The sequence below is a fragment of the Haemorhous mexicanus genome, chromosome 5, assembly GCF_027477595.1.
Source record: "Haemorhous mexicanus isolate bHaeMex1 chromosome 5, bHaeMex1.pri, whole genome shotgun sequence".
NCBI classification, from domain to species: Eukaryota; Metazoa; Chordata; class Aves; order Passeriformes; family Fringillidae; genus Haemorhous; species Haemorhous mexicanus.
This window is the reverse complement of record NC_082345.1, coordinates 3,636,993-3,925,350: the sequence shown is the minus strand read 5'-3', so window position 1 is coordinate 3,925,350 and position 288,358 is coordinate 3,636,993. Positions and strand designations below refer to the sequence as shown.

The 288,358-nt window shown below is 40.7% G+C and overlaps 4 protein-coding genes and 1 long non-coding RNA gene across 10 annotated transcripts; 3 read left to right on the top strand and 2 right to left on the bottom strand.

The window, feature by feature from the left end:
• The first annotated feature begins 38,182 nt into the window (after positions 1–38,182).
• Positions 38,183–66,266, top strand: PTPRO (protein tyrosine phosphatase receptor type O). Its single transcript, XM_059848047.1, has 15 exons — positions 38,183–38,468; positions 41,019–41,151; positions 42,885–43,005; positions 44,663–44,731; positions 48,549–48,632; positions 52,442–52,477; positions 53,457–53,538; positions 54,556–54,646; positions 55,177–55,253; positions 57,461–57,595; positions 58,975–59,097; positions 60,279–60,433; positions 62,297–62,432; positions 64,621–64,741; positions 65,742–66,266. The coding sequence occupies exons 1-14, from the start codon at positions 38,301–38,303 to the stop codon at positions 64,723–64,725; spliced, it is 1,515 nt and encodes a 504-aa protein (XP_059704030.1). The 5' UTR covers positions 38,183–38,300; the 3' UTR covers positions 64,726–64,741; positions 65,742–66,266.
• A 5,348-nt stretch (positions 66,267–71,614) lies between these two features.
• Positions 71,615–201,022, bottom strand: EPS8 (epidermal growth factor receptor pathway substrate 8). 6 transcript variants are annotated; one of them, XM_059848040.1, is made up of 22 exons: positions 200,386–201,022; positions 167,175–167,322; positions 124,994–125,084; positions 123,903–123,976; positions 113,924–113,991; positions 111,725–111,886; positions 111,377–111,526; positions 109,063–109,145; positions 106,288–106,424; positions 104,511–104,584; positions 103,319–103,445; positions 102,875–102,963; positions 100,566–100,640; positions 99,820–99,968; positions 97,527–97,710; positions 93,985–94,118; positions 90,527–90,638; positions 89,512–89,655; positions 81,358–81,607; positions 77,581–77,761; positions 75,872–76,001; positions 71,615–73,058 (listed from the first exon to the last, which is right to left on the bottom strand). In XM_059848040.1, exons 3-22 carry the CDS (start codon positions 125,053–125,055, stop codon positions 72,945–72,947), a joined length of 2,499 nt encoding a protein of 832 aa, XP_059704023.1. In that variant the 5' UTR covers positions 125,056–125,084; positions 167,175–167,322; positions 200,386–201,022; the 3' UTR covers positions 71,615–72,944. The 6 variants fall into 6 exon arrangements, with proteins under 6 accessions (XP_059704023.1, XP_059704028.1, XP_059704025.1 ...); XM_059848045.1 differs by having other exon boundaries at positions 94,084–94,118; positions 200,386–201,019; XM_059848042.1 differs by lacking the exon at positions 200,386–201,022 and adding an exon at positions 199,866–200,027.
• Positions 201,023–212,842: 11,820 nt separating this feature from the next.
• On the bottom strand, positions 212,843–221,145 carry LOC132328064 (uncharacterized). Its single transcript, XR_009486671.1, has 3 exons — positions 220,747–221,145; positions 218,615–218,789; positions 212,843–213,006 (listed from the first exon to the last, which is right to left on the bottom strand). It is a non-coding gene; the product is annotated as an uncharacterized LOC132328064 (long non-coding RNA).
• Positions 221,146–230,076: 8,931 nt separating this feature from the next.
• Positions 230,077–237,169, top strand: STRAP (serine/threonine kinase receptor associated protein). The gene is made up of 10 exons (XM_059848039.1): positions 230,077–230,283; positions 231,345–231,480; positions 232,210–232,291; positions 232,554–232,626; positions 233,264–233,360; positions 234,267–234,404; positions 234,765–234,901; positions 235,551–235,700; positions 236,225–236,290; positions 236,616–237,169. The coding sequence occupies exons 1-10, from the start codon at positions 230,172–230,174 to the stop codon at positions 236,681–236,683; spliced, it is 1,059 nt and encodes a 352-aa protein (XP_059704022.1). The 5' UTR covers positions 230,077–230,171; the 3' UTR covers positions 236,684–237,169.
• A 2,366-nt stretch (positions 237,170–239,535) lies between these two features.
• On the top strand, positions 239,536–287,936 carry DERA (deoxyribose-phosphate aldolase). The gene is made up of 9 exons (XM_059848038.1): positions 239,536–239,661; positions 248,094–248,191; positions 249,959–250,106; positions 250,766–250,861; positions 252,502–252,636; positions 259,906–260,034; positions 278,592–278,704; positions 283,430–283,579; positions 285,524–287,936. Exons 1-9 carry the CDS (start codon positions 239,631–239,633, stop codon positions 285,578–285,580), a joined length of 957 nt encoding a protein of 318 aa, XP_059704021.1. The 5' UTR covers positions 239,536–239,630; the 3' UTR covers positions 285,581–287,936.
• The last annotated feature ends 422 nt before the right edge of the window (positions 287,937–288,358 follow it).

The window sequence follows — 288,358 nt, the reverse complement described above, 5'->3', positions numbered from 1 at the left end:
ACTTCACCTTTCCTCATGAAAGGATGACAGAGGCTTTACTCCTCAGGATGTAAGTGGAGTTTGTGGAGTATCAGAAAACACACAGCAGGATCCAGCCTCTGCTGCAGAGAGACTGGCCTCTGACAATCAGGAACCTGTGGGCTTTGGCTGACTGTCAATTGCAGCCTGAAATAATTGCTCCTGTTTGATGTTAACTCTCCAGTTGAATATAAGACGTAACTATTGCAAATATGAGATCTTATGAATAACAAGGGAAATAGGTGAAAAGTAAACCACTAGATTTTCCCTCAACAAACTCTTTATTCTTGTCTTCTAGAGTGCAGAACCTTTCCAAGTTTTGGAAATATGAGTAGCTAATAAATAACAAGGGAAATAGGTAAAAAGTAAAACACTAGATTTTCCCTCAACAATCTCTTTATTCTTGTCTTCTAAAGTGCAGAAACCCTTCCAAGTTTTGGAAATATGAGTATCTTATGAAGAACAAGGGAAATAGGTGAAAGTAAACTACTAGATTTTACCTCAACAAACTCTTTATTCTTGTCTTGTAGGGTGCAGAGCCCTTCCAAGTTGCTGTCCGAGAAGACAATTGTATCGTTGTGTCCCTGGAGGCCTCAGATGTGGTGAGCTCATCCTCTGTCTATGTTGTGAAGATAGCTGGAGAATCCAAGAACTACTTTTTCCAGTTCAACGAATTCAATAGCACTTTACCTGCCCCTGTGGTCTTTAATGCCAAATACCATGGCCTGTATTACATTGTGACTCTCTTGGTAGTCAACTCAAACATGGTTTCCAAGTCAGCAAGATCAATCACTGTGCTAACCAGTAAGTAACTTCTTCTTCTTCTTTTCTTCTCCTTCATGTCCGTGTGTGTGTGGCTTTTTTCCCCCAGAAGTTGTTCTTGTGAAGGAAGCTGGGGTTTTTTTCAATGGGTTCTGGTTTTGTGTAGGATGCATCCCTGTGTGAGAATGGTAGGGAAGAAGTCTTGACGAGGTGTGAGTGAAAATTCACAAGGTGTGGGTACATAGGAAGGAAAGGCTGGAGGTTACCCCTGGCTGGCCCTTCCTGAACACTGAGGTGTAACAAACCAAAACAGTGTGATGAATGAAACCTCCTTGCCAGATTTTCATCCCAAACCCTTCAAACCAGGAGCTCCAAGCATCTAGTAAGGGTCATGGCAAGTGTAGACTGACATTTCAGTGTAAGTGCTCCTCTTATTTAATGAGTTTTATTCTGTTTTAAATGCTCTAACATTCTTCTTTGACTGCTAATATGTGGAAGCAATCCCAAACTTGGAAAGCAGACCCCAGTCACCAAAACCTGTGTTTCTGCCAGTACAGCTGAAGGTGTTTGTGATGGAGAACACATTGGTAGTAGCCTGTCTCTTACTATTTCCAGGTGCATTGATCCTGGGGGAGACATGTGACTTTGTTTGCTCTGTCACTGTACAAAGCACCACAGATTTCCAGCTGTGCTTCTGGCTCTGAGGTTCCATGTGCCAGCCTGGAAACTGAAAACAATTTGTAGAATAGAAGATTATTTCTTCATCTGGAAGATGACAAAAAAATCTGTTTGGATAGAGCCAGACTAATTTTTCAGATTTTTTATTTTTGGGGTTTTTTTGTTGGTGTTGTTGTTGTTTTTTTTTTTTTTTTGTTGTTGTGGTTTTTTTGGGTTTTTTTTTTTTTTTTTTTTTTTTGGTTTTTATTTTTTGTTTCCTTAAATGGCACATTGGATTGTATGGGTAGTTTTAGTTGTATTACATCTGAGGAATTGTTATTATTTTTTGTACCTGTGTTATTTTGTCAATGAGGAAACAAGATTTTGCATCATCTATACATTCTTCAGCCTTCCCTTGTGTGCTCAAGCTGTGCCCTGATGGGGGGTTCCATGGGAAAAGTATCATGTTCTTGGGTAATAAAAGAACTGAACAATTCCAGGGTTAATAGGCAGCCTGAATTTCCTTTCCTTTGACTGCTTTAACCTTGTAAGCAAAGTAATAATTTTAATCCAATTTTCTATTTTATGTTTGTTTTCTTCAAAGAAAATAATTAAAGCATCTGTTGTCACATACAACTGGAGGAAAAATGCCTCACTATGCATTCTTAGCAGGTTTTGGGTGCTGCATTTGCTGCTGTGCAGCAGGGCCCATTGCTCTTTGATTTCCAGAGCCCACGAGGGTCTCTGGTAGCAGGGAAGGTGTGATCCAGGCTGGCAGATGATGCACACACTCCTGCAGGGAATCTCTGAAGGAAGAAGGAAGCCAGCTCCAGGCTTCCCATTTCTGGCTCAGGGGTTTCCACAAGCTGTTCCTGGGAAAGTGTGAGGCTGGGGGCTCCAAGGGCATGTCCTGAGTCACTCTCCCTCCTCCAAGGCTCGATGGTTTCACCACTCTCAGGTTATGTGTTGCTGAAATGGCTCCCAAGGTATAAAAGAGTCTTTTTTCCCAGCCCCATGACTGAGGAAAAAGTCAGGATTCCTCAGCTCTGGTTTTCAAGGTTGTTTATTTTCTCTTATCTATAACATTTTTTCTCTGACCTGTGAGATCTGTCCAGCAGGTCGGGTTGTGGCACACTGACCATCCTTGGGGCAGTGTTAATTTTTTACACTAAAAGCTAGGTGTACTTTATTTACAACAATTTCCCAATACCTATCACCTGTGTTAGACAGTCTGTCTCTACTCTAAACCAATCCAGAACTGCCACCATCACAGCAGAAGATGGAGGACAAGAAGAAGAAGAAGGACAGGGCACACCCAGATTCCTCCATCTTGCCTCTTGAACCCCCATGCTAAAATCCCAAAATTCTACTTTTTCACCCTGTGACAAATTCACTATCATTCTGCTCAAACCTTTGTGGCTTGTAAATCTTCACCCAAGGTTGGTAATTGTTTCCATGGGTTAAAATCAAAGGCACAGGTGGTTTTGACTCCATGCCAAGGTCTCTGAGCTCCCTGCCAGGGTCTTGAGTCCTCCAGGGCAGCCAGAGGAATGTCCTGGGTGCCAACACACCACCTGTCTGATGGGGTGTGCTGGCAGCATCTTGGGGTGTCCTGCTGCTCCCCCAGAGCTTGGAAGGATCAGTGATCCTGGCAGTCAGCCAGTGCTGCCAGTGGGACACGTGTAACAGAGAGAGAACTGGGGATTTCTCTGGTTTTGCCTCAACAGAGAGACAGCCACGTTCATGGCAAAGAAAGGGCAGCCCTGCAGGCAGCACTGGAGGATGCTGCACTCAACCCCTGCAGTAGGCTGCAAATTGTGAGCTTTGGAAGGGAAAGGATCCAATCTCCTCTGTGATACTTTCTGTCAGGGAGACTGAGGAGTGCTGGCTCTCTTGTAGCAGCCTTTGCTCCTAAGTTCATCTTCTGGAGCACAAGGCTACAGAACCGAAAGTAAATTTGGAATGAAAAGGCAGAGTGGCAGGATGGGCTTTTGAAGGTGTTTCAATACCCTTCAGGTTTTGAGAAGAGATCTTAAAACTCCTGTTGTGACCACTGGTTTCTCCTACAAAAATGCATGAGGTGGTATTTTGTTTGTTGCTGGATTTTTTCCCCCTCTCATTGGCATTGTCCACTGCCTGTTTTACATAATTTTATGACTATCAATTAACTCAATTTTTTTTTTTGGCAGATAATAATTAGGATAAATCTATATTTTTCTTTTTGCTCTATGCTCTCTGAGGGTTTAATAGTCTTGGTTTATTTAATCATGCAAAGACATGTAACTATCTAAATTATTCCATCTATATCTTACACATGAAAGAATGGCACATTGCAATTAGCTTCCTGTACCTAATTAATTCCTGCTCTAACTCCATTGGTGTCAGGAGAGCTTTACCACTGGCAGATTGACCCCATTCATTAGACTGCCACAAAATAAATCAATCAGGATAACCAGTGATGCCCATGTGGTTATTCCCAAGGCAGTGCTCATGAGAGTTTTTTTGGGATCTCCTGGAGGCTGCAAAGGAGATCCCAAAAAGACTTCCAGCATTTCAGTGTGGGCTGGAGGTCTGAGTTTCACACAGAGCTGTGTGTACCCAGAAAGTGCTCATCAAAACAAGACCAAGGTGTCTCAAAGACATTGCCTACTTAGAAATTCAGGGAGAGTTGTGAGAGACCTCTGCTTTCTGGTGGTAAATCCTGATGACATTTCCTTTCTCCTGTTCATGTCTCCCATCAATATGCTACCTCTAGGGGAATTGGCAAGAAAAAGCAAGAGAAGAACACATTTAAGAGAAGACTTTTGTTTTACCCCTTAAAGGTTTCTGGACAGAAAAACATTGAAAAGCTAACAAAATATATATTTTATGCATTATATATAGGCACATATATGTGTATATAATATATATAATCCTTCATATAAATATATGGGCATGAATATGTACATATAAAAATACAAAATGATGTCATATAAATATACCTGTAACATAGAGTCATAGTATTATTTAGGTTGGAAAAGACCTCTAAGATAATCAAGTTCAACTGTTAACCCAAAACTGTCAAGTTCACCACCAGACCATGTCCCCAGGTGCCACCTCCACATATTCTTTGTACACTTCCAGGGTTGGCAACTCAACCACTTCCCTGGGCAGCTTATTCCAATGCCTGATCACCTTTTCAGTGAATTTTTTCATCATATTCAATGTAAACCTTCAGGTTTTTCAGGGGCATTTTGCCCTTAATGAAACTATCCTGTCTGTCTTGGATCTCCTCCTTGTACTGCATGTGAGCATGTCAACCATGCACATATTCATGTGCATGCATAAGTTCCTTTTGAGCATTCCATTGTTCATTTGGTCCTGTTCTACAAGACTGCACAGTTCTGCTTGTCTCTGATTTGAAGAATTTCAGGGTTTTCTCATGTTAATCAAAAATACCACAAGCTGTAGAATTTCCTCGTTTAGGCTCTGTGGTGCAGATTGTTGCAATGAAAAGGATGAGCTATTTGAAAACTCTTAGATAAGAAACCTGTAACGTGGAATTTTAGCACACAATGGCCCTTTTTGCTTCTGGTTCTGTAGTAAAGTTGTGCTCAGCAAATTTGGCTCAGTACATCCCTAAAAGAGGAAAATGGAAACCTTGACTGCTTTTTAAAGATCCTTGCAATGGTTTTGACAAGAATAGTTGTGAGAATCTCACCCTCCTGGCTGGATTCCTGTGAGTGCAATTGTCAGAGTGACCTTCCTTCCAGTCTTCAGTCTGGGCAGTGTTGAAGCAGTTCTGGTGTCTCACACAACTGTTTCAGGCTTGCTTTCCTCTGCTCTTGGAGCTTTGGCTTTTCAATGGGGATGAAGTAACTCTGGAATTTGTATCATTTATTTAGCATTTGAAATACTTGACTGAAAATTCCACCTCATTACTTATTGGTTTTAAAGTAGTTAATGAAATAAATGAAGAGCACATCTGTAAAATCAGTGAGTGATACTCTCACTCACTCACCCTACATTTTCCCAGCTTGAAGCCTTATTTTATCTTCTCAGGCTGAGTCATACCCATATAGCATCTTCTTTTTTTTTTCTTTTTCCATATGCACTGTCAGCTTTACATTGTGAAGGAAAAAATGTTTATACATTTGAAGGAATGGGGAAAGCAGTACATTGCAAAACTACTGTGTGCTGCAGGAAGAAATGTGTCTCTGCTGGGAATAGGAGAAATCTGGATCTGAGGATCTCTGGTGGTAATTAGGAGCAGCTCTGCCTGCCTTTTATTTTAGCTGATGATTAGGAGTTCTGAGTGATAAAATGTCTCATTGTTTCAAAAGCTGATGGTTCCTTGCATGCATGGCTGTGAAATACATTCCCTTTAGGGGGAGTTCTGCCTCTGTGTCTCCTACAAAAATATTCTCCTTGAGAGGCCAACAGCTGCTGCCTGGGACTCTGATCTCCAGCCCTCAGAAAGTAATTGGCATTGCACCCAGTTAATGCTCTGTTGTCATTGTGCCAGATGCTGCAGGAAGTGATTCAGCAGGTCCAGTCCTTTCCTCTGGCTTGTTAATGGATCAGGGTTCTTTAACTCAGAGCTTCAGAGGGATTTTTTCCTGAATGAAATGTGAAACTTTGGCCCTTCATGTTTTTCTTTCTTAAAGGATGATGTGAAACACCTTTAAAAGGCTGGTTATCTGTGGCAGCCCTGACTTTGAAATGTGACTCACAACAGCATCCAGGTCCATTAGTGCTCCTCTTCTCCCAGCAAATAAATCATGCTATCCTCTTTTTAGGGTGAAAAAACTTCTCCATCAGAATCAAAGGAGCAGAAAGAACTGCAACCTGCTGTAATTTGCATTGTAGGGAGGATTTAAACAAGTGGCCTAAATCTGTTCAAGAACAATAGCTATGCCTTTGTTCTTGTGACAAGATTATTTTTTAAATTGTGCCATCTTTTTATTTATCACCTTATGTGGCCATGTAGAAATTGCACTCTATGTCATCATTGCTCAGGTACTGTTTTCACTTACATTCCCCCTTCATAAGCAACAGCACAATATCACCATTACCCATCCTAAACTTGAACATTGTGTTCTCAAAGTATTGAGCAAGAGCTTTAATCTCAAAGATGGTTTCTTTTTAACAAGAGATAAAATACCCTAAAGTTTACAGCATAATGGAAGCTTTCCCCTGGCTGTGGCTTACTCCCAGTAATGATACAGCTACATAAATAGTGTCATCCTGGGGAGAAAATTACATAATTCACAACTTCTTCCTGTAAATAAAGGGAATTACCCATGGGGGTTAGGTCACTCCATTTATGGGGCATATTTTTTATAAAAGTCACAATATGGAGGTAAATAATGATTAATCTGGGTTCTAGTGTGAGAAGCAAGAGATCTCAGTCCCACAGTTAATGCTGTATTCTAAGCTACAGCAATAATCAATTCAATTTTTAGGGTGACCCAATCTGCACATATTACAAACAAATTGTTTTGGATTGAAATATGGTACTTATTTTCACAGCACTTTTTTCCCCCCTGAATTGCAAATATTAATGTGTCTGACACAAGCTGAATGCATTAATGGAGGATTTAGCATTCAGAATTTTCCAGGGCATTGGAGGAAGATGTTAGGCATGTTTATTGTGCTGTCTTGATGCTTGTGTAATGTAAGTTATATGCAAAATGATGGAAAATCCAGGATAAACAGAGAAGTTGAGTTTCCTGTAAACAGATAAAATGGGAAAGTGGAGCAGCAGATTCTGAGGCACTAAGAAAAATGGCAAATTCAGGTCTTGATCCTGCAATCTTGTCTCTGTGTGCATAATATAATCTCCAAGTCTAAAAATAAAGAGATTGTAAGTGAAGAGGTACTTTAAACTGTTAGAGGGACAGTGAAATGCTCTAAATCCCTTCTGTAATATGACTTCAACATAGTCATTGTTATGACTTCATCATAGCCCTTGAACAGGGCTTTTATAAAGCTCTAAGCATTAAATTTCTGTGATTTCACTTTGGTGGAAATAAAGTCATTCCACTTTATTTAGGCTATTTCTTGACAGCCACTGAAATCTGACAAGCTGGATCCTAAACACTGAAAACAGCAAAATTAAAAAGACCAGACTGTTTATGCTCTGAATTATAAATACAGATAGTAAAGAGTGGCATTTTACATATTCTTTAATTTTAATAGCCCTAGGAGCAGTTAGTAAGTGAAAGACAGAACAGGATGGTTATCTGCTGAGCCTTCTTTTAATTTCACAGTGTGCAAATAGCTTTTGATGTGAGGATTTGGTGCTGAAGGAAGTAAGATAATGGGAGGGTCTTTAAATTGCATTATGTCACTCATGCAGCTCTGCTAACATCAGCCACGAGCAAGGAGAGGATAGTGAGAGGAAGATAGAGAGTCTGTGGTGATTACCACTTAATTCAATTGTTGCTTAATTAAATCAAAGCATCAGGAGGAGAAATCATCTGGATTAAAAATGAATATAGCTTCCATCCTTTATTTGATTTGTTGTAGGAAGGAATAAATGGGGGTAATTGAATCACTGGCACAAGAAAGTTTCAGTAATTCTTTCAAAATGAGGAGACCTCAGATGTGAATGAGATAGCAGGAGAAAGCCCAGGGCACACCCACGAATGTGGGAGATGCCTGCACATAAGCACTGTGCTATTTAGAGATTGTTATTGACATTTAAACCACTCTGGTGTGCTGTGTGAGCTGTGATATGAACCCTCTGGCCATGTGGGGAGTCATTTCCACTCTCTGTTGTGGAGCAAGCCATGGGAAGAGCGTTGGCAGAAAGAAGAGGGCAGGCTTTGTTTCCTGTGCTCTGCTCTACTCCTGCTTATTTCTGGGCTATCATGAAATGTCAGCAGAATTTTCACACATCCCATCACTGACGTGCCTGTTGGTATCTGTGGGATGGGGAGTTTCTCTTTGTAAGTGGTTGGTGTACAAATATACTGGTATGTATCTGATGGAGATAATGCCATGAGAAATAGTTTAATAATCCCACACTATTGCATTTCCATGCTCTGGCAAAGTTAGAAATGATGACACATTGGTTTTGGTGAGAGATTCTGTTTGCATCTATGGTTTTATTCCCTGTTGGTTTTTCTTCTCTGTTTCTCATCACATCTAGAAACTTAAAGGGGATTTAGTTTTCTCTTTCACTACAGTCTTACTTTTCCATCTTTGATGAACCTACTCCACCTCCTGTGGGATAATTCCACTTTTGATCTCCCATTTCATCTGCTCTTTCTCTTGCCCATTGTGACTGTATGCTCTTTGGGGAAAAATATTTCATTAGCTTTTCTCCAGGGCCTACAGCAGCAGAATTTTGAACTCAAACAAGTCCTGTAAGGCTGTGCTAATCAACAGCCTGAATTTTGCAATCTGATCCCTGTAGTGTGCAAGAACTAAATCACCATGCTTATCTCTATAAGGATGTAGGTGTAATTGCATTAACTATCTCTATTAAAATATGTTACTATGACAAATTTCAGCTAACAGTATAGCTGTTATATATATATATATATATATATATATATATATCTAGCAGTATAGATCTTATATATGCATAACTTACTTGGACCTCTTAACCACAGGATAATTGGGTTGCTGTCAATTTTTTCTTGCTGAGGAGAGCATTGAACAAAAAGTGTTCTTTCTTTTCATATTTCTTGGGGTTTTTCAATGAATAGAGAAGGCTGAATAAAAATGTGGCTCTTCTTGTCAGCAACAATGCAGCAGTGAACTGACGTGGCTTTCCTCAGCTGATGGAGCTGCACTGGTCTGGATTTCAGATCACAGGACACAGGATATTTTTCTTATTTTTTGTGGCCTACCTGACTCTGAGTGCAGAGAGAAGCAGTTCCTGACTTTCCTCCCTCCTGTGCACAGGTTTTCCCTGTGCCCTCCAATAAACCACTTTATTTCTCTGTACCTCAGTTATTCATCTGTAAAATAATGGTAGTGGTCCTCTTTATTCTATAAAGTTTGGTGTGGATGAACAGACAAGGATGGTGGCCCTCTCACATGCTGGGAATGGGGACTGTAATAAATGAAATAAATATTTAGATAACAAAATAGAAAGTCTTTATTCATGTAGCTTCCTCTGGCCATTACACTGATTATTTTCTCAGCTCCTCTTGAAAGCTCTGCATTTATGCTGAAGTCACAAACAGTTTCAAGGGTTGTGTTGGTTTTGTCTGGGCACATCTACATGATTGACAAGTATTAAAGATGAAAATGTTTCTGAGGTCATGACTGTGCGTGCTTAAATAATAACATTTTTTTAATGTCCAATATGGACATTTTGCTGTTAAAGCATAAGTGTTAAGAAGATACATTCTTTGAAGGGAGGGAAATATAGAAATACTGGTTTTGACAATGTCCCACACCTCAGTGAAACCCCAAACATCACCTGGTAGATTTAAGAGTGCTTGTGCCATACTTCCAAAAGCATTTATTTTCATTGATATTGTATATACCATACCTGGAAAACCATTTATTTTCATTGATATTTTTAATGTGCAAAAAACTCAGTTTGCCTATTAATCTGCCCCTTTCTTCCCTTTTTTCCCTTTTTGTTTGTATGTCCTGTAGAACCACTTCCTGTGAGCAATGTTTCTATCTATGATTACAAGCCCTCTCCAGAAACAGGAGTGTTGTTTGAAATTCAGTACCCAGAGAAGTACAATGTTTTTACCAGGGTCAATATAAGCTACTGGGAAGGAAAAGACTACAGAACAATGCTCTACAAAGGTAGGTGGAAACTATTTCACCAAGATTTAATGCTAACTCTGCAGGAAACACCCAAAACAGTGGATGGGGTTTTAGATGGGGTTTTGACATGTATTTATATAAGGATTTGTGCTTCTGGTAATGTGCTTTTATATTGTGAAGTAAGGGGTGGGTGTTGGAATTGAGCTGGTGGTTCACTTGGGATTTTGAAATTGCTAGAATCCTAGTTCTAGTGATGGTCCCTTTCTTTTGGATTTTAGAGGAAGACTCAGTGGTCTGGGTTTTTGTATTCAGTCTGAAATTAGCCTGGGAAGGCATCCTCAGTTGCTGGTGGTTGTGTGTCAGTTCAAAGCAATACAAAAGCTCCCAGGCTCTTCCCTCTGGCCAAGGTTCCCTCTTTGGTCTGTAGCTGATAGAAAAGCTCTGGGATGTCCCAGAGAAGGGAAACCCATGCAATAAACCTGATTTTTGGCACAGGATCAAACCTGGTGGCTCTGTATCTCCCTGCAGTGACACAGTGCTATGCTGTAGAGTACATCAGTGCAGCATTCAGTGTGTCCCTAAGCTAACAAACCCTGCTGCATCACAGAAATTTCAATGCTCCTAAAATAATCTAATCAAGGACAATCAATCTAACAGTCTAGACAGTCAGCAAACAACCAACCTGAACGATCTAAACAAGAGCAAATTCTGCTTCCTTTTTTGTTTGTTCATAACTGAACCCTATAGCTTAAGCACAGTATCTGTCTCAGAGATATAAATGGGTCTATAAATGTCCTGTGGGAAGCACCCTAAGAGGTGAGGAATGCACAAATATGCCTTGTGGACCCTGAAACCCCAATGGCTTAACATCCCATTGTGGCAGTACAATTCAAAATCAAATCCAAAATCAAAATCTTTGGGCAATCCCAATTCAGTAGTGCTGAATTGATTTTTAGTCACTGAATGAAGGATCCCAGCCTTCTGACTGGCCACTGGAAACTCTCTTTAAAGTCAGCAGAGGGAGATACACACCTCCAGAAGGAGGTCAGAGAATTTGGGGGTCTCTTTGCTTCAAGACAAAGTGGGGCTAGAAATCCTCTTCTCAGTGCTGTAAAATGCCAGAAATTAGGAAGGATAAAGTCTGGATCATGGCACAAAATACAGGTGACCTCTTTGCAGAGAACAAAAGGGACATCAGCAGTAATTTGTCTGTTCCACAGCTAATAGATGGTTCTGGGGGCTGTGATGCTAAAACTGCTGATAAACAAAAGAGTCAGCCTAAATGAGGAGATTCACTAATCAGCTTGCACACAGCCAGATAGCCCTGAGCAAGTTCTCTTCAGCCCTCCTGTGTGGTGGATGTGAGCTGAGCCCTCAGCACACTCACTTGTTCCTTTGAACATCTCCCACCAACGCTGGGCCTCAGTCAGCAAAAGACCAAAGAGGTTTTTGCGTGCAGCAGTCAAAGGTCTGCAGGAACTGTCAGATGCTCTTTGAGATATTCCCTGTCACGTGGAGCAGCTTGCCAGATTCACTTCCCTTGCCAGGAAAAAGCAGCTCGTGTTTCTTGTGCTGGGCATTTTTTTTTGGTCTTTCTTTTTTCTGGTAGCAAAGTGGCTTTGACAGCCAGGAAAAGTGTTGGCAAACTGAATTATTACAATTTCATGTCTCGGAGCAGGCTGAAAAAATGTTTAAACATCTAAAGCATTGCCCCTTCACCATGTGCAGTCACATTATCAGAAAGCAAACATTTGATGCATTATCCACCTTTTTTTTTCCTTCCTTCTTTTCTCTTTAAACCTTCTGCAGATTTCTTCAAAGGTAAAACAGTTTTCAATCACTGGCTGCCAGGCATATGCTACAGTAACATCACATTTCAGTTGGTATCAGAAGCAACCTTCAACAAGAGCACGCTGGTGGAATACAGCGGGGTCCAGCACGAGCCCAAACAGCACAGAACAGGTGATGAAAATTCTTACACACCATCTCTTCCAAGTCTGTACTGCTGCTTTTCTTGCTGTTGTGGGGAGGGGACTGACCCCACAGAGAGCAGGAGCAATCCTGGGAGCACAGGAGGGGAGGATGGTGTGGCTGTTCCACAGGCTTGTGTATGCAAACAGCACAGAGGGAAATTTGGGTGAGTGTTTCTGTTATTGTTGCTTGCTTCCCAGAAAATTCCTTCTGCTTCACATGAGGTATCCTAGGCCTTGTGTGACTGTCACAGACATGTTTTCTGAAAAATCCTTTCGCTAGGATTTTTCTCCTGAGAAAACTGAGAAGCCTCAGGAAAGAAATGTAAACAATAATTATCTGATTGCTTGGAATGGGGTTTGGAGGTTGATCACCAACAGGTGCATCTTTGATTGATTGGTTCCCTGTGCATTGTTTCTACTTCATGATCAATCACTGTGTGGGCACTCTGGTCAGTCACAAGATTTTTTTGATTCATTCTTTTCTAGCTTTCTGATGTCTCCCTCCTTTCTCTTTCTTTAGTATAGTTTTAATATATAATTTTCTTTTAATGTAATATAATATGATATATAATATGATATGATATATGATATATAATATGATATGATGATATAAGATAATAAAATAACAAATCAGCCTTCTGAAAAATGGAGTCAAATTCTCATCTCTTCCCTCGTCCTGGGGACCCTCAAACGCCACCACATGCGAGGAATGAATTTTTATGCCACAGGAATAGCTGCACTGAGCAGACTATTGATCTGTCTCTGTTGGTCTGTCTCCTTGTGCAGTGAATCACAGCTGAACTGCTCCAGAAGACCTTCCTCACTGAGCACTTTTCCATCACAGAGAAGGATGTCACAGCTGCCCGACTCGGCGGCCACTCTGTGCCCTGAAGCATGAACTTTTAATTTCCGAGACAGCAATGTTGCAAAGGCTGAAAATTGCATTTGTTCAGGGTCCAGAACTAATTTAATTTGGTCCTGGGATGGTGCCCAAAACTTTTTTGTTAATCTCTTGGACCTCAGACATTTATCAAGGTCCAAAGTGAAATGTACCAGCGATAAAATCAAAAGGCCAAATCTTCAGATGAATGCACTGGTGCTGGTCCATTGCCTTGGACAGAACTAAGCCAACTGATGCCAGCTGAGTTCTGTCCTGAAGATCCTAAATATAGTTGTTGAGATATTAAACCATAACCAACAGGATCCCTTTTTTTTTTTTTTTTTTCCTGCTGCCCTCCCATGCCTCATTTTTCACATGAACTGCAGTGGGAATGTAGAGTCTGGTTTTCCATTCGTGGCTGTGACTGGGATGGGAGTTGAACAAATTAGTGTGCTGTAAAGTGCCAGCTTAAAAGGTGCCAGGCAAAATTATTTGCAGAGGCTACTGACACTGAGAGTGTGTAAGGGGAGGCAGACAAGCAATTGCAGTGAGACAAACAAATGCTGTGTTCACCTCCTGGCATCAGCTGAAGTAACTTCTTTGCGTGCCAGACTCTTGTCTTGTGGAGACCCAAATCTTAAGATCAAGCTTTCACAAATATTAAATTTTAAACTGATGTTTAATGTTTGTGAAAAGGTGGCTGCTAAAAGCATATGAAAAGCCCTACAGCAACGTGAAGGTTATTTTTTTTTTTTAGATAGAGCTATGCCATATATTCATTTTGCATATGTTTCAATTCATTTCTACTGAGGTGGGCTTTTTTTCCATGGTCGAGAACTTCCTGGAAGGCACAATAAAGATTCACTGTTAAAAATTCACACAGGAGTAGCCTTGCTGTTATAATAGCACTGAGGTTTGATTTACTGTGACTTCACACCTGCTTTACTTCCTGGCATTCTTTATTGTGATAATGCTGTGAATTTATCTGTGAATTTACTCATCTTGATCCCACTGCAGTCACTTCTGGTATAAGTATGAGAATAGGCAAGAGAAGGGAGGATTTTAGTAAGAAGCTGTTATTTCAAACAATCCCTAGGAGAATGCTGTTTGTCTGGGGAATGAATACATTTAAAGGTGCACAGAACACACCCATTAAAAGCCAATCCCTTGCTTCTCTTCTAGTTCCTTACCCACCCCGAAACATTTCTGTCCAGATCGTACCAATCAACAGGAACAACTGGGAAGAGCACAGCGGGAATTTCGCCGAAGAATCCTTCATCGGACCGCAGGAAATCGTCAGGAAAGAGAAACCCAGCCATCCTTCTGAGAGCCCAACTGAAACCCCAGCAGCAAACTCCTCTGCAGCCTGGCTGGATGAGCACTCCAACAGCACCGAGTATGGAACCAGCTCCCAGCCATCCTGGTGGTCCAGCGAGGCCGAGTCCTCCGAGGGGGAGGAGGAGTTTGTCCATGCAGCTTCCAGGGATTATGAAGCCACTGATGCCAACACGGGGTCTGGCAGACCCACAGCAGAGCCCCCTCCCTTCCTTCCTGTGCAGATGGTGCTCACCTGGTTGCCCCCAAAGCCCCCTACTGCCTTTGATGGCTTCCACATCAATATTGAAAGGGAAGGTAAAGCAGAGCCTTGTGCCCTTCTCATCCTCCTTTTCCATTGGTGGCTGTCTCCTCTCTGAATTGTTAACTATCTGGCACTGTGCTTCAGAGTTTTGCTGGCTGGGGGCTGTGTACAAATCACAAATGGGACAGGACTGCTGGGAACGTGCCTTGAGCTGTTTGATTTTCCAGCATCACTCTCATTCCATGGTTATGACAATGGGAGATGACATCAGCTCACATCCCAGGCAGCAGACCAAGAACTCAATGTTACAACTCACTTTAAAAGTTTTTTGACCAATCACACAAAGCCAAAGCAACTGACAGTGGTTCTATCCAAGCACTATAAGCACAGGTACCTTTGGTTAAACAGTGCTTGCTGATTTCAAACACAATACCTGCCTGTAAGCCTTTAACACAATGCACAGAGCTCCATTATTAAGCTTAAAACTTCCTAATATCTTACTAGATATACTTTTCTGCAGCTATTATCCTTACTTTTCTACTTTTTACATATTTTTTCTACTGACCTATCTCATGGCTACTGCTTAGCTCTAATCACAGTTCTGCTGTCTTTAAAGCCTGCCTTTTGCAGCTTTCCCAAAACCCTCTGATTTTATAAATTCCCACACAGGGGCTTTGTTAGTTCCCATGTATTTCTTGAGGAATTTTTGCATTGAGCAGCATCGACTTCTGGCTGGGCAGGAGTAAACCACAGTTTGCAGTTCTCTTTTGTTAAACAAGATTTATACTGCTGTACATATTGCCACACTGTTTGAATAAAATCCTTTTGGATACCTTTTATTCCCACAGCTGAAACAGGATTAGCATTTCTGATGTCAATAATTCTCTTGGTGGCTGGAACCTTTCAAATTTCAATTAATCCACACTTTTTTTCCCCCCTCCTGATTTAGAGAACTCCACAGAGTTTTTGACAGTGAGTGAGGACACTCACAAATTTGTTGCTGAACTGAAAGAACCAGGAAAATACAGGTTGTCTGTAACAACATTCAGCTCCTCTGGCTCTTGTGAAGTTCGGGGAAGTCAATCAGCAAAAACACTCAGCTTTTACATCAGTAAGTATCTCATCAAACTCACCTTTTTCTCCCTGAGCAACATAGCTGAAATGTACAGAGTTTGGCCACTGTGGCATTTCTGGCACCTGCTGATGGATCACAAGGGTCTGGTCTTCTGGAATTCCCTGTGCCAGAGAAGGAAATAGAGTGCAAATATGTTAACATATTGCAACCTGCCTGGATGGGCCTTGGTTGTGCCATCCTGGCAGTCAAGGATAGCAAGTGATGTGATGGAGTCAGTGTCAATGTTCAGAAGTGAAATGAGTTTCCCTTTTGCATCTCTCACAGCAAGGATTTAACTCCAAGAATTAATTTAGTGATTGTAGAGAGCTTTGGAAATATTTAACTTTCCTACTCCTGGAGTATGGACTGTGTTAGGGATGAGGGGCAGCACAGGCTGAGAGTGTGGGAATTGCACAATTAAACACTGAACTCTGAAATTGAATGGTCTCTGAGAGAACACAGAGCAAATTACAGCAGATGAAGTGGTTCAGCCTGCTAAATTCAAAGGAGAAAATATTTCCCTGTAGAATCCCAGACTTTCTTAACTGGAGATTTAGTAAAAGACAAAGTAATGATACACTGCTGTGTAAACTAATACCATGACTGACAATTGGATCAGCAAGTGAGACAGGTGTTGGTGAATTCAGATCATTATCTTTCTCATGGCTGTGGTCACCTTTGTACCTTTTTCTGCAAAAGGAAATAGATACACCCTGCAGAATGCCCATGGAATGAGACAGGGGAATACTTGCAGCACTGCACAATTTTGCATCTGAAAAGATGAAGACCATGAATGCTGCAACAAGGCACAGTAGCCAAAGCTGGCAGAAAAAATCCCATTAAAAGGAAATATAGTCAAGCACTTCAGTATATTATGAATAAAAATTGTGCCTTTAGTAGCTCATAACCTTTACAAATAATAGATATTTAGACTTGAATTCATCATAATGCTGGACTGCATGTAGCAATTCCACTATTGCTCCCATTTTTTAACAACTTTATAGCGGAAAGAAACAATACTTGGAAAACATCCAGAAACAGCACATGAGAGAGAGGGTCTCTGCTGTTGTAATGCCATTGTCTTCTGGTTTTCTTTCAGAATACTTGGACAGCTTCATTATATGAAAAGCACTGAAGTAGATAAAGATGCATGTAGCATTGCTATTAGTACCAAATGTTGTTCAATTTTGCAAGGTGTGACATGTTTTATTTCCATTAGCAGTACTTAATGCAGTGTCCACCATGCTAACTGTGCACCTGAGAGAAATGAGGGCATGTTAACCCAAAGTATTGGGGTGTGGATGGCCAGATTAAGGATGAACCTTGATCTCATTGTGGATAAAGTATTAAGGTGTTACAGGAAGGCAATGGTATTTTAATTTTACATGTAACACATAAGAACCTTTGGGTTTTGTCAGTTAGTTTTGCAGGCTTTTACAACAAAATGAAGATTCTTGGCAACTGTCTTAGTTATTCTGTCAAATGCAAGGTCCTTAGTATTTTAGATAGATTTTATATGTATTTCTGGTAGAATGCCAAATTGGAGATATGAACAAATGCTCTTAGGTTGAAATTGCTTTTCCATCCCTCTTTCTCAGTCTGATCAAGCAGGCTTTTTGTGTGGGGACCCCAACTCTGGGTTATGACATGAGGCATCTCTGCTGCCTTAATGCCAGTGCTGAAACAGTTTCTGAATAGTGAGAGCTACAGGTTCATCCTCTGTCTCCAGAGAATTTAATGACCAAATTCCTCTTTTTTACCTCTGTGGGTGTGGGTCTGTGACTGTGAATAAATTTTGCCCACAGTATCAATCCTATATTTTCCTTGTAATGCTTGGCTGGTGAATCATCCTGTCAGATTACTGGCTTGTGTTACATATTTTTGTTACATCCAGACAGCAGTCAAATCTGATAGGCTGATCTTACACCACATTCTTGCTCTGGCATTTGTTTTATTCTGTCAATAAATGTAAATTACCATTAGAGTTGCATGGAGGAAGAATTTCAAGGAGAGAGAGGTCACAAGTATTGCTTAAAAGTGACAAGAAAAATGGGCTGTTTTCATTAAATACAAAATTTTGACCAAATGTAGCTGAAGTTATTTTCCAAACTGTTCTTTTATCTATATTTGAAGCTGTGTTCTCAATCAAGTGCTCCAAAAAGGAGATTCTTCACTGTGGTTGCTTCTGTGAACTTGATTTCATGCTTTGAGGCCGTGGTGCTCTTGGAGGGTGTATTAGTGTGTGGAGAGGTGAAAAAATCTGTGTGCTTATCCTTTAATATTGGTCAATGATCTGTACATTATTGGCTGCAGTGCTTTTTAGCATTCCCTTGGAGCAAATCTGATCCTGCTGGGTGGTTTCTGGTACGCAGCAGAGAATACTGCCCTCTGAATTTTCAGACAGGCACATTCCTCTTGTCATGGGCTCTGCTGCAGGTTATCCCAGGGGCTGCCACTTCTGCTACCTGGGGGCTGTGGGGGTGGACAGCTGCCAGTCCAGCCTCCCTCACCTGGAAGGGAGTAAATAATAAATAAGGGAATAAATAATGATAAAAGGGAATAAATAATTCCCTGAAAGAAGGGTGTTTTAACCTGTGTGCCTCAAATGGATGGAGTGGCTTGCTCACCTGTGCTTTTGGGCCATGTCCCAGGCCCCACAGGTGAGTGGATAGAGGAGCTCACTGAGAAGCCCCAGCACGTGACTGTGACAGTGCTGAGCTCCACGACTGCCCTGACGTCCTGGACAGCATCCCACGAGAGCAGTGGCAACAGCACCATCGTGTCTGTGCTCTCCCTCACCTGCCAGAAGCAAAAGGAAAGCCAAAGGCTGGAAAAACACTACTGCACTGAGGTAAGGAGCAGAGGCTGGAGCATTTTCCAGTCCAGTAAAATAATCCCGCTGCTGTTTAGAATCCCTGTGCCCCAGGGCTCTCTCAGGCTGCAGGGGACAGTGGCAGAGGGAGGGATGTGGCTGGTGCTGAGAGGAGGGGAGAGCCCAGCAGTCAGGAGTGAGAATGTGCAGTAGAGCACAGGCTTGTTCAAGTGGTCTTTCTGCTGCACTGGCTGTGACTTCACTCAGGCATGTGCTGCAGTGCATCTGTAAAAAGCAAAGTGCTCAGAGGCATGGTTAGCATCAAAGCAGCATAAATTATTTCTTAGCTGTCCCACATTTGAGTACGGAGCCTGACTGTAAATCTTCTGGAAGTTTTGAGGTGATCAGAAGCCAGCTTGTCTTTTCATCCAGAGGAAAAGGTGTCAGCACTGGGAAACAAACAGCAATTCAGACCACCAGTGATTTGTATGGACAAGTCCTTTATGGGGTGTGTTTAGAACTATCAAGAGTCCTGAACCCCAAAACCTGACCATTTGCTGCTCCTTGAAACCCTTAGTGAGGCAGCCTCTGTGCCTATGATAGGTCAGTGGCACGTGGCTTCAATTAGAAAGATTTCAGCCCACATCTCAGTGACCTCACCAGGATGCTGACACAGCCTTTTTCTGGGCAGGGCCATGGCTTCTGTCTGGCTCCCTGAAATGTGTGATGGAGGAGGCTGCAAAGGACTGCAGAGCTGCCCTGCTGCACCCTCAGCCCACCCATGGGAATGCAGGGCACTGCTGGCATCCTTGTAAATCATTTCCTTCAGCTTCCTAATCAGCCCTGCCAGTGAATTAGTACAGAGAATTTGTGACCCTTCAAATGCCTTGTAAAATTAATCTCTGTAGGAATTTTGAGTTTCAGTTCAAGAATGGCTTTGAACTTAAATGTTTGGAAGTGTCTATTACTTTAAAAGTTAAACATTTGACAATTGTTTTTCAGATTCAGCTTGTTATCTCGTTGTTACTTGTATTTCTTAGAAGTGCAGTCATTTAAATGGGAAGCAAAGTACAGGAGGTGATTATAAACACAGACTACAAACATTCACATTTATAATTTCCACAGATACTACAGGATTCATCTACAAACTCAAAAACAAGTACCTAAAGTTAATCTGTGAATAAACAAGATATCTGTAAAAGTAAATGTGAATTTACTGCAAGTAGGTTGAAAAGTCTAAATACAGTTGTTTTGTTTCTTTCTCTCATTATATATATTTGTATCAAATTTTATCAACTTGCTATACCTTGAATTGTTAATAAACTGTTGGTTTGACTTCTCCATGATGAGCTGAAAAGAGCAAAATTCAGTGCAGAGTTCTATCCATTTCTAACATGGGGCACGATTTAAAATAGATTTAGCTTTCCAGAGCAGCTGGTAAAGACAAACTCTGTTCCTCACTAAATCTGTGCTTGGCAGTGATACACTCATGTGCATTGCAAAAAGCCACCAGTGCAGAGGTGGCTGTGATACAGACTTTGGGAAGGTTGTGAAGAAAATATTAGTAGGAAATACCAGCCTGCAGCTCTAGAAAGGATGGGTGAAGGCTTTTCCTCAAAGCTGCTCTGTGCATTTGCTGTTTGTGCAGTCTTCAGGAGATGAGCCTCTTCCTGCTGTATCAGACCAGGAATCACTTGGTCAGGAATTCTGCCTCCAGCTCTGACTGAAACCTGGTGGGGCACAGATAAATTTTAACAGTGATGTTTTCAAACTGAAAAGAAAATCACAGTTCCTCTTAGTTACACTTTGTAGTGCTGTGGAGGGGAGGGGACAGAGAATATTTCCTCTCTGATTTCACTGTGGAGTCACTCAGTAGCTGCAGTGAGAGGACAGATTGCCCAAAATGATGCTGCCTTCAGCTCACAGAGCTGCATCAATGAGGGATGGAAAGCCTCAGGCTCTAATTGAAAACACGTGGTCTAAGCACTCCTGAATAACACCACCTGAAAATGAATAATGTAGCCTGAGTATTGTAATGGGCTTTGACAGCAGGAGAGAGTGGGTCTGCACTGAGGTGGCTGACAAGTGCAATTCTCTGAGTCAGGTCTCTTGTGAGGTCAGCCCTGACCACTGCCACAGTTTTGCCACCTGGGGCTAAATGAGTGAAGTTCTTGCTGCCAATGTGTTTGGATTTGTGCCTTTTGTAACTGGAGCCATTCTGGTGCAGTCTCAATATTCTTTTATTAATTAATTCATGTCTGATGAGTTCCTCTCCTCCCAGGTGAATTCAAGCAGCAGCCTCATTGAAAATCTGGTTCCTGGTGCCCAGTACCAAGTTGTGGTTTACCTACGAAAAGGACCTTTGGTTGGACCTCCCTCTGATCCTGTCACATTCTCCATTGGTAACCCCTGAACCTACTGACTGAAATGCATTTATTTCTTTTTAGGGCATGCTTTTCTTTTTTTTAAATATATGCAGTATGTTCATTAAGTCCTGTAGACCATGCCTGGATTTTCCTTATTTTTAGAGAGGGTCTCAGTGTTCTCTGCTTTGGGATTTGAAAATGAGAAGAGCCCTCTGAGACTGACACTAACATTTTCAAGAATGTTTTATGTCCAACAGGCAGAGCTCCAGACCCTGCACCTGTAATTTAGGGTTCCACCAGACTCCTACAAAGGTTCATTTCGGACAGAATTCAGTAATTTTTAGATTCAGTGTAATTTATTTTGTTAAGATTACTACTTAAACAAAATGTATTAAGTAGAGAGAGGAAAAAGAGAGATTCAGTGTACAGAGTTACATTTGCAGAGAAATATTCAACCTGTGTCACCCAGCTACTCCTTTTGACAAAAAGTCTGCTCAGTGGGACAGCAGGTGGCTGTAACTTAGAGATCTTGAGTATTTTTAATGCTGCTTCCTCTCTGTGATGTAGGAAAGAAAGTGAAACAGAAAAAAATGTTATCCTGTTAAGAATTTAATCCTTAAATAAAAGCCAACATGTGGCTTAGTGGTTATGGTGAGAGCCTTTTCATTCTAGTCAATCTTCTTATATATTTTCATACACTTGGTCTGAATAAAAATTTGTAAAGTATGTTATACTTCAGAAAAGGAAAAATTAGTAAGTAAATATTTTTATATACTTTAATGTTAAATTTTCTATCACAGACACTTTTGATTTTCTTTCTCACTGTAATTCAAAAATCTGAAAAATTCTACTTTTATTTGTAAAAGTAAAATCATGTCTACCCAAAGCAAATAAGTTCCTTCATTTTTCCACTTTTTCATGGCCTTACAACCATGAAAGTTTCTTACAAAACTGAAAATGGCAATCAGTTTCTGAATAGAACATCTTGTAACTTTCATATTATAAAAGGGCTGGTTTTGTGCAGTAAAACAGCAGCTGTATGAGTTTTCATTTCACAACAGTTTATTGAATATGATACTAAAATAACAGAACTGAAAAACAAATTGTTCTGTGAACTTACCTCTGGTGGCTAATGACAAATGAAACTCAAATAAAATAAAATGCACTTTAAAAAGTGTTCCATTCTCCCCACATTTATCCTCAGGCTCATTTTCACAGGGTGAGTACCAGCAGTTCAGAGAAAGCAAAGACATGGGAAATGATTTATAAAGGTGAAGGCAGCCATGTGCCAGCATGGGCTGAAGTAACCTGGCTGCTGCTCTGGGTTCTGACCCGGTGTGCCATAGCTGGGGCTCTGCAGCCCTGGCAAATGTCAACTCTAAGTCTGATTTAAGTAGCCTCAGTGAAGTCATGGAGAATAATCATTTTCCAGACCATCCAAGCTGCAGAAGTTGACCCTTAAAGTGACATTCTTCAAATCACTTAGCTCTTTCTCAGTGTCACTGTCTGTGAGGCAAGAATAGCAATACATGACAGAACCTTTGGGTTCCCCAGGGAAGGAGGGCTGGAGATGAAAACCTTCCTTTCTTACAGTGCTCTGGCTTTTGATGCTTTTGGTTTTGAGCATCTTGAAATATCTCCTGAGCATCCTGGTTTTCAAAGTGGAATAGAACCCTCCATTTTTGAGAAAGCAAGACATGTGCTTTATCCCAAGCTAGCCAGCCAACACAAAGTGGTCTGTAGCCACTTCTGAAAAAGTAGTTTTAAACTGGAGAACAAATGCTTAAAAAATGGTTTGCAGCTGCTTGTGACCAGGAAGTTCTTGGGGGAATTAAAGTCATGAGAAAACCAGAAATAGGTAGAACCTGATTAAGGAAAGGTATCATTTTAAATTAAAGTGCAACTGATAACACATGTATGTTGCTAACCACAATTTCTGCTTTATAGTGCCCACTGGAATAAAGGATCTGACACTTTACCCTCTGGGACCTACAGCTGTGGTTCTGAGCTGGAACAGACCTTTCCTGGGGGTGTTCAGGAAATACGTGGTGGAAATGTTTTACTTCAACCCATCAACCATGACCTCGGAGTGGACAACCTACTATGAAATAGCAGCAACTGTCTCCTTGACTGCCTCAGTGGTACAGTGACCATTCCTGCCTTGCTTTCCTGTGCCTGTGTGGCCCTGGCACCTCATGACACTTTTTTTCCCCCAGCCTTTTCCCCATGAATATGTATATATATGAATTTAAGCCTGGCACATTTTTTTTTCCCCAGCAAAGCAGAGAAAATGGCCAAGGGTGCTGGAGGCATTTTCTGTTCTAAAGTAAGGCACTGCCAGCTGAACCATGCTAAATTTCAAGCAGAGCAATGAGACAGGAGTTTAGCCTGGTTTTTTTTTTTTGTTGCTGCTGTTGTTCAGCAAGTCCAGAGGCAGCTTCAGTTTGTGGGTCAGTTTGTCAGTCAAGGCTTTAAAAGTTCCATCATCTCCTCGGGGGGTGCAGTGCAAAGGCTTATCTACATAATTAATATTGATAGTATGGATTTGGGGCTTGCAGGCTGGTGTCTCAGTGTGCCATGTGGAAGGCTTAGCTCTGGTTTTTGTGGAAAAAAAAAAAAAAAAGCCTTCATGTTTCTGAAGCTGCCAAATCTTAGGCCAGGGTTTTAACTATAAAAACGCTGGTCTCTATAAGAGCACACTCACACATATATTCACAGGTGCCCTTGCACATATAAAGTGAAATTTTCCTCCTCTTTTCCATTGCTTTCTGGAGAAAGTGAAAAGATTTTATTCAGACTTTGCTGTAGTGTGAGACAGAAAGCAATTCCAGCTGAAATTAGTTGTTCAAGAAAGTTATGAGTATGCAAAAAAGATAGCAATAACTTCTGCTGCTGGTGAGAGCCACGGTGATTTACTGTAATTGATTTGCATAATAACATTTGTGGAGTCATTCTGGCTCCAGCAGCTTTACTGTAATTGGGTATGTGACTATAAATCTAACACATAAATCTCCAGGGAAATTAAAAACCAAAATAACTTACCAAACTGGTAATTAATATCTTGTAATCATGACTCAGCACAAATAGATTAATAGCTGAGTGATCTAAGTGCTCCAAGAAGTAGAGCTATCATGCAGAGTTAATGTGGTTCATTAGGAAAGGAGATGATGCTGTCCCTCACTGTTGCAAATCCTGCTCAGGGAAGCCAAGTTGGAATTGCTTTGTCTGGATTTCAATCTGAAATGCAACAGTGCTGTATCACAGCAAAAGTGAGCATTTCTTCAAGGATAATTTTAAAGACTAATCCTGAATTAGGAAAAGAATGTTTCCCTGTTATTTTTTTGTGGTATTTAATGTACAGGTAGGGACTGGTGAACTTTTGTTTGTGTTCTCTAATGGTGCTTCAGAATCCCTCTGATCCCTGCTGACACCTCTGAGTGCTGCATTCTGAAGCAACAATGAGTAGAATCAAAAATCAATGCCTCCAGCAGCATGAAATAACCAAGCATTATTTCCTGGAGGGTTAACATTTGATAAGAGCCTTTGGAACTGGATTTGTCTTTTCACTCTGTTTAGCTGCTTCATTCATTTTGTGCTCTGCAACTTGAAAATTATCAGAGCGATGTTGGTACTTCCAACACAGCACCAGGGGCATGTCAGAAGTCAAATCATCTTCAAGGATGGATGCAACTTCTTCCAAAAATCATGAAAAGAACAGATCCCACCACCTATATTTGCATTGTCTTGTAGTATCTGGAGAAAAAAGGCCATTGCAAACAACAGAGATCTGTAAAAATAGCAATTTCTATGTTGTTGAAGTTGTTAGTTATTTTTAATTTGCTTTTATTTTGAATTTTAAAAATATCAAGAGGCTTTTCATCTAGATATCAATATCTTAAATGTCCTGTGCTGTCAGTGGAAGAATTAGAATTTTAACTTAAGTATTACACAGAATACTATAATATAAAACATTGCTTTTTATTCTTCATTTATATCTCATTTATATTTACATATATAATTTATGTCTCATAAGTCATTTATGTTTCATTCCTATTCCATTTATAATACATGATAATAGAAAGTGAAATACACGTGGAAAATTGGAAAAAAAATACACCTCTTAAAGTGACAATATCTGAGACAAAACCATCAATTCTAATTCATCCCCACACCCCATTTAATCAAACTAGAAACACCTACATTTTCCAGTTAAATATTTTGCCTTCATCACACTGGAATTGTGATGGAAGATTGCTCTGTGTGAATGGTCCTTGCCACCCTGGAAATCCTTTGAGATTGCCGTGGTGGACAGAAGCTGTGACCAGGTGGATGTGGATGAGCAGCAGAGCCATCCCAGCTGTGTTTTCTACCCCTGCACAGCATTTTTAGTAAATTGAAAGGCCAAATTTCAGAGATTTCCTGCTGTATTTTTGGGGTCCCCCATGATGGGGAGGAAAGATGAATCTGACTCCATGTTCTCAGAAGGCTAATTTATTATTTTATGCTATATTATATTAAAGAATGCTATACTAAACTAGACTGAAGAATAGAGAAAGGATACTTAGAGAAGGCTAAACAAGATACCCATGAAAAGCTCCTGACTCTCTCCAGAGCCTCAACACAGCTGGCTGAGATTGGCCATTAAGTTAAAGCAATTCACCTGTTGGATAAACAATCTCCAACCACATTCCAAAGCAGCAAAACACAGGAGAAGCAATCAGATCATTATTGTTTTCATTTTTCTCTGAGGCTTCTCAGCTTCCCAAGAGAAGAAATCCCGGTGAAGGGATTTTTCAGAAAATATGACAGTGACAATTTCCACAGAAGGAAGGAATGGGAGCTCAGAAAAATGAGTGTGGGCACTAGGTTTATAAATATTTGTTGTGTTTCAGAAGCTCTGCCTCACACTGGTGAGTTCTCTCCTGAGCTGCTCCTTTGTTTTGTCCCTTTACAGAGAATAGCCAACCTGCTGCCAGCTTGGTACTACAATTTCCGTGTCACCATGGTCACCTGGGGGGACCCAGAGCTGAGCTGCTGTGACAGCTCCACCATCAGCTTCATAACAGGTAACCAGGCAGCTGAGAACTCTGGGAGTGCTCCTGGGGGCAGAGGCACTGAGGAGGTCTGACCTGGCTGCTGTGTTTCACCTACAGATAGTTGCAAGTTAGGATATTCATCAGCTAAGTGCTTTTTGGATTTTTTGGGGTTTTTTTTGTTTGTTTGGTTGGATTTTTTTGTTTTGTTTTTGTTTGTTTACTTTTTTTGGTTTTGTTTTTTTTTTTTTTTGTTTTAGGGGTTTTTTTTGGTTGGTTGGTTTTGGTGTTTGGTTTTCTATTATTTTCTTTTTAAGTCTCTGAGGACTGCTTGAAATGAACGTAGAAATGAATTTTTCCTATGCCAAGCACAGTGCTTGACTGCTCTGATGCAGTGCTCCATCAGCTGAGTGCATGGCTCCAGTGAGGGCCAGGGTCCTGCTCCACTTCTACCACACCATACATTTGACACGTGGAGAAGTTAATGGGTAAATTAGTAAACCTGAATTCTTATGTTTCTTACTATTATGAAACACTTTTTTCATTTATCTGCAATATTTCCAAGTGTTTTTCCCTCCTTTATCACCCTCCCAATAACCCCCAGGTCAGAGCATGGCTTGTGCAGCCCTGAGATGAGTGAGCTGATGTAACCACAGGGATTTCCCTCTTCCACGTGGGACCAGCCATGGATTTAACACACTCTGGCATCTCTTGGCAGATTCTTTGGATCTTCAATATCCAACAGATCAGCCACAGAGGGAGCAGCATGGGAGAGGCCCTGTTAGCACCTTGCCATGTGTTCCCAGCACCCAGGATGGTCAGGCTAAAATCAGAGTTCTCCACTGATCATTTTGCTTTTAAGTTTCTGTTTAATTCACCTTGCTGAAGCTGAGGTGACTGAAAGCAGTAAATAATTCCGTTTTACTCTGAGTTGCAATGAAGTATAGGATGGTTAGACCAAAATCAGAGCTCCCCATTGAATCATTTTGCTTTTAAGTGTCACTGTTTAATTCACCTTGCTGAAATTTAGGTGACTAAAAGCAGTAAATAAGTCAGTTTTACTGCGAGATCCAATGAAGTATACTTGCTCTTTTCCATCTGTAGGAATCCAATTACAGGGAAAATCAGGGTATAATGTCCCAGCCACTCACCCCAAAGCAGACACTAGCCTAGTCCCAGATTTTCTGTTTGCTGAGAGTCAGAGAATGTACCTGGAAAATTTACTGAATAAGAGCAGTTTGCAATGATGATTTACACAGAGCCTGTGCCCCAGAGAGCCACGAGAGAAAAGCCAGCAGAGTTAAAGCTGTAGCTCCCCTGAAGCCAAGAGAAACCCTCCCATGCTGAGATACCTGATCCCAGGCTGCTCTGTGACAAACCCTGGCACTTCTCCAGTGTATCAGAGCTGGAGCCTCCTGGAGGGTCTCCAGGGATATTCCTTGTCCTTTGGCATCAATCAGCTTTTCTGCAGCACTGTAAGGAAGCAATTTTCCAGCTGGTTGGTTGCTGTATGAGGGGAAAAAATGTCTTTTCCAACTATTTGGGTACCAGGTTCAGCATTTTAGAGTGGAAGTGTTCCAGTGGGACACTCACTTCAGTATTGTATCTCCAGAAACCTGCAGCAGAAATGAGGGAGATTAAGGGTCTTCTGAAATGTAATCTGTCATCAGTACCAGCCTGGATCTCTGTGTGATGGCAGGAAAGATTGCCACTGCTCCTAAATGAAAAATTTATCAACTTCTTAACCAGCAGATGCAGACAATCAGAAATGGATGAGCCTCTAACTATCATCCATTTGTGATTGGCAAAATCTCTCTTAGAGAAGGTCACCTGGTCTTCAGTGAAAATATCCAACTGGAATGTTGTATCGATGGTTAATTTCTCTTATTATCAAGGGTTTATACCCTGTGTTTCTGAATTTTTCTGGTCTTAATATCCAGTCCAAAATATTTGTTGCGCTTTTATCTTACTGATTGAAGAGACACAAAGCCTTTTTTCTTTTTTGGTCTCTATACAGAATTTAGTTTGTGTTTTCTGTTAACCAATTGCTTCCATTGAACTCTTCAGGTGCTCTCCCTTTTAGGTGTTTTCCCAGGTTAGTTTTTTTCCTCACTCTGCCTCTGTAATTTTTACTGTCTTTACTAAAGTACATAAAAACTGAAAGTGTAATAGCAGCCTGCTGAATACTCCTGTAGAGGCACAATCATCTCCCTATTCAAAGCTCTCCAGTGTGTGCATCTAAATGATTGCATTTCCTGCATCATCACACTGGAGGTCTGTGTTGATTTACTTCTATTTTATGGCTCCTAACAGAATTGATCATTTGTTGTCTACATGCTATTTTCCAACAGACCTGGCACTTGGAAATTCACTTTTTTTTGAGCAGGCCCAGCACAGGGGCAATATTTCAAAGCTCAGCCCTGTCCAAATCCTGCCCTCCTCTGCCATTGCCATGCTCCTTGCATGGTTCCTCAGCCCTGCTTTTCCTTTCAGGGTATTGATGAAAATGTTGAATAGCAAGACAGTATTAAAATCACACTGTGGTTTTCAGTGAAGAGCCCTGACAAAGAAAGCTGATTTGGTCAAATTGCAGGCACTTACCAATAGATGGTCAGCACTGAATGTGAGCATTAAATGCACTCCTGTCCTCTGATTGCCTCATTACTTGCAATCTCTTCAGCTTTGCCCAGGAGCTGCAGCCAGGCTGGCTTGTGAGGCTTGCCAGTTTGTCATATCTGCAGGTTTGAAAAGTTTGTCCCCAGTAGGTGCTGCCTTTTTTGCTGACTTTAAGCTACCAGGGGACTGAGAGTTCTTTCTCACCATCAGCCTCTTTCCTCCCAGAGAGGGAGCAGATGGTTTTATGGAGCACTTGGTCCCTTTCTGCACCATTTTGAACAATGCCACCTCCCCTGCTCAGGTTGCCAGGAATTAAAATGAACAAACAAACAGAGAAAAAAAAGCCCACCAAAAAATCCTGTATTTTAAAAATACTGGAGTGGAGGTTTGGTAGGCTTGACAGCACACCATCTGTCAGCTCTTCTGTGTATAACTGGAGAGCCAACCTCCACACCTGGAGCATAAGCTTGAGTTTCAAAAACAGAGTAGCAGGCTCAGCTGGGAGTTTGAGGATGCAGCTTGCAGGGAGCTCAGAGCAGACATTCCCTAGTGCAGCATCCCACTGCTCCTGGGGAGGCTGGGGCTGTGCTGAGCTCAGGGATGATGAGATGAAACTCTCTCCCACAGCCTGAGAGGAGATTTGGGGGATCCAAGAGACCAGAAGCAGCATTTGTCCTCTCAGCTCCTGTTTCACTCAGGCAGAGATGGTGGCACTGCCAGGGTTGCTGTGGTGACTAATGAGTTTTTAATGCCACCTGCTGTAAACAGCTGGATTTAAAACAACCACGAGCAAAGGCTCTTTGGACCACCAGCATTTGCTTTTGGCAGTGAGGATGCTTTTGTCTTTGGAGAAGCAGATTCTGGGTGCTGCTGGCTGCCACCACATTTGCTGCCTCTTGGTCCCGTGGGTGCCTCCAGCTGTCACTCTGGTCCAGGTCAGCAGCAGGGTGTGACTTCCCTCAGCCTCCCTGTGCTCCCCAGAACCAAGCCCTGGCCCTTGGCCTTATGTGGCATATCCTGGACATTCACTGGCATGAAAGCATGCCATCAATAAAAAGGTGCAGGGGGAAATCATGATATCTATATGGGATTCATGTCAGTCATGGCTTTGAACTGCAAGGATGCACAGGGATGGGCTGGGAACTTCAAAAATTCAAAGAAATACTGCTTCAAGGATTTTATACTAAATCTCAGCAGCATAAAAGGACATTTTTGGGATTAATTCGGGAGAATAATCTTACTAAACATTTCTAAATGGCCCTAAATTCTCTGTGCCCTGCATTTGCTGCCTTCCTCAGCCATTGCTTCAGTAAAGTCTCAGTGCCAAAGTGGAAGGAGCCTTTGTGAAAGCAGCAGTGACATCTTGTGGCCCTTTCCAAGAGACCTGGGCTGAGGCCACCCTGCATTCCCTGGCACCCAGAGCTCTGCTCCTCTGACCTGCCTTGGCACAAGCACGCTGGGCACAACAGGGCTTGAGCAGAGGAAGAGCAGCCAGTTCACACCATTTTCCCCACTGTGCTCCTCAAAAATCCCCTGTAGAAGCCAAATTATCCTACTCATATCTCCTTGGAATGGGGGTTGAGGACTTCACTGATTTTTTTTCACTTTGGGGTCTCCACTCACTATTAATTGAACTCTTCTCTGGGTTCCTGCACCTTTGAATCAGGCAATCAAGGTGAGCTGTGCCCCCTCTCCAGTAAATGGAGAGGCACCTCCCAGAGGGAATCCTCATCTGAAACACCAATTTTAGAGTTATTTTGGAGGTTTTAGGGATATTCTGGAGGTTGCTATCTTTCTGTAGATCACAGCTGATGAGAGAGATAACCAGGGAAAGTGGCTGAGTCCCAGCTCCTGGGGGTGTTGGAGAGACACAAGGATGTGGAGCTGAGTTTGGTTTGGTGGTGGATGTGGCAGTGCTGGGTTAAGGATTGGCTGAGACCTTCACTGATTGAGATTTTCACTTTGGGGTCTCCACTCACTATTAATTGAACTCTTCCCTGGGCTCCTGCACCTTTGAATCAGGCAATCAAGGTGAGCTGTGCTCCCTCTCCAGTAAATGGAGAGGCACCTCCCAGAGGGAATCCTCATCCGAAACACCAATTTTAGTGTTATTTTGGAGGTTTTAGGGATATTCTGGAGGTTGCTGTCTTTCTGTAGATCACAGCTGATGAGAGAGATCACCAGGGAAGGTGGCTGAGTCTCAGCTCCTGGGGTTGTTGGACAGACACATGGAAGTGGAGCTGAGTTTGGTTTGGTGGTGGACGTGGCAGTGCTGGGTTAAGGATTGGTCTCAGTGTTCAAGATCCTTTCCAGCAGGAATGACTCTATGTTGTGTGGGCTGCACAGAGAGCCAAGGACTTGCTGGCAGCTCCAGCACAAAAAAATCCCTCCTAACAGGGTTGTGAGGGACCCTTTTTTTAATTCCCTTCCACCCAGGGAACAAGGGTGGTCATAACTTCTCATGAAAAAGTTGTTCTTTGGAAATCTGCAGGGTTTGAGCTTTTCCTCCTAGAAAGATGCAAGCTCAGTGAAAAGATTTTTTTTTCTCTACGGAAAACCTATCAATGTAACAATTTATTATTTCTTTTCAGTTCAGTAACATAATGAAGCAACATCTGAGGCTTTTAACTTGAATTTGACTGACAAACGTGACTCGAAAAATTATTTTTATCTGTCTTAATTTTTCTTTTAACTGAAAGATTGCAAAAAGAAATGTATTTTTGTTCTGATTATCTCCCAGGTTAAACAATGGTTTTCACATATTTCAGCTAGTGCTCAAATGGTTTTAATGATGCTTTCCTGCTAGATTTGTGATAGTCTCCTCACAACAGCATCCTTTGGCACAAGTTTATCACTGGATTTGCTGATCAGCTGTGTTAGACCCTGTCTGTAACACACTTGCCTTCTCCCTTCAGCACCAGTGGCACCCAAAATTACCTCTGTAGAGTATTACAACCACCTTCTGTATGTCACCTGGACCTATGGAGGAGATGGCCCTGACCTTTCTCATTCCAGGATGCTGCACTGGATGGTTGTTGCGGAAGGAAAGAAAAAAATCAAGAAGAGTGTGAGTATCAATGTGGAAAGTGGGTGGTGTTCATTTCCTTGAGGGCTTTTCCCCCCTTATTTTTTTCCCCCCTTATTTTTTTCCCCCCTTATTTTTTCCCCCCCTTATTTTTTCCCCCCTTATTTTTTCCCCCCTTATTTTTCCCCCCTTATTTTTCCCCCCTTATTTTTTCCCCCCTTATTTTTTCCCCCTTATTTTTTCCCCCTTATTTTTTTCCCCCCTTATTTTCCCCTCCTTTTTTCCCCTCCTTTTTTTCCCCTCCTTTTTTTCCCCTCCTTTTTTTTCTCTCCTTTTTTATCCCCCCCTTTTTTCCCCCCCCTTTTTTCCCCCCCCTTTTTTCCCCCCCCTTTTTCCCCCCCCCCCTTTTTTTCCCCCTTGTTTTTTTCCCCCTTGTTTCCCCCCCTTGTGTTTTTCCACCCCTTGTGGGTTTTTTTCCCCCCTTTTTTTCCCTTTCTTTTTTTTCCCCTTTTTTCCCCAGGGTGGGCTTTTGTTTGGTTGGTTTGTTTTCCTGAGTTGATAACTCAGAAAAACTTTGACAACTCTGATAACTTTGTACTACTAACTTATATATAACTTAGTGTGTATGTGTGTATGTATATATATATGTATATATATATATATATATATATATATATATATATATATATAACTTAGTTATATAACTTTGTATTACTAAGTTCTAGCAAGTTTGGTGGAAGCCAGTAAAAGTTATTTCCCAAAGTGCTTCTGTAGTGATCTAGTGGAGGTGTTGACAATTTATGTAATTTTAAAAGAGCTTAAAGACTTCTAAGCTTCAGCCAGTAAAACATAAAGATTATTCTCATATCCAGGTATGGTATTTTCCATTTTTATTTATTAATAATCAGAGTAAGCTACTGGCTGAGTTTTTTTTTCTTTTGTTCATGTACTGTCACTTCCCATTTTCTGACTTTATCTTCATAAATTCTGTGTTCTTTATTTTATGTTTGAATATGGGGTCCACTCATTGATGGGATGAGGATTTCACCCAGAATGTGTGCACTTAAAAAATTTGTTAGATACTAAGGTGTGCTCTTGGTACATTCTCTTGAACATTTGGAAAATTTGAAATGTATTTTCAACAAAAGTGCAAATTGGTCACAGATTTTTCATGTGGATTTGTGTGGAACATGCTAGCTCTCATCAGATTCCTTGTGGCTGTAAGAGTGCCCCCATCTGCAGCCTGTTGCAGCATGAATCTAATTATATGATGAGGAGAATTGATAACCTTTCTGAGCAGCAGGAGCTTTTAGGATTTGGATCCTTACTTCAAACAAGGAAGAAAATTAGATTTTAATTTTTGTCTTACAGATAAAATATTCTATCAATTGAATTAAAAAAAAAAATCACAATTATATACATCTCTACTCTTCCTTCAAAAAGTCATGTTTTCTGTAAGCTTATTATTCTTCAAGGAAAAATCTGATTTGTCTATGATCCAACTTCACTGAATGAAATAATTGATGATTAAATAAATATAAAATAAATGTTTAAAATGAAAATTTAAATAAATTAAACCCAAAATTGAATATGTAATTTTAGATTAAACAAGATATTAAAAGTAGAGGGTATCTAGAATACAGAACATCTATAAATAAAACTTTAAAGCTTTAGGGATGTCTTTACAAATGTTTGTCTTTACATTCCTTGTAAGACAAGGGAACCCAGAGGGTATTTTTTAGGAAAATCTTGCAAAAACTTAGCTATTTATGGCTAACTTTTATGGTTCTGTTCATTTGGATAAATATAGGTACATGCTTGCAGGCATCAGGGCACCTGTTCCCCCAAGCTCTGTTAGTCACCATCAGGAACTGCTTCCTTTAAAACTCATTCTATATTGTGATATCATAATATGATTTTATTATGATTGCTCATATGGTTGTTTTTCTTGTGGCATTATTGAAATAAACAGGTGACACTGTCAGGTGATGCTGACTTCTTCTTCCTGCTCCCTGTGTATTTCCTAAGTCTCCACTGAAGTCAGTCAATTTTTAGAGAAGTGATGAAAATTATGTGCAAAGCCCTATTGGTCTTTATTCAGAACTGTCAGTTTCTCTTCCATCTGAAAGCTTCAGCCTGAGAATTAAGGGACTTTAAAAACCAGCATGAGATTCCTGGATGGGCCCTTCATAGATAGTCCAGAAGTGCTCTGAAAACAATGTTCTGAGTTCTGCATCCTCCTCCATGGCCCTGGAGAAATGGGAAGATTACCCTAAAATAAGAGGAAGAAGTTATTCTCAGTCTTTGGAGACTCAGCTCAGTTTAGGATCTGGTTTCAGACTTGCAGATGATTGAAGTCAGACCCTGAGATCTCTTGTCAAGTTAAGAGGTCGCCAAGAGGTGTTAGCCTTGCCCAGATGGATTTAATTTCCAGGTCTGTAGGATGCATAGAGGCTTGCCTACACATGGCCTGTGTGCTCTTCTTTGAGGTGTCTGATTTAAATTCCTCTAAAATTGCAATGGACACAAGTCCATGGCTTGTTTAGCATTTTGCACAACTTGAGAAACCTCAATGCACTCAGTGGTGTGAGGGAGAATTTAATTTTCCTTACATTTCCATTGGTCACATAGAAAGTGCAGCCTAAAGTTGTCTTTTTTTTTCACTGTGCTAATCTGGTTTCATGGTTGGTATCAGTGGGAACTGGTTGATGTCACCTGTTTCCCTGTTCTTTTCAGTTTTTCTAAGCCTTCTGATGTTTACATTCTCGTAATACACTTTCTGTAAATAACTTATTGTTTTGCATTCTTTTATGGAGGAGGAGAAATTTGATGGAATCTTGGTTTGTCCAGTGTCACTGGAGGGGTGGCCCTGTCACCCTCCAATCCACTGTCACTTTTGGAAATCTGTAAATGTTGGAGTCAGAAATTAAAACTGCTCTTTTTACCTTGAGCGAGCTGCGTGTCCACGTCGTGTTATTTCATGTCCTATAGTGACAGTCACCAGTCTGCAGCACACAGAAGACATCTGTGTGCTGAAAGACTTCCTCTGTAGTGTTTAGAGTGACCAGGTCAATTTTAGGAGTCAGTTGTTTGCTTTGTGTTGTGTTTAAGCTGGTCTCTCTTGTTTGTCCAGGTAACTCGCAATGTGATGACTGCAGTGCTGAGCTTGCCTCCAGGGGACATTTACAACCTCTCAGTGACTGCTTGTACTGAAAGAGGCAGCAATACTTCCATGCCCCAACTTGTGAAATTGGGTAAGAAGTGCTTGTTGGTACATTAATAAGTCACCCCACTCGTTTGACTGAAAAGTGACTCTGGCAGCACCTTCCTTATTTCAGTTCTGTACCTCTGAGCCCATTTCTCTTGCAAAGATGTAATTTTCACCTCACCTTGCTGGGAAGATTGTCTCATGCCTGTGTGTGAAGCTAATCTCCTAAAATGGTTTTGATCAAGAGGAGCAAGAGTGGCAAAATTTGAGTGTAAGTGGGAGAGTGGAAATCACTTAGTGCCTTGCTGAGAGAACAAAACTTCATAGTTGCTTGCCTAAGGTCTTGAGCACATGCAGGTTTTGAGGATGGCAACTCAGGCGTCACAGATGAACTTTTCCATAAAAAGCAGAACCTTCCTTTCTACCTTTCTGTTTCTGACAAGCCTATTTCTACACCTCTCTGCCCCTTGGTCTGCTTCCCTGCCTCCCCTCCTCTCTCCCTGGACATCTGCAAAGTCTGTCAACACCAAAAACTTACCCTAAAATACAAATTAATGTTAACACTCTTTACAAAAATAGTCAGATTTGTGAATATGGACCCCAGCTTCATTTTAAGAGAAATATATGAAATATACTCACAGAAACAAAAGAAATCTCAAGAGTTTGATCCTTAATGCAAGAGTTTCAAATGTAACTTTCCACCTAATATCTTTCTTTACTTGGGAGGAAGACTGGACACTGCACCATTGTACCTCAAGACATTTTAATTCTCTTTTGAGTGCATGTGGAGTTGTTGAGCCCTAGCTACCTAAAACACTGAAATTTCCAAGTGTGCCAAACTGCTTTTACAGGAGTTAGCTCCACTGAGAAGGTGGGTAAGGAAGAGTTTGTAATTTCAGAGTGGATTATCCTCTCTACATGACTAATAATCCTTCTGTGAGTCACTGTGAGAGAAGTGAATATAAAGGATTCTATAATTTCTAAAAGGACTCTATAATTTCTAAAAAACAACCATCTTCCATTTATCTTTCTCAGCATTCTTACTCACAGTGCAGACACAACAATCCGAAGTTCTTCCAGGTCTTCTTACCAAAGGCATTATTTGAAAGAAACAGGCAAATTCCAAGAGTTTTCTTTTCCCTGTGCTAACCACATCCACTGTTTTCCCCATGCAGTTACCTGTGTGTGTTTGTTCACCCACTGAGGGGGGTATTTCCCCCTGCTACCACTGCCCAACTGTTTTAGGGTGATATTTCAAGACACCAGCTAGCTTTATCTTTCAGACAGATCCACAAGCCTTATTCACATTGTACACCCTGCAGCACAGTTCTGTCTTCCTGTTCTTTCCCTATGGATGGGCACTCTTACTGAAATTGGGTGGGAATTTTGCCCTTCTGTGTCAACAAAGAGAAGGTAGAATGAATTCCATTTCCATGAATCCCTCCTAGACTTTTGAGTGTAGGGTTTTTTTTGTTGGATTGAGTTTGATTTTTCCCCCCCTTTATGACGTTTGAACTTTGAATAGACAAAAGTGAGGATGTTTTGCCAGAGGTTTTCCCTCTCTCTGTTTCTGAGGGGAGCAATGGGAGTTGTAATTAGCAGTAGTGGAAACTGACTCTAAGTGATAGACGACTCAGCACTTGGCAGTCACTTAAGCATTCCTGCCAAATGTTCTTCCCTCCACGATGTTTGCTTCATCCTGGCAGCTTTCCACCTGCAGAAAAATCAAGCCATTCGCTGGAAGCAGAAGGAGGATTTGCTTGGGATGCTGCCCAAATGCAAAACTCATGTTTTAATTGAGGCCATTTTTTTACCTGGAGTGAGGGATGGAATGTGTTTCTGAGTCCAAGAGCAGATATATGTGTGTAATTATGGGAGAGGGACACTTTCCTGTGTAGCACTGGGACAATATGTGCACTGCAAGCCCCGTGACACACGTGAATGTCCAACTCTTTCCATAATGCCAGTATGGCTTGGGCAGCCTCCAACCCCAGAACACAGATCTGATTGTTTCAGGATCAGATATGTCTCCAAAATGTCTATAACTACTTGAGCAAGTCTCTTGTGCCAAGGTTCCTGTGACAGCATCTCACAGAATGAGGATAACAAATTATTTGTGAAAGGAAAAAGAATCAGCCCAGAATGTTCTTGTGCATCACCCATTGTATGCAGAGTGTCAGAATCCCAAAATTGGGTCATTGTTTGAGAATTACAGCTTTAATTAAACATCCACAGAACAGGAGATCTGAAAGCTGTGCAGAACAACTCAGAAATGTACAGCCCAAATTTTGCAGTCTCTGAAGGCAAAGCAGAAGAGCCCAGGAGGCCTGAGGTGTGGAAAGCTAGGGATTTCCAGTACCCATCATGTGAAGTCATCAGGATGAATATCAGGATCAAACACTAAATAATTAAATAATTACTTAAATAATTCTGAGGAGAAAAACTATCTCTCATATTAGCACTGTGCTTAGGCTGTTTGCTCCTTTCCTGGTCCTCAAGATTTTCCCTGCTGTTCTGTGCTTTCCATTCCCCAGGTTGGTTTGGGTGTGGGAACAGTGAGGGGTGACCTCCACAGGGGCCCACAGGCAGGGAGATGGCCCTGGAGGCAGCAGCCAAGGCCACTGGACATGGGGACAGGGGAGTGCAGACCCCCATCCATGTTTTTTCACAACATTTCTGATGCCATCACTCCCAGGAGACCCTCCCTCTGTCACTCTTGCCATAGGGTTGTCCCCTGCTCAACAGATTCTTGTGTTTGTTTGCCTATCATCACTTCATCCAGCACAAAAGGAATTAAAATCAAAGTAATTAATTGAGGACCTCTGGAGATCTGCACCTCTGCATTCCTGCAGCTCATGGAAGTCAACACACATCCAGTAGCCCTTAAATGCTAGCCAGAGGAGAAAAAAAACAATCCTCCCCAAAAAAAATCCCAAAAAAACCCCCACCAAACAAACGAACAAGCAAACAAACAAACAACAACAACAACAACAAAAAACCCCAAAAAACAAGAACAAAAAAAATTACACCAAAAAAAACCAACCAAAAAACCCCACCCTACTGGTTTGGGTTTTTTTTTAACTGGTAATTGGTTAAATATTTTCTCTTCTTCAATTAAAGGAACCTAGGCAGCTTTTGCTTGTGGGAAGCTGCTTCTTTATAATCTCCTGGGCAGCCTTGTGAAGAAAAGCCTTCTCAGGCCAAATGTGTTGCTAACAGGTGGACAGTGATCTTCTCTGAAGAAGTTCCTGCTAACACTATTCTATTAATAGAATCCACTGATCATCCTCAAACAAGGGCTCTGCTGAAAAGGGAAGTGAAGTAATTATCCATCTGTCCAAACAGAGAACGGTTTAAATAGAGAAGAAAAACCAACACACTTCATCATCTTCCCATTTTACAGGGGTAGTTTGTCATCATGAGAGGATTTACATTGGTAGACTTTATCTGAAGGAAATGAAAGATAGCAGGGCATCAGGCATTGCTTTCAATTTTTTCATTTTTCTCAGTTGTCTGGAAACTTAAAGATAAGCTTAATGAAAGGAGATTTTTCTCTTACACCAGAACCAGCCCCTCCAAAATCACTGTTTGCTGTCAACAAGACTCAGACCTCTGTGACTCTGCTGTGGGTGGAAGAAGGAGTGGCTGATTTCTTTGAAGTCTACTGCCAGCAGGCTGGATCCGGCCAGGAAACAAAAGCCCAGGTATGTGTCTCTTCTTTTTTGTCCACCCTTCATCCCAGAATTAAACTTTTAAAGCTAAACTACTAAAGCTAAGCTTCAAATACTAAAATATTTTCGTTGTTTTGCAATATTAAGGTTGGCCTCTGTCTTATTGATGAGGTTATGTGACTGGTTGGAGAGAAACTGTGCATCCAACAGTGCCAGTGGGACTGGCTACACGTGGGAATGGCTCTGGTGCACTGTGCAAAACCTAACTGCCCACAAAACTGAGGGAATGCCAACCAGCAAGAGGGGAAAACTGGTCAGGTAGCTTCACAGGGAATGGGGAAAATAGACATATTAAATGCCATAAGATTTCTGATACAGGATCTAATTATTTCTGGAATACTTTACTCCTGGTTTTCAGATCTGCTAACTGAAGTTCAGTAGGAGCTTCCTTGCTATTCCAAGAGTACCTTTATGCAAATGTGGCTGCTCCTCATGCATTTTATATTATTTTTACCTCAGGGTATTGTCTTCAAGACCCACCTTCTCAGCCTCACATATGAACCTCCTTTTCTCTCTGTCCAGTCAGGTACCTGTGCTCAGCAGCCAATTTAAATATATAGTGTTTAGATGGGCAACGCTGTTCAGTCAAAAACAGAGAGCAGTAGTAGTTTTAATTCCTTGGCATTCAATGCTGTGCATCATGTGAGGTTTACTTTGTGCTTTAGCTGATGGTAAAATGAATCACTGTGGTTACATGCCACAAAACATTATTCTCTCCTGTGCTCTGTGACACGTAATGGGGAATCATTGAGAAAGAAGTGAAAAATTACCTACTTAAACCACTGATTAACATGGAAAAGTCCTGCACACTCTTAAATCCTATGGAAGATCTGTCTGAATTATTTAATATTCTTTTAAAATTGAGACAGACAATGACTAAAGGAAGAAAAAATGCTTACGTGCACTTTAATCTTTTGGATCATTTAGATTTCATCCGTAGATTCCTGCTTTTCCTTGCTGAATAGCAAAGGTCCTGAAGTCATTGTCATCACTTACCAGAGATTCAAAATAGTGATGGGATCAGGCAAGGAAAGTACCAGAGGATTTGCAACTTCAGTTCAGAGCAGATCTGTTTTAAGAACATCAGGAAAAGACTGCTTCATCTGGCAGATGCTCCAGTGGGTGTCTCATTGTTGACAGGAACATCTGACACTGGGTAATGCAGAGATTGTCAGCTCACTCCTCATTACATCCATCACTCTCTTTTCTGTCTCCATGAAAAAGTGAGAAGGGCCCCTTTCTGAGCTGTAAAAAGGGATGCTTTCCAAGTAGGCTGGTGAAAATTCTTTGTGATTTTCCATGCTAATTACATGAGCATTTTTGTCCCTTTCCTTGCATCTTTAAATCAGTGAAATGAAAAGCAACAGCTTTCCGAGTTTGAACATCTTGGATTTGAGTTGGCTAATTTAAATTTCCCAGAGGGGAAAATGGAATCATGCAACCAAGCCCAACTGCCAAAGCGTGGCTCCTCCTTTCAGCTCAGGCAATAAAAGTCTCCTCCTTTACACTCATGTGATTTCATCTGCACAATGTACCTCAGAATTGCTCTGCAATAGGAGTTTAGGATTAGGCCATGGCTACAACAGGCTCTTGGAGAGATCCAGTGCTTGGGACTTGTTACAGCACCTTGCATTCCCCATCTGGAGTGGGTTCATTCATCAAACTTCTCCTTCTCTCCCTTCTAAGCCACTGGCTCAATGTCCCTGTTTTTACAACTCTAAGCCACTCCTGGTTCTGCTGGACAGTCCACAAAATACAGAGCCTTAAGGAAGTCTTTCTTTAAGTCAATGCATGTGTTGTTCTTGCTGTATTTGTTTTCTCTTGCTCTATCAGCATTTAAAATCTCCACAAAATTTTCACAAGAGTCACAGTAATGAACACATTGTGTAAATCTGTTATGTAGATTTTCTGCCAACTAGAAAAACTGAGGCGTAGGGTGTTTGATCATAATTATTAACAAAAGACTTTGCTCTAGCTTTGTTTTTTACCTTGGCCCCTCAAAAGGGCTCACAGGTCTCCCCACCCAGAGGAGCTGCCTCAGAGGCAGAGATTTCATGCATTCAAACCAGAATTGTGATTTCATTCGTGGCAGAGGTTGTGACTGCCTTGGCTGTTCTTTGAATAAAAATAACTTGGTTTTCCTCCCGCCTGAGTGGCTTAGAAACCAGAGCTCATGAGCTGTGTCCACCTCTGGGGTGGCCTGGAGGTCTCAGTGCTTTCCCCTCCCACTCATGTGCCTGACCAGCCCACCCTGGGGCACAGGTCCTTCTCCCAAAAAGGCTCTGGGGTCCCTGGGGTGCTCTGGGGTGTTCTTGCAGCTGCATTCACACCTGTTCCTCCCCCCTTTTCAGCCAGACTACCTGCCTGCTGTCAAGGGCAGGCCCTGGTTGCCTTTCCTGTGTTTCAGAGGGCTGATTTCTTCCACCAGACCGGGCTTTACCTGTCAGATACACGGAACACTGATTTGTGCTCTTGCATTTATGGGACACACAAACTCCAGAGTGTTTTTCCCCGTGTCTGCAGGAACCTGTCACTGTCTCCTCACACGTTGTGACCATTTCCAGCCTGACCCCTGCCACTTCCTACAACTGCAGCGTGACCACCTTCAGCCACAACAGCCCCAGCATCCCCACCTTCATTGCAGTTTCCACCATGGGTAAGCAGCACTTCCCTGCTTTCTTCTCCTTCCTCATCCAGCTCCATCTGTTCCCCAATTGAATTTGGGTTGCCCCCAGATGAAGGAAGGAATGATGAATCTGACTCCATGTTCTCAGAAGGGTAATTTGGTATTTTATGATACTATATTATATTAAAGAATGCTATACTGAACTATACTAAATACAGAAAGGATACTTACAGAAGGCTAAAGAAGATACCAATGAGAATTTGTGACTCTTTCCAGAATCCCAACACAGCTTGGCCCTGATTGGTCATTGAGTCAAAACAACTCACATCAGACTCCAAAGAAACAATCACCTGTGGGGGAACAATCTCCAAACACATTCCACATGAGCACAACACAGGAGAAGCAAATCAGATAATTATTGCTTTCCTTTTCTCTGAGGCTTCTCAACTTCCCAGGAGAAAATCCCTGGGTGTCACAGACCCATTTTACAAAAAAATCCTTTCCTTAGGATTTTTTCTCCTGAGAAGCTGAGACGCCTCAGGAATTAAATGTAAACAATTCTTATCTGCTGCTGTGGAATGTAGCAGGGGGATCTGGGATTGGTCTCATCTGGTTGTTTCTAATTAATGGCCAATCCCAGTCCAGCTGTCCAGACTGTCTCAGTCAGAGACAAACCTTTGTTATCATTCCTTTTCTATTCTTAGCTAATCCTTCTGATGAAATCCTTTCTTCTATTCCTTTAGTATAGTTTTAATATAAAACATATCATAAAATAATAAATCAGCCTTCTGAACACGGAGTCAGATCCTCATCTCTTCCCTCATCCTGTGCACACCACCACACCTGGGCAAAGGGAATTTTCAGAGAGTGTGAATGCCACATTCCCTCTTGCTTTCTAAAGCTGCTGTTTGTAATGCTGGCCCCAGGGTTTGTTTGTATCATGAAAAGGCTGCCAGGTGAGGATGGGATGGAGGAGAAGCTTTGGGAAGCCCTTAGAAAAGGCCCCACTTGGAAAATATGAACTAGGGGCTCAGTTCTGGACTGGGTTTTAGAAATCAGGGATGGAGTTTGTGTCAATATTAAATATCAGGTTCAGTCAATAATGACATTGACTGCTTGATGATATTTATGGAGAAAAATGTTTTCTCAGCCAAGCCCCAACAAGAGGAAAATCACATTCATAAGCTGTTAAGGCTTCTTGCATTCAGCAAAGAAATAAGCGAGAAGAAAATTCTCTGCAGGGTCCTCAGCAGTCACAGCCAAAAGGCTCCTGAGGGAGGATCCCTGGGATGTCATTTTCCAGAGTAATTAAGCAATTTCCACCCAGTACGTTCCAAATCCCCAGTTTATTATTTTGCATCTGGTCAGAAAAAACATTGATTATTGTTGAAGAACAACTTGAGAGTGGAAATGTGCTTTGGAGACAGAGATGATGATGAATACCTGTATTTTGTGTTACCTTCACCATTTTCTCTTGTGTTATAAATGTCAGCTAAAGAAGAAAAAAATAATAAATCAGAACATGTTAAAGTTTTACAAAAATGCCAGGGTGAAGGCACTTCCCCAAAGAAATTTTCTAAGAGCAATAGCTATTCACTCTCTCCCCTTATCTCCTGTGGTAGATTTTTCTCTCTCCAACACTCCAGGCTCTTTGAGATAAGTTTAAAAAAATAACATTATCGAAACTCAGGGAAAAACAAAACCAAGGAAAAATGTCAATGCTTCTGAACTGAATAACTGAGAGTAATCTTCTGTATGTGCAGTCACTGAGATGAACCCCAATGTCGTGGTAATCTCTGTGCTGGCCATCCTCAGCATCCTCCTGATTGGGCTGCTGCTGGTCACTCTTGTTGTCCTCAGGAGGAAACACCTACAAATGGCCAGGTAAGTCCAGATTTCTGCTAATTAAAAAAAAAAATTTAAAAAAAAAATCCTACCAAAAAATAAACCAACCAACCAACCAAAAAAACCCAACAAAAACAAACCAACAAACAAAAAAACCCAAAAAAACCCCAACCAGACACTGACAAACATCATGGCAAGTTTCAGCTGAGAATGCTTCTGTGTGGGTGCTACTTGAGGTGCTTGTGAACAGGGTGTCTCCAAAAGGAGTTGTTTTGCTGCTGTTGAGCACATCTTCTCCTTGTATCTATTTTCACTCTTGACCTGACTGACAAGCCTCAAGCTCTGTCTTATTTTGAGCTTTGCAGGATCTAATCCATAAGTGCAATCCCATATTACAAAAGGGCTGTGTCAGGGACATTGATGATAATTAGGATCTGAGGCAAATGGGCACGAGCAGGACATCGAGGTTCTTTGCAAGTCTTTGATATGGTTTGGAACAGGAGATTTTCTTTCCATACCAAAAAAAAAATTTTCTAGATGGTCTCCCTCCCACCATTTGCCAGTCTGCACCAATCATTTGTACCTGAATATTGAAATTCAATTTCCTTTTTTAGTCAATCTTACCTGCAACAGTTCACTTTAATGTGGATTGTTGTGGCCTGTATGAGCTGTGGAAGTTTCCCCAAACCCAGTATATTCTGTGTATACATATATATAAATTGGTTTACCTATTAGTTTTGAAGGTGTCACAGAGTCTTTGTCCTTTTATTATCTATATTATATATTTTATATTAATTTACTGTACTGTGTCAAGAAAAGAAATTATTTCATGTAAAAAAAACTTATGTAAAAAAATCTTGTATTTAACAACCTAGCAGATGCTGGATTTTGTGTGTTGTGTCTAGTCTGTGTATTCCATGCAATAGATGACCACATCACACATATGTTTCAAGTTATCTTTTTGAGAAAACATTTTATGGCTTGTTCCTTTTGCATGTAACTGGCTCTGAAAATCCCAGCTAAATTAATTATTTTCTATTTAATTACTGAGCAGCCAGCCCAAAGCTTTTTCTCTTCATTACTGCTTCTAGTCACAGAAGATAAACACCCCAGAAGGAAAATTAAAAAAATAAATCCAGAAAGAAGCTGCAAGCAAGTGTTAGCTTAAATCAAGAAAACAAGTTAGTTTATAATTTATAGATGAAAATAATGGACTTGTAATAAAGACACTGCTAGAATATTATTCAGGATTTTTTTCTTTTCCTTACAGTTATTTTCATAACTCAAAATTACCTATAATTGTCCTGTAAAAAGGATACAATTAAACAACTTCCCTTAGAGTGGGAACAATGAATATTTAGTGTAGAAAGGTAAGTATTTAAGCTGTGCACAGAGGCCAGTGCCATGCCATGGAAAGCACAAATCTGGACAGAAGATAAGGTCTATTTGAGAATTTCATTCTTTTGCAGCATTTTTAGGCAATTTGATCTCAGGTGGTGTTAAACATTTATTGGTTTTGGACAACCACACTGAGGGGTTCTAGTTCTGTGCATTACAGATTATCTCAGACCTAGTCACAGATGGAGGGAACTGCTGAACACTCACAGCTCCAAGAGTTCTCTGTTAAATCAAGCTCTTTGCAAGTGTTGTGAATCCAAAAATAGTAACTTTTTACCTAATGGTCTTCCTGGAACAGGGAGTGTGGGGCTGGGACCTTTGTGAATTTTGCATCTTTGGAGAGAGATGGAAAACTCCCCTATAACTGGTGAGTGTTTGAAGCAAAGCTTATGTTTTTTCCCCACCTCTGCTTTTTGGCAAATGTTATCTATAATCTTAAAGTGCTTATTTTGTATGTCATTGATGTCCCTCTTTAGGATAAAACTACTAGGCTTGTTAATTTTATATTTTATTCCTTGAATGTATTTTATTTCTTGAATGATGACTGAAGACATGCATTTTGTCGCCTGCTATTTTTAGTAGGCAATGATGTATTTGCATGTCAGCCAAGTTGCATAGATGTGTTTGGGGAGGATTTTTTTTTTCCTTTCTCTTACAGACATATTTCCTAAAATAACACAACTGTAGAAACTTGATCATAAACTCATTAGCACTTCCATGTATTTTGCATCCAGGAGTAAACTTATTTGTAGATAACTAATTACCAACTGTCTTCATACAGTGCCTTTAATAAATATTTCCTTATGTTACAAGGACAAGCCAACTCAAATATATACTGTTGCTTGATGTTCAGTGCTGTTGAAAAAAACAACAAAAAAAACCCCAAGATAGATCTTGCTAGTCTAGAAAATCACCTGCAAGAATTGCAGGCACTGATATGGACTGTAAATCATCTCTGTCACCATCAGCTGAAGAGAGGTATTTGAACAAAGAAAATCTGTAGGATTAGCTTTTTTAGAAGTAAAAGGCTCTGAGAGCCACCTGACTGGCAGTGTGGTCATTTCCATCCCTTTCTTTGATAATCAAATGAGTGGTTTTGATGATAAGTGAGCCAAGGTTTACTGTTCTGTTGTTAGCAATCTCTGCAAAAACCTCTTCTCTTCCAAGGCAAGCCCAAGCACAGACACTGAAAAGGATGACATCAGCCCCATTCCAGTAGGTCAGGAGAAAATACATGCCTTTACACCCATGGTCAGCTCTGCTGACAGCTGAGAAGTTGGAAAGAAAAGTTGGTGCACAGGGAACTGCTTTCCATGACCTCACAGGACACAGCCTGCCAGCCAGGCTGGGATTAACTGGATTGACACTGCACCACCACAAGCCTTTTGCTAATAAGCTGCAAACTGAACTAACAAGCCCAGCAAATCTTGTCAATATCTCACTGTGCTGCTAATTAACTGGATATTAAACAAGCTTCACTTGCTTGGTTTTGCTTTAATAGCAGCCAGCTGTATGCAGTACAAATGAAACCATCCCTCAGCTTCTCCTGCTTGGGCTATATTAATGGCAAAAAAGTCAGAAGATCAAACACTCATGTTAATTAAATAGCCAAGCTTGAATGAAATTATTGAACTAGCAACAGATGTTATTAAAACCATAAAAGGCTTTTTTTTTATGGGAAGGGAATTAATAGGTTTGGATGTGAAAGTGAAGGTTCTTGCTTGATTTAGCATATATATGTATGTGTGTGTGTATATATGCATATATGTATACATTCATAAATTAAGTTATGAAATTTAAACTGAGGAAAGCATTCCTGCTTAATATCTCCACAAACCTTTTGTAACTGAAGGCAGTGTGTCCTTATCTTATGGTCCTTATTTCTCTGAGAGTTGTTTTGTGTGCCTCTGTTGTCTAATGTCAAGAGCAGATTCACAATCCATCAAGGCAGGCAGGTGGGAAATTTGGCCCTAAAAACAGAGAGAAGGATTGGCTCATTCCAGGGATCCAGTCAGGGAGCCATGGGCATATCCACTAATTCCTAAGGGAAGCTCAGCTGACTTTTCAGGGTTTGAGCAATCTCTGCATCTCCTTCTTTTAATTAAGTTGTTCTGTATGCCTGAGCAGGATGTGAAGGACTACATGATTGCAGAAAAAAACAGTATTGTATTTATTAGGCAATTACACATTTTTCACGTGTTGAATAAAATAAATTGCTTTAGCTGTCAGAGCTCCTAGTCTGTGAATATAAATCAGTTTGCAAGTATGTTAGCCAGTGATTTGATAAAGTGTGGAAAATTCTTGTGAGGATTGGCAATGAAAGAAGCCCAGGCTTGAATAATTCCTTCTGCCTCTGCAGGCAAGAGGAAGTAAAAGCCTCACGTGGAGTTTCTCAAAGGAAGGAGAAGTATTCCAGCAACATCATCACTTCTCTCTCCTGAGCCTAATGGAAACCTCTGTGGCACCAGAGATCTGTTTATGGAAAACCAGATTTCATCCTCAGTCCAGCCCCATAGAAACTCAAACAACAAATGAGCCTTAAGGGTCTGATATTGAATTCAGAGTGACCCCAACATGGTGAATGATTGGCCTCTGACTCATCTGATTCAGAATTCTGAAAAATTGCTTTATTAAAACTATATTATATTACATAATACTATACTATACTAAATTATATAGTAAAAGAAAACTCTCAACTCTCTCCTGCCAGTCAGGACACAACTTTGAGTGATTGGGTAATTAACATAAACAACCATCACCTGAATCCAGTTACCAAATCCCTTCAGGTGCACAATCTTCCTAACACATTCCACATGTGCAAAAACAACAGGAGCAGCAAGCAGAGATAAGAATTGTTTTCTCTTCTTCTCTCTGTGCTTCTCTAGGAAAAAACCTAGGAGAGAGAATTCTCTCTCTGTTCAGAGGATGTGAATGCCACAGTCTGATTGTGCAGTTATTGTGGTGTATGATTGATCAGAAAGGGCTCTTGCCTCTGGCTGAGCCACACAAATCCTACAAAGCCTGGGGCAGGTGCCCTGCAGAAACTGCACTGCCCATTTCCTCCACAGCAGCAAAACTCATTAAAGCATAACTTGGAGTTTTCACTGCATGGGCAGAAGATTTCCTCACTGGCTGGGCAGATTGAGATTAGAGATGATTCAATTTGACATGACTTATTTATCAGGGAAAACACAGTATCTACCAACTTGATAAGAGCCAAGGGTACTGAACAAGGAAATTTAACTTTGTGTTTCCTCTTTAGAATGGCTGGAGAAGGATGGTATCACTTTTAAGGCAGCAGATTTTCTGATGGGGAAAAAAACCCACCCTGAGGGTGTGTTTGACTAATAAAAAAACCCAAACCTTTTACTGCAGCCAAGTTTTTTTAAGTTCTATGAGTTTTTCATATTTGCAAAATACCTGAAGCCCATTTCACCAATAGGTAGAACAGGCCTGAGTGGGTTTCCTGAATTAATTCACACAGAACTTGGTAAACAGCTTGCAAATACAGAAGTTTAGAATGATTTTGTACTCATATTTCCTTTAGCCACAGTAAAATCTGCTGTAGATTGTTATTCACAGAAAGCACAGTTAGAAGAACTGTTCAAGCAATGTTTAGATGAAAAGCTAGGAAAGAATTTAAAGCACTCTGCAAAGTATTATAGGGATGCCTTGAGAAATCTGACTCAATAGAGGGTATTAAGAGATGTTGGAAGCATCTGAATTTATCTCTGATATAGATCTTCTGATATCCACAGGATCACTTGCAGGAACAAACGTGGGAGATTATGTATGTGATAAAACAAATCATATCAGTAGTGAATATCTCAAAACATTGAAAATAGGCTTAATACAACCAATGCAATGGCTGGAAATCTGTTAATGATGTTTTCCTACCCACTTTACTCTCTGAAAATTAGGAATAACAGGCCTGAATCAATATGATAAGACATATCACTAATTTTGACCATATAGAATTTTGTGTTGGATAGCTGAAAGTCCTTCAGGTTGAGGAGTAAAAATTCTAGGGATGCTAATAATATGATTAGGAAGTGAGTAAGAAGTAGGATTTATGGGTTTAGCTGATATTTAAAATAGAATTTGCTGATCTCCTGATTTCTGTTTGTCTTACTAACTCTCCTCACTTTTTCATCTTTATGTATGTTATTTATTAATGCTCACAGGCGTAGAAGTGTATTTGCTTTCCTAACTCTGCTACCCTCATGCCTTTGGACTGATTATCTTTTGGCATTTTATGTTAATCCTTGGTAAGTGATTTCCTTGTTTTTCCATATGCAATGTGTAAACAATGTGAATTTCTATGACATGAAAAATGTGTGGTACCTTTGTTCTCAAACGGGTCAAAGCTTTTGGAGATAAAATTTTGCACTGGAACATGGACTGGCGAGGATGTGGGTATCAAAGAGTTTGCTACCCTGCTTCATCTGGTTTGTCTGCTTTTTCTCCAACCCATTTTGGTATTTAAAAGCTAATCTTCCAGTGGTCACCATACCCATCTCATTGCTGTCTTTGCAATTTTTGCTGCTTCATGATAAGTCCTGGCTTCTTCTGTCCTGGTTATTTACATGTTCATTGCCCGGCACTGACTTCTGCTGCTGCTGTTCTATTACTAAAACTGCTTGATTGTGCCCCACCTGTTTGGTGTGTGATGTCCAATACATTTGTTTTTCAAAGGTGCCCTTATGCCCTCCTGATGTCAGTTAAAGTTTTGCTTTTGAAAAAAAACCAGTTCACTGAGAATGGATACAACTAGAAGTCCCAAAGAGTAAAAATAGGTTCACTGTGTGCACATCTCACTGTGTATGTGGGTATATTTAATACTTTAGTCTGTAAATAATTTATAAGGATTTAGTAAACACCTGATTGTTTTCTTGAAAATACCTAACAGAGCCACTCCTCTTAGAACCAGAATTGTTTTACAAGCTGTTTAATAAATAATTATATTATTTATTAAATAGCTTGTAAAAAATTATATTTTATGTATTATATTTATATTATAATTATATAATTATTATCAAAGTTGCCTAACTCATATAAAGAAACTGAACTTCCTGATGGTCTTGGGTCCAAGTTTTAAGGTTTTACAAAAAAAGAGGTCCTGAGGTTAAGATTATATTTCCCTAGCATTTTCCCTGGTCTAACCTTAAGGCACCAAAGCCCTGGCAGGCAGACATCAACATCTTCAGCACACAGATTTTTGAGACTGATTTTCCTTGAGTTACAGTGGTTCTGTAGAAAAACCCATCCAAATTTTCTGTGCGCCTAGAAAAGAGAGTGTTTATGTAAGTAAAGAAAGGTCAATTTCTTCTGTCAGGAAAGCAAAAGTGTGTTCTCCACACACACCTCACTGAGGAGCATGTGGGGGTATTCCCCACATCTCCAAGGCTAATATTCTATTCTATTCTATTCTATTCTATTCTATTCTATTCTATTCTATTCTATTCTATTCTATTCTATTCTATTCTATTCTATTCTATTCTATTCTATTCTATTCTATTCTATTCTATTCTATTCTATATTCCTGGAGCTTGTCTGGTGTAAACTCAGCTAACTCTCAAGCTGCACAGAGGTGGAGGGTGTGATGCCTTGGGAAGGCTGCCCTAGAACAGAGACTAGACAGAGTTACAGAATAAGGCAGGGATTTATTGAAAGGATCTCCTCCATGGATGCACCTTGGGCAGCACCAGAGCCCAGCCAGGGCTGCACCCAAGATGACCCAAAATGGCCCCAAAATGCACGGCCGGGCACGGGGTCTCTCCCTGGGATCAGCTCTGCTCCATTTGCACCTTGCAGTTCATTGTCCCAGCCCAGCTTTAGCCCAGGCACTCCCACCCTGCTTGTTTTTCTCTCTCCAGCCCACGGGGTTTGTGCTCCTGGGCTGAGATTTGGCTCATTTGTCCTTGGTGCCCAGCTGGAGCAGGAATTGTTTTGTCTCTCTGCTCTGTGCACAGAGCTCACCATCCCATAATATAAAACAGACCAAAGCAGCACAGAATCTGAAGAATATAAAAGCTGAAACCTGAGGTTTTGCTTTTGCAGTGCTGCAAAAATGCTGTCATCTTTTGTCCCTCTGCCTTTTTTCTTTTATTAGGCATTAATTCACCTTTCCAGATGCATATCCTCCTTCAGAGGTTTCGGCTTCAATCAATCTACAAATTTCAGTTTAGATGATTAAGTTTACAGGAGCTGAAGTGGAATGAGATGAGATTAATCCCTCTCTTTGTATTTTAATGTGTAGACTAAATGGAATAACAGATGAAACACCAGCTAACGTTTCAAGTGTTTTTGTTTTGCACATAAGCTGGTTTAAAACATTTATGAACATTCAGGAAACAATTGCAATGCTAAGAAACAAAGGCCTCTTGAGACTATCAAAGCACACAAAATTCTTGCTGAGAAATGTTTGTCAATCATTTGTTTTATTGACTCTTGAAGTGTTCCTTGGAGAAGAGTTCTTAGAGGCATTCCCATCATAAAGAGCATTTAGCTATTTTTTTTTTTCTTTTCAAATTAATTCTTATGTGCCTGACATTAAAAGGTTTACCATAGTCACAGGGGATAGAGGTGTGTTGAATAATTTAGTGGAATTAACGTTAAGATTTCACTGGAAAAAAAATCTTTGAGGATGGAAAATAAGTACTACTGGTTTAGGTGTACAGTACATATGAATGTACAGATAACATGATAGGCTGAAGAGGTTTATAATATTTAATCTCCACATTAATATAAAGCTGGTATTGCTATAGCTCTTGTTAATTCTGCAGGCAAAGCTCCTCATCTAAATGGAAATGTACTTTGACAAAATAACAAAATTACTACAGCTTGTGGCTGCTCCAGAAACAGAATATTTTGTAAAATTTAATTTTGGAAAGTAGCCCTTTATTTTTTTTTATGTAGTTTCTAAACTTAACAATATAAGAAAATAAAAACACTCTGCTTTTTAATATTTCTTTCTGCATAATTTCATTATTTAGAATTTAAAAGTCTTGTCCTTTAATTTACTAATTGAATCTGTGAACCAAACTATCTAGACATAATTTTCATATCACCATGAAATTTAAAATAGCATCATTGCAATGTGAAAAAATAACAGATACTGTTTAATGCCCAGGAATTAAAAATTAATTCCTACTAAATTTCTTCTGAGTAAGCAAGAATCTATTTGAGCTCTGTGGCTGATTGGACAGAGGAGATCAGTGTTTTTAGACCTCTAGCCAAATTATTCCAGGGTGTTTGCTCTGTCTATTTATTCTTTTTGTTGCTTAACTTCTTTTTGGCAACAACAAAATGAACACACACCCCCTCCCAAAAATCCACCCCGTGGTAGCTGGTGTAGGGCAGTTCTTAAGTCCAATCCTTTGGGTTTTACTGCTTAACACACTCAGAAACCTGCCCCCAACTGTGGTTAGTGAATTACATCAGCCATAAATCATCGTTTAACGTGACTGGCACAATTATCTCCAGCTGTTTAAAGTCAATTAAATTATCTAAGGTTTCAGCTTGAGCCCCGCTGAGGTCAGTAGGATATTTGCCATTGTCTCCATTTATCATCAGAAGCAGGTTATGAGACAGCCTTTCTTTTCTCCTTCACCTTTCCCTGAATTTGCCAGTGCTGTTCTTGTCCTTTTACCCAACAGATGCTTCTCATTCCCAGGTGCTCTCCAGAGCTGACATCCAATTTTCCAAGCTCAGCCAGGCTCAGGCCCTGGGGACTCAGCCCCAGCCCACCCAGAGCCAGTGGGTCAGGATTTATAGAGGACCCATGGCTTTCTCTGGGCACACATTTTCCTTTCCAATGGCAGGTCATTCTCAGAGCCACAGAGTGGGATGTGCATCCCACTGGACTCAACAGAAATCTTACTATCAGCTTAAAATTATTATAAGTTATTGTCACCAATCTCCTCCTGAGTATGATGAAAAAATACACATTTTTAAATCAGTGCTCTCTTTGAATAAAGGTTGTACAACTGCTTAATGAACTGTTTAATTCATAAGTATGAATTAAAACCACTTCTTTTTTTAAAAAAAAACTTCTTTTGTTTTTTTTTTTTTGTAGGAGTAAAAATGGATTAAAGAAGAGAAAGCTGACCAAGTATGTAACAACTTTGATATTTAAAGGAATAAAACTTGGACTAAATAGGCATTATGGGTTATATGGCATAGTGATATTTCAGTTACAAATACAGAAATCTTCTTGATAGGACACATCCCAAGAGAGATACCTGAAAGCAGGAAACAAACATAAATTGGAGAAAAACTATTCTGCTCGACAGATTGTAGCAAAACATACAAAATTAGTCAGCAGGGAAAAGATCAATTATCCAACTTAGTGATTTCAACAGAGCTTATCCTTAGTTAAAAACTGCAAATGGTGAAAAAGCTGGGATGCATTTTTTGCAGTGATATTTCCCTGTTGACAGGGGGCTCTCATTACAGTTGTTGCTGGAACATCAGATCATTAATGCTAGCAGGTAAACAGGAGTAATTAAGTGGTGATAAGACAGGTTCCTTTGGGCATATTGCCTCCAAGTAAATGAGAAGATTACTGTGTACATGCTCCAGTGGCTTGTAAATTAGAGTATGATAATTAGGTGAGGGGAGCTGTTTACCTGTGTTTCGTTACTCACAGCATCAGCCTAATTATTTCTGTGTTATGTTCAGGGGCTGTGCCTGACTAACAGATAGATCTCACCTGGCAAAAAATAAAAAATGTGGAAAGAGGGGAGTCATTAAATCAAGGCAATTCCTACCTACTGGAGCTCTCCATGGTTTTGTGTAGTTCTAGACCACCTTTTTTTAGCCGCCATCTATCTGGGAAGAGGGTTGGACTCATAATTACAAATGTGTGTAGTGGTCAAAGCCAGCAGAGAAAGCAGGGCAGTGGCATCCAAAATCTAATACACCCACCTTTTGGTGGCCCTGAACCACAAGGTTTGTCCTTATTTCTCTCTAGCATTAACAGCTGCAAATAGATATTTATGGCTTGAGAGTATTCTGGGGGAAAGAAATGAAAGGTGCTACAAAAATCAGATTTTTTTAAAACTTAATTTCTCTGTATTTTTCTTTTAAAGCCCAGTCCAGCTGGACGATTTTGATGGCTACATCAAGGATATGGCCAAAGACTCAGATTATAAATTTTCTCTGCAATTTGAGGTAAATCTCTGAGGATTCTGCCCTGTGCTACTCGCTCAGTTCAGCTTTTACAAGATGTTAAAAGGCTGCATGGCATGCTCCTGTATGCTCTGTGTGGGTTGATCTGTGGTGTTGCTGGGTGGGCCAGCTTCACTTCCTTCTCTGCAGAATTTGGAAGTGGAGCTTGGTTTTGTTAAATTCTGCACTTACTGAGCAGATTGGAGTGGCTTCTCACATTCAATTTGAGTTAACTGTCAGAAAAAAAACACACTTGCTTGAAGTTTAGGGCACGCTGGCAACCTGAATTGAATTTGGGATTTTAATGGCTTTATTTTATTTATTTAATGTCCTTAATTTGAGAGGAAGCACTGAAATCAGGAAGTAGCATCAAAAATTTCTATAAGAGCAAGGAGATTTCTCTCAGACAAGTTCAGGTGCAGTCTCCTAATTAGTCAAAATTTAAAGTCAGTTTAGTAGTATAAAACTAAACCCCATCCCTATCCTGGGGCTGTTTCACAAAGATTTATGATGGAAAGCAGTGGGGAGGACTCTCAGGGTGTTTCCATGATCCCTTCCTGACAGCAAATTCCCAAATTCTTACACCATGTATTACATGTGACTACTGAAGATGATGACTAGAAAGATCTTCCAAGCATTTCCCCAAGACTGAAAGCCACTTGAGGATTTCAAGAAGCCTCTTTAAGGGGGGCAGATCAGATGACCACCACAGAAATAACTTAGCCAGGCCCTGGTTTGACAGGATTTTTGGTTTGACAGTGAGTAGAGAGGAACAATTCTGAGTCCCAGCTCTGGGATGGCAGCAGTGTGTTGGCAACATCAGGAGGAGAAACCCCAGCCCTGCTCTCCAGCTGCTTGGAGCCCAACTCAGAGGCATCAAAAAACGACAGTCTGTCCTGCTGTCATTTTATAAAGTGATTTATGAGCATTTTCTGTCTGCTACCTGCCCCAAGTGATCACAAGGAATTATTCTCAGTGTTTTTGAGGCTGACCTTGGCATTTTCCTTTCTGTTGTCTCAGGAGCTAAAACTGATTGGGCTGGACATCCCCCACTTTGCTGCTGATCTCCCCATGAATCGCTGCAAGAATCGCTACACAAACATCCTGCCGTGTAAGTACAGCACACTAAATCCTGCTGAAATCCCTGGGGAGGGAAAGAAGATTTCCAGTAAGAAAATTGGAGAATCAGGTGATTTTTCTAAGACTGGTAGAAGCCTGTTCTACCATCCTGCTCTTACACAGAACCAGGCAAGGGATGTTTTTATGTTAGCTTTGAATAGATGTGGCTTCCTGGGAATGTTTATGGAGGCAAGAGTTTGGAGGTGGGAAACACAAGGCTTTTTATGCTGCTGAGCTGTGTTACTGTACTTCTCTTAGCATTTTAATGAAGCCTAAGGGAGCCCAAAGGGACAGCACTTGGAGGGGGTGTTTGCAGAGCACTAATGATGGTGTGTCCATGTTTGCTGAAGCAAAACTGCTCTCTTAGTTCAGTAGAAAAAAAGAAATTCAACAGAAGAATTTTCTATTTTTTAGTAGATTATTTTTGGCCATTCCTATAGGACTAATTTAAACTTTGCCTAGTTGGAGATGAGTGCCATATTTGAGAGGAGATTTTTTCCTAATTTCTGTTTCTTTTTGCAGATGATTTCAGTCGTGTCCGCTTAGTGTCAATGAATGAAGAGGAGGGCTCTGACTACATTAATGCCAACTACATCCCTGTGAGTACAGAGCTCAGTGTCCTGCACACCAGGCAGAGCTGGGCCCTTGAAAACAGCACAACATTTCCTGGAAGCTCAGTCATGTTCTCAGCATCTCCTTCAGCTTCCAAATATTTTGCCTACAGGGAACAGCCACAAAAAAAAAAAAGAAAAAAAAAAAAAAAGAAAAAAAGGGGTGGAGGGGGAAGGATTTTGCAAATTTTGCTGTAGTAGCTGTGAATCTTTGTAAGACTTTGATTGGACTGGTAGGGAAATGAGTAGAAAATGTTAAAATCATTCTGTGGCCTTTTAAAATAGCAAGGTGAAACATAAATATTCAAATGAGGAATTTTTCTAGATTTCTACTGCACATGGGAGAAAAGAGCTAAGGCAGACACTCCAAATGCACAAAATGCACACAGCCCAGATGGTGTGTGGAGAGAACTTCTGCTTTCTGCCTCCTCCCTGGTGCTTCCCCTGCTCCTCCCTCCACCTGGCAGAGAGCAGCCACTCTCTGGGGGCAGCACCCACGGTTCCAGGATAATTACAGTGTACACAGAGCTGTAGGCAAATATTTTGACACTGGGGGTTGGCTGAAAGCTCATCAGCTCTCTCCACTCTGCCCTGAGCTTGTGCAGTCACTCAGGTTTATCCCTGCCATGCCACAAGGATTTGCCCCTCTGGGACCTGTGTGCTTGTAGCTCAGTGAGGGCTGGAGAGCAAGAATTCCCTGGGCTGCTCTGCATGGAGAGAAGGCAGGGCACCAGTGCAGCCCTTTAGGAAGAGACCTTTCACAGAGAAATGAGCACTTTTGCAGTCTGGCTGCAGCTAGAGCTGACCCTGGCAGTGCTGGAGAGAGCTGAGCCAGCGTTGTGGCAAAGGAGGAGCCCTTGGATGAGTCACTGGAGCCACTTCTCTGTCACTTTGGCATTGCCCGAGGGTGCAGTGTTGAGCCAAGTGTCTGTGCTTGCTTTCTCTGTGCCCAGGGCATGAACCTGAGCACTCACACTGCAAAAATCAGGAAAGAAAAACCTTCCAGGATTCCCAGCCCAGGAAACTTCTGTCACAGGGGATTGTGGATAACAGGATCCTAAGCAGCAGTCTCTCTCAGATGTTCAGTTCTGCTTTGCATCTCTTTAGTTCTGCTTCTAGCACAGTGCTGACCATGGAAACTGGCATAAACACGTGGTGGTAATGCTGTTCTTTTTCTGATAATCAGTGCTCCACTGTCCCCAAACACAGAAGCCAGGGGGGATCTATCCCTGTGCTGACAGGGATTTGTCACTTAGCTCAGACACAGCCCATGCAGAGCAAGCAGCAAATTCTGTGTAGTGCAAAAAAACTGGGACTGAGCTCGTTTGCAGAGATGTCTGGAGGAAGCCATTTGTGGAAAGTGCTCCCAAATCACAAATAATTTTATGATCCACATACAGTGGTGGCACAGAAATTGCCCAATTTGCATGGGGTCATGCTGTGTGTTGGATGTATTTTTTGCTCTTGCTAGGAATATAAAATTACTTTCCAAATGCAGTTTTGATGATACAATCTCAGCAAATATGGTTATAGCAGATGCCAAAAGGGTCATTCTGGGGTCTTTTATTATAGTCTTAAAAACAGTCTTTTGGTTTTGGAGAGGAGAAAGGAGTCTTTGCAACTAAAATCATGTTGATAGGTATAGGAAAGGGAATACATGCAAATGAACCATCTTAGGATCTGTTAAGGGCATTGACTCAGCATCTTTATTATTTTAAGCAGAATTATAATTAGTATTTTGTTAATGTAAGGCCTCATGACATAAACATGTGTGTATATTCCTGTTCCATTGACACTAAGGACTGAAAATCACCACAGGCACTGCTTGGGATGAGCAGACTGGGCATCTGAATTGGTTTTGTGCCTATAACTAAACAAACCCTAAAATTAAATAATCTGGAAGGAGCTGTAACTTTCTTTTAGGGTTCTTATTACTTGCTTTTTTAATGTTGCCTGTTTTGCTCTCTGGGCAAATGATTCATGTGGTAACAGCTTCATCTTCTGCATTTTAGATTGCTTATACTTTGGGTGCATCAAAATCTAGCAAAAGTTGTCATCACAAAATAAATACAAAAAAATTAATTTCTTTATATTAAAAATCACTTTTAGAAGCACAAATTGAACTTGGGCAAGCTAAAGAAAAATACATGTTCTGAAGCATGTTAGTAAGCAGGACCTATCTCTTTGTCTTTTAGGGCTATAATTCACCCCAGGAATACATTGCAACCCAAGGACCACTGCCAGAAACTAGGAATGATTTTTGGAAGATGGTTCTCCAGCAAAAATCACAAATTATTGTTATGCTCACTCAGTGCAATGAGAAAAGACGGGTATGTAACAGCCTCTTGTGTGTGGTGTCTAAGAAACCACTCTGAAAAAGAGCTTTTTTTATGCTGAGTGAATGTCTTTGCACTGTTTCTGATCAAGAGGCAGCATCACAACGAGCCCTGGAATGGCATCTACCTTCCTACTTCAGGACCTTCTTTGACATTTCCTGATGTTCCCTGACCTTTCTTGTTCCTTTGACCTTTCTTGAACTTTGTCCCTTATTGACCTTCTTGGACCTTCCCTGACTTGCTGCACCTTATTTGACCTTCTTCAACTTTCTCTGACCTTCCCTGACCTTCTTTGTCCCCTTCTTACCTTTTCTGACCTTCTTTGATCTTCTTTGACCTGCTTTGACTTTTCCTGAAGTTCTTCAACATCCTTTGACTTTCCCTGACCTTCTTCAACCTTCCCTGATTTTCCTTGACCTTCTCTTGACCCTTGACCTTCCCTGACCTGCTTTGATGTTGACTTTCCCTGACTTTCTTCAACCTTCCTCCACCCTCTTTGAACTTCTTTGACAACCCCTGATCTTCTTTGACCTTCTCTGCCCTTTTACCTCCCCTGACCTTGTTATGAAGCCTCTCCTCTTACATGAGGAGACTGAGAGAGCTGGAACTCCTCATCCTGGAGAAGAGAAGGCTCCAGGGGTCTTGTCAGTGTGTACAAATACCTGATGGGAGGGAAGGGAGATGAGGAACTCCTTTAGTGGTGACTTGCTCAGTGACAGGTCAAGAGGTGATGTGAACAAATTAAAAATACACATTAAATTCCTTCTGAAGTCAGGAAACACTTATTTACTGTGAGGGGGACTGAGCCCTGGGACAGGTTGGCCAGAACTTGTGGAGTCTCCATCCTTGGAGATATTCCAAAGTCTCCTGGACATGGTCTACAGCTGTCTCTAGGTGAAACTGCTTGAGAGGGGAGGGACTTGAACAGGGGTCCCTTCAAACCTCAGACCTGTGATTCTGCACTCTGAAGTTGAAATAATTATAAAATACAAGTTCTGTCTTTACATTTTCCCTTGATACTGTAATAAAAATATTTGGAATATAATTTGGGGGGTTTATATGGACATTCACTTTCCCAGTGTTTTGCTCTGTTTAGACCTGTTTTATGAGGAATAACAAAAGTTGCTCTTTGTTTATTCTTCACTGCACTAAAGCTGCCCTTCTGAAAACTGATAAATAGCTGATGGCCACAATTAAATGGGAATGGTCAGACTGGAAGTCATTGCAGGATAAATTCCCTCTTTTTGCAGCAGCAAGTGAGCAGTGCTGTAGGCATTGCTAAACCTGAGGTTCTGCCTCCTTTTACGTGTGCTTCTTTCCATATGTGTATCTTTATATAAATACAAATATGCTTGGGTTTCCCCACGTTGCAGGTGAAATGTGACCACTACTGGCCTTTCACAGAAGATCCTGTTGCTTATGGGGATATCACAGTGGAGATGCTGAGCGAGGAGGAGCACACGGACTGGGTGTATCGCAGCTTCCGAATCAGCTACGTGAGTGGAACCCTCTGCCAGAGGAGTGGGACAGATTACAGTCCAGCCTTTTCTTTAGCTCTTGTCCATTTCTGGCATTGAGCAGGAAAACACCTAAGAGAGATCCATATCCTTACCCTCACTTCACACAGGCAAATGATGAAATCACAAAACTTTCCCCTCAATTTGTTGTCTCTGAATTTCTCAGCAAAGCGCAAGGCTGAAACAAAAGTTCAGCTCTGGACATTTCTGTGGTACCAATAATTACTGTCAACAAATGTGTGAATTTCTTCTTTTCTATATCTCAGGCACACCTTCTTGCTATAAATTATTCAAAACTTGAAAATACCAATGGAAGAATTGAAAATACTTTTCAAAAGGGCAATTCTGCAATAATCATGTCTACCTATAAAATATTTAAACAAAAAATGAGAGTATGTGATGTCCAAATTAAAGCTCCCCAGACTTTCCTTCCACCTTTGTTTCCTGCATCATCTCATTGCCAGCACTATCTCATGAAGGAAAGTTTAGGGATATGGAGGGGATGTGGAAAAAGCTGTGCACTGGCAATTCACCACTGACCCAGGAACTTATGTGTTGTGTTGAGGATCTTACTTCATCTAAAGCCAATAGAAATTTTAGCATTGTAAACGTGGGGTTTTTTATAATGAGTTTTTTTCCCAAATGTTACCTCTGGTAATGGTTTTTTCTTCCCTTTGTTTTTTTTTGGGTGGGTGGTTTTTTTTCTGGGGGAGGGGGTTTTGGGTTCGGTTTGGTTTGGTTTTTTTTTCTTTAAAATTTGAAAAGAAAATCTCTCGAGAGTCTAGGTTTGACTGTTTACCAACAGTGTTGTTCTTTATCTGTGGCAAAATGAGAAAAGGGAGAGGGAATGGAATAAAAAGGGGAAAAAGCCCAGAGTTGAAAAATGCAGCAAAAAGCAAAATAAGATGGAACTACCGCAAGGACAAAATCAAAAAGCAAATCCCAAACCCAGAAACAGGAAATTCATATTGTTTTGATAATCATGGCCTGAAATCCCCCCACTTTGTAATTAACTAATTTGTTCTTTGCTAATTTTTTTGGCTGGCTTCAGTCTTTCAGGCTGTATGTGGGCAAAAAAAAAAAGAAAACCAAAAAATGACAAAAAAGCCCTGAGTGTGACTGAGTGTGATGACCTGCTGCTGTTCTGCTTGTCCCACCAGGCTGATGAGGTGCAGGATGTGATGCATTTTAACTTCACTGCCTGGCCAGACCACGGCGTGCCCACCACCAACGCTGCTGAGAGCATCCTGCAGTTTGTACAGATGGTCAGGCAGAAATCAGCCAAGACTAAAGGCCCCATGGTCATACACTGCAGGTAAATGCTTCAAGGATTAGCAGAAGAACAAGGTGTGATGTTAAATAGGTTGGGAAACCACGAGAAATAGAGATTTTGGGGTTCTGCTCACCTGTTGGCTGAAGGTGGCTCTCTCTGGTGTCACGCTGTTATGCAGCTCTGCCCTGTGACCTCATGGAGAAATTCATAGAGGATATTGTTCTGTGAGTCTCAGTGCCAAAAAAAGTGCTCAATAAGCCAGGGGAGAGATTTATATATCATATTAAGAAATCAGACCCTGTATTTACTGCTTAATTGTTCTGGGGAGGAACAGAAGCAAGTATCAGAGAGCTGGGCAACAGCTGTAGCATTTTCTTTTTTCAGTGAGGATTCTTCTAGCACCAAAGAGGGATATTTTCAGGTAGTATCTTAGACTATACTGTGCATCTTAGACCACTTAGATTAAAAATAAAAATGCTACAAAATTAATTGGAGGGGCAGAGAATTAGTGTATCGATTGACTCCTGCAGTAATTGTTCTCAGACCTTAAAGAAGGCACAGAATTAATTTATCAGTTAATCTGTCCAATTAACACATCAGAAGTTCCATTGTATTCATCATATTTGAGAAGTTAACACAACAAAAGCCAAACTAGAGGCCTGTTTTGTGACAGTTATGTTGAACTGTGTTGAGGTGAGCTGCTAAACATTACTGCAAACACTTTCAAGGCTTTTCAGAAAAAGTATGACAAAACAAAAGAAAGAGCTTTTGCCAAGATACACACTCTTATTAGTAGGTAAGGTGTTGGGATTCTGTGTGAAACTCTGTAAAACCTCTGTGAAATCTGACTTCAACATCTCGTGAAATTGTAGTGCAAAGAATCATACACACAGGAGAATCTCTAAATGAAGGCAGTGTGTGTTTTTTCTAGTTGCTAAGCTTCCCTTTGGGGAAAATGCAGATTTTCAGCTGAGTGGTAACTATTTCTGTCTCATGCTCCTGAGGCAGAAGTCCTGGAGTGCAGACTCTTCTCATGATGCCTCAGGTTTTAGCTTTTCTATTTTCAGATTCTGTGCTGCTTTAGTGTGTGGGTCTGAGCTTCACATCAGGGGACGGTGAGCTCTGTGCACAGAGCAGGGAGACAAAACAATTCCTGCTCCAGCTGGGCACCAAGGACAAATGAGCCAAATCTCAGCCCAGGAGCACAAATCCCGTGGGCTGGAGAGAGAAAAACAAGCAGGGTGGGAGTGCCTGGGCTAAAGCTGGGCTGGGACAATGAACTGCAAGGTGCCAATGGAGCAGAGCTGATCCCAGGGAGAGACCCCGTGCCCAGCCGTGCATTTTGGGACCATTTTGGTTCATCTTGGGTGCAGCCCTGGCTGGGCTCTGGTGCTGCCCAAGGTGCATCCATGCAGGAGATCCTTTCAATAAATCCTTACTTTACCTTCATCCAGCCTCTGTTCTAGGGCAGCCTTCACAAGGCATCACTGGGGTTTGTCCTTTGAGGATGAACTGCAGTAGTTCAGCGCCTTTGCAAGCCAAAGAGCTTTGCAGTGTGGAGAGCTGTGGAACTGAGTCCTGCAGGTGTGACCCCCGCTCTCTCTGGGCATCCATTGCTCCTGATCTCCAGCCCCTGGGGTTGCAGGGGTCTCATGAAGTCAGTGAGGGGAGCAGTGACAGCAGGAAGAGCAGGGAGCTAAGGGTGGGTGAGGCTGTGTGTGCACGTTCCGTGTGCGAATGCATCCACTCTGCCCAACCAATGGGTTGTGTGCCACTAAACCAGATCAGCCAGCCTGCCTGGCCTCAGATCAGTTCTATCTGATAGCCACAGCTGCAGCACTCCTGCCTTTTGCAGTGCCACTGGTTTTGCTGTGTGTGAATGAGCTGCATGTCTGTGTGTTGCAGCGCTGGCGTGGGGCGGACGGGAACGTTCATCGCCCTGGACCGGCTCCTGCAGCACATCCGTGACCACGAATTCGTGGATATTTTGGGCTTGGTGTCAGATATGAGGTCCTACAGAATGTCCATGGTGCAGACAGAGGTAAGGTCTGTTCACTTCAGCACTGTGACTGTATTGTTGTGCCCATTTCATACCCCTCTGCAGCACGTTCATGGCTGTTGTTCCCCCTGAATGTCACTGTCATATTTTCTGAAAAATCCTCTTTGCCCAGGATTCTTCTCCTGGGAAGCTGAGAAGCCTCAGAGAAAAGTGAAAACAGTAATGATCTGATTGCTTCTCCTGTGTTTTGCTGCTTTGGAATGTATTGTTTACCAACTGGTCATTATTTCATTGGTTTCATGTGAATTGTTTTAACTCAATGACTAGTCACAGTCAGGCTGTGTCAGACTCTGGAAGGAGTCACAAGTTTTCATTATCATTCTTTGTAGCCTTCTGTCTGTATCCTTTCTCTATTCTTTAGTATAGTTTAATATAGATCATAAAATAATAAATTAGCCTTCTAAGAACATGAAGTCAGATTCATTCATTCTCTCCCCTCATCAGGGCTGCCTGCAAATTCAACACCCTGAACACTTGATAAAATCAGTATCAATCAATACAATCAAGTGTTCATCTTCATTGTGATATTGTCACATTATTAATCTGCTGCATAGGTGGGTTTGATGATATATCTGCACCCTCACTGTCTGCCAGAGGAAATGAGTTATTCTCACCTTCTGTGAAATGAATATGCAAACAATACATTAGAAGAGATTAACATATGAAATTGTCAAGCCATACTGTAAAGAGCTGGGCTTGCTGAGGGGATTAATGGCTCATGAAATGATATCAGTATCAGGCAGCCTTGTTCAAGTATCATGTTGGTATCATCCAGCTCATCACACAATGGAATTTCAAACAAGCAAAACAGACAAAAGGATTGTGTGTCTGCCAGGCACCCTCCTTGCCCCTCTCCCTACCCAAATATCTGCTGCGTGGTTCTTTTTCTGTTTTTAAAACAAAAATATATAGACAATATTTACTGGTGAAAAAAACACAAGCTCATTCTTCAAAGCAGAAGACTTCATGCATCTAAACCTTCCCAGTTCCCCTGGAAATGAGGGAAATATTTCATATTTCATGCCTGTTGTACTCTTCCTTTACACACAATGTAAATGAGCAACCTCCATGCAGCTGGAAGTGCCACCATCACTGTTTTCAGGCTAGATTGTTTATTGCCAAAGCTTGTTGAATTGAGAGCAAAGAAAAAACTTGTGGGGGGGGAGGAGAGGAGGAAGAAAACCTGCAGTGACAAAAAACTAGGATCTGGAAATGAAAAAGAAAGTAATTTTCAGTCCATTCTGGATCATTCCTATCAAACTGCCACTTTTCATCACAATTCACTGTACTAATTCAAAGGCAGATCCTTTCCACCAGAGGAAGAAAATCCTGATGGTTGATTGATTTCAGCTGCAACTGTTACCACTCCAGAGGTGATGTGGGTTTTTGTATTTTTTTTTTTTTAAATATTTCATTTTTTCTTCATGTAGAACCTCATTGCATGGCTGGGGCTGATGTTAAGGGCAGGTACTGAGCTCCTGCTGCGACAGGCAGTGGCCAAGCCTGGCCTCGGAGGTCACCAAGTGACACTGACACTCAGTCACAGAGGCCACCAAACAGTTTTTCCTTACAAAATATGAAACCACTGACAGCTCACCTGAGTTCACATTGTCTGGTATGCTGGAAACTTGGCAGTGTCTCAATGAGCAGTTTAAAAAAAACAAATGGCATGGGCCCAAAAAAGGGTTTAGAATGGGAATATCCTGACTTGAAACCAGGCTCTCCAAATTAACTTCTCTGTGAGCAAAATGGGGCTTTTCTTCTTGTTGATCAAGAAGTCAAACACTGAGGAACCTGAACCTCATTAAAATATTTCAGGTGCATATGTGGCATGGGTGCAACCTGTTGCACATAAAGCACTCAGATACCTTTCTTGGAGTTGATTTATTTTTAGGCAACGTTAAATAAACCGACTTTAACTCAGATTCAACTCTTCTGTCATCATTCAGGTTATTAATAAGTGATTATGGTGTCAGGTGGATTTCATTATTCCCCTTCTGCTATCTGTAGCAATTGTGGACTATTATTTTGGCAGCTGATTGTGCATTGTGAGGGGCTGAGCTGGGAGACATGGAGCTGTGCAGGCTGTTACTGTGAGCCATCAAACTGGTTGTGTTTTTCCAGTTTCTGGGGTGCCAAAAATGCCCTTTTCTTTGGTCTTTTCTTCTAGGAGCAGTACATTTTTATTCACCAGTGTGTGCAGCTGATGTGGCAAAAGAAGAAGCAGCAGTTCTGCATCAGTGATGTCATATATGAGAATGTCAGCAAGTCCTAGTTCAGAGTCACAGGTGGTAAGTCAGGCATGCCTGGCCCTGTGCCTTGCCCACAGCCTCACATCCCTGCTGCCAGTTTGGGGCTTTTCTTATTCCTCTTCCCTGTTGACATGTGAGGAGAGGGAGGGGAAAGTCCATCTCACAGTAAATAACCAGTAAATAATCCAGCCTCTCACAGTGAGTAACCCCCTACCCTTTCCATGGCACTGTAAGGATATATGGGCTCACTCATGTGTAAAGAAAAAGAGAATCCAAACTCCTGGTGAGCCATCTGACCCTGCCACTTGTCCTGACATGCCTTGTGAAGCTTAAAGGCAGGGAGAACTTCAATACTTCCAGCTGTTCTCAAACAAGAATTTTGCCTGGTTACCAAGGCCAGCAGGGGCTTGGGGATGCTCTGCTGGAGGGTGAGTTGGTACCCAAAAAGCTCTGGCATGAAACAGTGGTGATGTTTTCCTAAATCTAAAATCACAGAACCAGCAGGCTCTCAAAGTGGTACCACCAGCAGCATAAGTGAGGGGTTGGTGTCACTCTCCCACTGACCCCTGTGCCTGAGCAAAACGAGTGGCTGTGACCACAAGGTTTGCACCTGGGGACAAGCTGTGGGGACGTGTGCCACTGCTCTTTAAGCTACCAAGCTTGGGTTCATTAGGTGGCAGCAATAACCCAGCCAATAACCTTAATTCTCCCTTTTGGGTGGAGCAGGAAGCTGCAGGCTTTGAGACAAACTGCTTTTCTAGCAGCTGTGCTGAGGGCAGCACCTCCAGTGTGCCAGCTGTGTGCCATGTGTGTTTATTAACCCCTGTGTGCATCATCCCCTGGTTAAAGGGTATGATGCACACCTAAAGGAACCCCAGTGTGCATCACTGTCCCTTGGGTTCAGGGTTACTGTCTAATCTGAGTCCCAGCACCCTGTACACTGGTGACCAGCCTGAGTGGAGGGTCAGTAAAACAAATGCTAAAAACTGTGCTGATTTCCTTTTCTTCTCTCTAAAGCATTCTGTTTGTTTGGTTGCAGGTGAGACCACGAAGCACACCCATCTTCCCTTGCTTCTGATTTATTTTCTGTTGATGGTTTGAAGGGGCAGGTGTTGTGCCACAAGAGACCACTGCTCTGCAGTGCATGGACAATGAGGGAAAGAAACTTTTACCTTTCTGAAGCACTGGGGAGACAAAGCCTTAACGAGCCTGCGGTGTCTTTTGAACTGTTTAATTTCTGGACTTTTTTTTAAATACTGGACCAAATTCAGCTAAACAACATGAAGGAAAAGACACTATATGTGCATAAGACAGATTGCTCCAGAGTGTTGGGGTTTTGTTTGGTACTTTTGGTTAATTTCTTTCATATTTTTTTTTTTTCTGTGCAGGTTGGGCTTAAGGTTAAAGTAAGTGCAATATTTTTTTAATGGTTGACTGGAGAGCTTTCTTCATGTGTCACTGGTCTGTCCCTAGGAGAGCAGGCATTGTTAGTATCTAATAATACCTCATTAGAGAATAGCGAGGCATGAACATACATGAAGAAACCTGGAGATTGTGGAAGGGGGCTGGGAGGGTGGGGGGGTTGCTGGCTCCGTGGATTTGATGGATTTGATGGATTTGACTGTTCCCTTACAGCACTGATGGACGTGGGGCCTGGGGGGAGCACGAGGAACAAACAGACTGACAGCAGAAATCTGAGCTGTGATTTCTGAAACAGGCAGCTGAGAGAAGGGGTGGGGTGGGTTCTTAACTGGGCTGGCACTCATTAAGCAGAGGGATTGCTCTTTTTGCCAACCTTTTTGCAGTAATGCCACTGATCAGGCTCTTCTAATCACAGGGCAGCTGAGTTTCCAGCTGGGATATCTTAGCATATATAGCATTTAACTGTCTGAGCAGTCTATGGTGCCTATACCCCTCACTCATATATTATTTTTAGTAATTATTAACCCTGTGTAAAAACGTGAAGCTGGTTCAGGTCGGAGGGGTGGAAAGAAAAAAAAACAAAACAAAACACAAGAAGTGCTTTAACAGACAGAACTATTTTTCCTGAACCAGGAATTTACAATGTTACAAATACAAGGTTTTGGCATGTGAAGGGCTGGTTTCCAATTTGTTGCTACAAGGCTGCCAAAGTGTCAGTATGGATTCCTGCAGGGCCTTTGGGGGCAGGGTGGGGGGCTCTTTTCTTTTTCGCTGTCCATTTCAGTTCTAGTCAAAATAATTAGCTATATATATAATTATTTTTATTTTGGTCTTTGTATAATGCCAGTACATCATTGTGTATTGTGACATGGATGCTGTCAGAATGGATGTTTGATGGCATTTTTGTAACCTGTTGCTTTGTGTCACCTCATTGGAAGTTAGCAGCAATGGTACTCAATGTAAACAAAGCAGACTTGAACTGGAAGTAAACACACTGGATTGCTTACCTGTGGAGAAGTCACTGTCAGCAAAACAGCAAAACACACCTGCACGTGCTTTTTATTTCATTTACCTGGCTCTGCTATCACCTGGCAGGGCACCAGGGTGTAGGGCAGTAGCTCAGCTGCCCTCAGGAGCTTGATAATCTCCTTCAGCTGATTTTCTTTTTTCTTCCTTTCTTCTGGCAGATAAATATTTATCAAATCAAATGCTTATTTGATAACTTATTTGATCACCACGGCATTGGTTACAGTGGAAAACTTCTTTTAAACTGTATATTATGCAAAACTGCATAGACTTAAAATTCCCAGATAAAACAGGTCCTTGTGAGGGGTACTAAACAAACAGCCCCCCCCACTGATTACTAAATGGGTGTGATATGCATTTTCCTTCCCTTCTGTTTCCAGGCACCTGTTTGCTACTTCCACTGCTCCCACTGCTCCCAGTCCTGGAGCAGGGATGCTGTTTCTCCAAGCACAAGGTGGATGCAGAAGGGAAGAGCCCCCTGTTTCAGGGAGCCAGCTGGTAACAAGAAAGGCTCCAATGCTGCACATTTCTCCCTCATTTCACTGTGTGCCTCAGCTGGAGGGCCTGCCATTCCAGTAGGAACAGCAAAGAGCCTAAACTGAACAGAAAACAGAATTATAAATGAGCACTTGACCATTTAGACCTTGCCTTCATGCTTTAAAGAAAAAAAAAAAAGAAATTCGGATTTTCATTACATGCTTACTTAGAAAATGTGGTTTTATCCCTCTAGACAACTAGAAACCAAAAAAACCAACCCACAAATTCTTTCTCATCTACTGTCTCCTCCCTCCTGCTGCCATTGCCCATTGAGCCAATACTTGTTCTGTATCACAGAGCAGGGTATGCAGGTTACTGCTAAATCATTCCCTGTGTCACAAGGTGTCACACTCTGAGCTGGCTGCAACAGAAGCTTGGCTGAACGTGGCAGGGTCCAAAACTGCTGCAAAGATGCCAAAATCACTCTTGCAAAGGACTCTGAGCAGCCTGAATTTACTGGAGAGTTCTGAGTGCGTGTCAGAAATGTCTCCACTTGCACACCAGCAGGTGTGTATTTCTCCTTTAATAGCTACTTAATCACAAAGCCAATTCCAATGAAAACTCCATCAGAATAATACCTTTTCCTATCCCACACAGCATGCAAAGCTGTGTCAGTGGACATGGGGGATGGCAATGGAAACCACCTCTCCCAGCATTCAGGACATGAGTAAAGCAATAAATGAGCCTGGAAGGCACTGTGGTTCAGAAGACTCATGCAGAGCCTTTTAGTCTGAATTGACACATCACCATTTTGACTTTACCTCACCCTACACCTTCAGTGTGAGTCCAAAAGAACAATGCTTTGGACTCATGCTTTGTGTTAATATTGTTTCCAGCAGCTGCTGAAGTAAAACCCTCCTGTCATCACTGCTGTAAAGCTGGCTGAAGCTTCAGGTTTGGTAATAGATATTTGGAATTATGGGCTTCATGTCCAAAGCTCTGCTGACACTATTGATGCTTTTCATTGATCTGCTGCTCTTCCAGCATCTACTGCCCCAGATGTCTGTAAAAGCAGCTCTGTGCTGTGAGTGACCATGAACTGAAACCAGGGCAGGTTTTCTCCTTGTCTCATGCTGTGTGTGCTGCCATGAAAGGAAAAAACAGGTAAAATTAAGCACTAAGAAGTGGTAAGAAGAGTGTGTGGAAGTGTGGCCTCTCCAAGCTCTCACATGTGGAGTGAGCCCTGCGTCTTCAGCAGTTTTCTTCAAACCTCACCAAAAGATGAAGAACAGGCCAGGAAGCCTTACTTGTGCTTTATTTCAGTTTAATGTTTTGTTGTTTGCTTTTTTTTTCCCCTACACCAAACTAGGATGAATTTCCCCTGTCAAATAATCATCATCATCTTATGCTCTAAAATGGTCCTTCCCTCCCTCCTTTAAGCACAGTCACACCACCTGCCTCTCACTTCTAACTTTTAAAGGGATTGTGTCAAAACTGTAATTTCATTGAGGCAGAGAAAAGCTGTTATTTCAGCCAGTTCTTGTGAGAGAATAATGGTGTTAGTGCTCTTGACATGGATGGGAGCAGGGTGGGTTGAGCTTTGCTGCTGCTGCGATAGGCAGCAGTGGGGACTGGGAATCTTCGTGGAAGGCTCCCTATTTTTACTCATCTCCTCTTTTAATCTGCAAATATTACCAAGGAGTAGAAGCACAGACTCATATCTTGAGTCTCATTTTGGTCTGAAAACTTAGGAAGTAGTTAGAGGCCAAAGTGCAACATAAGTAACTCAAAAACTGAAAAGATAAAGTCAAGCCAAAGGCACTTATTAGCAAAAAGTTGACATAGCTGCAGTAGAAATTTAAAGTCTGTGAAATATTTAAACACAGAGCCAACACAGATTCCCTCTCATATATAATGTTGGTGCTTTTATGTAGAGGTGGGAGATTGAGATCAAAAGTATTCTCTCAAATATTTTTAGTGTATCACAACCTTAAACAGGGCTGGGTTAGACACCAGACTCAACACAGCAGAAAAACTGGGCTCCTATGAAGGGGTAATTTGGTCAGAAATTTGAGTTCCCATTCATGATTGTGTTTCTTTTATGCTTGAAATGCAGGAAAATCAGAGGTCATACCTGCTTGAACAGAGTCTGGTATTCAAGCCATAGCTTGCTTCTGTCTGTGCCCTGAAAACTCAAAATGCCTTCACTCCCCCATTAAAATAAAAATTCTATGAGCAACAGGTTTCATAATTAGAAAGAATTTACATCTTACAGATCCTCATGGATTCTTTTGTTTGTTCCCTTCAATTATCAAACTTCTGAAGTTCACAAACACTGATGAACACACTGAGAGCTCTGCCCATTTCACACTATCATTATAAATTTGGATATGATATCTGTACTGCTTCATAAACCATTTATTTCTGCACACATCAGTTGTGGATATATTCACTTATTTCCCAACCCCACTCAAAAAAGAAGCAGACAACAAACCAGCAATTTTTATACAGTTCAATGCTTTGGAGAAATGGAAGTTTGTATCAAATCCCACAGATCACAGTTTTCTCAGAGCAAAGCCCTGCTCAACATTTGAATTTCTGGATGGTAAGTAAAGTGTTCCACCCATCAATAGTGGCTAGAAGTGTTCTGAATTAATTCTCTGTGGTTTCACAGTGGTTTGCTCTCCCCATGGTGTCCCAAGGGAACAAGCAGCCTAAAGAAGTGGGAAGAAATTCCTTGCTGATGTTAAAGGGTTTGTGCTTTGAAAGCACAGAACTGCTGAGTGAACACAGGCTGCTAAATCTCCCTCCCTCCACCCAGTTAAAAAGCAGATTGATGGCAGAAAAATAGTAAATTACTCCCACTTATCAAATGTCTAATAAGGCACTGATTTTGGCATTTAAAAAATGCTTTCTTCCCTTCTCAAAGACGTATCATATCCTTCCAAAATATTAGTATTGAAAAAATAAGCCTCACTGCTCAGATCCTAGAGAAAACATTTGGAATGAAACGCTGCATTTTACTACTGGTTTCGTTTTAACCATTTTGAAGAAAACATTTCATTTTCATTTCAGGAACCCCAAATGAGATCTCCTTCTGATTTCTTCTGACTGCCAACAAAATGAAAATTCAAAAACTGCACAGCAGCAGGAGGGTGAAGCTCCCTGCAGCACTTTAAAGCACCCAAGAAATTCCAGCAAACAGGGAAATATTTCCCTCAACACCATTCAGATTTCCCAGACTGTAGCACAGAAATCATAATGGTTAGTTCAGCAAAGTTTAAAGGGTAAACACAACTCGAGGAGTTGTTTATTCATTAGAAACTGTGAAAAAAAAGACACAAACCAACAAACCCACCAGTCCCAAGATGGTTCTGCTTATTCAGTGTGTGAAGGGGTTTCCTCTTTCCCCCCAGGTACCTCCCAAGGTGCCTCTGAGCACACTGACCACGTCCAGACTTGTCTGGCACTTTCTAAACATCAGCTCCATAGAAACCCAGCTCCAAAAAAACCCCAAACTCTTGTGAAGAGACCTCTTCTCTCTCAGAGGTGGAACGTGAGCTCTCCCCTCTGACACCTCAGAGTGCCAAACTTTACAAAGTCTGGCATGTCCCAGAGCTGGTGCCTCTTTCTGGGCAGAAGCAAACCATGTTCTAAATGCTGAAATAAAAGCCAGCAGAGAGCATCAATACTGGCTTCATATTTTGGTAATTATCAGGGGAGTAGAAGTGCAGGTTACCACCAGAGTGCTTTTTATAGAATCAGACATCCTCCCATGAGAAAAGCAGGACTCTAAGCTTTAAATAAGAGTTACAAAGACCTTTTAAAAAGGTTCCTCCTGCTGCACTTAAAGTAATGGGATTTATCACTTCTTAACTCATTTCTGAGTAAGGCCATGTTTATGCAGACAGGCATAAGGAATATATATCAAATGTAAAAGCATACATGGACACAACCAACCACACAGAAGTAGTATTTGAGAGGACATTTACAATAAATGGCACTAACACCTTTATTAAGATTTTAATTTTTCATTTGTGAAAAATGAATAGATTTTTTTTTTCCCTTGTAGGCAGAGGAAAAGCAAACTAATGGCAAAAATCAAGATTACTTTCTTATTTCAATACTGTCTTTGTAGCCACAAAGATACAATAATTTAACAGACAAGAAATACTGTTTATTGCAGACTTTAAGCTGATTCATGTGAAAAAGGCACTATGAAACTTAATCAAACTAGATGATTAAATTTGTCTAAATTAAGTGACATTATATATTATATATAATACATATATTATATATAAAATCACATGACCATGTGAAACAGAACATTTTGTGACAAAAAATCATTGCATCTCCAAAAATAACATTTTCTGTAAGGGATGTTTCTCTTTTCTTTTTCCCCTGTTTTACCTTCAAGAATCCACTTTTCCAAAAGATTACATTTATAAAGGCAATTACAAAGGCTTTTTGCATGAGGAAAAACTGATATCTGGGATCAACACACAGAAAAGTCTAGATTATACACTGTTCTTTTCGAAGGGTTAAGTTACAGACAAAAAAAAATGCAATTATATTTTAAAGAAAAATATACTGTGAGTTGTTGCATGGCTACAGCAGATCTCATCACCTCTTTGAGCTGGGTTGTGTTACTATTTTCTAGTTACTCTTTCTTGTGCAATATTATAGTTCATCACAGGTGAAATACGGATAAAATCAATGTACAGAATATTATTTTGCTATAAACAGCATCATTAGTAATAAAACATCTTGGGAGTGATGCAGGAAAGATTCAGTCTGTGTTGGGCTGCTGTTCATTCCCTAAACATTTCCTCCACATTTGCTGGAGTCGACAACTTAAGTAAACATCCTGCAGCCAAATGTCTGACAAGAAAGACTGAGCCAAAAGAGACATAATTGCACACTACAGCAAGAGATGGGATTCAGAATCTTATTATTACTGAAGGGTTCAAGTGCTTTTTTATTGCTGGCTCAGCTTCCCTCAGATGAATCACCAACAAAGACATGCTCCAATTTATCTGTCGTGTTAATTCCATGAAGCCAAGACTCATCTCTGGGTGTAAATGAATCGTGTACCAATGTTTTCACCTGTCAGGAATCTCCACTGCATTTCTCACCTGTTCATTTCTCATGATGAGGAGCCAGCAGCAGGTACTTCTGTGGAGACTACTGTAAATTTTCTTTCTGTTGGCTAGTTATGTTTACAATACAATAAGACATTCCCCTTCCCTGCTTCCTAAAGCAAAGCTGGATGGTTTAATGCTATGGACAATGGAATTAAAGAAAAGAGGAAACACATTTAGTGGCTGCTTCCTTCATCAAAGGACTCCACACCTGAATCTGTGGCAGCTGCACTGATTTTTTCTTGCCGTCTTCTCATAATTTCTTGCAGCTCTGAGCTACCACTGCTGGCCTATAAACAAAAGAGAAGAGTTTACTTGTGGCTTGAGAGGTGCTGAAATTCCTCTGTCAGCATTTTGTTGAGACAGTTGTTTGAACAAACTCACCTTGCAGATCCAATAGACATTTACACTGTCCTTAAACATAGACCAGAAAAAAAGTCTGCAGACTGTTAAAAGCATATTTCATCATTGCTGAGCATCTTTAATTCCCACATGAGGCCCTGGAAGTGGCCTCATATTTAGGGGGTTCATAAAATATGGCTTCAGTAAAGACAAAGTTAAAGCTCAATGAGTTTGTTAGGAATCCACACTTAAAATTCGGGGCAATCATATTTAGAAATTAAACATGTGAAAATAAATCCTTGAGGAGTTTAGAAGCTCACACATGCACATGGGATTGCACAGGCAAGAGCTAAGTAAGGATTCAGTCTCAGGCTCTCACACAATTCACCATGAGGCATTGCAGCACAGAAACACAGGTTTCAAATTTAGAGCACACTCATAGAAATTGGACCCTATTACAATATTAGCAACAGTGAAGTATTGTGAGGACAAGGCTTTACTTCACCTTTTAAGAGAGAGAACCAGGTCTGCTGAACCAGCTGCCAACATTGCTTTTTCAACATAAATGAAATTATTAGCAAGGCCAGGATGTCTATTCACTAGAGCAGAACTTCTCAAAGTGTGCATGAATAAAACTGGGGGATTATAAAGCAAGAGTACATCTGCTACTGTACAATCTGGCCAAGACATGACCTCCAAAACTTCAAAATCAGCTTCCAAAATACCCTCTGAGTAAGAAAGCAGAACCTGGTCTTGAAAATTATAGAACAAATTCCAGAACTGTTAAGGGGAAAATCCTGCAGTTGATTCTGAACTCTTGAAATGCATCCTATTAATTTCGTAAAATTTCAAATAGATTTAGCCCATTATATCCATTAAAATGCAGTAGCTGGTGCCACAAAGAGTGAGACAATTTCTAAATTAACTACAGTGCTCCTCCTACTTAAAACACCACTGATCTCCTCTCCCAGAGAGGAAGGGCAAGGCAGGGAGCCTAGAAGTGACTCTGAAATTGAGGGAGCAGCTTTATTTGTCTTAATTCATCTTGTCCTTGCCCTCTTGGTTTCACATACACAACAAGTGCAGCACCCATTACTGAGGTCATGCATAAAAAGCCATCAACAGATACCCAACAATGCACTTCACCAGAGGTCATGTACAAATATTTTTCTGAGAATAACTGAGCAGCCCAAGCTGAAAGAATTTTCCTTCCTGATAGCATCAATGACAGCAGGACTGATGAGCCTGAAATGCATTCTATTATAATATTGTTATAGGGAGAGAAAGGATGGTGAAACTTCCCTTGATGACATAATTCAGCAAAAAACAGGCTAAAGCCTTAAGGAATTGCATAAATTCTGAAATTCAGCCTCAAAAAACCAAGGCAGAAATAAACATTTCTATTACCTTTTCCCCAACCAAAAAACAATGACCTTTTTAGTCTTTAAGTGCTTGCTAATTAACTCTTGTAGGGCATTTATCAGACAAGTTTTGGACTTTTGAGTTTCCTGCAGAGTGAGGCCTGACTGGGGCAAGCAGAGTAACAAAATGGAGGGGAAAAGACCCCTCTAATCCAGGGCATCTCTGCTTTTCAGACCAAATTCCACTGTAAAAATGCTTCCATCTCAGTACACTGAAATAAGACAGCAGACATGCAAAAAAGTTGAAGAATACAAATATATCTTCACTAGGAAATGATGGATTGCCCTGGACTGGACTTCTATTCTTAAGAGTAAAGGTGAAATATTTTTCCTTTCCTTTAACTGGAAAATAGGGTTTGAAGAAGGGAATAAAGCAATTTTGACAGTGTTAGAAAATGATGCTCTCTGATCCACACTGATCATATAAAATGTAAAATATGCATCATCATAAGCCTGTCTTTAAAAATAGGTCTGGTAGTTAATGTTTAAAATCATTTAAGTGATACAGTCTCAGCTTAAGGAGAGGAAAATACTTTAAACCTCTTCAAGATTTTCTTCTAAATAGGATGTGGATAATATAACTTCTCAGTTGGGTTGATCTCACATCTAGATCATTTCTCTACTTGCCACAGCAAGTTAAAAAAAAAAAAAAAGTAGGTGCATCTCCAATTTTAGTGGTTTAAAATTGGCAAGAATTGTCCTTAGCACAGCTCTGGATACAAGCTTAAGGTGTTCAAGAGACAAAACTTCTTTAATTAAAGCAAAGTGCTGCAGAGCAATAAATACTTGATCTTTGGTTCAGAAACTCTGCTAGCACAGTGTCCAGTGTGTTTTCCCTTCAGTGCAGGTGCCCCAGTGTTTGACCTGAAAGGCCAACAGCATTGGGCTCACCCTACCAATTTCTCACTCCCTACCAATCAAATCTCCTCTACAAAGATAAAGCAAAACTTATCACTACCAAAATTGTCAGGAGTATGTGTTTGTCCAAGCACCAGGCAAAGCAAGAAGCAGAAAAAGGGGCATTTTACTCCCCTGCTGTTTCCCCCAAAGCTCTTTTTGGCTGATTTTCTCTTCTTGCATTCTGGTTACACTACAAAACATCTTAAACTTGAGTGCTGTTTCTGATGTTTCTGGACCCCTTTAGAAGTGGGGAAGATCTCACCTGGTGTTTTGATGAATGCTGTCCCAATGAGTTAATACCAAATAACTCAGGTGAAAATAAAGTTTATCAATGTGATGGGAGCTGAGGGAAAACCTCCTGCCTCACAGGAGGAGTTATCTAATTCCACAGGTTCAAAATTGGTGACCCAAATCAGGTGAGTGAGAAGAGTTGTCCATACCTCCAAGGCAGATTTCTGTACCGTGATTTGGTTGTAGACTCTTGACCCTTCTGGGCAAACAGTCCTCAGTTCCTCTTTGTTGAGGGAGAACAGCTGAGCCCCTGTCAGCACACCGAGGCTGTTCACAGTCCTGGGACACAGCAAGGGAGCAAACAGGAAATCAGCAACACCACACTGGCCAAGGCTGGCTTCATCCCACACTGCCTGGGCTAGGGCTGCTAAACTCAGAGCAAACGTGCTGCAGCACGACTACTGAAGGCAATGGGATGATAAGTAGACTTTTTGGTGGAGGCCAAAATATATATACACTATATTTATTTACTATATACAGAGTCTATAGATATAAAATATATAGAGGTTCTGTAGCTCTATAACCACACTGACATATATTTTTATGTATGTATTAGGTGCACTTATACACACATGTATATATGTAGATCTATAGATGAATATACATGTGTTTATAGATGGATATATATGCTTATTTATGCATATATAGATGTATATATGTGTGTATATATAGATGCATATATATGTAGAAATAGAGATATATGTGTATATATAGATGTATATATATGTATATATGTATATATACACATACATGTCTATATATACATATATGTATGCATATGGGTATATATATTTGCATGTAAAATATATATGTTTATAGATGAATATATATTCTTATATATGTATCTATAGATGTATATATGTGTGTATACATGTGTATACACACATATATACATCTATATATACACACACATATACATCTATATGTATGAGTATATGTATATGTAGATGCATATTTTACATGCATCTACATATACATATACTCATACATATATGTGTATATATACATATATATACACATATATATGTATATATACACATATATGTATGAGTATATGTATATGTAGATGCATGCAAAATATGTGTTTCTAGATGAATATATATGTTTATATATGCATAGACAGATGTATATATATGTGTGTATATATAGATGCATATGTGTATAAATATGTGTGTATATATATATACACACTTGTATATATATGTATATATGTGTACAGATATATGTATATAAACATATATATCTCTATACATATATGTATGTGTATATGTATATATATGCATATAAAATATAAGTGTTTATAGATGAATAGATATGTTTATATATGTATATATAGATGTATATATGGGTATACATATAGATGCATACATATGTATATAAACAGATGTATATATATATACATATTTGTATATATATATGTATATATACATATATATGTACACATATATGTATGAGTATATGTATATGTAGATGCATGTAAAATATATGTGTTTATAGATGACTATATATGTTTATATCTGTATATATATATATATGTCTGTATATATAGATGCATATGTATGTGTATAAATAGATGTGTAAATATATGTGTGTGTATACATGTATATATGCGTACATATATATGTGTATATATACATATGTATATACATGCATGTATGTATGTGTATATTTCTATATATATGTATATATATGTAAAAACAAATTAATTTTTCCAAGAGAGCAGCTGACATCTCTTGATCAAGAAATCATCTGGATTTTCAGGCTGCCTGATTTTCAAAAGCGGTCAGACCACATCCTGGCAGGAAAGCAATTCCTTTTCTATTGAAAGGAGTTTGGCTGCACTTGTCCTGGGACTTACACAGGGTTGAATCCTTTGGACTGCAGCCAGGCTTTGACATCGTCAGGGGAGGAGTCGTAGGTGATGTTCACCACGGGGATGTTTGGCCGTGGCACGTGGAATTTCCTCTGGGCAGCGCTCCGGCCGATGGTGAGCCTGTGCACAAGTTCATCCTGCACTTCCTCCATCTGGGATTTCCTGCCTAGAGAGAGAGACATCTCACAGAAATTATTCTCTTCATCAAAGCCAAGTCATTTCTTCTATGTCACTTTAAATCATAACCTTGTTTTTTTTAATTCATTCATTAGATCTGATTATTCAATTACTCTCCTTTCCCCCCATGGAATATTTCAATATTCCCAATCCTCCCTTTGTAAAACAAAGCAAAAATAAACAAACACAAAACCCCAGACAGAATTCAACTAAGACCCCAGAGAGGAGAGATGACTGGATGTCACAGAGAGGTGCAGAGCAGTGTGACAGCACCCCAGCTGTAGAATAAAATGGGAATGGAGGGTTATTCAATTGTCATAGTCTGGCTTTTTTCCAAACAGGATTGAGGGTTTAAAAATGAAAACAAGAAAATGATGAGGAAGGTTGTAAGATTGCTCACACTGTAGGAAGGTAGTACTTTCCACAAACAGTTCTTTAGTTGAAAGTTCAACTTTTTAGTGCAAATCAACATAAACAAAAGAAAAAAATCACAGCTGCTGACATATATCAATTTATATCTAATGAGCTTTTGTAGCAATTGCATTTTTTATAAGGTTTTGAGAAATTTGAATTCACTCCAAGCTTGGAGTGGCTGCTGAGCTGAAGCACTGTCACACTTTGCATTAAAAAAGGAATAATAAAAAAAAAGGGGTAGCTGCTCTCACCAGAGACTCAAGAATTGGGCAAGATTTGTTTATTTATTTTCTCATTTTAAACAAAACTGTAAGAATTCATTATCCCCGGAACACATTTGCTGTTCATTAGCAGGCAACAAACTGAAATGCTTTTCAGTCATTTCAACAAGATCAATTATAATGACAGTGAGAATTGTTTAAAATTACTATAAAAATTTCTGTGGATCACTTCACAAAAACAGGTAGAATTCAATGAGGTATAAATAACCTTTTGGGCTCAGAGAAGGTGCTGATTTCACACAGTTAAATTCTCTGTCCCATAACATTGGAACAACTATAAAAATCCTTTGACAAACAACTCCAATTATCTCAAAAATTCTCAGGGTTTCCTTGCCAAGATATTTTTAGTGATCTTTATTCAACCTTCTCACTTTGATACACAAACAGTAACTACACCACCCTGTCAAAGCACTCAGATGGCAAAACCTATTCCTTTTCTCCCATTGCACTGATAGGAACAGATGAAAACAACTCAATTTCAATATGAAAAAAACCCTGTAGGATAGAATTTTTGCCTTCTCTGCTGTCCTTTTAAATTCTTTCAAAACCTCTCCAGGGTTTCTCTCAAAACCTCTCCAGGGATCAATATCTCTAGCCAGTTAAACAAATAAAAACAAGCTTTACATAGGCCTCTAGGATTATTTCTTTAATCACCACAGCAGAAAGAAGAAAAAATGTTGGTTTAACCATTTCCTTTTTTCTTTTGCAAAACAGCCTCAGGTTGAAAGTGGAAAAAGTATCTCTACTGTAATATTTGAGGCATTCAGGCCCTGTTGGGTAGGGTTTTCTCCTCTCCCCCACCCTGAGTGTGAGTCAGAAGCCCAGTGACACGAGCTCAGTGATTTGTGCAAACCTGACAGGGGTTATACCAGGAAAGCCTTTAGGCAGTGCTATCAAATCTTGCACCCACTGTTTTCCCAAGCAGGAAGGGACACAGAACATTGCTATCTACCTTCTATTTACACAGATTTTAAAAGACTTCTGCTTAATCTAGACCAAGACTGTATCAAGAGACAAATATTTAGCTGTTAGGTAAGAGATCCTTCCTGTTAGATGGGTTATCAGAAATAAGCAGGGTGTGGGGCAGGCTCTGCTGTGTTCTCTGCAGGGTTCAGGTGGGTACTTGGCCTTTGCAAAGGAACCTTTTCTGTGAGGGTTTTGAGGTGCCTGAAGCTCATTAACTGGGCTTGGGCCAGCAGGATCTCCTGTGTGTGACCCACGGCCTCTACAGTAACTCTTCACACCTCACACACACCCTGTACCTGAAGGCAGGATCATGGTCTTCTCATTTTCCATCTGGAATGGATAGAGAAGGCCATCATGGATTCATGGACACAGCCATGCTATGACAAAGTCCTTCCACAGACATAAAATTTTCATTTTTGTGCATGTGTGTGTGGGAAATCACCCTAACTTCTCATATCTTTTATAAGTGTTTATTTGTCTGCTTTTATTTAGGTAACTCTTTCTTTGGGAAGCAGCAGTGAAGCCTGCTCCTCCAGTCATGATTTCCAGCCAGACAATCCCTTAGGTGAACATAAGGAAAAGTTTCTAGAGCCTTCCTGAGCTCAGAGCTTCGGCAGGAGCCTGTCCTCCACCAGGCAGTGTCACCACAGACTCCACCAACAGGATTATCCACACAGGGACACTTCCCATCCACTGGGGACAGGGGGCAAAGAAGCCCTTCCCCAGAAATATTCTGCTCAGTGCCAGTTTCTGACCTTAGGTGGAAGCAGGATTTGCTGGTAAGGCAGTGAGTACGAAAAGCTGTCAACTCCTGAACTACAAAAAGCTCATTATTTTTACAGCTATTACTTTAAAAGCTGCAGCAAATGCTTGCCTACATGTTTCAATTATTTCTAAGCCAAGCAATCACACTGCCTAAAGTGCTTTTAGGACAGAAATTACTGACTAAACAAGCTTTTCTAACCCTACCTGCTTTTCAGTCAATACTGAGTAGCAGCCTCAGCATGCCTCCATTGGCATATTTTCAAGGTGGCCTTAATCAGAACTTCTCAAGACAGCCACACACTGTTGGATGCACATTCCCAAGCTTTTCCAGCTATGGAGGTATGGAATATGTTCCTGTGTCCTCCTGGGACAAGGACACCAAAGTCTGCTCCATGCCAGTTGCTGCTGCTTTGACCAAGCCAACTGTAAAGTAACTCTACAAAACTATTACACATCATGGTTCTTGTGCATCACCCAGACCTGCACATGTTCTTGAAGCTCTGAATGCATGTTTCAGAATGGTGCAAATAACCTAGAAATGTGGATGATCATGAATTGAAGTGTGAAAACAACATTAAGTGATTGTACAAGAAATTTAGGTTGTAATGTGGCAGTGAGTTCAGGTCATTACATATGCTGCATTAGCCAGCATGTCAGCATGGGCATTTCCAGTGCTAAAAACCACTGACTAGAGAGATCCCAGACATGGGAATTTTGGGTTAGATGTTAGAAAAAAGTTTTTCATGGAAAGAGTCAAAGTTCTGGAATGGCCTGCCCAGGGAGGTGGTGGAGTCAACATCCCTGGATGTGCTTAAAAAAAGACTGGATGTGGCACTCAGTGCCATGGTTTAGTTGAGGTGGTGTTAGGGCATGGGTTGGACTCGATGATCTTAAAGGTCTCTTCCAACCTGGTCATTCTGTGAATTCTGTGATTTAGGATGGGACACGTGTAAAGTGTTTTTGCCAAACTACCATTACAGAAATGATAACGAGGGTCAGAACACACATCCATAGCAAACCTGTATTTTAAACATAAGCTTAAAACCAAATTTTTCCACCAAGATTCATCTGAAACACAACTTTAAGGGACTTCAGAATTAAGCCAAGCACACAGGAACAGGAGGAAAGCCTTTTGTCTTGCATCTTAGGGCAAACTTACGATCCACAGGGATTTGCTTCTGCCGCTGTGTGTCGCGGGCCACGCTGCCGCCGCTGTCGCTGGAGGTGCTGCTCTGGCGGCTGACGGCGGCCGGCGCCTTGGGCACGGGCACTGGGATGGGAGCTGGGGCACTGGGGGGCAGGGGGACAGGCACGGGGACAGGCACGGGGACAGGAGCAGGCGTGGGGGGCGGCGAGGGCGTGGCGGGAGCCGGCTCCGGCTGCTTCGCGACGTAGTCCGTCCTTTGCTTCTGCAGGAGGCAGAGGGGCTCAGTCAGGAACAGCATTTGGGCAACATGTCAGACAAACCCAGGCTTTGCAGCAAATTTTGCACCTTTTAGTCCACTAAGGCATCTCACTTGCCACGTATCATTCCAAAATTTGCCAAAAGTTGATCTGGCATCAAAGTTTGGCAGCAGTTTCTTTTGTGTTGTGAGGTCCCCAGGACAAGGTGAAAGATGAGAATTTGACTCTATGTTCTCAGAAGGCTGATTTATTATATTATGATATTATATTAAAAGAAAATTACATACTAAATCTATACTAAAAAGAATAGAGAAAGGATACATCAGAAGACTAGAAAAGAATGATAATGAAAACCTGTGACTGACTCAGAGAGTCTGACACAGCTGGCTGTGGTTAGCTATTAATTAAAAACAATTCACATGTTTAGATAAACAATCTCCAGACCACATTCCAGAGCAGCAAAACATGGAGAAGCTGGGGCTTCTCATCCTCCCAGGAGAAGAAATCCTGGTGAAGGGATTTTTCAGAAAATATCACAGTAATAAGTTTCTCTGCTGGACACAAGACTCACAGCAAGGAAATCCTCTGAAACACATTTCTTTCTTTCAAGCAGAATAATTTTATAAATGAGATTCTTTTTAAATCTCAAATTCCAAGTAACTGGCACTTTTTAACAGCTTTCAAAACTTTTGACTTACTGAACTTTATCAGTATAAAAATGTATATTTTATAGAGATGTTATTAAAAAAAAAACCCTGAAAAATTAACACATTCAGCCACACCTAAACTCAGCTAATGTTTTAACTTATAAATGTCACTGAGGATAGCACAATGCATTGTCTCTTGAACTGCAGACAGCATTTAAGAGGTTCCTGCTCCTCCTGTGCCTTTTCAGCTATTGACATGATCACTACAAGCCATCTCAAGGCAATAATCTGATTTAAAAGAAAGCCCCAGCCTGCACAATTCTTGAAACAGGGCTGTTATTTCTTTCTCCCCCACTTCATGCAACGTTCTAACAACATGTAAGCTATCATGCTGCTAAGAACTAACTAGCAGGTGTCTCAGGAATAACTTTGGGAAGTTATTTCTTCTTTGCTTTTAGAAGGGGACCAGTTACAAAAGAACACCTGTATTTTCCCAGAGCAATCATAAAGACAGACAAATCCATAAGCCACCCATGCTGCCCCTTTCTCTCAGGCAGTTCAAACTCCTTATATCACTGTTAACAGTGTTCCCTCTCCACAATTTTGGCTTGAAGGTTCAATATTAAACTTTGTTTGCTCAGTAGGGGTGCCTCATCTCGTAGTCATGAGAATCTGCTTACTTTGGTATGAAGAGAGATGAATGCATTCTCCAGATTCATTGCTCCTTCCTGAAATGCCTTTCCCTATTCCCTTGGAGGCAGAGGGTTTTACAGCAGATCAAGCAGGGAAATATTTGTAGGAGCCATATGTTAGAATCTGAGCAGCAGATCACTGCCCTGACAACCAAACTTTCCTTAAAAGTCAGCAACTGCCCTTGTGCAGGAACCCCCAGCTCAGAGAAGTGCAGCTGATGGACAAGGATTTATTAGTGAGTGTAAACCATTTCAGCAAGACTGATTTACACCAGCAGAAAATTTATCCCATTGGCTTCTCCAGCCAATCAATTCAGCCTGAGAAAGAAGCCTTACTTCCCTTGGATGATTTTTCACTTAAACCATAACAGTCAGCTAATAAATCAAACATACATCCCTGCAAAACATCTCCCAATTAAGTTTTTTGTTTGTTCATTTGTTTCTCTCTCAGCATTCAGTTGTTCAAAGGCCTCCATCTTAACTGCTTTGTGCAATGTGGGGAGATTGAAAAAAATCATAATTGATTTTCTGTATTTTAAAGCTACAATGTTAAGAAAATGAATGCTTCCTTAATTGTTGAATGACAAGGAAAGTGAAATGCATAATATAAAAGTGAACAAGCAGAATAAATATATTTATAAAACTTGCCCTATGGTGGAAAGAAAGTTCCCCGCTAGGTGTATAGCAAACATAGCATAATTTATTATATGTAGAGGTACTGTAATAGACTCAAAATCTTGTCAAAGAGTTTTAAAATTCCACAGCTACTAAAAGGTTCCAATGACATTCATATCCTTTTATCTTGTTCACAGATTCCAATTACTGGTCTGCTATCTCCAAAATGCACCTTCTTCATGTGTGTTTTGATCTTCTTAGAAAAAAACACGAAGAAAAAGTAAAATTTTCATGATAGAGAGGATTAGTTACAAGCCAAGACATGCAGTGCACACTGCCACAATCATAATCCAGAAAAAGAGAGAGCTAAAAACTCCATGTAACTTTCAATGGATGCTGCTGGAGGAACTGCAAAAACATGTTGTACTGCAATCATCATCCTCATCAAAACAACTTGCTGCAGTGCAAACAAAAATTAATCTGGAAGCGTCACTCAAACTCTAAATTGACAAATGCAACCACATTAAAATACACTTTGCATTTTGCTAAGCAGTGCCCAAAATCCAATTATATATTTGAATCCCATTTAATGCTTCTTTTTTTAACTTCGGATCTTTTGAGGACATCCACACGTTCATCCCTATAAAAAGAATTGTTCATTGCTATAAAAAGAAGCATGCACTATGGAATTTGGTGACTACATAGTCCAAAAGGGGAAATTTTGAGATTCAATATCAGAAGAGTATATCAGTTACCTCTGAAAGCTCTCCCAGTAATTGCTGTGAGGAAAATGGAGCAAATCACATCAAATAGTATTGTTAGAAAGGTGAAAAGTAACTGTCTCACACATGACTCCTGAAATTTCATACACATTAGCAATTTAAACTAAAGAAACATCAGTCTTAGTAATTACCTCTTCTTAATCACTAGGAAGCTAATAGTTCTAACAACATGTAAGAATAAGAATATTCTAATATTCTTTTTTTGAATAGGGAACAGAGTGCTGGCTACAAAACATACACATGTGATGCCATACAAGCAATCAGCTCTTTTCAGAGCACCTACCCAGACTGAAACAGGCTTAATAGAAAACAAAAGGCAAGGAAAAGAGTGCCAAAGGGTTAAAGATTGTCAGGGGAATGTAAAGAACTCTTGTAACTGGAGAAAAATAAGAGTTAAGTCACAGCAGGTATGCAAAAAGTGCTTAATTTTTCTAGCTAAAGAAATGTTGTCTAGCTCAGCAAATGAGATGAAGGTGCTGCTCACAGAAGGGCTTGGGTTGGGAGGGACCTGATGGCTCCATCTAATTTCACCCCCCTGCCATGGGCAGGGACACCTTCCACTATCCCAGATTGCTCCAACACCCATCCAACCTGGCCTTGAACCCTTCCAGGGATGGGACATCCAAAACTTCCCTGTGCTAGGGCCTCACCACCCTCACAGTAAAGAATTTCTTCCCAATATCCAACCTAAACCTCGTTAAAATTACAGCCATTATCCCCTGTTGTGTCACTCCCTGCCCTTGTCAAAGTCCCTCTCCTGCTCTCTTGCTGGCCCCTTTAGGTCCTGACAGGCCTTTGGAGAGTCTCCCCAGAGCTGAATGATCCCAACTCTCTCAGCCTTTCCTCACAGGAGAGGTGTTTCACCCCTCTGATCACCTCAATTCACATAAATTGGAACAAAGTGCTTTAAACTTGGTTTAAATGGTTTTCCAAATGCTTGGAATGGTGATGGTACACACACACTCATTAAAAATCTGGATATATCATAAAAGCTTACTGGGACTAAATTTTGTTTTCTTATTTCTTGCCAGAAAAATCTTTGTTTTTACAGGGAAAAAAATAAGCCCCAAAGCTGTTTTCAACACACTACAGGCTGCATCTGGTGAAAAAACAAGATTTGGTATGATTCAATCTATTTTTAATGGAAGTAAAATAATAAGTTTGAGTAGAAATGCTAATGGTTCCAACCCTAATTCTTGTTCAGTGTAAAAGAGTGGGAACAATATATTTTCAAATATATTTTGGTAATAAATAAAGGGAATATACATATTCAAACTATGGGAAAAACAGACAAAGAGGCATTGGAAACAAGCAAAGCCAGTGGGAAATGTTCTCATTAAGTGAACACAGACACAGAGCTTTCAGTTTGCTCTCTTTCTGGAGGTTTCAGTGCCACATTCCTGTTTGCACAGTGACACCAGCCCACCAAGAGGGCTGCAGAGCATCCAGCCTCAGTTCTATCAACAGAGCTGTGGTTTGGATCCTGTCCTGGGACTCCACTGAAGGGACAAGAGAGAACCAACCACTCATCTTCAGCCAAAAGGGCCAGTGAGGTACCCAAGACTGGAAGAGAAAATTGCAAGCAGGGTCTTTTGCCAGAGTTTACTTTGGTGGGTTCAGCTCTAATGCAAACAGCTGCCTACTAAAATCCCATTAAAGTCCCTAAGCTGCTCTTTGCAGGGCATTCCACATTTGTGATTTTACTGAATTGACAGGAAATTTAGACAGAATTTACTTATTCAAATTGCTATTAGCTAGGATTAGTCTCTAATTCTTAAAAAAAAAAAAACCAAAACCTGTAATTTATTAAACATTTACTCTCTGCCTAAGGATTTTGTACACATCACTGATAATATAACTGTCTCACCTCCAAAAGGGTGTCAGGAGATTAATTAACACACCCACCAAGATACACAATTCTATCCTAATTATGTTCTTCAAACTTCATTTTCAAGAGTGTTAAAACAAAGTTAATAAAATGCACACAAAATAGGAAATACTATGATGAATTATTTCATAGGTTCACCAGCAATACTTTTACAAAATAAGAAATCAGAGTGCTTGGGAAACCCTTTATGTTCATATATAATAGGATAGGGAAATACCAGGGATGGCTCACAATAAAATAAACAGATTAATGGAGCAACATCCCAGAAAACTCTGATGAACAAGAATTAAAAATAGCAGAAAACAGAAGAATTCAGCAAAATTCTTTCCTAAAAGTACAAGAGTACCAAACAAGCAAAAACACTTTTTCCTGGAAATAATTCAACTGACCAGAAGACAGTGTTACAGCCTCTGACTCACAAAGATAATTAAATAACTGGGATATTGCTGGCAGTGTCCTGTAAGTATCATCTCAGTGCTTTCAAGTGACTTTTTGGGACCTGGATCCTGAAAGCAATTGAGTGAAAAATCAGGATTTAAAGTAATGTGTGGCCTTAGAAGTCACTAGGCAGGGGGACAGAGTGAGAGCCAAAAAAAAAACCATTACAGCTCTGAGGGTAATTGTGATAATGAGGCATCCATCTCTCAGAGAAGGGGTGTCTGCAGCACAATCAAGAGAAAAAAAATCGAATTTTTCAATGGCACCCTTAATTCTTCCTAACAATCTATGAACACCCTTTGGTGAGCAGTGCACTGGTGGTTATTAGTCTGTAAAGGAAGACACTGCCCTGGCTCATGACACTTATCTGCAGCTGGCCACAGCAGCCAGGCCACTGTGAAAGCAGCTTTTTGAAAGCTGAAAATTACTTGGGAGAGCAGCAAAAGTTGCACAGCACCAGGCACTGCTCCTGTCCAGGGTCTGGCAAAAGGGTTGATAGGAACCACTCTGATTTCCTGATCTAGCCACAAGTTCTCCTGTCTGACTTTGGGCAAGGCATTGATTTATTTAATTATTAAATCAGCTCTTTCTGAAACAGCAGCAATGTCTCATAGTGCTGTTGTGAAAATAAATGGAGTTATGCAAACACTTCCCAAATGAGCCATGTGTCCATCACAGGAAAAACAGACAAATGAGAGTGCTCAGGAGTGCTAAAATTAAAATAATCACCACCAGGTTTAAACAGCATTACTGAAATGTCTTGGTAAAGGCTTCATTTATCCTGTGCAACTCATTTCATTCATAAATAATTTCACAGTATTTCAAGCTCACATTCAAATATGATCAAGCTGTAGAATAACCTGCCAGAGGGCAAAGTAACAAACTTATCTTAAACCATGTTCCCTGACCCTAATTTTCATAGGTCCATGGAGAATGCTTTGTGGAAATGATTATTTTATTTTATGCCATGTCTTGTCATCATTTCAAACAGAGAACTTCAAACTCTGAAGTGAATAACAGAAGAATAATGTGAGAACCTCGACTCAAAACTGTACTCAGCCTGCTCAGGACTTGGTGGCAAATTCCAAAAACACAAAATAACATGCACAGGAAAAAAGGAAACCAAGCCAGATCTTTAAATCAGGATTTGAAAAGCACTCTAGATGCATGCTTCACTTCACAGACAGGAAAATCCACAACCAATGCAGAATGAGCCAAGATGTCACAGGCAAACAGTTTGGGACAGGAAAATTCAGAAGTGGTCTGAGTCAAACCCACCAAAATCAAGGCAGGTCTACTGCATTATTTTGCAAAACATTGTGCCATTTCTTCGTTTTCAGTCATCAGCTGGGAGGTGCAGACACAATGAATTAATATTAAATTAAATTATTAAACTTCAAGCTTCAAGAAAAGTTTGGTTTAAAAGTCTGATTTAGAGGGAGGCCTGGAATTTCTTCCTAATTCAAACTTGTTTGCCTAAACTTTCAAGAGTATTAGAAAAAAAAGAGAGGAAAGAAAGAGGTCTTAGAAAATAGAAAAACTTCATTTAGCAGCCTCTAACCCCCTTAAATTTTGTCTAAAAATACATATTACAACTTTGTCCTGTATATCCTTACTTGGGTGGATAATTGTGCTGATGTAAGTATTTTTTAAAGTAATTCTCTCTAATTCTGTTCAACATATAAAAGAAATAACAACAACAAAATTATTAGTTCCACAACTCTACATGAAAGAAAGAAAATTAAATGAGATCAGGATAATAGAGTGCTATTGATGCACAGACATAGTAATTTAAAAACACCTGCTTTGTGAATTCAAAAGCAAATATACCTCCTTTTTATGACTCCAAAATTACAATAATTAAATAAATTCAGGAGTGGGATAGAGACACACAAAGACAGAAAATAAAAGGAAAAGCTGGAGCTCACTCTTCTAGGAAAAACAAAGATGACCCTACCTTAAATAATTCAAACTCCTTCTTTGGCATCAACAGCTATCAATTCACAAAGGATATTTGCAATTAAAATAAATGCATAGACATGCACTAGGACTGAAGTTACCACCTCTAAGCAAATAAGCAGGTAAAAAAAAAAAAACCAAAAACCTGAGGTAAAACATTTTTGCAGTATCTCTATCAACTGTGTTCTCTGTGAAATACACACATCATTTTTGGAACCCTGGATGCTGAGAATTTTAGACTTTCTGTGCTGACAGACAGTGACCCACAGGAGAGCACTGCATTTGACCTGGGGCCATGGAGAAGGCTTCCAAAATTAATGGATAGCACTGGGATTAGGGGGGTGGAGTTTGAATGGAAGTGTGTGATACCACAGGGAAGAAAAATTTAAGGGTTTAGAATGCAGCAATATATACAAAGCAAGATGGAGCTTCTAGGGTGGAGGCTGGTCCTTTTTCTTCACCTTCCTGTTTTCCTTCTTCTCCTTCTCCTTCTCCATGAGTTTGGGCAGTTTTGTGTAATTGGATAAAAAAGTCCCCATTGCAGGAACGGGTGGTTGGTTATTGGGTTAAAAGTGGAAATAATTCAGGTGTCATTTCTTAATTGGATAGTTTATCCCTAAAAGGCCTTTAGAGAGAGAGATAGGACTCCATTTCTAGCTTGTAGAAATGGAGCTTGTGCTCCATTTCTGTAGATAGACAGGAACTAGTTATAGATAGGAACTAATAAACACCTGAGTCTAAACAAGTAATACCATCTCACACATTTAATCCCAACCCTGGCAAGAAAGAAGCAAAGACTCCCCACACCAATCTTCTACAAGAAATGTAAATGTTTTGTGCACACACTGACACTTCCAGAGGAGGTTTTGCCCCCAGGATGGACAGTACCTGGATGGTGCGGGTGTAGGCAGGCTCTGGCCATCCCTGACCACCTTCTGTGTTCCTCAGAGGATCCAAAATGTTGTTTGGCACAAAGCCTGTGCTGCCACTTTTGTTCTGAACCTTCCACCACTGCTTTCTGTCGTCCAGAATCTGAAATAATTTGGTAAATTAATTACATGTCTTTTCTGACTTTCCTCCTGGCAGTGCTTAGGCTGTGAATCATTTCAAAACAAAACCTCAGCTTTGCCAGGTTCTGTCTGCCAACAGATCTTGCACAGATGTGTCCCTGAGAAACCCCTGGATCTTCCCTGATTCCCACCATCCTTAATTCTACATGGTTCTACTGCACTTTTCAAAATGGGGCTCTCAAGAAAGAATATATAAGCGTGGAATGGAGCTCTGTAAAACTCAGGAATGTGCTGGATCAGAAGTGGAACAAAACCCAAATTCTGGCACAGAGATGCTGCCATCTCTGCAACTCACATGCTGTTGACAAAAAGAATTAATAATTACTAACAATCCAAGTAAAGGCAGCTCTGGGGGATCACAAATTTGGAGACACAACACTTAGTGAACAGGGAATGGGATCAGGATGGCCTGGAGCAGTCAGAAGTTCTGCCTGCCTGCCCCACATCCTCACACTCAGCATTTTCTCACTTTGTTGCTCCCTCCCTTCCAAATGTATCTCACTTTTCTGGTGCCACATCCTCTTGGAAAGAACAATCCTTCTCTATACTCTATGTGCACACAGATAGTTATTTAAACACTACTTAATATTTAAAAGCAACACTGGAGAAGGTGGAAGGAACACACAAATGTATTTTGAGCACGGATCTCCACAGCACCCTTCCCAAGTCAGCAAAATTGATGCAAAACAAATTAACTGAACTTTCCATACTGAGGCAGACAAGTCAAACACATTGAAGCAAACATTAAGGAAAGCCACACTGTCCACAGGAAAGGTACCCTCAGCTTTGAGTAGCACCAGAAATTTGTGTGGTGTCTTTGCAAACAAAATTACCTCCACAATCTCCTCTTTCATGACAGAAAGCTCACTGTTGTTTCTTGCCACAAATTCGTACTTGCATTTGGCATATTTCTTGCTCTGTGCTTTATTGTGTGCTTCATAGTTTCTGCAAAGCAAAGATCAGGCTGTTGTTCAGTGAGACAGTCAAGCAACTAAATACACAAAATGCCCTCTTTGAATAACTTCCAAAACGTTTTTTAAAGCAAAAACCTCAACCATAATATGGTGCTGCTGAAGGACTACCTATTCATAATATACTGATTTAAGTGCCAAAAAAAACAGTACAAATAAACAAAATAAAGAGGTGGCTGAAATACACAGACCTCAAGAACTGCTAATCTTTATTAGGTCACTGCTTGCAAGGTGTATGATAACAACCTAGATTAGCAGGTGCTATTGTTTCACAATAAACATGTACTCTATATTTAGTTTGTTTACCTACAGAAGGTTAAACAGTCATTTGCCATGTAAACAAATGACTACATTTAGGATATAATTGATAGCTGGGACTTTGTATGAAATTGCATTTCTAGTGTTCATCACAGATTGTTTCAAATACATAACAGATGAATAAATTGTTGCCATCAATACTAATGGAGTTAAAATCTAAAAAATGTTCACCTATTGTAGATCAGTTTTCTTAATTGACCACAAGATGCCATGAACTTCAACAACTTCAAGTGACTTTATCAATTAAGAATGAAAAATAACTTCTTACACACGGGATTCATTGTAGAACAAGGCACATCACAGTAAGCTCTGTATCTCTGTTTCCATGAGGAAAACCTGTCCAGAGTGCCTTTGGTTATGGAGCTACTGCTTTCTTTGACATAGCACTTTTTCAATTGAGAAGTCCCCAGCCCATTCCAAACAGGTCCAGAAATCCCCCCAGTAACTTTAAACCCTTGCATACTTTATACACTTTATACATTTCCACAGTCCAGTAACTTTATACACCAAATTACACCAACAACATAAACCCACACTGGACAGTAAAGTAATCAAACAAACAAAAAACCAAAAAAAAAAAAAAAAAAACCCCAAAAAAACCCACATGAACAGACAAATAAATAAATAAATAAAGCCAAAGAGTTAATTAAAACATGAAGCAATCCATGGCTTGAAATGCTGGGTACAAGGTCACAGCCTGGGGATGTGAGCATGGGTGGTTGCTCCTCCTGCTGCTGCTGTGTAACTCTGGGTTGCAGGTGTGCCTGAGCAATCCAGCAGCTACCTGGCTCCTGCATGGCTGTGGAGAACTGTCTCACTTGACTTGAAGAGCAGAATCAAGGAAAATCATATTTAGATTGAAAGATTATTTTGAAAGAAAGAGAAAACACTCTCAGTATTTAAGGAGAGAGGGAAAAGCAGGGGATGACCCCCAGCCTGCAGAATACCTGTTACAAGGCTGAACAATGTCTGAGTAATACCAATTTTTCCTGCTACCCCCCTAAAATTAATATAATTTTGGTTTTCTTCCTCAGAGATGTGACTAATGTAGCTCTGGCAGTACTTTTACTTACAGGCAGCCTTTACAAAATCATTACAATATTCTATTCCATTACGGTGTCTTCTTATTTTGTTCACACCTAACTATCCTGATTAGTTAAAAAATGTAACTCAGGAAGAATTTTTTAAAATGTCCACATTTTAGTTTTACTGGACTCAGCAACATGCCCAGAACATGAGCCAGACAATGGATGAATGCTTCTGAAGAGACCCTAATTCTTCAAGCCCAGCCTAAGGAGTCAGTTTACTCTGGGCACAAATATTCTGATCACTTCCCTCCATCATCCTCCTCTGTGATTCTCACTGCCTATCAGATATTCCATAATTTCAGGCCTCAGCTCTTCACTGTACACTGTTCAAGAGCCTAGAGGGTTGCACAGACTTTCAGAGTTTTTCTTCAAATGACAGTGAAAGCCAAACTCCACAGCAACAAACTGCTGCTTTGAAACAGCACCAAACTTGCTGAAAATGATTCAGTGCTCTTGTGGCACCAGAGTTCCTGAAATACCTAATATCCCCTGAAAATCTAAGACTCTGACACTTTATTTGCATCACCCAAGGGAGGGATGTCTTACATCAGTGGTGAGAAGCAGGCACCACTACAGCAGCTCTCATTCCACAGCTTTCCAAAAGACTAATTTCACCTTTCATGAATTGCTTCTTAGACACTTCCACTTCTCTTTACTGCCACAAAGGAGGTTTGGATAACTCCTTCTGCTCCAGATACCCTGATATCATCAAGAGCTCAATGCAGTAAGACTCTGTCTCTAAAACTGGAGTGGAGGCAAAACCCTTTGCATGGAATATTCTTACTCTGGAAGGACAAAGCAGGTCTTATCACATAACAGGTAAGAGAAAGGAATTTAGAGCACAGATCATTGAGATTTCAAAATAAATGGTCCCGAGACAAGAATGCAACAGGAAATCAAGCTGGAGAAAACAATTAAGAGATGACAACTCTGCTGCTGTTGCCATGAAGAATAAATCCAAAGTTCAGAGAAATTAATTGTGTCTTCATCCTGCACAGCACACAGGGATTGGCTTGCATGCAAATAAAAACAGGATCTTTTAGCACATGGCTCAAAACTAGGATTCTGAAAGAGTTTTCATCAAAAGGGTTATATTGAGGATGCTTTAACCAGCAAGTTGATCCCCAAAATTTAGCTTTAACATCTTCCATGGCTCATAAGACAAAATGCTTTTCATATAGTATGTATGGAATATGGTTTGGTACAGGAGAGCAATTCCAATGCCTCTTTACTGATGTGCCTCCACAGTTTGTGCTGGTATAAACTCTCCCCAGAGACAAGACCAAGGATCACTGCATATCATCTTGTCAGGTTATTCACTTTTAGGATAAAATGAAGGGGGTGAAAGAGGATGTGCAAAAAGACACTGTTTGCTATGCAAACATTTCAGAGCATTTTCTGTAACATTTGAAAGAGGATGGAAGAGACAAGGTGTCACTGTTTTGAAAGTGGGTATTTATACACCAGCCCAGAAAACAAAAAAGCAGGAGATGATGGAGAACTAAGTGAGCAGCTAAGAAAATCAAACAATCAGTCAAAACAAGGACAGGTGAATCTCAGATCAGACTTGTCATTCTTTGTAATTCTGAAAAGAGCAAAGAGTGTATTTAAACATGAAATAAATCAGAACTAAAATTTGAACCAAAGTGGGTGGATTCTGTGTTTGCAATTGAGTTGGAACTCCACTGCATCATTTTTGACAAAAGCAGCAATTTAACATCACAGATAACCAGGATATCTCATAGAAGTTATACAAAAAGAGTCCAAATGACACACTTTAGGTAAGGAAAAGCACTGCTAAACAGAATCACTTCCCCAGCAGACACAACACCACGACCAGAGGCAGTCACAGACCCCGCCACCCCAGAGCAAGAAGTGGGGACAGTTTTCCACAGCACCAGTGGGCAGGGTTACCTATCTACATGTCGGCTAACAGTTTGCTTAAAGGCAGCCACAGCTGCCCCCTGGTCCAGCAGAGGCCCTCTCTTGTACACCGTGTTACTGAATGCATACCCATCCGCCGGGGGGTAGTCGGGAACGCCGGGAGGCTGCAAGACAAAAAGGGAACAAAAAGAGGGTGGATTAGTGCCATCCTCCCCTGAGCTCCATCCAGCCCCACCAGGGGCCCTGGCAGCATTCCCTCATGTCACCATCCTATCTTCTGAAAAACCTCTTTGCCAGGATTTCTTCTCCTGGGAAGCTGAGAAGCCTCAGAGTAAAATGAAAACAATAATGATCTGGTTGCTTCTCCTGTGTTTTGCTGCTTTGGAATGTGGTTTGGACATTGTTTACCAACTGGTCATTGCTTGATTGGTTTCATGTGAATTGTTTTAACTCAATGACCAATCACAGTCAGGCTGTGTTGGGACTCTGGAAGGAGTCACAGGTTTTCATTATCATTCTTGTTAAGCCTTCTGTCTGTATCCTTTCTCTATTCTTTGGTATAGTTTAGTATAGCATTCTTTAATATAATATAATATCATAAAATAATAAATTAGCCTTCTAAGAACATGGAGTCAGATTCAATCATTTCCTCCTTCATCCTGGGGACCCAGCAAATATCACACCCCCATCCTCAGGTGCCCACAGTTCTGCCATGAAAAGTTAATAACTTCTGCGTTTCAAGTAGGTAAACGTGGAGATCAAAAGGATGAGAATAAAAGAATTTCCATCCCGAGTCGTGCCACTGCATTAATATTGTAGTGGATATTCTGTAGAAAAAACAGATCTCTGGGGCGAGGGCTGTGTCATCTCTCAGCTATCACCACAGCAACACAACTTATAAACAATGGCTGAGCTGCTTTAAAGGACCCAGCACAGAAAATCTGCTCTGGATGTGCAACTCAAGCCACAAAGCTCCAGGCCAGCCAACAGTAAGTGTGTGGTAGGAATGAAGGAAAATCATCACTCTATTGCAAGAGCTCATTCATGTCACACCCTCACTGAATATGGCTATAGTCCATGAAGAAATGCAAGAATGAGTAACAGTTAATATCATTATGGTTTTTAACTTGGGAAAATAATCATACTTTATCACAAGCATATATATAAGAACATATAACAAAATAATCATACTTTATCACAAGCATATATATATAAGAACATATAACAAAATAATCATACTTTATCACAAGCATATATGTAAGAACATTCAAGGGTTTAGGAAATTCTTTTTTTTTTTTTAACAAAAAAAACATCTAAAATTCAGCATCGACACTCCCCTTCTAGGCAAGAATGATCTTAATCACCATTTCCAAAAGCAAGACCAAGCTCAACAGGCCATTTGTGGGAATTATGATATTGAAATAGCTAATTTTATATCCTTTCCTTGTACCATCCAACTGCACAAGTTAGATTGGCTGAGATTCACCAGAATTTGCCAGATCTTTAAGGCTTGGTTGTTGTGGGTTTTTTAGCTTTCTCCTGCATTGTTTGTGCTTTTGGCTTATTTTTTCTTGTCTCTGGTAATGTGGCTACAGAAAAGTTACTCACCTAATCTCTACCTCCAGGTGTTGTGGCACCCAGAGACCCTTGCTTAGGGGACTGAGGGTTTATGAAAAGCAATCAATAAAATAAATTAAACCCCAAAGAACTGCCCATAGAACTAGAATATTCTTTAAAACATGAACTAACACTTTTTTGGGGGGTGATAGCAATGATGAAAGCTACATTTCATTTTACTGTGCCCATTAACTTCACGAAATGCTTTTCTTCTCAAAATGAATCACTGGCAAAACTTACTTTTTGTCACATTTATTCTTGTGTATCTTGTTAGGCATGAAGCCAAAAAGTAATCAAATATCTACCACGTTATCCCTCCTTTGCTTGGCAGGGTTTTTACCAATTTATTTTTTTGTCTCTATAGCTGAGTAGACCTTTTTTTTTTAATTGACTAACAGAGATTTTCATTAAAACAAATTTTTAATGTAACTGGGAAGTTTTTGTTGGGGAGGTTTTGCTATCTCAAATTAGAGAATTGATCTGCAGGTAAACAACATCCCATAACAGCCAATAATAATTCCCCAAGATAGAAAAGACTCCTAAGTGAACCTAGGAAGTTCTTAGGTGTACTTCCATCTCATGAATGCTAAAAGGGTATATTGGATGACCTAACATTAGATTTAAGCTAAACCAGAATAGAAAAATAAAATAAAAATTTAAAATAAATCTTGTGTCCTCCCAGCAAAAGACAGAACTTTCCAAAAGGAACATTTTTGTATGCTTCAAAAGGCAATACCCTCTTTTTTGTTAATTAAAAAGCAGCAAAATCCACATATATTCTTAAAATTTTCACCAAAATCAAAGTTCATTTTCTGATAAATTCTATTGAAGAGGAAGGGATAGAATCTTGGTTGAGAAACAAGGGGCTGGCTGTAAATAATTGGTCAGAAAATGCACCCTAGTTTCTGTAAAGGCTTTAGATGGTGATGCATATTTCCACTCTTTACAGAGAATAACCTAACTTTTGCTAAATTTGTGACATTCCTTTGAAGAAAAGTTTGGGAAAATTCCATATACAATCATTTTCCTAATCAGCAGGGTTTTTTTGAAGTTGGCCTAATCTCCCTGACATGGTATTGCTCTGAGAGCACCTCTGAATATTTATAAGCAATACGTGAAATATTTATAAGCAATAAGTGAAAGTATCAATAGATTATTGAAAGGAATGCTAAATCCACATTTATGAGGAAGCAGTTTAAGTCCAGAATTCCACCAAATAGGGTGGTTCCTTTCTTTTGAATAGTGTGTCTGTGATTGACAGCACTTTGGTTCAACCATTGCCTGTGGAATTTGCAGGCAATCCCGACAAGGGAAGAGGTGACAGCCTTGACTCCATGTTTCAGAAGGCTGATTGATTATTTTATGATATATATTATATTAAAAGAAAATGATACATTAAAACTATACTGAAGAAAGAGCAAGGAGACATCAGAAGGCTAGAAAGGAAAAGAATGGAATGAATAACAAAATCTCTTGACTGCTCACAGCCTCGACACAGGTGGCTGTCATTGGTCATCAAGTAAAAACAATTTCACATGCTGGGTAAACAATTCTCCAAATCACATACCAAAGTAGCAAAATATGGAGGAGCTGAAGCTTCTCAGCTTCTCAGGAGAAAAGATCCTAGTGAAAGGATTTTTCAGAAAATGTGTCTGTGACAATTGCCCAAAGTGTTTATGTCCAAAATCAATGGGATCTGACAGCAGAGCTCAATCAAGCTGAACCTTGGGGGCTTGGATTGTCCCCCCAGCTGAGGTTCAAGGAGAGCAGCAGGCAAAACACCTTCTATTTTCCTAATTGCATTTTTGGTGCCTGAGCAGGTATTTGGTTTCCTTTAACTTCCTATAAGTGTGGGGAGCTTCCACTGTGGTTAGTCCAGGAATGCCCCTTGTCCTTAGGAAGGAAGGGGCTGGTGTTAATTAGCTAATTAACAGCACACTTCTGCAGTAACTTACCTCACTGGACAGTCTTTTCATCTCTTGCTTCCTCTGTTGCTCTGCCACATTTGCCACAGACTCAGCCAAATGGTTGAGCTCTTGCTCCTTTGGAGCTCCCATGAAGTTCAGCAAAGGAGGCTCCCAACCATTCCTGAAACGGGGCACGTACGGGGGGATAAAATGGTCTTTTGGCCATTCAGCTCTGTGGGAAAGGCACATCAGAAATCTGTGTCAAGGGCCACACAAATGCTGGTTTAATAAGGTTCAATTTATAGGAATTGAAATGCTTCAGAATTTTTGTTAGCATAGAGGAGAGGCTGGGATTACAGTAGAGGCAGAATCATGCTACAGCAGAGAGAATCAGCAGAACACATTTATTTACCTCAGCTATGCTCCCTGCTGAAGGAGTTTGCTGCTTCTGTAAGGACACATCAATGCTAAAACACAGCAAACCTCTGCCTTATAGCAAAGATGGGTTATAGAAGAATCAATCAAAACAAATCTAGGGCTTGTTCTAATGGTGAGACGTGGGGGGAAATATTGCAATGCTCTATTTGTGTGAGAGCACCAACAGAAGAATTCAGAGAAACAGCCAGCTTTGTAAGAAAACCTGAAAGCATAGAAACCCAGGGGGCCTAGTTACACCAAAACCAAAAAAACAAACAATAAATTTACAGACATAACCCCACCCCCCCCCAACTCTACATGCTCCAGGACACAAGAACTATCATCCCATTTGCTGTTTTATGGTCCAGATTGATCTTTATAAAACACTGTGCTACTTTTCAGAGTGCCACTAGCATTCTCTGTTGTAATATCAAACACCTAAATTAATGCTGTCCTGCTCTGCCTTTGCACTACACATAACACTCTGTCCCACCATACAAACTTAACACTCTGTCCCACAATATAAACTGCTGTGTCTTCACACTGGGAGCAGGAACAGGAATGTACATCACAGTCTGCTAACAGGCTCCTGCTGACACTGCCCAAAATCAAGGGACAAATGCTGCCAGTCACAGGAGCAGTCAGCAGTTCCCAGCCTGTTAGGGTTTGGTCAGTAATCCCTGATTTTATCATTCCCCTCTGCTGCTACATCCCACCCCAGGGCACTTCTGGATACTGAGATCAGTCTCACCACCAATTCTAATCTGCACAGATCAGCCAACTGCATTAAGTGCTTCATTCTTCACTAGAAGCACCAGCCATTTCTCTTTCCATTTCCCTTCTTTCAGGATGGACTAAACCAATGCAGTAGTTCCCAAGACAAGGAGCCCATTGTTTTCCCAGAGATCTATTTTCCCTGCTCCAATGCTATGAAGCCATTTCCACTCCTGCCCTGCAGCCTTCCTTACACTCTACAGATTTCAATCAACTAAATAATGAATAAAATAATGAATAAAAACAAAATCCATCTGGTAGACATTTGTGTTCCAATTTGAAATTTAAGAGCAAGGATGAAAAGACACGAAAAGCATGCTGCATTTCCAGCCCAAGTGATTGCATACTTCACCATCATCAAATGTACTCATCTACCACAGCTTATAGTCAAAATGAACTTTGTTCATTTAAGATTCTTCTTTTGCATGTTCAATTCACTGAATTTCAAACTACAGGATTACTTTGAACCCAACAAATAAGAAACTAACTTTTATTTCTTCAAATAAAGAAGTTAACTTTCAGCTAAGATAAATCCATTAAATGCACATGTGGCACAGTTCTGTCAATTAACATTTTTTTAATAATTACAAACATTTTCATAGCATTATGATGCTTTTTAAAGAAGTAAAGACATTTCAAATTTTTAACTTTAAATAATTATTGGAAATTGAAAACAGACATTTGTAGCTGTTATTTAATATTTTATCACTCTTTATTGCATCTTCAAATTGTTTTTTAATGAAGTCCAGATAGATGGGTTGGAAAAATAACGATGAAAAACAATTGGAAACATGCAAGAGGCAGTTCAGAAAAAGATACTCCAGAAGATTATGTCAAGAGGTTCTGGATACCACTGACAAAAAACAAACAAACAAAACAAAACAAAAAACCAACAAAAAAAATTCTCTGCATTTTGTCTCTCCTTGAGATCCCAAATCTCAGCAAAGCTAGGGAATTCCTTTCCAAAACCCTCAAAGAACAAAGTAATATTGAATTTATTGGGGGCTGGATAACCTTTTTAAGACCATACCGATAAACTCTTAGAGAAAATTTAGAGAAAATTCTAAAAAATTAGAAAAAAATTCCAAAAAATTTAGAGAAAATTCTAAAAGACCTGAAGATTCTCTAAAACATGAAGGTTTTTTCTCACCTGGCTTTGGTCCATGAGTCACCCAGGGACATCCAGAGCTGCCCCTCCTCGCTGGTGACCGTGTATCTCAGGAAGTCAATGGTGTCTTTTGTCAGCAGGGGGCTGAGCACGGTGCTGGCAAGCTCTGGCCCTCCTGTTGTCTGCACCACCTAAATCCAAGGATTAAAATCACACCAGGAACACACACGTTGTCAGTAAGGAGGTGACTGTGAATTTGTGTTACCTACAGAGCTACTGGGAAACAGTCATTACTCATAAAACACCCCCCAGGAGTAAAAACCCCTCTGAGAATCTAACAGCATGTCTTGATGTCACATAAATTAAATAAACTATTTATTGCTGGAGAACTGTTGCTGTGGTCACCAACCCTTTTTTGTTCAGACCCACTCTGAGCAATGCTATTTTTGCTTTACTGATCAAAGCCACACATACTTCCATTAAATATGGTTCCAACTTTCCTCCTGCATCATGCAGAGAACCTCAATTTTTTAGTGCTAATTAAAGATTATAATGGCAAAGTGTAATGTGAGGCTATAGATTATTTAAATAAATACATTTAATAGAAGGGGAAATATGCAGAAAATTATATGAATGGTTTTCTATAGAAAACCTCATCCTGAGATATAAATATTTCTCCTTATTGTCCAAGGACACAACATTTCAATCTTGTTATCACTGAAGAGGTTGCAGAGCATAGAAATACAAGAGTTCTGAAGGGAAACACTGAGAAAACTGTAAAACCTCACCATATGTAGAGGGGTAAAGAGAAAATGGACCAGATCAGCTGCACTAGGATTTTGGATATGGAACTTCAACTTGGCCTGTAAGAATCCAACAAATAGTACATTTGAAGAAACATTTCACTGTTAAGACAATAAATACTTCACATAAGAATGGCCATGGTCCCCCTAAGCCCAGTGCTTGGCCTGCAACACCCACTGAGTGCAAGGGCTCAACCATCCCATTGCTCCTGACTCCATGCATATTTTAGCACCTATTGTGCAAAACAAGAAGTCCCACCACCAAATGACATGTTTTGTGAAGAGGCATCTCCTTTGGAAATCTGACACCTTTTACTTTCATTAGTATTCTGCAAACTCTCCAAATAAAACTGAATTGTCCTTCTCAGCTCACTTTTTCTAGCAATGCTCATAACCATTTACAGGCTTATTACTTGTTCCTGAATCTGGTCTTTTCCAAGCTGAAGTAATTCCTTCAAGCATTCTTGTCCACCCTGGACCTTCTTCAATTTTGCTAGACTGCCAAAAATATCAGGCCAGGTAACATAATGGCATATTGTTCATGTTCTGTTGTCTATTTTCCCTGATGCCTTTTATCATTTGCTTGGTTGATCACACTGAACACAGAAGTCTGTCTCCCAGGAATCTCTATTACATCAACATTTTGTTCTGATTTGTTTTATATATGAGATTTTTTTCCTTGCCAGTCCATGACTATCACATCTATCAATAATGAATTTCATCTAACACTTTATCTGTTAAAATAAAATACTTCTATTTTAAAACCTTTGAGATCATCAAATCCAACCTACGACCAAACACCACCATAAAAAAAAAGAATATTCTAAAACCCCCAAACTATTAAAAAATTCATTCACTGATAGAACTTGGAGAATTTCATTTGTCTACTGATCACCCATTGGTTTTGTGAGCTCCAGAAATTAGAAGTCCAAATGTGCTTTAAAGAGTTGTAGTAGTTGCTATTGCATCTTGCCATCTGTTCTCAAACTGCTTTTGGCTGCCCTTGTTCTGCTTTTGCATCCAACTGTCCTTCCAAATGAAGAAAGGAGGAGGATGTGATTTTGCTTCTAATAACTTCCTAAATATTGTTCCTCAGTCATAACAACCCAGTCCCAGTCTATCTAAAGCTCTTTGACAGATGGCAGGCATTTCTAGAAGCTTCCAGTGTGAGGTTTTAAAACTATTTCCGTTCTACTTGAAGATTTTATTCTTCTAGATACTCCTTTTCTTTTTAAACCAGATTCTTTATTTTATACAGTTCTCCTTGCCTGACACAAAGCACAAAATTCAGGCTTTTGTTGCTCCTGCAAAGATGCTGAATTAAAGAATTGTTTAAGCACTGTCACAGCACAACTCCTCAAAAGCAACACCAGAACCAAGTCCCAGGTTGCTGAGCATCAAAACAAGAGCTGTGACTTCTTCAGCACAGAAGAGAGAGATTCAAAGATGCACAGATTGTTCTTGAGTAAAAAACTAATTTAATGCAGAATGTAGCAAAAAGAATGGAAGAAAACCTTGGGCATTACATCTTTTCCTGAGAGGGACAAGCATGTCCCAGAATACTCCTCCTCCCTCAAAACAGCAATCCCTTAAGGTCAGAACCACAACACTTGATGCAGCTTTTTTTTTTTTTCTTTTTTTTTAAGATATTTTTAATGTGTCTAAATATTTCCTACAGCCCTGCAATCAGAATTCATCCCCCAGGAGGAAGGAAGGAGCTGGTTTGACTCAGTGAATTCAAGAGCAGCTTTCCCCCCTGGCACAGCAAAGGGAAGGGACTGGCAGTGTCTGACAGCAAATGCTGTCCCACGTGCTGCCTCCCTGGAACAGGAGACTCCCCCTTGCAGAGGAGGAGATGCCAGCAGAAGGCTCTTGAATTATCATCTCTGCTGATTGAGAACCTCTAAAGAGACAGAAATTTGTTGGGTGGAACGTTCTGAGGCCAGGAGGTCCTGGGTAATGATGGCAATGAGCACAGCGAGTCTGGAGGGTATGGCTGAGTAAAATCAAATTAAGGGCACAGCTGGTGATGCTGGCAAACACCCAACAGAGCTGTGAGGCCCTACAGACCTTCCTAGGAATCCTCTCATGACTCAAAATCAAATTTCCCAAGGCAAAGGAAACCAAAGAACCAGGAAAGGAAGAAAAACAATGATGCTGAACACCAAATATGCTCATCTAGTCATTGTGTAGAGAACCTGAGCAGCAGCATCCCAAAGCTCAGAGGCCAAGCTAGCCCAGAGGTGGCCAGCCCTGGTCTGGCCTCACATCTCAGACTGGCTGCTATCACTTACCAGGAGATTGAAGCCATGCTTGAATTTTTGGAAGCAGTCAACAAATTCATCTGGAGGAGGTGGCTTTGCACGGAGAGTAAGAACACCCTCTGGTGAAAAAATGAGATTGTTATACACCCATTTATATGTGTACAGCTTCCATAAGTATTCCAGATGTAGTAAACACCAAAATACATAGTAAATTCACCATCTTACAGAATTTTGTAAATATAGAACCAAGGCAGGAGTATATTCTGTCATCACATCTCTAATTAGTCATTCCCCACTGATTTCAAGCAATTAATTTTCATAGATTTCCCTCTAAGCATATCCTGCACAGGAACCTTTGTGATCAAATTGAGAGAAAACTGCTACACTGACAAAGAAAAACCACACAAAAAGACATTTCCTAGCTCCTTCAATGGTCCTGAGAGAAACAGAACTGTGTGCAGCATGAACTCTTACCTCCAGGTCCTTTCTTTTTACTTTTTTTAGTTTTCTTCCTCTTTGAAAGTTCAGCAAATGCTTCAGCAGCTTTTTGCAGTTTGGTGACAAAATACTCTATGTCATCCAAAATATGGTTCAGAATTTGCTGTGGGAGAAAAGAAAATAATTGTTTCTCTACAGAATCTACAGCAGAAATACCCCAGAAATTGAAATGTCAGACTCCCAGACACCAACAGCTTCCTTAGAACAAAGTCCATGCTGGAACATTCCACATTTAGATTCTTTGTGTTTTTAAACTTTTAAATACAGTTTTTAAATACCTGAAAAGTATTTTAAATTTTATTTTTTTTTAAATGTAGGCCTGCTGGAAGTTTTTTAATTATGTGTAACAAGATAGCTCATCTCAGATTGCAATTACACAATTTACTTCCACATCATATTTTTGCTGAGAGCTCAGAAAAAAATGAAATTATTTGAATGGACATAAAGATTATAATTTCAAAATCTCCTTTAGTCCTGAGTATTAAGCTGTTTGGTGAAACTCTCTACAAATTAAGCTGTTTGTGGACAAGTGTTCTTTGAAGAATTGATTTCAAAGAGTAACTGGAGAAGAATGAATGAAGCCCAGGGGAAAACACAAAGACACCAATCCAGCAGGACCCAACAAGCTTTTCTCAGGACCCTCTGGTGTTGCTGAGGGCAACAGGAGAGTGGAGAAGGAGAAAGTTACAAATGAGAGATGGGGCAATATTTGATCCAGCATGTACCATGGAACATGCCCAATATTGTTCCTTATATGCAGGAATGTTTGAAGTTATAAATAAAAAGGGTCCACCTGTCTTCAGGAATGACCATGTTCATTTTCCAGGTGTTACACATATCCAAGTCCTGCTAAATGGATGGAATTTTTTATCCTTACATAGTTTGGTGAAGTCAGTCTACCTAAAAAAATTACAATTTATATTTCCAGCTCTTCAAAGCAGAAAACTTGTCATCAGCATTCAACAGTGTGTTTTTCTTCCTCTTTGAAAAAGAACATTAAGGAAATAAACTGCCACCTGTTCATTTTAGATCTACCACAACAAGCAGAGGTTGCTTGGAAAGCTTTTCTCCAGAACTGCATTTCCCATGTGGAGAAAAGTTTACCCACAAAGGAGAGCTGCAAAATCTCACAGACAAGAAGCAGCATCATTTGTGGCTCCTCACTTACAACATCTCTGTCAATCCTGGCTGCTATCATCTCTGCTGTTTCTTCCTGCTCGTGGTACTGTCTGTGCTTTTCATCTGCAAAGAGGGGAGAAGAGATTGAGACATGCATAAATGTGGGGTTAGTATATTGGTATGTAACAATTTCTATACAGTTTATGCTTTAAATTGCACTACTGTAAGAAAAAGATGGACAAAACTCTGCCATTCCCTTTGCAAGGACTCCACACAAGCTGAAAATTTTGCATCTTAATGCCTGATCCTGTCCAGCCTCACAAAGCTTCTGTATGTGCTTTCAGTCTACTTAACTGCATAAATGAAGTTAACTGCAGGGGTATTTTAAATTTAAAAAAAAAATTAATTCAAAGTAGCAGATTATAAATACAACACAATTAGGAACCTTCCCATTTTGCAAAATATGCTGAAAGCTACTCCAGCAGAAGCAGGAAAGAGTGCAGTGGCTTTGATACAATTATGTAAAAAGTTATCAGCAAAAAGGGATGCCAGAAAAAAAAGAGAGAATGGTGTGATAGAACTGATATTTCCAGATAACAACACCCAGAGTCAGTGACTTTTTGAAAATAACAAGGGTGAATTTTTTGAGGAACTGTAAGTTTTGCATTTTTAACGCACACCTAGTACTGCACTGCATTTGTGAGCAGGTGGGATTTCAGTAAACACATTTTAGAAAAGATCCACCTGAGTGGAGCAAAAGGAACTGCAGGGACTCAGATCCACAACTGCTCCAACAAGACACCAAACTAATAAAACTTTCCTGATGTGAGAGCTCAAGCAGAAGAACAGGACAGCCTTTACTCAAAACATGTATGTAGGTACATGGATTAAATAATTCTTGACATTTCAGATTTCCCTGCATATTTTAGTTGTTTTCATTGCATAGTTGTGTACTTTGTTAAGTGACACAGCTACAATTTAATAAAGCAAAAATTAAGGAATCCAAGGTTTTTAATGGTCTTAATATCTATTTTTAAAAGAACCCAGGGAAAAAAGCTAAAAGAGGCTTCATCTTAAGCATTTCAGTCTGTTTTATAGAAGGAACTTTATTCTTTCTAAAGAACTTTTATTTTTAAAGAAATTTGATTGAAATGTTTTTACATCCCTTAGGGATGTCAAACAAAATCCTCTATGTCTTTTAGAGTATTTTACATCCCTCAGGGATGTAAAAAAACCACAAACAATCATCAAACAGAAAAATCCTGACCCATTAAGGAATGGTAAAGTTACAGCATTTCCTAGTTAAGGCTTTAAAAAAAACCCAAAAAACCCAACAAACTAATTAGCCAAAGCAGCCATTATAAAAATAAATATAATATAAATAAATAATGATGATATCAAGTCACCTTTTATGCATGATTATACTTTTTAGTTGTCCAAAATATCTGGCCCTGCTGCTGAGGAGAGCATCATTAGATTGCTGTGCTACTGTTACCACCTTCACAAAAAAGCCCAGATCAAAATCTGGAGCCTTCACCCAGCACAAGTAAAAGCAGCTCTGAACAGGGATCCAGAAAATGGGTAAATGCAAGGAAATGACAAATCAGATTATGACAGAACTTTGTCCCCAGATCAGGCAGCCCTGGCTTGGGGCATCTCAAACTCAACTGGGAAAATCTGCTCGCAGCGAGGGCAGAGGGCTGACCTTGCTCAACCACTTCTGCCATCGAGAATGTGGCCTTTCCAAACCACTTCTGTTGCTAGCAAGCACCATGAAAATCCACTCCAGGCCCCCCTGTGCGTGGCACAGCCCCAGGAATACTCACAGTCCCCCTGCTCCGAGGCCCACGCCGACCACGCTGCCACGCGGCTCCGCACGTCCACCTGGGTGATGGTCCCTGGGGGCACGGGGGCAGGGGCCCGAGGGGGTGGAGGGATGGCACTGTCAGCTTTGGAGATCATCCTAGAGGGACAGGAGAAAGCCCACCAGTGACACTGGAAGGAAAAAGCTCTGTTCTCCAGTGCTAGGTCAGAGAAAACGAGGAGGCTTCACAAGGACGGCACATCACGCCGTGGGCTTGCCAAGTCAGCAAGCCAGATGTGTAAATAAATGTGTTCAACTCCAGACCATGATGTGTAAATAAATATGTTCAACTCCAGACCATGATGTGTAAATGTGTTCAACTCCAGACCATGATGTGTAAATAAATATGTTCAACTCCAGACCATGATGTGTAAATGTGTTCAACTCCAGACCATGATGTGTAAATGTGTTCAACTCCAGACCATGATGTGTAAATAAATGTGTTCAACTCCAGACCATGATGTGTAAATGTGTTCAACTCCAAACCATGATGTGTAAATGTGTTCAACTCCAGACCATGATGTGTAAATGTGTTCAACTCCAAACCATGATATGTAAATAAATATGTTCAACTCCAGACCATGATGTGTAAATGTGTTCAACTCCAGACCATGATGTGTAAATAAATATGTTCAACTCCAGACCATGATGTGTAAATGTGTTCAACTCCAGACCATGATGTGTAAATAAATATGTTCAACTCCAGACCATGATGTGTAAATATCTTCAACTCCAGACCATGATGTGTAAATATGTCAAACACAGCACAAACCCACTCCAGGAAACCCACTCCACCAGTGAGGGAGCAAATTTTTGTCACCTGGGAAGTCCCCAAGCAGTGCCATAGAACACGAGGAGACCTGGCAGCTCACACAGATAAATTCAGGGCCTTGGGCTGATTGGTGCTATTTTTTACCAGCAGGTGCAGTTGTAAGGGTGGGACTTGTCTTTTGTATGGGAGAAAATGGGAAGGTTTGAAGCCACCTTTCAGCCATCACAAATCAGGTATCTGGTCCTCTAAGTCTGGCCAGTTGTCAACCACCTTTTGCTTAAAACCCTGCCAACAAAACCAAGTTCACTGGCTGATTTGTTTTCTAACAGGGGCCTGTTGATCCTGTCTCAATACAGACATATCAATATCATGGATTGTACTACCTGCAATTTTCCAGTTCTTAGTGCAGTTTTAACTGCTGTAAGGAAAGAGGTCTTTGAATTCATTCTGCAGTCTGTTGATACCAACAGACAAAAAAAAAAAAAAAATCACAGTAGCTCCAGTCATACATATTCCCCATTCCTTCCCCAGAGCTCTATTTAAAAACTAGATTTTCACCTTAAATTCACCTTTTATAAACTTATCTTGTTCAAAGCATTCAAAAACAAGACCACAAAATATCAAATGCTGTTTGGACTTTGAACTGATGATAAATAAATAAATAAATAAATAAATAAATGTAATAATAATATTAAATTATTATTAATAATAATAGTAATAATAATAATTAATAAATTAATAAATAAATTTCTTTTGTCTTTCCTTCCTCCAATCCCCTTTCACTCATCAACAACCTTGCAGCACCTCGGTGATGCCTCAGAGGCTCAGTGAGGCAGGAGGGTCCCTCCCTGTGACCCAAAGCCAGCAGGCAGATGAGCCCACAGGGAGGAGCCAGCACTCAGCTGCCACCCACGTTTGACCTCTGGGCCTCACAGCCCTCGGAGATTGATATCTCAGATTATTTGTCCCAACAGATGTATTGACCTACACTCTTTTCCCAATTAAATCTCATTAGTTTCCCAGCACATCCAATGTGTTTGAGTCCCTCTGAAATGCCTCTCAGTGCTTCTACCTGGTTTGCAACAGTCCCACAAATGGTAAAGTCTATTTATTTAATTTTAAACCTGAAAACAGAGTTAGACACGGTTCAGGGGCTCTTTTTTTTCTAGGAGTGCCTTTTGTTCTAGGAAATCTTTGTAAGTTGCCCATCAGAATTTAACATATATCCAGAACTATTATACATTCATTCTAATTTTTGTCCAGCAGAGAGTTCTCTGTCTGAGCACAATTATTATTGAGAGATACTCTCAGCACCAGTTACACACTGAATTTCTAACAAGCTACTACCATCACCATTCAGTATCTGATATATTTGTGCCCTTCCTTTTATGCCTCTGTTTGCTACCTCTCATTTCTGTATTAATCTTCTCTGAACCCAACAGATTCTTTCCCTCACATTTTCCAACAGGCAGAGAAGATTTTGCTACCAGGGAAACAAGAAGGCTTCAGCATCATTAAACAGGCAGGCAGGAAGATTATTCAATCTTCAGCTGCAGTTTTATTTAACATCTTCAGATCCCAAAACCTTTTAGCATAATATTATTTACTTGGAGATATGGGGAATATCTGGTTTTTAATTTAAATTCTGAACTACTTGACATATATGCAGAGCTGAGACATGCAATGCCATTCTCTGGCAAGTGGAATTGCTCTCAGCTGTTCCAATCACTAAGGTGGAATTGGGAAAGGTAAGACTGACACTACAAATTGAACAGAACATGAGAAAAGAATTAAAGCAATATATGGCTTTAATACACATGGCTTTGGAAGTATATTATTAGCTTGAAGGAAAAAAGATCAAGCCCCCCACAAAACCCCAAAAAACAGCAGGCAGACCTGGAGAGCTTCTGAGAAATGTCATACTATCTGATAATCCTACACACTGCCAAGAAGTTGGATTCTTACCTCAGTGTCTCAAGCCTCTTCTTTTGCTTCCCACTTTTGCTGTCACTGATTGCACTTTCAATATCTTCATGAATAAGGGTAGCCTAAGGAGACAGGAGCAGGAAACATCAGGAATCAGCTGCTCTTTGAAATAAATATCTCACCTTTAGACAGAGAATACCTGATCAAATCCCATTTATTTAAAAGCACTGGGACAAATTATTTTATGCATAAGCCATAAAAAGAACAGAATAAAATCTGGGAGTTGGCATTTTTGACACTACTCCAGCCTCAAGCATTATCATCACACAAGAACATAATCTAGACACCAAATTTGTCTGAACAGCTGTAATTATCTCAAGTCAACCACTATTGCATAAGCTACTTTTTCCCTCTGCATACCTAATTTTTGGTTGTCTCAAGTATTTTGTTTGTCTCGGACTATAAAAGGAAAATCTACTAAATATAGAAGCAGCAAAACTACTATAGGTGGCAGCAGCATAAGCATCAAGAAAGTAACTTGTCATGGTTCAATTTCCTTTCAGAGATAATGACAGCCTCCAATTTCTCTCTGATGTGACAGAAGATGAATTTTTCAGAAGATTCCCTAATCTGTACCTTCCTGCCACTCCACAAGTGCAGCCTGCCTCCACCAGTGGCCCTTACAAGTGAAATTTTGAGGCATGTCTGAAGCATTGTTTTAATAGATCTTGCATTAAATAGGTCATGGCTTCTCACAGGATTTAGAGTGCTCTGTTACATGTCTTCAGCTGACAAATTAATTTCCTCCAAAGGCTGTCAAAGCCCAAACCTGTCAGTGTCTGGCATGTCTTTCCCAGTACCCTCACCATGCAGAAGTGTGTACCTTTTTGGGGGAAATCTGTGACTTCTGCTAGGACCAGAAGACATTGTTGAATTTAGGATTCCAGGGGATTACAGGACTTTTCAGGCTTTAATGGATTGCATACAGAATAGTTAGGATACTTCAAGCTTACAGAATTAATAGGAAAAAGCTTTAGGGGACGAGGGGAACTTAAACCCAGAAGAAGTCCACTAATCCAACACCCTTGGTATTTGCTATTTAATTTTTTTCTTGTTTATAAAATGTCAGAATGCCCCAAATAGTATTGATTTTAACTTTTTTTTTTATTGCAGAGGCTCCTGGAGTTGCCTGTAACTTCAAACAAAAGCAGGGAAAAGCCAACAGAGAAAGACCTAAACTTTCAAAACCAGAAAAGTTTCATGGGTAAGGAAAAAAACCCAGAGTATGGCCACAGAATCAAACAATACTTCAAGACTAAGGGAGATTCTGAACTTCCAAGTCATGCTTCTGTACTCTATATTTTTATATCTACACAGAGGAACAACTTCAAAAATGAAGAGAGACCAACTCGACACATTGAGAAGCTGGGTCCAAACCCTCCTCAAAAGGGATCCCTGCATTATTTAACACAACACCCCCTGAACTTCTGACAGGATCCCACTTTCCTTTAAAACAGCAAATTCTGTGCAACAAATCACACAATAACTAATCATCCTCACACCACTCCCACCATGCTAATTCCAAAACTGTTCCACAGCTTGATTCACAATCTGTTGTTTCAAGACAATAACACAAACTACTACAAAGGAATGAAGAAATCCCCATGAAATTATCAACTCGAATTACAGAATTAAAATTTATAACCTCAGAAACAAAGAAATATGGCAGAATACATTAAAAAAATAATTTACACTTGAAGGCAATATTTCCATCTGAGACAAGCAATTTCTTTCCTTGTTTTGCCTCTCCTGCAAGGACTATTTTCCCTTTCAAGATTTCTCCAGCAGAGCAGAGATGCAGAGAGGTGAGAATGTAGAGAATGTTTAATTGCTCAGTGACAAAAAGAGCAGAAAGAGCAGGTAACACTCAGGGCTCAGATGAGCTCTTTGCAGATTATAAAATAAATTTGAGAAAACTCAAATTATTTTACACCACTTTTTTCAGAAGTGTGAAGGCAAACCATAGACATTTTCCAGAGCTTTATACATTTGCAAACCCAAATTAGCAGCTAAAGAGTCCAAGAAGCAATATTTACAGTAAAGACATATTTGAACATGCACTGGGGAGTCAGTTTAAATATTAGATTACTCCTTTGCAATAAATCCTACACTACATTTACTAACATACTGTAAGTAGTGCTGATATCATAAGTGGATTAAATTTACAGCATATTTACAAGAATAAAAGTAAAGAATTATTTTCTCTGAATTAGCACATTTATCTTTATCCACTGCACTGGCCAATTCATACAATCTCCCCTGTTCAAAGAGCAGATCTCCACTATTACCTTACCTTAATTTCATCACACTGGAAAAGATGCAAATCAGGCTTGTTTTGAGTTGGTTCTTTACATATTAATGCAAGAATTGAGTTGTAGTTGCACGCATTCATCACAGCTTGGCAATGCTGAATTGTGCTTAAAGGAAAATTCTCCAGCTCATTCTGTCAGAAGAGGAAAAAAAAGAAGAAAACACAAAATGCCACCTTACTATACAGTGTCCTGATCTCAGAAAAACTGCATGAGCAAAAAAGGGAAAGTGATAATGGGCTAATTAAAATCCTCAGTCTCACACACTTCGTTTTTCTGCTGGCTCCCTTTTCCCCCTCTCTGCAAATGAGACTGTCACTCACAGATCCTACCTTTGATTCCAAGTCCACCAAGCTGACAGCTTTGTCATCCACTTGAAGAATCATGTCCTGAGTCCACACTTTGCCTTTGGCATCCAACAATTTCAGCTTCCTTATTCCATCATCCACTGTGATCATCGCCTCTTTTCGGTCCAGAACAAACGTGGTCAAGTGCTGGTGAGCAAAATGCACATTTAAAAGAAATTAGGATTGCAATTTCCCCTATTGTTCAGGAGTGCCAGTATTTAAATTGTCAGGGAGTAGCAATGCAAATTATTCATGAGTAAAAGTGCCTTTGTATGTGGCAGAGCCCTCCTCTAGGACATGAGGAAGGATGTTCAGTCCAAAATGTCATTTTAAGTCAACTGATTTCTGTAGCTTGCTTTTTGTCACCCACTGTCATTTCCTCACTACTGTAAGCAGTCAGACTTGAAGGCACATTCTGACATCCTCCAGGTATCAAAGCTAGCATTAAACCACGAGTTTTAATTAGCTTTTTGAGGAGTAAAAACCTGTCTCTCTCTCTCTTGGCAAGCTGAATTCAGGAGGTGCCAGCAGAGGCTTCCCAGAAGCTCCCCTGCCAATGCAGCTCCACCACCACCCTGACCTGGAGTGTCCTCATCTCTTCCAGAGCTGCCAGAAGCCTGCTGGTGGCAACCAGGATGGGCTTGCATCTGACTGGGACACCTTATGGATGGGCTGGTCACTTTTCTGTGCAGCACAGAAGAAAATTGTAACAATTTTTTGCTCACCATCAGCTTGGAGCATTCTCCAGACTCAATTAATGGCCTGGAAACTAAGTAGTGCCTCACAAACATCACCTCAGCTGGCTTCCATGTCATTATGGCTGTGGCAATTTCTCCTTCAGCATGCCAATTGTGCAAAAAACCCACAAAATTATTTAGTTTTGTTCAGGCATAAATCCACCTTCTCATTCTAATTGAAGATCTGGTAACACTCATTCAAGCTGAACCACATTTAATGTATGCCTGCATATCTGTCTTCTAAATAACTTTAAAAAACAAAAATAATAAAAAAGGATTAACTATGCTTTCTTCTATTACAGGATAACAGCACATGGTAATTACAGAGAAGAAAGTAGGTGTAAGCTGCATATAATCAAAGTATTTTAAAGAAGTAAAGTGAAACAAACTCTGCACTGGCTGCTTACCCAGGAATGCTCAGATTCTAAATGCAAGTACTAATTGTTATGCCAGTACAGGACCAAAACAGTTATGAAGAAAGCACAAAAAATAGACAGGCAATTAGAACCAACACAGGGATTCATTTGCAAGCTGATTGTTGGACTGAAACACTTGAAATTAGGAGTCTTCTGCATATGATCTCACAATTCCCAGATGATTTAAAACCCATCAAAAAGGAGCTGAGGGTCAGTGGTGTTTGCAAGACTTGGCTTAACCCATGACAGTGGTCTGGTGGCAGCAGGAGAAAGTTGAAGCCAAAGTAAGGCTCCAAAAGGAGGCACTGCATTCAAAAATGAATAACAGGCTACACACAGGCACTCAGGCTCAGCCTGCTGAATATTTTAAACATGAGAGCAGTGTGCAGTAATTCTGCAGAGCAGCTTAAGGCAGCAAGGCACACACTCTGCTCTTCCCACTGGGGAAGACTCTGTGTGTATTTAACCACCACGTCCTCAGCCCACTGGGGCTTGGAGGGTTAATGCTCAGCTCTGTATGAATATTCTAAAACCTCTGCAGATCAGATCTGATCAGAGGATTGGTTTTAAATACCACCCAGTGGGCCTTGCCAGCAGCACAGCCTTGTTCAGCTCTGCCTCATCTTTGCCAGGCTCAGAGACAGGGCAGCACAAGGTGTGGAACTGATGCCCTGTTGAGGAGTCCTGTCTGCTTGCCAAAGCACACACAGCTCTGCACACATCCTTCCACATCCAGAGTTCAGCTCATTGTGGCAAAGCTACAGAATTTGAGACATCTCAGTGTAATCTCCTCTGAATTTGAGACATTTCAGTGTAATCTGCTCTGAATTTGAGACATTTCAGTGTAATCTGCTCTGAAGTGACCCCAGGCTGCAAGGATATTTTGGAAGATGCCTTCAAGCTTATATATCCTAAAAAAAAAAAAAAAAAAAAAAAAAAAAAAAAAAAAAAAAAAAAAAAAAAACAAACATGTAGGCAAAAATAGCCACATGTAACTGAGAGCTGTAATTGGTGTATCCCTCTCATCTCACCTCCACGTGGTACTGTGATGTTTCAGATATGCTGCTGACACTGTCTCGTGCATAATTCTTCCTTTGTTCTGCAGATGGGAGGAAAAGAAAGAATAATTATTGAGTCAGTGCCTTATCCTCATGTCTTGACTGCTTCTCAGAGACACTTTGGACAAGTTGCAGCCATGAGAAGAGGAGATAAGCTGTGGTTAATTTCTGTATTTCAGCAGAAAAGACCTCCACCCCCACATGGGCCAGCACAAGGACCATTTTTACGTCAGCAATGTTAACAGGGAGCTGGTGGGTGCTCAAAAAAAAACCACTTATCTCACCCAGTGGGTCAGGACAGAGCTCTGACTGCAAACACTGCCTTGGGAAGGCTGATTATTAAAATCTTTGCCTTGCCACTGTAGCAGCAGCATGATAACTAGCACAGGGCTCGTGTATCTGTATGAGCATCCTTGAAAGGAAAAGTATTTTCTGATATACACAAATAATTCTCATGCTAAATCTGCAAAGGCACACACAAAAAAAGACCTGGCTCAACCTTTATTTCTTCATGAAGTATTCAATTCATTGAATTGTTAATGTAGAAATAGGCATGGAAATATACATAAACACCCCAAAATATCTCCAAAGAGGAATATTTTTCAGTTAACAAAATACAATGCTGCAAAACCAGAAACATTATGTGCCTTTTAATCTGTACAGTAGATTGACATTAAACCAGGAGAGGAAGGAAGGGGAAAAGCAAGATGAAGACACAACACACACCCACACCACAAAATAATGAATTTAGATGAATCCTGAAGAGCACTTTTCAACTCTAGTGAAAAAAAAAATTGAATGCAACCTTTGGAAGTTGTGGGTTTTTTTCACTACAATCATTTAAGTGCCTGATCTGGAAGACCAGGAGCTTTGTTGTGAAAAAGTCAGTATGTGACATGGCCAAGAGAGGTCTAGGGAAACTCTGGAAATTGGTATTTTTTTTCCAAATTTCATTAAAGATCTCAATTTCTAATTATCAAGTAAAATATGTGGTTTGATTTTTTTCATGTGAATGAAAATACAAAACCACATATGAAATCCATCCATTTCAGCACACTTGGAGTAGTTTGAAGCAAAACAAAAGTGATTTTTTTGACAGGAAGGTTAAGTTACTTTTTGCAAAATAAAAAAAAATTCTAAATACTATGAAAGATATGATCTGTGGCATACAGAGATGTGCAGTGAGGAGCCCATAAAAGCCCCCCTACCAAAGTCCCCTCTGTGACCAGGGCTCCTTCATGCAGGAATTCCAGGTGCAAAGACAGCAGTGCCCTCCCTTTCCAACGTCACTTGTGGGAGCATTTGTCACATTTTATAAACACACCATTATCTCTTCCCTTCTCAGTGATTTTCATAAAAAACAAGTTTCTGAGATAGAGCACTGGCTTGAAGCCCCCCTCCCAGGGTGACAAATGCCACTCAGGCAGCAGAGCCACCTTAATCCTGTACAGCAGCTGCTCAGTTTGCTTCAGCGAGCAAAGTCTGCAGAGCAAACAGCCAAATGCAAGGAAATTATCAGAAATTATCAGAATTTTCAGCCAGGTGTGTGAATATTTCAAAACAGAGATCTTGCTTTCATGACACATTCTCAAATCCCAGGGCAGAGGACCAACCTTGATCATTCCATCTGCACCTACTATTTCTGCTTTTGCAGCATGTTGCTGAAATTATTTTTTTTCAGCTGATTTTTGTCTTTTTAAGCACAGCACACACACATGCACACCCCAACAACACGGTCAGTAAAGCAGTGCTGTCTGATTTGCTACCTTTCTTTTTTTGTTTGGATGATGATCTGAAGAAGTAAAGTCCATCTGTTCCTAATGAAACAAGGGGATTAAAAAGCAGTATCTAGTTTAATCCCATAGAATTATTTGCATCTCTAAAGGGATCAGTTAGCAGCCTTCTGCTGTGGACTGTAAATGATACTTAAATACTGTCCAGTAAGTAAGAATATATGCTTTAAACAAAACAAACAAAAAAAGAACTTGTTTCCATAACAATGCACCAAATACTCAGTTTTGAGAGTTGTCTTACAAAAATTTAAGTTTTGTGCTATTGAATTAAACAGGCATCAGAAAGTTTACATCCACTGTAAAATTTGTAAATGCTGCAAACAGTAATAGTTGGAGCTGCTTGAAATAAACAAAGCAAGTCTGATATATGTAGAGGCTCCAAAGGAATTAAAAAGCAGAGAGTAAATTTGCAGGAGGCTCCTTATTCTGCTTCTGTGTTCAGGCAGGAATTTCAAAACCACTTGCAGCATGGATTAACAGATCCTCTTCCACAGAGCAGCTCAACACTCCCAGCCAGCCAGGATGGAAAGTGTCCAACAGACACTGTCATGGTGAGATTAAATGTGAATTTTATTAAAGTTCTTGTTAGTATTATGTTGTAATTTACAGCAACTTTAATAAAATTTACATTTAACTAAAGTCAATCAATTGTTGTGTTAATAAGCAAAAAGCAGGGACACAAGAACTGACAGTCCAAACTGAGAGAAATTCATATTTACAAATTTATTTCTTTAAGGCAGGTAGAATGAGAATTAGAACCTGCTGGAGACCCAAGTTATCATTTAGAGCAGAACAGAACATTTCATTTGGGACTGAAACACTGCTATAGAGGATCTGGAGGTGGATTCTACAGCTGCACCCTGAAATTATTCACCCATCAAAATACATCTTCTAACACAAGTCCTGGCATCAGGCAAAATTCTTCCATTGTTGAAAGGATTTGTCTTCAGCCTTTGTTTTTCAAAGCTTTTACAATCCAATGGTTCCTAAGTGAGTCTCCTTTCTTTTAAAGCTCCCTCAGACATGGTTTTTTTGGCTGCCTGGCATGAATCATGCTGAAGGAAGAACAGTTCCCCCATGATGATATGAACATTACCCAAAGAAAGAGGAAGAAAAAAAGAAAAGAAAAAGAAATAAAAAAGACTGCCAGCTAAAATGCATTCCCTGTCCCATAACTTTTTCCAGCACCTCAAAACGAATCTTCAAACTGCTTTCTCCCAGTGCTTGGCTCCTGTCCCAGATGCCACCTACAACCCTCCAAAAGTTCTCCCCTTTCCATCAGAAAGGACACAAACCCTTTTGCACCCCCTCCTGTTGAAGTGCTCCACTGCCCTGAGCTCCTGGAAAAGCTGATCAAAGCCTGCAAATCTGTTCTCTGTCCTCCTCTCCAGATGACACAGGGGACTGCTGCTCCTTCCTGCAGCACCTCTGTGTTTCCATTTCTGAGTCAGAGAGACCTCAGCTGGTGATTCTCACAGGTTCTTTCATCTGTATAAAACTTTTCCTTTTCCTACAGAGGTGCCCATTGCCATTCTTCAGGAAATGCAGCTTCCATCTCTCAACTCTTTCACATCTCAAAGTGACAGATTATTACCCATCAATATCAATCTGGCTGCTTTTACAGAAACCTCAAAGCATCCCTTAACTTATCACACTAACTTCAAGTGCAAGTGACACAAGCTCTGCTGCTGAAAATGAGCAACAGCATTTGCTGATGTGCTGAATGCAGTGGTCTGGCTAGGATGGAGATGATTTTGGATCTGATAACATGGGGATATTTTATCTGAGGCTGAATGGTGTCAAAGTCTTCTCTGAATTTCTTATTCTGCTGCCCCAGTGAGTGGGCTGGGGGTGCACAAGAGGCTGACACAGCTGGGACAGCTGGCCCTAAGGATACTGCCTACTGTTTAATATCCTTGCTCAGCAATAAAACTGGCAGGAAGTCTTCCCAAAGACTCCTTGCCCAGGTGGTTTGGCCATTGCTCTTCTTGTGGAAGGTTGTGAATAAATCATTTTGTGCTATTCAGTCCTTTTTCCTCCATGTTTTTTCCTTCACCCCTTAAGCCATCTTTATCTTGATCCATCAGGTTTTTTTCCTTGCTTCTTCTCTTCCAATTCTCCCCCCTGTTCTGCTGCAGAGAGGAGACAGGGGGAATGAACAAGCAAATGGGGAGGTCCTCAGTTGCTGGCTGGGGTCAGCCCCTGACACTGAAAACAAAATTAAGTTTTGTATGCTCTGTTTCACTCTCCTCATCCTCCCAATCAATCTCAGCCTCTCACAGGTCCCTTCATGCATGAAGAGCCTATTGAAGCTGCAGTGAAATACTACAATAGAGACTTCCAGATATGATGCATAAAACTATCAAAAGATGAATAAAACTATCAAAATTATTGAGTTTTTTTTCCTGTATACTCTGCTCATTGCAGCTGTTGCACTCACCACTTAAAGTACAGTGCAGCCCCAACAACAGGTTAGCTCAAACTCTGCTGATGTGCTGCACACCATTTAGATAAAGGATTTTTCATTTGGTATAATAAAAAAATAAAAAAAATAAGAGGACCATGGCAGAATACACTTAAGCAAAATTCTTAACCACAATCTATAGCAAATGCAACCCAGAAGAATTTGATTAAAATAAAATCTCTCACAACACAAAGGCAATAAGATGAAAAGCAGCACAACATTTCACTTGTAGGTCCTGAATGTAACATCTACTAGCTGCTGAAGGTTCCAGAGGAACAGGAACATTGATCCACAGAAACTAGTCCTCTTCCTGATGTCTGATGTGGGCAGATATTACAGCAATTCACATTGTGTGAAATTATTGAATTCACCAATCATCAGGAATGGACCATGTTTCTGTTTTCAAACACAGGTTGAACACTACTGATTTTATTTTCATTTTTGAAAGCATCCACAACACCAGAAAACACAAAGCAACCTCTTAAGCAAAGACTTTCAGCCAAGTCAAAAGGTCTACCAGCCAGTACATGACACAGACCACCAGGACTGTGGATTGCTCTGAAATTTGATGGCAATCCACATGGCCATGTATTGAGAGTCTCCTCCAAAATCTGTCCCCAGAATCCTGGACTGACAGCATAAAATATTTCTGCACATCATCAAGCAAAAAAGCCCAATACTTAATTTACTACCATCTATCTGCATTGGACTGATTGCTGATACCCTTTAAGAATAAATTGCAAAAACAAAAATCAGCTTGAGGCAGAGCAATGTGCAGGAGATGTGACCTAAACATCCGGGGACAAAGGTCAGAACTTGAGTTCAAAACAAATTTCCTCTTCAGAGGAGCAAACACTATCACTTATAAATCAGAGATTAATGCCAGGGGCTCACCTCTGATGGCTGTGTGGAAGTGGCTGTCAAAGGAAGTGTGTTGTTTAGAAATCAATTGTCACATTAACCTGAGAACCAAAACACTGCAAGGATGTTACGTGGATGGCTTCTTTCAGAGCACTCATTTACCTGCCTGTGAGCTTGTAAAAAATGTGTATTTTATGATTAAAGTGAATATTATATGCGTTATGTTAGAAAGTTATGTTGTATTAATTTTCCTAAGTGGTGGGTTAAACATAGTTTTAGGTTATAACAAAATGTTAAAATAGAAACTATGCTATGTAAGATACTTTTTTTAAAGAAAGGACTGGCAGTGAGATAGCAACCACAGGACACCAAAATCTTTCAGAATGAAGAATTTATTGCTCTCTTATCAAAAGAAATTAACTTCTTTCTGCTTTGCTCAGCCCTGAAGATGCCACCAGGAATCAGAGGAAGAAGCTGACACTGCCCAGACAGAATCCTGTGTTTGAATGGAATTGATGCATCATGGATGAGGTGTATGAATGTGCAAGGCTGGTGCTTTTAAGGGTTAATCCTCTGTTAACGTGGGTCCTTTTTGGGATTATTTTTCCCAGAAAAGTTACCCAGACCATCCTTTGTTTTTTATTTTCTCATTTTGTCTTAAACCCTAATTGTCCAAATTTTTATTACTCGAATTATGTTACTATTTTTAACACCATTTCATTACTATTAAACTTTTAAAATTTAAAAAACAAGTGATTGTCATTTTTCAAAAGCTGCTTGAGGTTTCCTTGAATTTGTTACACTGCAGTTCTTGCTCTGAACGAGGCATACGAGCAATGCAAAAAAAGGTGAAGCATTCACATTCTCTGAAAAAATTCCTTTGCCCAGGATTTTTCTCCTGGGAAGCTGAGAGACCTCAGAGAATAGGAAAACAATTCTTGTCTCATTTGCTTCTCCTGTGTTGTGCTCATATGTGGAATGTGTTTGGAGATTGTTTACCACAGGTGATTGTATTATTGGATATCTGCTGTGAGTTGTTTTCACTCTTTGGCCAACCAGGGCCAAGCTGTGTTGGGACTCTGGAGGGAGTCACAAGTTTTCATTATTACCTTTTTAGCCTGCTGTAAGTTTCCTTTCTGTATTCTTTAGTATAGTTTAGTATAATATAGTATTATAAAGTAATAAATTAGCCCTCTGAGAATAGGGAATCAGATTCATCATTCCTCCCTGCCATGATGGTCCCTGCAAATACAATGCACAGGCAATTTCACAATTTCACTTCCAGCTCCAAATCACAGCCACCAGAGTATAAACTCAGTGCACAAAACACTAAGTCTATTCTAATGTGCTGTGAGAAGACAATTTTAGCAACATCTTTCAGTTCTGGGCTGTACAACACCCTGACAATTTGGAGTGAGCTCCTGGTCCATCCCTGCTGAGGAATGAGGCTGCTCCTCTCTGTGTCAGGGGCTGGCAAAGCCCCAGCACAGCCCCGAGGTTGCTGCTCCTCTCCCCACAGGCAGAACTGCTCAGGACAGATGGAGGAGCCAATGCTAGAACAACAGATGACAGCAGGAGCCAAAACCCAGCTCAGATGGAGAGAGCAGGAAGCAAACGTTGAAATAAACCCCATAAAAATGTGCAGAGAGCACCTTCCCTCTCCTCAGAGGGAGATTTGTCATGCAAATAGAAAACAGCTCATTTCAGGAAGGAAATGAGTGAAAACAAAGGGATTATTTGACATAGGAAAAAAGGCAATTGCCAGGAAGTTTTTGCTATCAGACAGGCACATTAGAGATAGTGATGGCTCCAGTCTGGCTTTGACCTGAACACCAATAATAACAATAATTAATAGCTGAACACCAACAATTGGTAACACCATTCATATTCCAGCCTCCTTTCCCACAGCACCAACCTTCTGTGTGGTGGCTGAAGGGCTGAATATTCATGAGTCACCTCAGCAATGGCATCAAAGACATAAACATCATGCCAGGACACAAACATGCCTACATATATGCCAGGACAGAAACATACACACATATAACAACAAGCAAAAATAAACACAAAAAATACTAATAATAGTAATAATAATAATAATAATCTTATTATTATTACTATTATTACTGATTTTATTATTATTTAGTCTTTACTAAAAATAATAAAATCAGTAAGAATAGTAATAATAGTAATAATATTTTATTATTATTTAGTCTTTAGTGCGTGGAAGAAATGGAGTTCAATATCAAGTGGGCACTTGATATTGAATTAAATGGCCCAGGCACCATTTTACTTGATAGTCGGGGATAGGTGGCTCAGACCAATTGACTCAAGCTTTCCAAGAAAAGGAACATTTTAATAGGGAAAATTTGCTGCTGAGCTCATGCTGTCACATTTTAGTAAAACAAAAAAAAACCCACAATCCATTTTACTTTTACAGTAAAATTACATATATTTTTCCCAGTATAAGTGAATCTATTAAACACACAAGCTTTCTGCATTAGCCTAAATAGTACACATACATTTAAAATATATGTACACAACAAAATATAAAAAGGAAGCTGAGACAGCTTCCTCCTGCTCTATAGGATTTCAGTCTCAATATTCTCAAAAAAAAATCTTAGTTATTAATTATAAGTAAAATACTTTGTAATGAGCATTTTCAACACTGTTTAACAATTCCAATATCACTCAGCTGCTTTTCAGCCCATTTAGGAGAGTATGCACAAAAAATTTAACATCACAAAGGAAGAAGAGCCACATGGGATGCAGCAGAATAGTAACTTTAAATTGCCCTGAATTTGAGAAAGATTTTAGGTGTTTTCCTTATTTTCTCCAGCTCATATATGTGGTGATAGCAACACCCTTCTTCTTTATGCATAAAAAACAGAGCAGAAGTAGTAAAATGTGTAAACTGTAAAAGTTGTGCCAATACATATCCACTTGGAGTTCCAAAATAACTGATTCCTCTACTTCATTCAGCTCCTGGCAACTGCAACTATCATTCTGTGATATACCTACCAGCCACAAAAGTGAACCAAGGACAATTCACTTTACAGGAGCCACCATGCAGCATTTTCATGGCAAGCATTTTCCTTAGTACCTGAATTCAGTTAAGTATTTTGGGAGTAAAAATACCATTATACACATCAAATTCACTCACTTGTCCCCATCTTCTCCTGACACATGGCTATCCCAAATGTTTGATATAAAAAAGCTCAGAGAGATATTTTAAATGCCACAAAGATTAAAGGACACAGTTAAGACACTGATACTGCCATGCTGTTCAAACCATTTACTCCTGAAAAATGATGATGATGATGACCTAAAATGAAAAAGGAATCACAACACTCTCATAAAGAAATAATCTGCTAAGAGTTTTTTGCAATGTCTCTTCCTGGTTTCTGTTGCCACCCACTATTTCTGTCAACACTTGCAATCAGTTTGCTGAGTGAAGCCATACAGGATGCAGAAATCTCTCTTTAAAATGATCAGCTCAGAATTTTCCTCAGTTTCGGTTCCTGCCTTCAGCACTATGTCAAGAAACTGACTTTTGTAGCATAGCACTAAAACAAAGTAAATTTGAACTTTGATTCAATGTTTAGGTTGACTATTAGGAAAAACGTTTCCACCAAAAGGGTTGTGAAGCACTGGAACAGCTGCCCAGGGCAATGGCTGGGTCAGGATCCCTGGAGGTTTGAGAAGATGTGTTTGTGAGGCATTCAGGGACAAGGTTCAGTGGTGGGCTTGGCAGCACTGGGTTAACAGTCAGACTCGATGATCTTGAAGGTCTTTTGCAACCTGAAATGATTCTAAGGTCCTAAAGCAGCCTGCCATCACTCCCCGAAGCTCTGAGCTCCCTCCCAGCCACCACTCCACCCCACACAGGAGGGAGAGAAGATTACTGCTTGGGATGTTGCAGCTATAGGCACTGCTCTTTGAGCTTGCCAGCTGGTTACCTGCAGCTGGTTAACCAACCCAGCTGGTTAACCTGCCTGGAGGGAGAGCTGGCTGAAGTCTGAGGGCTCCAGCACAGCACCAGGCTCTCAGGGGAAGCCTTGACTCATCAGTCACAGTGACGTCCAAAAGAGCATTTAGCAACAGGCACAGACCTACAAAGCAGAGCTTCTCACAGCTCACTGCTGCTATTTCCATCACCAGCACAGCCATCAGTGGGATGTATTCACAGTGCAGGAGGATGATCTGAAAATGGTGCAGTTTGGCTGGCAAGGAGCATGACAACATTTCTCCTGCACAGAGATTTGGTGTTGGGCTGCAGAGCAGTGTGTACAGCCAAGACAAACAGCACTTGTAGTTGGTGAGTGTGTTTGTAACACCACATCTGACAGTCACACAGCCTCCTGAAAACAGCACTCTCCAAGCTGGACTCCAAATCTGTCACACCAACTCTAATTTCCATTAAATCCTCGTGTCAAAGAAGAATATTGTAGGTGACTTTTCTGCTGGCAGGGGATGAAGTTAGGGAGGCAGAGGGAGGTACAGGAGAAATAAAACCCAAAAGGGTTTAAGCACAGCTAAACCCTTGAATGCCTTCTCTCTGGTGCATAACTTAGCTATAGGATCACTCTGAGTTTTGTGATGAATGCTGCCTGGAAAATGAGCAGGTGGCAGCTCTCTGCTTAGTAAACTGAGCATTTTCTAGCTAGCATTAGTAGGAATAAAACCACTTTGTTTTTTAGTTCAGGTGACAGACACACCCATGCATATGTACATACACTTCCAGATTAATATGTGTTAAATATTTCCACCACCACATCACAATCACTATTTAAACAGCAATTTAGCACAGAAGTTTAGAGAGTTTTTGCCACCTTACCATAGAGAGCTTTTGCACTTGTTCTGGAATTCTGCTCCCTCTCTGCCTGAGCAAACGTTGGGGAGCCATAGCCACTGGAAGAAAACATTTCTGATTATCTTCTGTACAGATATATTTGGCAGGCACTGAAAAAACCCCCTCCCCTTACTGCACATCCCTGCAGCATTAGTAACAGAGGGAATGATACCAGATATTTGTTCCACACCATGAATATGAGGGACAACATTTCAATTGGGCTGCAGGCCCTTCTGAGCTCTCTTTTGTTGCATTAATACAACATTGTGCACAACTGGAGTGTGGGATACAAATAAACACCACCTTAACTCCAGCAACAGACTTCACAGCACAATAATAATAATAATGATGATAATGATAATGATAATAATGACTATGCCAAAGAATTGGGTAGGATTTGGGGTTTTTTCTCTGCATACACAAGTATTGAACAACTTTTAATAAAAACCTTAAAATGACTCTCATTGTCTTGCACAAATATAAAGGCAATATGACTGCAAGTGTTTCAAGAATGAGTGAGATATGAGTTCACCTTAATGAGAAGCAAAAGACACCCCAGATATCCTGCTCCATACAGGAATGCTTGTTCCTTGGCATCAGATGGGCAAATTCTCATTAGTGCTGTGAGTGAGCCTGTGCCATGGCCCTGATGCAGGGATCACCCTCTCATCTCAGGCAAGGTAACACTTTCAGGTAGCAGTTGCTCAGCTCTCTTTCCTGGGAAACAGTCTGTTCTCACAGATGGGAGAGGCAGCCTCATCTTTTATGCATAAAAATGCATTCACTCAAGCTAACCTTAAACATCTCAGGCACACAAAGGCCTCTCTGAGTAACATAATAAGGATGTTATGGCTACAGCAATTTATTTTGCTCTTCCAGATGAGTCCATGCAACAGTTTTCCCTTATGTGCACACAAAAATATCTGTCACTTTGGTTCCACAGTTATTTTTTCTACAAAAAAAAGCCTTTTTATAATTCCAATGGGACCCACCAATTACAGCTCTGAAATGAAAGCCTAAAGAAGTAGGAACAACACTATTTTGTCCATAAAAGGCAAGTCAAAGGCAAACCTTACTTCATTTGAGGGAAATAACTTCCATATCCACCGGGAGGGGTGTTTGATATGTGTCCATTCATTCTCACTGCCACTCACTGGGAGAAACCACCTGGGAAAAGGAAAAACAGCACATGAACTGAAGCTCCTAAAAGATGAAGGCTGAACAGAGGTGTAAAACAAACCTAATGAGGAAATTATGGCTGAAATGGGAACGAAATTGCATCAACAAGTTCAATTGTTGGTAACTGCACCCCAGTGATGCCCCAAAGACCCACTATGGGACTTCTCCCAGTAGCAATTTGATAGTTATAGCTTCAACTAATTTATAATTTCGTGAACAAAGCTATTATTTTTGATACAATGGTCTTTAGGAATAGCTGTAGAAATAAAAGACTCACTAAACAAAGAACAAGATCTACTGCAAGAGTGAACAAGATGTTCCAAATGGTAACTTTATTGCTCAAGCATGCTTGATTTCAGCCCTCAATTCATTTCTTTCAAATGCAACTCTTGAAATGACCTTTTGATACATATTCTATGAAACATATCAGCTGAATTGTAAGAAAGATGCATTATCAAATTAAAACACAATTGTTAGCACAAAAGGAAACTTGGTTAGCTATTTTGGTCCTTAAGAAAACTCTTTTTTTTTTTTTTTCTTTTTTTGTTAAGCAGAGCTCAACATCCTGAAAGTTTGGCATGCCAAATGAAACCTTTCCTATAAAAGCAGTGCTGAACAGGCCATGATAAAACAGTTTTAAAAATTCTCCCTTGTATAACATGTCCATTGAAGTTAAAACTAGCTCTGGAAAGTGACTTTCACAACCCTTTCATGTTGAAATTTACCATGGGCAAATACTCTTTCATTTACATATATATGTGAATCATATAAATTTGAATATTTCTCTACATTTCAGTCACACTGCAGAGCAGTCAGAAGTGTATCAGGTGAAATTTGTGCCTACAAAATCTCTGTTTCCAAAGTAAGCACAGCCTGCTCTGTTTGCACTAGAGCTGCCTTGCAGCAGCTTCTCTTCTGAGGCCCTAATTCATCTCACTGCCCCACAACAACTTTTCTCTTCTTGTTCTACAAAGAAGCAGCAGCTCCTTGAACTGCCAGGACCCACTGAGTGCCCACATGTATTCTGCTACTGCCTTCTTTCATGCAAAAAGACAACCAAAATCTGTGCTGAGCTCTACATCCACCAGTCAGCTCAAGACAAAAACAAGCTTTGGTGGTCTTTGGTGCTGAGGGCAGAGTTTTTATACATTTCTGAGGAACAAACCCTGGATGCAGTTAGCAAAACAAACTGAAACAGTGAATTTGTTGGTGTATTAGACATGCCAAGTGAAATGATGTACTTGTATTTGAGGTGTATTTGTATTTGAGGTGTGTTTGACACGCCAAGTGAAATCATGTGCAAGGGCAGTGTTGCTTTTTGTAGGTATATACTTGCTAATTTGGCTTAGTATATCTATATATATATATATGTGTGTGTGTGTGTGTGTGTGTGTGTATATATATCTATTTTTAATATTATTATTTAATTTTCTTTTGAATCTTAGCTCCTTACAGAACCTCTTAGTTCTGTAAGGAGCTAAGATTTGAAAGAAAATTAAATAATAATAACATTAAAATTAAATAATAATAATATTAGTGCCACAAGCACATTTTGCCCCTCAAATACACCACATGTCCAAGCTGGTGGCCTGTTTGGCTGCTCTAAGACTCTTTTTATGGAGTGCAGTCCTTAACAGCTGTCTCCAATAAATTACTACCCATGTTGAGTGCTGCTCAATTCATTAGCAATCACAACCTTTGGGAAGCATCCCGAAATCATCCCCTGACTTGAAAGGATACAACTGTTCATTTTCTCAGCAGAATTTGCCAGCTCACTGTGCACTCCCTGCTCCACTTCAGCCACTGCCTGGCTCAGAGTGCTCCTCTCCAGCCCAGGCTGCCTCTGAGCTCTCCACCACTTCTATCAGTTATTAATTCTTATCATCATCTGCAACCATGCTCAGTTTGCTGCCCTGCTTAACAGTTTCCCCTGTGGTTAGCTTCCACAGAGTCACCACATCCAAAACACACAAATTATTCCCACTGCTGCTTGGTATCCCCACTTTCCATCCACACATTGTTTAAGACAGTACTTAGTGAATAATTCTGTTTGTCATAATCTTTTTTGATTTGCAGTCTTTTTCATAGGTCTATTTGTAAGAAATTCTTCAACTATCAGTCTTAAAGTGAGATCTGGGTTGGGGGGGAAAACCCCTTGGTTTAAAACTCTCTCAGAATAATTCCACTGCTCTGACATCTTAATCTGACAAATACTTGGTTTGTATTTGTATTCTCTCAGTTTTATGAAGGTGGTGAAGCAGATATTTTAGGCAGAAGGAATGTAATATATCAGGATGTAATAGATTAGAATTTCAAGCTCCAGCCTTTGAAGTCAGCATGGCACACTGAGTCTGAAAGCAGCAAGAAAGCTGAGCAGCAGATTTGCACATTGGGGAAAGAAACCATCCCTCATGACTGAACTCTTGCCCACTGTAAGGCACAACACCACTTAAATACAAAAAGCTTCAGAATTATGTTTTGCATGAAGAGATACTGAAAATCTGAAGTCAAAAATTTTGACTATTAAAACAAAAAAAGAAAAAAAACCAAGCAGCTTCTTCTGCCAAGCAAACACAAAAATTTCAGTCACCTTTAGCTGATATGCAAACAAAACACCACTTGCTATCAGATAGTTGAATAAAACCAACAATATTTCCTGTCCCTCATGCAATTTTCCAGGGCTTTTGAAATGCCAGCACATCTACCTTGACATGACACTTTCCATGCTCCTGGAATTTCCTGCAATGCTTCTGTCACTTGGTTCAAGAAACCTCCAGAATGTGAATACAAACAAACCCTTTACTATAATCGTTTATAATTAGTGCAAATATTTATAACAGCATCAAAAAGCTACTCGTGACTCCCCAAAATTATCACACAATTGGATCTCGTTCAATCTAAATGTTTCATTTTAAAAAATTGATTTTTTTTAATTAAGTGCATGGTGAAGAAAGTAAAAAACCACAAAAGGGTAACAGTGTGTGCAGGGCTTTATTATTGCCTTGTACAGCTTTCTCTGCTGTGTTTCTCATCTCCAATGCTCTTTCATCTCTTATGACCAGTCAGTCCTGTAGCAAAAGTCACCCCCTGCACACTGCAAAGCCATTGTCAGCCAGGAGTTTATTAATAAACTCCACTTCCTCTTTAATCTTCCCTTTCACCCCAGCCCAGCAGTTCACAGCAACCTCCACTGCTGTCCCAGACTTTAAAATAAACATCCTTCACAATTAACTGTAAATCCCTCTTTCAATTAGGCCTGAAGTATCAACAGTTTAATTGTGAATATGACCAAAAATGGCTCAGGATCCTGCCAAAAACCACCCAACTCATGCCTGCTCTGAAAAAGAAATATTTTAAACCAGGAAAGCTAAGTAAGATTTCAAGAAGAAAAGAATAATAGGAAAATAGATAATAACAAGAAGGGAAATATCATGATATTCATCCTTCAGTATATTAAAATAATATATAATTAAAGTAAGTTAAAAATATTTATAAATATTTCATTTTGAAAAACCAAAAAAAATTACACAAAATTGTCTCAACAACAAGAAAAAAATCCACCTAGGACTTCCCTGCTGCCATCAGCTTTATTTTTGAAGGGATATTGATGGTCAGGAGCTCTGTAAATGACAAAGGTCCAGCCTTCATGACAGAGAAACCATTTCTGAGACAGATGCACTTTTGTTCTTCAGCAGGTACAGGTGGTAATCCCAAGCATGGGGAGAATCATGGCAGTGTACAGCATGATTAGAACAGTCATGAACACTGGTTTTTAAAAAAATTACTCTTTGTCTTCCCCATCTTGTAGCACAACACCCTCGAGAAAACAATGCAATTTTTGTGGCACATCAGCAGCTCACATGTCCTGCCATGTCATTTCCTAACAGGAGTTTGAAAGTAACAAAATCCCCCAGGTTATTTTGAAAAAAAAACAACCCAGAACACCTTTCCCAGAAAGGCAGAGCTGCATCCTTAGAGCAAATTAGATATTCTAGAGCCTGGGGCTCCTCTCCACTCATCCTGAAGCCATCAGTCCCACCCAGAGGCAGATCACAACATCATATGGAAACCAAAAGAGAAACAGCTTAATGATGTGGATATTTTAGAAATTATGGAGGGGGAAGGGCTAAGGAGAAAAGGATGCACAGGAAAGCCAATAATGGCTGGAATGATTATTGTCTACTGATTAAGAAAATGTTATTATTATCATGTGTGGCCCAAAACCCCCAAAATTCTCCCCAGGCAGAGCACAAGCTGTATTTCCAGCCTAAAGAGAAAGCAGTGGACATTACAAGGTAGCACTATTCCCTGGTGAGTGCAGCAATGTCAGATAAGGACACTCTCTCTCCACCCTTCCCCTTTCAAAAGAATTCCGGAAGAAAAAAACAGGAAAAAAAATCAAAAAAAAAAAAAATCCATATACTCAGGGCTTACTGTGCATTCAGGAAAAATGCCTCTCATTTCTATCCCCCAGCATTCAGCACTGCTGACCTGCAGAATGTACAAAAACTGTTTAGCTCGCTGTGTGACTTGCCATTTTTCATCTGTTTCTTCTCAAACCTCATCCTGTTCACCCACACACATCTTTCCCTACTGGTGCTAAATTTTCAAAGAGCATCTCCTGGTGTCTGCCCTGCTGTTCTGACCCATTACTCTCCTGTTTGTATCTTCACTCCAGCCACAGATTTTACAAATGGGAAACTCCTGGCAGGAATACATCCTGTGGAGCCAGCTGAAATGTGGCTGCTGCCCTCTGCTTTGGGACTTGCTTCAGAGCACAGCCAAGAGCAAACACGAGTTCTGCTGCTGCTTGGACATCTTGCCTGGAGATAAACCCCAAAATGCACATGAATGCATGAGTAAGTGATCCTTCTGAAATGATCCCTGGGGATTTTCCAGCCTCAGTGCACTGATACCAGAATTTCTCTGGGAAAAACTGCCTTTGGTTGAGCTGGCAGCAGCTCTGCTCTGTAATGTTTTCACTTTCCTGTTAAGCAGGTTGGAGCATCCAAAAGCTGGTAGAAAAGATGACAGCAAAAAAAACAATGCAGAAAATTGAAAGCCAGGCCCTACCAGTGCTAGAGTTTGAACCCAAATTAACTTGAATCCCCACCACTGTGACTGTGTCCCCTTTGCCTCTCTCAATCCACTGTATTTATATTTATTTTTGAAGCTCTCTGAGTTGTATATACTCCAGTATTCACTCCAGTGTCCAAGCACCAGGAAATATGTTAATAAAATAATTTTGAAAAAGCTGTTTCCTTCAGGACCTGCCTGCATTCAGCATGACCCTTAGCACTAATTACACTGCACTTCAGTTTATGCAAATCTGCTCTTCTCTGCATCCTGGTTCTAGGTTTTAGTGCTGGATGCAGTGTTAACTAACTGGGGTTCCTGCTAAAGAAAACTGGGGGTGGGGAGGAAAGGACTGGATGAGTCTCCCTCTCCTGCCTGAATTTTACTCCTTATAGAAAGCTGAACTCCACCCCAGAATATTACTGACCTGTTTGATAAGGGGTCACAGGGTAGAAGCATTTCAAGCACCTAAAGACAGTGACAGACAAAAAACCACCACTGTGTCCAGGCAGGGGACAGGGACAGGGCACACAGAGTGCCCAGGGGGGATTTGTCAAGGCATTCACATCCTTTCCACAGGGCAGTGCAGCAGACAGGCTCCATCAGGGCTGCCTTTGCCAGCTTCAGAAAGTGCTTTGATTTCCACTGACACTTTCTGAAATCTAACACTGAGTCCCTCACCAAGGAGGAGTATCCTAAATTCATTAGCAGCATTCCTTTCAGCAGGAGGGAGAGGATAAATTTATTAGGGAAAATTTGTGATCATAATTATAAACCAAAGTAGACAAAGGCCTGTCTTCAGAACAGAAATTGCTACCTAAAAGAGAAGGTTTCCATTGGAAAAACTAAGATAAACATGATTAAAAAAAATTAAGAAAGGAAAAAAAATAGTAAATAGATAAAACAAGATTTAAAAAATGCCCTGGAGCTCTTCTTTTTCCTACTATGATATTTCCCAGTTAAAGAAATATTCTAACAATACAATTAGGATGGCTATCTTTTATTTTGTGGAAGGGGAGAAATATGAAGAGCAACAGGAAGAACTGACTGAATAAACCTCAGACCATGTTCCTAGACTTTGCCCTCATTATTGCCTCACTCATAAAGACCCTGCTTGAAAACAGGTTCTTATTCTGGCATGGCAACCTATTTCCATCCCTTTCACTCAGGCCTGGGTCATGATTTATAATTAACCATACTGAAAGAAAATAAAACAGCTTTACAGATACAAAAGCTTCAAAGACTTAAAATCCCCATTGCAACAAAAGAACATTAATAAATATGCCAAGCACTGAAGCCACCACTCACTGCTATTTTTAATTAGAGAATTAACCACCTCATCTAAAGCAATGTGAGTATTAATTACCAAGATCAAGATCATTATGCAGTCCTTGCAGAATGTATCACCACAGCTGGAATATCTTGTAAAAAAGAAAAAAGAAAGGATAAAAAAAAAAATCCAAACCAAAAATCTTCCACACATACAGAGCAGTCCAGAGAGGAAGGGGTTTATGGCATATGAAGGAATTTGTAGAGGAAAGTAGAAAAAAGGGAATATAATGTACCATAACAGTCAGTATATTTGGTGAGTTTTTGTCAAGTAGAGTAGTGAGCTGACAAAAGACACCATTTTTACTCATAAATCCCAGTTCCAATGTGCCTACAACAACACACTCAGTATCTTCACTTGAAGAGAGATGTACAAAAACTTGTCCTGGTTTGAGGTTTTGGTGGGTTTATTGCTTGCAATTTTTTGTGGGTTTTTTTGTTGTTGTTGTTTTTTGCATTTTTGGTTGGATGGTTGGTTTTTTTGGTGTTTTGGGGGTTTCTTTTTGTTAAATTTTAATTCTTTTAATAAAACAAAAAAACTGCTGACTGGTGATTTCTGCTGACCCAGAAGCCACAGCTGTATCTCCCATCTTTATACTCCCTGATTTTTTTTTTCCTTATTTCCTTTTATTCTTTGATACATCACACTTCAAATGAGATCATTAGATTTCAAAAGATGGCACTCCAGACACTACTTTGAAAGTCAGTTTGCAGTATACAGCCAACTTTAAAGCCACCACTTTAGAAATGGAAACTTCTAAAACCTTCAAAAGTCTATAAAGGTTAAGATAATGTCTTTAGGTGATGTTTTAGATAGTTCTCCTCTCTTTCTGGCCAAAAAATGAAAGAACTTCCAAGAGTTAAAAAGTTTAAAAAGTTAAAAAGCTGCTGCAAGTTGCCCAAATGAAACTGGTTTAACCACCTAGCCACATTTATTAGCCAGTTAATAACTGTGCCATGGCAATATTAAAACTGGCGTGGGGCAGTTCATAACAAAGGCTGAACTGAAACCTTATAATGACATACTCCAACCAGACTGTAAAAATTGACATGAAGGAGGAGGAGGGGAAAAAAGGCAGGAACACTTTTCAATACCTCTCTAATTTGGTTTAATAGAAACGTGGCAAGATTTAATTTTTGTTCTCACAATTTTTTTTTTCTTCAGTTTTGGTGAAGTTATTGAAGTCCATTGGTTACTCACAAAGAAAACCAATTTCTGTGTCTGGAGCAATTTAAAATTCTGAATTAAACAAGACAGAGTTGAGTAGGAGGAACATCCACTGGCTTCCTGATGACCTTGAACACTCAGGCTCCAAACCATTGGGGACCACCCACTGATGGCCTTCCTTGATGATTTAGCTTTGTTTATTGAATCTTCAGCTCTTTCACCAGTAAAGTGCTCTGAATGCAAACTAACATAAATCTGGAAGAACTCAAACTTTACTGTGGCAAGGGTTCATGCTCCATTTCTTACTGGAAGATTTGGATTTTCTATATGGTACCCCCAAAAAAATTAAAAAGGCAGTTTGCATGCAGTGAAAAGAGAAAAGGCTCTGTTTAATAAAGGTGAACAAATAGGTACAACTGAAAAGTTAAAAAGTTATTGATCAGACCACAACAAATCAGCAATGCATAAAGGTAAGCTCACAATGGAACTCAGCAGCAAATCTGAATTTTAATTTTAAAACTTAATAAATAAGCACATACTATGCTAATGATGCTGACTAACTCTTCAAACTTCCCTGACTCAAATAATGGGCAAACAAGGTTTCACAAGACTGATATGCAAATCCTCATGACTTTAGGTAACACAATCTAAATCAAACAACACCAATAAAAGTTTTGGGGATTAAATATTTTTTAATGCCAGAAAAGTCAGCCGAGTACTCATATCCTCAGAATTAAAAATATTCCCCTAAGAGTGTCCACATGGTAACAAGTCCATAGAGACTCTGAAAATGAGGCAGAAGAGAGAAAAGACAGGGAAAGCATTTTAATTTTTCTTTAATTAGCCTATTTAATTTTTAAATAAAATTGGAGGATAAGTTGCACTATAAGCTATCTTTAACCCTAGCAGCAGCAGCCACTGAGTTTTACAAACAACAAATTTGTTCAATTTTCCCAACTATGAAAAAAAAGAACCCATAACACCATCACCAGACCAACTGATATATTTAATTTAATGCAGTGAAAAAACACAATTATTTTGTTTTCACTCAAAAATTTGCACTGGGAGAATATTTTTCAAGGGAATATTACTTTTTTTTTTTTTCTTCCCTCTCTTCTGCTTGAAATACCTCCTTGCCACCAACCAGGAAACCCAAAATCATTTCCTACTCCACAGCAGAATAAAGTAAAGACTGAGAAGAGCTGTGTGACTTGTTTGCTTGCACAGAAGAGTGAAGTCAAACAGCCTCTATCATGCAGCATTTCCTTGATGGTTTTTCCTTCTGAAGCATGAATCTGAAACAATAAACTTCAAGGACAACTCCCCCTCACCTGAGGTTAAAAACAGGCATATGACTGCAGTGGGGGCATGACCTTGACTGTGGTCTGAGCAGCTCTCAGCACTTTCAGACTTGCAATAACTCACCTGCACCCCAGTGCTACCTCAGGTTTAGGTTTTATATTTTTCAGGGTCTGTGCTGCTTTAATGGGTGGGTCTGGGTTCATATCAGGGGATGGTGAGCCCTCTGCACAGAGCAGGGAGACAAAACAATTCCTGCTCCAGCTGGGCACCAAGGACAAATGAGCCAAATCTCAGCCCAGGAGCACAAACCCCGTGGGCTGGAGAGAGAAAAACAAGCAGGGTGGGAGTGCCTGGGCTAAAGCTGGGCTGGGACAATGAACTGCAAGGTGCAAATGGAGCAGAGCTGATCCCAGGGAGAGACCCCGTGCCCGGCCGTGCATTTTGGGGCCATTTTGGGTCATCTTGGGGGCAGCCCTGGCTGGGCTCTGGTGCTGCCCAAGGTGCATCCATGGAGGAGATCCTTGGAATAAATCCCTGCTTTATTCTTTAGCTCTGTCTGGTCTCTCTTCTAGCTCAGCCTTCACAAGGCATCACCAGCATCAGCTGGAGAGGTTTGTTGGGGTCACCTGAAAACTTGAACATTGACTTTTCTGTTTGTGTTAATGCACACATAACCCAAAAAACCCCAGAAAAACCCCCCAAAAAATCCAATATATTGCAATTCAGCCAGTAAACTAAAGGCACTATCTTGTGCCTTTGTCCACATCAGGGACTGCAATTATTCAGCAGAAAGTGAGTCAAGTGTAAAAGAACTGACTGCACTGAGGTCACAGCTGACTGAAGTCACACCCTGCACAGTATTTGCAGTGCACTTACGTAACTCAGCAATTGTTTCCTGGATGAAAATAGGCTGAACAATAGCAGATCCCACAATTTGTGGGAAGGAAATAGGATTTAAACTTTTGGTGTTCCATGCCTCTGGTTTTCTAGTTGCAATCACTTATGTTTCACTGTACATTTTTCTCAGCCATTGGTCTGGGCCAAGCCCTTCCTCTAGGTGTATTTCCATTCCAGGTACATATATTCAGCAAATGTCATATTTTTCAGGTCTTGTTTTAAATTACCTGAATCGAGTGCATAAATATGATTATTTTCCAACTCAATTCACAGATTCACATTTTCAAAAGCAGGCTCTGCTATGAATGCCCAGGCTTGGCAAATTTGACTTCCAGAAGTTAAAGTACATATATTTTTTAAATTTTAATGCCTTTACAATCACATATTTGGTTTCCAGCAAACATCCCCTGATTAAGGATGACAAAATTAGAAACCTTTATAAAAAATAAATTACAATCACCACAAAATGATTTTTGCTGCAATTACCTCAAATGAGTTTGAATTTCACCAGGAAATTTTCCCCGGGGAATTTGTCATTGATGGTTACCAAGCCAAATTTAACAAATTCTCACTAGAAATGGATTCTGAAGTGCTACAACAGGTATTTTATTGCAATTTGTTCATTCATTCAACTGAGGCATTTTTTAATGTCAAATTTTCTTCAAAGTAATGTCAGATAGTGTGGGACAGGAGCCCAAGATACCTTGCTCCCAGGAAACCTCAGGAGCTGTACTTTTTGGAAAGCTCCCACAGGTTTTGAAAGAGGAAAATTTTCAAAAATCTTTCTGAACATGAATTTATTGTTCTGCAGTTGCTTTTATTAGAAATAAATGTATGTGGAGTAAGTGTGGGTGGGAAGGAGAAAGGGAAGGAGCTAAAATCCATATGAGGTAATGCCTTTTGATCCTTTCCTTGCTGGAGGAATAGCAGGAGAGGCTGGGGAAGTTTGACTGCTCCATTCACTTCCAACCTCTAAAACAAATTGTTCTAGATGTCATTCTTGTGATTTTACACATTATTTAAGAAGCAGTCATCTAAAATCTTCCTTCAGGTTACCCTCCTATGGACCTCAGAAAGGTTAAATAATTAACTTTTATTAATAATATAATTATTAACATTATTGATAATATAAATACTAAATTAATAATAATCAACCTTATAACTTGAGACCCTGCTGCTCCAGGATGCTGCCAGGTTTTGAAGAGCAATGACACAGCAGCACAGGGAGCTACAGCTCCAACTGGAATTAGAAGAATTACCCCTGGGGACAGTCCTTAAAGCAATGAATTTTATCTTAAAAACTATTTTCCATAACACCCTTATCCTCCTGGCTACAGCCATGTGGCCAGAAAACATCAGAGCCCTGAGAGATGCTAGAGGGAAGGGATCCATGGAAAATTTCTGAGGGACACAGCTACAAATAATATAAACAGAGCTTCATCCCACATTCTAAGCAACTAAGAAATGATGCTGCTTTTTATAAAACTATACCAGCTCCTCACCAATGAGTAAATTTTGCTTATAGAGCTCAGGGCTTTGCTTATAGAACTCTGGGCTGCCTAAACTAGAATATATTTTCTTTTCTGTGAGATTAAGAAGTGTATTTTTCCCTTTTCCAGAAGGCACACTAGATAAACTTTAAACTCATAGCCAGTTTCAAAGGAAAAATATTTGTCCTACACAAAGCCTCTATTCAGTGTCCCTGTTTTTACTACAGTAAGAAAAATAGCTGTGCCCTGGGTAATTTGTTCATGTATGCCAATAAAAGCACATTGGGCCAGAGCCAGCACTTCTAGCAAGCTCCCAAAGACTTCTGAAAAGCAGAACTTTCTTTTTCTCTACTTTTCCTTTTTCTAGTTGCCATTCCCAGAACTTAGAACTTGTTTCCATTACATTTGCCTTTATGTTACTATGAGAAGCAACTGAAAGAAAAAAAAAAAAATAAGGATAAAGAATAAACCCAAGGCTTTTAAAGAAGCCCTTGTACAAAAAAAAGCTTTCAGATATCTTCATACAATGTTTCAAATGTTAAGCATGCACTGTTCTGAATTCCATGGTGTTCAAAATTGCTAAAGAGGCTAAAGTATATTCTCATTTTAGACATGAAAAATATAAAGAATTAAAGAGCATATTGACATAAATACTTAGATTTCTATGCTTTCATGAAGGAATCTGATCAAGAAACTTGCTGTTGAAGTAAGTCATGCCTGTGACAGACTCAGGGTAAAAAAAGAGCTTGGGCCAAATTATTGGGAAGTTATTCAGGACAAAGCAATTTCCTGTTCATAGGTGCTTCCCCAAAACTCAGTGTTTTTTGAACCAGTTTCCAAAACAATCACAGAAATGGGGCTGAAAAGGAAGGAAGTCATCTCACAGCCTTAAGGCAGGAGCAACTGTGCCGAGGTAATTCCCCAAAAGTAGTGCTTCCCAAGCTCTTCCTTGGGCCTCTAATAAGGGAGGCTATCAACCCAGCCTGGGGAAACCCAGGGTCTCATTAGCCTCATTCTGAAAAAAGCTAATGAGGCCCTGGGTTTCTTCTCAATAAATAATCTATATCTAAGGTTCTTCTCAATAAATAATCTAAATCTAAGGTAGTTCTCAATAAATTATCTAAATCCATGCTGCAGTTTCAACTCACCTGACACTGCTTCTATCCACAACACACCCAAAAACTGCACTAGATTCTTCATTATAGGGGGGAAAAAAATGTAACAATGTGCATGAAATCAATGTTAAACCAGGCTTATAAAAATATCCTATTCCTCTGTCTTCTTTGATCAAGAATATTTGGCTTGTGCTACCTCCCCTCTCTCCTAGACCTTCTCACTCACATCAGCACTGCAATGGGCCCACAAGGACGTGGTCTCCTGTGTATCCTCTCATATGTTTTTCCAGCTAGGCAATCCAAAGTAAGCAGATGTCAACTTCTATTTTCCCTCAGGAGCCCACGAGGCGAGTTTCAGGGGGAACAATATTGCAGTTACTTCATCTATATATTATCTTTCATTATCTCAGTGTTTTTCTAAGCCATATCCCTTTGCTTCTTGAACTTTGCATAACCTCTACTCTTTCCTCATATTGTTTAATGCAGCCTTATGCTTTTCTCCTCCTTTTCCTTTTTTTTCCATGCACATTTACAGCAGACTGTCAGGAAAAAAAATAAAGTTATTCAAGAAAAAATAATTCAAGTGTAGACTCAAAAATAGTTCCTGACATTGTACCAAGTCTTTAGGATGGGGGCTCAGCTTGCCATCCACCCTAGGACTGTCCTTCATCTCTGGTCAGATTGGGTTGGATGATCACTTAGAAAATTAACACTGACAATTATAAATATTGCCTTTCCCAACAGAAACACCAAAAGAATCAGAGGTAGGGTTTTTTGGTTTTTTTGGGGTTTTTTTTGGTGGTGGCAATTTTCATTTCCCAGCTATTGCATTAAGCTTTCTAAAAACTCATTCACAGACAGTTCAGGTGAAATGGCAGAGGGAATTACTGCTCCAATTGGCTGCGACCTCCTTCTGCCTTTCCATGGTTGCAAAACCATTGACACAGAAATCCCAACATCTTTGTAGATGCCAGTGTGAAATCCAGGGAAGAGGAGCAAGCTGCATCTTGCAGCAGCTGGGGTTATGGCCCAAATAAGATCCAGGACACAGATAAGGTATTTTAGCAGGGTAGCTGGAAGGTTGTCAGATGTCCCACCTTTCTCCATCCACAGGGAGCTTAAACAGTGCCCAGATCTTGGGTTTCTGTGGTTGGAATGGCTCCTGAGATCTTAAAGAGATTTTTTCCCAGCCCCATGATCGAGGAAGAAGTCAGGATTCCTCAGCTGTGGTTTTCAAGGTTGTTTATTTTCTCTTATCCATTACATTCTTTCTCTGACCTGCTGGGATCTGTCTGGCAGGGTTGGTTTGTGGCACACTGACCACCCTCAGGGTGGTGTTAGCTTTTTATACTAAAAACTGTGTGTACTTTATTTATAATGATTTTCAAATACCTATCACCTATGTTAGTCAGTCTGTCTCCACCCTAAACCAATCCAGAAGTGCCACCATCACAGCAGAAGATGGAGGACAAGATGAAGAAGAAGGAGGACAGGGCACACCCAGATTACCCATCTTGCCTCTTGAACCCCCATTCTAAAATCCCAAAATTCCACTTTTTCATCCTGTGATAAATTCACTGTCATTCTACTCAAACTCTTGTGTCTTGTAACTCTTCACACAAAGTTGGTAATAGTTTCCATGGGCTAAAATGAAGGCACAGGTGGTTTTGACTCTGTGCCAAGGTCTCTGAGCCCCCTGCCAGCATCTTGAGTCCTCCAGGGCAGCCAGAGCCATGTCCTGGGTTCTGTCACCCAGACTGCCCACGTGTGTGGGCCTGGCTCTGGGTCACACTGAGCCCCCTCCCCCTGGAACAACCCCATGGGCTGTGTCACCTGCTCCAGGGATGCTCTGGCTGTTTCCTCCTCAGCCACACAGGAGGGCTGGAGGGAGCCAAGCCACAAACAGGGATGTGGCATTGCATGGTGAGAGTCACCAAATCACTCCCTGCCTGTGCACGAGGTCAGTACTTCTCCCCAAAGGCATCTGCACAATTAATATCTAGTCAGGCTGGCCAAGGCACCTTCATGCCCTTTGCTGAAGGGAGAACAGCACAGCTGCAGCACAGAGCACTGAAGGTGACATTTGGGCAAACTACACATCCAAAAAAATTTGCTTCCTGTGGCATTATTCAGCTTTGTGAGTCAGTTCTTCAAAGCACAGGAACACCTCAGCCAGTGCCAGGCTCTCAGGTGATGCTAACAGGAGATATTCCCATCTGCTTTCTCTGAACTAAATATGAAATAAGATCACAGCTCTAATCACATTGGTGGGTCAAGACTTACAGAAATTAGAAAGTAAGGAAGCCATTGGATTCAGCCCTTCTCCTGCTACAAAACCATCCTCCTAAACACAAGCTTTCCAGTTTTACTGCTGGAGCAGCACCTCTTGAAAATCTTAACAAACAAACAAAAAAAAAACAAAACAAACCAAAACAACGAAAAGGTGAGACACAGGATTTCTTCTGCCAGTAGAAATGCAGTGCTGAGGGCACAACAGCACTGCACTTCCCCTCCTGTAACACTTGCACAGCAGTCCTGGCACCCAGGAGTTCCTCTGGAGCTTTGTGAGGAGCCCTCACACCCAGATTCTCCCACCCAGCTTTGGTTTCAAGGACAGCTTTCAGCTGACAGCTTTGAGTCTTGCCAAAACCCATGGAGTACACTGAGAGCTCATTATCTCAGGATGGGGAGAAAACTCACACAGCTTCAGCTTCCAAAAAGGACATTTGTGGTCAATAGTCCCAAACACCCTGATTGTTTCTGAAAGGTCCAGCCCTGTTGCCCAAGTCTTCCTCATTGACTCTCTCCCCAGTGAAGGGCATGTGGAGCTCTTTTCCTAAAAGTTCCCAGATGATTTGAGTGCTTCTGCTTGAAACACATTAGAAAACCAGAGATTTTTGTGAGGGAGGGGATCCATTACTCTACAAGCAGGGAAATCCCAGCAGATGTCCTAACAATTTTCCTGCTGCCCAAATCAATCGGTGAGCACCAGGGGCTCCTGTGTAGTTCACTCCTGCCAAATTTCAGCATTATTTATAGCAGATGGCTTCTTCTCAGTGTGCTCAGGGCTTTCCCCTCCCTGGCACTGCATGGTTTCACATCAGAAGCAGAGGTGATGCTTTCCAAGGCTTCACCACCACCAACAGCATGGTCTCCCTCTCCTGCTCAGGCCTGGGGCAGTCTGGAAGCTCCAGAGATGCCAAACATCCCCTTTCCTTTCAGTTGTGAGCAGAAGGGGCATTGCAGCCCTAGCACAGTGATCAGCCAGCTCTGGCAGGTGACAAGAAGGACAAAGTGCTCAGGTAGCATGAAAGAGTGGCAGCAATGGTTCTCCTGCAAAATTTGGGGCATATATTGCACAGCACCCTGGTTCCCAGTAATGAAATATTAACACAAAGAGCTGCAGAAGGTGGTACTTCCTTCCAAAGGTTACCAAACAAGACTTTAACCACTGCAAATTGTCCTAAGTACATAAATTAGTGAAACTTCTCTAATGATGAAGGTAATACCCTCTTGGATTGCTCCTGAAATGGAAATGTGCAAACTGTGATGTCATGTAATTTGCATTTCCCTAATAGTAGGTTGCTCTTATCTAGTGTTCCTCTCCTCGTGTTTTAGTGCACTCCAGGGGGATATTATCCACTAGGATAATACACAAGATGCAGAAGACTAGCCACAGGCAGTATAAAAACTAATGCCAAACTGACCACAAATGCTTTTCCAGAGATTTCCAAACCTGTCTGAGCAGAGGCGAGGAGTGGAAGAACTCTCTCACTCCTGACTCACGCTGTTGGCCTGAACACAAGAGGGTTTGTTACTCAGAAATGGCATTTGGACATCCCCTCCTCCCCAGGAGTAAAGTACAGCAGAGGAGGGAGGAAGCATCCACAGCTCCAGATTTATGGAAGAAGAAAAAAACATTGCACAAAACCTGAGGAATGTGGGATATGTTTCAAGCCACAAGAGTAACAAAGGAAATTGTGTGCAGCATAATGATTATGTTGTGTCTTTTTGAATTATCCAGAGGGAACTGTATCTCCACCATATATTTTGCCTACTGTCCACATCCCACAGATTCGAGTCAGCTGTGCTGTTCTCTCACAAACACAGGAATAAGGATAGGAAGAAAACCTTGCTTCCATTTTATTTTTCATTTCCACTTTTTTTTAGATCCCTGATGAATTTTAATCCCCATCTTGCTGCACATAGAAAACAGATTCTTGAATAGTGATTGCTAATGCAAGGAGTATTTGGATCAACAGGTCTACACTTAAAATCAAATTACAAAAGCAGAAAAAGAAATCCATGGGGTTTGCAGGAGACAGAGCCCTGTCAGACAATGGAAATTGCTTTTAAGAATTATTTGGAAGAGAGGTGGAAGGGATAAAGTCACAACAGTGTATTCAGTGTGGGATTTCCTGGACACTGAAAAAGTTACTGAGCACAGATAATTAGTACAAGTCAACCATGAGATAAACTCACAGCATGGATTGGAAGGGAAAGAAACCTCTAAAAGAGCATCATGACAGGCAGACCAGTCTCCCTCCAAACAAAAGCTACAGTTTTCCTTTTTCTTTTCCTTTCTTGCAGAGATTTTAAGGGGAAGCAACCAATTGCCCAGCTTCCCTTAGTCTCCTTTTAATACTGATTTTGGAAAATCCTATGCCCTGAAAATCAAGGTTGATTCTCAGAAGAAAAAGTAATATTTGGATGTGCAGTAGCTGGATATTTTTGTAATCTTTAACACTCACTTCCAAATGCCTCATTCAACAATTTACTTCACCAAATATGCTCGCAGGACTAAATATCACATTTTTATTTGAGCATTGCTGTTCACAGAACAGTCTACTCAGAATATAAATTAGCCTTTCCTGGCTAAAAAGCTTAAACCATGACAGACAACTGGCACTTTTTGAATTGCCCAAATTAAAAAAAAAAAAATCATTAAAAAAATTAAAAGTTAGAAAGGATATTTATTCTTTTCAGAAATTTACAATCATCCACTTCATCAGCTAATATTGATAAAATATATCTTCCCCTGTTTCCTTCATACTCCCTTTTATTTGGATATGAAGTAAAAAAAAAAATCTCAAATCAGCAATATCAGATTGGTCAAGAACAAAAGTCAGATGCCAAAGCTCATAGCTTGATAAACTTGAAAAAAAGAAAAAAATCCAGAGAATCAATGAGCTTGAGAGCCTGTTCCTGTTTGGAATTGCTAGGCCAAGTTGGAATTAACACATGGCTGCTCTGCAGTTACATCAGCTTTTGGGTTTTTGACTGCACAGCATTTATTATCTCATGCACATAAAAACAAGGTGTGCATAATTTTTGGCTTTTTTTTGACCATGCTACATGACCACAGTGCCTGGGCAAGAAATTAAAAGGTAACTGTCATAAAAGTACAGCTAAAACCAGCCTGGGTTGGGTGAGGGTTCCACAGAGGTAAAGCTTAATTATTTACAGTTTAGGTCCTGAGAGACCCGGTCCCAAGGTCATTTATTACCAGGAATGGACATAAATCACTGGTTTCTATTTTTGTAGTGCAATCACCAGCACTCAATAAGAGCTATAAGGTAAGAGAAGACATCCACCCTTAAATAACCCCACAGGACAGACTTTATGAGTGAAAAACATGACAGAGGGTAAATATATCTGCTCAAGAAGCAGGGAGGAAGAGGAAGAGCACACACCCCGTGAGCCAAGCAAATACAAGGGGTTCAGAAGCAATGCACCTGGGAGCAGGCACAGCAATGTGGGCTGGGAGCACCTTCTGGACCAACAAAACAACCCCCAGGGAAAAAAAAAAAAACACAAAACAAAATCCCCAGTTTTGGACCAAAACAATCCCCAGAACTGGGAGGGGTCTTGCCCACAGGTGGTCAGTGCACCCAGCAGTGCAGAAGGACCTCTGTGCCACAGAAACCAAAATATGAAGGTTATACTGCACAGCTTGGACCAGATTGTCAACGTGATATTTTCTGAAAAATCCCTTCCCCAGGATTTTTCTCCTGAGAAACTGAGAAGCCTCAGGAAAGAAATGTAAACAATAATTATCTGATTTCTTGGAATGTGGTCTGGAGGTTCTTCACCAACAGGTGCATCTTGGGTTGGTTCCATGTGAATTGTTTTTACTTAATGACCAAACACCATCAGCTGTGTCAGACTCTCTGGTCAGTTTTATTATTCATTCCTTTCTAGCTCTGGTGTATTCTTTTCTCTACAGTTTAGTATAGTTTTAATATATCATTTCTTTTTAATATAACAAAATATAATGAAATAATAAATTAGCCTTGTGAGAACATGGAGTCCATTCTCATCTCTCACCTCTTCCTGGGGACCCTCACAACACCACAACACTAGATGTGATCCCAGGAACCTCCACACTTGCATCTTTATTGCAGCAACCATCATGGCCCTAAAAGTGACTCCCAGTGCATGGAGCAGGCATGGCTTGGGGCCAGCACTCTCACAAACTCCCAAGGCTGATGGTGGCTGGAACAACTTGCAAGGAGGATCCTGGATTAAAAAAACCCCCAGGTGATCTGGGAGGCTGTAACTTAGAAGTACAGTTATTAACATACAAGGCAAAAGAGCAAAATTTTCAGTCCCTGCCTTCTGAAAATATTGACAGCTTCAGGTAACTAAGACTGAGATGACAAGATACAGAACAAGCACTAATTCCTGTGCTGATCTGACTTTAAGCAGGTGTTGGTAGCACTAAAGAGCATTTATTCTTCCAAAAGCAGATGATTCTTCTACTTCAAGGAAAAAAACCCCAACACTAAGCACTAGGAGTTAAAGCACAGTGGAGCACAAATCAGCAGCTGCAGAATAAACACTTTGGGAGGGCACAAATCATTACAGCTGAGCAATGGTGTTTATACTTGTGTGGATGCTTGCAGTGGCAACACAAATGCTTAGTTATATGAGGAATGAAAGTTCAATGATTCAGTAATGTAACAAGTCATCTGCAAAATTAATATATACAAATGCATCTCCAATAAAACCTATTGTTGCAGGAAGTTTTTATTTTGGTGAACAGCTGGGATCACCCTGCTGTTACTGAGCTGTTCTCAAAAGGGTATAAATGAATACAAGTGTGTTAATAACCTATCAGAGGTGGAAAAATCTACAAGTTAATACTTCTTTTATAATCTGATCTCCCTGCCACTTGTGTAGCCTTAGCAGTAAACATTTCATGTCTAGCTCTCTTTTAAGGAGAGTTAAAACTAAGAATTTTGAACAACATACATAAAAAAAATACATGCCAGACCTTTATTTCTGTGATCTATCAATTAGTGGATTGTCAAGACCAGCCAATATTTGAATACCAGCCTATGCAAATATGTGGAGTTGCAAAAGAGGGATACCCACTGGACTCCTCTCTATTTTTTTAGCCCATGAATCACCTTTTGTTTCTGAATTCTGAGCTATGCTCACCAGCCCTTTTACTGCACCATCTGCTCCTTATCTGTACTGTGTTTAAATAGCTGTATAAATTGCAGAACAATTTTGGTTGGGAGTGAACTCTGGAGGTCATCTGATCAAAACAACTTGGAAGCCAGACCGAGATAGAATCTCTAATGATGTACAATAATCACAATTACTTCCCAAGCCACCAGAAATGAAGCACAAACAGCTCCTGACCACAAGTACAATAAATTCTCCCATTTTGGTCCCATGCTCGTGTCCTGTTACATCTGAAAGGGATCAAGAACACAGGTAAAGCTCTTGGCAGAAGCACAGCTGCAGACCTGGGACTCAAATGCAGCTCAGCAGCATTTTAAGAAACGTGGTGTTGAGACAAGCAGGCTAAGGAGGGGCAGCATGTCAAGGACAGAAAGTGCCAGAACCCAGAGGAGCAAGGAGGACAGCTGGGTGGGTGTAAGGCAGCAGAGCATTTCTCTGGAGGAAAAAAGAGCAGCTCAACTGGCTAACCCATGGAAAGGTTCCTGAAACCCATTTAGTGTGGCTTGCATGGTCCCTGGAGTTGTGGTTTATTTCCAGATCACAACCAGGTACCACAGAGCTGCTCCCTCCCTCCCTTCCCTTGTTGGGATGGGGAGGACAACCAGAAAAAAAGGTAAAACACATAGATGGAGATAAGAACAGCTTAATAACTGAAACAAAGTATAACAGTAGTAATAAATAAATAAATAAACAAATAAATTTTATACTACTGCTGCTCTACTACTAATAATAATTATAATAATGATAAAATGATGATATTTTTGTATTGGAAAGTTAAGAGACAAAGAAATAAAGCTCAAGAAAGACAAGTGCTGCACAAAGCAATTGCTCACCCACTGCTGGCAGATGCTCAGCCTGTCCCCGAGCAGCCCTGGGCACCTCCCAGCCAGCTCCCCCCAGTTTATATACTGGCCATGACGCCCTGTGGTATGGAATATCCCTTTGGCCAGCTCGGGTCAGCTGCCCTGGCCACGCTCCCTCCCAGCTTCTGGTGCCTCTCCTGGCTGGCAGAGCATGAGAGACACTGCAAAGTCCTTGACTCGGGGCTAGCACTACTTAGCAACAGCCAAAACATCAGCATTATCAACGTTGTTCTCTACCCAGCTCCAAAACACAGCTCCGTGCTGGCTGCTAGGAGGAAAATGAGCTCTATCCCAGCCAAAACCAGGACACCTGGTGACCCAGAGATCTCACTGCAGGAGGACACATCTGTACTGGGAGCAGCCTTGCTGCAGCTGTTTATACATTCCCCTTCACCGAGGCCTCACTGTGGGGCCACGGGGAGAAGATGAGATTGAGTTACAACAAGCTCCATCCTCTAGAGCAGGGAATCCACATTTCCTACCCAGCATGGACAATCTGCCAAGCTGAGAATTGACATAATTAGCATTAGCATAATTCATATATATATATATATACATCCAGATCTAAATGGGAGCTGTGGCACCTCAGCGTGCCCCAACGAGTCTGATTTTGTCTCTTTGGATTTGACACACACATCCAGGCTACAACGAGGAGCTGTGCCAAGTGCAACAAGCTGTAGATTATTTAATGGTTTGACCATCCTACAGCACAGTTTGTCATGGTTCCCATGTGCAGAAATGAGCCCTTTTAAGTTAACAAGCTTGAAAATGGTCACTCTGGGTAGTGCTGAAAGCAGTCTGTGTTACAAGGTGCGTCCAAAAGAGAGGAACAAATTTTGCTGTTCACACTTTGACCATGCTGGAAAATTGAATAACTGCTTCTCTACCAGCAACAGCACCAACAAGAATGTTCTGAACAAATTCCAGGTACTTTAACAAATCACAGTTCTTAAAATGACCCACTGCTCAAAGTCCCTTGAGGTTGTAGTGGTTCCTGGCAAACTGAAAGCATTTTTCCTTCCACGTTTCCTCTCTGCAGTACAGCTGAGTGACCTTGGTGGTGGGAGGAGGTCAGAGTAGATGAGAAAAGAGTCTTTAAAAACACTGCTTGATTTTAAGTACCAAATTCACATTTTGAAGACAAAGCCAACTTAATAAAAAACATTTAAGTCTTGCAACTTAAAAGAATTCCAAGAACAACTATTTGAGACTCCCTGGCCCCCCCAACAATCCCTTCCTGCAAGTCAAGGAAGCAACAGCATGAAGGACCTCAAAACCATCAAATTAGTGAAACAAAAAACAAACAAACCAACCAGCCCATAAACCAAAAGAGGGAAGGAATGGGATGAGGAGATTGCTTCTAAATTCACAAACTTCTAACTTTGTCCTGTATATCAAACACTGACATAAACCACTTCAAGCTTTTGCAGATCACTCTTAGGATTTGCTTTATTTGTATTTGTGTTCTTTCCCAGCCTCTTTTTGTCTCCTGTCCTCCAAAGAAGGAAAAATTGACCACAGTATGGAAGTGAGTTCAGTTTCTCCATACCTTGGAGAGGTGACTTACAAACTTCTACAGAGTCAGGTCTCAGCATTCTTTTCTCTTTTGACAGACAAGCATCCTTACCTTTACATTGACTGCTTTATCACTAAGAGAAACAATCTCAAATTAATTTAAAGCTAAAGTTATTTTATGCCACTTGTGCCATCTAGACTTGGGGTGTCTCCAAATGAGAAGCTGGGCCAGAAGCCACAGAATAGACATTAAATAAAGGAATATTTGCCCCAGACACTGCAATCCCAGTACTCAGAGGGGCTGCAGCAGCCTCCCAGGAAAACCTCTGCATCAACCCACACCCACCTCAGTTCCCCTCATTGCTCTTGAACCTGTTTCTGCCTCTCTCTGCCCCCAGAGCTACCCTCATGTTAAAATATATATTTAGAAACCGGTAGAAATTATTCTTTCCGACAATCAGCCTCAAATCCCAGACCTCTTAGAGCATCCAGAGAAAATATTACTCCAGTGTAATTAATTCCCTCTATTTCCTCTTCCCATCATAGCTCACTGCCTGTTTACAGCTGAGTTGCATCTTCTCATGTGCTTGCCAACAGCACCATAGCAGCCTTCTTGTACCTCTGGCCACTGGCTAAATGATAAAAACAAAGCCAAGAAAATTAACATGCACAAAAAATAGCAAAGCTAGGAATAAATTACGTGTCTGGAAACCCTCTGCTGGTCTTGTGCTATGCTCCAGCTTGCTCTACTTCTAAGCAGGCTGATGGGTATTTTAGCACAGGTACTTTATCAGCAGCTCTAGGGTGGCATAAAGGTGACTTAAACAGAAAGTTTCTTTGAAGCTGTCTGATAAATATTGAAATAATGGAGGAAATAAAGGAAGTAACTTCTAAAAGCAGGCTTGAAGCACTTTTCCCGGATGCTGATTCTCCTCAAATAGGTTTCTACTTTTCTCCTGGAAGAGCACCAATCTCCAAAATAAATAAAGTAAATGCTTTGAGAGTAAAGTCAGTAGTTCTGGTCTGATAAATAGCAACATAAAAGTGGTACCTTTGCACTCAGCAGATCTGCTGCTGGTGTGCAGTCAGGAGTGATTGCTGCTGACTAGCGAGATAAACAAGGCTCCACTGCTTTCATGCTTGTTTGAGGCAGGATATCAGTGCTATTGTTGTGCAGCAAACTGAATGCTAGTGTCTTCCATAAGAAGCTAAGTTCTTCATTAATTTCCAATTACATATCTGGACACTTCTTGCTGCCTCACTCAGGAGCAGGTAATGGGATACAGAGACAACATCAGAGCACGCTTCGCTCCGCGCGAACTTTATGATGCGAAAACGCTCAGGAAGGGAGATGGGTCTGAGAGATTGGGAAATGCTTCATGAAGAGCCAAGCAGAAATTCCTGCCTCATAAAGCTGCTTTTAAACAAGCACTTTCCAGATTCAAGAGCTGCAGTTTCTCTTTGTAGAACGAAATCAAACAAAAGAAAAACCGGCGGGTTGGTGTAAGAGATAAATCGAGCAATTTTCACTGCCAACGTTCAAGGTCACACGTGTAGGCTGTGGGTATAGTACATAAAATAAACAAAATTTGTACATGAACACCAGCTCATCATTTCAAGGAAGAACATAGGCCAGAAAAACCTATTTGAATTAATCATGCTACCATAATATGACTAAATTTTAATTTACAGGAGGAGTGGTTGGCAAGTGATAGTAAAAAAGCAAATTCTCAGCATTCAAACTTGCAAATCTTATAGAAACTATTTAGGAAAGATATGCTTGAAAGTGAGGGTCTGAAATATTTTGGAGTGTATTTTCACAATACTTAAACAGTAATAGAGTCTGCTCTTTAGAACTTCAAAGTCATAGAGATAAGGATGCTTCTGAAAGAAGAAACAGATAGGAAAAGACCTGCTCGCAGAGCTGCCTCTGAGAGGACTCATACAAAAATTTATCACCACAATTTTTTTACCATTATCTGACTTGCAGCTCCTGAAAACTAACCAATTCTCTTAAATCAAGTACAGCACACAACACATTTCCATCTGGAAGTGCTTGCATCTTTCTTAGCATCTCAGTAAGCATCGTGTAAGATGCTATTTCACATCACACTGGCTTTTTTTTTTTTTCCCCCACAAAGCCCACACAAAAATCATTATAGCAAGCCTGAAAATTCTCATTAAAAGCCAAGCATATTTTTCTCTTCTAGCTAAGAAGTTCTGCCTCAATGAAGTAGTAAAGGTTTTAATAAGCTGCTTGTCTTAATGAACAGAGACTGAATTAGAAGGCAATGCCTATTCTAAAAAAGCTTTGCTAAAACCACTCCATTTGTGCCAGTAACTCTGTACGTGCTGTTGACTTGTCAGAGACATTTCATTTCATGACACGAAAGAACAAGTCAAGAACTTAGGTCAGGGAACAGAAACAAATCCACTGAAAGTTTCATGCTGTTACTGATAATCAGAGCTTTTCGTTCCTTGCATATTTCAGATTTAAGAGGATGGTAGACATCAACAAAATATTTTCTTTACATTGAAAGACTCTGAAAATGGTGCCAAAGAAGATCAGAGGAACTTTCCTTTTTGTTGCATCTTGAGGTCAGACACTTTAAATAGAGTTTTTGGCACGCCATAAAATAAACTAAATCAACTTCTCTCAAATTCCTGGCGGTTTATAACCCAAGCTGCCAAGCCTTTTAGTTATGCCAAGAATTAAATACTGCTCAAGTTAACCCAGCATAAAAGGCTGAGTCGTTATCAGGTGAAGATCAGCAGAGCTGCCAGGGCCTGAGGCTCACAGGAGCTGTCTCTGGGCCAGGACTGAGCCCTGCCAGTGCTCACCTGCAAGCCAAGGCAGCTCTGGGGAGCAGAGTGGGCTCACCTTCCTGCACTTATTTATCACTAGTGCTATGTTCTTCTTTACCCCAATAACACCCTGAGCTGTTTGGGCTGCTCACAGATGTGCAGAGTGAAGCTGTGCCCCAGGGAAGGCACTGAGAGGCTTGCAAAGCATCTTGATCCCATCACAGGCCTGGGATGCACAGGAGAAATTCTGGCTTTTTGTGGAATATTTGCTTACATACCTTCCAAACATTTGCACACCAGAAACAGTTATAGCAACTTATTTCCATGCATTTCATATGGTGATGCTTGGTTTAAAAATAAATGTGCTTTTTGGTGAGAAACTGCCATGCAAGCAAAATGTATCTTTATTCTATGATTTCAAAGGTGAGAAAACCATTTCTAGGCATCCCTCCCAAGGCAGGCTTGGGGTTATCCCAGCTCCTCTGAGACCTCACACCAGCTGCAGCTTTGTTAGTCTGGGTGCCACATCCTTCCCCTCTGAAACACTTCACATCTGGCTTCTTTTACATCTCCTCAATCTGGAAGGGCAGCACATCTTTCACCACAGGAGACAGACTATTTCTCTCCATGCTTTGCTTCCTCTCACACAAAGATTTGCAAGCACATGCCCTCAGTCAGCAGGTGTCCTGGTTTAGGGCAAATTTTGGAGAAAACCTCCAAAAAGGGTTCTCTTCCAGAAAGCAAACCCACACAGCCCCTCCCCGTAACTGGTTCAGGAAGGATTCCTTGGACAAAAGTGGAAAGAACCTGTTCATTTAACAGGGACAGCACCCTCAGCACACAGAATGAACAATAATGGGTGACACCAACCTTTCACTGCTCTGAAAAAGATGACAAATTCAGAAAGTCTCTCTTGGGGGTGGTCACTCTGTTATCAGTCCCTCCAGCACTGGGGCAGCTGCTGCAGCCACAAGGTGCAAACTCTCATTGTTTGCTCGAGTGGTTCCAAAAAAGGGAAAGGAAAAACAGTCCAGGGAAAATTCAGACTGCTTAGCTAAGCTGACTAATGAGCAGAAGCAAAAAGCAGGAGCAAAGCAGAAGGAAGAGCAAAGCCAAAAGCCAAAGCAGCACTATGTACTGCCCCATCTCTGTGTCCCACCAGCCGTGGGGGAGTAGCTGATAAGAAACCAAAACAAAACTTTCACTCTTCAGAGCCAGTCCTGAAGGCACAGAACAGAATATCCAGCATAAGCAGAACACACAAATGGAGACACAAGCATCATAACATCACCCTGGGACAGCAGGTAAGCATCAGGCTGGTCTCAGGAAAATGTCCCTTTGTGTCCCTGATAGCCCAAGAGCAACACACTGTGCTCTTGTTTCACAAGAAATCACCAAGATTTTACTTTTGTGCCAGTTCTTATGACCCAGAGGGAAGATGGGCAAACTTTCAGAGTTTATCAGCAAATGTTCCCTCAAATTTATGAACTGTTTCCTTGTTTGGGCTTGAGGAGAGGAATCTGATAAGTGCTGGCATTTCTTTCACCTGCTCAACCAACCTGCTGCACAGTTAGCTCTTGTGTTTGTGCATGGCCTGCATTTGGATCACACACACATGATCTGATGGAGAAATACATCAGAAACCTCTCACACCAGCCTGTCCATGCACAGTGAGATCTTTTGGTCCAGTCCTTAAATCAGCAGTGTCTGGGCACTGCTGCATTGCTGCTTGTGCTGGTGAAGCTCCTAGCCTGTGGCTGCACACAAATGTAACAGAGCATCCCCCTGGAAAGGGACCTGCCTCCAACTCTGCAAACCAACACCCAGGGCAGGAGCAGATGGATTCTCACTGCACAGGTGCTTACCACAGGGCATTGGTCTCAAAGCCTTTGTTACAAAGAGCTGACACAGAAAACAGAGAGCAGGAAATCAAACTGTTGGATAAACCTAGCACACAGCTGATCCAGCTGGTCAAAAACATTAAGGACAGCACTTCTGTTTCCACACTCCCTTCTAGCTCCTGGCCAGCATCTTCTGTACCACTCCCCTCAGCAGCTCCCTCTGTCATCACCTTTTCCCCTCTTGCCATGGGCAGTCAGGTGATGAAGCAAGGCTTTACACAGGCAGTAATTATCCCTTCAGTGCCACCCCTCTGGACTTCAAAAGTCATCCTGTCACCTTCATTTCCAATCCTCAGCTGATTTTTGCTTTTAAAACACAGAACCACAAAGTTCTGTGTTTTAACAAACTCTTCAGAAGCTTTGTCCTTTGCTACTCTCCACAATCCTTTAGTAAATCTGGGTGCTGTTTTGGAGAAGTGGTTGCCCCCTCACCCCACACCACTGCAAGCAGATTCTCAAGGAGCTTTGGCTCTGGATAAGCAGCTTCTCCATTTATAACACCCACTGATATGCTGCAATGTTCTCATTTTGTATTTCTGTTTGAAAAGTTTTAAAAACTATGGGTTCAAATTCATAAGCAGCATGATAGTTTGGATTTGTCAAGCATTTTTTACTACAAACAGAATTAAACCACATTTAAGCTCAGCTGTAAACAGAGATTTTAGTAGACTCTAACAACTCAGGTAGCAAAATAAATAGCAATATTTTTTCTAGGCTAACCCTGATGTTTGGGCAGTTGTCTAGGATTTATGTGACAGGATGGTTACTAAAGTATTCACATCTGTGCATGCAAACTGTCACAAAATTACAATTCTTTTCCGTCCCTCCTGAGTCAGATAAAAGCAGGAACAAAACAGTGCCTTGCAGTTCTCAGAGTTATCTCCTTGGCTGATCACAGAAGTGAATAACCAGGCTGATTCTCTATTTCCAGATGAAAATGTGTAAGTGATTAACAGCCCCCTGCACTTTGATACAGTGCTGAAAGATCTCTCCTTCTGAAGCAAACACAGACCTCCTGTTTCTTTTTACAAGCAGTGGAAAAAAAAAAGAAAAACCAAGGAAATAGGGATGAGAGGAGAAAGGGTGCTTTCAGTTTTGTTTCTGCATGCCTCTTTCTTCACAACTTAAATTTGCATACCTGACTTTTCTTGAGAAGAGGTGACTGGAAAACCTACACTGTTATAAAAAAAGAAAAAAGAAAAAAAATGTTAAAAATTAACTCTTACACTGTCTACCCAATTCTGCTCCTACAGAGGCTGCTGCAAGTCAGTGCTCCTCAGTGCTTTTCTCATTCATGTGGTTTCCACTCCCATCACTCCCTTAAATTATAAGGAAAACTCCAAAAGTGAAGGACAACAGAGGAGGGGTTGTGCACACTGAAGGAAAGAGCCCAGCCTGGTCCCAGCTGGGAGTGCTGGTTCCTGGGGAAGAGGCAGAGACTCATTTCATGGCTTTGCTTCCCTTGGGACTGAAAAAGAAAAATAAAACTGAAAGAGATGAAATTTTTAAACCTAACCTTTCCTGTTTTGCTCTCTTTAATTATGTATTGAAGGGAATTCATGAGTTTGATGTGCCAAATATCAGTGTAAAGCCCAGCATTCAAAGTGTGGTAACAAGAAGGATAAAAAACTAACCTTCAGAAAGAAGGGGAAAAAAAAAAATAAAGACAAAAGAGTCAGTTTTCCCACATGTTGAGGTCCTCAATTATTATTCAGCTACTTGAAAGCATCCACTTAGCCCATGGTCAGAACTTGTCTTTGGAAACTCAGCAAGGGCTTTAGCAGCACACAACAAACAAACACACAAACCAAAATGAATGAAAGTTCACTTTCTAAAGCAAAATAATTACAAACACTGCTGTAAAAAGTCTGATGAACTCTAAGTAGTATTATTCCTTCACACTAAAGAAATATATGCAATTTTAATAATTTTATTTTTTTAAATATAGAGGAGTTGACAGTGTCTTTTTCAGGACAGGAGGAGAGGGAGGCTGGGTGCTCTGGAGAAGGCAATTGAGGGATAGAATAAATCCAAAAGTAGGACAACCATCAGTGCTGCATCTGAAGCAGTCATCACTGCTCACCAGGCTGCTGGAGCCTGTGCACCACTGAAACTGAAATCATATTAAAAGGCACTCAGACCCTGGGAAGCTGCACCAGGGAATCCTTTAATGTGGCTCAGTATGCACAGCACAAATTCAGGGTGTTTTAAAAATACATTGAAAAGTTCTCTCACACACATCAAGTAGGGTTGTTTGCAGTTTCACAGTTTTGCTGATGAGAAAATATTAACACTCTATTCTAGCACAAATGATGTAAAATAAAATATTAAGGTATTGATATTAAACATATTGAACTGTGCAAAATAAATCAAAAGTAACTATATCAGGGTAAGGGGGCTAAGAACAGTTTTCTCTCCAAAAACTTACAAATTCTAAGAAAAACTTCAGGTTAAATCCTATTACAGCTTATTGCAACCTTAAATGGAAAGCAAAATTTAAAAATATTTCCTACTGCTATCAGCTTCACCTCTTCTACCAAACCCCTAAACTTTAGCATCATTTTTAATTCAGAATTCAAACTTTAATAATATTGTCCAAATGCCATTGCAGGGTCTCCTGAAGAAATCATTCTACAGCAATATTTTTTGAAATATCACATCAATATTAAAAAACAACACAGATCATGAAAAGCAGACTGTGAAATAAATGGGGGAAGGCATTTCAGTAGTTGGAACCAGGGTTTGGGTATAAGGGGTTTGAGTAAAAAGCCACTTGTGCAGAATCACACTGCTCATTCCTGGGGCTGCCTGAACATGGGAGGGGCAGCACTGGGGTGTCAAGTGCTCCATATTTAGCATCATTAGCATTCCCAGTTATTTCTTAGCAATTTGGTCAAACACAGGCTCCATGGGTCAGCCCACTCCACAATTAGGTGACTAATTCTGAAGGTCAAACTCGAAGAACAGGACACTGACACCCAAAGGATGCTTCTTGCAAAAGGACTTACAAGCCAACCTGGTCAAAGGGCAGGACACCTTGTGTCTGAGAAGAAAAGTATTTAAAAAAAACCCCAAAAAACAAATAAAACAAAGTAGTGGAGTAATGCTGCAGTTCAGTTCAACGTGTCTCTGGGAATTTCCAGTGGGCTGGTTGCAGATAGTGGGAACCAGATAACTCTAAGACATGTCTCATTCTCCTCCTTAACTCAATAACTCTTCTTCCCAAGCCTTAGAGCTAGGAACAACTTGTCTGCCCTCATCATAGCTTCTCTCAATGGTTAGGGCAATTCAGAGTGAAATTAGCATGGAAACATCATTTTATTTTAGAACAGCCCTCCAAACAAGTGATTCTTCACCATTTGAAAACAATTTCAGTTTGATTACAAATTATATATCCACCAGCCAAAAAAAAAAAAAAACACCCACCAAAAAAAAAATCTAGGTTGCATTTAAGCCAAGTTTTTTACTTAAATACAAAGTTTAGTCGTTCTAATGCAGCATCTGCTTGCCAATCTATATTGCCCCTAATCCTTAACCAAATGCTGAAGGTAGAGAATCAGAGCCCTTCATAACTTCTGGCACAAAATCCTAACACTTAGGAAGGAAATCCTTGGGATTAAGCTCATGTTCTCACATAAAAAATCAACCTGGACTCTACTTTATTAACAAATTGAAACAGAAGTGTGTAAACTTTGTAGTTCAGTACCAGTAAAGGAGCTTCAAATGAAGCCCAGGACAGTTGTGATAATGACAGTTTTATCATCCCAGAGCCATCAGAATCAGAAGGTCCACCCTCCACTAACTTCACTATCTACTCTGGCAAACGACAATTAAAAGAATTAAAATCCTTAAACAGCAAACAACACATTCTTTCATAGTTTGCAACACATTCTTCCAAACCTCCACCTCAAAAAAAAAAAAAAAAAACCTTTAAGACACAGCCAGGCACTCCTGACACTGGAGGTGCTGCTTTACCTCTTCCCTAAATGACAAATGACTTTCCATATCAGCAGAGAGATGTCATCTCCTTTGTGAGTCAAGCATTGTCTGAGTTCCTTGTGGAGTTTTCCAAGGGCGTTAAAGGAGATTTCTTCCCTTGATGAAGTCAATGGTGACCTTGTTCCTGTGGAGCACCTCTCCATTTCGTTAGCATTTTACAGGGGTGGATACCATCATAAAGGGAAGAGGAGAATCAGACCCGGGCTGCTCAGAGGGGCTGAACTGAAGGCATCACCAAGTGGCTATCAACAAAGCACTAAAGCACCGAGTATTTCAAAGCAGAGAAGGTGGTTTTGCAAGGTAAACATCTGCACTTTTACTGCAGTCTTCTCAAAACCCCCGGGACCAAGGTCAATTTTATTGTGCCACAGGAGATAAGGACTTTTCAAAGGTATACTTGTCTACTTATTGTAATTTTTTAAAGCATACAACTTGAAAGAAATGAAAAAAAAAAAAATCCAAATTTACAAAGTAGTGCAAAAACTGTGAGAATTTCCAGCAACACAAATGCTGCTTGCAGTGTTATTGCTTACCAATCCAAACCTCACTGAATATATTCTGAAACACTGTTTACAATGAAAAGCAAGCACATAAAGTGACTGTCATGTCCTGTTTGCAAGGACCCCATAACATTTCAACCACACCTCTTTAATCCCTACCAAACTTGTCCAAAGGTATGGAATCTGCAGAGGTCTACAGGAGATATAATGTCATCAATTAATATGTCATATAATAATGTCATATAAAAAATTAAAAAAAAAATACAGGAGACAATCCACAGGACACATAATGTCATGCTTTATTATTTCAACAGCAAATGCAGCACCTGACAGCTGAGCATGGGGCAATTCAGAACAGCAGGTGACAGGCTGGGTGTATTCTGCATGTCAGACAGGGCACAACCTCCCCAAAGCTTTGCTTTGCCAGGTCTTGGGTACCAAGGCAGGAGACTAAAGGTTAAAAACACCTGGGAGCTGAGCTCACCTGTGTAGTTTTGAGGAAAAGCCCAGAGCAGACCACAGCTGCTCAAACCAAAGCTGGAAAGTCAGAATCTCAACAGGTTTCAGGAACTCCTCCCACTTACCATCACCTAATCTTTAAAGTAAATTATAAATAACACCTGGGAGGTTTTGCTGTTTCAACAGCAAGGGTTTGGTTAAAGAATGCTAAGTAAGAAACAGTAGTGAGCCCAGTGAAAAGAGGGCAGAGAAAGCAATTCCCACTCACAAGTGCACCAGGAATTACAGGAAGCAGGAAATGATTGGGGAAAGAGAGGAGGGGAAAGCAGGCTTACAGCTCCTTGGCTAACTGCATTTTTTATGTTGATAATTAACTTTAAAAGCATGCTTAACTCTAAATATTTAAGTGAGACACTGCTTTTCTAAATCTTTCTACCACATGGTAGAAAGATTTTGAGGTTTGTTCTTTTGTTTTGTGTTTGGGTGGTTTTTGTTTTTTTAAGATAAGTAATGATTATAAAGACATAGAAAGAGTTCTGGTCTGAATTCACTCCTCCAAATAGGAGTAAGAAGCATGAGAAACATGAACCTCTAGAAGAAATATTCTACTTTTTTTTCCCCTTAAGTATCCAGAAAAGATTTGCAAGACCTATAAGAATAATTCATTTACACAAGAAGGAGAAGCCTCAGTTTTATTTGAATGAGAAACTATGGGAAACAAGGAAAAAATGAGTCCACCTTTGCAACACATACCCAGAATGACTCATGTTTGATCCATTTGCTTTCTTATTTTGGGTTTGCCAGCAGCCAGTGCTCCATGGTCAACAACAACATAAAGCAGATGTGATCTTTGCTGAGAATTTTAGGTAGATAAAGTCTGTTCCTAATGCTGAAGGGGGATCAGCATGGAAACCAAAGAAATCCCTTCCTTTTTAAAACAATTTGCTCTTGTAAAGTAGGGCATAATATTATTATTATTATTATTATTATTATTATTATTATTATTATTATTATTATTATTATTATTATTATTATTAATAATAATAATGATGATAATAATAATGATAATAATAATAATAATGATAATAATAATAATAATAATAATAAAATACCATTCCTCTTTGAAGCCTTGAACTGGGGCTTCCAGTTCATGTTATAAAACTGTAGATGTGTATGAATGCCTTGCCAGTATCATGAACTTTTCCTTTGCACAGAAGGAATATGCATTTCCTTCTTTGCTATACAGTGTATTTTCCTGCACTTCACCTCTTTTATAGGAATTATTAGCTGCAGCCAGCTGCACCTTCCTCCAAACAGGCCAAAGCTCCTGGTTTCCTGAAACTCTTTGGGGAGCACGCCCCATTCACAGGAATATTTCAGTACTGTCTAAGCTGAATCAATCCCTGTTTATCAGCAATTAAAGTCTACCAAGAAATTAGCATAGCAGCCTCCTCTTTTGTCCAAAATAATCAGCTTTTCTGCTTGCAGCACACAATGGTGCCAAAACTCCTCATATTTCAAAACAGCTTGTAAAAGCCAAAGGAGAAGAACTTGGATTTAAAACCACATAATTTCATCCTTAATGATCAGCACAGTCTAGAGAAGAGTTTAATTCCCAATTCCCTGACCTATCAGAGCTGCAGCAGTGGGCTTGGCATGCCCTGCCTGTCCATGCTGGACTGGAACAAGGCACATTCCACCTGAATATGAGGAGGGTGGGCCGAGAACTGGACCAATCTGCCCAGAGAGGGAGGAGAACCCAGCAGCTCTCAGAGGTCTGAGCATTGCCAGGTTTGCCCATGGCTTTGCAGAGCTCTGTGGCTCCACACCCTTCACTGGGGCACAGCTGAGGTGGGATGCTGAAGGACTGGATGCTCCCTCTGCATCTGCAGCTCCTTTACACATGCTGCATGGTTGTAATCCAGGGTCCCAAGTGGGTGCTCCAATGAGTGCCAGGTCTTAATAACTGTATTTTAACACTCTCAAGTATTTTAAAGGAAGATAACAAGATACTGCTAAGCAATAGCATTCCCCTGCTAAGTTCCCTCATTAAAGACATGCAAGAAAAACAATGTACTCCATAGGAAAAAAGTTTAAAAAGAGCATGTATTGACTCCTTCTGTTAGCCATATTTTCTTAATGCAAGCCAACATCAATCAATCAATCTCTTCACTCTAAGTGCAATTCTCACCTCTCCATGTGGAACACATTAATGAGTTTCCACTTTTAAAAAATCATCTCTATTTATCAGGTACCCAGAAACAACAGGCTTCAGTCTTGCTTTCTCTGTGTTAAAGAAAAGCTAAGAGTTCTTCTCTTACCATAGGATAACAGACACAAAACACAGCTCACAAAGCCAGCGTGGGTGTTCTGTTTTGGTGTATTACTTTTTTTTTTTTTTTTTATCCTCTCTGTGTTTCTGCCAGCCCTGAATTTAGTGTTAATTGAAAAGTGCTGGCTCAGCTCTGCACCAGGAATGCAGCAGCAGTGCAGCTGCAGGGCTTGCAAAAAAGTGAGATGGAGAAACTTGTTGCAGAAAAACAGGGGTAGGAGGAAGGCCACCAGGTCTGCTGCAGGTGACAGGAGATGTGACCTTCAGCAAAGGGTGGGTTCTGCAGCTCTGGAGACCACAAGAAAGCCTAGAAATAAAACATGGCCCTCCTGCAACTTCCATAAAAGTTTTATAGTGGCAAAGGACGCTCTGCTCCTCCAAAAGAAGCTGCCTGTCTTGAAGTGAAGTGATGTAATGAAGATTCTATTAGTGGGTGAATAAGCTTCTGGGAACAAGGAATGCTTTTCCCTGGAGCTGTACACCGACCAGCACGAACACAGCCCTCACCACAAAAGTCTTGGTGAGGAGCAAACTGAGAGAAGCAAGCCAAGAGAAGTTACCCCTGGATAAGATCAACATATTTCAGGCCATGAATCAGCTGGCTCCCATATCCAGTGTGTCATTTTCAGAGAATATTACAGACTGAAGATTTCACTTAAAATTATGAGAACAATTACTGCAATCAGGAAACATCAGTTTGTTGGGCTGAAATGTTGCCTTAAATACAGTTTGCTAAACAGCTTCAGGAGATACATTTTGCTCATCTCTACTGGTAAATGAATATAAAATATGGTGCATACATACTGGGGGGAAAAAAACACAAATAAACCAAAAAGCAGTGTGGTCTCCTTTTGCTGATTTGAATAAAACACCTCTTCTCCTCTTCAGCTCATCCTCTGAAGAAAAACTCCACAACCAAAAAATTTAAAGAACTGGTGAGGAGGTCAAAGGGTCAGGATTAAAAACCAAGCAGCAGCCACCACACCTGAGTTCTAGAAAGCTCACTGCAAGTCAGCTCCTAATTTCAGTCTACATCTGAACAACTCTCTGCCTGTCAGTGCAGAAGTGCTGCTTGCAGCCACTTTGCTCTTGTCTCAGCAGGCTAAATCACAGCTCTGCAGATGAGGCCACAGGGGGATCCCAGAGCCCATCCAAGCACTCTTCATTTAGGTTTGTCCTTTCCTTTTTGGCAAACTGCACCCAGATACTGCTCTGGTGCAATCAGGTCTCCTGACAATGTGAAACTCACACTTTAAAGAGCCCACTGACAGATGGATTCAATTGAATGTATGAGTCTGAACAGCTGCTCCTGATCACCAGCTTGTACAGCACACTCATTCATCACAAAATATTTCAAAAGGCTGAGCTGAAATGGAACAAATGAATTTGAAGGAGTATGGGAGGTACTGTGCTAGCCTTGGAGAATGTGTCAGATGTAAAAATCACAGCTATGGCACTGCCATGAATTCATTGCTGTGAATGCTGGCTCCACTCTGCTAGCAGCACTCTCCAGATCCTCCAAAATCCAGGAGGGCAGCCAGAAGAAGGTATTAGAAGATGTAATTAAATACTCCTCACTGAAGGTGATTTTAACTAAGTCAGTCACTAAAAGGAGCTGACAGCGTGTTTAAATTGTGCTGGGGACCACTTGAAGATGACAAGCCTCAAACCACTGCTGCAAGGAGAGGAGGTTATTTCCCCAATGTTCTAGCTCAGAAAGAAGATCCATCAGTGGTGCAATGGAGAGCCATGGACCTGCCTTTGCCACCTTCATCTTAAACACTGCAAGAAGCCTCACTGCTTTTAAAAAGTTTTCATCTTCCTCTTTGGTCCTTCAGGGCCAAGATCAAGGCACTGCCTGACAAATGAAAGCTCCCATTTTGAAGGTCTGTGAGGAGATGGAGAGCTGACACAGAGCTGAGTAATTCACATTCTTTTTTTTTTTTTAAATTTCAGGACTTATGAATCAAAAATAGAGATTTTGAACATCACAATGTTTGTCATGGCCACTGGATCATCTCTGAGTGACTCGGTTTTTCATAGAGCATTTCCTATGAGTTGTGCACAGGGCAGCTTCACAGATGTTGGGTACCAGGGTGATAGGCAGGGAGGAAAATTCTCCATGAGCTGCCTCAGGTGGCAATTCATCCTTGCCAGTTCCTGCTAGGGTTTTCTAGGAGGGGGAAAACAAGTTTCCAAGACCTTCTTTTTGAAGGCAATTCTTACCTAGAAGTGATACTTGCAGCATCTTCAGACACCTGTATCATCCAAGTGTACTTGTACTTGTGTGAATTCATGAGGAAAGCATGTAATGCTTATGTAGAATTCCAAATTTCACCCACTTTTGCATTACTATGCAGTTGTTAGGTCAGATTTTTGTGTCTTAGTATGAAAAGCACACTTCTATTTTGAGCTGCAGAGAATTAAACAATAATTTGTTGTAACACTTATTGATAAATGGGAAGTAAAACGAAACAAATGTTTCCTCAGTAAGTAAAATGCAATGGTAGGGGAAAAAATAATAAAGGAGAGGACTTTTGAATAATAATATTTCCCTCTTTCCTTCTACAGAGTACCTCTGCCAGTCTCTTGCTCCACCTGCTCTCCTCCTTCCTCAAGGGCAGGTAAGGAGACAAAGCTCTGGTGTCATATGATTGCACAAAAAAAGGCACAAAATAAGGCTCAAAATAAGGCTCAAAATAAGGCACAAAATAAGGCTCAAAATAAGGCTCAAAATAAGGCTCAAAATAAACCACAAAATAAACCACAAAATAAACCACAAAATAAACCACAAAATAAACCACAAAATAAGGCACATCAGCTCCCCTGCCACACAAGGGAACAAGGGCACTGCTTGCCATCACCCAGGCTCCTGCTGCCTGCTGGGAGAGCAACCAGGGGAAGTGCTGAGGAGATCCCTGCCATGTCAATAACCAGCTCAGAGCAGGTTTAACTGATTTTGGGAGCCCAATCCACCACCAGGGCACACGCTCCGATGTGGGGGTGAGAAACCCTGGGCTTTGTTTGATCTGCCAGAGCCACACAGGCTCTCACACCCTCTGCAAAGGTTATTCATCACCACAGCAACCTCCAAACAAAGGTGGGAGCCAAGTCAGACTGACTGGCTTCACCCAGCCCTGTCCCTCTGATGGCAGGGGGCAAAGGTGCTCTCCACTTCATTGCTGGGGTTTGTTTTTATGTCACTGGATCTCACAATTCCACTTTGAGCACCCCAGCCTGCATGGCCAGAGCAGAGAATGGCCACACTGATGCATTAAGCAATCAAATTCTTCTAGAGCCCCAGATAAAAGGAGAGAGAAGATCCCAATTCCTTCCTGCCCCGTGGTGAGGCAGTGCCAAGGTCCATGACACACCACTGTCACCCCACCCTCTCCACGTGCTCCCCCAGGGACCAGGAATAGCTGCTGTAAGATAAACACCCCACCTAAAGCCAAGAAAACCCCAGTGTCTTTAGCTACCATTCTGTCCTTCCTCTCTCTTCTCCACTTCTTTTCTTCACCTCCCCTCCCTCTCCACGGGGCATTAACGATTTTGGATATGCCATGAAAATCCAACTGAGACAATAAAATAATTGCAAACTCAGCACAAATGAAAAGCAAAGTGGGTTTTTTTCCCCCCTAAATCTGTAAAGAACAAACCCTGATACTTCCCCAGTCACTGGAGGAGAGATTATGATCATTTCCAAACCTTTCCAACCACCAGCCAGGAGGAAAAAGCACAGTCTGGAATGACAAGCTGTCAACACTCGGAGAGCAGCGTGGCTCTGGTTTGTGACACTGAGATTTCCCCTGCAGAGCCAGGCTCGTGGGCACCAGCAGCCCTCACCACAGGCAATGACAACCCTGAAAATGCCCAGATTTCTCTGCCTGGCCTAAAGCACATCCCCCACCTGAGCAGCCAGGTCTCAGGATTTAAAAGATTTGGTAACCATTTGTTTTGAATTACAGGATTAAAAAAAAAACAAAAATCCAATGGCTCTGAGGAATTTAGTTTTTTAAATCAAAGCCACAGGTGACTGGAGCAGATAATAAAATCTCATTATCTCTCATTTACTCCTGTCAAGAAATAGAAGTTAATTTTTGCTGTAGTAAAATCATCAGGAAAATCCATCCAGCTTCAGTGTTTTTTGATCTAAGCAAAATTCATGCTAACAACATGGTGGTTTGATTTATACCAATGGCTTAAGCTATCATTCTTCTTGAGTTTCAAAACAGCCACTGGTAGCTAGCCATTAATCTTTTGCAGGCTCATGATGGTTTACAGTTGCTGTCAGTGTGTTTCTGCACCCAACCACCTGAGGCAGGAGGTTCATTTACCTGATCCTACAATATTTCTGTTAGCCCATCACTTCAGTGATTTGGTACCTCAAGGGAGCCTGCAGGAAAGATGAGGACAGACTTTTATCAGGGCCCACTGCAATAGGACAAGAAGAGATAATGGTTTTAAAGTAAAAGAAGGTTTAATAGAATGGATATAAGGATGTTTTTTACAATGAAGGTGGTAAAAGAGGTTACCCAGAGGGGTGGTGGATGTCCCATCCCTGGAAATATTCATGGCCAGGTTGGATGGGGCTCTGAGAAACCTGAGCTACCTGAACATGTCCCTCTCCATTGCAGGGGGCTGTACTAGATGATCTTTAAAGATCCCCACAATGTAAAATATTTTATGATTCTGTGATAATACTGTTCTGACATTTTAATTAAGAACTAGAAATTAATTTTTAAAAAATAACAAAAAAAGTATAAGAAAATTCAGCTTCCAGATGAAAGTTCAAACTGTAGCTTCAAAAGTCTACACTGCACTTGCAGGTAGCAAGAAACAACAGGCTTCAGTCTTGCTTTCTCTGTGTTAAAGCAAACAGTAATGGGGCAGAACTGCAAGCAAAGTGCAAAGCACCACTCAACCCCAAGGGCAGGACACTCCCCAGACACCCTGCACTTGAAGTTCTGTGCTCTATAGTGCTCTCAGAAATAGGAAAAAAACCCAAAAAAACAACTGAAACAACAAACTAAAAACCTGCCTTGGAGTTCACACGCATTTCTTAGGTGCAGCCACGGGCAAAGCCATGGAACTGGGTGTGCTCAGAGCTGTGATTGATGTCACAGCACAATCACCACCTGGCCTGATAAGCAGGCACTGGCTCGACTCAGTCTTTGTGAATAAAGGGAATTGTCAAAGCACCTTCCTGGTGATGTGCAGTTCCAAAGGGAACCTCTCCACATGGAGATGGTTTCCCACCCATGTCACCAGGGAGCAAAGGTTTCTGCCTTCTCCCCCACGCAGGCATTCCATGCTGTGAGTCAGACTGACACCTCAGACACAGCACACAGACATTTGTCCTAAACTGGTGTCCCCCTGACCAAGACACAGATGTGCTTCTGCTGGAATTTTCTAGCTTCTAGAAAAATCTGTGGTCTCTAAGTTTAAATAGTTGAAAATATTTACGACCAAAAATGAGGTGCACCTACCCAAGTGACAACAATTCTAAATAAATAACTGCTTCAATAACTACCTTGCTTTCTCTATTTCTACACACCCTGAAAATCAACTGCAACTATTTGAAAACCTCTCTCCTCCAAAGCTGCTGCTGTGAGCACTGAAGTTGCTGTATTATTTAAGTGCTGAGGTTCAGAGTTCTCCAGCAGCAGAAAGGAACTGCATCTCCCTTCAGTGGTTCCCAAGACAGCAGCTGCTATGCATGAGCTGAAGCAGGAAAAGCAGCAGCAATAAAAAGGAAAGGAACTTAAGGACAGGTATGTTCCAACTTGTTTTGTGACAATAGCACCAAATTTTTTTTCCTAAACTTTCCACTAATTAAAGCCTACTTATATTAGTCTGGCTTAATAGGCTACTGGACCTTGAAATAATGTACCTGTATTCCTTGCTCTGCCTTTGCCCCCTCCAGCAGAAAGCAGAATTACCCTCATCATTTTTCAGGCCAGGGTGATTTTCCAACTCTGTTTCTAATCAAGGCAGCAAGTACAGCTCAGGACAGCACTGACCTTCAGGTCTTTGTCCAAATATTCCAACCAGCCTTTTTCATATGGCAAGAACCTGAAAGAGCCAGAGACAAGTGCCCTGGATGCATTTTACCCTTCCTGCACCCATCCTTAGAGGGGGCTCCTCCTGCTGTCCCAAAAGAGACCTTCAGGTAGTTCTGCCTAAAGCACAAAGCCCCCACTCTGATGTTCATAGGACAATTCAGCACCTGATGCTGAGCTGGGTCATGCTGATGCTTTAATGGGATTCTTTCCATGTCCAGAGGGGCTATCTCCCCAAATTCCACAGAGATTTTTAAATCATTAGCTACAGCTAAGGGCACATATGTTGTTTTTAATAGCAAACGTGTGTTCTACAGACCAGGCTGCATCTCATCAATAATTCCTTGGTGCCACACTCCCAGGAAAACAGCAGTCAGCCCAGCATGGCAGTCTTGAATAAAGCAGGGGGTTACAAGGTGTAAGGCAGCTCTCCACACATTTGCTGTCAACGAATCACAGCAGTTCAGCTGCTGCAAGAAGCAGATTGGCATTGTCTTATCAAGGAAAATCACAGATTGGAAAAACTGACTAGAAACCACCTTCCCCTAAAATAAAAATAAATGGTTAGCTATTGCCTTTTGTAGAGAGGTTTTGTCTGATACTGAGCTGGAAACAGGATCACGCCTCAGAGGTCAGAACAAGCTCCCTCTTTTCTTTACACAGCATCTTCAAAAGGAAGCTGGGGATGAAGTTTGTCTGCACACAGCCACACAGAGATTTAAACAGGAAAAAAAAAACCCAAATCCATGCACTTACATAAAAGGCTTTGGGCAGTTTCATTTTCTATTCAGCTGGAAAGGGAGTGAACCAGCACGCACACACATTTTTAATCACCCTGGTGCTGACAGCAGCCAGTCACTACTTCTGTTATCAGAACCCCACAGCTTGGATTTCCAGGCTATGAAGCACTAAGGAAGAGGGTAAAAAATCTCCTTTGCTTAAAAAAAGCACAGTGATATCATCTAGTATAAGACACAGATGCTACAGAATTGAAGTTTGGCCTCACCAGGACATTACTCATTCAGTGGAGAGAGAGGGGAAAATATTCCATAAACATGCAAATATTAAAATGAATATTATATATGTTATGTTAGAAAGTTATGCTGTATTAATTTTCTTAAGTGGTGTGTTAAATATAGTTTTAGGTCATAACATAATGTTAAAATAACAACTATGTATGTGAGATAATTTTTTAAAGAAAGGAATGAGGTACTCACACCAGAGAGCAGCCACAGGACACCAAAATCTTTCAGAGAAAGAGAATTTATTGGTCTCTTATCAAAAGACACTAACTTTTTCCTGCCCCCTCAGCCCTGAAGGTGCCACCAGGATTCAGAGGAAGAAGCTGACACTGCCCAGACAGAATCCTGTGTTTGAATGGAATTTATGCATCAAGTAATAGGTGTATGAATGTGCAACAGGCTGTTGCTTTTAAGGGTTAATCCTCTGTTAACGTGGGTCCTTTTTCAGGCTTATTTAGCCTAGAAAGAGGTACCCAGACTGTCCCTAACTCTGTTTTTTATTGTCTCATATTGTCCTAAACCCTAATTGTCCAAATTTTTATTACTCTAATTATATTACTATTTTAATAACCATTTCATTACTATTAAACTTTTAACATTTTAAAAACAAGTGATTGGTGTTTTTCGCATTCTCTAAGCCCATCAGTCACACTCTGGGAAAGACAAGTGAGGCAGGCCAGCCTGTGCATCCAGAAACAGAGTTTGTAACAAATGCCAGTGGTTCAAGAGACAGAGAGGAAGGAGAGAAGCTGTGCTCGTGTGCAACTCACCAGTGATCACTTGTGCAAATGCCACTTGTGCAAATGCCTGGGCTTAGAACTTCAGCCTGGCTAGATACTGTCCCTGCTAGTGCTTAATTCAGCTGGCTGGCATCTCTGCAGAGGCACTCAGAAGGCAGCTGCCCAACAGGACAAATCACTGAAAACCAGAAAAGAAACAGGTTCAGCTTTGCAATCCCACTGCACATTACACAATGAGTTCAGCTTGCTAATCCCTGACTTCTTAAAATGTGATTTCCCTCAGTGGATGACAGGGAGAAATACAGTTCTGGTTAGAGTTCACCCACTACTGTCAGTGAGAGTTTCCTAAATGCCAGCAGTACCAAAAAGAGCTGCTCTGTGCAGCTAACAGGAACCCCATGGTCAGGATAACTGAACAGCCTCCACCACAAACCCTTCACATTTTGTAACCCCTCAGTTTTGAATCTGACATTCAAGACATTCATCCTTTTTTATTTCATGTCTTTATTCATATCCAACACTTCATTCTAACTTAGCTGTAACAGGAGTCACTTCCAGCTTCATAACTGCACTATTCCAGGCACTGACCAGTTCTTCAAATTTTAGCAAATCTGACCAATTTACAGCAGAATTTTCTCATTAATTACTCTCTTTAGGCTTTCATTGTGGCATTATCCCAATCCTGTGGCTTCTACGAGATGTTCCATTTCCTCTCCCTTACAAGGCCATTTACAATAAATCCAATTAAAATTAATTAAAACATACAGATCAATTTGATATAGCAAGAGAACTAGGAAGAAGCAGTACCAAGTCAACTCCAGTGAGTTGGGACAAGTGACAACAGGTCAATGCAATCAATCTGAATTGATCCAGTGGCTGCAAATTAATGTAAAAATGAAGTGGTACATTGTGCTAGTTTTTGTACTAAACCTTACCAATCTGCTTACTCGTATGACCAGATTCTACTGGTGGTTTATCTGCTAATCACCTATTTCTGTTGAAAACATAACATTTTAATATTTAATGGGGAGATAAACAATTAATGTTTTTTTTTTTTTCTGACCAGGAAAGCCTCACAGAAGAAAGGACAATACAACACATGGGCAAAACACCTTAAGGCAGCACAGTTGGATTCGCATTCATGAGCCTCAGCTTTTCCCAGCTCAGTGACCTCAGGCAAGACTCTCCAGCCTTCCATGCCCATTTTATTTACTTCAAAACATGGAAAAAGTCAGAAAAGAAGGAAGGAAACAAAGGGGGAAATGAAGGAAAAGAAGAGGGAAAAGAGGGAAAAGAGGGAGAGGAGAGGAGAGGAGAGGAGAGGAGAGGAGAGGAGAGGAGAGGAGAGGAGAGGAGAGGAGAGGAGAGGAGAGGAGAGGAGAGGAGAGGAGAGGAGAGGAGAGGAGAGGAGAGGAGAGGAGAGGAGAGGAGAGGAGAGGAGAGGAGAGGAGAGGAGAGGAGAGGAGAGGAGAGGAGAGGAGAGGAGAGGAGAGGAGAGGAGAGGAGAGGAGAGGAGAGGAGAGGAGAGGAGAGGAGAGGAGAGGAGAGGAGAGGAGAGGAGAGGAGAGGAGAGGAGAGGAGAGGAGAGGAGAGGAGAGGAGAGGAGAGGAGAGGAGGAGGAAAAGAAGAGAAGGAGGAAAAGAAGAGAAGGAGGAAAAGAAGAGAAGGAGGAAAAGAAGAGAAGGAGGAAAAGAAGAGAAGGAGGAAAAGAAGAGAAGGAGGAAAAGAAGAGAAGGAGGAAAAGAAGAGAAGGAGGAAAAGAAGAGAAGGAGGAAAAGAAGAGAAGGAGGAAAAGAAGAGAAGGAGGAAAAGAAGAGAAGGAAGCTACTGGAGCAGCAGAGGGACATAATGATGATGAGGGGTCTGGAGTGCCTCTCTCAGGAGGAGACTGTGGGAGCTGAGCTTGGTCAGTCCAGGGAAGAGAAGACAGAGGGGATCTCATCAATACATCTAAACATGTCAAAGGGGTGCCAAGAGGATGCTGCCAGGCTCTTTTCTGTGGTGCCCAGTGACAGGACAAGGAGCAGGGGCCATAAACTAAACCACAGTGAGTTGCACCTCAACATGAGGAAGAACTTCACCATGAGGAAGAACTTCACCCTGGAACAGCTGCCCAGGGAGGCTGTGGAATCTCCCTTTCCTGGAGATTCACAACCCACCTGTTCTTGTGTAACCTGCTCTAGGTGACCCCTGCCTTGGATGAGATGATCTCCAGAGGTCCCTCCCAACTCTAACTAATGACTGTGTGTGATTCTGAAAGAATTTATAAATAAAATAAATGGACAGACTACACCTCTTAAATAAAATAAATGGACAGACTACACCTCTTTCCTTTCCAATAGTGACTTAGACTCTCAGCAGCTTCTTACATAGAAATGAATTTTTCTCAGCAGAATGGAAGACTAAAGAATTCTGCTAAGGAAAGGAAGCAGCAAACAGTAGCACACTCATCATTTCCAGGCTCCTTATCTCTGAAATTTGCTACAGGTTTTGGGATTCTCTTCTGAAAGCCAATGTAAAACAGAAAAGGAAAAAACAGATTTCACTGGTGAGTTTCTGAGCTCCTCCTTGCTGATGTGATTCCTCTGTTTGCTGCCCTGGACATGAGCACAGTTAATGAATAATGACTGTGCAAACAAAATATCAGACAATGATGGGAGGGGGAGGCAAGGGTGAAATGATTGTGTGGGAGGCTGAGATTGGATTTGGCAACAATTAGAAAAATTGATGCCTTTTTAATTAGAGGAAAAGCCTTTGCTAGAAAGATAAGACAGACATGACATTCAAAATACTTTAGTCTTTGGATTTAAATGTATGGAAATAGAAAGTTCAAAAGGTTGGGGCTCTTCACTGTGTTTTCCTTTGATGTTAAAAAACATAGCTCTCCAAACTTACATCCAAATGTGTGTGCAAACCCTCAGCTCAATTCCAAGCTGTTACAGGACAGATTTGATTTGCTTTTATCACTCTCTAGGAATATTATTTACTACGTGTAGGACTGCCTCCTACAAGGTACAGGACATCTTTGTTTTCCCTTCCAGTAAGAGCCCAAGCCAGCAGAAGTTACAGACACTTGAAGAATCAGTCCAGTAATTTATTAATATCACTAAAGATCATCCCCTAACTGGTTCCACCAAATATATTATCAAAAGAGGGCACCAGAGATTGCTCCCTGTTTGACTCAGGTTGCACAGTGCACATTTCCTTCTCTGCTGTTACTCCCAATTCTGGCAGCTCCTGCCAGATTCTCAAGTGTGAGAAATGCCTGCTACAAGCACATGAAATGCATTATCCCAGCCCCCCTTTAGTAGCACAGAGTACCTTTAAATGATAGAAGGATAAAAAACCTTATAAAGATATCCTTTAAAAAGTTAAAAGAGAAAAGGACATTTCTCCACAAAACTCACACACAATTCCTCAATTACAAAATAAATAAAAACCTCTTGTAGCTTTACTCTGTGTCTCTACAGCACTTTTTCCTTAACATCATATTTATATGATCATTTCTACAATGAGATATAACCACTTCTAAATAAGTGCTATTACATAAACCACATTTACTGAAATTTATCATCACCATTTCCATTATTTAGCATTTTTCATCAGCAGATCTCAAATAGTGTTTAGAAGATTTAATTGTGTTAAACCAACTATCACTGCAGGTGTAACTTCCAAAGTGAAAGCACAATTACACAAGGCAGGATTTATCCAGGAAATATGGGCTGTGATACTCAATCTTGCAAAATAACAGAGAGAAAATTTAAAGCAAGTTACCTACAAAGAATAGTGTGTGTGCCAAAAGACTGTTTGTATTGGTTTTACAAAGAGTGGACAGAATGTTCTTTTCCAAAGAGCCACAAAACAAACTTCCTGAACCAATGTGAGTTTTCTTTTTTGCTTGTATTTAATCCAAGTTAACGTGGCTCAGCCAAACTTATTTAATAAGAAGGGGAAAGAAAAGAATCAATTAGTTTGGCACAACCTTGTCTTGAAAAAGTACAGTCACACACTTCAAAGGGAGGGGAAGTGGCCACCTGAACAGATCTAGAGCCACTGCTTCTCTGGGAAATTAGTAATATCAGTAGGAAAGGGATTTTGTGACTATTTTTTAAAACATTTCTTCCACAGCATTATAAGTAGCTGTAATTAACTCACTACATTTTTGTTTAATTTTTTTCTGTTTTTAATGTGAGTCTCTTGGTGCACACCAGCAAGGCTGAGGATGTGGAGAAGAGAGAGGCAGTGTGTGGAGATGGCAGTGCAGCACACAGGAAAAAGAAATCATCACAGGCCAGTTTGTTTAACATCATATTTTGTTCCTAAATCAGCCATTTATGTAACCTAGGAAAAAAAATTAAAAATAAAATTAAAAAAACCCTAAAGAAATCTAAAACCAACAAAAAACCTCCTCCAAATTACATCTTTTGGCCTTTCAGGAGCTGATGGGTGAGTGCCCAGGGAAAAGCCTCTTTGCAAGGCAAAGATAAAAGCATTACTGGTAAGGTCAAAGGAGACAAGACATCCTTTAGTGTGATGCATCTATAATCCCGGTTTTAGAAGTACTCAATTAAATAAATAACACACCCTCTACCCCACGGGGAGACACTGAGACCCCCAAAAACATCTCCATGTCTAACCCTGCAGCAGGTCTGCTTACCTCTACATTTGTGAAAGTTCCTTGACTAACAAAAATCCTCATTTCACCAGATACACAATGCAAGACTACTCCCAGCATCTCTAGAAGTACAATTTTTCCCAATGTACCACAGGCAGATTTGTCACATTTGCCACACAAGTGCCCATCCCTTCTCTCTGATGGGTGAGGTGCTGCATCATTTTGTCAGAATGCCAAAAGGAAGGGGAGCCTCCACACCACTCATGTGCCAGTCAGACACTTAAAAGATTATATTCAACAGTATAATTTCAAAATGCTGCACTATAATTCCACTGTAGAATAGTTATCCTAAAGAGATGGATAAAACACCACCCAAGAGTGGGATGGATACAAAGCAAGACAGAAATGTGAGGGGAAGACAACAGCACTGCAAAAAGTATTTCATGTTACTTATACTGCTGCAAAGCTTTGTAACTCCAGCCTGATATCTAAAAGTTGTCCATCTTCATTGCCATTGGAGATCAAAATTACTACTACTAATAATAATTATTATTGTTGTTGTTTTTGCTGTTGTTATTGCCACCTTTTGAGTGTTTATACTCCCTTGGTTCCCTCTATCAAAGTCAGACTTGGTTTATTCACAGCCAGATATTAGATTTCAGTGGCTGTTGTCACAAGCTGTTTCCTTGTTTATTTCTGCATCATTTTCAGCTTCAGCTCCTTACAGGGTAGACAAGGAGATCTGGTTTTACTTTAGATTCCTCCTGCCACAGTGTTTGGTTTTTAAACTCTGCAAGGATCAGGTTTAATAAATTGAAAATCAATCAGTACTATTTTTATTTTGAAAGAAGAGACAAATTATATTAGTCTCAGGTATTATAAAAATTATTTTCATATATCCAGCTTGGATCCACTTCTGAACCTCAGTGCACTAAAGTTACAATGTCAAATAGATTCATATGTAAAATCCTTTTCTACCTGCTAGAGGCATATCTTAATAAGAACCTACAATTATTATTTTTCCAATTGAACCAAAGAGAGATCATTAATAAAAAGAACTGCAGAGGCTAAGTGTCTGCTTTCCTGAAGTCAGTACACAGCTGGTCTTATATCCCAACAGACCTGGGATTTCTTGCTAGCACTACAAAAGACAAACCTGTCTCTTTAGATACTCACATGGGTAAGCAAACAAAACTCACAACAGGACATTGTTTAGGAATATCAGATTAATGTCTACAAATGCCACTACAGACTGAAACGGTGAGCACAGAGAGCACAGCAGTTGGAAACAGACACAGGGTGTTACTGGTGTGATTAAATTCACCACCCACACCCACCAAGGGACATCATAAGATTGGGAATTCTCTCAAAACCTGCATCAATTCCCAGACCTTTGACAAGGGCTGGTCCAGCTGGAGATGTGTGGGAAGCATCACCTGTGGTTTCAGAGAGAGCAGTAAGAAAAATCATTTGGGTTTTGGGAAGGAGGAGGAGAGGGCAGGAAGGGCTTGGTTCCTCACTGGTCACTCTGAAATGTGAGCAGAAATGCTCAGACCTTAATTCTCAGGCTTAGCACATTTGGTGGGACTTGAGGAACATTCTAGACATCAATTTCTAGATACTGCCACGTGGCAGAACCACCCATCAGATCCCTGTCCACCACCCTGCATTTATTTCAGGGTGTTTTTCCATCCTACCACTGGCTGAGAAGGGGAGGCTGTTTGCCACAGGTGCTCAGAGCAGCAGAAACCAGGCTGTGGAAAGTAACTGTGCTTGTGCTTCTAGCTGACCTTTTTTGTTTCAATTTTCCTCTTCAGCAAAGGGAAAAAAAAAACAACAAAAAAAAGACAAAACAAAAAACACATGACATTCCACAGAAACAGCAAAACAGAGAGCATGGACAGAGTAAATAAAACATCCATCCTTGGTGTACCTCTGCACTAGAGATTACCAAAATGTCCACTGTGCTCAGTAGCAAAGTAACTGAATTTCCCAGCTGCCTGCTATCAAGTCCTTCCTTTGCTGGCCCTCTTGTAAAATGAGAGCTGAAATAATCCAGGCAACTCTCCTGCTGCAGCCTGAAAAGTCAGGCTCTCTTACTTCTTCAGCAGGGCAAAGCACACCATAAAAAAACCCCCAATATTCACGAGAAAATTTAACAAATCAAGGAGCTTGTTTAAAAAAAGATGCTACTCTTGCCTTGTATAAAGTTACCACAGCTCTTTGTTGTGTGAGACTTCTCGAGATGTGGAAGAAGGAAGGCAGAAAACAGGAATCCCTTTAAAAGAAGGATGGGAAGCAGCATGAAGGAACAGTGAGTAACTCCAGAGTTACACTCAGGGCCAAAAGGTGAATGACAGAACATTTGGTTCAGACTGGTATAAATTTAACACTGTGCACAGATTGGGAACCTGGCCCTTCCTAGCACTGGAGAACTCTATCACCAGGAAGATCTTGAATCTCTTCTGTCTATTTAGGAAAGCACAAATTCAGGCAGCTCTTTGAAATCCCTTCCTCAAAGGAAAGCAGGGGTTTTCACATCAATACACCTACAGACATCCACCACATTACAGCCACTGTGGCCATAAAAGTTATTTTAAGCATGGTCTGTAGTAATAAATTAGTTTTAGCGCCAATAATTTTCTCTTTGTAGCTGAGGAGGAGGAGGAGTTTCCCCATCATGATGTAATCAGAAATTACTTTGAAGCTGTATCAAAATTTGGATTCATTAAATTTTTATCCCAAGAGAAGACAGAGCACTCCATGGCCACAGCCTCTGAAACACCTAAAAACTTCTACCAACCTCTTAATTTCTTTTCCTATACTCCTGCACATCAAATCAATTTGATTTTTTGTAGACAATTTTATAGACAATTGTAAAACCAGACAGTCTTCAGCAGTTCATGCTGTCCTTTACCTGGGAATCACAAAAGAGTCACAGGATTGAGACATCTGGATGCCAGAATTTTCAGTCCATCTCTTCATTTCCTCAAATGCCATTTCTTCCCTTTGCCTTTGCACTTACCCCAGTTAAAATCACTGACTGAATCATCCAGCCCCCTGGGATCAAAGCACTGCACTCTTGGTGATGTTTTCCAGTCTCTTCTGATATTGCCATCAAAATCAGAAACCTTCTGCTCTGACTCAAAACAGCCTGTGACAAAATTCAGCACCTCTGACCTTTTTTTCTTTTGCTCCATCATTGCTACTGACCACAGCCCCTGAACCCCTCATTATTGAGCTCTACTTCACAAATTATTGGTTTATTATAATGCAATTAAATCACATGCCAAGTTAAATCTACCTTAAAAAAAAAAAAATCAATACAACTATGAAAAGCAAGGTTTGTAATAGACTTTATCAGTCTAGCAATGCATGTAGGGGAAAAAGGGGGAAAGAAAAAGAGAAAAAAACCTGGTTTCAGGCCAATTATCAGGTCTAACAAAAAACAAAAGTGGCACATGATTTTGAAGAATCAATAATTTAATAGTGTCTAACAAGGACAAGGTGGCAGTTTTCTTAGAGTGCTCTGTTCCCTCTGAAGAATCTGCCATGCTCCCAATAGAGCAGAACTGCTAATTCCTGTTGCAATGGGAATAAGTCACATATAAAGTGGTAGTGATAAGAGCTGTAAAAATGTGGTTTATTGTTTAAATGTGGTGTTTTGGGGGGGAGGGTTGGGGTTTTTTTGGTTGGTTTTTTTTTTTTTTTTCATTTGGTTGGTTGGGTGTTAAAAACTGGGCAATCCAGCTAGGAGCAGGACTCTGGCCAGGACAGAGCTCAGGGCAGTCTGAAAGGCAGGGATTTCTGGAGACACCTTGGGCTAGATATTCTCCTCAGATCTGCATGAGGAAAACAAACATGACAGCCCCTAGATATTGGCCTAGATATTCTCCTCAGATCTGCATGAGAAAAACAAACAGGACAGCCCCTTTGCTGTGGGACAAGGTCCCTCCCTCAGTTTCCTGTAGGTGATGAAAGGTACCAACAACAGCCAAGTACTCACCAGGAGCCCTGCAAAGGTCAACTGCAAAATAATATTCCTTTAATCAAGTCTGAGCCAGGAGTCAGCTCCTAAAAGGTTCCACTTTGTACAAAAAAGAACCCAGAATGACAAAAACCACCACTTACCTCTATAAAGGCTTTCTTGCTAATGTTTCTTTTATTGAGGTCTATTAAAAAGTCATGCTTGCAGTAATGCCTCACAGCAATGCCCCTCTAAAAGTTAAGGGTGCATAAAAAGGAAATCCTCATGCTTAAATACCTTCCAACTTTTCTAATTATCTCTCTTCCTCTGTTTTATAATTTTGGAACAAGGGTGTTTGCCCTTGATCTGATCCCAGATTCTCTTTGACTTCCTTGTGTCATCTCATTCCTGCTTCTATTGCCTTACTAAAAAGGAGCTGGTTCTGCAACAGGGCAGGGATAAGTACAGAAATTAATTAATATTCATGGTAGGCCAAGAACAGGATTTACACCACAACTAAAGAGCCTAATCCTGAGCTAACAGATCATACAGAAAAACAAACACAAAAATGCTCAGCCTCCCTGCAAACTGGAAAAAAAAAAAACAAAAAAACCCCACCATGGCTACAGGGATACTTTGCTCTGTATTGACCATTCTGCTCATCTCTCATATTTCCACACTATTTTTGCCTGGCAATTATGAACAAAACAGAATAACCCTAAATCAATATTGCTAGACAACAAAGTGAGGACATTAAAAATCTTCATGACCAAAATGGATTTTTGTGCAACCCATCCAGAAGGAAAAAAGTTAAAGTCTTGAAGTTTCCCAAGAATGCCTATAATTTTGTCTTGCTACTATTAACAAAATATTTCAACTGTGTTTGGTTTTTTTCATTGTATAGAGTCATTACCAATGCTGAACACACTCAAACATAAAATCCCTCTGAACAAACAATTCCTAATCCAATGTTTCATCATTTCAATCACACCACCAGAATTTTTCTGGGGAAAATAAATAAAATCAGAAATCTGCTCTCGTTTAAAACAACATTCATTACATTGTTATTTTATGCACCCAAAGCTACTTTCAGACCTGCAATTCTGGCCATAAAAAATCAATTCATGGTGATGAATGAAAAGAAAAGCTTCAAATTGGTAAACAAATTCGAGAAAAATGTGAATAAGATGCTGTTCCTTGCAGGCTGAAAGAGGCTAGTCCACATCTTTGCATGGAGAAATAAATTTGGGGCCAAATCACAAAACTTAAGAGGTTATAATGGAAAAGCAAAATACATCTTACACATGTGTATTATGAGGCTTTGAAAAAAAAATGGAGAAAAATTGAAAATGGGCACAATCTTTTTAAGCCTAATGAAGAAAGAAACAGTTCCCAGCCTAACTGGAAGCTGACCTTTTCCAGTCGTTTGCAGGAGATGGGATGAGGTGAGAAACTCTAGAAGTGCCTCCAGTCTGTCAGGTAGCCCATGCATTATTTACATTGCCCAAGCAGGGTCATTTGTCTTGCACTTCAAAACAATTTGTGCACCCTTATTGGAGTTTAATAATAAATCCACAGTTTCCCCTCTGTTTGCTGGGGTGAAATAAAGAATTCTTTATTAAATTTATTAAATTATTAAATCATTTATAATGTTAGTATTTATTAAAATTATTAATTATCTAAAATTATTTATTATATTATTAAAGAGTAATTATTTTTTGCTAAAATAAAGGAAGGATGTACATGACGGACACATAGGAAAGACAGAGAAAACTTTTTATACATCAAAATCATACTCCAGGGGAAATATTTTCACTTCCCAGGAGGCTCACAGCACTGCTGTCAGTGTCTTGCCATGCCAAAACCACCCCCAAACATAAACCAGATACTTCATGTTGCCCACCTAGGGCATAAATGTATAAAATATATCAATTTTGCCAGTGGATTACACCAAGAACAGCCTGTGCTCAGCTTCCTGCAAGCTTCTAGGAATTGTTTTAAAACAAGGTGGATGAAAAACAGCCCAAAGGAAGGAGTAAATGACAGCTCTTAACAAGAATGTTGCTAGAAGACCAAAGCCAATACTGTCTGTCAGAACCCTAAACCACTGAAAATTAATATAACGGGGAAAAAATTAATATAATGGGGAAAACATTAATATAATGGGGAAAAATTTAATATTATGGGGAAAAATTTAATATTATGGGGAAAAATTTAATATTATGGGGAAAAATTTAATATTATGGGGAAAAATTTAATATTATGGGGAAAAATTTAATATTATGGGGGAAAAAATCAGGTGATGCCTATGTATACATGAATTTTGTTAAGAGACAAGAAGAGATAAGAGCTCTCTACAGAATAAGAAATGGAGAGATGTTTTGTTGCCTTACAAGAGGGCGATCTTAGCCAGATAAAGAGAAATATTTTCTAAAAAACCCCTTTCTGTTGGATTAAAATCAAAAGAAAAAATCTCCTCAGAAACAAGAAATAGACCTCAAGATGCAAAGCTGACATCTGTTTTATTAAAATGCAGGCATCCTCAGGAGATGAAGTAATTCTGCACGGTCTCACACATCTAAGGATTCCTAGAGCAGGATTTGAATGGAAGATTTAAGTCAGCTTGAGCACACAAATATGAGCGGCTTCCATCTTTATCACTTTCAGCTTTTTCTCTTTTGAGTATATGGAAACATCCAGCACAGAAAGTTTGTTTCTAGTCTTAATATTATTATTAGAGTTGCAAATTTCATCAAAATAATTTACAGGCTTAGCATGACAAGCCAGGTTTTATCAAAAGAGCTTTCAACCTACTGGTCTGAAAAACAATCTTCACATGAAGACAAAAGCACAGCAGTCACCATATTACTGAAGGTCTAACTCCAGTCTAAAAATGAGTAAGCTAAAATGAATTTACTGGAATTTAATTTAAAATGTATTTACATTTTAATCAGAAAAAGTAACAGACTGCTTGTCTAGTGACTGTTTCAAGCTTTAAACTCCACAATATTTTTTTTCCCTTCCTATCACAGTCTGAAATTTAATTAAGATTATTTTGATCTACTGGTCCTCTAGGAATTGGACAAACATAATTAATACATTAGGCTGAAAATTCAAACTTTTATTAATGGGCTCAGGCAACTCCACAGGGACCCTCAAGTCTTTTAAAAAGTTAATCCTCATGTAAGTGTTGTGTCTTCAAACACTGGGCTTTTCAGTGAGAACGTGCAAAACCCTTTCCCTGCCCAAAGGAAAACAAAGATGTGGTAATTCCCCACAAAGAACTAACAGAATAATAGCTGGACATATAGTGAAAAGGTTCTTTGTCTTGAAAGGCATAAATGCATCTCCCTGCATAAGAGATGGCTGTGCTAACTGGGGCACTGCTTGTTCTGTTACACCAAATATTGCCTCAGGACCTCAACCAAGCATGACATGGCAAGGCTCTGTGCCCATTCATGAAGTTCTTCAGGAGAATGACACCCAGGCCAGGATCCCCAAGTCCTAAATCTCTCCTTGTAGGAAATTAATGTGGGGGAAGGATGGCTCTGAGTACAGCTGCAGAACAAAGGTAAAGAATTCAGTTTGTGCCTGTCACCTTCTGCTGGAGACTGAGGCAGAAAAATCCACTCACAATGCCAAAACTCGTCTGTAGTAGCTCTAGGTTTTGTTATCTATAGCATCCATCAATTAACTCAGTAAATATTTGCTTAGCAGTGATGCTGTGACTTCACAAGACCCCCCTGAAAGCAGGGAGATGAACACCCCCCCCCCCCCCCAGCCTGCAGAACAAACAACATTGGAGCAAATTCCCTGGGGAAAATTAGGCAGGAAGATGAGGAGGTATTTATAGAAAGGGGAGTTCAAGTCACTTGGTTCCCTTTTTTTTCAGCCACTCATTATTTATACTGATCCTGGCAATCATGGTTTGGCTGCAGAAGGGACCAAGAAAGAAAGGTTTCACCACAGTGCTGTCAACATGAAACTGGGGATTTAAATGCCTCCTCCTCCTCCTGCAGTGAGTTGCAATGCCATGGCAAAGCTTTGTCCCCAGAATGTTACAGATTTCCATGGAACTGCCAGAAATGAAGGTTGCATGCAGTGGGCAAAGCCAAACACAGTGGGCACAGATAGATAAGAAAAAGAAATATCTATTACCACACTGCAAAAATGCTGCAGTGACAGGAAAATGAGAATATTATGCTGAATGCTCCTGAGAGAAGTAAAAATATTTTGCATACGAGGCTTACTTGGAGACATAACAATTCACAGAATTAAAAACATGACATATTTCTCAGCCTAATTCTTATCTAGGTACTTGAAGTGCATTTCTTTTTGGGGCTGCAACCACTCAATGCTGATACAACAAAGAGCCTGTCAGTCCTGTAAATCACATCTTTAAGTTCCAGTGAGACATGATTATGTGTTATTCAGGTTACATGTGCATTCCTCTTGACAGCATGAAAGCTGGCACTCCTCTAGCCAGGCAAGAAAACAATTATTTCCCCATATAACAATGCTGAAACTGTTCCTAAACCCAACTTCAGCTTGGCATATTGGACTTTTTTTGCAGAAATCTGCAATTCCTTTCAGTTTCACAGCTTCCAGTACTATTTTCACAGTGAAATTCCTAGCAAAACCAGTGCTGAAAATTATATTTCTCTGCCACAACCTAAAAGAGAGCTTTTTGCCTCAGTTGGGCACCTCCCAGGACAAGCACTGGGGCACAGCAGCAGATACAGGAGCTCTCTGGTGAGCTCGTGCCCAACAAGAAAGAAAAGACTGATATCAAAAGATTGATATTTTTGTTTATTTTTCCACACATCTCACTGCATTCTGTTCCAGCTTAAGAAAAACAACAGGACAGAGAAGGAGTTTGGGCAAATGTTTCCCTCTGAATTTGCAGGAGGGAAGGCAAATATCTGTGGCCTTGCACAGTTATCCTCAGCCAGTGTGCTGGGGGTGTAAACTGTACCTGTCCCACCAAAGTGGGTGGTTATTTGTATTCCAGCCAGGACTGAGATGCAAAGCATCAACAACAGATTTCTAATTATAACTATGTAAAATATCACCCTGCTCCCAGGTATCAAACATCAGGAATGAGAAGAAAAATTTAAAAAAAAGAACTGTGGTCATGCATAATAGCTCTGTCCTCCACCTCCAGGAAAGGCAGAAAATTGACCACAAGCTATTTTTTTTTTTTTTTTTTTAATACTTTACACTTGCCTCCTCTTCAGGGAGATTTACAGAGGAAACAAATTTCCTAGGGCTTGCAAGCTGGTAAGGGAGCTGCTCTGCAAAAATGTCTCAGCATAAAGGTTCAGGTCACCACCCTAAATTTCTGTGTATCTCTAGCCTTAGGTAAGTTCAACTTGTTTACCAAAACTAGCTCAAAAAAACCCCACCAAACCCACAACAAAACAAACCAAAAATAACCCACAAAATCTATAAGGAATATTCTCCAAGGGCAAAGAAGAATTGGCAGGGTTAGTTGAGGACCAGATCCTCTCTTGTGCTTCTTGGGGAGGGAGGAAGAATCCTCACCTCACAATATCCTGGCAAATGGAAGATTTGGAGTTTCCTACCTCCTGAACCAGAAAAATGGACTTCTGCTTATCAGAAAGTCAAGGGAACACCACCATGAGCAGGGCCCAAAGAGAGATCCACCTTTATTTTTTACCCCAGAGGTGCCAGAGCCATCACTCAGTGATGAGATGCAGGCAAGGGAAAGCCAATGGCTGGAACTGAATAAGTAGCAAAAAAAAAGGTACCAAAAATACCAAAAACGCTACAAAAGCTGAGTGTAGCAAGCTAGCAGGATTTACCCTGGTGAGAAAGACCCTTTGAAGATTTTTTGGCAGCCAGTCCAGGCACATCTCAATCACACATGCACACAAAGTACACCAAAACCAGAGATTTCCACCCCTCCCAGCCCCTCTTCTCTCTCACCCAAATGTACTCCAGATCATGAGACCTGCTGCTGTCTGCAAGCAGCTCAGAGATGGTGCTAAACCTTCAGACTGAGCAGAAACCCAAACATAATTCAACCCAGCTGCAAACTGAGGGAGGCACTCAGCCTGTGCTCTGCTCCACTGAGTGCCTGGGGGCATCAACAGGGTTGGCTCAGTGTCCTACCACAGAATGAGTGGTGAAACAGCACCCAAAATAAGAGAGAATATCTTACACAGAAGGAGAATTCCCTATTTCCAAACTGCTGGAGAAAGGAGAAAGAGAGGAGCCAGCACATTCTTGGGTGTGGGAGATACTGGCTTCCTAAAAAATCCCTTTGGATTAGAGTTTGGCAAAAAAAAAGGCATAAAAATCAAAAAGGAGGGTATAATTCTCACTATATAATGTAAAAATATTTGCACAATGGCTCCTTACATCCCCATGAAGATTCCCTTCTTTGAGCCCATATGCTGCTCCTGTTATTTTCTTAGGAAGGGGGAGATGAAAAGAGATGTTTGAGCTGCCCTGGACAAGGTCCAGCCCCCAGAGCACCAACTCTGAAGGTCAGCTCTCACCTGTGGGGTGCTTCAGAAGGAAACAATGCCCAGGCAGGGCACAGGATGCCAGCTGATTTTGGGTAAGAAAGTGACTTCCAGGAGCCCAAAGCCAGCAGGCAGAGAGCAGCAGCCCCTGCAGTGACACAGCTGGTGCCTGTAGGAACCCAGGACATTCCTCTGGCTGCCCTGGAGGACTCAAGACCCTGGCAGGGGGCTCAGAGACCTTGGCATGGGGTCAAAAACACCTGTGCCTTTGATTTTAACCCATGGGAACAATTCCATACTTTGTGTGAAGGTTTACAAGCCACAAGGGCTTGAGTAGAATGATAGTGAATTTGTCACAGGGTGAAAAAGTAGAATTTTGGGATTTTAGAATGGGGGTTCAAGAGCAAGATGGAGGAATCTGGATGTGTCCTGTCCTTCTTCTTATTATTATCCTCCATCTTCTGCTGGGATGGTGGCACTTCTGGATTGGTTTAGGGTAGGGACAGACTGTCTAACACAGGTGATAGGTAGTGGAAAATTATTGTAAATAAAGTACACGTAACTTTTAGTATAAAATCTAACACTACCCCAAGGGGTGGTGCCACAACCTGACCTGTTGGACAGATCTCAGCTGGTCAAAGAAAGAATGTAATGGGTAAGAGAAAAGAAACAATCTTGAAAAGCAGAACCAACAAATCTCGACTTCTTCTTTGGTCGCCGGGCTGGGAAAAAAGAGACTTTCTGATACCTTGGGGTCATCTCAACCACAGAAACCCAAGAGGTGCCCATGTGTCGTGCTCAGCTCCTCAAGTGTCCCTTTCCCACAGCCAGGGCACTGATGGAGACCAGCAGCTTGGACCAGACCTTCCACCAGAGCCCATCAGGGAGCTCCAGGTGAGAGTCTGCAGCTCCTGACCCAACACAGGGTGAGGAGGAAATCACAGACTGCAGCAAAGGGAGGCAGAGACAGGAGCAGGAGCTCCTTTTCTTTAGCACACCAGAGATGATGTTTTAATGGAGTTCCCAGACCTGACACATTTGCAGAGAAATGCTGGGAGGTTAAACAAGGTGTGCACACCTAACTCAGGTCCCCAGTGGGATGTACAGTTACCATAGCAACTCTCAAGGTCCAGGACAAACCAAATTTCTGATGCTCCACACTACAGCAGCTGTGGGAACAACATGGACAACAACCACTGTTGATACATTGCTATTTTAAATACCAGGGGGAAAAACCAAAAAAAGTAAGTAAAAATATTTCACTTAGGATCATAAACACAATATTTTTCTCTGGGAGGTCAAGAGAAAACCTTGCACAACAGACATTCAGAAGCACAATGAGATGTGAGGGGAAGAAGCCATCAAGGAGAACAAGCCCCCATGAGGTTAAACCAGACATCCACACCCTCATTATACAAAAGCACATCCTACAGAAATGTTATTTAGCATTAGAGTTGTAAAACTGTAATGCCCAGTGCAATAACCTCAAAGGTTGATCAGGTAAGAGCCTTCCTTAAAACTGAGTCATTAGCTCATACAGGATTTTTCTTGGAAGAGATTTTTCATTCACTAATTAGCATTAGTACCTTAGTAAGAGAACATTTCAGTTCTGTCTGAGCCAGCCTCAGCACTGAAATAGAAATCAGTTTTGTTAATTGAAGCAGCATTCTCTTGCACAAACACTAAGCTGCAGACTAATTGTTGCAATGGCAATGGCTTTCCTTTATGAGCATTTCTGCAAATCTCTCATTATTTTATCCCTGTATTTTAGAAATTTCTTATCCTTTTATTCAACTGGTTCCTCATTTCCTTTCATTCAATGTTCCAACCTGACGTGGAGAGTTTCTGTCAGTAATTCAGAAGCATCCTGGTTTTACTGAGGGATGAAATTGGGTACTATTCCTTTAAATATGATTGCAATACTGAAGTGTAACACCAGCAAAAAAGCTGGCAAATTTTGCCTTCCTTTGGGATAAATGGAGAAAAATTATATCTTGTTACCATCTCAGAAAACTGATGTTCCTGTAAATGATGACTCACTGAATACTTTGTTGTGTTATTAATTTTTTTTTTTCCAAGGAATCTTAGCAGCATTTTTTTTTTCTTCAGGAAGTTTAAGGGTTGCAAAACTTCCTTTTCCCACAATATTATTATCTGTCAAGGAAAAGCCTCCAAGCTGTTGCATGGGAGGTTGAGAGAACTCTAAGCTTGCTTTGAAAATGCTGGTCTTTAGGCAAAGAGCAACAACTCTTAGTTTGTTTCAGAGAAATAAATGGGTTATTCAGAGGCACTATGGAAGTCACAAGTCCATGAGCAAAATCTGGTCTGCCCTAACCATTCCCACCACCTTGAAGGTCACCTTTGCACTCTGTCAGCTGCAGACTGCTGAATTGCTGCTGCAAACTGAAATCTAGTTAAGAAAAAAAGTTTAATCAAGATTAGTTTATGACTGTGCTGTTTCAATTCTGTTTAAGAATTTCAGAATGTACCAATTCCAGTATTCTATAGTTCTCTACAGGTTGCAGTGACATAACAATGTGACAGATCAGAATGAAGACACATCTACAACTTGCTGAGAGAAGGGGAGAGGAAAAAAAAAAATAAAAGAAAGAAAGAAAATCACACTTTGTCAGGTCAGTTTTACAGTTTCTGAAATGCCAGTTGTACATTTTAGCACACCACCAGTCTCAAATGGTGAAGGCACTGTCAGTCAAAGACTCCAATCTCAAGCAATGCCTGGGCTTGTGCTGAGGCAGGGGAGGGGGAGAAGAGGCAGGGGAAATAATCTCTGTACTGGAAATATCCTTAGATATAATGAAGTGAAAAAACAATGAAGAAATTACAATACACAGGACCACTCAGTGCAGCCTTGTAAAACAAGGATCAGGGATGTGGTGAGGGCCAGCTACAGCTGGAGTCAGCCAGGGACTCCTCCTGCCTCTCTGCTCTTTTGGCTCACAGCCCTTTCAGGTGAGAAAAGTGACACTAAGGGTAGATGGAGGCTCATGGCCTCCACTCCCCATTTGTAAGAACCATTGTGCATACCTTGGGTGCATGTGTGGACTCCCAGGAGCCATCACAGAAGCTTGGCTGTGAGTCAAACTTTGCACCTGCCCTCTTTAAAGTCTAATTCCTCAGGTGCTCATTCCCCCCTCCCCAAAAGGAGGATTCCCAACTTTGGTTCCTCTTTAAGAAAAATTTAGTGTCTTCTGCAGTATAATCTTCAGCTAAAGCCTTATAACCTCCCATTAAACTTGGATTTTAAAGCACAGTAATTCCTTGAATCATCAAAAAATGCCACAACCTGCTTTTAGCAACCTGTAGGCAAAGCTCCCAAAGCCTCTTTGAGCTGCAAGGCAGCTCCCACCCCTCACTATCCAAGCTCTCCCCCTTTCCCCATGGGAACAACATTTAAATTCGAATGCTGGTGCCTCAGGTTTCATCCCCAGCAGATGAAGCAGCATATCCATTTCCAGCACTAATAAGTTTCAATGAGTAGTGACAGCTTCCAGTCATGCAGAAACATAGGCAGACTCAGATGTCATTCTCAAAATGGTAACTGATTTGAGAGGGAGTATCACAGTCAAATGGCCAAAACAGAACTCTGTTTTTAAATGACTCATTAAAATCCAGAGCAAATCAAAGGTCCTGATAGCACAAGGATTATTAGAAAAAAAAAAAAAAACCCACCATATTTAATATGTCAGCTAGCATGGTAGAATCCTCAAGAAGATAAAGCAATTTTTGTTTCAAAGAAAAGCACTTTGTGAGAAAAGACAACTTGTTATTAATTCAAGCTAAAAATCACAGTACTGGAGGTGAGCCAGTTTATTGTTTTCACAAGACTTTGCAGACTGAACCAAGATAAAAGATGAATCCCAGGGCTTTGCAAAAGAGGGAGGTGGCAGCACTGATACTCCCCACTCCAGACTCAGTTCTGTAGCACTGCCACAGGCTCACCAGGTATCATCACTGGGGATCTGAATTTCAATTATCAGGGGGTTTTGGGGTAGCAGTTTTGGCTTTCACTGTCTAGTACCTGGCAATATGGAAATATATGGAAAGGAGCCCCCCATCCATGCTGTGGGTGCTATGAAAAACACAAGGGTCTCAAGGAAGAAAATTAGAGATGTTAATTTCATTTCCCATGAAATGAAATTGAAAACAAACCAAAGAATCTCCTGGCCAGGAACCCTGGAAGCTATCCTAGCTCCCAACAGTCAGACCCTGAAGATTTTATTGGAGGTGAAGTGAGCCCCCCACAACACCCTCCTGCTCATTTCCCAGTCCACAGCCCCCACTTTTTCATCTCCACTCCACTTGGCACTGCTGCTACACCCACCTCCACAATTCCAGTACTCACTGGTGTGACAGCTCTTCCACAGCCCTGCAAGTGACAGGAAATTGTGACAGATTTCACTAGGGAGGAGCTCGAGAAAGCTTACAGTAAGCTTGCTCAGCTTTGTTTGAGGCAACACCAAGTACTAAAACTGAGGATGAGCTGTCAAATGTAATTAATTAGAAATCCCAAATAGCCAACCTTGCACACCAGAGATCTCAGCTGTGTGTAAAATGAACAGCCCCAAAAGAAAGATGTAAGCCCTCAGGTTTACCTCACTGAGGTGCAGGGAGCATCCAAAAGATGTTCTCCATCATTAAACACTCACACCAGTTCTGAATTCAGAGTAAAATCAGAATCAGCCTAGATCAAACAGTGCAGTGCAGCCCTTTCTGCCTCTCTTCACTGTACACTCTAAAGACAGTAGCATTTTGAGATGTCTTTGTAGTACTACCCCAGTGACATACCAATGAGATAATCTAATTCCTGAGCACTGCAGAAGAACATTAAGGAACATAAAGAGAGACAAAAGAGAACATTAAGTTGGTTTAGATCCTCTCTCCCTCTCATTTTCTTAAAAAAGTCCTCTCATCTCAGATAAACAGAGGATTTTTCTTAGTTTATTTGCTTTTATGTCTGGGTTTAGGCATTGCCCAGCTGAGTTTTCAGGAAAACATAATGCCTGTTTAAAATAGTACAGACTTCAAATAAAAGATGTGTCTCACAGTAAGATAAGGACAGAAAAAAAAAAAAATAACAAGAATGGTGACAAATTATTTTAAATTGTTTCCAAATGATCTAAGTTTCCTTTAAGAAAACAAGCACACGAATTATCTTGGGGTTTGCTTTGGTTTTTTTTTTTTTTTTGTCATGGGTTGTTGTTTCTTTGAGATTTTTGAGCCTCAGCCTCAAAATCATTAAACAGGCAGACAATTTGTTCTATTAATATCAGTGGAACAAACAAGTACTGCAAGATCAAGGTTCTGATGCTGCAGAAAACCTCTCACCCACAGCTGAACAGCTCATGAACATCACTACCAATCTTTATCCCTGGGCTAAAAAACACCTTCAAACTCATAAAGGTAAATTTTAGGCAATTTTTGGGGTTTTTTTCCTGCTTTTTTTTTCTGTCAGAGCAACGACTGAGTGCATTTCTAGGAGGTTTGTGTCTCCAGAGTGGAGAGTGCACACTTGGATCAAGAATACTAATCACATATGGTTTCTAATCAGTGAGTGCAGTATCACCATCCCAACGCCTATTAAAAAAAAAAAATATATTCCATAGGACAGAAATGACCCCAAGCTCCAGATATGCATCATTTCTAAGGTCAGCTGGTCCCTGAAGGCATGTGTCTATTACAGGGCAAGAACAGGGGAATAACTGGAAGTCTGTGTTATTTTATGTCACTGTGGCAAGAACACTGCCTCAGAACATTTCCTCATTACTGGAAGCAAGAGTCCCATGCAGGGAGAACATAAAGAGCAAGGTCATCTGTAAAATTGCCACATTTTTTCTTTACATCCTAAAGAAGTCACTGCACTAAAGCTCTACAAGGAAGGTTTTAAAATCAAGGAGGACTCACATTGCTTGTGACACATTCCCACAGAAACCAAATTTTTGGACTCCATTCACTAAATTGCCTGTAGTGACATCTGTAAATCTTGTTTGATAGAAGCCATGAGGAAGACGTGACAATATTGAAAAAAATGTTACTGCTGGTGATGCCTTGAGAGGCTGCCCTAGAACAGAGGGTGGATGGAGTGAAAGAATAAAGCAGGGATTTATTCCAAGGATCTCCTCCATGGATCCACCTTGGGCAGCACCAGAGCCCAGCCAGGGCTGCACCCAAGATGACCCAAAATGGCCCCAAAATGCACGGCCGGGCACGGGGTCTCTCCCTGGGATCAGCTCTGCTCCATTTGCACCTTGCAGTTCATTGTCCCAGCCCAGCTTTAGCCCAGGCACTCCCACCCTGCTTGTTTTTCTCTCTCCAGCCCACGGGGTTTGTGCTCCTGGGCTGAGATTTGGCTCATTTGTCCTTGGTGCCCAGCTGGAGCAGGAATTGTTTTGTCTCCCTGCTCTGTGCACAGAGCTCACCATCCCCTGATGTGAAGCTCAGACCCACACACTAAAGCAGCACAGAATCTGAAAATACAAAAGCTAAAACCTGAGGCACCACTGGCATTACTGGAAATACTAGCACAGCACACATCTGGACATCCCAGAGTCTGTACAGCACCAGTTCCATGCTCTAGGCAGCAGGAAAGCCACAAATCTCTCAAAAATTGAAGTGAACCTATACAAGAACATCTCCAGCACCCCCATGGATTCCCCACCCAGGCTACCATGGCCTTAAACTCCTAAAAACTGCTGTGCAAACAAGTGCCTCAGTCTGCCACGTGAGCAAAAAGTGATTACACAGACAAGCACACAATGGCTGAGAAAGTGATGTGAGTTTACACAATTTATCCAGTGAAGCATGAAGGATAGAAGTAGAGACTCCAGGATCACCTGCTCTTAGCCTGTGAAGGTTTTGGGGAAAAGGTGTGTGTATCTAGAGGAAGAAACCTGGATTGCATCTGCTATGTGCCAAAGTAGACATATATATAGATATAAATAGATATATATGTGCTATATATAGATATGTATAGATAAAAAGTGTGTATATATATATATATATACACAAAGTATCTATATATACAAAGTGTATATATACACACACAAAATAGATATATATAATTTTTATATATATGTATATATATATATATATATGAATATAAATAAAATTTTTATATATATACATACATAAACAAAAGCATCCAGAGGGTTGCACCACGTTCTGGCATTCACATGATTCACACCCAAAGAACCACTAAAAATTCACCAATGTACTTAGTTTAAAATGCCAGTGTTTGCCAGGGGCAGGTAGTTTAAATTACTGTGTTTATCTTCCTCTGAGAGGAAAGCTAAGGAAACTTGATTAATATTTTTCTAGCAGAAAAAGAAGGGCAGAAACTCTCCTCCTTCATACACTCTGGAGGTCAAACTAGATGATGTAATGATCTCTTGTGGTTTTCAACAGGTTTTATAGATTATCTGACTTAAAAATAGACACAATGTTTAAACAATAACATTCTCCTGAAATTGAGTGCCTGATACAGCAAGCCCCCGGCCACTGGCTAACATCTGGAGGGAGTACAACCATACAAAGATTTGTAATAAACCAAAGGGAAAATGCTAGGTAGATACTCCAAAATTGAATACTGCTGACTGTCTCCACCTGAAAAGCAGGTGATAAATGCTACCTTCTGCACAGCCTGCTTTAGCTGGGTGCAGATTTCCATAAAACCATGCAGATGCAGGATGTGTCTGTAGTACAGACCCATACCCAGGTCTGGGCAACACCACAGCAGCAAGGACCTCCCTCCTCAGCCAGGAGACACAAAAGTGTCCCGTGCAATTGGAGCCTATTTCTGGCTCAGTGGAATTGTTCCTTGTCACCTACACCCCTGCTTGACTTGCCACCAGCTCAGCAAACCTCTCCCTGACCTGCATGAACTGCCTGGAAGTCCACTGGGTATCACTTAATTCCACGAGCCACTGAGTACACCAACAATGGGAATCAGATTACTTTGCTCATGTGTTTTGACAACAGCAATTTCATTCTATTTATTATGATAATTCATAAAGCACCACCAAATGCAGTGCAGAATCTCTTATGAAAATAATTACAGCCCAGTAATGCAGGATCTCGTTGAAGCACACCATTAATTCCTTGACAGTTAGGGAACAAGCCAAAGACTTTGTGCAAATGAAGGATTAGCAAGGTCTCAACACACACATTTCCTTGCACTTAAAATGTGCAAGGAGCAGACCTTATTAAATCAGCATTTCATATGATGCTTTAAAATTACAGCCCCTGAGGCAGATTTTTTTTTTTTTTGTACTTCAAAAATCAGTTATCATACTACTCTGTGTTATGTTACAGTCTGGGGTAACATAAAAACAAATTCCTATCTAATTGTTCTACCTCTGTATACAGGGAGCATAAAATAGTTGCTCTTTCCCACAGCTGTCAAAACCCCCCAGATTTTCATTCACAACGAGGTGTCACCAGTCTCTCACAATGAGAGAGCAGCTCTAATACAATGCTATGAATTGTCTTCCACTTGGCTACTGAAAATATTTTGAGCAGTAACCTTTTCTGAACCTACCATTCAGCACTTGGGCTGCCTCCATATGTGCCTCAGGGCTATATTGCCTGCCTCTGTGTGTTTAAAGTGCTTCTGTTTCTATGCAGAACAACTTTGTGGTTATACATTTTGTGGTAGTTTTGAAAGTAAGATTTGCCTAAAACTGGGGAAAAAAAAAAAAAGGGGCTCGGGACTTTTTTTCTCAGTGTTTAATAATGTTCAAAGTTGTCTGAAAATTTGCTTGCCTATAATCATAAAGTATGTTCCCTGCTTTGCATGCTCTCTGTTTTCAAAGTCCTTGCAGGACAGCCACTATGAAATCATGACAGCCATCATCCACACTTGTGTGATCCCTCTAGCACCTTAACTAACTCAGGTCTTCATAAGTAGAACTGACCCAGAAGCTGTTAGGGAACATCCCTTACAAGTAAAACCAGCATTTTACTGAATATTAAAATATTACAAGAGACAGATTACTTGTTATTAGTTGTTTGACAGCCCAATTTAACAAATGAGAACCCCCTAAACCCACCAGAAATACCTGCCAGTGTTCAAACCAAGACCTCCTAACAATTAAGAATGCTGAAAGAGCTTGCAGAAGATGTTGCATTCTTCCAAACTTTTCCATCTTATCTCAAATGTTTACAGTAAAAAGAACAGAGATGCTTTCTTTAAGCCACAGTTTTTATCAAGCCTCTGCAACATTCAAGCAGCACAATATTCTTCTTCTAATGTGACCAAGTAACCCCCTCTGAACCTCAGGAGATGTTTGCAAAATAATTGTTCCTCCTCACTGCTCCTTTATTTTTTCCACACTCTTATTACTTCGGGCAGAAATAACTTAGAGATATTATCACCAATTTACCAAAACAGAATTGCCCTGAATTCATTTTCTTTTAAGTTAGACTTTTACAATTAAATTGTACATTAGAGCTAAATCCAATGATTTTCAACCTGGCTGCAACTGATTGGGTCACTAAGTCTACAGTTTAATTCTTCCCTCTCTCTCATTTTGCTAACTAGAAGAGAAATGAATCTACCTTCAAGCCTGTTGGAATCAATCTTCCTTTCTCTTTCTCACAATTTATAAGCCAGGGGCTTAAAAAGTGTTCATATCCACTTTTAACAAGCTGGTTATGTGAGATAAGCACAAGAGCATTAATAAAAATAACTCAGCTTTAAGTCATGAATGTTTTACAAAAGTAGACCTCAAAAAAAAAAAAAAAATTGCAAAGGCTAATGGTGATTTATACCATGTTACTTTTCCTCTACTACCCATTATCAATCATCTCTAAAAGATCCCTTCTTTTATATGCCAGAGTCATAAATGCAAATGCTGCCAGCTCATTCCTAATCAGGGACACACTGCACAGCACAGACAACCCCCAGTGAGTCCTGGGACCTCTAAACATACCGCAGAACAGGGTTTATTCTTTTCCAGTTCTGGACTTCTACTTCTTTATTAAAATTATTTAATTTTGTTTAAGTCCTTCACAAAGATTTCAGAGCTGTCCCACACACTGTATTTCAGTATGGTCACACCATCACTTTCTCCCCATTCTCAATGTCTCCTGAGTTCACAAAAAATCTATTTAGGCAACAGCAACACAACCACTGGCACTGAAACTTTTATTACTTCAATTAAAACAAAGCAGCTGGTGGTAATAATAACACTACTTAGCATTTATATGCTGTTTTATATCTTCAAAAGCCTGTATAAATATTTGTTAATTAAGCCTCACAAAACTCCCCGAGAGTCAGATATGTTTTTTGTTTATAAATAGGAAAACTGAGACAGAGACAAAACAGATGTTTCCAAAATTGAGATTTTTAGATTATTTTTTAAAAAGGGAATGGAGATGTCTGGACAATAACTTGCAGAGTTATAAAAGGACAGCTTAAAATACTCAAAGAACCCACTGGGACATAAACTCTCATGCTCTAAGCATCCACCTCCTCCTCCAAAAAAAATCAGTGTTGTCCCTGGGAAGACACAGCTCCCTGCTGCCAGCTGCCCTGGGCCACTTGCATGTCAACATTCAGCTTTCATATAAAAAGTGAGGAAAACTGTAAACTCTAAGTAGAAAAGAACTTGTTCTATCCCTGTATCCAAGGCACCTCCAAGAACATCTTACAGTCATGTTCAGTAAGAGTCTTTATTGAAGAGACTTTCTGGATGTGTATCAGACACCTCACTCACAGAGGGAAAACAAATGCCTACACACACTCTAACACCTCCCTGCAAGGTCTGGAGTTGCAGAACTGGGTGATGAGAGCTTAAAATTACTACCTTGACAAAGTACACACATTGCAGGGAAGACATGACTTAACCCACAAAGACTTGACTCTCCATGTAATTTCACACACCACATTTCCCACTGAGAACAGTGGATCTGAAATGCTTTAGAGAAGACATTGGAATAAAGGACACAAAAGGAGAGAAAGAATTGGGGCTTGAGTATGCACAAGCTTTACTGCAAGAAGTGTCATGAAGCTGAGCAGGGAGCACTATGTGCAATTAAAGGGTGGTGTAAAACAAAAAGGGTAGGGGAAATAGGGGTTAAATAAAGAAACAGAAGAGGAAAAAAAATAATAAAGAGCGGGAGAGTTAAAGTTATAGCAAGACTCAACAGTAAGATAAGGAAGATGGTGGAGAAACATGGCTGAGGCAAGCAGAGGGGGAAGGAAAACCTGAAGAGTTCAGCCAGGGCCAGGCTGAGCAGGGAGAGGCAAACCCAAGCTGAGGACAAGGCTCTGAAGGCAGCAGCCATGGGGAGGGACACTGTGACTGCAGTGCAGAAGCTGTTTCTTGGCAGAGGCAGGACATTTGTCACCCAGGGGTGACCCACCCAAGAGACACCAAGGTACAAAGTCCAGATTCCTCACGCTGTCCTGCCCTCTCTGTGTGAGATAGCACCAAGAGGCTAATTACCAGTTAGCCCAGATTTATTAGCCTTAACGAAGTTTGCTGCTAAAACAGAAACAGATCCCATCCTCTAGCTCCCAGCCCTCTGCCCTGGACAAGACTTCATCCCTGAACAAAGGAAGAAAAGGAAACAGAAAGTTGAAAGAGTACACTAAGGGCTGCAAGAGCACAGGAAGAATTGCAAAGCAATAAATTATGCTGGAAGTGGAGCAGAGAATAAATAATTCCACTTTGGGAAAAGCGAGTCTGAGATGAGATTGAGGGGAAAGAAGAAAACACATGGATTTCATATGCAGCCTGTTAGAATGTGAAACACAGATGTATATTTTTATCTCCAGCTGAAGGCAGTACAATGCACTCGTTGCCTTCTCAAGACATGTTGTGCAAAGCTGAAAACGACTTTAGAGGCACAAGAATAAATGTGCCTCTAAAGTCTGACTTTAGAGGTTGGTTGACTTTTCCACACCATTTTTTAAATGGCACAGAAGATCATCAAGCTAAATTTTATTGCCCCATGATAACACAAAGTCCTCATGATGTAACTCAATTTCCCTGCATTATCCTTGCCAGATCATTGAGTCCTCCATGTATCTGAGTGCACAAGACAATGTACAAGATGAATGCCTCACTCCTTCTACAAAGGTCTCACATTCACACGCTGTGAGTAATAGAACAGCTCATTCAGAAATATTTTTATGATGTACACTGGGATTCTCACAGGCACTGAGCTCTGAAGCAAATCCATGCATTAACTAGATACCTAACACCCAGAAACACCAAGTTTCTTCCTAATCTCTTATGGAGTAGGGAACAAAAAGCTTTCTTCAGGCTAATTACTTCAAATTATATTTTAGACTGGAAACAAAGAGATCTTTGTCTCAGGAAATAGAGAAGACTACACCTCAGACACGTTGTGGAAACAAATAAAAAGATCAGTAGCCTAGGAAGAAGGAAGAGTACATTAGAAGGAAGAGCAAAGTCCTCAGTTTTCATGAAAGGAGCATTCAGAGGGATGAATCAAGCCCTCTCAACCACCCCAGACTGAAAGAACCTGCTCATTAACCAAAGTTCACATTTCAGGTGAAAGACAATTCACTAGAACCTTTACCGGAACAAAACAGAGCAAGATCAAAGTCTACCTAAAGGCAAAACATTGACAAAACTGGGATAATCTTGTATCTCACCAGGTATCCGCAAGTATTGAGGAGCAAACAAGCTGTGAGCTCAGGTATTTCTCATGTTTTTTAGAATAAGAAATGATGCAGCTGTTTTGGGGAGGGGGTGTTAAAAACCATTTCCTAATGGGTGGGGGTTTATCTAATGGACAACAAGCAGGTGCTGCTGACACCTCACTTTCAGCTCCTCTTTGCGCTTGAGACGATTTCTGGAGGGTGAGGGGGAGGAGAAGGAAGAACTGATGGGAGAAGCAGCAATCCTAGTGCCTGATTTTCTACTTGGTCAAGTCTTAAAGAATGCTTTTACATGCAGGAGCAGAAATCCAAGTAATAAATACAAATCCGCCAGGAGTCACTTCTTTATTTTCCAGTTATAAACATTGCTGAGCTACAGACAACAATAAAAACTCTGGTAGTACATTTAGCGTGAAGCATCCAGCAGCTACAGCAAACTCCAGCCCCAAGAACCAGCTCTGGCAGTTTCACAATTAACCCAGCTGAATGCAGCTCCCCTGCACTCATGGAAAGCTTGAAAGGAATCAGGTGTTCCCTGTCTTCAAGGGTAATCTATAAAATCCAGAAAATCCATGAACTGTAACATTTTGGAGTTTTAAAAGACAAATCCTCTCTTTCATGTAAAACCAATGCATTCTTGAAAAGAAAACAAACAAAAAACCCAAAACAAAATCAATAATGAAACAAAACAACAAAAAGACCAAAAAACCCCTAACAACCACATTATCTGTGTGAAACCTTTTTTAAGTTACTGGACATCCATAACACCTACCTTCACTCAACAGATGGCATTCTTACAATCATTAATTTCTACTAATTATTCTGTTGAAACACTCTGTTTTCACAGTAGTCCAGGAGAATGTTTTAATCATTTTTGTGTTTATACTGGGTTTTTTTGCTATTCTTTTTTCCTCTGTAGCTTTATAGAGAAGCTAACAATTTCCAGGGTTGCTCAAAGTGACAACAGGAGTGAGGCTTTGAGAACAAAGGCAAGTAGAATCCCCTGTCACACCGCCACAGTAATGAAGACGCCTGTCATGCATCAGAAAACTACACAACAGAAATGGACAACTTCATGGAAAACGCTAGCTCTGCACCTTAGAGGCTAGGGACATCTGCTAACTTTGTCTGTTCAAGGTTGCTGAAGTCTATTCATCAAAAGACAAAGGTAATAAATGCAAAGAAAGTAATTTGTAATTTGCTATTTCCATGTCAGATCTTAACCCTGTGGAGCTTCACAGCATGCCTAACTTTAATTACCGAGACAGTGGCATGGAGAGGGAAGGGAAGAAAGGACTGGATGCTTTCAACTAGTAGCAATTCAAGGCCCTGAGTTGGTTAATATTTTAAAATGTTACTAAAACTGATGTTACAATCAAAGCCATGTGTTAGTGATTGCAGCCTCACGGCCACAGCTCAAAATGAAACAGATCTTAAAAAGTTAATGCTAACAACATTTCCATTTGTGATTCATTTCGTATCCCCCAGTGTCAATGACACAAAATTAGGAGGAAAAAAATAAAAAGAAAGAAAGAAAGAAGAAAAGAGTCCCTCCTCACAAAACAGATGTGGAGGTTGCTTCTTCCCACACCATCATGGTCCTTCCAAGAAGGCTGTGACTCTCCCAGAGGCAACAGCTGTAAAAGACACCTTGCCTTAACAATCCCCTTCAGTGACTGCAGAGCATTGTTTTATAAACAGCTTTGCAAATGTTTTCGGCACACACCCAAAGCAGCGTCACTGACTTAGGTGAAACTTTCGATGACTTTACACCTAAATTCCTCTACGGGCACAGGAGGGGGAAATGGTCACTGCGGACTGCGCTAGCAGCTGAAGTTTATGGCAAAACAAAGTTCACCATCTAACTTGGAATTCAGGGTAAAAAACTGAAAATCTTAGGTTAAATCAGAAAATAAAGCTGTACAAGACAGAATGTCATTGTTTTGGATTAATAAATTGGCAGATGAATCAGAGTCCAACTCTGGAGTTAAGATAAAATGGCACCAGTTACAGCCCCTCCCCAAAAGCAGGAATTCTAGTTTCTTCTGGTTTGAAGCATTTAGTAATGGAAAAACCAGAGAACTAGCACTGAATACGAGAAATGGGCCTCTTATATACCGAATTTTCACGTTGAAAAATATACTTGGGATGGAGGTACAAGGATCAGGCTGCACTGTAAGCAACAACTCCAAGGTGCTAAACATCTTTTCTTTCTGGCCATAGCAGAGAGAAGAGACTGGAGGGGTCACAAAGGGTTTCCTTTTTCTCCCTGGCACAGCCAAAAGCTGTCTTTGAAAAAATCTTGTACATTGAGCAGTCATTCACTGTATGAGGAGAGATGCAGGAGCTGTAACCAGGAATGCAAGAGCAACAAGTGGTAGACACTGAAACCAAAGTTAGCAAGTGCTTTACTGGTGCAATCTCTGTCGTGTGGACTTCAAGTCTTCTCTTATCTCCCCACAGTAACTGAAGAATTCTTATATATTTAATCTATTTTGACCCTTGGGGCTTTAGTTATTTGACTTGAGATGTTAGATTTAATAAGCTGTCACCCACAGGGGAAAAAATGCAGTAGTTAATATGCCTGATTCACCATTTACAGCTGGACTAAGGACAGAAAAAAAAAAAAAATCAACCTTATTTCAAGAATTTAGTTGTCACCAAGTGGAAAACTTCAGTACTTTTTCCATCTGTGTATTTCACAGCAGAAGTAACTTCAGATTAATCTTGCCCTCTCCATTACTGCTGTATATAACTAGCACCTAATCATTACTGGGTGTTGCTGCTCCTGGGGTGTTACCTCCCTCCAAATAAATCTCATAGGACACTTTGTCTGCTTTCAAAATCACAGAATCACTCAGAAACCAGCACTCAGGGCTAGGAGAAGGCATAACTCAACACCACAGCCTCCATGAGTGTGTGACAGCACAAGCCAGCTGGACAACTCAAATCCAAAGCCATTTCCATTTCCTTTGGCTCCCCAGAAAAAGCAGGGAGCAGGCACAGCCTGCTCCCGTGGAGCCTTGAGCACAGGATCCCCTTACCTGAGAGCTAACAATGCCACACTCCCTGCGAACTGTGAGTCAGGGGGAGACATGGAGCGTCTCCCTTCCACCTTGGAAAATCTGCGAGCTCTTTGCAGTCCCCACCGCCCTCTCTGTCGCTGAGAGGGAATCACCAGCTCACTGCAAGCCTGGCCCTGGAGAGGTTTCTCCTCCTCGCAGGGCAGGGGTTGCAGCGTTTCCATGGGTATTCCAGGGAAAGGAGACCGGCCACACCATGCTGATTAAGTATTTCCAGTTGCTAACAACAAAAAATGGTCATTTTTATGTTCTCCCGTGCAAGCAACTTTTGTAGCTGACATCCAGACATTGCACAATCACAAACGAGAAGGAAGACAGTCAATAGGAAGGGAGGAGGACACATTTTTGATGATGGAGAGGAGCAATTAAAATATGATCTATGCTGTGAAGGCAAGCGAGATCCATCACTTGGTTAATATTTCAGCAGACACAATGCAGAGGAGCAATACTTTTACCTTCAGCACTTCACCTCAAGTAAACAAAGCAGACTCCACCAAAGGTCACACCACTCTGGAGGGTACAAGATTCACCAGTCAAGGCAAAGCACAATTTCTGAGTGAGAGGATTGGTTCTCAAAGAACATCCTTAAGAAAAACCTGTTCCACCCTTTCTTCTATTGCCTGCTACAAGCTGGCTTGAAACTACGCTTTAGTGGAAGCTGCAACACCTCACTTTTCGTACATACTGAGGTCACGGTGGGGGGCAGGAGCACCTTAAATTATTCCTCAAAATGCCCCTAACCTGTTTCCAAGGTGTGCCCAGGTCACTCGCACGCTGGCAGTGCCTTAGGAGTGCATGTCATGGCGATGAGAGAGCCAGAAGGAGCAAAGACGCCAGGGAAAGTTACCGGAGAGAATGAAAGGGCTGAACAGCGGGGGACAGCAGGGGAGAGCACCAAAGAAACGCGGGCATTCAACAGGATTATCCCACCCAAGCTGCTCTTTGCCCGCTACGAGCTAGAGACAGAAAAGCCAGCTGAACCGCCGGGGAAAAATACCCCAGTAAGGCCTGAAAGGGGGAAAAAATACCCCAGTAAGGACTGAGAGACGAGTCACCTGGCAGAAGGTGAGGCAGGAGGAGGGTACGGATGGTGCCTCCGCGGGCTCCGGCGGGGATGCCCAGCCCGCCGCCCCCGGTGCGAGCCCGGCGGGCGAGGTGCGGGCAGGTGTGGCGGCAGCGCAGCGGCGGGAGGAGAGCACACGCACACCTACACGGACACACACATCCACACACACACACCGAGGGCTTCGTGGGTGTACAGCCAGGCGGGGGAAAACCTGCAGCAGCGATCACGGTCCCCGGGGTGCCCGGCAGGGACTTCTCAGCGCCCCTGTCCGAGCGCAGGGCGGCGACGGCAGTGGGGGCAGCGCCCCGCAATCCGCCCTGCACCGGCTGCCCCGCCGGCTTTGGGGTCGCGGAACAACCCGGGGGCTCCACGCCAGGGGGGAATCCCAGCCCGCCCCGCCAGCCCCTTACCTTACCCCGAGTCCTCCTCCCGGCCCGGGGGCGGCGGTGGCCGCGGGGCTCCGGGCGGGCGCGGGGGCTCCGCTCCGCGCCGCCAACAAAGTGCGGGAGCGGGGCGGGCAGCGGAGCAGCCGCGGCGAGCGGAGCGGAGCGGAGCCGAGCTCCCTCTGCCGGGCACCCGGCCCGGCCCGGCCCCAGCCCCAGCCCCAGCCCCAGCCCGCGGCCGGGGCGGGCCCGCGGAGGGCAGCGCGGAGCTCCCGCGCCGGCGGAGCGGCCGCACGGAGCCCTGCGGGCTCTGCTCGCCGCCTCCCTCCTCCCGCTCCCTGCACGGCTCACGCCATGCAAAGGTGCTGAGAGCAGCGCCCCGGAGCCGGGCTGAAACGTGGGAGTTTAAATTCATGGTAAAAAATAAAATAAAATAAAATAAACACAAGGCCACACACAAAACGTACCATGACTCCAAAGCAACATTCTTCCCCAAAGAAATAGGTGTAGCTAAAGCACCTTCGGAACGACTGGTCTACGAGAACAAAAGTCTCCCGTCTTCGCTTGAAATCCCGGATGAAATCTCCCAGCTGTTTATGTTGTTTCCATCTGGCACCACATTCCTCCCCACTCTGACAACTCACACGTGGCTTTCGCTCAGCGCAGGGGAATGGTCCCTATGGGCACGCAGGTAGCCAAAGCCCTCACGCTACCCTGTTAGCGCAGTCGGGATTGCTATAATGAGCCACTTCCCCTGCTAAAACCCGGCTGTTCCGCGAGAATCTGCTTTCACTGATATCTCTTTCAAATAACTTTTTGCCTTATGTGACTCCAGAGAAAAGCTAGAAAGCATAAATCTTTTGACAGCATCAGACATATGAAAAGAACCTCTATTCAAGTGGTGTATAGGAGAGCTAATCTGATTGTTGAGGTTCTGTTCCTGATTTTTGATAGGATTCAATTGCCAATCCAGAAAGAATTACACACCTGCTTAATTGCGTTCCAGAGGCTCCTTCCAGGCTTCACCAAGATCCCTTAGGAAGATTAGAATCATATCTGGACCAAACAGCTAATTCCACCGAGCCACGGCTATCAAAATGGAGCAACAGGTCCTTTATGCTACAAAGTTTCTGTGATTCCAGGCCCTCTCCAAGAAACCCGCAGAGGAAAAGTATAAAGTAAGGAAAGAGCAGCTGCTTGCTGAAATTTCCACTCAGTTCCAAGAAACGAGACTTGGCAGGTCCTTGCTTTTTATAGCACTCCGTGACTCACTTGCAGAAGCAGGTGAAGTCAGAGCCATCACTGCCAGAGTCCTGCCCCTGACGGCTTCTCCAGGGAAGACACGGATTTTCCCGATTTTGGAAAAAAAAAAGTGGAAGGGTGATGTTGCTCAGCTACTGCTCGCAGCAGTCTGGTTGCTGAATCTTTTCTCAAGTGGTGCTACTCCATCCTTGACCTGGTGCTTGCCAGCAAATCTTCCTGAAATAAGGTCGGAACTCTACAAGAGGGAGTTATTTTGCCAGGTTCGGGCTGAAGGCAGGGGCAGCAGCAGGCGTGCAGCTCTCTGTAGGCTCCTGAGAACCAGGCAGGAGAGAGTAACCCGAGCCTGCAGATCAGGCTGGGAGAGGTGGGGCCTCACTCCACAATTGCTTAGGAGTTCACCTTAACCCTGTTTAAAAGGGGAAAAAAAAAAAAAAAAAAAAAAAAAAGAGAGAGAGAGAGAAAGTAATTCAGCCAACTTCCCCTTCCTGGCTCGGAGCTGGCAGAGCCCCTTGTCGTGCTGCATCTTCTACCAGTTCTGCCTTTGCTATTTTTCTGGTCCAGAAAGTCCTCCACAAAAGAGGAAAGCACAAAAAAAAAAAAAAAAAAAAAAGTGAAATAAATCCACTTCTGTGTACCCAAACAAGCACTGAAATGTGTAGATACCATATGGTTCCCTAGCTGGTTTCCAACAAACCTTCAAATCTTAAAGAATCTGAATATGGAGAGGCTACCTAGGTAATTCCTGTGAATGAAACTTACAGGAACACTGACAATTCCAAACTATGCCAGATGCCATACACACACTCCCTAGGTACATAATAACAGTAATTGATACTTAAAAGTGCTTACCCCATGAGAGGTAGAAAGAAAATTGAGAGATTCTCTTAAAGAAAAGGTTGGGGGTGGCTTCAGTCCTTGGCAACGATACACAGTGCCTCTCTTCCCCCTTTTTCCTGGATAGAAGCCCAAGCCCACCCCCTGCTCCAATTCCCCTTAACAAAGGACAGAACACAAATGCAGAAGACCATTGTGGGCTGAAATTTTTGTTTGGTTTCACTTGGAAAGAAAACATTTTAAAGGAACAGAGAAAATAAAGAGGAAAGAAAGTGAGATGTGAGAATGAGGGAAGGGAAACCAGAAGGATAAATGGGAGAAGGATTTGAGGAAGAATAAATTCTATTACTTTTCTTCAAGATTTGTACAGTAAGTATGGGCATTTATAGAACTATTTCACATGAGTATGAAGTACTGCAGAAAGGAAGCCAGGGATTGTAACACAGGGGATGAAGAAGGCATTTCACCAACGTTTGTCTTCTTGGGGAAAAGACAAAATACACCAAAGCATTTCCTCCTGTTGGAGAACAGCCTGAAGAGATTTTCTGGGCTGGGAACCTGCAGGATGGTTTACACACCACGGACGTTCTGGCAGCTCCATCAGAGGCTGTTTGCCGCCAGCCCCTTCCTTTCCTGCCTGGAATGGAGCCAGGCTCGGCAGCCCCAGCCAGGCGCGGTCCCTCCGCAGGTGCACACGCAGGGAAGGCAGGCACGGCGGGGGAGCACACCTGCAGCTTCCCGGGGAGCACCTCTGCTCAGCCCCTCTTGGAAACAAGGGCTCAGTTTGGGCAGCATTAGCTGCAGCCAGCCCAGGGATTGAGGAGTAGCTGCTGATACTGGAGTTTCCACTCTCGTGGAAAACAGACACCGCTGCATCCATTGGGTTTGCAGGAGAAAAATGTACAAAGCAAGCCTGAGTCTTCTATTGATTTTAAGGCACGTGCAGCTCAGTGAGAAACGGCAGAATTGTTCCTGATTTAGGTCATAAAAATGCAAGATAAACACAGAAGAATCCACAGCAAATGAGAGAAACAAAACACTGGCTTTTCATCTGTGCTACTCCATTCTTTATGCTATGAAAAACAAAACCAAAATCAATTATAAGTACAGAAAGTATCTGTTTGCTGCTTAAAAGAAATAGTTATTTGCTGCTCCAAAATTATAGAATATATTTTACATCATGGCTAAACATGGTACAATCTATAAAACTAAGCAGGTAAGAGGAATTGAAGAACAACCATAGAGTTTCTTTTAGTCCCAAAGTAATTTGTAGTTTGATTGGGACTTTCTTTTGGGTAGGTCTAGTTTTAAAGTATTCTGCTTAAATGTGTCATCCTTTGTGCCATAAATATATGTGTACATGTATATATATGTACACATATATATGTGTACATACATAATTATATGTGTACATAAATATATATGTACATATATTTAGACCATTTTTAGAAGACACAAAGTGAATGTGATTAATTGTTCTAAATTCAAATTTAATTTGAGTAGCAAATCTATGAATAACATAATTACCTCAAAATTTGAGAGGTCTAAATATGTTCAGGACATTCAATACTCTTCTACATTAATTAAGATGCTGGGGTCTGCTACCCAAAAAAAATTACCTTTGGATAAACCTCTAATGTGTTTGGGATTGATCCCCCTGCCCAGAAGAAGAAGAAAAAAAAAGGAATATAAAAGAATTGTTAAAAGACCTCTTCTCTCCTCCTTAGTTGATTCCTTTACTGAAAAGCTTGTGATTAATATGACATTACAGAAACTACTTGCAGTTTTTACAGAATCACCTTTCTAAGGGAGGTTGGTTCAGGCAAACAAAGTAAAGCAGACCAGAGAGCTACCCACAATCCAAATGTGAAAAAGAAGGAGGAACTCAGTGTGTCTGAAATCCTCACAGAAACTGAACTCCAGACTCAGCTCTGAACCAGAGGGAAAATGTCTGGACTGCTCCTGGCTGACTCACACACTCTATCCCAGCTACAGAGCCAAAGCAGCACAAAGAATTCCCAGAATTCTCATTTCCTCCAAGAAATGACTCTTGAGAAGAGCTCAGGGATATGGCAGGGAATGTATCAGGTGAGAGGGAGGTGTCTGTCATGGCATGGAACTCCACAGAGGCTCCCAGTGACTGTGACAGATAAAACTGCCTCCAAGAGCTGTCATGAGTCACTTTGCCCAAGTTATGATGAGAGACCACTCTGTAGAGCAGAAAAGTTTGGTGCTGTTACAGAAAGAAAACACCCAACTCTTTGCTGATGGTCCTTATGGTGCCTGCATTCCCAAGTCAGGGAACATGGAGTTACATCTCCTGGGGGTTCTGCTCTTTGTTTAATGTTATTTGGAGTTTGCATCAGTAAATGCACACCTTCCATATTTGTCCCCTAGTCTAGCTGCTAGGGCTTTACAGATTTTTATTCCTTGTTCCTAATTATTGTTACAGCCATGAGGGAGATTATTTGACTGAGCTGACTGTGATAAATGAACCAACTCTTCATCCTGAGCACAAAACTCTCCAGCCTGAAGCTGCCTCCACTGATGAGTTAAAAACTTCCCATCCAGCTGTTCCCACTACTAATGCATCAATTACAAACCATGTAATTTATGACTAGGGCTGAAGCTGAATGTGAGATGATAAAAAGCCTTGCAGTAAGACAAGGGCTCCGTGACGTTATGAATTCTCTGGCAGTTCTCCCTGCACCATCCTGGGAGGATTGCAATCAGCCAGTGAAGTAAAGCAGAGGACCTTTCTCCCTCTGGAGCCATGGGGAGTGCTGCCATTTATTTCAGAAGGTATAGAATCAGCCCCAAACCCTTCATTTGTTCATTACCTAATCTCTGTACTGAGAGCTGGTTGGCTGACACAAAGACTCTCCTGAAAGAAACTGGAGGTGCAAGAAACCTCTGCCATAATTTGGGCAAAGCTCAGCACGTTTGTGATTGCTAGAGTTTGATCTGTCACCTCTTGAGAGCTACACTGTGTTTGATGAATGAGACTCTAATTGAATTCATGCAAATAAATTGCAGGTTACAAAGCAAACTGAAATATTCTTACACATTTTGATGCTTCTATGTTCCTATCCTACAGAGAAAAAAAATCTAGACACAGACAATCAGTCATTTTATATCCACATTCTACTTTTTATAGGGAAGCATGACAGGTGTGTTTTATTACAATGGGATGTTTATTGACAGAGAGAGCACTAAACCTCAGATATTTCTTTTTCCTTGTATCTCATATTCATAAGAAAAATAAAAAGGGCAGGCACAAAAAAAAAAATGTAACTACTAGAAACAAAATCATTTGTTTTGCTAGAATTTATAGAAGTTTCTGGTTTTTAGTTTCTCTTCTAGGGTTTTGAACTCTACTTCTGTGTTGGAGGGGGAATAGTCTTAACCGTGTGGCTCATCCCAAAGCCTTCAGAGTTCTTGAGTCAAGCATTTAAGATCAATACATTCCATTAATAATCACAAGCTGTTGATAAAAAAGATGCTGACATTTTTATCTGAATTTGGGATTCACAGATTTCATGTTTCCTAGCAGAAATGTCAGAAGGAGAGGTTTTCTTCTCGTAACAAATGACAAGGATTTGAGGCATTCACAAGATGACGTTAAGCTTCTGAGAAACATCAGATTTTATAATAAAATCATTAAATTGAACAGAGTTACTTTGTAAATTTTTTTTAAATTGTAAATTGTGCTGAACTTTTTTTTTTTTTTTTTTTTTTTTTTTTTTTGCAAATAATCATCCTAGTTCCTGTTTTTAAAGACAGAAGAGCCTTGTTCAACTGTCCAAACTGATTAGAGAATGTGCTGGTCGCTTGAAATTCTGCATTTGCATACATCTCTTAGTTCTGATTGAATAATTTTTTAATTAGCTGAGGGTGGTAATTGATAATGTTGATGTCTATTTTTTGGTTACATAGTTCTTGCCAAAGACCTCAGAGTATCAATTTTTTGGTTACATAGTTCTTGCCACAGACCTCACAAACTCCATCAGACTCAACAAGCTTTTCCTTTCCTACAGAAGGCATGCATGAGATAGATTAATTTCCATCCAGTTTTCAGATAAAAATCTGTAATGCCCAAGTTCCTAATTGCTTCAGCCTGTGACAGATGTGGCAGGTCTACAGCTGCATGACTTCATTTTGCCTTAAGGCACCCCAGTCCCTGTGGTAATTTCAGCTTTTGAAACACACTTACTACCAAATCCAAGAGGGCCTTCCCTGAGCTTGTTACAAGTAAGGAACATCTAACAATAATTAAAAGGGAGATTAAGCTCTATGATTTTTGTGATCATTAGTCAGCCAGTGATGGGTTTCATACTGAGGTGGTCACAACTATTTGCTCAGCTGAGAGATTCTGAGGCAAGAAGTTGCCTAGCACAGCACACCTTCTGCTTTCTTCAACAGAAAAGGCTGGGACATGGAAAAACTACTTGGGAAAACTCCTGTCTGGAGGTCACTGCCTTTTAGCAGAGCTGGATGATTGAGAGGTCTTTGAGAGCACTATGCTTTAAGGGCTATCCTACCATCAGCTTGGTTAGCTGAACTGAATTTCCCCTTAATTCCAGAGCCGAGCAAAATCACATGGCAGAATCATATGTTACAGCCATATGGCATAGTGATTTTTACACAGATAGCAGCAACAAGCTGATACTCTGTGTATTCTGACATATTTATAGCCCTGGTGTAATGATGCAGGAGGACAGCAGTAGCCTCCAGAGCAGGCACATGAGATGCAGTCCAGTGAAGTACAGGCACAGAATGGTACTAAAGATTTCAGGGTGATAAACCATTCACCCAGTGAATGAGCCAGGCAGAGCTTATTTTATATTAATTAGATAATTTGGAGTGTGAATATTTGTGTATTGTCACTATACTGCAACTAACTGCCTGTTGTGTATTAAGTTAACATGTTAAAATTTTAATTAGACCAAAAAAAAAAAAAATCTTGGCTTGTGTGTTCCTTCTTCACCAACAACAGGATTTTGCACATAAATCTCTCTCCATCAGTCCTTCATGTTCTGTCTTTCCTTTAGATTGTGATGCCACAAACTTTTCCTACTCCTTTGTAAGTGCACTCACTGACACGGTGATGGACCCAAAGAATTTTTGTCCTGTCTAGGGGCAGTAAGACCAGTAAGACCCCCAAAGATCAAGTGTGACCAAGATCAAGACCCCCACAAGATCAAAGATCTTTTCTTCAAGACAGACAGCCCCTGCCCTCGCTGTGCCCATCACCAGCACACAGTGCACGTGAGAGCTCAGCTCCCCTCCCCTCCCCTGTGAATCCAGGGAGCACCAGCCCTTCTCCTTCTCTCCATGACCCTACACACAAGGGAGTGATGAGGGGAAGGGGCACCAGGTGGGGCAAAGCCCCCATGCTGCAATGCAGGTGACAGGCACATCTGCAGAAAGGGTCCCATGGAGCGTCTCCTGCTCCATCAGCACCTCTGCACCCAAACACCACGGAAAACTGGAGAAACCTGAGCTGCCCTCCCATCCTGACCCCTGCCAGGGGTGCTTTTCAATGAGCTGGAGGAAGAAATTGAGCTTACACACAGTGATAGTCACCCTGTTTGTTTACAGAAACATTTTCCCACACCTTCTATGGATTCAGTTTTAAGAAGGGTGAGGTTTTCAAGGCTGGGACTTGTCCTCAGGCATGAAAAGGTATCCAGTGCCTAGCACAGCCAGGGCTCTGTGCTGAGAAAAGCCTCTGTATCCTACCAAACCAGGCAAAACTGTGACAAAAATGTCAGTCCTTCCTCTTCACATGAACCTATGTTAAAAGAATAAGCAAGTGTAGCCAATTTCTCTTCACAGAGAAATGCAAGGCACATCTTCCCAAGAATATTTCTGGGTTTCACATTCTCTGAACCTCAGAGAAAGGAAAAACAATTCTTATTTCATTTGCTCTGCCTGTGTTGTGCAAAAGTAGAATGCAATATGGAGATTGTTTACCTACAGTGATGGTGTTTTGTTTCCTTGGCCTGTCAGGGCCAGGTGTGTGTGTGTGTCAGGACTGTGGGCTGACTGTCACGAGATTCAGGCAGTTGTGTGCAGTTGAGTGCTTGGCAGATTCAGTTTAGATGCAATGTAACATACTGTAACATAATATAGAATAATATAGTATAATAAAGTAATTAATTATCCCTCTGATAAGATGCAGTCAGATGCATCGATCTCTCCCCTCATCAGGGCTGCCTGCAAATACTATAACCAAGTGCTTGGCCAAGAGAAGAATTTCTTCTTCCTTTGGAGTGGTGTCAGCCAGCAGAATTCACCACTCCAAAGAGCACCAGGACTGCTGTTGAATTTCAAAAAGGAGGCTTGAATGGTCTCGATCAGGCGGTGCTTGTGGCTGGTGCAGCTGGATGGAGACAAAAGGAAAAACTGAGAAGGACTGAAACTCGTATAGAATGACATGGATGATTTAACCCTCAGAATGAACAAGCTAAGCACTGGGAACCCACTCATGATGCAGATATTTCTGGACTGTAAGAAAAGCAGGAAGAGAAGGAATCGCCAAGTAAAATAAACAAACTAACAGTTACTGGAAATAACAGAATAGATAATCTGTAAAATTCCCTGGGAGGACTGAAGAGCTTTCAGATTCCAACTGTAAGACAGGGATACATGCCAGCAATGTACACAGCAGGCATTGATAGCCCACCTGATCTATCAGGAGTGTATTTCAAAGATTTGTAAACCCACAGAAATTGTAGATTTCTGGGATCTGAACAAAATGTTGCAGGTTTGTGACTGATTTTTCCTTGCACTTAAGACTTGGAGGGTGTATTTCTATTGTTTTGATGGAGGTGAGAAAAGTGAATTTCAGATGTCTGAAACATCCCTCCTCCTCCTCCTCAGTCTGAGAGCAAAAGCAAAGCAAACTCAAATGAGATTTAGCACATACACCCACCAGAGAGTACTACAGCCAGCTTTGCATTCCTCTCTTATTGTCTGCCTCCAAATCCTACCCTCCCTTCAGAAGAAGTGAATTGTTACTTACAGGAGAGTGAGACATGGTGAAGATTTATTTAGGTATAATTACAAAACACTCTGAGATCCCGAGATGACAAGTGTGCTAAAACTGAATCCAAAGTCCTCTGAAGCCCAGAAGGATATCTCTAATTTATGGGACAATGGAGCAAGCCCATATATACTGCAAAATTACTACTGAACTTTACAGAGTAAATGGCTGTGGCAAAGGATAACTCAGGGTGTGCACAGCACTGTGAAACCAGAATTAATTATCCTTTCATGTGCCTTTGCATTGTATTATTTCAAAGATATATTCCTGTTATCCCTGTCTAAGTTATAGGCTGTTAAATTATCAGCACAGAGACTGCAACAACTGAAAACAAACCAGGAACAATGGTTTGAGCTTCCCTGTCTGTGGGAGCAGGGCAAATGGCACGGGCTGTTTTTCAGTGCTGAGTTGAACATAACATATATAACATGTGACAGCAGCCCCAATCAAATCACTATAGCACAGAGACAATGCTCCCCCAGTGTCAGGCTCTCTGTGCTGAAAACAGCTTTCCATTAATTCCCCTCATTTGTGAGGTAGATGCTAGAGCAGTTTTGAAGGAGTCCAAAAGCTTTGTGAAAATGAAAAATTCTCTGGTGTGCATCATTTAATGTGCTTCTCCCAGGAAGCACAGGCAGAGACAGTTTGAGAGCTTATTTCTTTAGGGGACAGACAGACAGGTTCTGTTCCTCAGTGTTGTCAGCACTCTCCATTTACTCTCAACTGAACACACACAATAGATCAGGTTGTCCTAACAGGGACACGAGAATTTTCATTATGAGAATTTTCATTTCAAGAATTTTAATTTCAACTCCATGTGCAGCTCCCCCGAGGAGCTACTGACCAAGAAAGTGGGAAGTTTTAAATAAAATGTTGTTATGAGTGAATTTTCTCTGTGATGGGATTAACTCCCATTGGCCACTGACATGACAGGCAATGGGCATGAGTGGAATGAGCTTTCCTCTTTCAGGCAGACATGAACTTCTGCAGCTCAGACTGTGGGCTCTTTCCTCCAGACAGCAGCTTGGCCAGGGCAGTGACTCCAGCTGATGGCCACTCATGGCCAAAGCTGAGATTTGATGGACCTGATTCTAGTTTATTCTGCTACAGAGAGCAGTATATATCTTTGCATTTACTTCTTATTTTACAGTGATTATTGATTATGGATTATGCAGTGTATTATTATTATTATTATTCTAGTAGCTATAATATAGCAGATCTATTTTATAGATCCTATAACCCTAACAAAGAGCTCAGCAGTGTAAGAAATCAGGTCACAGAAATCTGGGGGAAATGAAAGGATTCATATCAATGTAAACTGTTTTGGACTTGGGTTTCACTGACTATTGCATCCATTTAACTGCAACCATTCCAGCTTTTCTATCTATGGCAGTGTCACTGTCTTAAGGAATATAAAGGATTAATTGCATAGTACAGAATGATTCTCTGGGTATGAATAAAATTCTTTTGTTGCCCAACACAGAAATATTGTTCAAAGTGTGTTTATTCTAGTGAAAAAAAATACCCATATTTCTGAATAACAGCTATAACAGAATGATAGTCTCTTTTAACAGGAGACCTGTTCTTCAACAGGAAGGCTTTCCTCTTATCATCATCTTTTCATAAAGTTTTATTTTCATATTGTCACAAGATGTCACTGCTGCTATTAAACAAGGCTTTATGGGCTAAGGGTTGGAGTAAAGTAAGACAAAACTTGATTAACTGATGGCAAAATTGAAGTTTTTGACGTGGATTTCACAATACATTGGAAATAAAAAGCTCACAGTCCCCTATCATCATTTGTCAGCAAGTGATTTCTTATATTTTTCATTCTTATTGATGTATTTCATTGAGTTTACAATGTTATATTGACCTTATCCTGGTTCTAGTCATCAATTTCTATCTTTAGGAGATTTAAGGATAGTAAATCTTTAAAGTTATTGCAGTAGACCTTTCTCTTCAGAGGATTTATTATTTTGTACTAGAGGAATGAGATTTTTAATGACCCACATTTTAAATTATTTCTCACTTATAGGCAGTTTTGACCATATAGGAATAAAAATGAAGTACAGGTCTCCTCCTGGGTCCCACGAGGAGAGCAATAACACCTGACTATTTATAGCATTACTGCTTGCATTAACTTAAACTGTGGGAATATGCCAAAGAAATTGCATTTGATTTCTCATTAAGTTCCATAAATTTTAGTATGCTTTATTTCACTTTGTTGGGACTCATTCTCAGGTTTGGTTTTGGTTTGTTTTATTTGCAGCTCTGTATTGATATTTGGGAATAGAAAAAGTTGGCTGTCAGATATGTTTTATGGGTCATAACAGGGGCTAAATTAGAATTAGCTTTTTTACCAATGAGACAACTTTTGGGCTCATATGAAAAGCTGCAGATACTTTCATTTTTTACCAGCAGCCAACACTTCATTAGGTCACCTCTTGAATTCTGTGGGTTCCAGGGCTGTGTTGTCCCAGATGCACTTATTACAGAAGGAAGTTTGTCATTAAGTTAGAGATATAAAGCAGAAAAGGATTTATTTAGCTTACAGAGTTATAAAGGCAGAAAGTATCAGGCTTCCAAACTGAAATATTATCTGTACTTTTAGGGCACTATAAGCACAGGGCAGTGAAGCTGAGGAATTTGGACACTGAACAGTCCAGAGGATGCTCTCACAGGAGCTCAGCTGTTTTGGATTTTTCAAAGCTACCCTCTTCACTTCCAATACTCTACAGATAATGTATAGCTGCTTTTATGGCCACTATAGTGAGGCTTCTGAGGCTGCCTGTCATATCCATCCACATCAGCATTACAGCTCCTGGACAGGACATTTCTTTTCCAAACTCTTTAAGTGCTTTTTGGGCATCTTGCAAAGGGAGTTTAGAAAGAGAGCAGCACCTCTGCAGCAGAGTCCTGTCAGTGTCACAAAGTTTTCCTGACTGCTCACACACTTCCCTGTGCAGCAGGGAATCCTGAAAATATGATGCAGAAGCAAGAAACATGGGCACTTACAAGCCAAGATTTATTTTTTCATTTTAAAAATGATGGCAAATGTTACTCAGAGTGCTTTTTTCAGTTGGTTCAGTTGGTTCAATTTTATGAGCATAAGAGGATCATGTGTACTAGCTATCAGTGGGTGTAAGTGTATAGATACTGCTCACTAGATCAGTCTCTCAAGGCTGTGAACACTTAAACCCAAGCTCACCCAAGACCAAACCCCAAATTTTAACCCCCTCAGCACTCAGGGTGCAATAGCCATAACATGAAAGCTTAACTAGTGAGTTCAGAACATTTGTGTTTTGCAATTGAATGGTCCAATGCAATTTCCAGGTAATTCTGAACCCCACCAATACATACTTAACATTTGGATCCTACACCTGAGACAGGGGTGAAAAACAAACTACTGTAGCTACCAAAGGATGCTCTAAGACAAGCCACTCAAAATCCTACCACTCTCCTACAACTGTTACCACCACCTTCTAAGCAATTCTGGAACCCCAGGTGTTCAGAGGAACAAATCCTTATGCATCCCTGACCTTACTCATGGCCACTTTGGGATCTGTAAAGAGTTCCTCTGTGGGAAATGGAAAGATAGAAACTTCCACAGACACAGGAAGGTTTGATTTGCAGCCTTAGAAGAAGCTTGGATTGATGTAAAAATAAAGTACACAGACATTAGGCAGAAAATCTATAAACTTATGTTTCTATAGTTGTAAGAATATGCCTTAAATAAGTGAGAAACTGCATTGGTAAGATGGTGAAGGGTTTATAATGTAGGGGTGTGGTTGTATAGAGTAAGCTTAGAGTTTAGAAGTTGTAACAGAAGCATCTGTGTGTATGTGTGATAGCAGCCCATTGGATAAAAGTACACACATTGCAGCAGAAGAAAAGGTGATAGGTTAGAAAAGCAAAATAAACTTTGTGGCAACTGTTCATTGGATTAGAAAATTCTATATTGTCTTGTAATGAAGAACTTGTGACCATTTAGAGGTATGGCTGACTTCTTCCTCTCTTAAATCTCACAGCCTCTGAGACTGATGTTTATCTGAGCAGTAAATCGTTTTTAGCCAGACTGTGGTCCCATCCCTTCATTAAAAGCAGCAATAAGAATTCCTGCTCATCAGCTTCCTAGCCTAATGTGTCCCAGGCAGAGCTTCAGCTCCTGCTGAGGGCAGCAGAGGTGGAGAAGGGGCAGCTGGGGATGGGCTGGGGTAAGAGGGTGGGGGCCCCTTTGCAGGGCTTTAACACACGTGAGGGTTAAAAAGGAGACAGAGAAATAAACCAAAGACACAAACATTTGCTGTTGGAGAGGAGCCTATTTGTTTTAATACACCAGAGAAATAGCTGAAGCATGGAACAGCCACGTGTCAAATATGAAGTTTGCTTGCAGAGCTGACCTTGGCAGCAAAGCAACAGAGGCCTGAGAGACGATACCAGTTCTGCATCCAATGGCTGAGAGACTGAAAACAAAAGCAAAGCGATGTTACAAGAAAGCTGTCCCCTTCCTCCTCATTTGCAAAGGATCTGAAACAGCCCTCCTCTGAAACCAATCTGCAAACATATATTCTTACCCACATTAGAAATATGACACATTTCCGCAACAGGATTTATCATCTTGGACCGTGCTGAGTGTGAACCAGAACGGTCTCCAAAATAAAATTACTAATTCAATCTATAGATGCTTTAGACCATACTATTTAACTCATTCAGTCTAAAAATTTCCTGGATCTCTTAAAGAATATTAAATTTCATTTGGTTAAATATTGAAACAATAAAAAATATTTCAAAACTACCAAAATAGTGCAGATAGGTAAGGTATGGCTCTGTTTCCTTGTCTAGACAAAAATCAAATGTATTTGCAACAAATGTAGATTAAAAAAAATAAAAATATTCTATGTTGTCTTCATGCAATATACCTTGCAGAATCTTACAAGTGTTATTTAATTCTATTCAAAACTATATTCCTTGTAGAAAATAGAGAGACAGATAACACACTTCCCTAAGATACTTATTCCTGCTATAAAAATAAATGAAAATATCACATGCAAAATTCCTGTCTGGTGTGGTGTCTGTATTTCAGTTACTTGCTACGACAGATTTTGGGGTTAAATTCCCCTATTAATTTTATAACCTCCTTTGCCAAAACACAGCATGAATATCAATATATACTGCCACATTTTCCTCATTAATCTTTCAACACAAGCAAGCCATTGATGAGGCACAGCGAGAACTTAACCCGACCTAGCACAAGCTGGTGGCTCCCAAGCACAGGATGTGACCTAGCTGGAACAGGCAGGGCCATTTGATACCAAATTCCAGGGAGATAACACTGACCCAGAAGCCTGAACACAAGAATGGTATTTTTAGTGGCAGCCCAAGAAGCTGGAGGTTCAGAGTGACCTTGCAGCTCTCTCTGATGCTGTGGCACAGGCAGCAGCTTCACCAGAACATCTTCTTCCAGCAGCTGTCCCAAGCATGCTGAGCCAAGGGGGAAGAAAACACAGGAGGATGGACAATTGCCCAATGTTCAGGCACATTGGTACTGCCTTTGCTGTTCTTTTGAAATGTTATTTATTTTTCTGTATCACTTTAGTATGAAACGTTCCAAGAAATGGATGTCCTTAACTTAACACTAAACAGAAAGACAGAGGCTGCCTGAAGTGAGGGAAATGTGTTGGAGGGATAGGGATTTCTCTTTCTATATGCACTGAGTAGTTGAGAAATCACCAGCTAGATGTGGTAACCCATCCTGCAGTATCAGGAATTTGCACACTGGGTAAGTCTCCTCATCATTTAAAAGTTTTATCACTTTATTAATAACTTTATTCATTATATGCAGATACATGAATACATTTACAGGCTTCAAAATCAGGCTGCCCCTGTGATAAACACTCAATATTCATTCTCACTTCTATTATTTTCCTTTGTCAAGTACTGTGCTCCAAGGGCAGAGATGACACAAACTATAACAACCTGTTTATAGCCAAACAGAAAGAAATCTAAAGGATCCCATTTTACAGATACTATCTGAAGTAGAGAGTGTGTAATTTGACAACTTACACAGAAAGCACAAGGAAAAGGTGTAAATAAATGACAGTTCTGCTGAATTCTGGCTGTGTCTATACAGCCTTCCCCAGCTGATAACAGCTGGGTTTGTACTGGCAGCTGGAAGCAAAACCTCCTGCCCCCTAAGAAATTATCAGGAGTCATGAGTTGATTTCTTATCACAAATTCAATATGGATAAACCATTTGTTATTGCTAATGTTATTTGTGTCATCATGGCTCCCAGAGAACAAAACTCCCATGACACTGAGATCATGGGAAAGATTGAAAATAACTCCCTTCATCAGTGAATCACAAAACTGGAATCTGCAATGTGTCTTTGAGGGGAGACCATTTCATATTTAAATTTTAAAAAGTTCTCTCAGAAAAAAAATTGATATCTAGAACAGAATATTTGGCAAAATTGTTATATAATATGTACTATATGATATCTCTACTATTTAATTAATAATTAAATATATAATTAATTGTATATATAATATATGTAATTGTTATACTGTGTAAATATCACAAATTATGCAATCTAGCTAGAAAACAATAAATGAAGACATTTTTAGTTTTGCTGTAACTCTGAGCCCTTAAGGTGCACTTGGATTCATCTTTTATTTTTTTTTTTCAGTGAGACCTAATGACTTTACAAAAGCGAGATTGAGATTCTTCAGGGCCTGAAGTGTCATATAAAACCATGAAATGGTGAAAGTTTGAAAATGAAGCTGCAGCAATTAGTGGTGCTGATTTCATTATTTCAATGTTTCTGCCCAAACAGGAGGGTGGCTATGAAGGCAAGAACCACTGGGGCAAAGACAGACTCTGCTTTCTCTCCTAAACAATCATAGAAATATCAACAGGCAAAGTTCTCCTGTTGGCCTACTCCAAGGCAGAAAAATAACTGCAAAATAAATGCAGCAATAGTTGTGGGGTCAGTATTTGGTTGTTTTTGCTTAACATTTCCCTTTTATTTCTTCCTCCTCATTAAAGAAAATGGAACAAACTGGAGGCTGCTGTATGGATCAGATGATTTTCATGCTGGTACCTGACTCCCAGCATTGCCTCACCACTTGGAACACTGCTGATTACTTATAAAGGGAAAATAAATCTATTTTTCTGCAAGAGTCCCTTCACACAATGTAGGCACTCTACTGCAAATGTAAATCTTGCATCAAACATTTGCTTGAGCAATCTCAGCATGAATCACCAGCTGCAGGGGATTATCTCCATCAGAATATGTGCAAAGGAAGAAGAGGCCATTTCTTAAGGGAGCTGAATATGTAACATAAATCTTTGTCTGTAATGAAAAATTTACTTTATAATTCAAATCAACTCAGTTCTGCTGGAAAAGAAGCTTTTCACGAGAAAGGTCTGCAGGTGTATCAAAAATCACTTAAATCTGGGAACTAACTGCATTTATTTCCATCATGTCAGTTAAAAGTACCTCAAAATAAGCAACATAATTTATTTTTTAATTATTGTGCAAGTACTTTTCAATGACAGCAGGTTTGCTCATTCTAGATTGTAAATAAATCTGAGTAAGCTCACAGTTCTAAGTTTCTGACATTGAAAAAAAAAATAATTGTAGCAGAAAGATGAGTGGAACATTCCACATGGAAAACAGGTAACTTTGGAAAGGAGACAAGGATTTATGGTTCAGGACTGCTGAGTGTGTGACCTCCTTGAGGAGATTACCCAGCAGTGAAGCCCCTCTGCCAAAACCATCTGTCTTCAGCCTCAGTGTACTTTGTCCTGGACACTCTGAGCTGCTTTTCTGAGAGGATGCAGCTCTTTAGCTATAGCGCAGATAGTGATGCTCTGCCAATATTAAAGAGATTAAAACTTGCTGATGGCTTTGAAGATTAGGATCTGACCCTCAAATTGGCAGACAGAGTAGACCTGAAGCTAAAAAAGATCAGACATAAAATATCTGCAGCTCTTAATCCCCCTGAAAATAAGACATTGCATTCTTCAGCAGTAAGCCCTGGTATTGTCTTCACCTTTGGACAACCAGGGTAACTGATGGGCTGCTGCAGTCAGGATCTCTTCTGGCAGGAGACCAGGAAATGGGATAGAGATTAAGGATGAGCTTTGGCCATGCTGCTTCTGAACTTAATAAGTTGGCTGATATTTCTGATCACATCAACATCTGGATGGAAGGAAGAAAATATATTCTAACTGCACAGATAGCTCTGGGAGGCAGCTACTGTTATTTTGGCAGGGCACACCATTAATCTGAATAACTGGTTCTTCATTCAAGCATTAAATACTGTGGAATTTTTGATGCTGAATCCTTCTGTGGAAAATTACATATCCAAACAATTATACTTGATGTATAGTTGGTATCACTCCATTTTCCCCAAGTGATATCATGTAACCACTGAAGCAGGATTTCTGTCCAGGGCAACTTGGCAGGAAAGGAATTCTTGCTCCTTACTGATCTCACAATGCTTTAGATATGGCATGCTGGTTTTGGCTGGGGTAGAGTTAATTTTCTTCTCAGTGGCTGGTGTGGGGCTGTGCTTTGGATTTGTGCTGGAAACAGAGTTGATAACAGAGAGATGTTTTTGTTATTGCTGAGCAGGGCTAACACAGAGCCAAGGACGAGTGAGCGACTGCGTGGTGCCTGGGTTTAAACCATGACAGAGGAAGTGCCTGACTCCCATGTAGCACTGAGTGGCCAAATTGTTCATTAGCCTGTTCCACTTTGTGCTGTACATGGGTTTTCTGCACCAATGGTTAGAAATTCCATCAAAAGTTTGAGTATTCACATACAGTTTCTATCCTGTGCCACAGGAAAGTCTTGCCCTTTCTTTGCATCATTGCTCTCTGTGTCTTAATAATATCCAGTTAATCCAGCAGCAGAAATATTTGCAAGCCTTACTACTTCCTGAGAATGATTTTTGTCTAAAAACAGGAGGATGAAATAGTGTGATAAATGGGGAGGCTTCCAGTATACACTGTCATCTTTAGGCTCCTATTGCTTCCATGAAATTCATGGTGGATTTATTCCCCTGAAGGAAGATTGTGATTTCCATTAATAAATACATGCTTCTTTGGCAGCCAGAAGCCACTCCAGCTATTTTTGCAGATTGTCATGTTCTGCAGCCCAAATGTGACAGGTTTGTTTGTATGTGTAAAAGTAATTCAGGGAGGTGGGGATCCCCTGTCCCTGGGAGTGGCAATATTGTCTGTCAAACAGGATACAGCAGTCAACCCACAAATGACTGCTGGGCTTGGATTGCAGGAGGTTTGGTTTCTGCTTTTATTGCACCATCTTTTCTTCAATTAACTGAGTTTTGTGTGAGTAAACCTATGTGATTGATGTGTATGAGTAAATAATGTATGTGTTTATGAGTAAATTTATGTGAGTAAATCTGAGTGTTTAAATCTAGCTAATAAAGATTGTGAAAATAGAAGTGCCCAATCTACTTTCTCTAAGATATGACTTTACAAATGCCCAGTGGATTAACTGGAAATAAGAGATAATTTCAGTTGCCACTAGAAATAGACTTGATTTTTTTAGTCACTGCTCAATAATCGTATCCAAGACTCATATTTCTTTCATAAGTTGTTTAAAAATCTGGAATACCATACATTTTCCAAAGTATTTGGAATTCTTTTAATTAATTCAATTCTAATTTTAATTAGAAATCATGTAACTGCCAGGAGCAGCTACATGTCTGTTGGGAAGCACATAATGCGCGTGGAATTTCTGTAGAGGGGATAAAAGCATAGAAACTTTCTTCAGTCCTGGATGGAGTATCATACAATAAAATCTTTTGGTAGAGTAGTGGGTTTGTGATGAAATTACAAACATTACTGTCAAATCTCCACTCAGAGGAGGTATCAGAGCAGCATGAGCAGCGCTGCAAGACCCCACATTTCCCCGCAGTGCCCCAGCAATGACTTTAGTCCTGTTTCTTTGCCTTTCTGTCTAAACTCTCAGCTGAGATTGCCCGCCAAACACCCAGATAAAATGAGGGAGGCGAACAAAAAAAAGCTCGCTGACTCACTGAATAAATGCCGCCCAATCAAAGAGGTCAGGTTGTGCAATCACTGCTAATGGCCCGTTCTTCTCAGTCCATTTGCTTCCCCCTTGGAGCTGATGGAAGATGCTGCTGGCAGGTTGTTGGAGGGTGCTTCAGAACCCTGAGCTTACAGATGCCTTCGGTCCTTTCCAATTGGCACCTGTGAAATGCAAAACCAACAAGAAGAGAAGAGAAAAAAGGACCTGAGGGAAGATAAAATTTGCATCCTGACGTTTCTGGTCCCTGCTCTCAGGAGTGCGTCTATGTTGGTGGTTCAGGAAAAGCTGTTTAATGAGTAAGGTAAGCAGGTCACAAACACAGTTCTGGGAGAGCCCTGAATGACCGGAATGGATTTTTTTGGTATCATAATGCAGAAAGGATGGAGAAAAGTAGGCAAAAGACATTTGGGATGACCCTCTATATGAAAATATCAATGGAACATCAGAAATGCCCATGAAGACACACCATTATATTGTATCGTTTGTGCCACAGAAACTGACCTCATCTATAAAGAAAGTGACTTTTATTGCCTCCTTCTACTGACTGTAGTAACACTTGGATACCTGACAGTGATACAAACCAGTCCAAATCTGAGCTAGGTCAGAGGGTATTGCAAAACCCAGGAAAAATCTTTCTATCTCATCCTCACTCCAGAGTTGTTCTTTTTGCAAAGTACTAAAAAAGGGATCCACAAACTTTTCTTCATTAATCATAATAGTGGCTGCCAATGGCAGTGCCAGATCTCATTTCATTTTGCATTTCTGTGCCACAAATGTAGGTCCTACACTTCGGGAACTCTCACACTACACATGCAAAACATGGGCTGAAAAATCACTTTCCCCATCCTGCCCCATAATAGTCCGAAAAATCTGCTGTTTAACCAGAGAAAAATTTCCACTGCTGATTGATTCCTAGGTCTGTTTAGCTGATTATAATTCCCCAACCTACCCTTATGTGATTCACACCCATATATCTGCTCTAGCTTCAGCATATAATTGTTATTCCATACAGACAGCCCAGTATTTATTCCAACAAGGGTGCTCTTGTGCATTTCTCCTTTTTTAGCTTCTCTAAAGAGAGTAAATCGGTCATGATACATTACATTGTATGTGTGTGTTTGTGTGTGGGAATAAAAAGTAATTTTATCATCCTCTCAAAGGCAGCAGTTGATTACCAAGACAGAATAAATAAAAGAAGTATGTTAAATGGAGTACTGTACATTTGCATGAGAGACAGGGCATTCCAGCTTTCTCTAAAATACTGTGGATCATGGCTTCTGTTATTTTGCTTTCTATATTATAAAACAAGTATCTGCTCTCTTGCAGATCTGTTGTTACAGCACAAAAAATCTAGGCCATGACTCTGTGACACTGCAAATCTTTGACTCCAATGTTATCATTTTGTTCTGGGAGAAGCAAAGAAGATGCTGGTGGAAAAAGCAACTTGGTACTGCTTGGATTATCTTCATAAAAGAAGCTGAAATGAGTTTAAAAACATTTGTGCTCTGCCAGAGTCAGCTGATTTGGCTCTCAGGAGTTTGTATGAACTGTCGGTTCATGGGGTTTTTGGCTCGTGCCTGTGTTAGGACTTGGGAGAGTTCAATGAACCCAGATCCCAAAGCAAAAATATTTAACCTTCATTTTCTAGTGGAAATGGGGTTTAAAAGCTAACTTTAGTTTTCTGGAAAATATTTTAGAAGTAATCTTAGACTCATTTAACTTGTTTTGTGAAAACAACCCAAATATAGACTTGAAGAGTTGGAGGTTTGGCTTTTGGCTTAATGCATTATAAAAGTAGGGATCAACTTGTGAAACATTTTGCAACTACCAGCTTAATGCCAATCATGTGGTATCTGGATGTGGAATCTGAGCTACTTTCAGTAACATCCGTTAAGATAAAAGCACAGTACTGGGGGTTTCTTTGTAGATGTATGAAGATTCTCAGCAAAGGAATTGATAGAGGTTTCATCCTGAAACCTTTGAGCTTCCTATCACTGTTTTCCACGGTACTTATAGTAAGATCAAGAGCCCATGAAAGGGTTATGTTTGTTTTTATCTACTCAATCTCATTATAGCTCTGAACAAACATCCAGTAACTGTGTTTCGCTTCAGACTCACCTTCCTTTGAGTACTCCGCGTTTCACAAATGGAATCAAAACAGCAGCTGCCACTCCTGAGACCGAGAGACTCGCAGGCAGTGAACTGAAAGCTTGTAGAGAAAGCCAAAACACAGCTTTCATCCGACTCTTCTGTATTATCATCAACTTCTGCAGGAGAAAAGGGGAGAAGGCAACACGTGAATTTAGTTAGCAAAGCATTTGCAAAGCAGTAAGGATAACGTCCAGCAAACCAGCTGCGGCTGTCACGGAGGAGCTGATAAGAGGCAGGAAAGATAGAAAAACAGAAAGAGAACAGAAAAAGCCAAGGGAGGTATCAAAGCCTGGTTAGGGGCCCCGGGGCATAAGCCTGAAGTCCTTCTGGAAGGTAGGGTTACTGCAATTACTACAGCGACCAAAATATTTCACTTCCAGCCATCCACTCAGCTGCAGTCAGCGGTGCAAGTGCTGGGGATCTGACAGATAAGCCGTTGATCTGACTGCTGTTTATTGGAACGTGTAAAATAAATCTATTTTTTTTTTTTCAGTAGAACGAAATGAATGTACTAACACATACCTTCAAAACTTTCTGCCAATGTATTTTAACTCTCACAAGAAGAAGGAAGGTTGTGCAGAGGATGAGATTCAATCGTGTCTGTGATGCTGTCACAGGAGGGCTTTGACAAAATAACTGATGACAAGTTTTGGTCCTTCGAGTTGGCACATATTTGTCTAATGATCTACAGATGGAAAACTCTGTAGCTCTTGCCAGCTGTAGTAATAGCCCATTTCCAGGTGCTGGGCAGATTTTTAATGGATATTTTCTCTTTTTGACTGTTACACTACAATGTAAGATGCAGTTAAATTACTCATATCGTTTCGGTAGGTTACCAGCCATTACTTACCAAACTCTGCTCCCATTTCACACTTCACATATGATTGCTTGTTCAGTGCCTCGAATAAATGAGATGCTAGAAGCATTTTTTTGATTATAGCGTTATATTCACATTAATTCTTTTTAGGCATATTATTTATATAAAAATAAAGCTGAAAAATCCCAGATATGCTACTGTGATACAGAGCTTTGCCTGCAACCTGTTTGCAGCTGTCAACTCTTAAGTGGTCACAATGTTCAAGGGATTTGCAGGAGCTGTAGAATGTTACTGGCTCTGCAAAATGACTTTTTTTCTTTGCCAGAAAAATTCCTTCCCAAAAGCCTGAGCTTGATAAAATTCCCACACAGATCCTCTTTACTTTAGAAAATCAAGAGTGCCCAAACTACCTCAGGGAAGGTCTCTGAGACGCGGGAATACACTGCTTCCTTTGGATTTACTGTCCCCACAAAGATGTAAATCACGAGGACCAAAAGCGAGGTAAAGGATTAGTTGTAAAACCGGGGTGGGGAGAGAGACGATAAGATGGCAAGCAGAACTAGAGAATGTTATCCCGGCTGACACAGAACTGGATATCTCTGCTCCAATACTCTCACAATGAATTCCTAGGATATGCTCCGGTGTTCAGAGCCAAGTACTCAGTTTCCATAGAAATGCAGCACTTTGAGATAAGGCCTAAGATTAACTACTTAATGACTTTTCCTTACGCAGCCCGATACTTATGCCCTTAGAGTCGGGCTTTGTTGTTAAACTTCAAAGGCTCTTGATGGGTCTGAAGCTGCCTTGGGAACTTGTTGATTTCTCCCTGCTTCATGCTCATTCAGCTGATGAACCTCTAACTATAAGCTAAAATGGTATTTTCACCTAGAATCAAGCAGTAGGGGTGTCCACAGATTATTTCTTTTTCTATTTTTACCGGGTCTGAGAGCCAGCCCCTTCTATCCCAAACCTAAACTGCTCTGTCATATGAAGCTATTTATGCACCTATATTAAATGTTCTATAAAACCCGAGTGACAGCGACATTCACATGCAAATAAGTTTCTTGTTTTTAGCATCCGAAATGGCAGGTGACCCATTACTATTTTAGACCGGACTGGGCATGGCTGTGAGATGAATTAAAGCCTCCTTCCACCTTGCCAAGCTGTTCCTGTGTTACCATCGAGAAACAAAAGGAAAGAAACATGAAATCGACTTTTGGGAATCCTAGTCTGTATGTTACATATCACAGCCACACGGATGTGCAGCACCGAATGGGAAAGTTTCACAGAAACCCAACTGGCAAAAAATATCGTTTCACTAATGAATTTCCCACACATTTGTATAAGCATCGTGAGTAAAGTTCTATTCAAGACTAATGAGGGCACTGCTTATCTTTTTGACTCACTCCACCATTCAATATTTTCATTTCCTTGCAGGTATATAATTGTTATGCATCTTGGGACAATAATCTTTGTTCCCCAAATCTCTCTTTTTAATAATAAAAAACCCCTTTGCAAATCTTTGTCTTCTGTCTCCTATGTGTAAAAGCATGGCCATCATCTTCTACCATCAGTGCCATGAGTTTCTTTCAAAGTTTGATCATGGCAAAAGACCAAAACCCTACAACTGTAGTTACTCCAAGCATAATACCATGAGCCAAATTAATCCATGATCTAATAGTGATGACATTGGTGGATTCAGTCCAGAGACAAATGTAGCTTAAAGTTGTTTTGAAATGGAACATATTTTCAAATCTCAGAAGAGCAACGATATTTCTTTAAAAGTTGAGATTTTTATGGCCTGAAGATGGAGAGAATAATATGAATTGCTGTTTATGCAAAGACATTTTATAGAATCTAGTATTTTTTCCAAATAACACAAATATATGTCACATATAAGTAGTCTTTCTTACCTTTTTCTTGCTATCCTCTATTTTCAAGCTTACCTATTTTTCTGGTGTGCCCTAAAAGGGACACACAGTCTAGCACATAGTAATTTCCATCGTGAAAAAAAAAAAAAGTTTTTATTTTTTCAAAACTAAATTATTGTGCAAGTAGTAGCAGAAAAACATTATTGTGTTCCTGGTCTCTGCAGTGCCAGACTTGCTTTTATAAACCAGCAAATATCACATTGCCTGGTGAAGAGAGGTTCACAGTTACAAACTAAGTGTTATTTATTAGAAATTAGAGTATTTTACACCACTAATATTATTGGTATAAAATCTGCACTTGCAAGTGACTGCTAAAAAAAACCAGAATCTGAAGAAAATCTGCAGGCTTGGTCAAAAAGTGATTAGAAAAGGTTTATCAACAAGCCTGACTGATGTTACCTGGATCAGCTTCTGTCTTTTCAGCAAAGCTCTTACTCCTGAAAACAAGGAAAAATCCCAATGTCCTTTCTATGTCAGATCAGTTCAAGTGCTCCTGGGGTAGCAGGACTGTCTGCTATAGCTGATTTTCAGAGGCTGATGTTTGAATTAGTCTTTTAGAACAGCAAGCATAAACATCTTGCACTGTGAAAAAAATCTTCCAAGTGACAACATCAAAGCAGCCTACAATTATGAACCAGCTCAGCTAAAGCTTGTTCCTGTAAATTTGTCTTTGCTGATTCTTAAAGTACAGTAAGCTCACAGAGAGGTATTACAGTTGTGATGATCCTTAGAGAATAAGAATTTTGCTAAGCTGTTTCCTGGAAAGCAAGTAAACTGACAGGCAATTTTAATTCTCCTTGAGCAGAGCTTTACAATTGGATTTGGTTTTATTATGAACTGAAATTCTTTTTGCAGAGGTAAATGTTTCTTTAGCTAGCCTGAGATATCAAGTGGGTCCAATATGAGGCTGGAAAAGAAGCAGCAAAATAATATTATGTATGTTTTTACTTTCCATTCCTTTATTTCCTTTAGCAACACTATGTTCTGAAGACATTTGGATAGAAACTGGGGAATCATTTCCTTTTCATCTTTCCCTTCTATCTGGCCAAAACTACCAACTGTTACTTCTCAAAAGACAGAAAGGGACCTGAAGGTTGAGGAATAGAGAAGCTATTATGGTAGAGATAAAACAATTTAAAATCTCCCTTATTTGTTTTATCATTCTATGGTTGGCGCATGCTCTGAATGTGCTGGACCCCTGCCCTCCAGACAGATGGAAAGGCTACTGACAATGTTAGGAACTATGTTCTCCTCATAAGAGCAAATTGTTTTGAGATCCTGGCACTAACATGGTGGTTAAAGAAGTGATCTTATATGTTACCTCACCAGAAGAGAGAGGAAAAAAGGCACAAATGTAACTGTGAGGTACACAATTGATAAATCTCCCATTTCCCCTTCCATTTCTCCTGCTAAACCACTTCTCCTCCTTACTGCTGCCTCAAACTCCTCTTCACACTCTTCCCTATTCCTCTACATCCCATTTCCCTGTCTAACTCCCCTGGCCTCTATGACACAGATACTTGTACCAGCCAAGAAAAGGAAATGGATGCCCAGTTTCTACCCAGATGTTCTCAGGATGCACTGCAGTAGACTGTCCTACCATGGACACCCACCAGAAGAGTGGTCCAGCACCCACATTCCCTAGATGAATGTTAAAAGAAGCTGCAGGACACTAGAAAAAAATATCACTTGCTGTGAAAAGCTGATGTAGAAAGGACTCCTTGATTAGAGGCACACTGATGTATTATTTGTGAAATATGATTACATCTGCCTTTTATCTTTCATCTTGTTACTCAGTGATAATTGACTGCTCAAGGCTGGCACTGATTTTTAATTATCCCCTCGGTGGAAACCCAGCAACAAGCTCTGCAATTGCTCTCACATATCTGCATGCAGCATCTGTAACACATCATCCTTCAGCTAACAGCAAGTCCTCTTCTTTTTCTTTACTTCTTTTTTTTTCCCCTCTAAATTAGCTGTACAGATTAGTGCAGGGCATTAAAAAAAAAAAAAAAAAGGTAGAGAACATCAGTGTGCCCACAGACTACACTGAATGTTTCACTGTTCATTAAAATAATTCATATTTGAGGTCTACTAACAAAGGGTCTGCCCTGCTGCTGTGCCTTGGAGATTCCCAGTTACCTTTATAGCTAATTAATTTTAGAGAATCAAGCATTTAGTAACTTCAGGAGTGCTGTGTCACACAGCTGCCAGGCACAAGCTGAAATAACCATCCCTAGGTCATCTCACAGTAGGAACTCTGTCAGAGCTTCACTGTACCAATAAATACGTAAGGAGCTCCACTCAGTGGTGAGACAATGTATTTCCAACTTTGATATATGCAAGAGAAGAAAGGAGTCTTTGGAAATGTAAATATGTATAATTAACACATCTATGTAATTGACTCTCTGCATTATTCATTGTAATCATAGCACTAGAACCATAACATTTCACTAGGACAGCTTTATTTATTGTAGCAACATTTCTGAGAGAATTCAACCCCTGGAACATGATACATAGTTGCCCTTTTTAAAACAATAAAACTCAGTAATATCTCATTTTTTTTATATTTTAAGCTTGCTAAACTTCCATTTGTAAGTAAAAACTTTTGTTCATCCTCCCTTCTTTTTTTTGTACCATGTCTAGACTTTCTTGAAAAGCTTATTTCACAGTTCCTAAAAAACTGAAAGCCTATTTCACAGTTCTTCCTCTAAAAAATTCTGTATTAAGCAATGCAGCTACAGAGAGTTGTGCTCTCTGAGGGCACAGAATCAGTTTTATTTTTAAAGCAAACATTTTCAGACTGTGGAGAATAAACTATTTAAGTGGAGGTGCTACCAGGGGGAAAGTCAGATTGCTGCTAAAGAAACAGTCTGATTGAATCCTGAGTTAAGCTTAGCACCAGCTTTGGAGACTTTAAGAAAAAATGTAGACAGGTTTATTTTCAGAATTAATTCCATATGTTCTTAGTCATATTTTCCATACCCCGTAGTTCTGCTTGGCCTAGTGGGATGTCTAGATTTTATAGGTTTCCCATGTCCATCATTTTTCTCTTTTTCTGATTTTCAGCTACTTACTGGCAAATTTGAAATACTTTTGCTTTTCTCTGTCTGTTATGGATTTTGTGTCTTCCTAAGTGGATGTCATAAGCTTTGTGCAGGTGGGAAATCATGCTCCATTTAAGAGAAGACAAAATCAATCAAAGCTATGAAATCATTAAAAGTAAACTTCCCCAGACACAATCTTCCCATTCTTTCTGTTTCTCAACCTTGAATTCTAAGCAGGTAATTTAAACTTCATACAAAGTTTTTCTTTATACTGTCCCTTAGGATAACTTTTTTTTCCACTGAAAAAGTTGACAACATCAGTTACCAGGAGAGTTTTTAAAAATGTAAACCCAAACAGCATTTCTAGCAAGGAGACATAGCCCTATGCTTAGATAAGATTTTGTAAAATGTAAATGTAGAAGCAATAAAATTTTGTTTGGAAAAATCCAGAAAAATCGTAAAGACTCTGGAAAGGTCCACGTGGCAATCTGTGGCTCTGAATGGAAAAACTGTTGAGCTATGATACAGTGTCAGTATGTCTGAAAATGAGTCATGAAGTTACAAAATCTTTAGGAGTTACTTCTGAGAACCCTGAAGTGAGAAATAAAATACCAGAAGGACGTGAAACATGGTGCCTATCTTTTAAATAAAAAAGCCATGGAAGTTTGCAGTTGGCTCCAGCTTCAATTTTCGTTAATGATTTAAATACTTTTCCTAGTTGTAAGGCTCAAGAGAAAAAGATAATTAACTGCCAATCATTCTGATTCCAGGTTAAGAGAAACACCACTCCCCTCATTTCTGAGTAAGGGCAGTGACACATTTCCAAGTGCCATCCTTAGACGCTTCTGAGGGCAAGTCCAGACAGCACCATCAGCCTGTCTTTGGTATAAAAATGCCCAAACAGGCAGGTGCTGCTATCCCTGAAATCCCCACATCCTTCAGGGCTTTCCCATCACCTTCCCAGCTGGAAAGGCTGATCAGTGAACCAGGAGAGGAGCTGGCCCTGCAGGAAGGGCTGGGCTGCCTTTTGGCAGGAGTCTCTTGTAGCTGGTTTAGGAGCGAGCAGGGCACTGAGGGACCTTGGTCACAGCCCCAGGGCTGCCTGTGGATGGAGGGAATGGTGAGGAGGTCACTGTTCCCTCAGAGAATGGGAGGAGGGGCCAGTTCTGTTCAATATTTTTATTGATGACATGGATGAGGGGATTAAGTCTTTCATCAGTAAATTTGCAGATGACACTAAGCTGGGATCGTGTGTCCATCTGTTGGAGGGCAGGAGGGCTCTGCAGAGAGACTTGGAACAGTTCAATGGATGGGCAGAGTGCAATGGGATGAAGTTTAATAAATCCAAGTGCCCAGTCCTGCATGTTGGCCACAATAACCCCTGCAATGCTCTGGGCTGGGGACAGTGTGGCTGGACAGTGCCCAGGCAGAAAGGAACCTGGGGCTGCTGGTCAACAGCCGGCTGAACATGAGCCAGCAGAGTGCCCTGGTGGCCAAGAAGGCCAATGGCTCCTGGCCTGGATCAGGAATGGTGTGGCCAGCAGGAGCAGGGAGGTCATTCTGCCCCTGTACTCAGCACTGGTGAGGGCACACCTGGAGCGCTGTGTCCAGTTCTGGCCCCTCAGGTTGGGAAGGTTGTTGAGATGCTTGAGCACAGAGGAGGCAATGAGGCTGGAGAGGGGCTGGGAGCACAAACCCTGTGAGGAACCCCTGAGGGAGCTGGGGGTGCTCAGCCTGGAGAAAAGGAGACTCAGGGGTGACCTTATCACTCTCTGCTGCTCCTGAAAGGTGGTTGGGATCAGGTAGGGTTTTTCTCTTTCTCCAGGCAGCACTGACAGAACCAGAGGACACAGTGTCAAGCTGCACCAAGGGAAATATAGGTTGGATATCAGGAAAAAGTTTTTTATGGAAAGAGTGATAAAGTTCTGGAATGGCCTGCCTGGGGAAGTGGTGGAGTCCCCATCCCTGGGTGTGTTTAACAAAGCCTGGATGTGGCACTGGGTGCCAGGGTTTGGTTGAGGTGTTGGGGCTGGGTTGGACTCAATGATCTTGAAGGTCTCTTCCAACCTGGTCATTCAGTGAATTCTGTGAAAGGAATGAGGAGGTGTCTTTACAAACAAACTGTGGGCCTGATGGTAGACAAGGCCAGATTCTGAGAGGTGAGAGAAGCAATGGGGGGGAACCATAAATTTCACCAATAGCCAGAGACTGTTACTCACTCAAGCCTGTGCTAAACCTCTGGATTTAGAGAAAAAGAATACCAGGAAAAAAGAAAAGGGGGGGCTGCACATTAGAAAGGGGTGTATATTAAGTGATTCGGGAAGTCTGTACTTCTCAAGTACCTCAGCCAATGGGGAAAGAGCAGCTTGGAAATTAGGATAAAAAGGACCCTGCATCCTCTAACAATTTGGGAGACCCCCATTGGACTTTATTAGAATAAAGTTACAGAATAAAGTTACAGTCCTCTGTCTTCTCTTTGGACATAAGCCTCTGGTGTATGTGGATTAATTTTCCTGACAGGACGAAAGGAACGGCGGGGAGGTCGCTGTTCCCTCGGGAAGCGGGATGGTGGATGAATGGGACGGGGATGAGCCCGCTATCCCCTGAAGGGGCTGAGGGATGAGGGGATTAACGGGACAGCTCGCAGCTCGCTATTCCCTCATGGAGAGAGATGGTGGCTGAATGGCACGGGGAAGTCGCTGCTGCTCTTTCAAGGAGCGGGATGAGGGAAGAACGGGACGGGGAAGAACTGGCTGTTCCATCATGGAGCGCGATGAGAGACGAACGGGACGGGGATGTGGTTGCTACTCCCTCATGGAGTGGGATGAGGGATGTAGAGGACGGCAAACAGCCCGCTGCCCCCTCACGGAGCGAGATGAGGGATGAATGGGACAGCGAGGAGCTCGCTAATTCCCTCATGGAGCGGGATGGTGGCTGACAGGGACAGGGAAGAGCTCGCTGCTTCCTCACGGAGCGGGATGAAGGACACGGCGAGCAGTTCCCTCACGGAGCGGGATGAAGGACACGGCGAGCAGTTCCCTCACGGAGCGGGATGAGGGATGCAGAGGAGGGCGAAAACCTCGCTATTCCCTCAGGGAGAAGGGTGATGGATGAACGGGACGGGGAAGAGCTCGCTGCTCCCTCACGGAGCGGGATGAGGGATGCAGAGGAGGGCGAAAACCTCGCTATTCCCTCAGGGAGAAGGGTGATGGATGAACGGGACGGGGAAGAGCTCGCTGCTCCCTCACGGAGCGGGATGAGGGATGCAGAGGACGGCGAAGACCTCGCTATTCCCTCAGGGAGAAGGGTGATGGATGAACGGGACGGGGAAGAGCTCGCTGCTCCCTCACGGAGCGGGATGAGGGATGCAGAGGACGGCGGGCAGTTCCCTCACGGATCAGACGAGACATGCAGCGCGGGCCCGTCCCCCTGGCGGGGCGGTGCCGCGGCGGCCGCGCCCCCGCGCGTGACGCGCGTCCGCCGGGAAGCGCTTCCTGCCCGTCACTTCCCCCGCTGCCGCCGCCACCGCCGCCGCTCCCGCCGGGCCGCCGGACTCGTGCCCCTGCCCAGGCCCCTGCCGCAGCCGCCGCCGCCGCCATGGCCATGAGGCAGACCCCGCTCACCTGCTCCGGCCACACGCGGCCCGTGGTGGACCTGGCTTTTAGCGGTGTCACCCCCTACGGATATTTCCTCATCAGCGCCTGCAAGGGTGAGCGGGACGGGCCGCTTTGTTCGGGATCCCCCGCCCCGGGGGTGGGCGCGGGGCAGCGCCGCCGCTCGTAGGCCGCGCATCGCCGTGCCGAGGGGTGGCGGTGGGGCGGGAGGGGGCTCGGGGGTGTGCTGGCCACTCGGGGTGGTGACACCGCCTCGGTGTGCTCTGGAATGACGAAGGGAGCGGACAGCCGGCTTTCTCTCCTGGTGCTTCATTGCCGGGTTAGCCGGGGGGTGTCGGAGCCCGCATGCGCCCGGTCGGGATCCCGGCTGCTGAGGGGGTGGGAGGTCTCCAGAGTGGTTTGTTTGTAAAAGTTCCTGTTTCCATCGCCTGTGCACAAGGGCTGTGGATTTAAAGCGAGCTCCGGTTTGACCAGGGCAGCTGCCTTGCCCTGCTGGACACGGCATGATGAGAGCTCTTTGCTCACAGTGGGAATAGCGTTTTATCTTCGTGCATATTTTAATCTTCGTGTATATTTTAATCTTTTGCATGCATAAGTTTTTAAAGGGCATTCCTTTTCTGCCTTGAAGTGCTTCCAGTTCAGCTCTACATCTTGTGTGAACAACTCTTTGATAGCCTTCCAGAAAAAGCTGATGATAGGAAAGGCTTTCTATTACTGCTTCATTTTTGTATCGCTCTATGTTTTAATAATATCTCACTGCAATCATGAGACTTGTTTCTACATACTGATGACTTCATAATATTGTTCAAAAGTAAGAAATAAAGAGCAAACAAAATCTGTCTTAGCTGAAGAAAACTTTAGTAAAAATAAAGTCTAAATGAAATGTTCCTTTATACCTTCCTTCTATCTTAAGACAATGTTACAGACTTTTACCAGGAAATTTTTGTCTCATTTGCAGTAGCATTTTTGTGTTGGTACAGCTTAGATGCATGCAGTAGTACAGCTGCACATCTAAACTGCTGAACCCCTCTGCAGCGAGTGCCTTTGTAAAGTATGGGGTATTTCCACATGCTGGTGCAAGGGAATATTTTTTCTTTTAAAGAACTGCTGCCTTCTTTTACCGTGTTACCTGACTACTGGTTTTGTTTCTGTGAAGATGGCAAGCCCATGCTGCGCCAGGGGGACACGGGAGACTGGATTGGCACATTTCTGGGTCACAAAGGGGCTGTTTGGGGTGCCACCCTGAACACGGATGCCACTAAAGCAGCTACAGCAGCAGCAGATTTCACAGCGTAAGTGATGGACTGGCATCATGGTCTGTGTTTTGATTTTATTCTGTAGCTCTTTGGCGACAGCTGCACTAAATTACTGATTGATTTGTTTCTCTTTAGCAACTGTTAGCTTAATTTTGGCAGCCAAATTAAAACCTAGATTTTTTACCTTCTTGAAAGTAGCTGCAGTTAATTGTGTCATGATGAACAACTATGATTGCTTCTTGATGTGCCTAATTATACTGCTTTACTTAACTTTTCTGTGCAGCTCTAATCTCTGGCACTGTAGTTATAGCAGAGTTGAGAGGGGGATTTTTATTTTTCATCTAGTAGTTAGCCTCATTTCATTACATGAATCTTCTAGTGAATTAGTTCTTCCATGGGTTTTGTTGATTGTGCTGTTTACAGTATTAGTGAATATTTTGCAAGTTGAGTCTTGTTAGTAGAGGGCAAATTTTATTAATGAAGTTGCAGAGAGGAGCCACTTTTGTCTTCAAACTGAAATGTTAATTGGTTTGCATGGTCCTGAAGAAGATCATAAAGGAAAGTGGTGGGATAGTCCAAAAAAAGTTTTAGTATAAATACATGAAATATTCCTAATGAATAACTAGGTTATACCTTATAAGAGTGTAGCACTTAGGATAAAATGATGTGATGGCATCAGGAAAGATTGCTTACAAATTCATCTGACTGTCCAGGCTGATTTGTGCTGGTGCTTCTAATATATGAATATTTCCTCTTGCTGTTTAGCAAAGTGTGGGATGCTGTGTCAGGCGATGAACTGATCACACTGGCTCACAAACACATTGTCAAAAGTGTGGATTTTACACAGGTATGAGAAACCTTTATACCTACCTTATTCACCAGGGAAATAAGCTCTTGAGTATGTTTTGCTATTATTTACTTTTTTGCTTTTTTGTTGTAAATCTTCACAAGTAAATAATCTAAAATACTGCTGCTGTTTTTAGGATTGTAGGGTTAATGTAACAAGTATGTTAGAGGCTGTCTGAGAGAAAAAGCTGTGATTTTAACTCACAGACAAAGGCTGTATTTTGATTCAAAGTAGAGTTGACTCTCTATAACTTCTGTTTCAGGATAGCAATTATCTGTTAACAGGTGGACAGGATAAGCTCTTGCGTATCTATGACTTGAGCAAGCCAGAAGCAGGTGAGTCTGCTTTTAATGCTGATAAAGTTCTGGGGGCTTTTTTGAGTTAAATAAAACTTCTGAAATGAAGGGGCTGCTTTCTGCTATGAATCACTAAGAACAGTGTTGAGAGTTGTTGTACAAATGTAATGTCTATGAGCTTTTGGTATGTAAGGGTTCCAGAATTGCTTGGGTTGGAGATCACCTGGTTCCAAACCCTCTTCTATGGACTGATTAAGGCCCCATCCAACCTGCTCTTGCATGCTTCCAGGAATGAGACATCAAGCAGAGCATGTTTCAGTTCAGTGTAGACAGCTAGAAATTAGACTAATTAATTACAATTTAGTCATCTGAGAGAAAAAGCAGCTCCACATATTTAAGTGTGTTTAAATTCATGTTGATACTGACCTGTTGGTGGTTGATAGGAAGCCAGAGAACATCAATGTTCACCTAGTGAAGTTTTTGAGAGCTAGGCAATCAGATACCCAGTTTGCATTTATCCTGTTCCTGGAATAAGACCTACAAAGTCCTAAGTGCTTGAAGTAATTCTGCAGTCTCTAGTAGAGGGAAATCTGTGTAGCTTAAGGAAGTCCTCAAACTGCTGCATGACATTATTTCATTTTATGACATGTATTAAAATATTTGGCTTTCTTTTAAGAACCTGATGTTGTCAGTGGACATACTTCTGGCATTAAAAAAGCCTTGTGGAGCAGTGATGACAAACAGATTCTTTCAGCTGATGATAAAACTGTCCGGTAAGAGAAGTAACTTTGAGTTTTCTGTATTGTCATGCTCTGTGTGAGGATAAATTTATGTTATTTTGGTAAAGGATATGAATAACACAAGTTACCTGCATGCCTGATACAGCTCTTTTCTGCTGTCAGAGATCATTTTGGTAATAGTTCTAATTTCCCCTTAAATGTGTGCTCCTCATAGATGTGCTCTCCCTGATAAGAAGAGGTGGTCTTTGAGAACTGCATAAAATACATTTATGCCTTTGTAATCATGAAGATGAATTTATAGATGAGGTCTCTTGCATACACACTGTCCTGAGCTATTGCTGCTTTGTCTTCTTCAGTTTCCAAGTGTTGAAGATAGGCAAGAGCCTAGTCTTGTTTGTTTTCCTCCAAATTGTAGGAATAGAAATGCAGCAGTCAGCTAATGAATAAAGATTTTTATTTGTCATAGCAGCACAATTTAATTTCTGCTTAGATACTTCTTGCACTGCTAAATATAAAACTTTATATCCTCAATGAACATCTGTACATTGAGATTAGTACCTCTTTGTCTTTTGAAGTAAAAAGACAGAATAGAATCTTCAAGCCTTGCTTCAAGGTCTCTTGCTTAGAAGACTTAAATCAAGACTTTTAATCTCCAGGAGATTAAAAAATACACACCACTGAGTAGTTAAATGGTGTGTATATACCATTGAATGTTGTGGCATTAAGCTGCAAAGGTAGAAGTATTTTAAAAAAGGGAATGTGTCTTAAGCCTGGCCTAGGTGAGATGAAGTCACTGAGAATCTGAGGTACCTGTGGAATCAAACCACATTCCTCGATGGGTGCCTGTTTTGCTGCAGGTCTTGCCATGGATGTGAGGTGGAAATTGTTTGATTTGCAGAAGACTGAGAGTCTTTTTTCCCCTTTTTGTTTCCTTTTAAGCCTCTGGGACCGGAGTACCATGACTGAGGTGAAGTCACTAAATGTGGCAATGTCAGTGAGCAGCATGGAGTATGTTCCAGAAGGACAGATACTGGTGATAACCTATGGGAAGACTATTGCTTTTCATAGTGCAGAAACGTGAGTCCACAACTCCCAGTTTTCATAGGTGGAGTCATGGGCTTCTTGTGGGTAAAAACTGGCTGTACAAGGCCAGAGTCACCAAGTTGTCAAAACTGGCATCTCTGTGATGTTCCAAGAAAGGAGGTTACATGCTTAAATGTATTCCAGAAGGTAGTTCTGTATGTGTGAGCTTATGTTTTGCTTACTCTAAACTCATTTCTAACTTGACAAGCATGATTTGCAAGTATCAAAACTTGTTTCAGAATCTCTGTGGGGTTGTATTTTATTTCTGGGAAAAGCAATTGAGATTAGTAGAATTTGCTGTCAGGATTTTTTTTTTTTTTAATAGAACTTTGTTAACAAACTTTTCTCCCTCAGTCTAGAGCAGATTAAATCATTTGAGGCACCTGCTACAATCAATTCTGCATCTCTTCACCCTGCGAAAGAATGTTTGGTTGCAGGTGGTGAAGATTTTAAACTCTATAAATATGACTATAATACAGGAGAAGAATTAGGTATGTTTGTCTCCTATAATCATAAAGGAGTTCTGAAATAGCTATTAATAAAATAACGACCAGTAAATGAAACTGTTGTACTCAAATGAGATCTTAGTATAGCATGCTGTGCAAGAGGATGATAAAAAGGTATAATCAGTTAAACATTTTTTCTATCTCAGTATACCTAATATTCTAGAGCTAATTAAAACGCCCATTCAACAATTCTGCACCTATTAAAAAAAAATCTTATTCTGTACTGCTATAATAGCTGTATGCTAAATTGTCATACTGTTTATTAGATAGGTCAGTTACAAGATTTTATGAAAAATATGATGTGTTGGCCAAATTTGTTACATTAAAAGTATATTTGCTTACTGATCCTGTCCTCATTTAAAATTGTTTGTGGAAGGAGTGGTTGAAGGAACACAGAGCATGTGTACCCCGTGCTGCTGGCTTGCTTTGCAGTTTTGTCTAGAATAACTAAGCACCTTTTTCCTTGCAGTTAATGAAACATTAATATCTTAATTAATTATTAAATGCCTAAAGTAGCCATTGCTGATGCACCCATTCATGGAAACTGTTTTGTATCAGAAACTGATCAGTTTGTACTTAAATTTCAGTTGTTGGCCGAAATTTGAAATTGACAGTGTTGACATGTTCCCTTCAGAATCTTACAAAGGGCACTTTGGTCCCATTCACTGCGTGAGATTTAGCCCCGATGGAGAGTTATATGCAAGTGGCTCTGAAGATGGAACACTAAGGCTGTGGCAGACAACAGTAGGGAAAACCTATGGCCTTTGGAAGTGTGTAGTTCCTGGTAAGTGTGAGCTGGGTCCTGGGGAAACTTGGCAACTCTGTGTGCACCTTTGAAGTCACGTCTACCATTAGTGGTAAACACTGAATTTCAAACAGTAACTCCTGTCTTCTGAGGGTTTCTGATCTACTCATATCTGTTAGATTGAAAGATGTACTTTTGTAGCTGTTGTGTAAGCAGTTAACATCACACCCATAAGCTTTTTGAATATAGACACTTTGTGGGTATTTAAACCAAGAGCCTGATGTGTTTTTATGTTAAAGAGTGAGAAATATGTGATACCACTTCTATAATTCTGCAAGAGAGACTCTCTAGCAGTGTGGATGGTAGTTTTTATATTGTACTCTGGTTCTTTCAGTGAGGAGAGGGAGGCAATAACTACATGTGGATATTCATTAATAGAATTGCTTGCTCAAGTGTTTCTCCTCAACACTGAATTACATGGAAATTATCTTTTTCTTTTTTTTTAATTAAGGTGAGTGGGTGGAACTGAAGGTATTGACTGTTTTTCTACTCTTTCTCTACAGAAGAGGAGAATGCAGAAGCAGCAAAAGCAAGGACTACCCTTCCAGGAACTGCAGAGGAGGAAATAGGTAATGAACTAAACTGTTAGCTTCAACTGCCTCAGTGTTAAAAGATAGTCAAGATAGCATCTTCCTTAGTATGGAAGAAGTACTTTCCCTCAAGTGCTTTCTGGTATTTTTCACTCTTTTTCAAAAGATCTTTGAATGCATTTGCCTGACATTGATTATGTGGTAAGTGTCAGACTGGAGCTGTGCAGGCAGAACAGATGGGGTAGAACAGCTGGATCAGATTGAATGGGGCAAACAAACTGAACTGGTCTCTTTAAGCAATCCCTGCAACATTTCTTTGGTTTTTATATCTAAAGTGAAATTAAATAACACCCTTTTTATTTAGTTGCAGAAGAGATTGCCTCTGAAAACTCAGATACAGTGTACAGCTCAACTCCTGAAGTGAAAGCCTGATTACTGCAGCTGTTACGTGACACGTGGACATGCGAGACTAAATCAAGTGAGCAGTGACAGACAGCAGCCTTCCAGAGTGCGCTCCCTCCGTGGGGCAAAGATGGGCAGTAATTGATGAGAATGCAGTGGAACTGGCTAGGTGTTGTCTGTAAGAGAACTGAGCATCCAAATAAAAACCCAAAAGACAAGTAGTAGAGTTCTGCTGGCTTTTTGGCATAACTGCCTACTGTCTTTTCAAAGAAGCGTGCAAGCCAAGATCCAGTCTCTCCAATCTCAATTAGACTCATTGTAGTGTGTTTTCATTATTACAAAGAAGAGATACAATGGCTTTTACCTTTTTTTTTTTCTTGAAAGTTGGAAAAATTGGCTCTAGTTGAAAAGAAGGGATTATGTACTTTAAAGTATTTGGTTCGGGTTTTGTTTCATTGTATGCTGCTTCTGAATGTTTAACTGTTTTCAGTTGTCTAAATAAAAAGCCTCTCCAGACTTTTGAGCGTTGGGTTCATGAAATGGAAAAGCAACTGCATTAATCACGTAATCCTTGGCATCTTGGGTTTGTACTATACAGAGAGAAAGCAAAAGAATGTTTTAGTGTTGGTACAGAGGGTGGCAAGTTCTTTGATCTGTAAGCTTTGTATCTTTTTTATTCTTTAAAGTTTGAATGTAAACATGAGTCTCTAAAAAGAAAAACAGTGAAAATTCCTAAATTAAGCGTGCTGCCTGAATATTTGGTTGTACATGAAAATATCAGAGGCTGGCTGCAAATCTGTGTAAAGCTTGGGTTTAGTCCTCCAGACTGGATAAAAAAGTTACTCTTTCAAGGTTACAAATCATATTTTCTTCATTAAAGAAAATAATTGCCATTCTTCCACTTGTCATTTCCTTTAATATTATGCTGAAAGCTTTACATAATGCATTCTGTGTGGTAAGAAGAAAGAGGTATATTTATTCACACACCTTGTTATTTTTTCATATTCATACTTATCCTTACTGTTCTGTTTTGGAGACTATACCTATTTGCATTTACCTATTTGAATTTTATTCTAAAAACAAGCAATTCGGATTTACAGCTAAATGGTTCAGTCTTGCTAATTCTGGTAAGGCTTTGAGGACTCCATAATCTAGTACTGGAGCATAATTTTATTTTAGAAATTGGATGTGTTTAAAATTAAGAACTTTGAACACCTTTCCCCATGGTGAAATTTCTTCTGTGCTGTGGGTTTTATTCCATATTTGCAGTAGGTTCTATAGAATTTCATAGTGAGGTCTGGAATAGAATCTCAGAATAGTTCAGCTGGGGAAAAAGAACCTTTAACATCAAGTTTAACTGTTAACCTAGTTGTTCCCAAGTTCACCAGAAAACCATGTCCCTCATTCTGTATTTACAGCTTGCTCTGGAATGCACAAAAATGAAACAGAAAATAGTCTTAGAAACCTGATACTTAGTAATGGCTACTAAAATACTGGGAAAAAAGAAAAAAAACCACAGCAAAACTAAAGTACTGTTATGAACAAGTCTTTGAAAAATCACCAGTAAGGGTATCAGCAAAATCCAGATTTAATATTAAGCAACATGACAACAAAGTTCATTGGCAAGATTCACTCTACTACTTACAGGACAGTTAAGGCATGCCAAGGAAAAACAAGCAACAACAAAACCAAACAAAATCCTGGCAATCAAAACAGAAAATAACTGAGTATTGTTTAGAGAGATGTTTATGTGTGCTTAGATGGCAGAAGGATAGTGAGGGTGAGGATAAAAAGAAATGAGTTTTTAGGCTTTACCAGCACTCAACCTTAACAGTAATGTTAACTTCTACCTTAAACCTAACAATTTAACAGGAACAGCACTTACACCTACCTTAAAAATTTACTGTAACAATTTAACAGAGGAATAACACATAACAGCATTTAACCTAATTAAGAATTTAACCTTACTTACAAGTCTAACTTAGACATCTAAGGTAATAGTGTTTCATCCCAGACACAGCTAGGGTCTGCACTTAGTTTGAAAGTGTGGGAACAGGGATGTTGTGCCATTCAGGCAAGAAAAATAATTTCCAAGGCCGTTCCTAAAGAAAACAAGAGCTCTCTAGACAGCAGCAGTTCCTGGAAGCAAACAGTGTTTCTGATGAGCTCGAGAAGAGCTGAGCCCAGTGCTGTTTGTCAAGGCCAAGGCATCACAAGTATTTCTTAGATGACAGTGTGGCCTGGAAAAGGGAGAGGAGGAGGAGGATGCACCGCCACAAGTAAAAGCTTGTAATTTTTGGACTGCTTAAGTACACAGTGCAAATGGTATATATACTTCTAGAGTGCCTGCTGTCTTTCAGACCATAGCTTCTCAAAGTACACATGCAGTTTTGGTATGGAAAAAGCAAAAAGAAAAGTGTCCTCAGGTTTCAGAGCTATGACTCTTTCCTGCTTTACCCGATGCCGTTGTGAGTTTGAGGTTTCTTTAAGTTGGAAACTGTTTCATCTAAACGTCAATATTAACAATGTACATCATATTTTTCATGAGACTTTGTGGTTTTTTTTCCAGATCTGGAAAAAATGTAAAGGCCACGAAGTTTTCAGTGGCTTTGTTACCAGAATTTCATTCCACAGGTACCACTAGAAGTTTTACAGGTCGGCAGGTTTATTAACCCCGTGTGTACATGTGGCACCAGCTCCTCCTTGAATCAACACGAAGACACTGGACAGTGCCTTGACTCATCCCCGACAGCAGGCTCAGCCTTTCCAAAGGAACGGAATATCCCTGTACCTGCTGGGCAAAGGAACATCCCCGCAGTAGGGCGAGGTGCGGCTGCGAGCCCTGCCCGGCGCGGTCCCCACGTGGCGCCGGAGCTCCGCGCCCGGCCCGGCCCCGCCGCTTCCTGCCCGAGCGGGGCGGGCCCGGAGCCTGCCCGGAGCTCCGCCCGGCCGGTTCGCGGGGGCGGAGAGCGGGGCCATGGCCGGGCGGAACCCGGGCACCGAGCTGGGTAAGGGTTCGGCGGGGCCGGGCATCCCCGGTGGGAGCTGCGAGGTCCCGGGACGGGCGGGGCGGAGCGGGGCTGTGGCGGCCCCCGGCTCCCCGCGCCCGGCCGAGCCTCCCCCGGGCGGCCGCGGGACCGCGTTCCTCTGCAGAGCCGAAAGAGGAACGGCACTGGGTTCTGTGCGTGTTCTGACATGCTTACATCCCGTGATGGGGAGCCGGGAGGAGGCTTTGGGACTGCGGGTTAACCACGAGTTTCCGTGTCACCCGTGGCTTTGGCTTCAGGGTTCCAAGCAGGGTCAGAGGCTGTAGGACAGCCCCACAGCCCTGATCCTGTTACAAGGCTGGACCTGCAGGATCAGAGGTTGTAGGACAGCTCTGTATCCCTGGTCCTGTCACAAAGCTGGACCTGCAGGGTCAGAGGTTGTAGGACAGCTCTGTATCCCTGGTCCTGTCACAAAGCTGGACCTGCAGGGTCAGAGGTTGTAGGACAGCTCTGTATCCCTGGTCCTGTCACAAAGCTAAACCTTCAGGGTCAGAGGTTGTAGGACAGCTCTGTATCCCTGGTCCTGTCACAAAGCTGGATCTGAAGGGTCAGGGGTTGTAGGACAGCTCTGTATCCTTGGTCCTGTCACAAAGCTGGATCTGCAGGGTCAGAGGTTGTAGGACAGCTCTGAGCCTTGGTCCTGTCACAAAGCTGGACCTGGTTCTCTCCTGCACACCATTCTGGTTCTCACAGGATTCTTCCTCCCCTCTTTCTCACCAAGAGATTAAAGCCACTTAATTTGGGCTCTGATTTGCAAACTCGAGACTCCGTCTCTTCTGATCGTTCTTGTTGCTCGCTCTCTGGGGAGTGGTAAGGATTTTCCAGGTGTTTGCAGCTGGTCTCTGGGTCTGAAAGGTGGCTGTGCCTGAGATAAGGTACAAAAAGACTTCCTCTGCCTTTTTCTGGCTGGAGCTGCCTTTCGCCTCGTTGCTGGGGAAGGGAAAGTACTACAGCTTCCTCAGCAAACCCCAGCTGCAGCAGTGGGATAATTGAAGCAGTGAGACTTCCTGCAGTCTGCCTCCAAGGGGGGATAATTTGGTCATTATGAGAAGGTGGACAGTGAGGTGGAGGAGACACAGGGGTGGCCTCATGGAAGAGGAGGAGCAAAGGCCAGCTGGTGTGGAACAGGTGGGTCTCAAAGCTGGCACGAGCAGAGTTCAGGAGATTGTGGCGTCACTGCCTGTCATGACAACAAGCACAGGCACTTTTACATGATTAGCCTGTGGATGGACAAGTGAGAGCTGTGTTTCCATTCACTGAAATTGTGGAAGTGTTGCAGCTTTCAAAAGTGAGCTGTCTAATGGCTCTCTGATGTCCTCGTACAGGGGCTGCTTGTAGGGACAGGTGAGTTTCAACTGCAGCCATCCAAAGAGATGAAACAAACATCAATAATGCAGTTGATAAAACATCACTGTTAGGAAAAACAGCTAGCACAAAAGCCTGCAAATGCACTTCAGTTTCTTTAAACTAGAGGTGTGCCATGCTTTTTCTTAGTAAATTCAAGCTTAAAATTAGTTGATGTGTGGGACATCCAGAAACTTGAAGTCAGCTCAGTTCTGATACTTGTTGCCATCCCTTCCCAGGGATCTTTGTTTAAATCAGTTGTGGTGAAAACGAGCTGGCTTAGATGTTCAGGGCAGGGGTAGGAAAGGCAATGGTGTGGCTGTCACCATGTTTAAGTGGCAGCTTCTAGCATCTGCCTTATGCTGGCTGCTTTAAAGAGAGAACTGCACCTGCCTGCCATTTGCTCTCCCACTAAATACATGTCTGAAATACAGCAGCATACTAAATGCAGCAGTTAACATATCTTACTGCTGTGCCTTAGCTGGTAGCAGTACTCAGAAAGAACAGGGTAAATCCTTACCTTTATCTTTCATGGCTGCTAGCAATACTCACTGCTTCTGTCACTTAGGCACTTCAGCCTTTGGAGGTTTTACAAGCCCGTGGCAGCAGCTTTAACTCTAATTCAGGCGATTTGCCCTGTTTCCCACACAGCTTTGTGCAGAATTAGAGTTTTCTAACAGGGACATCTAGTGGTAAAACGTATTTTACTTAAAAATATATTGTTTTTGTCCTTTTCTGTGTCTGCTGTTTCTGTGCTTGCTACATAATGTCATTATCAAAGCAGGAGGTCTCTGATGTTGCCCTTAGAGAGTATCCATTTGTTTTCCACTGACAAGCCAAACTCTTCACAAATTATGGCACGTAGTGCTTTCCTGTGTGATTTAAAAAAAAACCAAAAACAAACATTTTTGTAAAACTCCTTGATTCTTCCCTCCTTATCTCCTTCCCTCATACCCATCACTGTGCCTTAGTAGAAGAAGGTTTTTCCTTGGAATAAAGAACAGGTGCATGTTCCACGGATGAAAAGACCCTGATGTGCACAGTCAGAGGCTCACCAGCCTCATGCACTGACACATTTGCCAGCCAAGAGTGGTGCAAAGAAGCTGGACAAAGAGTTTTGCAAGTTTTCCATTCCTCAAGGGGTGTTTGCAGAGCTTGTGTGCTGGGGTTCACCACGATGCCTGCAGGGGTGGGAATGAATCTGTCTCTCCTGCTCTGCTCTGCAGGGCCCTGGGTTATAACAGCCCAGATGTTTAATGTTTTGTCATGCTTCAGAAAAGTATCAGATGCAATTTTTAATGTCACTTCACAATGAAATAATGGAACATGTCAGTGAGTATCTGTTTTGGAAGTGCAAGCTGCTTTGGTTTAACTGTGGGGTGCAGACACCTGGGGACACAGGGACCATCCCCTCTGCCCAGCACTTGGAATGTCCATGGAATATTTGGTCCAGTTTCTCTTTCCTGTGGCATTCACATTCTCTGAAAAAATCCCTTTGCCCAGGATTTTTCTCCTGAGAAGCTGAGAAGCCTCAGAGAAAAGGAAAACAATTCTTATCTCATTTGCTTCTCCTGTGTTGTGCTCATGTGGAATGTGTTTGGAGATTGTTTATCCACAGGTGATTGTTCCATTGCATTCTGCTGGGAGTTGTTTTCACTCTTTGGCCAATCAGGGCCAAGTTGTGTCAGGGCTCTGGAAAGGGTCCCAAGTTTTCATTATTATCTTTTTAGCATTCAGTAAGTATCCTTTCTATATTCTTTAGTATAGTATAGTATTCTTTAGTATAATATACTATTTAATTTATTAGTATTATAAAGTAATAAATCAGCCTTCTGAGAACATGGGGTCAGATTCATCATTCCTGCCTTCGTTGAGGCATTCCCAGCAAATACAATTCTTTCCAATAGGAAAGAGAGATGGATAAAACTGTCACAGCTTCAACAGAGGCACAGCACAATGGGGCTGGGGCTGGAGTGCTTGCACTGTGAGGAAAGGCTGAAAGAGTTGGGCTGGTTTAGCCCAGGGAAATGAGGCAGAGGAGTTCAATCTGGATATGAGGGAAGACTTGGGGCAAAACAGTCTGGTGCTGGGACAGGTTGGGCTCAGAGAGGCTGTGCAATCTCCATCCTTGGGGACTCTCAAAATCCACCTGGAAAGCTCTCAGCAGCCTGGTCTGACCTCAGAGCTGATGCTGCATTGCACAGGAGGTTGGACACATGATATTCAAAGGTCTTTCAACCCAAATTATTCTATGATTATATGTTTTATTACCTCTGTGTGTCTATATATGTATAGACTGAATATATATATATACACACACACACATATATGTATGTATTCTGAGCAATGAGTAAGTAATTGCAGTTGTTTTGCAATGTTCTAGGATTCTTAAAAAACCCCATTATCTATCTGTGTTGCTCAGACCTTCTAGCTGAAGGGCCAAAAATACATTCATTATATTTCAATTTATATATTTTTAATTATAGTTGGTATTTCTGAGCCATCTACGTGTGAGAGCTAGCCTGTTGGTAAGTGGCATTTAGATAATGAAGTGTTACATCCCTTTTCAAAACAGCATAATTCTGTTCTAATATATTAATAGTTGGTTTTAGCCTGTACTGTGGCTCTGGTTCTTTACTGTTCTAACACCTTTTGAATCTGGTGGGTAATTTTAGTCACATTTGAAGGACAAGTAGATGTCTTGGAAATAAGTTAGGCGCTGGGTGGAGTGACCAAATCAGTTCTTTGCTTGAGGGAAAGGCAGGTACAGATCAGCAATGATAAGAATTTACATTGCAACTGCTTTATTTTGGCCTTTATGCCAGTAAAGGAGTCCTGTTTTACTCATGGTGGCAAGGACCACAGCTGGGTTTTTGGGGTGAGGAGATGTCTCAAGACGAGAGAGGGAGCAACAGGAGACTTGTGCCTGCAGGAAACCAGGTCCTGATGTTCTGCCTGTCACTTCCTGAGGAAAGGCTTGTTGGTGGTTCCCAAAGTGCTTTGGAGGAGGACACCATGACCCATTCTGTGTGATCCATGGACAGCACTGTGTGATTTCACTGATGGCACAAGGCAGCAGAGCTGATTCCTAGTTCAGGGCTCATGCTTTCATGTACCTGGATGCTGATGACTTGGAGACTGAACTTCTGTCATATAAAGGGAGACCCACATGAAATTAGGGATCTCTTGGTCCATATCAGGTGTCTCTATGGAAAAATAACTATGGCTTCTGTCTTGACAAAGCTGAAAAACCCCAAATCTCCAAACAGCTTTTGTGGTAAGACAGCTGTAGCAAGACCTGATCCCAAAGCCTTTTCTCCCCTTTCAGAGGCTTTGCTCAGCTCTGTGTGGCCAGCTGGGGTCAGCCTGTGTCCAGCTGAGCTCCTCCTTTCTCCAGGGAAGGTTCAGGACACAGTTTGAGTCTCTTCTCCTGAAATAACAGCTTTCATCACTTCCCTTCCCCGTTTTATCGTGTGCTCATGGTAAGAGCAGGAGCACACATGCTGTCTCTGGCACACAAAATGAAATAACCACTTGAGGGGGGCAGCTCCTTTTGGGAACAGTGCTGCCTTAAAATGCTTGTGAAACTATTGCCTCAGGCGTCCTTGAGCTTTCTGTTTCGCCATCTGAAGGGATGCCATCAACACATTTTTTTTAAAGCTTCTGTAAGGCTTAGTCTGTTTTATGAGGAATGTGTTAGGAAGCTTAGATATTTATGTAATTATCCTAATGAAGTGGTTTTATTTATTGTTTTCTGAGGAAATGCTCGGTATTTTTGGATTCATGTTCTTCAAAGAGAGGAGATGAATTTCCTGTTAAGGAATTGAATATGATTTTTTCAGATGTCTTCAGAGAAAAAAGTAAACTAGAAGAGTGATTACAGAATATTGGCTAATTAGCTCTAGTGTAACTGCTTTAATTACTTTTATCCCTGAAGCCACATGACTGTGCAGATGACTAGCAGATGACTTATTTAAAAAAAAAAAAAAAGACATGTTCACACTGCAAGGTTAATGAGCCTAATTAAATATAGTTTTCCTTAGCCAGATACTAAATCATAAAGCTTGGGGGAGTGAGGGAGGGGGAGAATCCAAAGGCAGTCAGTTCTATTTCAAAAAATGGTTTTACTCTGATATTTAATGAAAAAAAAGAAAGAGTAAAGCTGGAATTGTGAGGGTTTTTCTGAATAAAGGCACTTAGATCTAAAGATTTGATGAGACCTCACATGGCAAACTTTGAAAGTCTATTTAGAGGCAATTATGCTGGGACATATTTGTTTTCACTTACCCATTGCTTTAATTAATGTAGGAATGGGCTTGAATAAAAGGTCTGTGTTATATGGAAGTCTCCATCTGCTGCTGCACATTACCAGAACCTTTGTCCTTCCTTGCCGTGCCATTTTTATTGCACCATTTTATTTCCTGTAGTAAGAGCTGCATGATATCTCACATTAAGTTGTACAGAAAGGATGGTGTTCTGATTTTTTGTTAAATTATTCCTTTTTTTTTTTTTTTTTTTAATTTTCTGCCTGTGCTGTGCACTGTGGTTTGAGTTCCCACACTCAAAAAAAAAAATACTTGGAGATCCACATTCTGTGGTCTTTCAGGGACTCTTGCATCCCCTGCACAAAAATTAGGTATTAGACATTGCCATGTGTATTTTTGAGAGCAGAGGGGAAGATGTGTCAGACAGTAAAAAGGGCTTAAACCAATGGATTTTGTCCTATTTGCAAAATAACATGCAGTCAGCTATTGCTGGTCAGCTGCTATTTGGTGGCTTTCACAGGTGACTTTGGGCACAGCAAGAGCAGTAGCTTATTTCCACTTCCACTCTCCTTCCACACCTTTTCTCCCTTTTTTTTTTTTTTTTTCCTTTCTCCAAATGACTTTACAGTTGATTATTTCCTTTAAGCTGATCTAGTGTGCAGGGCTCTAACATCTTAAAAGGATTGCTTAGACCTGAGTCAGGATGCTCAAGAGTCAGGTTGGGTAGATACAACAGCTTTATCAGCCTGAATCCTCTACAAACAATGGCTGATGAAGAATTAACCTACTCATGAGTGAAATTTGTGTCCTTTCATATAAATTTTCATCTCAAACTTGAATTTTCCTTGACTAACTGGACACTGTCTTCATATTCTCCCAAATAATTGTTTTTATAAATCATTTACTAGTTGGTTTTCTTGGTTGTTTCAAAAGTGTAGAAAGAATAGGTTAGAGCAGACCAGCTGAAAGGATCCTTATTAGAGAGAGAGAAGCTGAGTTCCTCATCTAAACTGCTTCCTTTGGTTTTATCACATTTTCCAAAGGGGCTGAAAGGTCACCGTGCACCCAGGAGGGTTCAAAAGTTGTTATAACAAATGGGATTATGATTAAATGATGCTACCTCAGCACTTGGCACAGGTAGCAGAAGAATCATAACACAGAGTTTGTGTGTCCCTCCTCTATATATTGATTTATGTGTGTTTTCCTCCCCCATGGATTTTGTCAAAAATATCCTGATAGGCAAAAAAAGGAGAAAGTTGTAGCCATGGTTTTTGAAGCAATTTTTTCTCACCTGCTTTCTACAAGTCAGCTGAGCTGAGCTCCTTGTTTGGGACAGAATGGATAAACCTGTGGCTCTGAAATTGGAAAGAATAACAAGGGTTTGTTGTTTGACTTGCTTGCAACTTTCCAAGCTCCCACTTTTCCTTGTTGCCATGCAGTGAGTCTGATGCTAAAAAAAAAAAAAAATCCATAAATCCAATCTTAAAAAAACAAAAAATCCATAAATTCCTTAGGATCCCTTTGATTTATTTGTTCTGCTTTTAGCTAACACTTTGTGGGTACCACTCACTAATAGCCTGAATGTGGTAATGGGACAGTGGTAGCACAGTAACTTATGCTAAAAACAAGATTTTCTTCATCTGTTTCATGTTGTCCTGCATTTCCTCTGAGTCATCTTTACCCTAAATTGGTTTTTGTAAGTCTAGGAAAACAAGCTTTTATTTACACATACTTTGGCTAGAATATTAGTTTTCTACATTCTTTTTTGGCTATTAAAGCTATTCAGTAGGAAGAAAAATAAAAGAAGTATAAGATTTCAGTACAAAATTAGTGATTTTGTCTACCAGCTTTTTTTTTTTTAAGTTTTAAACCTTTTTTTTAATCAATATGCTCAAGGGAAATGCAATTTACCACTGTAGTAAAGAAGATTCATAGAGTGACATGCTCTTAATAAATTCAGTCACCCAGAATTATTATTTCCTAGTACCTGTCTATGCCCATGTCCATATTCTGCCCTTAACTGGGGGTGATATTTGATGATTGATGGTGGTGATTTGCTGATGATTGGTGGTTAATGATTGTTGATGTTATTTTCAGAGTGTTTTCGTGGAATGCTTGTGGATTGGTATTTTGAAGAATTATTTACATTTTGGGATGTAAGAGATTCTAAAGATATTCCAGTTTCTTTTTCCTGTGTACTCTCATGAGCAGCCTATGTTTGATAATATTAAAAATTACACTCTGGATTTACCATACTAAGCAGAAATTCAAAGATTCAAGAGCCTGAACCCTCAGCTCTCCTTTTCAGCCAGTTACACTTTGTTAAGCAGTGGCCAATATTTGGTTCCTCTGGCTCTAGACAGTTTTAGTACATGCTGTGCATCTGCTGCTCTTTGGGAATTCTGGAATCTAGAAATAAGCCATCAAGCAATGGCAGAAGGTTGTTTTGTAGGGGTTTGGTTTTTTTTTTTCATGCTACATGTATAATAAACTTATATTTAAATTTACAAGACAGTGTCTCTGTCTCTTCAGCACTCAGTTAATTCACTTGTAATGGCACACAAAAAATGCTGTGTGAAATACCCAGTCCACAGATCATCCCCTGACAGAAGCTGAGGTTATTTTGGACTGGTGATAAGTACACAAGCCATTAGCAGGACATGAAAGCACAACACTCTCTTCAGAGGCTCCAAACTTTCTACAGTTTTCTTCTGAAGTACCACACCATATATTAAAAGAACACAGAAATAGATGAGCCTTTTTTTTTTTTGTTTCTCTCCCCAGAACTTGGCTGGATCTCAAAAGTGTATGTGAATCGACCTGCAGTGGTGAGGCATGCAGAACAAATTAAAAAATGGAAAACCCTGAAAGGTAATTGGCAAGTAAGTGCTCTTCTTATGCATTCTGTTCCTGTATTTTTAAAGCAGTCACTCTCCCTCTCCAGGCTGTAATATTGAATTTTTTTCAAGATACATGTAAACTTAAAGGATGTGCTTGTCCATGTCTTATTTTAGTAATTTGTATTTGATGATGATGGGATGGAATAAGGTGATGCATTTATCCAAACAAGTTAAAAACCATATAACTCATGACTGGCAAAACTGCAAATGGATTTAAGTCATCTTTATTCATGAGTGGATTAAATTGTGTATTACTATCCCTCCACATTTATTCTGTTTTCCAGACAGACTTCTCTGCATGCTGCCTTCTTATTTTTTAATTTTAAAGCTGTAAGATATGATCATGGTCCCTGTCAAATTTGACCTACCTGGATGATTTTTCTTTGCTTAAACATTCTCAACGTGTGTGATTTCATTGCTTAGCTAGTTTTTTTTAGCTAAAATTCAAAAATCCTGACTGGCTGTGGCATTTGGTGGGGGAAGGAGCCCACTAATGTCAGGAAAACTGACTTTTCAGCTGCTGAGGTAAGGTAAATGGGTGGTTATTGTCCATCTTAGTATAAAAAAACAAACTTTTTCTCCATTCACCAAGCAGCTGTTCTGCAAACAATGCTTGGGATGCCTCCCCTCTGCACACTGAACAAATTGTTTATGTGCAACAGTAGCTGAAAACCTGGAAGATTGATGGAGATGATGAAGGATCAATCTGAAGAGTGGAATGTAACAGAACAAAAGCAAGAATCATTTAATTATACTCAGTTCTTTCAGAAGTTGTTCAGAATAGTTGAAGGGTGTCAGAACCATCTCTCCTCTGTTTGGACATTGGCACAGCAGGGCAGTCATGTGCTGTTTTCTTAACAGAAGTGATTTTGATCCTGTACATGTTTGAATATGAGCAGCATTGCAGATTCAAATTCTGTAGCCTGTTCCCCAAAATACCCAACTGGAAAACCCTTTTAAAAAGCCTGAAATTTATACCAGTTCTGGAAACCCCCTGACTACATCTGTCTTGATGACTGGGATTCATGTCATAGGAGAGGAAACAAAAATTCCCTCAAACAGAGGATAAAAAAATCCAAGTAAAAGTAACATAAAATTATTTCTAGGGTAAACCCATTTCAAATAATTATAGGATGAAAGGAGGAAGCAGTAACAACAGTCAGGCTTAGACTAACAGAGGCCAGTGATGGTTCATTACCCCATTGCCATAGCAAACTCTCCCCCTGTACAAGAAGTCAGCTTTGAGTGAAGCCATCACTGTAAATGAGCATTTTCTGGAAGACTTTCATCAGATAATTCAAAATAAAATCTTAAGCTCAGTTTTTGCTCAGCAAAAGAAAAAAAGCTCATAAAATTTTTAGTTATGCTTCTGTTCCATTCTTTGATTAATAAGTCTTTTAAAATTCCTTTCTTTGATTAATAAGTCTTTTAAAACTCTGAAGCATTTCCATCTAAAGACTGCTTTAATTGACTGCACCAAAATTACAGATGTTTTTTATTCCTGATTCACACACAAAGAAGTGGATCCTTTTGAGGAAGTGTCCTCTGTACCATTAGATCCTGCTGAAGACATGAACAAATATCTGCCAGCCTGTCTATCCTAAGCCATTATTTGCTTATATGTTACATCCCCTGCATTTCCCCACTGTCAGAGTGAGAGCCAGGCTTCTGATTCCTGCACTTCTAAGGCAGTTTGGCCTTGGAAGTGCAAACAGAAATGTTCCATTCCTTGCTTTGTTCCCTTTGCAGGCAGCCTGGCTGCTGAAAGCTGTCACCTGCATAGACCTCACCACTCTCTCAGGTGATGACACTCCTTCAAATGTTCAAAGGCTGTGTTTTAAAGCAAAGCACCCTATCAGAGAGGATCTGCTCAAAGCCTTGGACATGCATGATAAAGGTATGGTGGCTTTTGGAGTGTGTGTTTTCTAGAGGAAATGTCTGTGTTTCCTTGTTATTTTCTCACTTTTCGGGAAGGACCTGGGTCCACTGCTTGGACCAAAGGGGAATCAGGCCTCTGATTGAAGCTATACACATAAAATATCAAAGATTAGTCTTTTTTTAAAACTTGGATTTATGGACTCTTCAGACAGTTGAAGTATAAAATATGAGGTCAATTATCTGAGAGCTGGAGAGAAAAGCACTTCAGCTAGAAATGCAGGAGATCTGCATTAACATAAAGACTGCTCAGCTGCTGCTGGGCTCAGTCTGGCTCCACAAGTAAGAACAGAGCTTGGCAGTGCAGTTTCTCTTGCAGCAATTTGCTGATCAGGCATAACTGTGATCAAGTCTTAACTGTGTTGGCATTAAACTGTGAGTCTGTCAATAAAAACCTTGGAGTTTTAACTCCTGCTAATGCAGACTTGCTCCCAGGGTCAGGTGAAGGAACGTGAGGGAGGAAGCAGCACGAGAATTACCTGGATCATTTGAGCAGCATAGCTGACATCCCTGGTGTGCTGCTTAAGATCCTTGTGAGAATACAAGAGTGGGAGGTGAGGACAATGCACACATGCTCATGGAGAAGGTGGAATTCTCTGGATGTGGCTTTTGCTTTTGCAGGTATCACTGTTGCAGCAGTTTGTGTGTATCCTGCGAGAGTCTCTGATGCTGTGAACACCCTCAAGGCTGCTGGTTGTAACATACCAGTGGCTTCAGGTAAGCTTTATTTGAAAATATCCCATTAAATAATTTGATGTTATAAAATACATAGAGAAACCCAGAGGTTTGGACTTGCTTTTGTGTCAGGGAGTAAGGTGAAAAAGTAACAGGTGGAAGGAGGGGAATGGAAGGAGGATTTTCTTCTGGTGTATAAATAATAAACACTAAAACACAACTTCTTCTGGTGTAATCTTTTGTTGTCTTCCAATTTCAAGCTGATCAGGAATGCCAAGTCTTTTTGCTAGAAGCTCTTCAAAGAGGCCTTTAAAATAGATCAGTGTTTTTCTCACCTGGACAGAAGAAAATGAAATATAGTGCTGGACAAGTATCAGTATTCACTGAGTAGATGATGATGATGATGTGAGTTCTAATAAAGGGGTTTTTTCCCTATCATGTTTGGCTTCTAAGTGCAGTCCTGTGTCAAGGTTTAGCCCAAGGCAGCAACTGTGTGCCACACTCCTGCTCATACAGCCACTTCCAGGATGGAGAGGAAAAGAGAATTGGAAGAGTAAAAGTGAGAAAAATTGTGGTTTCAGATAAGAGCTGCTTTTTTGTGCACTCCCAGCCCACTCACCAAGAAGAGGCCTTGACTCTGTGCTGGCACTACTCTGCACTTACCAAACCATCCCTGGGGAGCCAAGGCTGTTTCCTGCACAAACCCAAACCAGCCCAGCTACAGTGAGGATAACTATGCCAGCCAAAAGCAGCACACAGCACATCCTACAGGCTGTCTTCAAGGATGCTGTGAGCAGAGCCAGGGGTTGTTGCCTGATGAGCAGCCACAGGTTCAGGACTTTCACATCCAAAATCTAACAGGGTCAGCACTCTCCAGTCACCACTCATGAGGGGCAAGTCCTGAATGTGCAGGAAGCAAGAAGTACAATCAAAGAATTACTCAGGTTGGAAGGCAGCCCTGGATGTGATCTGGTCCAACCCCCTGCTCAAAGCAGGGGCTGACTTTAAAGTTAGATCAGGTGTTTAATGCTAAGATACATGTGAGGTTTTTGTTCTTGTTTCATTGTTGAGTAGGGGAAAAATATGTACTAAATGCATTTATATGTCAGAGAGAGACAATCTCTGAGAAAGCCATTATTTTTTCCATTTCCAAAGTTACCTTTGAGTTTTGCACTTAACCATCATAAACATAATCTTAAATAGAACTCATTGAAAGCAATTTGTGCTATATTGTGATGTAACCATTAAACAATTATGATTTAAGTCAAGATACTGCTTACAAGAATTGGGGCAAATTAAAAATGTATACATTGCTTCATATCTGAGCTCCTTGTTTGCTCAGTCTGCTGGAAGCAATAGGTATTGTGCTTTTATCTAGGAGGTATTGTGCTTTTAGCTAGGCTGTTCTGGAAAACATCAAGGCACGTGAAAGATCTTTTCACAAGATGCATTTACCTTGCTGGAGATTGGTTTTTGAGGCTAGAGCCAATGCTTCTTATTGGTTAAGAGAGAGTAGGATGAAGTGCCTGTAGATTTTAAAATCATGGCAAGCATTAAACAACAAGAATAACGTTCAGACTTTTTGGTGTATTACTGGTATTTTCAATTTTATGGTCAATTTATAAAACTTTAACACATTCATGAGACATTTCTTCCCTCTACCTGCACCTCTTTCATCCTAGTGGCTGCTGGGTTTCCATCTGGACAAACTCCTCTGGAGACCAAACTGGCTGAAATAAAGCTGGCAGTGGAATATGGGGCCCGAGAGATTGACATTGTCATTAGCAGGAGTCTGGTGCTCACTGGCCAGTGGGAAGGTAAGAAAAATAAAGTTCCTATGGCAAAGAACCTAAACCTTTCTCCATGCACCCACAGGGTCTGTCTTTGTCTCTTCCCCAAATCCCTCCATCAATCCTTGGAGAATCTGGTCTCTCTCTTCAGAGTAATAATCTGGGGCTCTGAGCTAAATAAAAACTATTTAATCCATTTATGACAAAGGGTTGCATTTTTTGAGAGGAATGCTGTTGGAAGCTGTGGCAGGCAGGGCAGGCAGAATGACTTTGTGGTTTGACAATTCAGGTCTATTCCCTCCGTGCCTTTCGAGGATTTTGTGTACAGCATTAAAAAAAAAAAAAGCAAGTAAAAGCTTTAATTATTGGAAGGGTTTTGTTAGAAAGCCCAAGGGGCTGCTAGTGTAGATGATACCTTTTAAAATATACATGTTTCATTTCTTGACGAAAACACGTATCTTAGTTGTTTTCTTTTTGCTGAAAGTTGAGGGTACAAATTGACTCTTCATATTATTATTGATGTTCTGGCATCTGTAGACTACTACTAATTAGTAGGAACAATAATGCTGAAGATGGTTTTTGCTCTAATTGCATCCTTAATGTACTGTGAATGGCTTGCCTTAAGTGCTGACAGTGCTCCTATAACTAATCTCCATGTGAAGGTAGACACATCATTGTCTTGGAATGAATTTTCCATTTAGCTGTATAATGCAGTGCCAGAATATCCTGTTTGCCTGGGAGGCTTTATAATAAAGCCCTGGTACCTGACTTTATTTAAGAAAATAACAGAAATCAGGGTAATAGATCATGTTTTCTGGTCTTCTTGCAATTAGCAGTTAAAATTGAACCAAAACCCCCACATATTTCTGCATCTGTGTCTCCAGGACTGGTTTCCTTGCTGTAATATCTTGGCCTCATTTGTAGTATTTGCAATTTCCATACTTTGTCTTAATTATTCAAGGATTGATAATTTGGGGTTTTTTTTAATATGAAGGAGAACTCAGAGGAGAAATACAGGGCTTGGATTCAGAGGGAGAGTTTGGATCATGACTGAAATGAATGGGAGAAGAATTACTCTTTGTGGTCACAAATTACTGGGGAGGAGTACACAGACACAGCAGTGATGGATGTGATGTAAAGCTGTCACTTTACTAAATAAGTAAATTAGGGATGGCTTTTAATTTGGTGTGCATATTCTTTTATCCAGAGCTGAAGTCTTGACAAGGTTGAAAGCCATCCTTATTTTAGATTTATATTACATATATATAATATATAAACCCCATATATTACTGTATATTTTATGTATAATATACAATTATTATATAAATATACAATGCAAAACATTTATTTTTTATAATATATTAATATATTATATATACTTTCATATTATTTATATTATAGAATAAATAACTATAACTATCTATATCTATCTATATCTATATATATATCTATATATCTATATCTATCGATATATATATATAAATAATATTTTTTTTTTTTACTGATGGCAGAATTAAAATTATTTCCAAATGATTTCCTAAGTTTGTTCATGAATCTGAATCTGTTTGTGGCACATGTTTACGTGATCTTGAAAAAAAGCTACTCCAGGAGCAGAATTTACCTGCCATAGAGATACCACAAGCTGAAAAATTTCAATATTTAACTTTCCTATATAAAAAAAAAGGTATTTCATTAGGTGATATGGATATTTTGGTGAAAATCTAGTGTTATTTCTTCCTGTTTAGCTTTCAATAGATATGTTACCTGTGTGGTTAAAGATAATACAGAATAATCTATATAATATTTATAAGTAATCTAGAAGAAGGGACAAAGAAGGATTTTTTAGGCTAAATCCCTATATTACATAAAATTAAGTAGTGCAGTACCTGTCCCTGTGTTTAAGGTGCTTCATCAACTAAAGCTGCCTTGCAGTTCTATTATAACTTATGCTAATAATAACAATAATAATTTACTTCTATAGGTATTTTCTTATGCTGACAGTCTTCACAACTTCAGAAGATATTGAAAAAAAAATCTGTGGTGGAGTGCTTTTTTGTTAATTTCTAGCTTTTCTTCTAGGCTGTGCAATAATTGGGGTCACCACAATAGAATGGTGTTGCTTTGTGATTTGCTTCAAAGGCTTGTTTGGGTATTAAATATTTTAGTGCATGTCCAATTATGTCAAGTTATTTTAAAGAAGTTCTTGAATGTTGCTGGAGCTCTTTATGACACTCAGAAGGCATTTTCCAGATCTTTGTGAAGTAATTGTTAAGATTTTTAAAATAATGCTGAGTATGAAAGCAGCTTTATTGGACAGCTAAATTACATCAGAAAATAACATGGAATGAGATATAAGTTTATGAATTTACATACCTTTTATAAGCTTTTAGCTTTTAAAGCAATACTACTTTAAAGTAGTTTACTCAGCTTTTGTCTTGCATTACTTGACAAAGTATGGATTAAACATAAATTATCAGTTTGGACACTTCCTTTAGACACAGAATGTGAAGCCTTTTTGTGAGGAGTGAACAAGTTGACCAATAAATTGTTGAAATAGACTGGATCTATTTATTATTCATTTTTTCCCCCATGTCATGAGCATTTGCTGTGCTCCTGAAGTTGTGTGGGGTGCAGTAATGTCAGTGCTCATTCCACAGCTGCTGGCAAACACACACCTGGACATGCTGCACTGTCAGGGGCTGCAGGAGCATTGTTAACCCATCCTTTCCTCTGTGGCAGCTGAATTTTCCTGTAAGTAAAGGGAAAAAACCCAGTTATACTCTGAGAAATTTGGTCCATGGTATCACCCCATTATGAAAAGTGCTTTTCACTGCTGCTCATTTTTTAGGTGTGGGTTTAGAGGCTTTGATCAGGGATTGGGACCTTATTTTGTGCTACATACTTGATAAACAGCACAGGCTGAACACACTCCCTGGCCCAGAGCCTTGGAGAAGCTTCCCCACGTTGTTCAGGGGGGTTGTAGCTGGATTTACCATTTCTAGATGTGCAGACTGCCTGCCCTGCTGCACTGTGGTGTTTGCTGGGTTCCCAGGATGAAGGGGGAATTGAGAATCTGACTCCATGTTCTTAGAAGACTTACATTATACTATACTATACTATACTATACTAAACATCATATTTACTATTATTTATATTACATTATATTACATTGCATTATATTACATTGCATTATATTTACTATTATCTATATTACATATTACATTATTATATTATATTATACTATATTATATTATATTATACTATATATCATATTTACTATTATTTATATTACATTATATTACATTGCATTATATTACATTGCATTATATTTACTATTATCTATATTACATATTACATTATTATATTATATTATATTAATTGTATTATATTTATTGTATTATATATTATATTAATATTATATTATATTATATTATATCATATTTACTATATTATATATCATATTTACTATTATTTATATTACATTATATTACATTGCATTATATTTACTATTATCTATATTACATATTACATTTTATTACATTTTATTATTATATTATATTATATTGTATTGTATTGTATTATATTGTATTGTATTGTATTATATTATATTGTATTATATTATATTATATCGTATTATATTATATTGTATTATATTATATTATATTGTATTATATTATATTGCATTATATTATATTATATTACATTATATTAATTACATTATATTATATCATATTATAATTATATTATACTATATTATACTATATTATATAATGCTATACTAAATCTATAGTAAAGAATAGAGAAAGGATACTTACAGAAAGCTTAACAAGATACTAATTAAAAACTCGTGACTCTCTCCTCAGAGTCCCAACACAGCCTGACTGTGATTGGCCATTAGGTAAAAACAATTCACCTGTTGGATAAACAGTCTCCAACCATGTTCCAAAGCAGCAAAACACAGGAGAAGCAATGAGATAATATTATTTTCCTTTTTCTCTGAGGCTTCTCAGCTTCCCAGGAGAAGAAATCCTGGCGAAGGGATTTTTCCAGAGAATGTGACAGTGACACTGCACAAACTCTGTCTGGTGCTGGCAGCAGCAGCTCAGGCTCCTGAAGCCCAGCTCTGTCTCCAGAATGTGAATCCCTGGAGTTGCACATGTGTGAGGGAGTTGTGTTGTGCTGATAGCCTCGTGCTTGTCATTTTGTTAACAAACCTGCCATTAAGATGCCAGACACAAGGGGCTCCAGCTCATTTTCCAGTTTCCAGCCCATCACGATCACCTTGATCTTTTGGGCTAACAGAAATCAAAACATCTTCTCATCTCAATTTCTATTCATTGTCACTGACTAGATAAAAACACCAAAAATTTAATTTTTTAAAGAAAAGAGATTTTATCACCACATTTTTGAAAAAGAGCTATTCCATAAAAAAATTAAGCAGTGTGTTTTTTCCCCTCCTTTAATATTTTCATTTCCTTTGTAAGAGATCTGGATTATCCCCTTTATTTTGTGATTTTTAGGACTAATGTATTACACCAAAGTAACAGACCATCTAGACAACCTAGCACAGATTACAGCCAGCAGAAATTATCAGGGATGTTTGCTTGGGAAATGTACATGGAAGGAACATGTTCTCTGCTGTATTTAATAGCTGCTAAAATTCAATATAATGTACTAAATATTCACAGTGTTAGGAAAATGACAAGGACAATTACAACTCTTATGTTTCATAAAAGTGGAATTAAAACCACAGCTACAAAAGCTTTTTTTTTTTTTTTCCCTACAAAATGTTTTTTTTTCTGACTTCTTTAAATACATCTAGTAAAAGCAGATGTAAAGTTCATGAAAACTGTCAGGTAGCTCAAGTGGTGCAAAGTAGAAGAGTTTTTTTGTCATATCCATTTTAACAGCTGGGTCAGTAGAGCTACTGCAGACTGTATTTGTGAGCACCTATATTCTATATAGGCTGGCTTGCTTTGGGGTTTTTTGTGGGTTTATTGGTTTGGGTTTTAGTGGCTTTTTTGCTTCTTTGTTTTTTTTTTCCTCTGGCTTAAGATTTATCTGCTTTTAGAATGGATAATATTGGTTAATATGCTGGAGAGTACTGGCCATTTGCTTTGAGAGCTTTTTCTTTTTCCTTATTTTTAGGAGTCAAAAATAAATTCTCTTGCAGCCTCTTCATGGTTGAAAATAAGCCTTCAGGGTATCCTGTGGCAGAGTTTTTTGACCAAAATCTTTGTGCCACTGCTGCTAAGCAGAGATGCTGTGTGTGCTGTGGCAGTTGCTGGTGTTCTGCACAGCTCACAGATATTCCTGCATTTGTAGCACACAGCTTTGATCCTGCTGAACTGAGTCCTTTAGTGCTGGACTTTCTGGCAGCACAGACTGTCCCTCAGGAAGCCCAGCACTCCTTGAAACACTGAGTACTGAAGTGTGTCTAACTGCACCCATACTTGAGACATTTGCCCAAGATTTTCAGGATAATCCTGTTATTTGAGCCTTGATTTAAATCTGACTGAGCACTGAAACTTCTCCTTTTATTTTTGAAAGGAGTGGGAGTTTTTACACTTGTTCTGTATCAAAGCAGTTCCATCTTGCACTGGGACTGGGGTGCTCTGGCCCAAACGAAGTTGCATTTTTATCTTTTACTGTGGGGTCAAAAATGCCCTACAAATGTCAGCTGTTGTCTGCAATAATTGGCCTCTGAATAAAGAACAGCCTTTCTTACCTACACACCTGCCCCACTGCAGTGTGCCCACTTTTCCTGCACCCCAGCCAAGCTGCCAGACACGGGTGATGGAGGATCCTGCGTGGCTCCTGGATGATGTGTGCTGGCAGACAGCGAGCCTGCTCGCACCAGCCTGACACTAATTGCATGGAAAAGCACCTTCCAACTGCAAGGGAGGCTGCTGGAGCTGCAGTGCCAGGGAGCAGCAGCTGTGAGCATGGAATTTCTTTTCATGGAATCCAACCTAAATGTACATTTTGTTGATTTTGTTTTGACATTTTTGGTGGCGTATCTCGAAGGCAGGGAAAACTTTTTCCTCTTGTTACCAGAACTAGAAGAAGAAGAAAGCTGCTTTCTCTGGGTTTTCAAAAGCTTCAGGAAAGAGTTGCTCCTCAAAAAGAGATTTCATTTGGATCTAACATGAGCAGGGTTATTAAATGCACAAAAAAAAAAAAAATAGCACAGGTCCTTTGTGTTTCCTTTTTGAGCCTTGATTTGATGTAGGTTTCTGGCGCATCACCAATTGATCAATAAAACATGTTAGACTGCATGCTAGTTCTGATTAATTCACACCTTTGGTACACAGTGAGAAACAAGGTGAAGCCTGGTGTCTATAAAGGGACTTGCTAAGTGCATCAGCCAGTTGTCTGCTAATGTGTGCAGCGTGTCTTAGAAGGCCAGCCCAGCAATTCCAGCCCTGGACACCCTGGTGTGCCCATGGCATCAGTGGGATGAGGGCCCTGCCACAGCTGCCAAACCCTGCCCCACGCTTCCAGGTCTCACTTAAGGGCTGAGGGGAAAAGAAGTCTGGTATTGCTGAGAAAAACAAAAGCCTTTATAGCCTCAACTGTTTTAGCAAGACCTATTTAAAGGTGTATTTTAGCCTTCTGTCAAAGAACTTTTTGATTATGTGATTGAAGATTGAGTCCAGTTTGTCAAAAGGACCCTCTTGCAAAGCATCCTCTTTGTTTATTTTGCATCTTAGTTTTTTTTTTTAATTCAAAATCCAGAAATGGTGACTTTGCACTGTAAGAGCTGCTTTTCTCCCCACACTGGAGCAATCTTAAACATCCCCAAGCAGCCAACTTCTGACAGCAATGCTTCATTAGTTTCTGGCTCTTTTAGTCTCCCTCTGTGTAAACTTTTGTGGGAGCACTGCTGAATTTTACCAGGAAGGGTAAAAGGGAGGGTTTCACTGGCCAGGTGCAGAGGAAACCACAGCTATCTCTGAGTACTGATTCAATGTATTACCATATTTATTGCTGGGAAAGCTGGTTTAAGATCAGTCTTTCCTATCATAGCATTTTTTACTGCTGATGTATTCATGGGTATTTAGTACATTTGGATTTTGAGAGAACAGACATTAATAGCTATTAAGTAAAGTCTGAAACTGCACGGCGTTGTTAATTACCTCCAGTCATGTAATTTATTGAACTTACAAAACTTAAGTTCCTGAGTGCTACGACTAATTATAAGATTGGAAATTAATCCAGAAGTGGAAATTACAGCCATACTTGAAAATATCTCTCAGGCAACCTTTGATCATTTCCACCTGCCTTTGTCCCCAGGTCTGTACGAGGAGATCCGTCTGTGCCGAGCAGCCTGTGGAGAAGCTCACATGAAAACAATCTTGGCCACAGGTGAACTGGGCTCCCTTGCCAATGTCTACAAAGCCAGTATGATAGCTATGATGGCAGGTAAATACCCTTGGTTCTCCTTTTAATCTTTGCTGTATTATTTATGAGGTTTATAACATTCCAGTCGTGGAAGTTTGGTTTTGTCGACGGTAGAAAAAATTTGTGTGGCAATTGCTGTGGCTGCAGGAGGAGTAATGAAGTGTCACTTGTTTTGTGTAACGTACAAAAAACTGCATGAAATGTTAAGTAAGGAGCTGCTGAATGGCAAGGGTTGTAGGAACAAGTAAAAATCGTTGTCAAACATCAGATCAGAGTATTTAATAAAGGCACGTGGGGCAGACCCACGTCTGGAGGCAGCTATGGTGACCTGCAGAGAGGATGTGGGTAGGTGGCACACAGGCTTGTTTTAAATGCAGGGGGAAATTCCCACTGCAGATTCATGCCAAAAGCTCTCAGTTTTGGGTTGTGATCACTTCTAACCACCTCTGAGAGGGCAGCTCAGCAAACCAACCTTCCAGAACAGGATAGAGCTCCCAGGGGCTCTGCATTCTTGGTAGGTGTTACATTTTTCTTAGCTTAGCACCCATTTGATCCCAGATTTTCAGCAGTACATTCTCTCTCTGCAGCTTTGGTACAACTTTTCCTACCTGAACCAGGATTATAGTTCTGTGTTTTTATGTTGGGGATGCAAAATTGGGAATTGGCTCCCAGGCACTTGCTTTTCCCACCATGTTTCAAGTTTATTTCTATCAGTGTAAAGACACACTGAGAACCACTTGGGTTAGTCTGTCTTCTAAACTTCCCCTCATTTGTTAATTTTTTTCCTCCTTTTTTTTTTCTTCAGACTTGAAATTCTTACATTAAAGCAAGAAAAACATAATCAAGTGTCTTGTCAGTATTTAAACAAATATTCAGCTTGCTGCTGGCCTCCCTGTTACCACACACAATTCTGTGAGTGGAATGGAGAGCATTTCAGGCTTGTAAAAGCCCAGCCACAATGTCAATTAGCATCTTTTGACACAGAGGATCTGTATTATGCCACTAAATATTGCTTTTAATTAGAAGAGGTGTAAGAAATACACATTTCCTCTTATTTAAACGGATGCACTAATCATTGTGATCACTTTTTGTACCACTGAGTAGTGAGAAAATTCAGCCTGTAAAGCATTTTACCATTTTCAGAATTTTGCTGGTGCAGTTTTTTTGAAATACAGCAGATGGCTCTATTGTTAATGATTTTTCCTTGCCTAGTTATTCATTTTACAAGATACTTATCCATCTGAATATATCCAGTAATTTCCTTATTTCAGTCTTTTGCTTGTTCTTTGTGGGTAGGCATAAAAATAAGAATTTATTTGCACTCTACATACATCCATTGAGGGCCAGGTTTCAGACTCCAACTTGACAGAACTGCTGAGAGCATCGAATTCCAGTTGAATTTTGTTTTATTTGTATCATTTTGGGGAGAAAGTGAATCCATAGTATGGTGGATTCAACTGAAAAAGTGGCTTTAGAAGTTCTTGCTGCCTCTGACCACTTCCTCCTGTCCTTTACAGCAAAATACAATTCCTTCAGCTGTGCAGTTAGAAGTGCTTCTCATGTGTCACTGTCAGCTGAGTTTTCAAAGAGTTCCAGTTGAAAATTATTCCAGAAAAGGGTTAACTAGTTAGCTGTGGGGTTTTTGCTTGGCTGGCAATGTTTTAGGGGTTTTTTTGAAATGGTCACAGCCTCAGCAATCTGGTTCAGAGCCTTGCTTTGCCTGCAGCTGTATGGGTGCAGTCCTCACACTGTTCTTGCTGCACTGTCCATGGTGCCAGCCTGTCCCTGGGGAGCACCAAATCCTGGGGTCACAGGGGTTTGCTGAGCATGTGTGACCCTGGCACACATCCACCAGGGTCCTGAAGCACAAAGCCACCAGGGCTATAACATATAAAATATAATATAATTTATAGAATAAAATAGAAAATAGAAAATGTAAAATATAAAATATAAAAATAAATGATGTTATATGATATTATGTGATATATGATATTACATTACATTATATTATACTAGATTATACTATATTATATTATATAATAAAATATTAAGTATATTATATTATTATATTAATTATATTATATTAACTATATTACATTATATTAACTATATTATATTATTTACTGTATATAATTATATATATTACATATTATATAATATATAAGAATATGTAATATCACAATATATAATTTACCTATATAGAATATATTTATTAATAGAATATAATTAAAATTATATATGAATATAAATATATTTTATATTATATAAAATACAATATATAAATTATATTATACTACATTATACTATACTATATTATATTAATAATAAAATATTATATCAATTATATTATATTATATTATATTATATTATATTATATTATATTATATTATATTGATGATATTAATGATATTATATTATATGAACTATATTATATTATTTACTGTATATAATTATATATATAATATATAAGAATATGCAATATTACAATATATAATTTAACTATATAGTATATATTTATTAATATAATATAATTAAAATTATATATGAATATAAAATATAGGATAAATATATTAAAATATGAAAAGATTTAATTTTATCTAATATAAGCTAGTATATTATATATAATTTTCCTCTATGTAAGCTGGTGGTTCCTGACTCCTGTTGTCTCTGAAATAATTCTCCAGGACTACTTTTTCTTCTCTGGTAAAGTCCACAAGGGGAAAGACATCAGAAAGGGAGGAGGCCCACAGGTATCCTAAATTCTTTAAACCATGCCTTTTCCAACTTGACTGACACCCACAAATTCTTCTGGAATATTGAAGGAGCTATTTCTGGGTGAAGGAGGCTGACATGCCTCTGAGGGCAGTGACTCAGCTGCCAAGAATAACCTGTGCAGTGCTGAGGGTGGCAGGGGACTGCACAGCAGTGCCTCTGTGCCACTGCCAAGGGAGCACCTCGGCTTTGGAAAGCTGCCTGGGACAAACCCCTAGCACTGCATCAGGGAATGCTGGGTTTCAACCCTCCACTGCCATTTCTTGTGCTTCTTCAAGTCCTGGTGGTGATTTGAGTGCTTCTCAAGAAAACTGACTGCATCTCTGACTCTGCTTTGGGGACAGAGAGTGAAGTAATTAAAAAAAAAAAAAAAAAAGTGAAATACGAGACAAAGATAATAACAAAGCAAAAGACAAAAAAAAAGTTAAATAAAAAAAAAAAAAAGCCCTGAGATCAGTTGTCAGTTTCTGGCTTTAAGTCTCATGCTCAATACAAAAATCAAGGGTCCCCCCTCAGTAGCATGAGAGTTGTCTGATGTGTTGATTTAATTATGTGTCTACAACTTCAGCTGTAATTTGATACCAAGTCAGTTTTTAGAGCCCAGAGCATTTGCAAATGAAAGGCAAAGCAAGGGAGGAGGCTGGGTAACACATAAACAACATTTCACTGTGTGTGTTGTTTTACTTTTCTGAAATACAACCGTGCTGGGTTTATGGTGTGTCTGTAAAGGGCACACTACCTGTAAAACATCAGAAATCAGAAACAGCTCCTTTCTATGGCTGTGACCTGTCTCTGAGTGCTCTCCAGGGTGACAGATGAGTTCAGCTCTGGGCTGGAGGTCCAGGATGTGCTGGGGGCAGGTCAGGGACTCCTTACTCTTAGGAGTGTGTGGGAAGAGTGCTTGGCCCTGGCTGGTGACTGAGGATTTCTGGGCCACTGTCAGTGCAGAGGTGGGAGCAGCTGGTTGCTTAAGGGGCTTACCAGCACAGTGATTATTGCTGTGGAATTTTCCTGGGAGCTGATCCCTCCCCTGTCTGCTGCAGCATTCTGCATAGTCTGTGGTTGTTGTGCATCTTCAACATCACAACAGCATTGTTGTGCTCTGGTTAACATCACTGAAAGTTTAGTGCAAAGAACAAGCTCAAAACACACTGGAAAAACCAAGATGCAGCAGGCTGTCTCAAAGTTTTTGATATCATGGACTAACAAAGTTTCTGAATTAAGTGTAAGATCAAAAGATGGAGTATCTTTAAATACAATCAGCCTAAAAGAGGTTGGAACAGGAACAAGTGACTTCATTTGTTCTGGTACAGAATGGGGAGAAATAAAAAAGCCAGCAGTATGAAAATGCTGATAACAGCATGTTCAGTGAGGCACTACAAGGATGCTCCCTTAAATGAGGTAATTGCCTACAAGCTTAACAGTGATACTGCAGCTAATCACTAGAAATAATGTAGGCGTGATAGATAAGCTTGGAGTTGAAAAGTTCCAACAATGCAATCACAATATCCTCAGGTTTGAATTGCTGATGAGGGGCCATACAAAGACTAGTAACAAAAAAAAAAAAAAAAATAGAAAAATAGTGGGGCTTGAGTGGAGCAGACCTTGAAGGAATGTGAAATGAGACTTAAAAATCTGTCTGGAGCTCAGTAATATGTGTGCAGGGAATCAGAAGTGAAGGAATGGAAAGTGGTTGAGACAGGCCAGGGCAGGCTCTCATGAAAAGTCTTTCCAATTGAGTCAACAGAACCCTGCATGGGTAAGTAGAGGGCAGAAGTAACACTTGAGAGAAACAAAGATGTTGAGAGAAAATAAAGATGCAGAGTCTGTGAAGTGAGAATGGAGTTAGAGTGCATACAGTGAAGCCTCATTTGTTTGCAGTTTGTTAAAAACCCAGACGTGCATGCCATGGCACATTTTGTTATGCATTTATTTATGTGCTTACTGAGCTGTGTGCCTGCCTACACAGCCATCCATGTCTGAGGGGAGATCTTTATTTGGGGCCATTCATATTTGTCAGAGCAGGATGCCTGGCAACTCTGCTAATTTTATGCAAAGTCTGTTCTATTGATGGTATTCTCCTGTAATCAGAAAATAAGAATGTATACCCTCCAATGAAGTCCAAGAAGAAATACCAGTGTAAAACAGTGTAAAACTTGTCAGCTCTGTACCTGTTTGTTTGATTCTGTGTTACCCACACCACCACCTGAGCTTCTCCCTCCACCATCTCCCCTTACAAATAGAATCAGTGCTATTTCCAAGGACCAACTCAGGAAGCAGAAGATGGGTTTGAGGTTGCAGAATAACTTCCAGCATCACTTTTGACAGCCCTACTTGCCTCTCTGGTTTTCTGTGTGTAAAATTAATGTTTGCACATTTTATAGAACCTCTGTGAGGCTTAGTAAATTAAGATATAAAGAGAAATGTGTTCCTCTCGTTAGAAGGTAGAAATTTTTGTGCCTGTGCATGGAGATGGAAAACTCTTGGTCACGACTGAAATTGGGAAATGGAGCAAGAGAAGGCCTGGACAGTTTCTGGTGGGAGCTGCTGGCTGTGATTTCCTGGTCCAGCCAGCCCTGGGAGTGACAGTGGTGCTGGGAGCCAGCCGAGCTCCCAAGTGATGCTTGGTGCCCTGCAGCCCACAGGAGCAGCAGGGAGGTCCCTTTCCTCCTGCTGCTCTCACAGCACTCTGCCCAAAACCTCCTTCCAAAGGGAGAGTTCTGTGTGCTCCCTGGGCCCCTGCTCTGGCTGTTTCTCCTCAGAAATCCCAGGCTTGTCCTTCTCTCTCAGGACAAGGGTTTGGATGCTGATTTCTGCTTCCTGACCCTTAGGGAAGGGGCTGTTTATGCTCCACCCTTTGGAACTGGTTGTGAAATAGCATCTACAGGCAGAGTAACACACTGTTGAGAGGGGTCAGCTTTCTATTAGCAAATTATCCTCAGTGCCCGAGTAGCACTTTACTTTTGCTGATATTCAAGATCCTTCCAAAACATGTTAATTAAGGAATATCTAAATGGTATACTTTCAATTTATAACAACTGATGCAGAGAGGTGAGAAAGCACCCCTCTTGGGTTAATTTTCCCCATGAATGAAACCTTGTTTCTATGTTAAATAACTTGTTAAGATTTGAGCTAAAACTTCTGAAGTTTCATATCACCTCAGACTCAGAAATTGTTGCACAGTGAATAGTTCCAGTCAAACATGCCAGCAAAATAACTGGGCTTCCTGGCAAAAAACTTTGCATCTGTGAAGCTCCACTATTGAAGGTAATGGTTTGAGAGAATGCAATTTTAAAACATGGAAATATTATGTAAAATCAATAGATGTACTGGGTCCTATTTATTTCTTTGATATTTCAGGTTAGGTTTTTTTATGCTGTCAGTAGCAGGTGTTAAATTCTACTAAACCAGTGAAAAATAGAAATAAATATTTAATTTACTGTACCTATCAATTATATAAAATTGGCTTATGAAATATTAAAAGAGATTGCATGTAGGAACACTAGTTAGAAAATCCAGCTCCTTAACAGAAACCTAATATAAATGTGGTAATATCATACACTAAGTATGATTTTAGGGTTGTAGGTGCTGGATTTTTTTGTTGTTATTGCTCTTTAAGGTATCAAGGCCTAGTGGTTGTGCCTGTCTAATTTGAAGACATATGCTCATGGCAGCAGCAGTGTGGATTTAGACTTGTGAAGAGAAATGTGTTGAGTGGAAAAATACATCAGGAATATGTGCTCTTGAACATCATTAGGTTATTTTAAAAAACTATGGATACTCACTTGGATATACCATTTAATCATAAGGACACAGGGAAAAGCAAAGAGGCATAACAAGAAAGGAGCACAAACAGAAGTGAAAAACCAGCTGAGCCACAAAAGTGGGACAAAACCAAGAAGTTTCCCATAAGGAGGGCATGGATTTTTTACTTACCTGAATGTTAAAGCTGCATGTTAAAACACACTGATATCAATATAAAGACATCATGAGCCTTTAACAAATCATTCCCTAATGCTGCTGATGCTGCATTTTTTAAAAAAGTGTTACATCAAGAAGTGCAGGGAAATCCTGAACACCCCAGCTGACTGCTGGGGTGCATGAACACATTCCTCCCTGAGCTGCACAGGACTGGTCAAATGCAAATGCATTTATTACAGAAAATGCTCATTTCAAAGGTGCTTGGGAACAGACTCTTCCAGCTTGCCTCTGTGGCTGCTTGCAGTGTCTTTGATGAGTTACACAAGGAACTTGAATTTCCTTGGCAGGTACCTGGGCTACTTGGAGTCTGTCTCTCTGTCTCCCAACTTTTCTGTGTTCTTCTGGTTCTTGTTGTTACAGCTCAAATTGTGAACAAAAAATGGAATATATTCCCTTCTTTGACATCATACTTGGGAATTTCATCCCCTGGGAAATGTTCCTGATTTGGTTTTGTTGTTGGTGGTTTTGTTTTTTTTTTTTTCAATTCCTTTTCAGAAATTGTAGTTTTAAAATTCAGTATCTCTCAGATGAGACAATTGAAGATTTCTGCCTGTACTTTATAGTTACCAAAGACAATAGCTTTCCCAGAGGTGTCTGTAGTAGTCCTCCTTCTGAGGGAATTTTTCAAAGACTGAATTGACAGCAGAGGCCATAGTCTTCATGGCAAGTCAACAGGGATCTGACATCTGATTGTCTTTTGTACCTTTGATGTTTCTTTCCTGCTAGCTCTTTGGGCTATGAAGTGATTTCTCTGCAGTGTACAACTGCAGCTGATTCCTAAAGCTGAGTTATCCCTAAATCTAAGATGTAGAAAAGATTCCTCCTTGGTGATACCAGGAGCTCTTCTTGGATATAACATCTTCTTTCCATCACCTCTGCAGTCATGCTGCCAGTGCAATGTCCAATTTACCAGCCTATCCCAAACATCTCAGGGGTGAAATCTTGTAGTTTGTCACTGTTAATTCACTTTTGCTCTGTGATGGACCAAAAAGGAAACAAGGCATGATGCTCCATATTCCATGCATCACACTGAACTTAAATGATGGAATACAAAATTGTGAGTCATATATCTTCAAAAGCCTCCTTCCCACTGGTCCTGGAAAGTGAATTTGTGGAGAACTCACAAAGCCATCTTCATAAATGGAGCTTTGGAACAGAGCTGACCCCAGGCTGTGGAAGCAGCTTGGTGGGGTATGATGGAGAGGGATGCCGTGTTTCTTGGGAATCCTACTCCCCAGGAAGAGGAGGGGTGGCATTTTTCAGGGGGTTTTCTGCTACCCTGACACCATGTAGCTGCTCTGGATCTCAGCACATCCAGGTTCTCTGCAGCTCACCAATTGCAGGAGAGTTACAGAATCCTTCAAGGCAGAATCCTCCAGGAATTTCAGCTGGGTGGACCCAGTGCTGTTGTAACAATGCTATTTCCAGTGCCTGGGTTAGAATTACAGCTCAGCTTTAAACTCAGTGTCTCCTGAGAAAATGGGGAAAAAACTGCAGAAATGCTTGTTTTTTTTTCCCTAGAAGTAAAAGAAAAATATCCCAGTAAAATAAGCAGAGCTACTCCATGCCTTTCAACAACATCTTGGTGAGTTCATTTGCAGGCACTTGCTTCTGTAATGAGTAAGAACTGAAGCAAGGAGAGAAAATCAAGAAGAAATTAATATATTTTTCTTCTAAAATGTTGAAGAGATTGAGTAAAAAAAAAAGTTAGTGAGAGGTAAAGAGAAGCTTTTAGGTTTGAAGTGTTCCTGTGCCTTTTTTACTGTCTTAAGAACTCCGTTTTGGAGTGAAACATGGGAACATGCAGAGCACTTTGTCATCTAAGTATAGAAGTGCTGCAGATAAGAACAAATAATTATTAATCAGTAACACCACTGTATTTTGCTGCTTCCTGTTTAATGAATGCCTTGTTCATGAAAGAAGCAGGAGAGATCTGAGATTATTTGAGGGGAATTTTTGTTCAGCAGAAGGCAAAGGAAAGATAAGAACAGAATCAGTTAAAGTCAGAGGGAGGCAACTAATATGGCTTTTGAGGTATCAGTGATGCATTTTGTATTATTCATGGCAGTGCCTCCTGTATGGCTTGTAAGTTTTCTATATTTTCATTTGCTAAATTAGGTGGGACCTCGCATAAAGAGTAAAGTAGTCAGTGAAATGTAGAAAGATTGAGATCACCACGATCATGCAAAGCTTGTGGATGCCTTTCCACAAAATGTGGTTAGCTAGAGCACTGATTTTTATGTTAATTTACTAGTGAATAATTTAAAAAGACCTGTTTACTTTTTAATAAAAAGGAAAGATATAAATTGGCTGAGTGTTCCTAATGTTACTTACAGCTGCCATTGAGCAGATGTTAGGGATTCTTAGTGGTAGGCTAGACCTAAATAAGTTTTATGAATAAACAAACAATTTCCTTTTACTACCAACTCTTTCAGGCTGATTCTCTCCCAAATTCACTGTGAATGGCTTTTTAAAGTCTCCTCATAAATAATTACCTTTCTTGTGGCACTTTTTTCTAGGCACTTGGATTTTAATTACAGTGATGAACTATTTTAATAAGTTGTTAAATAATTTTATATTTTTAGGAGTGAATCCATTTTCTATTTCTCTTTGACTTCATCGGTTCCTGGGACTTTAATCCTTTTAATTCTTGCTAATTCACTTTATAAATTCATGCTGGAGAAGTAAACAGCAAGCAGCAGCATCATTTTCTTTTGAACTCTGTGCACGTACACCCACCTCAGCTTGCTGGTTATCAAAGGTCTCCTGTTACTAGCAACCATTTTGTTTAACTCAGTCATTTGGATCACAGTAAGTATGAAAAGATAGGTAATTAAATGGAGACAATGTGGTTTTGCTTTGGGCTAATGTCAGGGGGCCTTAAAGCCCTCCATGGAAGTGAATACAGTGCTTAGTTCATAGATAAGGGATATGTAACACTGCTGCACTTCACCCCAGAACAGCATCTTCCCATGTAAATACTTATCAGAGACCTCTGTGTGTGATTTGGTGTTGGGAAATGCTGAGCACAGAATTCCTCCTGGCTTCTTTTGCTGTTTGTGCCAGAAGGAAAGGTGCAGACGAGGTGGTCACGATGCTGATGCCGTCCCTGCCCCTGCAGTTTGGCACGTGACAACTCAGCACAGCACAGGGGCTGCTCTGCTTGACCACCTCTGTTTCTGAACATCTGAGTGAAGAAGTCATTGTGTCTTGGTTTGAAAAGACAGGTGTTTGAAGGCAGGAGCCTCCCCTGAAATGGATAATGTAAACCCCCTCCCTCCGAATTATTATAATTTTGAAATTAAAAGGCTCTCAGGCAAAGATTTGGGAATAGGAATAACAGTTCTCTACTAGGAAAATTAAAATACAAATGCAATAGTACAAACAAAAAAACCTCACTAGCAGATTCAGAATCCAGCCTGCCCCCCTGTGTGTCAGGGTGGTGGCACAGTCCCATCCCAGGAGGGGCTCAGGGTGGTGGCACAGTCCCATCCCAGGGTGGCTCAGGGTGGTGGCACAGTCCCATCCCAGGGGGCCTCAGGGTGGTGGCACAGTCCCATCCCAGGGGGGCTCAGCCCTCCTGCAGTGCCAGCTGTGGTTCTGCTGGAGCAGGGATCCTGCACAAGGGGGGAGTTTTCCTCTGGAGCTCCAGGGCTGCTCTCCCTCTGGGAATGCAGGGCAGCAGAAAGCTGCTCCTCTGGGAAAGCAGTGGGCAAAGGCTGCTGGGCTGTTCCCAGCACCTCAGATTGGATCCAGGTAGGAATGCTTGGCTCCTCCCCTGGGCGGAGCATTTCCCCATGGGATGGTGGAATTTGATCAGCCCTGCAGGGACACTCAGTGGCCATGGACAGAAGATAATCAATGATTAATGGTCCATGAACAGAAGAGATCTCCTGGAGGGAGGGTTGGGTGTGGGGGAGGTAAAGAAAACTGCCCAAAGAACAGAAGAGAACTGCCCCACCTCTGACAGATGACAAATAGAATACACACTTATCTTACAAACCAGGACACATTGATACCAGAGTGAGGCTCTGAAACACCCTCTGCAAATTTTACATGGATGGGTTTTGGTTGTTTTTTTTTTTTTTCTTTTTTTAATTTTTCCTCTAAGAAAGATATAAAATGTGCTGTCTCAATGAATAGTGACACTTAATAACTTGCCACTAAATACCTATGAGGATATATATATATATATATATATATATATATATATATATATCTAGCATGAAGAGAGTTTGATATTCAGTTTCTTTGATTCACACTATTTCAGTAAAAAGAATGGAATGCCAAAGTTCAAAATGACCATATATATTTAGTGTAAGTTTTTTAAAATGCAAAACCTATATATGAAATGTAGATCTGAAGACTGGAACGTCATCTTTGTTTTGCCAGTGGACAGGTGAAATCAGCATTTCTCTATCAGTTTCAATATTAAAAAAAAAAAAAAAAACCAACATCCATGCAGTTGTTTAATCAGGTTGTTGATGCTTTTGGTTTGAGATGCTCACCATAATTGCAGTCTGTGGTAAGATCAGCACACAGGCTGTTGACAAAGGGAGGTGAAAAAACCATCCCCTGGCATATTAAATACCTTTCTGTGAGTTGCTCCCTTTCTGTGATGGTGCTTACTGGTCTTTTTTATTTCCTTCATTCGAGTAGTGCTCAGTATGAGCTTATGCCAGAAAAGTCTGACTGAATTTATCAGCAACACACCTTCATAAAGCAGCCCTTTGAAATAAAATTGTTAGTTTTGCCATGTAAGCATTGTTAATAATGCAATGGGAGGAAAAAAGGATTTCTTAAAAAACCAGAAGTGTCTTTCCTTGGCCTCCAGCAGAGAGGTGCCTCCTGCTTGGAGTGTGGCTGCACAGTCAGGGGTTTTGGTTGTTTTTTTCATTGAAGGGAGCTGGCAGGTTTTTTGGTATTCAGGCAGCCTGAAGAGTTGGAAACATTGCAGAACAACCCTACTGACAGTAGTGAAAACATCTGGAAGTTCTCAGCTACTCTGCAGCCTGCACATGTGGGCTTTTGGAGTTTTGCTGCATGCCAAATTATCAAGGTGGAGAAGGAAAAAGGAAAAAGGAAACACTCTGAGGGGCAAAATTTCTTGGAAAGTGGCAGCTTTAAGTAAGATTGATGCTTTAAGTAAGATTGATGCCCTTTAAAAACAAGCATTGTGATGCTTTTTATGTATAAGTAAGGCCATCCAGGATGTTTCCCTTTGGGTATTTGTTGCATCAGGAGAATCCAGGAAGTCCATGATAAAATCTATGTGTTTGCAGCTTGTTGGTGTTTAGGGTGTGTGAGTGTCATAAAAAATAAGTTAAAAGTGCCTCACATTTTCCTGATAATCATGTGATCACCAAAGTGGAATATTCATCCCTCTGTGCAAGCCCTCAAGAAATCTGTTCTGCCTGATTTGTAAAAGCCAGATGGAAACAAAGAGGTTGCAGATGAGTCTGGTGAGATCTGGCACCTTTTATTTTTTGGTTTTCAGGCAAAACTAGAAGGCAAAACATTGACCCTTCCAATTGCTGAAGGAAAATACCTTTGATCCTGGAAATCCCCCTGGTACTGGAGCCTTCAGCTGTGCCAGCTGCCTTTGGTTGTGGGGGACAGTGTGGAAGAGGGGCTGATGCTGCTGTTTGTCCTCTGCATGGCAAAGAGGCTGCATGCTGGATGGATTCTGACTGCAGCATTAAGACATGGACTTTTAAATCTCAAAAATCAATCCTGCCTTTCTCTGGGTTAGCGTAGGAACAGAATCTTAAACTGCTTTTAACATCAAGTGTTGAAAAACACTCAAAATGACATTGAAGTGTCATGATTTTGGCTGCATTATGGATGGTGGATTTTTTAAAATCTTTAACATTCATAGCACCTTCTTGATAAAGTAGACTGATTTTCTACTTGCTTTATTCAGTGTGGAGTATTTCCAAATTGATTTTAAACAGCTATTTCTTCAATTTGAGTAATTTTGTTACAAGCTAATAGACAATACCTGAGTGTACCTGAGCTTTAATGTTAACATATTTGTTTCAAAGTTGTTATCAACGTTAAAAAGCACAAAGCTAAATGTGGTTGCTAAAACATGGAATGCAACATGCCACACAGTGCTGTGATTCTAAGCCATCATGCATATTTATTATTTTCTTCCAAATTGCAGTGCTATTACTGGTAGATATATCAGGGGTTTAGCCTCAGTCTGTAATATGTCATGTAGAGGACAACATTTGGAGAGGCTGAGATGTATTGATCCAAAACCAAGAATGCCAAGAGGGAAAAAGCCTGACCTAGACCAGTGCTGTTTTAATTATATCACAGTTTCAGCTAGTTTGTCATTGTTTAGGTCAATTTAAGTGTGAACAAGGAAGTGATGCAATGAATTTCAGTGTTGGTAAAGGAAGCTTAAAGGGGGAGATTTTCAAATCAAGTTTCTCCCACAGCATTTTGGTTTTTCACCCATCCTAGCCAGAGCATGTGGCTCAGTGCTGAGAGTGCTTGCACTCAGTCTGAAAGGAGAGACCAAGCTTTGTGTTTCTTCATCAGTAACTGCTGGAGGGGGCCATGGATTTGGGAATTTGGGGTCAGAGCTGTGCCACTAACACTGCCTCCTGCCCTGGGTGCATTGTGCTAGAGAGGGAGGTTTCTACTGATGTCCCTTGCTCAAAATCAGGAGTGTGGCAAAAAATAGCCCCCAGAATGGCTTGTAGGGGAAATCAGCACTTCAGGTGGGTAAGCTGAGAGAAAGGTCTGGTTTTCCCCAGTGATAGTAAGGTTAGGAGTAGTTGTTGGGATTCCTTGATTTATTTCTTCTTTCTGCCTTTGGCTTGTCATGTGTCATTAGGCAAACTGCTTCAGCAGTTCCAGCAGTGCCATCTGCAAAAAGAAATAAGGTTAATGGAGGGCATATACTGAGTGCAGTATGTGGCACACCCTTTTAAAGAAGAAAAAATGGGATCCTGGTAAATAAACATGAGATTTAACAAGCAGATAACAATACAGGAATTCCTTAAGCTTCCTTGTTGTCCCATAACAAGTCACTCCTGCTGCTTCCCTGCTTCCTCTTTGGAGGGGAAGAGGAATGGCTGTTCCAGCAGCACACAGTTGCCTGAACTCCTGCACCTGGCATCTCCCAGCACTGCTGCTGCATGGCAATGCAGGGAGGTGACTGGGAGCATGTTTCCTTCTGGGCTTCAGTGTGGCTCCAAGCCAGGAGCCACCAGTGACAGGAATTCCAGCTGTCCTCTTTGGACCTGTAGAACATGTCAATTATTGATCTCCTTTTCCTCCATGCCACATAGGGATTGGATTGGAAGGAATGCTCTAAAAATGGCAAGTGCCTGTGCTGTGCAGCTGAGCAACAGAAGGTGGTATGGCTCTTCCTGCTGAACCTTCTAAAGAAACATTTTAAATGAGCACACAAGAAACTAATACTAATTAATAATAGTATTCTGTGGAGACCTGTGGTACAGGCTGCAACAGGGCATTAGCAGGCCATGCATAATTCAGCAACGCTGAATTCTTTCAGACATCATCTGCAGGGAATTTTGCACAAGGATGGACTTGATAATTTGTCCCTTTGTGTGCATGTGTAAGTGTTCCTGAGGGCATGTTTGGCCAGCAGAGCCCCTGTTACTGAAGGTGCTGTTCAAGAAAGGGAGCATCCATTCTGAGTCTTACAAACCAAGCTGGGATGACTGGATGGGTTTTCAGAAGGTTGTCCTACTTGTAAACAGACACTAAGCGTGGAGCCCTATGATGGGATTTTAACTTTTTTTTCCCCCTCTGTGCAGGCATTTTTTCCAAAAGAGTTGCAAAAACCGGGCAGTTCTCAACAGACCAAGTTCTAAACCAGCATTTTTCAATGGCAGCTGAGGCACAGGCATGTGAAAACCTGCATTGGCACCTAACCATTGGTCTGGCAGTGTAGCCTCGTGTCATGGAGCTAAAGCTACCTGCTGAGCTACTGCTGGAGGGAGTTGTCACAGCTTTGTGTTCTCTTCTCCTGCATGGCAAAGTTAAGCTAAGGAGGAATGTATTTTGTCTCTCTGCTGGAGCAGGATGAGGAGATGTAAGTGGGACAATTAAGGATGAGGACATGTAAGTGGGACAATTAAGGATGACTCAACTGACAAGAATTAGCTGCTACATTAGCCTTTTCTATCTTGCCCTGCCTCTTATTTTCAGAGGGTTGTTAACCTGGTCACCCCTAGTAAGGCTAATTTGTGTGTGAATCTGAAGACCCTTAGTTTGGGTGCTCATAAAATAGAAAGATGGCTTGCTAATGGGACTTCATGCACATTTGATAGGGTACTATTTTGTCATTGCTGCCTTGTCAGCAGAAACAGCAGGTGGGTTTGCAGGTCCTCTGAGCAGAATGCCACTTTTTGCCACCAGTCCTGGAAGTCTTGGAAGGAAATGTGCTCTCCCTGTGCCACTGCATATTGTTATGACTCAGTTGCAGCAATGAAGATGTATTTGTGCTCATTGCAAATACTTACAGAGTAGCAGAGCATAATTGTCCCTCTGCAAGCATCTCTCTCTAAGCTGTTGTTTCAAACTGCCAGCCACATCTTTGTTCTTTATTAAGACTAAGGCAGCAACACAGAGTCTGTAGGTATCAGGAGATAATCATTCCCCAAGGGCATTTGAAACACTTCACAACCAAAAGGTTGTGATTACTCCACAATTGCTATACTGCTTATTATTCCTTATTGCTTAATTATGGAATCAGAGTGTGTTTCCTGGATGCTGTCATCTGAATAAGATTCTCCACTTCTCATGCTCTGCTTCAGTGTTGTGTGGGCTGGAAATCTCTGTAGATGTACAGGACAGCCATAGGGCAAGCCAGTTCTGGAAGCTCTGCTGATCTTTTGGGAGACCAGAGCATTCATAAATGTATTTAGAACAGAAAACATAGAATGGATTTTCTCTGAAGTGAATGGCCTGCTTGTGTTGAGCCCACAACCTTGGTGTTACTGCACCATGTTCTACCCAGCTGATCTCCATGGTTCAGTGAGTCTCACATGGCTTGCTGCCTTGAAAGGAAGTGTACTCTTGTGGCTTCACACTGGAAAATGAAAGTAGAAAGTGTGCTCTTGTCCAGGCTCACCGGGCCTAGAAATCCAGCCTGAATAACTGATTTTGTGAAATCTTGGATTTACTGCTTCACTGAATCATGTAATCTACTCTAAGGAAGGGGAAAGCCATTCAGTGTGTATTTTAGCCTTAGCCTTGATTTTTTTGAGTGTATCTATTCACAGGAAGATAAGAAGATGGGTGATAAAACTCAGGTTTCTAAATCATCACCTACATTTCCAGGTGAAACTCCTTCTGAACTTAATTCCTTAAACTTGTTTAAATTCCTCAAACTATTTCTTATTCAAGGTTTTGGAAAGTTGAATAAGAAATAGACTGGGTGAATGTCCCTTATTATCACAAGGTAGGCAGAAAGTTTGCTTAATGAGGTGCCTTTTATGTCAGCACTTGATTTTTTAAATTCCCCTTTTCATTGCTAAAATCCAAACATTAACAGCACCTTCCATTGTGGTTCTCTGTTCTAGTGTGGGTCCTCTGTCTTCTGCAAGAGGCTGCCAGCAGTCCTTGTAGCAAGCTCTTGTGCCATAAAAAGAATTTGTTCAGCAAATAAAAATGTATTGTTTTCATTGTTAGAGGATGCTACTTAATTGGCTGTATGTTTGTCTAATAATCACATCTAAAGCTGATTATTCTCATAATAGCCTTAAGATATTATTTAAAAATAAATATATAAATGCACAACTTTTGTACTAATACTAGTTTTTAATCTCTTCTTGTTTCTATGAAGTCTGAATGAGATTTTCAAAATTGAATAATAATTTGATCCGTTAATCTTTTGAAGCTAGTAATTTTATTTTCCCCTCTTTGCAGTCTCTGAGGCTCGCAAATGAATAGAGCTTCATTACTGGAGTCTGCATTTAATAACCATTATCCATTATCTTGTAATTAAGACTCCCTGTAACGAATCATGAGGACAATGCAAAAATACATAGTACATTTCTTTAATGAACTGGAAAATGTTCATCTTGTTCTATTTAGTAATGAGTTGCTGAATAGTCGTTAAATCCACTGGAGAATAGAACTAGATGGATTTTGAAGACTATCTTGAGTTTGTGGTTAATCTATTAGAATTAAAATTTCATCTTCTATTTTTATCAACAGCTGATTAGAAGTCATTCTGTTTGACCAAATTGATTAGAAGACCATATACAAGGGCAGCTGTTGTTTAATGAAAGTTTTTAATGAAACTGTACCATAGAGACTTGTAATTATAAGACTTATAAAAGCTTTGACTTACCTTATAGCAGAAAAAATGAGAAGTATTGCACTGAAGGACTTTAAGTGCTACGTTTCGAAAGGGAAATTAAAAATATAATTTGGTGATGTTGAAGTTACACTTCCACTGCTCCTTGTTTTAATGTGACTATCAGATGTCCGTGGTGTCTCTCTGGAAGGGAGCAGCTCTGAAATGTGCAAGTCAATTGTCTCTCCTGTGTGCTCCATTCTCTGCAGAGCCCTATCAACTATTAATTGCCTCTTTTGCACATTGCACTTTCTGTGGAGTTAGGGCCTTTCTTGCAAATTGGAATGGAGCTGTCACAGGAGGGAGCAGTTGAACCACCACTGGGCTGACACTGTGCCTGGTCAGGAAGCCTACAGAGAAAACTGTGTGGTCCCAGAAACCCCAGATCTGGTGGTACCATTTGGTTGTGTTTAAAGCCAGAGGAACACGCCTGGCTTTGTGCTGAGCCCCAGCTGCCTGCCCATCAGCTGTGCCATCAGGGAGGCTCTCTCTGGGGTGTGCTGCAGCTCTCAGGACGTAGTCAAGGCAACTTCTTGCTTGGAGCCAGTGCTGAAACTTCCCTTCCCTCCTCCAGGGGATGTTGTAGAGGCATCATCATTCACATAAGAGACAAAATGGACCCCAAGCCAAATTTGAAGTGGAAGCAGATGCAGTTCCAATTGACTTAAGTGGATGATGCACTACTACATGATGTTTGAATTATCCCTCTTCTTCTCCCAATTACTTTTGATAATTAATGATCCCACAGTACACCTTTTCTAAGAAGTAGGTTCCTAGGGGTGAAGTGCGTCCTAATGAAATTAAAGAAGTTTTGTCATTGTGCTCTGTCAGTGCTGGATCGTGCACTGCAAGGCACATTATTTTTTGTTAGTTTCTTAGCTTTTTGTTGCACTGTGCTTCAGGATTTCTTTCAAGCCAAGGCAGAACAGCAAGAATACACAAGAATGTTACGCAGGAATTAAGGCAGGCACTGGAGAATATTTTTCACTAGTGAGAAAACAGGAAAAAATAAGCCAAGGCTAACTCTTGTTCTTTAAAGAACACAGATGTTTTGACCTTTTTGCTGCATTAAATCAGACTGTGGATTTAAGTGTAGCAACTTGCAATGTTACAATTGCTAAATGCATAAAAGGGCAGTTTTCCCTTGGTTTACAGTGTTACACAGCTGGTTTAGTAAACACATATGAGATATCTTTCCCTTCTCTTAAAAACAGCTGCAGGAGATACAATAGCAGACTGTCAGACCTGAGACCAAGTAGATGCGAAGTTAAATGAAAAAAACCTGATGCAAATAATTTCTATTCTCAAAGATCCTTGTGGAAATACTAAAATGTTGATTTACGTACACCACGGGGACCTGTGTGTAAAGGAATGCTTCAGAATTGCTGTGAAGCAGGAGGGCATCTTTGAGGCTGTGAACCTGTATGTGCAGAGGGACTCTGGTTCTAAAACTGTTATAAAACTTTTTATTTCCTTTCAGGTTCTGATTTTATAAAGACATCTACAGGAAAGGAGGTGGAGAACGCGACCTTTCCCGTTGGCATAGTCATGATGAGAGCCATTAAGGAGTACTACTGGCAAACTGGCTACAAGGTAGTCCTCATTTCCTCTGTAAAAATTAACCAAAGAAATAAGAATGTAATAGGATTGATTTGCTAATATTTGGGTTTTTTTTTTTTACTTTTTTATTTCCTCCCTTGAAGAGCTGTGACTTCATTCTGTAAAAGCTCATGCAATCAAAGCCTTCCCTGCTGCATCTGGATTTGAATTTTTTTTCACTATTTAGGTGGTCATGTCCATTAATAACAGGGCTAATAGTGGCTGACATGCTCCCAAAAACGTCAGCAGAGCCATACAAATGCAGAGCCATTGAGTCTGTCCAATGTACACCACTGTGTTTTCTGATTTTGTCCTGGCAACCCAAGGGATACATTCTGCTCTTTCCTCCCTTGCCACAGAGGCTTTCCAAGGGGACAAGGAAGCAGATCCAGCTGTATCCTGTTACTTGGGATGGAAGGAAGGAGAAGGAAAACAGGGGTTGGAAGAACATTATATCCTGGTACTTAATGTTTATTGACCAGGTCGCTGTCAGGTGAGGTCAGTGGAGGAAAGGGGAAAGCAAAGCCAGTGCAGAGCTGTCAGTGCATTCATCCTTTTGCTGCAACACTGAGAAAGGAGGAGATTCCCAGGAGGGTTTAACACACCTTTCACTTCCTTTTTCCATGGGCAGGTGGGGGCTGCCATTTGGATCTGGTGCTGGTGTTCAGCAGTGAGCTTTGTCCTCACCTTCAGCACCAGGGCAGGAAGATATATCTCCAGCTAGGAGCCTCCCCCCATTTCTGGCTGCCCTTCCCTCCTCTCCAGCTCCTCCTTCTGTCCCTTCTGCAGGTGGTGTCAGTGTCAGGAGATGGGATGAGCAGTGGGATGGGGGCTGAGAAGACTTCAGGGGCTGTCAGAGCTTGAGGAACGTGTGACACCAGGTTGGAGGTGTGTCCATCCACTCTCTGTAGCCATCTAGATGAGGCCAGCAGGGATCCCTGGGCTGTCCCTGTAAGAGCCTGAATGAGGGATGTGGGACTCCAGGCAGCTCCCCAAAATGCAGTTTATTCCATCCAAGATGTTACAGCAGTCCAGGGTCGTGGGTGACAGAGCCTGTGCCCACAGCTGTCAGCTCCAGCTGCAGGCAGGCCTGGAGACCCTTAGTTTAGGTTACATTGCATTATTTACTTTTCCTTGCTGAGCATCTTAATACAGCAGACCCAAACTATACCTTAACTTGTATCTATAGCCTACCATAACTACTCTAATTACCATATGCATGTTACTATTCTCCAATCACTAAAAGTCAGTACATTACAGTTTAAGCTAGAAGTTGTTTTTCATTTTTCTTGCAGTGGAAAATTCTGAGACCTTTTTTTCTACTTGCAACCTCTGCTGCCTTGTTTGCCTGTGCTCTCTTTCTGCTTGGTAAAAACATCTTCTTGTTTGGGGTGGGTTTATCCTTTGCTCTAAGCCATAAAAACCCCTTCTAACTAACATACCCTTTGCCTCCTTGGTTAGCCAGTGAGACTGGCTCAGCAATTCTTTTCTTCTCTATCAAAACTTGCTTCCATCTCTATTCCTGCATCAGACTCTACTTTCAAAAGTCTTTCTGCCAAGCACACATACCCGTGAGACTTTCTTGTCAAACTTTCATCCTTCCCAACAGTCCCCACTCCTCCTTTCCCCTCCTGCCCCTCTCTCTGGCACACGATGATTGGAGCAGCTCCCATAGCCTTGTTTCTGTGGGAGCACCATCAGTGCCCCAGTGTGAGGCAGATCCCTGGGGCCAGCCACCCCCCTGGGCACCAGTGCTGGGTGCCACAAGCTGCATTAGCTCAGCTTTGTCCCCATAATTGGATATAAATGTTGAATTCACCTTTTGCTTTCAAAGGAGGCATTCATGGCATGAAATGTGTTATTAAGAGTAAGTGCTTGTGTCCGTGTGCATGTGTGTGCCAGTGAATTAGATGTAAACTGACTTCATGTACTTTTATTAACTGAAGACAATATTATCAGTGACAAGGAATTTCTAAATGGTTTCTTTAACAAACTAATTTTGCTGCTGTAGGGATGCTTTCTAGCAAGGTGTTGCCTGGGAAAAGCAGGTTAATACAGAAATTAAACTTCTTCAAGGAAAGGAACAAGTTGCAGAGTAACATTTATTGACTGATAAGCTGTGGTGGTGATATGAAAAGTGTGCAATATAATGGGAAATAATCTTTTCCTGTCATTATTGAAGGACATACATAAATTGGTTTTTCTGTTGGGAAAACCCCCAATCCAGAAAAACTTATTACTTTTAATAATGTAAGGTGAAGAGAAAATTCTTGAGGAGATGAACTTATTAAGCAAAATAATGAAATACTGTGAAACAGCAGGAAAGTGGTAGCTGGACTTTGTACTGCTCTTGAATTAAATTCCAACCCCCCCCCTTCCTTTTTACGTTTTTCTTGCAGTCAGATGTGCTGTTTGGAAAGCTGGTAAATGGAGGAGAGGACAGGCTTGTCTTTGTCAGCTTTTTTTGCAAAGAAAAGAGCTTTCAGAATCTGCTGAAAGGGGAAGGAGTTCTGAATGATGGTTTTAATTCTCTTATTAACTCTGTTTCACTTGTTTTTGCCACAGATTATCTCAGAGAGATGTCGTATTTCTAGGAACAAATCTAAATTCAAATTTCATTAGAATTTCTCTTCCTGAGGGAAAGCACATTCCAACTGGTTTTGTTTATTATCTAGAAGATGCTTTTCCAGTTGCTGGGCTTTAAATTCTTTTTGGGAGTCTAACATTAACAGATGTATGCAAACACTCACACATCTATTTGTCCATCCACAAAACCACAGTTTTCGTGGCTTGGATTTATCAAGCTTTTCCTGCTTTTGTTCCTTTTAATCTTATTGGAAATATGCCATTATCACAATGCTCCAGCATGAGAGAAGGATTTATTCTGTGTTTGTTGGTCCTGAAATCACTGTATAAAAAAGATTACCAAACACATTTAAAAAAAGATACTTTCTGATTCCACTATTATGTCCATAAGGCACAAAGAAATCCTCAGTGCAGTGAGGTTTTGGGAGCTTGAATACAAAAACAAAATTATAATACTTGCAGGATGTAAAAGCAGAAGGAAACAGAGGAAGAATCACTGTGTTGTTCAGATTTACCTCTTTTTTATACAGGAGGAATTTTTCCTGATTCCCCTTGCTTTTCAAGAGTTTAGGTACCTGCTACAGACCAACATTTTGGCATTTTTGATGAGGGATTTGATAGCTGAGTGTCAGAAGCTCTGTCTTGTGTTTAAATGGCACATAACCAGAGGACTGGCATTTGGGGTGCATGCCAAGTCCATAGCAGGCCCATCCTGGGATTCCAGACTTGTCTTACCTCAAAGATAAGTTTTACTTGGTGTTTGTGCCTTTGCAGACGTGGCAGTTCACCTTCAGATATGACCCACATCCAACACAGAGGGACTGGAAGCACACCCAGCCTGTGGTGGGGGACAGACCTTTCAATTTTTGATAAAGACAGACATAATTTAACTCCCATTTGGAAAATTTTAGTGACAATCAAACCTCTGATAGGTTTGAAAGCACAGCCAAATCATGTGTAACTGTGCTGCAGAGGCTTTTCATAAAACACAGCCAGTTCTCACTGCCAGCCACCTCACATGCAGCATCTTTAGAGTTGTGTTCTTGCTGTGTATTTATTGTTCTATATTTGGAATTGCATTGGCAGTAGGTGATGATGAGATGGGCACTTTGTGGTTATGCAGATAACCCTGTCCTGCCTAAATCCCTCGCTCTAGAGGCAAACTCCTCCCATTAGACCTCAAGCCCAGCTCCTGAGGAAGAGCACAGGGGTCAGAAGTATTGCTCCCTCAGGATGAAAATGTCATCTTTGGCAGTGATGGCCGAGGCTTGGTAGCTCCCAGTTCTAGCCCAGACCTTGTGCTGTTTGCAGCCAGGTCTCCTGGGAGGGATGAAAGTTTGACAAGAAGGTTTCACAGATATGTTTGCATGGCAGAAAGCTCTCTGAATGTAGAACCTGAGAATGGAATAGAGATGGGAGCAAGTTTTGATATAGAAGAGTAACAGATGTGTAAATTGACAATTGCTGAGCCAGTCTTGCTGGACAACTCAGGAAACAAACGTTAAGTCAATTTGGAAAGAGATTTGATGACTTAGAGCAAAGAATAAGCTGACCACAAACAAAAAAATGTCTTTACCAAGCAGAAAGATACCACAGGCAAACAAGACATGTCAATGTGGCAAGTAGAAAAAGGTGTAAGAATTTTCCACTGTAAGAAAACTGAAAAACAACTTTAAGGTTAAACTGTAGCATACTAACTCATGTGATTGGATAGTATTGACAATAATATGGTAATGATAGTAGTTATATAGGCTATAGGTAAAAGTAAATGTATAGATTGGTTCTACTGCATTAAAATGCTCAGCAAAGAAAGGTATATAATGCATTGTAACCAAAGCTAAGGGTGTCCAGGCCTGCCTGCAGCTGGAGCTGACAGCTGGAGGCACAGGCTCTGCCACCCACAACCCTGGACTGCTGTAACATCTTGGATACAATAAACTGCATTTTGGAGAGCTGCCTGAAGTCCTTCATCTCTCTCCAGGCTCTTACTCAGGTCCTTCCCAGGTAGAGCTGTTACATCACAGGCACTTTGAGACTGCAGCTCAAGCATTGATTGCTCTTCTAGGGTTGCTGATGGATGAAAAGGTGCATTGAACTTTTATTTATTTTTTTTTTCTCTCTCTCTCTCTAAAGGTTGGATTTAAACCTGCAGGGGGCATTAGGACAGCCAAGGAAGCAATTACCTGGCTCATGCTGGTGAAGGAGGAGCTGGGAGTGGAGTGGCTGACCCCAGAGCTCTTCCGCCTGGGAGCCAGTAGTTTGCTGGGAGACATTGAGCAGCAGGTTGGTTGGTGGCAGCTTCACAACTCATAAAACAAAAGTAATCTTTCTAAAAGTGCTGGCTTACTGCTTCTGCAGAAATGGAACATCCCTCTGATCCATTATTAATGACAGGTTCACTTCCAGCTCAGTGTTTAGGTTTGAGCTGTCGTTACAGACATCTGGGGCTCTGGTGTTGGGGCAGCTGACCATGGTTTAGGCCATGTTGGCAGTGTAAAATTTTGGCAGAAATTTGGAAAAAAAGGGCTCAGTTTGTGCTTGTACAGAGTCTTTTTGAATGCATGACTATCAATGCCAGGAGCCCCTGACACTGGGAATATTGTGCTCTGATTCCGTGATTGAGAGGGCTGAACAATTGCTTTATTAAAACTATACTGTATTTCACTAATACTGTATTAAATTACATACTAAAGACATACTTTACTATACTAAAGAAAAACCTGTGGTTGTCTGAGACAGTCAGGACACAGCTTTGAGGGATTGGCTACTCACTCAAAACAACCTTCACCAGTGTCCAATTAACCAAATCACTTTGGTGATTGGTTAAATCACCATAACACATTCAGAACACACCATAACATAACACAAAACCAAATCATCCTAACACATAAGAGAAAGCAATCTCCATAACACATTCCACATGTGCAAAACAACAGGAGCAGTGAATAGAGATAAGAATTGTTTTCTCTTTTTCTCTCTGCGCTTCTCACTGCCTTCCCGGGAAAAATCCTGGGAGAGAGAGAATTATGTCTCTCTCAGTTCAGAGAATGTGAATGCCACACATGGCAGTGTTCTGCTCTTCACTCCCAGCTGTGACTGAGCCTCACAGACCCCTTGTGTCACTGTGCCACAGCTCCTCATGGTGTGGAGAAAGTCACATCTCATCCTTCATCTGGGTGCTGCTGACAGAGAATTTTTTACATGTTGGCTGCTTCCTGGGGAAGAAGTTCCCAGTGGGAAGAAAGATTCTGGCCCATGTATCCATGATCTACATCAGTGGCACAGGGTATCAGTCCCAAAGGATGCAGTTGGGAACAGTGTAGTGTTATAGGAACTACCAAAACATGAAGGCTTTTGGTCCTGACTTGCATGTTCATTAAGCCCAGGAGAGGAGGTGAAATTACCTTTAACCAAGAAAAATATCTGAGACTCATTATCCTGCTGCTGGGAAAACATGAGGTATAGGGGCTTTGGGGGAGGACAAAACCAGCAGCCTTTTCCCTTTCCTCACATTTCCTGGCAATTGAAATACTGACATGTTTTAAGAAATGTTCTAAGAACAGCTTAGAGGTGTCAGGTTAATATTCATGACTCCTGAAAACCCCTGGCTCACTCCTGCAATGAGAATAATATTGTCTTGCTCCCTCTGCCTCACTCTTGACCTAAAATTATGTCCCTGGTTATGACAGAGCAGCATGAGCTTTCTCTTTGCCACTGCCATCACTGCTGGGTGTTAGAACACAGCCAGTGATTGTGTTGCACCATTTGTTCTGATTTCCCAAGGGTTTTATCTTTTATCTGCCAGGGATTGCACAAATGCCCCAGTCATGACCAAAGCTCTTGCTGTTCTATGCTGTCTAAAAACATGGAAGATAAAATGTCCCTGTCATTATATTCAACAAAACAAACATACTGAAAGAGTCAAAACCAGATGCCAGAGGAAAGCATTGGCTTCTACCTGGCTGTTTTTTTCAAATCTTAGTTAAGAGCAGCAAGAGTCTTTGCTTTTTGCTTTTTCTTTCCAAACACAGCAGCAGCAAGAAACCTTAGTTCATATTCTACCAAAAAAAAAAAATTATTAAGGGTTATTACATCATATTTTATGCCCACACACAAACAAATATCTATCATCCTCATCTGGCATGCTTTTAATTTGTTACTTCCTTGACACTTGCAGCTTTATAGTCATATATAATTCCATCATAAATTTTCTTTTTTTTCTTGCAGATTTTCTATCATGTGACTGGCTCTTATGCACTTCAGCATGAACTGGCAATGGCTTAGACACAAAACCAACTCAGGATTACTTTTACAAAAGAGGTCTTTAAGCAAACAGCACTCAGAAGTCTTCTGACAACCAAGTGCATATGATGGAATTAAAGGCCTAATTCTCCCTTCTTCATAGTTCATGGTATTTAAAAATATGCTCAAGTCTGCTGGTTGTACTTGATCCAAAAGCAGGAAAAAAGTGGCATTTCTGAAATAGTTAAATAGTTAATACATACAGATTTGCAAAGTTAATCTTGCAAAGTTCCTCAGACCAGCCTGAAAAGCTTATTAATGGCAGCACTGAAATACTATGAAAAAGATTTAGGTGGCCTGGTAACACTTTGCATTCTCAGAATATGAAATATGTATGGAATGTTTCAGATTGCTAATTAAGAGCTACTGATCTTGGAATAGATTTCCATTCACCTCAGACAAAATCTTCTGGCACAGATGTGTTGCACTATTAATTCTTCTGTTGATTCAGTCTCAGGCTTTGTGAGGGGAAAGAAGAATGAAACTTGGCTATTATTTCTCTTTTATCAAATGCCTTCTGTAGCAAAAAAAAAAAAAAAAAAAAAGGCAACCAGACCTCTTTTTTATTTTTTCTATTTTCCCCCCCAAACTTGGGCACAGACATCCATATTTAGACCCTTGAATAAAAGTGGCTTGATTTCTAGAACAGCTGAGTATCCACAGTTGCTCCTGAAGTTAATGGGAGCTCTGGGTGATCAGAACAACTGAAAATCAAGCAGTCTCTATATAGGTGCCTAACTATGCATTCAAGGGCCTATTTTTAGGCATTTCACTCTTAAAATTTTAGTCTAACTTGCTTAGAAGCTCCAATTCCTGTCTCCTGTCATTTTAAAACACATTCATGCAAATCTTTCCATTTTAATGTAGGGGGGTTGACTGTCAGTTTGCAGGTGTCACTGCTAGGCTGGCTGAACTTCAACTTTGCCATTCCAAAAGAAATACATGAATTTAAAAGATGATCTGAATTGTGTCCTGTATGGGGTTTAATGCTTTAATTTAAAAAATAAAAAGTGCTTTTTTCAGAGCACATTAAGAACAATACCCAAGTCACCAGAACCTTTTAATATCAGACTGGAGCTAGTAGATTCATTTTATCAGAACTGCATTCTGCTCACTAACCAGAGTTGTACTAAAAACTTAATTATCTTATCATCATGACTAGTCTCACTGACTTAAGTAGGTCTCATCATGGAAGTGAGAGGAGGAGGAGGATTTTGCTGTAAATCAAGCTACAAGGTGCATTTATTACAAAGAGATTTATTACAAAGATAATAACTCTGTTATTTATCTGGCTATACCACCTGAATCACTAGAGTGCTACAAAAAAACTTGGACAGATAGGAAAGCTGATTAGGGGGAAAAAAATCAAGAAAAACAACATATACAGAAAGCAAAATGCTACATGAAGTGCTCAGGATTAAAATCGGGCCTTAATTTCTCAGGAAATAGTTCATCCAAGGCTTTCAGTCTTTTTCTGCTTTAGGTCTCCACACAGAAGGTGAGGCTGAGCTGTGACTCTGTTTTCACGTTTGTTTTCCTGAAAATGGCCCGATTTTACCAGGAGTTTTCCTTCTGATTTCATTGCCAATCTCATCAAGGAAAAATCCAAGTGCCTGTCTGCATATGGAGGGGAAAATTCTGCTGTCAGCTTTCAGGAATACAGAACCTCTTACAAGAAGCCAGCCCCCACCAGGTTTTTGCCAGTCTCACCCTCTGCTCTGCCCTCCCAGCCACCACACACTGGATTTTGCTGCTCAAGCTCTATAAATGTTATTAAATGTTATAAATGTCCATACATTCCTAGTGGGAAGCAATGCCACTTGCAAACCACACCTTTTTTGTTGTCACTTGTCTTCAGGACAATTAGGGTGTTGGTAAAAAACTATTTTGTTTTGGAGATGCTTTAGTTTGTAGGTGGGGGACTCTGTGTAGTGCCTTAAAATGAATGGAGGTCCAACTTTGCCACCTCACTGTGTCAGGGGAGTCTCTGAGAACAGCCTCACTGTCTCCATGGGAGCTGTGTTGATGACAGAAGTTGCCAGGAGAAATTCTGTCACAGTTCTGGTGTGCCCATGGGCTGCTGGTGGTGACTCCAGGGGTGATGGCTCTGTTTGCAAAGGGAGAGGTTCCTGAAGGGTTGAGGACAGCCTCCTCCCTTCTCCATGAATGTTAAAACACACCTGTGTGAAATGCTGTGCAACTCCAAGCTTCTCTGTTTTCACAGAAGCTGGGTTGGAATGTAGTGTGTACATTTTTTCTGTTGAAACCTTTTGTCAAAAAAGAAAAACAAAAGCAACAGTCTGTAAACACATCCAAATAAAGATGATTCTGGTTTGGAGGTTGTTCTTTTTTGAGGAGTGAGCAGAAGGCTCAGTGTTTCAGAGCAATTGGCTGTCTTTGTTTAACTCCGTGGTGATTGAAGTTATATTCCCATTGTCTGTGGGCCACCAACACGACCCAGAGCCTTGTCTCCCACCCCTCCCTGGTCTCTCAGCCCTCCTGCAGAAGCTGCTGGTACCAGACAGCAATTACCCTGCTGGCAGCCCTGGGGGTGCCAGGGGTGGAACCTGGGCCAGGGGTGCCACCAGGAGCAGCAAGGGACCAGGCTTATCCAAGGGCCACTCCAGGAGAATGCTGCCCCTGAGCAGGTGTGGGATCCATCCTGGGCTGAGGCAGGGCTGAGCTGAGCTGGGTGGGGCTGCTGGGCAGGGCCAGGAGCATTCCTGGGCTTGTGCCAGCACTGAGAGAGCCAAGGACAGG

Excerpts from the sequence above, each read along its gene's own strand:
- PTPRO (XM_059848047.1), top strand. The coding sequence starts at position 38,301 with ATGAAAGGAGATTTTTCTCTTACACCAGAACCAGCCCCTCCAAAATCA. Across the intron at positions 43,006-44,662 it reads AAACACCTACAAATGGCCAG|GGAGTGTGGGGCTGGGACCT; the intron begins GTAAGTCCAGAT and ends TTCCTGGAACAG. Across the intron at positions 62,433-64,620 it reads TGTCCATGGTGCAGACAGAG|GAGCAGTACATTTTTATTCA; the intron begins GTAAGGTCTGTT and ends CTTTTCTTCTAG.
- EPS8 (XM_059848040.1), bottom strand. The coding sequence starts at position 125,055 with ATGAATGGACACATATCAAACACCCCTCCCGGTGGATATGGAAGTTAT. Across the intron at positions 103,446-104,510 it reads CCAGGATTGACAGAGATGTT|CAAATTCTGAACCATATTTT; the intron begins GTAAGTGAGGAG and ends TTTCTCCCACAG. Across the intron at positions 102,964-103,318 it reads TAAAAAGAAAGGACCTGGAG|AGGGTGTTCTTACTCTCCGT; the intron begins GTAAGAGTTCAT and ends TTTTTTCACCAG.
- STRAP (XM_059848039.1), top strand. The coding sequence starts at position 230,172 with ATGGCCATGAGGCAGACCCCGCTCACCTGCTCCGGCCACACGCGGCCC. Across the intron at positions 230,284-231,344 it reads CCTCATCAGCGCCTGCAAGG|ATGGCAAGCCCATGCTGCGC; the intron begins GTGAGCGGGACG and ends GTTTCTGTGAAG. Across the intron at positions 234,405-234,764 it reads GCTTTTCATAGTGCAGAAAC|TCTAGAGCAGATTAAATCAT; the intron begins GTGAGTCCACAA and ends TTTCTCCCTCAG.
- DERA (XM_059848038.1), top strand. The coding sequence starts at position 239,631 with ATGGCCGGGCGGAACCCGGGCACCGAGCTGG. Across the intron at positions 252,637-259,905 it reads GCTCACTGGCCAGTGGGAAG|GTCTGTACGAGGAGATCCGT; the intron begins GTAAGAAAAATA and ends CTTTGTCCCCAG. Across the intron at positions 260,035-278,591 it reads TATGATAGCTATGATGGCAG|GTTCTGATTTTATAAAGACA; the intron begins GTAAATACCCTT and ends ATTTCCTTTCAG.